Raw genomic sequence first — 288,358 nt, 5'->3', positions numbered from 1 at the left:
GATATGATTGCAGCTTGTATTCTTGTTAAAGGAGTTATCCAAAATTTGCTTCCAGAAAAAGAATAAAAATACACCGTTGTCAAGTTTGATGATCAGCGGGCACAGATTCTTTTCGAATTGTCAGGTATGGGTAATTATTTCCTGCATGTTGATGATGGTTTAGAGGTGGTTCCTGAGATTGAAGATGCCATTCCACTCAATGATGTTCTAGTTGATTGTGAAAGTATTGTTATGGAATCAGAAAGATCTTCAACTTCACAACAAGAAATTCTTGATTTTGATACCGTCAGCATTGGTAGTCCAAATGATGTTTGGACGTTAGAATTTGATGGCAGATGTTCTTCTACTGGATCAGGAGTCGGTGTTGTGCTAGTTTCTCCTAATGGAAATTTCCTCCCTTTCTCCTTCAAATTACAGCTTGGCAACACAAATAACACTGCCGAGTATGAATCTCTTCTTTGATGAATAATGATGAACAACAAATACCCTAATTGGTACTGAGAGGGGGGGTGAATCAGTACATACAAAAACTTTTTTACAACTTATAAAGTTAAAACAATGCTAACTGGTTGTCTTCATTACTGAACTTAACCATGGCAATATCAGTTAAACACAGTAAGACTTCAGACAACATAAACCAATAAAATTGAACACGTCAAATACATTCAATACTTGATAACTACTTCACCCATAAACATATGTATGTGGTATATCAACAATACCATACCCATTAGCTCTACATGCATAATCTTTCAAACAAATAATACTTAATCATCACATGAAAAATACACAACTCATGACACATAGATTTTTCACGTGGAAACCCAAATGGGAAAAACCACGGTGGGGATGAATACCCACAAGCTTGTTTTGAACTCTTTTGAAGCTCGCTCTGTTAGGAGCCTAGTCCAGTTAAAGACTTTACAATAAGGTTCTGCTAGGAATCAATCCTGTTAAAGATCACCCGGTTAAGGGATGGCTATATACCCTGTTAAAGGTTACCTTGCTAGAAGATTTAAAGAACTCAATGAACTTGATTCACCTGGTTAGAGGTTTTACAATAAGCTTGTTAAAACTACCCGGCGAAGGGATTTTCCTTCTGTTAAAATTGTTAGAAGACAACAGGTAAAACTCTGATTTGATAACAACACTATATGCTAAGGCAGATCCTTTTCAATTCCTCTACTCTGCAATCACACTCTACAGTTTTCACTCACTAGTCTGGAAAGTATCTCATCACTCGAATACATACACAATTTTTTCCAACAACTCACAATAACAAACATCATTGACCTTATAGACAATAATTAGGTCAATAACATAAACCCTAAACCCTAAGCATCTTAGGTTTACTATTACAAGCAGTCCAATCCTAACCATCTAAACACTTTTCATAGAGTGAAACAACCTTAAACAGATCGCAAGTCATTCTGCATTGTCCATTCTTCACCGCACATAGAAATTAGTAACACATCACGCTTTCTTCTCATACTGCTAAGAAGAATGTTCATTCCTGAGGTAGACATTTAATGCAGTCGATCTTCATATGCAAGAACTTCAAGGAAATCCTTCACGTGCACAAACTTGATGTGGCATCTCGATCTCATCCTTATTTCTTAGCTAACTCATCACAAAATATCATCGGTTACATCGCACAAGTTGGATTGCCAAACCAGAAACCCTAGAGCTGAGACTACCAACTGCTAGTCACACTTGGTGAAACCCTAACACCGGTTCACTACATCTCTTCATACCGGTTCACCAATTTCTTCCAATCTTCATACCGGTTCACTTGCACTTATTGAAATCAATGACAACATACATTATCATCGTATCGGTTCATCAAATGCCAACAATCTCCCCCTTTGGCATTGATGGCAATACTCAGCGTAGCATTGCAACTAAAAACATCATAGACCAGTGCATCTAAAATATCTTCATCAGATATCTTCTCCCCTATCACACATTTTCTCCCCCTTTGACAACAATGCCAAAGTGGAGGCACAAGCTCCCATAGTCCACTATGTTGCTCCCCCTATGGAGTAGCATCCTTCAACACATCAATCTTGAAAGATTTGACACTATAATACCTGACTGATGTGGGGAACACATCATCTTTAGTTTACTTCATGAAGGGGCAAAACCCCTAATTCACCTCTCAAATAGGTAAATGTAGTCTTCAGTAAGGTCTTAGTGAATATGTCTGCTAGTTGCTCCTTACTGGAAACATGTTGTAATACAACCTCTCTATTTTTAACCTTCTCTCTCAAGAAATGATACTTGAGCTCAATGTGCTTAGTTCTAGCATGCAATACCAGATTCTTGGAAATATTGATTGCACTAGTATTGTCACAAAATATACTCACCGGTTTAGATATAGGTACTTTGAAACCATCCAATACATGTTTCATCTAGATTGCCTGAGTGCAGTTCATAAATGCTGCCACATACTCCACTTCAGTTGTAGATTGAGAAATATAGCTCTGCTTCTTGCTTATCCAGGAGACTAGTCTTCCACCAAGAAAGAATGCTCCACCGGTTGTGCTCTTCTGGTTGTCCACATTACCTGCCCAATCTGCATCAGTAAATACCTTGAGATTAAAATCACCATTGTACGGATACCACAATCCAGAGTCAACAGTCCTTTTCAGGTATCTAAGAATCCTCTTGACTACTATCAAGTGGGATTCTCTTGGATTTTTCTAAAAATGAGCTACTATGCCCACTGCATGAGCAATATCTGGTCTATTGTGCACCACATAGTGCAGCTTACCGGTCATTGACCGGTACTCTTTCTCATTCACTAACGCTGAATCATCTTCCTTAGTCAGTTTACAGCCGATCGCCATTGGTGTACCAACCGATTTGCTCTCCTCCATGCCAAAGGTCTTCAATACCTCTTTGACATACTTGGACTAGGTAATAAAGATACCCTCTTTCATTTGTTGAGTCAATAGACCAATGAAGAACTTTATTTCTCTAATGAGAGACATCTCAAACTCTTTCTTCATTTCATCTACAAATGCATGACTCATTTCATCATCTCCTCCAAAGATTATGTCATCTACAAATACTTCACAGATCAGAATCTAATCACCTTCAGATTTTAGGTAGATGTTGCTATCCTCGCTTGTTCTCTGAAATCCTATTTTCACAAGATGAGAGTGTAAACATTCATACCATTCCCTAGGTGCTTGTTTCGATCCATACAAGGCTTTGTGTAATCTACACACCATGTTACTATCTTCTGATAAGGCAAACTCATTTGGTTGCTCAATATACACTTCCTCTTCTAGGATTCCATTCAAGAACGTAGACTTCACATCCATTTGGTAAACCTTAAATCCCTTGAATGTTGCAAATACATGTAGCATCCGAACACCTTCCAGTCTAGCCACATGAGCAAAGGTTTCTCCATAGTCTTCTCCCTCTTCCTGAGCATATCCCTTGCATACAAGTCTTGCCTTGTTCCTCACAACTGTGCCTTCTTCATTTAGCTTATTCCTGAAGACCCATTTGGTACCTATGACATTCTTATGTTCAGGTCTGGGTACCAAGGACCATGTTTCATTCTTTTCTATTTGGTCTAGCTCCTCTTCCATTTCCTTAATCCAGTCTTCATTTATAAGTGATTCTCTGGAAGTCTTGGGCTCCAATTCAAAAATCATGCAAGAGTTTTCTTTCACCTTTCTTCTTGTGAGTATCCCTGCTTCTTTATCTCCTATGATCTGCTTCAGATCATGATGTAGTTTCACATATCTAGGAATGACTATAGCTGGTTCTGCTAGCTTCTCCTCTTCTTCTTCACCTATTGCAGCTTCTACCGGTACAGGAACACTGAGATATTTACTTGTTTCTTTCTTAACTGGTTCCCAAAAGGCTATACCCGGTTCATCTTCCACTTCCTCGCTGCAGGTTTCCTCAGGTTCCTCAGGGAATTCATCAACCTTGGCATTGATACTTTCAACAATTTTATGTGTCCTATTGTTGTAGCACTTGAGAGCTTTACTCTTAGTGGAATATCCCAAAAATATTCCTTCATCACATTTAGCATCAAACTTGCTCAAATGCTCACCTCTCTTGATGTAACACTTACTACCAAATACTTTAAAATAACTCATAGTGGGAGTCTTCCCGGTCCAATACTCATAATGGGTTTTAACTCTACCTTTCTTAATGAGTACTCGATTCATAGTATAGACTGCAGTGCTCACCGCTTCTCTCCAAAAAGTGTGAGCAACCTTTCCTTGGATCAACATTGTTCTGGCCGCTTCAATTACAGTCCTATTATTCCTTTCTGCTATGCCATTTTGTTGTGGTGTCCTTGGGGCTGACAACTACCTCTTGATACCGCTATCTTCATAGTACTTATTGAATTCATCAGAAGTGAATTCACCTCCTTGATCAGTTCTTAGGCATTTTATCTTTTGACCACTTTCCTTCTCTACTAATGCTCTAAAGGCTTTGAACTTTCCAAACACCTCAGACTTGTCTTTCAAGAATGTGACCCACATCATTCTTGAGCAGTCATTAGTAAGAATCATGAAATACCTATCTCCCTAAATACTTCTAGTTTTCATAGGACCACACAAATCAGTATGCACAAGATCAAGTAAGTTTTCTGCTGAAAAAGACTTACCTTTGAAAGTTGAGGAAGACATCTTCCCAAGTTGACATTCTCTGCACAAAGAATTCTTTGTTTTGTTCAACAAAGGCAATCCTCTTATTGCCTTGATCTTACTAGCCTTTACAATATTATCAAAGTTCATATGACAAAGTCTCCTATGCCATATCCAACTATCATCAAACTTCGCCATTAGACATCGACTTGTCTTGGCATTCAACTGAAACAAGTTACCTCTAGTCTGCTTACCGGTGGTAATAAGTTCACCACTTTTTCCAATTATACTGCAGACTGCACCTTTGAACTTCAGAATGAGTTCTTTATCATTTAGCTGAGCAACACTCAACAGGCTATGCTTAAGACCTTCTACCCAGTAGACATCATCTGTACTGCTCCTTCCATTGAGTGAGATGGATCCTTTTCCTTTTACCAAGCAAGGTGCATCATTGCCAAATCTGACAACACCTCCATCATATTCTTCTAGAGAGAGAAATTTTCTCTGATCACCAGTCATGTGGTGAGAACAACCACTATCAATAATCCATTCATTAGAGTTGTCGATGCAAGAGACAAGTGCTTTCTTGTCAGACACTTCTTCCTTTACAACTACAAACACTATGTCCTCATTCTCTTCATCCTCAAATTCTTCATCAGTAACACCTTCATCAACTGCAACAAGACAATTTCTTTTATTTCCTCCTTTATACTTTCTAAACCTCTCCAATTTATCCTTATTGTCATTGTTAGGACAGTTAACAGCTATATGTCCTATCTTATTGTACGAAAAACATTTTAAAGGAAGCTTACGTCTATACTTTCCAGTACCTTTTGGAAGTATCTTGGCAAGAAGACCTTCAAACTCCATCAGAATCTCTTCATCATTCATACCTCTGCTTTGCATGGATTCATAACTGGTACTTACTTCTTTTCCTTTTTTGGTTGGTGCAACAGATGCTCTAAAAGCTGACTCGATCTTATGAACACTGCCATCATAGCTTTTCAACTCATATGCAGTCAACTTTGCAATGATAGAGTCTAAGGATACCTTGGTTTTGTCAATAGACCTTAGTTCCTAAATAGCAGCAACTCTGATTGCATAGACCAGTAACAATGATCTCAAAAATTTACTGACAACGGTGGCATGATCAATTATTCCACTAGTGCTCTTGATATCTCCAACAACAGTCTTAATCCTTATGCCATATTGTTGAATGGTCTCACCTTCAACCATCCTCATGTCTTCAAATTTTCCTCTAAGGCTCTCTTCCTTAGCTTGCTTGACATGCTCATCACCACCATAAATAGTTTCCAATGTGTCCCATACATCCTTAGGAGTGTCCTTATCTTGTACATCAATGAACTCAATATCGAACAAACTGCTAATAAGGGCTTCCATGACTTGCCCATTTTCTTGAATCTCTCTTTTCTAATCATCGGTTAAAGTGCCAGTTGGGATTACATAGACATTCTCAACATAGCTCCAGTATTGAGCACCCAAACTCTTGATATAGATCTTCATTTTGTCCTTCCATATTTTGAAGTTATCTCTATTGAACTTAGGACCTTCCCTCTACATCATTAAGGCAAGATCTTTTTCCTCAAGTGGTTAAGCTTATATCACCGAGGACCTGGAGTTGCTCTAATACCAATTGATGAATAATGATGAACAACAAATACCCTAACTGGTACTGAGAGGGGGGGTGAATCAGTACATACAAAAACTTTTCTAAAACTTATCAAGTTAAAACAATGCTAACTGATTGTCTTCATTACTGAACTTAACCATGGCAATACTAGTTAAACATAGTAAGACTTCAGACAACATAAACTAGTAAAACTGAACACTTCAAATGCATTCAATACTTGATAACTACTTCACCCATAAACATATGCATGTGGTATATCAACAATACCATAACCATTATGGTGCAGGAGCACCTAGGCCTCATTTTCAACACAGGTTTGAGATTAAGTTTGAATTTTATTAGCTTTGAGTTGGAAAGGTCGATTAAGTTGTTTTTATGTTGTTTGGATGAGTTTTGAACTCATTGTGTGGTTTTGGTTTACTATTTTCATCTTTTGCTCAAAATTGCCAGTTTTGCAGTTGCCTGGCAAAATGTTGTAAAAAGGGAGTTTTTAATGTGTTTTTGTTTTGGAAATGCCTAGACATGTTTTGTGTTTGGTTTGTGGGTGTGAGTAGTGTTCTTAGGTGTTTTGTAGGCTTTGAGATCAACCTTACACCTTCTAGGCATCAAAAGTTGTCATTTAGGCATCAAAATGTCAAATTTAGTGTTCTTGGACATGTACTTGTCTGTACAGGAGGCTAACCAACCTGGAGTGGTATTTATTCTCCTGTTGGAACTATTGTAAGGGTTGTTCAATCGGAGTTATTAATCATTTTGAAAGTTTGCACTCATTTTACCTTGTTTTTCCCTAATTTCTAACTTCATGTGAACAGCAGTCCGTACACCTGCTGTACTTGGCCGTATTGTTCTTGCATTTTCAGTTTCTACTATGTTTTCTTAAAATTCTCCCTTTGGTGGCATTCAATTTCATCAAGTTTTGAGTTTGTAGCAAAATTAGTTTGATTTGATAGTTTCATTGCCTTGTCTAGGAATTTGGCAAGGATGCTTGACCAACTTGGCTTATTGAAGTCCTAAAATGTTCATGGCTTCTCAAGAACCAGTTGGTCAATTTGTAAATTATGTAAATATATGTTTTGGTATCAAGAGTGTAGGTGCAAGGAGTTTTGTGGCCATGGAGCCCTAGGCAAGTGTGCCATTTGGCTAGGGTCTTGTATACGTTTGATGCTTTTCTCTTCCATAGCAATTGCATTCATTTGGTGGACAGACCTGCTTGATGTCCAAGTGATATGTGCAAGCAAAGCGGCTTCCTTAGCCAGGACAAGGAGGGTTACATGTTTCAGTTTTGTGAATTGTAAACCAAAACAGTGAGTCACTGTTTGGTAGTAGTTTTTCCTTCCTTTGTTTGCTCTCCACCATTTATTGGTGTGTGTAAACCTTGTTAATCTTTGTTTGTTTGAAAACAAGAACAAGGAGTGGTGTAAACCCTGCCCATGGGTATTGTGAATGCCAAGATCAAACAATGATCTCTTTAGGCAAAATGATAAACACCCAGCAGGCTGTCACAATCATCTAGGACTGATTTTTACACTTGTTTTGAGATTGTATATGTAATCTCCCTCTTTAAAATGGCAGGTATGAAGGACACTAAGCATAAAAAGGCAGATTATTGTTAAGAAAGCACAAAATAGACCTTGGAAAGGAGTTCTAACAGTGTGAAGTGCAGGTCCAATGTGAAAAGGCAGTGAGAGGGCAAAATGCAGTCATAATTAACTTGACAGTGAACTACTTGTTATTTTGTAATTGCCTAATGCCTTTTGTGCAAGGCTAATTTGATTCCTTCTTGTCTCTAATGATGTCCATGTTCGCATGCTTCAAATTGTAATTGGAATTCATGCAAAAGTTGTGTTTGTATAAGGCAAAAAATGAAAAGTTGTCAAATGTTGCACTTTCCTTATGTGCATTTTGTAAAAATCTTGTTCTCCACCCTGTCAGGTTTAAATATTCTTGTTTATGGCCTAGTTAGTCAGCAGCAAGGTAGAACTAAGTGTTCTTGTGTCATTTGGAGGATCTCAAGTTTGAAATTTGATTTTTGCCAACAAACCCTACCAAAACCCTCTTTTTATGCCCATTTTTGGGACAGTCATGAAGAAGGCCTTAGGGACCCCTAAACTTGGAAAATCTTCAAGAACTCCCAAAAGGGTGTCAGAATATCAACTTTGTTTTGTTTGGAAGTCCATCACTGGAGCAGGGTGAGCTCAAAACCCCAAAAGGAGGGCTAATTCCTAGTAGCCCGATTTAGGCCTAAAATTGGGTTTTTGACAAAACGGGTACACAAATGGGGAATGTAAAGCCTAAAAACCATCAAGTCCAGTTGAGACAAGTTGTCCTTGCATACATTTAACATATCTGGTGGGGAAGACTCCATAAGTTGGTTTGTAGCACTAGAGAGGAAGACAAAAACAATGGATTTGAAGCCCTTGAGCAACCAAGATGAGTTTGACATAGGGAGGTGAAGCAAGGTGAGTTGTTAGACTGCCTTTGATCTATTTGCACTCTGATCAAGATGTTTTCACCTTGAAAACAGTAAGGAACTTTTGCCAAGCAAACATACTAAACACCTAACAACCACCCAACACTTTCCTCCCTATCATAGTGGTATCAGAGCACAGCTACACTTGGGAAGAAGTAGCAAATTGGCAACCATGGTGACAAATGCAGAACTAGCAAAGAAAGTGGAAGACCAGGAAGAAGAAAATAGGTTACTCAAAGTGAAGCTAGACCTCTTAGAATAGAAGTTGGGTGAAGTAGAAGTGAAGGCAGATGAAGCCAGCAATAAGATAGAGGGAACAGAAGTTAAGGGTAGAAGGAGTCCCATTATTCAGTGGTAAAATGGACCCAGAAGTGGTCATGAAGTGGATTGAGGGGCTTGAGAACCATTTTGAGTGTGATGGTGTGACAGAGGCCCAGAAAGTGAAAGTGGCTAAGTCCAGGTTGAGAGGAGCTACCTTAACATGGTGGAAGTTCATTTAGGATGAACATGAGAAAGAGGGCAAAAGGCCCATAGCAACTTGGAAGGGAATGTTGTCCAAGATCAGAGAGGCTTACATTCTAGAGGACTATGAAATACAGCTCCATAGGAGAAGGCAAAACCTTAGGCAAAAAGAGTTAGATGTCAACACCTACATCGAGGAGTTTCAGAAGCTATGCCTTAGGTCAAAGATCCAAGAGGATGAGAATGTCAAGGTTGCTAGGCATCTAAATGGTTTGAGATGGAACATACAAGAAGAGTTAAGTTTGTTGTGCCCTACAACAGTCCAAAAGTGCTATCAACTTGCACTCAAGGTAGAGGACAGGAGTAGGAAGAAGCAAGAGCACCATAACAGAGGTAGAGGAAGAGGCAGAGATGGTCGAGGCCATCGAGGCAGTTTTGGGGGAAGACACATAGACCAAAGGTCCCAGGGGGAATCTAAGCTTATAGAGCAAAGCGGGGATTCTCAGAGTAAACCTAATTATAGGGGAAGGGGATCAAGCAACCCAGGAAGGGGTAGGTCTAGTGGCCCAGGTAGAAGGTTTTATTTCTCCACAATGAAATGCTACAACTATCAGAAATTGGGTCATCCTGCTTATAGGTGTCCTGAAAAGCCTAGTTCTTCCCATGGAGGTGAAAAAAAGTGAACTATGTTCAGGAGGAAGGGAGTAGTATAAGAACTCCAACAATGCACCTAGCACCCGAAGATGGTGAAAGTCTAATGATGAGGAGAGTATTGATGCAAGAACCTCATAAGAGTGAATTGTCTCAGAGAAGAGCATTGTTCAGGATCAAGTGCAAAATCTTGGGCAAGGTATGTAAGGTGGTTATTGATTCAGGCTCCAGAGATAATATTATCTCAAAGGAGGCAGTTAGCAAATTGAACCTACCTAGAATGAAGCACAGTGAACCCTACAAGGTAACCTGGTTAAACAAGGGGCAACATGTCCTAGTGAATGAATAAGCATGGGTAGACTTCAATATAGGTGAATACAAGGATAGGATACTATGTGACATCCTTCCCATGGATGCTTGCCATCTACAATTGGGTAGACCTTGGCAATTTGACATAAGGGCACACCATGATGGTGAAAAAAACACATATTCCTTTTAAAAGAATGGCATTGTCTACAAAATTCAGTCCCTTAGTGAAGAGACAGAGAACATCAAACCATAGGCACCTAAAGTGTTATTAGTCAATGACAAAGAGTTCATCCAAACCATGAAAGAGGGAGATGGGATTGGTTACGCACTTGTAGTGAAACCTAAGGAGGATAAGAAAGAAAAACAAGTTGAGATCCCACAAGAAGTGCAGCAACTTCTTGATAACTTTAAGGGCATCATCAGTGATGGACAACCAGCAACATTACCTCCTCCTAGAGCCATTAGTCATCAAATTGACTTTATACCAGGAGCTTCTTTGCCAAACAAAGCAACATACAAGATGACTCCTGAGCAGAACAAAGAGGTAGCTAGACAAATTCAAGAGTTATTGGATCAAGGATTAATAAGAAAGAGTATAAGTCCTTGTGCAGTACCCACTGTGTTAGCACCTAAGAAACGGGGCACGTGGAGACTGTGTACAGACTCCAGAGCTATCAACAAGATCACAATAAGATACAGATTCCCTATTCCCGGGATAGAAGATTTGATGGATTGTTTAGGGGGTGTGAGGTATTTCTCCAAAATAGACTTAAAAAGTGGTTACCATCAGATAAGAATAAAAGAGGGTGATGAGTGGAAAACTGCTTTCAAAACAAATGAGGGTCTTTATGAATGGTTGGTTATGCCTTTTGGACTCTCTAATGCTCCCAGTACCTTTATGAGGTTAATGAATGAAGTATTACAGGATTTTCTCAGTAAGTTTGTGGTAGTCTACTTAGATGATATACTCATTTTTAGTAAGACTAAAGAGGAGCATTTGAAACACTTAGCTATTGTTTTGCAAAGATTATCTGATGAGCAATTAACCATAAATCTTGAAAAATGTGATTTTATGCAGCAAGAGCTAGTCTATCTTGGTTTTGTTGTGTCCAATGGAGATCTTAAGATGGATCAATCTAAAGTTGCAGCCATAACAAGTTGGCCAACCCCACAATCAACCAGTGAAGTTAGGAGTTTTCATGGTCTAGCCCAGTTTTACAGGAAGTTTATCAGAGGTTTCAGTGAGATTTGTGCATTCATGTTGGATACAAGGTGGTCATAAAGTCAAGTTTCAATGGACCGAAGCAGCCAATAAGGGGTTTGAGATACTCAAAACTAGAGTTGCTACATAGCCAGTGCTAATCCTTCCTAGTTTTGATAAACTCTTTACAATAGAATGTGATGCCAGTCATCTTGCAGTAGATGCAGTCTTGAGTCAAGATAATAGACCAGTTGCTTTCTTTAGTGAAAAACTGAATAATGCAAAGAAAAAGTATTCATCTTATGATTTAGAGTTATATGCATTGGTGCAGGCACTCAGGAAGTGGAGGCATTACTTGCTTCCTAAAGAATTTGTTGTGTATACAGACAACCAAGCAGTCAATTTCTTGAATTCTCAGGATAAACTCAACCATAGACATGTGAAATGGGTAGAGTACCTACAAGCATATACATTTACTCTTAAGCACAAGAAAGGCCAATGTAACAAAGTAGCTGATGCTTTAAGTAGGAGATTGTTAACCATTCAGGAGATCCAAGTAAAGAGTATTGGGATTGATTGCCTTCAAGATTTATATCCTAATGATGATGATTTTGTTGTTGCTTATAAAGTTTGTCTTGCTTTTGCGAATCATTTTCATAGTGAGTATGCTGACTATACATTGCAGAATGGTTTGTTATTCAGGGGAGGATAGCTATGTGTTCCTAAAGGTTCCATGAGAGAAAATCTCATTCAAGAGAAACACAATGGGTGTTTGAGTGACCATTTTGGTCTCAATAAGACCTTGGAGTTGGTTCAACGCTTTTATTACTGGCCTAAGATGCAGAGAGATGTCCGGAGGTATGTTGAACAGTGCATGGTATGTCAGAAGGCCAAAGGTCATAGCACTAATGCTGGTTTATATCAGCCACTTCCCATCCCTTCTAGGCCATGGGAGTGCATCAGTATGGATTTTGTTGTAGGTTCACCAAGGACAAAAACAGGGCATAATAGTATCTTTGTGGTTATGGACAGATTTAGTAAAATGGCTCACTTTATACCTTGCAAAACTACTAATGATGCTAGTCATATTGCTTTTCTTTTCTTTAAAGAAGTTGTCAAAATACATGGTTTGCCATCTAGCATTGTATCAAATAGAGATGTTAAGTTTTTGGGTCATTTTTGGAAGACTTTGTGGAAGAAATTGGGTACTAACTTATCTTTTGGCTCAGCTTACCATCCACAGACAGATGGCCAAATAGAGGTGGTGAATAGAACATTGGGTAATCTACTCAGATGTCTCACCAAGGAGAATGGACAAAGTTGGGTTCAGCTCATCCCACAGGCAGAGTTTGCCTACAATGACAGTGTAAACAGATCCACTGGTAAGAGTCCATTTCAGGTTGTTTATGGTATGCATCCAGGAGGTGTTTTTGAGTTACATGATGTGACTAACTTGCAACATGTTAGTGGGACAGCAGAAGATATGGCTCAATCTCTGAAAGAGATACATGAACAGGTTAAGCAGTCTTTGCAGGACACCACAACAAGAGTCAAGGCAAGGGTGGATGCTTCAAAGAGGGATGTCCAATTCATAGTTGGAGATTTTGTGATGGTACATCTCAACAAGTCTAGATTTTAAAACGGAGTTCCTACCAAGTTACAAATGAGAAGAATTGGACCTTGCAGGATTTTGGCTAAGCATGGTCCAAATGCTTATAAAATTGATTTACCTGCTGATGTTTCTTTGTCTCCTATCTTTAATGTTGCAGATTTGGTACCTTTCAAGGGGCAGCCTCCAATAGAGAATCAAAAAGTTTCAGACATTTCAAATTCCCTTTCTGATCTACCTCTCCCCTCTTCTTCTTCTCCCATTCCTAAACAGGTACTCGATTCCAGAATCATCAAGAAGACTAGAAAGCATGACTACTTTGAACATTTGGTCAAATGGAAAGATCAACCAGCCTCTCAAGCCACTTGGATACCTGAAAGTGACTTCCACAAGGCTGGTATTCCTCTCTTTTCTGCCCAAAGGAGTCACATGACTTCTTTGTCACCGGGGAAGTATGGTGCAGGAGCACCTAGGCCTCATTTTCAACACAGGTTTGAGAGCAAGTTTGATTTTTATTAGCTTTGAGTTGGAAAGGTTGATTAAGTTGTTTTTGTGTTGTTTTAAGTTGCTTGGATGAGTTTTGAACTCATTGTGTGGTTTTGGTAGGGTTTGTTGGCAAAAATCAAATTTCAAACTTGAGATCCTCCAAATGACACATGAACACTTAGTTCTACCTTGTTGTTGACTAACTAGGCCATAAACAAGAAGATTTAAACCTCACAGGGTGGAGAACAAGATTTTTACAAAATGCACATAAGGAAAGTGCAACATTTGACAACTTTTCATTTTTTGCCTTCAACAAACACAACTTTTGCATGAATTCCAATTAGAATTTGAAGCATGTGAACATGGCCATCATTAGAGACAAGAAGGAATCAAATTAGCCCTACACAAAAGTCATTAGACAATTACAAAATAACAAGCAGTTCACTGTCAAGTTAATTATGACTGCATTTTGCCCTCTCACTGCCTTTTCACATTGGACCTGCACTTCACATTGTTAGAACTCCTTTCCAAGGTCTGTTTTGTGCTTTCTTAACAATAATCTGCCTTTTTATGCTTAGTGTCCTTCATACCTGCCATTTTAAAGAGGGAGATTACATATACAATCTCAAAACAAGTGTAAAAATCAGTCTTAGATGACTGTGACAGCCTGTTGGGCATTTATCATTTTGCCTAAAGAGATCATTGTTTGATATTGGCATTCACAATACCCATGGGCAGGGTTTACACCACTCCTTGTTCTTGTTTTCAAACAAACAAAGATTAACAAGGTTTACACACACCAATAAATGGTGGAGAGCAAACAAAGGAAGGAAAAACTACTACCAAACAGTGACTCACTGTTTTGGTTTACAATTCACAAAACTGAAACATGTAACCCTCCTTGTCCTGGCTTAGGAAGCCTCTTTGCTTGCACATATCACTTGGACATCAAGTAGGTCTGTCCACCAAATGAATGCAATTGCTATGGAAGAGCAAAGCATCAAACTTATACAAGACCCTAGCCAAATGGCACACTTGCCTAGGGTTCCATGGCCACAAAACTCCTTGCACCTGCACTCTTGAAACCAAAACATATATTTACATAATTTACAAATTGACCAACTAGTTCTTGAGAAGCCATGAACATTTTAGGACTTCAAGAAGCCAAGTTGGTCAAGCATCCTTGCCAAATTCCTAGATAAGGCAGTGAAACTGCCAAATCAAACTAATTTTGCTACAAACTCAAAAATTGATGAAATTGAATGCCACCAAAGGGAGAAGTTTAAGAAAACATAGTAGAAACTGAAAATGCAAGAACAGTACGACCAAGTACAGCAGGTGTACAGACTCCTGTTCACATGAAGTTAGAAACTAGGGAAAAACAAGGTAAAATGAGTGCAAACTTTCAAAATGATTAATAACTCCGATTGAACAACCCTTACAATAGTTCCAACAGGAGAATAAATACCACTCCAGGTTGGTTAGCCTCCTGTATGGACAAGTACATGTCCAAGAACACTAAATTTGACATTTTGATGCCTAAATGACAACTTTTGATGCCTAGAAGGTGTAAGGTTGATCTCAAAGCCTACAAAACACCTAAGAACACTACTCACACCCACAAACCAAACACAAAACATGTCTAGGCATTTCCAAAACAAAAACACATTAAAAACTCCCTTTTTAAAACATTTTGCCAGGCAACTCCAAAACTGGCAATTTTGAGCAAAAGATGAAAACAGGAAACCAAAACCACACAATGAGCACCCAGCAGGCTGTCATAGTCATCTAGGACTGATTTTTACACTTGTTTTGAGATTGTATATGTAATCTCCCTCTTTAAAATGGCAGGTATGAAGGACACTAAGCATAAAAAGGCAAATTATTGTCAAGAAAGCACAAAATAGACCTTGGAAAGGAGTTCTAACAGTGTGAAGTGCAGGTCCAATGTGAAAAGGCAGTGAGAGAGCAAAATGCAGTCATAATTAACTTGACAGTGAACTACTTGTTATTTTGTAATTGCCTAATGCCTTTTGTGCAGGGATAATTTGATTCCTTCTTGTCTCTAATGATGTCCATGTTTGCATGCTTCAAATTGTAATTGGAATTCATGCAAAAGTTGTGTTTGTAGAAGGCAAAAAATGAAAAGTTGTCAAATGTTGCACTTTCCTTATGTGCATTTTGTAAAAATCTTGTTCTCCACCCTGTGAGGTTTAAATCTTCTTGTTTATGGCCTAGTTAGTCAATAGCAAGGTAGAACTAAGTGTTCTTGTGTCATTTGGAGGATCTCAAGTTTGAAATTTGATTTTTGCCAACAAACCCTACCAAAACCCTCTTTTTATGCCCATTTTTGGGACAGTCACGGAGAAGGCCTTAGGGACCCCTAAACTTGGAAAATCTTCAAGAACTCCCAAAAGGGTGTCCGAATATCAACTTTGTTTTGTTTGGAAGTCCATCGCTGGAACAGGGTGAGCTCAAAACCCCAAAAGGAGGGCTAATTCCTAGTAGCCCGATTTAGGCCTAAAATTGGGTTTTTGACAAAACGGGTACACAAATGGGGAATGTAAAGCCTAAAAACCATCAAGTCCAGTTGAGACAAGTTGTCCTTGCATACATTTAACATATCTGGTGGGGAAGACTCCATAAGTTGGTTTGTAGCACTAGAGAGGAAGACAAAAACAATGGATTTGAAGCCCTTGAGCAACCAAGATGAGTTTGACATAGGGAGGTGAAGCAAGGTGAGTTGTTAGACTGCCTTTGATCTATTTGCACTCTGATCAAGATGTTTTCACCTTGAAAATAGTAAGGAACTTTTGCCAAGCAAACATACTAAACACCTAACAACCACCCAACACTTTCCTCCCTATCACATTAGCTCTGCATGCATAGTCTTTCAAACAAAGAATACTTAATCATCACATGAAAAATGCACAACTCATGACACACAGATTTTTCACGTGGAAACCCAAATGGAAAAAACCACGGTGGGTATGAATACCCACAAGCTTGTTTTGAACTCTTTTGAATCTCGCTCTGTTAGGAGCCTAGTCCGGTTACAGACTTTAAAATAAGGTTCTGCTAGGAACCGATTCTATTAAAGATCACCCAATTAAGGGATGGCTATATACCCTATTAAAGGTTGAAACCCTGTTAAAGGTTACCTTGCTAGAGGATTTAAAGAACTCAATAAACTTGAGTCACCTGGTTAGAGGTTTTACAAGAAGCCTATTAAAGCTACTTGACAAAGGGATTTTCCTTCTGTTGAAATGGTTAGAAGACAATAGGTAAAACTCTGATTTGGTAACAACACTATATGCTAAGGTAGATCCTTTTCAATTCCTCTATTATGCAGTCACACTCTGCAGTTTTCATTCACTGGTCTGGCAAGTATCTCATCACTCAGATACATGCACAACTTTTGCCAACAACTCACAATAACAAACATCATCGACCTTATAGACAACAATTAGGTCGGTAAAATAAACCCTAAACCCTAATCATCTTAGGTTTACTATTACAAGTGGTCAAATCCTGACCGTCCAAACACTTTTCATAGAGTGAAACAATCTTAAACAGATTGCAAGTTATTCTGCATCGTCCATTCTTCACCGCACATAGAAATCAATAACTCATCACACTTTCTTCTCATACTGCTAAGAAGAATGTTCATTCCCGAGGTAGACATTTAATGTAGTCGATCTTCATATGCAAGAACATCAAGGAAATCCTTCACGTGCACAAACTTGACGTGGCATCTTGATCTCATCCTTATTTCTTAGCTAACTCATCATAGAATATCATCGATTGCATCGCACAAGCTGAATTGCCAAACCGGAAACCCTAGAGCTGAGACTACCAACCGATAGTCACACTTAGTGAAACCCTGACACCGGTTCACTACATCTCTTCATACCGGTTCACCAATTTCCTCCAATCTTCATATCGCTTCACTTGCACTTATTGAAATCAATGACAACATACATTATCATCATATCATCATACCGGTTCATCAAATGCCAACATTCTTTTGGGGATGAATGTTGCCCATAGGAAGGGGATTAAAAATTTACATGCTCAAGGAGATGCTAAGTTGATAGTTTGCAAGGTCAAGAACATATATCAGACGAGGAGTGATAGGCTACGACATTATCGTAACCTTGTATGGGATCTAATAGAGGCATTTGATGCTTTTGACATATCTGTGGCTTCCCATGAATTTAATGATAGGGCAGACTCATTAGCAGTATCAACAACCTCTTTGGTTCCTCATTGAGATTTTTCGGGATCAACATACATTGTTGAATTGGTCTTTCGACCAAGTGTTCCTGACAACTCTGATCATTGGCAAGTGTTTAATGACGATCATCATGTAATTATTTTTTTGCAGATGGCTGACAATTTTGATGATCTATATTTTGAAGGTAGTCATTGCCCTTCAAAGGATGCCATTGAAAGTATTGATGCAGAAACGGGAGAAAAATTTCTACAATTAAAAGGAAACAAGATCCATAAGGGTCTAGTTTCTTTAGAAAATCTTTTTGATAAACATGACCGTTATGTCAAAAAGCAACAAAGATCAGCTGCAAGATCAATGGAATATGAGCAAGTAAACATCGAGACATAAGGTAATCCAAAAATTATCAACATTAGAAAGTGTTGTTCACAAGAAGAAAGGCAGAAATTTGTTGCATTAATGCAGCAATATGTTGACGTCTTGGCCTACTCCTATGAAGATCTAAAGTCTTTTCATCCCAAAGAACTCTATCGTGACATTCCATTAAAGCCAGGTATTATGCCTTTTTGTCAAAAGCAAAGGCAATACAACCCAAAGATCTCTGATACTATCTTTGTTGAAGTTCAAAAGATGTTAAAAGCAAGGATAATCTTCCCCATTCATCATTCTTCTTGGATAGCCAATATTGTACCTGTACGTAAGAAGAATGGTGAGATCCGGATATGTGTTGATTTCTGGAATTTGAATCAGGCATCCTTAAAAGATAACTACCCTTTACCTATCATGGATCATGTCCTACAAACTTTTATTGGATCAGAGATGATGTCCATGTTAGACAGGTTTTCAGGTTACAATAAAGTGGAGATTCTTGAAAAAGATCAACATAAAACTGCATTTACCACACCTTGGGGCACTTTTGCATATCACAAAATGCCTTTTGGGTTGATAAATGCAGGAGCGACTTTCCAACGTGCAATGGACTTGGCCTTCTGAAGTTTCCTTGGTAAGTTCATTGTAGTCTATTTGGATGATTTGACTGTTTATTCTAAGAAACGTCAAGATCATTTCTATCACTTACAACAAGTTTTGAGTAAGTGTCGTCAACATGGAATTTCCCTCAATCCTGAGAAATTTGTTTTTGGGGTTACCAAAGGTAAGTTACTTGGGCATATCGTTTCAAAAGAAGGTATAAAAAATGATGCTGAAAGAGTAAAAGCTATTCGTGGTATTTCCATGCCAACAAGTAAGATTGATGTCCATTCTTTCTTCGGCAAAGTAAATTTCTTGTGAAGATTTATTCCAAACTTTGCTGAACAAACTCATCACATAGTTAAAATGATGAAAGGAAATTCTCTTTTCAAGTGGACTCCCAAAGGAAAGAAAGCTTTCCATCAAATCAAGAAGGCCATGGCGAACGCCCTAGTCTTAGTATGCCCTGATTATACAAAAGAGTTTATCATGTATAGCTATGCATCAGGTCATACCTGTTCGGCCATACTGATGCAGAAAAATTGTGAAGGCGTGGAATCACCCATTGCATTCATGAGTTATCCGCTAAAGGCTCATGAGTTCAAGTACTCAAAAATGGAGAAGCATTCTTTTGTCGTGGTAAAAGCGGTGAAACATTTTAGGTTTTATGTTTTGAATTCACATGTCACCGCTCTTGTTCCTGATGCTGTTGTCAAGTCAATTTTGACACAACAAGAGTTTGGAACTAAAAGGGGCAACTAGGTTGCCAAGATTCAGGAATATGACATGGAAATCAAGCCCACTAAGTTGGTTCATGGGAAAGGTCTATGGCAGTTGATAGCTGACAATAAATCAATTGATGAAGTGGTGTTGGAAAATGAAGGTATGAATCAAGATCTTCCCAATTTCTATTTGTCAGCACCACTGATGAATGGTATTCTGACTTGGCATATCTCTTAACATATGGAGACTATCCTGCACATCTGTCACATAATGAAAGGCCAACCCTGAAGCTTAAAGTGGTGAATTTTGTCCTATGGGACAATGGTTTGTACAAGAAAGGTCTAGACAACAATTTATTGTGTTGCATGGACAAACAACAACAAGTAAGATTACTTCAATCTTTTCATGATCTTGCTTGTGGTGGACATTTTTCTGCCCCTATTACCACACACAAAATCTTGTGTGCTAGATATTATTGGCTGAAATTGTTTAAGGACACATACAGTTGGGTTCACAAATGTGAGCAATGTCAGCAATTTATGGGTAAGCCTAAACTAGTTGCACTCCCTCTTAAACCAATTGTAATTGAAGAGCCCTTTCAAAAGTGGGGATTGGACTTCATCAGATCTATCAATCCAACATCTAGTGCAGGTCACATATACATTCTCACAACGATAGATTACTTCACCAAGTGGGTGGAGGCAATCCCAACCAATCAATCTACCTCGATGGTGGTTTGTCAATTTTTGAAGGAAAACATTGTTTCAAGGTTTGGTGTTCCTCATATGATAGTAGCCAATAATGCTTCATGTTTTTCATCTTATGAGATCATTGACTTTTGCTTTGATCGTGGTATTACTCTTTCACACTCATCTACCTATTATCCGCAAGGAAATGATCAGGCCGAGTCAAGCAACAAGAATCTGGTTACTATTATGAGGAAGCTTGCTGATGAGAGACAACAGACTTGGCATAAACCTCTTTATGATGCGTTATGGGCAAATAGTATAACTCCAAAAAGAGCAATCAATATATCACATTTTCAACTTCTGTATGGGTTGAATGTCAAGATTCCAATCACTATGGAACTTCCAGCATTAAAGCTCACCAAGGCCATTAAAGATGAAACCTATCAAGGTTCACTAGATAAGCGGATTATGTTTCTTTCTCAGTTGGAAGAAACAAGAGTAGAAGTGGTTGATAGGATTGTTTCACACCAAAGCCAAGTGAAGTTGTTGTTTGATAAGAAAAAAACTTCCCGTTAGTTCTCAGTTGGTGATCAAGTCTTTTTATGGGACAAGAGGAGGGAACCAAAGGGTTTGCATGGAAAGTTTGACTCCTTATGGAGAGGTCCCTTCACTATTCATGAAATATGTGGTGAGCATAGCTACTTACTTGCATATGCGGATAGTACCCCGTTCTCGCTACCTCACAGTGGAGAACATTTGAAGCTCTTAACTCAATAAAGAGCAATGTAAAGGGAGTTGTACTTTTAGAAAAAATTGAATAGTTTTCCTTTGTACTCTTTTCGTTGCCTAACTCTATAGCCCAATGGATACAGGCACTCAGAGTTCTAGATTCTACAAGCTTCAAGTGGTGTAGCTTGTTCCCCAGTCAGAGCCAGTTGTTGTCCTCGATTTCAGCACGACTAAAATCATGAGGCAACCCTACGAAACTGGTCTATTTTGTACCTTACAACCTCCAGGAGAGCTTGATCCACTCCATCAGTTAGTTCATTTAGCTTTTCATTTTTATTATTTTATGAGTTTTTAAGATTTGTAATTTTTCCTACAGGTCGGACTTTAAAGTCCGACCTGGAGGGTTTCTTCTTTTCAAAGGTAATTGCACATCGGACTTTAAAGTCCAATGTGCAAAGGTTTGGTTTTATCCCTGCAGATCGGACTTTAAAGTCCGATCTGTAGGTAATCCTTCCCCTGCAGTTCAGACTTTAAAGTCCGATCTTCAGGTAATCCTTCCCCTGCAGTTCAGACTTTAAAGTCCGATCTTCAGGTAATCCTTCCCCTGCAGTTCAGACTTTAAAGTCCGATCTGCAGGTTTTTCAGTCAAAAGTTGCGTGATTGGTAATTAATGGTTGCATTTATTGATAATTTAGGAGATTATTTATTACATTTTGGAGATTATTTTTACATTCTCATTTACGAATTCTCCTTTATGTCTACCCTCCTCCTTTCTCCTCCATTTTCGCTCGCCGGCCTTGCGGATTTGTCGAATCTCCACAAGATTTTTGTTCACCGCGGCAGATTGAGGTAGGTTTTGTTTTATTTTTATTTGTTTCTTTCATGTTCTTCCCCTATGTCGTGTTTTTTTTCCTTGCATTATTTTCTCTTTGGGTTTACTATTAGTTGGAGGCGTATCGGACATTAAAATTGTTCTTCAAATCTCTTGATCTGCACGCTGTGCAAAGATCTATCTACTTTTCCTTTTTCCCAGCCTGAATGATGGATTTTAAAACCCAATTTGCAGGCTGTGTGTGGAAATCTCTCTGCATATCGGACTTTAAAGTCCAATATGTAGGAGGGTAAACCTTGCATATTAGACTTTAAAGTCCGATATGTGAGGGGAGATTGTTCGAATGACATGGCAGGTTTTAAAACCCGACATGTCAATCGGTTGCTCTTCCCCAACAAAGTCTGATGTTCTGGTCTTTTTGCAATGTTCTACACTTGCACATTAGACTTTAAAGTTCGATGTGCTAATGATTTTTCCCAACTTTCACATCGGACTTTAAATTCTGATATGCCAATGATCTTTCCCCAATTTGCACATCGGACTTTAAAGTCCGATATGCAAGAAAAGATGTATTATCTTTGCACATCGAATTTCAAAGTCCGATGTGCAAATTTTGACTCCTAAGGTGCAGATCGGACTTTTTTCCCCAACCTACTATTTTTGACAGTTTTACTCCCAAGCCTGTTCTGAGTCCAATTTTTTGATCCGATTGATAAAATCTGGTTTTATTGATGATGATAATTATTGAAGAAGCTAATCCTCAGTGTTGAATGCAGTCATTTGCAAATGTCAAAGCCCTCTCATGACAAATCAAAGCCTTCTTCAAGTCAGTTGGAATCTTCTTCGAGTAAAACATCAGCAAAAAAGATGAAGTACAAGTATGATAAGTACTTGAATTTGTACCCAGAAAGTTCAGTAGATTCGAACATCAAGGAGATCAAAGATACAGAAATTGGACATGTCAGTATGCAAGAGTTTATTGATCAAATTGAGAAAGCTCCTGCCAGCCTAATGAACCTGATCAAATCCGAGTTGCATAAATATGCTTCCTTCCCAGTTGTAGCTCATGATCCAGATTTTGTACTTGCAGTAGCGGATCACTTTGATCCGAATACAATATAGGTTAGGGATGCTGATCAAAATATGATCATGACTCTAGATAGTCTTTTCTTCAACAGTGTTTTTAAAGGTTCTCCAGTTGAGGAAGTAGCTAACATTTCTCAAGAAAGTGCTCAAGAGTACTGTGAGAAAAATGAGGTCAAATGCAAGAAAGTGATCAATATTGTGTACCTCTCTACTGCCAAAAATTATACCACCTCGCGATGGCCCAAGTATTTTCACAGGAGTGACTTCAATGAGGAGTACAACGATATGGTCACCATGTTATCAAGAGTGAAGGGTTTAAAGGACTCTCACTACTTTCAAATCTGGATGTGTTATTACATAAATATAATCAGGAAAGGGGCTGCTAGGATTGATTGGGGTGAGTAGATCAGTGATGCACTCTGCACACAGTTGAAGGAAGTCAAAGTGACATTGAAATTTTATATGACTTCTTACCTGGTTTATGCTGCTGCTTCCATGAGGCAATATCCAGGTTTGTCTACTAAAGGTGACAGGAGACTGGTGCCTGTCTGGGAATACTATGATCAACTCACAATCAAGAATCAAGGTAGCCACTTTAGAAGAGTTAATGATGCCTTCTTTGTTGTGTGGAAGTGCATTTTTGATAAAAGCCTGCAGAAGAAAAGATTATCAGAGGCTACATATAACAGGGTGTCTCATTTTGGATGTGTTTTTTTTCAATTCCCAACATTCACTTACATCTGGATTGGATGTTTCTTAGGTGAACCCTTCATTCTACCAAGGTATCCTTCTGATAAGATCATTCTCATGGAGTTATGTCGGCAACTAATCTATGTGCATTAAAAACAATCGCAAGCACATAAGACCGGGTTGAAGTTCCCATAATCTATTGGCACGTACTCAGTTCTAACTAACCCCAAAGCCAAGAACATGGAGGAAGAAATGCAATGGAATAATATGAGAAGATTCAAGGCATAGAATAATTTTGATTTTTATTGGCATGAAGAACAAGCTCAAGAGGAGTTACACCTATGTCTATAGGCTTGAGGATGTATGGGCGGACTGCAAAGATGAAGAAGATGTAAGAAGGATGAATTTCAGTCGTCTTACCCTGAAACAAATTGAAAAATTAGATTTGGCAAAGATCCCAATGACCATGGAAGACACTGATGACATAATAGACCCAATCTATTATGAAAAGAAGATTGTCGACTCTCCACTTCCACCGGTGCAATGGTCAAAAAAGGAAAGTAAGTCTATCACTCAAAGAATCTCTCCTATTTTGGCAAACACCAATGCATGGTTGTTAAAAAAGAATCTTAGAATGAAACAGTTTCCTGCTAGTTCTGGAGATGACGATAATAGTGATGGCCTAGTTGGTAAGACAGCTACGGCTGAAACAAGAACCAAGGGCAAATCAAATTCGCAAGTATTATCCTCGGCCCCTGCAACACAATCTAAGGGGAAAGGACCAAAAATCAAGTTCACAATTAAAGGGTCCAAGAAAGCTAAATCATCTTCAACATCACTGGAGACAGCCATGAAGGAACCAGAACAACAAACTACTAGAGATACTGGAAAAGAGAAAGAGACAGAAGAAGGTGAAATTCCTCAACAAGAGGAAGCATAGGTTGAAGAAAAGTCACATCTTGGTGAAGTTAATGTTCCAGCCACTTCATAGGCACCAACTCATTTAGAAGTGATTATCCAGTCCATAGATTTTGATTCTGATTAAGAAGAAGAGGAATTTGATGATGAGGACCTAGGCGTGGGCATGACTCAGTCAGAGACCGCTCAACAATTTTTCACATTATCCAATTTTTCCACCCTGGATGATATTCCTTCAACCACCATTGAATCTTCAATGTTGAAGTTTCCTGAAGCTATGGAGCAAGCATTCGTGGAACAACAAATGATGACTTTACCCTCCATGGTGGTTATAATGGAAATTCCATCTCTGGTAAGTACTGAAGTTATTTCCACCATGACGATCATAACAGAAATTCCACCTCTGGTTACTACTCAAATTGTTTCCACTACACCTTCCGCTCTCTCCTCTATGGCCGTAACTGAAGAAGGGTCAGCATCAACAGTTCTTACTACATTAGCAGGTATATCACTGGATACTTCAGCATTGATATCAATAACAACATCTACAACCGCTACTAATTCAAGCCAGTATGCTCCTGAAATACCAAGTGAGACTCAGCAAGAAGTTACTACTCCACCGGCCAATCTTGAATTACCACCTTGGATGGAGGTAGTAGCACCTAAGAGGAAGAAATAGGTGATTTTGCCTGATGAGTTTGACTTTGAGCAGTTGGTTCCTCCAAAGCCCAAGGGAACAAAGAAGCTGAAGACTATTTCCTGGGTGTTAGTAGACCCGACCTCTAAAAGGAAGTATGTTGAGGTCATGGTGCCATCATCGGATAAGAATAAAGATGATATACAACCTGAGGATTACATCATGCAAACTGTAGAGCTTGGGGAGGAGATGCATGAGAGTGTTAAGTTGGAATCTCAGATGACTTTAAACTCTTTGTTATGGAGACTTGACCAAGAGAGGGACGAGAAGAATGAATTAAAACAAAAATGTGAACAATTGACAAATGTTCTTCTAAAAGTTACCCAATCCTCCCAGGAAGTTGAGCCCATAGGATCCTCAATGGACACTGAAGCTCTCAATAAAATTGAATAGGTGGGAGCCAAGGGATGAGTGGTGGACGAGTGTATTGCACGGCTGAAGTCAGAAGGGTCTCATCTCCTAAGTTCAACAATTGGGTTATCAATGGATTTTGAAGTTATCTAAAGTCAGATGCAAAGTGTCAAAACTTCATTATCTCAGGAGATTGAAAATATTGAGAAAAGTACAACCCTTTGGAGCAAAATGGAGGACTTCAGAATAGACGTCCTCATTGAAAATAAAGTGGTTCCTTCAAGGGAAAAATATATCCAAATCTTGTCACTACTGTCTTACAGGAAAGAGACAATAAGGTTGATGATAACAAAGCTGGATCGAGAACGGAAGGAAGGTGATGATGAGATTGATCTCATTTTTGCCAGGATTGCTGACCTTCCTTGTTATCTGTATGATGACAATCAGAATCTCATTACTAGAGATGCCATCACATAGGAATTTTTGTCCTTAATGGATCACTACACGGGACAAAACTTCTCACTTGGTGCATTCGATAAGTTACTGGAGATCCAAGTCAGTTTTGAGGTCCTCGCCTCCATGCTGAAGGATGGGAAAAAGAAATATGTAGAGGCTGAGGATATGATCTCCCGTGTTCATGTGATCACATATTCTACCCAGATGTCGAACCAAGCAGAGATGGAGGCCATCCTGACTAGGTTCGAGGAATTCCACAAATCAAACGAGGAGGAGAGAAATGAATAAAGTGTCCCTTTTTGGCATTTTCTTTCCATGTAGTTGCATTGTTAGATGCTGCAAGTTTTCTCATAGCTGCATATTTTCTTTCTGCTATAGTTGTAGTCAAGTGGGACTGTGAAGTTGAATTAGTCAATTGTGCCCACATTTTTCTCCACTTTTCTTATATATAAGGGGGACCCTCATTTGTATATTTTTATCTTGATTATGCTAAGCAAAACTTAGCCAAATTTTTGCCTCAACTAAGACTTTGAGCTTTTGTTGTAAAAATTTGATCAAGCAAATAAAGAAAGCGATTTTATTTGATCCCAAACTTTGTGTTGTGTTTAAAAAAGTTGCTTATATGAGTTGATGTTCTTACGTTCATGACTTATATATGTTCTTGAATTTCTTGATATAGGAAGTATTGTTAAGTGGATTAAAGAGCTCTTGAATTGTGAAAGTAGACTTTGTGCTCCTTGAATATTTGAGAAATTTTCTATTGTTGAGTGATTAGTAGTAGGCTTTGTATTGCTAATATTTCTTGTAGTTTTTAGGATTAAGGAATTATACTTGAGGACTTTGAGCTGCAAGTTGAATTCCTTATCATTGTGATAATTAGTTTAGTTAGTGTTATATTCGAGAAAGACTTTGTGCTTCTTGTTTATAAAATCTTGATATAGTTTGTTAGATAAATTCATTAATTTCCTTATGTATCGAAGTTATAGGGAAATTGTAACAAAGTGAAGGGAGAATACATTAACTCTGAAAAAAGAGAGTTATATGCCCAACACTAACCCGCAAATTTTAATTTCTTATTAATTAGAGAAGAGATTTCAAAGGAAACCTCCCCTTGATGAGAGGAGAGATTAATTTATCAATATAGCTATGAGTGAATCATATATTTTTTCATTGGTACGCTAGTGACAAAATATTCACCCAACAAGCACAACAACAACCCATCCTATAAAGCCATGTATTACTTATGCTCAATGGATGAACATAACTTAGAACTTTCTTTCAAATGCTCGAATAGAGGTTAGAAAGTTAGGATTTTTGAGCAACTGAGCATATTAGGTTAGGATTGCTCACTTTTTGAGCATTTTTAACCTTCCAAGGTTAGGATTTTGACTTTTCAAAGCAACAGGTTAGGATTGGTCACTTTTTGAGCATTTTTAACCTTTGAAGTTAGAAATATGAAATTTTTGAGCAACAAAGGGCATTGAGCAAAGGATCACTTGCAACTACTCCATCATAACCCACATAAAGAATTTTGATTGCTCTTCCTCTCAAAAAAGAGCAAAATGGGAAATATATTGAAAACAATTTAAAATATTTAAATTATTTTCAAAAGAATAATTCAAATATTTCCCATTAGACTTTAATGCCTTGGTTTAGGAAAAATGACCACAACTTTCAATTGGTAAGGAGTTAGGCTCTGAAATTTGAAATATGACTTCAAGGTAGGAAAATGATTATATACCATCATTTATTCCTCGTGACAAAACCTAGGGTGAGGGGTTTTAATTATTTTAGAGCGAGGGACATCAAATTTTGAAAATTTAAAATATAGCAAATTGTGAACTAGGTTGAGGCAAAAATTGGTCATATGGCACAAAATGATGCGTAGGACAATTTCACAAAGCAATTTCCCTCAATTCTTTTTAATTTTAAAAACTCATCTATTTTTCATAGTTTGGCTGACATATTTATGATTAACGACAATGTAGGTTAAGAATGCAAACCTTGGATCACATGCTCACTCATTTTGCAAAGACACATAATTGAGCCTTCATACAACATTGGGACCAATTTGATGTTCAAATTTTGGGTATTTTAGATATGGGGAAACAATTGGCTCTGACTGGGGACAAGGACTGCAAAGGATGCAAGACGAACCCAAAATCTTTGGTTTTGCAGGCTAGTGCACTATCCATTAGGACAAAGTCATGAGGAACGAAAGACTAAAACATGCAAAGGACCGAAAGGAAAAAAACATGGAGGAAAGAAAACCTCCATAACAAACCAAAACTGGGACAAGGACAAATATCTATTTAACCTATGTACATGGATGAAGGACAATCTGCCCTGCTCATTATAGAGTTTCAAATGTTGCCCACTATAAGGAAGGGGCAAGTGTCTTCCATCCATATAGGCCAAGTAGAATGAATTTTCACCACGAACTTGTCTGATTTGAAAAGGCTCCCTCCAAAGAGAGTCAAGCTTACCATGCATTCCCTTTGGCTCTCTCCGCTTATCCCATAACAAAACTAGATCACCAACCTGGAATGATCTTTCTCTTTCTTTCTTGTCAAACAATTCTTTAACTCGCATTTGGTTTTCTCTCAATCAATCCACTATTGCTTCCCTCTGCTCCTCCTTCTTGGTCAAGTACAACACTCTCTTTTCTAATGCATCTTTGAATTCATAATTCTCCAAAATTCTTGTAACTTGAGAAAAGCTAACTCCAAAGGAATAGCCAACCTTGCCTCTGTACCAAAAACTATTTCAAAAGGAGATAACCTGGTAGCCCTTTTCTTTGTGGTACAATCAACCCATAGTGCCTCATACAAATGTTTATGCCATGTTCTCTGGTTTTCATCAACTAACTTTTGGAGAATGGTAATGATATTCTTTCTTATTGTTGGCTTTGACTTGACCATTTCCCCAAGGGTAATAGTCAGATGCATGAGAGAGCATGATTCCATACTCGTAACAAAATGCTGATATTTCATGAGAAGAGAAATTGGTAGCATTGTCGGTGACAATCTTGTGCGGGACTCCAAACCTCACCAAGATGTTTTGCTTGAAAAAATCACAAACTACCTCTGACGTTGTTTGCTTTACTGGAATAACCTCAACCCACTTAGTGAAATAGTCTATAGCTAACAATATGTGAGTGTGATTTGCACTGGAATGGGGATGAATAGGGCCAATGAAATCCAAACCCCATTTTTGGTGTTGGTGTAAATAATTATTCATCTTGGATATTATTACACCTTACTTAAGTTTACTTAGGAAATGCATTTCATAGTAGTTTGGGTATGAGACACTTGGGTGTTTGTGCCACATTGGGATAGTGTGTGTAGGAGAATTTCCACCTTTTATGGTGTGATCTTGTTGTTACACTCCACATTCAGTGGGTGATCCACCTCATGTGGAATATTATATTGTTTCTCCTACCTACCCACACCTATTTCCTACCTACCCTTATTTCTTATTGAGCCACATGTCATGTTTGTGTGCTCACATATCCATATAGCCTTGCCTATATAAGCGGGCTCATATTCATTGTATGTATCAATTGATGATCCAGTTGATTAGTATTTTCATCTTGATAGAATACAGTTTATTTCTATCATATATTTTGTCTCTCTTATTTATGCTTTCCATTGCCTCTTGATCTTGGCAAAATCTTACAGCTGGAATGACTCTTTGATGATCATCGACTTCAATGGTAGAGCAACAAGCTATATTTTCCCTTTGAATTGCTAGCATGTATCACATTTCTTCACCCACTCATCGACATCCTTGAACATCCCAGGCCAATAGTAGCAATTTCTCAGTATTTTGAACACTGTCACCGAAGAAGAGAAATGTCCACCACATTCTTCATTATAGAAGGACTGAAGAATCTTCTCTCTCTGTTCTTTATCCACGTGCCTTAAAAAGGTACCATCAATTCCCTTTTTGTATAGGACATCACCCCAAATAATATATCTGGTCGCCTTCAACTTGATGGTCCTTTTCTCCTTAGGGGTGAGGTGAGATGGGCACTCTCCATAAGTGAGAAAGTATGCTATGTTAGAGAACCAATCATCTGTGGTGCTGACAAACAAGAATAATGGCAATTCAAACTCTTGAGTAACCTCTCCTCCTGAAGTGTTTTCGACCATCAACTTGCATAACCCCCGCCCTCAAACAAGCTTAGTAGGCTTGATATCAATATCATACTCCTAAACCTTCACAATCCAAGAAGCTCTCTTGCTCATTCCAATTTCTTGTTGGGTGAGGATCATCTTCACGACAGTATCTGGAACATATACATTAGAGTGAGAATTTAAAACATAGAAGTGAAACTACTTCATAGCCTTCACCACTACATAGGCTTGCTTTTCAACTAGAGAATATTTCAGCTCGTTCTTCTTCAAAGGAATGCTCATGAAAGCAATCAGTGCTTCAACATTATCATTATGATGTTGAGTCGAGATTGTGGACAATGTAGAATTCGAAGCATAACAATAAATATTAAAATCTTTGTTGAAATCCAGATACGTCAACGTAGGCGCATCTGCTATAGATGACTTGATTTGATTGAATGCTCTCTTTCCTTCATCTAACCATTTGAATACCACGTCACCTTTCATCATCTTGACAATTAATTTTGTAATCTCGAAAAAACTTTCTTATGAAATTGATTTGGCCAAAGAACAAGCGAACTCCAGGCTTTCTAGAAGGTAACGATAGCTTTCGAATAGCTTTGACTCGCTCAAGGTCAATGTGAATACCTTCCTTTGAAACAATGTGACCCAACAATTTTCCTTTGGTCACTCCAAAAATTGATTTCTTCAGATTCAAGGAAATTCCTTGTCGCCTATATCGCTGCAACACACACTCCAGATGACAAGTGTGCTCCTCTCGTTTCTTGGAAAAGATAGTCAAGTCTTCCAAGTAGACAATGATAATTTTATTTCTTAAGTCACCAAAAAAGAGATCCATCGCACGCTGAAAAGTGGCACCGACATTAATCAAACCGAAAGGCATTCGATTGTAAGCAAAAGTCCCCCATGGGATGGTAAAGGTGGTCTTATGCTGATCCTCTTGATCCATACTGATTTGATTGTAACTAGAAAAAACATCAAGCATGGACATCATCTCAGATCCAGAAACAATTTGAAGAAGATGATCCATAACTGGAAGAGGATAGTTATCCTTGAGGGATGCTTGATTTAGGTTGCGAAAATCAACACAAATTCTGATCTCACCATTCTTCTTTCTGACAAGAACTATGTTTGCTTCCCACGTGGAATGATGAATTGGATAAATTATTTTAGCCTTCAACATTTTATCCACTTCTGCAAAAATAGCATCCGCTATCTTTGGATTGAATTGCCTTTGCTTTTGCCTGAATGGAGTTGAATCAATTTTGAGAGAAATACGATGCTTGAATTCACCTTTCATAAACTCTTTAAGATCATCATAGCGCCAGGCAAAGACATCAATATATCTTGTCAATAAATCAATTAGTATCTTCCTCTCCTTGCAAGTAAGACATTTTCCAATCAAAACAACTTTGGGATCATCTTCAAAACCTATGTTCACCTTCTCAACATCTGAAAAATCCCAAGGGCTTTTGTTCATCTTTCTTTTTTACAAATTGATCATGCTTGTCAAACAAAATTTCAAGAGAAACCAAGCCTTTAGGAATGGTATTGCCTTAAAGTTGCAAAATTTCAAGTTCTTTTTCCTCTTCTTTATTAGTTTGTTGACTTGTCGAAGGTTGATTTCCATTAAAAGGCAATCTGGAAAAAGTTTTGCTTCCCTCCAAGAATGAGATGATATGTTTGTCATCATCAAAGACTTGCCAATTCTGATTATTATCTGGCACACTGGGCTGATAGATCATCTCTACTATATAAACATTCTTATCAAACTCCATTGAAAACACTTTACCAGTTGGTTTGTTCAAATACAAGCCTAATGCATGAGAAACTTTGGAAGGCATTACATTGTCGGATGCACCAGAATCAATGATGCAATTGCTTAACTTACAATCGACTATATACAAAGATATATAGAAAGGATATGGCTTATCAGAAAAGGAGGTGGCAACAAGGGATGATCCCTTTGAAATGGACTCCTCTTGATCATTATCATCAAGGATCTCACCCGATTCTTGATGTACATCTGAATGAGACTGCTTGAGATCCTTTTTGATACAATGCACCAATTTGTCCCAACTGTTACAAGTTCTTCTTGAGATACTCAAATTGAGAAATTTACACCTTGGTCTTTTTACAATACTCTATAAAATCAAAAGGAATCTTCAAGAGAAGGTTCCCCGTGATCAACAATTTTTTCAACTTTGCTTGAGGATCCTGGTTCTTCTTTGCTTTTCTTTCTGGATAGGATTCACTTAGGAATATCCTCCGCTTCTTTATCTTTTGTAGAAGATTTAGATTTTTCCTCAAGCTTCTGGTGCCAATTCTTTGTGAAAACATTACAAGAATGATTATTTATATCATTGTCTTTCTCATCTTCCTCACTAGACTCATATTCTAAAAAGTTAACTGTTGATGGACCAAACTGTTGATCAGTTTCATCTTCAATATATTCTTCAATCTTTTCACTGGTTCATTTGCATAAACCTAGTCATCTTGGGGCATGAAGATCCATCATGGTCTATTGTGAGATGAAAATCACACATTGTAGTAGTTTGGTGATTACTAGTAGATGGATGTTCAATAGCCAACCTTGGTGTTGGAGCAAGAAGCTTCAATTGCCGATTTTGTTGGTAAGGAATATAATTCCTCCTGGGAATATCTTGATATAAAGGTAGTGGATTTTGTGGCAACTGTTTCTTCAACTGGAGCAAATCATTGGCTAAATTTTGAACCATTGGGTTAGTGGGCAGGGTTGGCTTGTTGCATTTTTCCTTTTTGCAATTCTTTATTCCATTTTCATACGCTCAATAAGTCATCTTCAACTTCAATAGCTAACCTTTGTGTTGCCACAAGATCAACAACTCGTCATCTCCTTATTTGAAAACTTATATCAGGAGGTTGCGCGTTGATGAAGAAACACTTTTGATTCTCTTCTGTGGGATTTTTATCAGCTGCAAGTCTATTGACAAGTTTATTGAATCGTGCCACAAATTCTCTCATAGGTTTGTGTACTTCCTTTTTCATCTGAGTCAACTAGGCAAGAAGCAAATGCCCATCATCAACAGTCTTGAACCTATCCTCAAATTTTTGTATCAGAGTTGTCCAATTATTAATGGAACCGACTGGGAGCCAGTTAAACCATTAGCTGCAACATCGATTAGAGTTTCAACAAAAAGTCAAACAGAAACATCCTCGTACTGAACTCCGAGGATCGCACACGCAATAAAGAAAACACTGATATGATCTTCTGCGGAAACCTTTCCATCTCTTGAAAACTTAGGAAGGTGCTTCCTTGAACCCATTGGCAAGTCATGCAATTGATTTCCCAAAGCTAAAGAACCTATGGTTGTGCCCCATGGGACTGGCGGAGGGTTTTGTTGCATGATTGGTTGTGAAAAGTTAATAACAAGAGGAGGAAGTAAAGTTAAAGCTTGAAAAGATGGGGAATAGGTACATGATTTATTTGGCGAAGAAGGTCTACTGGTAGACTTAGATTTCTTTTTATGAGTTGTAAAAGGTGTGGAAAAGTTGACCTTGTCTAGTTCAGCAAAATCAAGATCAGTGATACCCTTACTTCTATCACCTCTAGTGTATCTCTTTCTTTCCAGTGTGCTTATTGATTATCTTGCTCTTGTTGATCTTTCACATGTTGAATGTTTTGCTTATTGCGCCTTGGAATTACAAAAAATTTTTCAATGATGATCAACTCTTGCCTAGGACGCACCCTCCTAAGAAGCTCACCAAACTCTACTTCTTCAATCAACACTTGATGTACTTGCTGGTATTCTTGATCAATTTTATTACCTTTCCAAGCAAGCCTATTCAACTATGATATTACATCTTCTTGTTCGGCTTGAACCTGGTTAAGATTTGGTTGCAAGACAGGTAGATTATGACCAGTCAGGACCATAACTAGTCACAAAACATAATATCTTATCTTTTGAGTTATCCTTGATTTTGATGTTGGTTGGGTTGAATAGCTGGATTTATTGCTAAGAATACAAGAGGAAATGTTTCAACTACTCTTTCAAACACCACCACCGGATGTCGATCTTGTCTTTCTTCTTCTTCAAGGATTAAGCTCACTCTGTCATATTTAGCCCAACTTCTTCTATCTCCAGGCTAATGTATCCAACTGCGAAATTATATTTTCTTGTTCAGCATGAACCCAATCAAGATTTGGTTGCAAAATAGGAAGAACATTTTCATGCTAAAGAACCATCTTTCTTCATGGCGGGCAAAAGGAAAGAAAATATCAATGCGATCGTCTTCTTGTTTAGGGTCCTCAGCAGAGTCACCAAAAATATGTTGGTAAACAGATCCATCACTTCGAAATGTTCTACTATGTGCCCAATGGAGGAGTGACAAAGAATAGGTTCCCAATAGTTGGATAGATCATTCTTTGGATACGATCTTCCTCTGCATTTGAGAGGGGCAGCTCCCTCGTATGATAGAGGTATTTGTATTTTCGAATAAAGCTAACTTGAAAAGGGAAAGGGGAAAATAACTATAAATGAACTTAGAAGAAATCTACACAACAAACATACGATTGATATTTTCTAACCTTATCACTATCAACTCTAGATTGCGCAAAAGAAGGTAGTGAAATGAGACATTGAAGTTTGCATGACACCTATATACTCCAAAGATACAAAAGAAGTTTATAATGTAATATGACCATTGTCTTCATGAAACTGGGAAAGTAATTTGCAAACTTGTTATTTCAATATCACATGATAATTACATAACATTGAGCAAATGAATACTTGACAATCATGGAAACACTTCCAATTTGCTTTGTTTTCAAAAGATGGAGTTATATAATCCAAAATTTTAGCTGTCCCAAAACTCACAAAGTCCAAAAAGTCCTTTAACAATCTGTCTTTCCACTATCTATAACATCCTATAAGTAACTACCTCATAACCAACTTCAATTATGAGTTAGTAACTAACTCTTTTTTGCGCAAATTACAATGAATAACTTAAACATTTATGTGCAGAAAAAGTCAACTTTCTAACCTTTGACTCCATGAGATAGAAAATCTCAATTTATAACAATAAGATTGAAAATAATACTTGAGACTAACTAATCAATACACAACAAAAGAGAATTTACAAAGATGAAAACATGATATTAATTCTCAATATCATGGAGAAGCATGCTATCTAATTATTGGATCCTATTGAACTAGTGTTTTGGACTTGAACAACCTGTATGCTTTAAGAGCATCTACCATGAACTTGTATATGGGGATGATCACATTGTTCATCTTCAATTTGGCAGTAGTTTGGCCATCCTGAATGTCAACCAAATCATGATAATATGAAGGCATGTCACAAGAATCCAAAGCAACTGAAATAACACAGAGTCTCTTCATTCTATCTGCATCTGAAATCTACACATCTGCTAACTCAGTATTGATTCTATCACAAAACTTGCTTAAGAGCACTTAACTGTCCATTTGTTGAAATTGCTCCTTTACTGATATATCACCAATAATGTTCACTGTGCCCTCTGTCACCTTCATTTTTGTTTGTTCACAAGTTGCCAAGAGTTTTTGATACTCACCCAGGCATTGCTTGATATTCTCCAATTTCTAACTTATACTCTTGCACCATGTACTTGATTGATTTTCTTCTTTATGAGAGAATACTTTCTCAGCAATGAGTACATCCATATCTGTTTTAGCTATTCTTTGGAATTCTTTCAAATTATCCTGCCAAGACATTTCTTGTTCTTTGGCATTCTTCAATTCTGTAGCAATTTCTTGTTCCTGTACATCAAGTTTCATGTGAACATCCTTGAATTTTTCAATGAAGTCTAATGTCTCTGACTTCATTTGATTAATCCATTCCTCCACCATTTTATTGTGTATCCTGCATTTATGTATATCTTCAATCACCTTCTTTTCAATAATTCCTTCAACATGCATTAATGTCAAAGTTGATGCTAACTCCAACTGTGCATCTGAAGAATCCAGAATGGATTTGATATAGCATGAGAGAATCTGTATATATTGCTTTAGTTGATCCTTTGTTTCCTTATCTTTCTTTGCTTTGTCAACAAGAATAGTTGCAGAAATTTGAAAATTTTGAACAACTCCCTCATGTGTTGTAGGTCCTAGATCCACCCGAGTCACATTAAAATCTGCCTCACTAGCTTCACTTACATCTTTTTCAACAATAGGTTAGGCTACCTCAACACATAAATTTACTGATGAATGACTAATTCCCAATCTGGATGCAACTTTTGTTTTCTTTGGTTTAGTTGTCCTATGAAGTGCATTTGCAACCGCATCAAAACTAGGAGTTATCAACTGAACTGTTCTCTTCCTTATCTATAAACTCTGTTGTAACCAAAATGATGATGATAGAAATGATTCTTGATTATTCACAAATGTCGCAGTCAAAGATGTTGGATTGTTTGGAAAGTGTGGAGATTGAACTTCAGTATGGACATCATTCATTTTAGCTTCCTCATGAATGGCAAAATCATCATGTTGTGGTGATGAAATAATGATATAAGGTGAGACAGAGGGAATTTGTTGATTATCCATGCTGGGAGGATGTTGAGGTGAAATACATTCTAACTCAAATTCTAGCTCTTAGGAAAGATTCATTGTCTTTCCTTTTGTCTTTGACCTCTTTTTCTTAATGACATAACTAACTTCACATGCCTTTGCAAGATCCTTTCCTTTTTCTGGATATTCTTCATCATCACCTCCCTTGGATATATTTTGGTGTAGACTCAAAGCTGGATTTGACCTTTGTGAATTAGTTGGAAGAGAAGAACTTCCTTGTGCATCATTTTTATCTTTTGAAGTATTACCTTTATGTGAAGGTTTGGTTGTTGCAGCCTCAATTCTCTTTCTTTTAACCCATTCGAGTGTTCTTTGAACCACATGGTTTGATCTTTCCTGGATGCTTCTTCTCTAGAAGTGACCAATTTATGGGTGGAAGATGAAGAAGTTGAATCCTCTCAAAATAAAAAGCATCGATCAAATCAAATTCATCATCCCCAATGCCATTCACATTTATTTCAATTTTGTAATCAACTATCTGCTTGACGGTTAGGCTCATCCAATACCTTTTTCGTACCTCAAAATCATCTTCACAGCCTTGCCAGAAATCCTCTATATTAGGAAAGTGCTCAAATCTGACACCAAGTTCCAACTCTCCTGCAACATACCCTTCGCTATCAAAAGGAAACCTCATATCATAAGGGTACAGGTGAATAATCTTTTCTATTGACCTCTCGATACTTTGAGCATCTGAGTGACTCTTAGATCTGTAATAATTGAATCCAATGGGAAAAGAGATAATGATTTTTCTTTTATTCGGGCAAATTTTGTTGATCTATGTAATTTGCCTACACGCCTCAATGAGGATTAACTTATCTTCAACAAACCTTGGCAACATGAGAGGGCAACCATCATAACCTCCTATCTAGATGCATGTGAACTTCAAAAACTGTATGAAGTAACTACCATACTTCTGTACCAATGTTGTTGCTTCTGGAGAAATTATGAGTCCAATGTTACCTTGTAGTTCTCTTACTGTTAACATAGTAAAGGCACCATTAACCCGCCTGAAGTGATGATAGCTTTCCTCCAACTGCAGTTGTGAATGATAATTGTAAATATGAGTTGCATCATCATAAATGCCTTCAACATTCAACCCTGGCCATTTCTTCATCCCAACAATGACGTAAAAGAGATATGATGTCATATATAAATTATAATTCTTTCTCAATTTAAGTAGCTAATCACAAATATTATTATTAATAATCTCAGCCCAATTAATAAACTATATGCCTTCAGAGATGATATTGATAAACAAAAACATCCATCCCTCCAAGTCATTCGAATCCTCATTTCTCGTGACCTGGTTCAAGAAAATAACCATGTTTTCTATATCCTCCATCAACAGAGACCTGTGTATTATCTTAGGAATTTGTGTTTTTCCTCTTCTTGGTTTTGTCAACCATTTTCTAGCTATATTATTCAAACACTAGGCTTCATTGTTGATAAAATAACTATTTGCATACTCTTTGTCTACCTCTGTGAATTGGTCTCTGAAAGGCAATCTAAATACTATGGCAATAGAGATTGGATAAAGTTTAGCCACCACATTACCTTTTGTTGTCCTAATTTCTTTTGTCTCTGGATTAAATGCTTTGATGCATTCCAAAACTAATTTTGGGCATTGGACTAATGTGGGGTACCCTGCTGCATGTGCCAATCCACTGTCTAACAACCTTCGAGTTGTCAAAGTTTTGTCCTTCTTTTCCATAGATTTCCGAAAATTCGAAAGGTTAAAATTTCCCAATTTCATATCACCAATGTCTGGAAGCGTACATTTGAGAATGGGTGTGTAATTGGGGCTATGAAACTTATACTTCATTATGATAGGGAAAAATATCACCCACTCAGGCCTATTTTGATGTATGCTTGTAACTAACTGGAGTTGCCAACATAACACATGTCACATCATGGTCCTCTGATAGATGTTTGAAAGCTTTGAAGGCCATTTCAACAACGCATCACTTAAAACATACCCTGCAAATTGCATTTGCTTTGGTCACTGCAACAAAGTCTGTCATGCATATACAAATTTAAATATTTTATCCATTTATCTCTGACTATGAATCTGTAAAGTGTTTAGAAGTGAACAAAATGGTCACTATGTTCAAGCATTGTGGAACATGCAACTGCACTGTGAAGGGTTTATAATTATAAAGAACTATCACCATGAATAACTGTGAAAAGCATCGCTAAAACATGACTCCCTATAAACATCCCGAACAACATTGTGTGCATATCCTGTAATCATTTCCATCTCCCCGACTTCAGCATCATTGGCCAAAGCCTAAGCCATGTTGGCAACTATCTCCTCCTAAGTTCCCACCCAAAATGACTCTTCATCACCAACAAGAAAGGCCAATCTCTCCTTTCCGACATAGGTGCTATTGTTATCTGGCAAAGGTTCTATCCATCACTAATACACATACAAGAGCTCAGGTCGGGTGAATTCCCAAAGAATCGAGGTAGACCTTCATCATCGGGTAGCTTTCTTTATCCCTACTCCCAACCTACCACCATAATTTATGAACCGACGAATCTTACTAAATAATCTCAGTCGAGGGTGAGGTTAGCATCTCTCTGAAGCATTATGTCAAACAGTTCACACGCATTGTCTTATGCTCATATTTCCTTGATGCATTTTGTCAAATAGTTAATGTTCGGTGTCTATGCTACCACATTTCCTTGAAACTTTCTAAAGACATTTCATCGAATCCATGCAGTGCATATCTGCAATCATGCTTTCCATAAGATGACATCTTTTTGAGCCATTATGTTAAACAATTTCGGTCTATGTGTCGGCACTCGCATACATACTCGTGCATTTTTTATTGTAATTTATGACACAAATTCTTCTTCATTTTGCTTTGATGGATGTAGGTGTTTGAATCAATTTGTTCAAGATTTCTTGAGGCTTTTTCAACATATTCATTTGGCATTAACTTGTAATCGTTGCAAACCATGTGATAGCACCTCATCAAGGCATTTTGTCAATTGGTTGCCACATCTTCTTTGCTTACATATAACATATCAATGACCACAACACTTGCATTTGCTTGAAAATTTCTAACGGTCAGTCAACTTGTCTTCTGCGTAGCAGTCATTGCTTTCCATTTCTTGAAACAAATAATCCTTAAGGCACTTCACATAGTTTGCTTGCAAGTGTACCAGAGCATTCCTTGCTATAAATTATGTGTTTGATTCTCCATTTTACAAGCTTGTTTACTAGCACAACAACAGCCCATCCTATAAAGCCATGTATTACTTCTGCTCGATGGATGAACATAACTTAGAACTTTCTTTCAAATGCTCGAATACAGGTTAGAAAGTTAGGATTTTTGAGCAACTAAGCATATTAGGTTAGGATTTCTCACTTTTTGAGCATTTTTCACCTTCCAAGGTTAGTATTTTGACTTTTCAAAGCAACAGGTTAGGATTGGTCACTTTTTGAGCATTTTTAACCTTTGAGGTTAGAAATATGAAATTTTTGAGAAACAAAGGGCATTGAGCAAAGGATCACTTGCAAATACTCCATCAGAACCTACATAAATACTTTTGATTGCTCTTCCTCTCAAAAAAGAGCAAAATGGGAAATGCATTGAAAATAATTTAAAATATTTGAATTATTTTGAAAAGAATAATTCAAGTATTTTCCATTAGACTTTAATGCCTTGGTTTAGAAAAAATGACCACAACTTTCAAGATAGGAAAATGCGCATATACCATCATTTAGTCATCATGACGAAACCTAGGTTGAGGGATTTCAATTGTTTTAGAGCAAGAGACATCAAAATTTAAAAATTTAAAATATAGCAAACTATGAACTGGGTTCAGGCGAAAATTGGTCATATGACACAAAATGATGCTTAGGACATATTCACAAAGAGATTTCCCTTTATTCTTTGTAATTTTCAAAACTCATCCATTTTTCACATTTTGACTAACATATTTATGATTGACGACGATGTAGGTTAAGAATGACAACCTTGGATCACATGCTCACTCATTTTGCAGAGACACATAATTGAGCCTTCATACAAAATTGGGACCAATTCGAAATTCAAATTTGGGGTATTTCAAATATGGGGCAACAATATATGTATATGTATATGTATATGTATATGTATATGTATATGCATATGTATATGTATATGTATATGCATATGTATATGTATATGTATGTGTATGTGTATATGTATATGTATATGTATATATATGTATATATGTATATGTGTGTGTACATACATACGCACACATATACATATATACACATATATATACATATATACATACATATGTACATATATACATACGTACATACATATATATACATACATACATACATACATACATATATATATATATGTGTGTGTGTGTGTGTGTGTGTGTGTGTGTGTGTGTGTGTACACACACATATGTACATATACATATATATACATGTGTACACACACACACACGCACACACACACACACACACACACACACACACACACTACCATGTTTGTGAGTGGAGAGAGGATAAATTTAATACTATATAATGTTTATGCTTAAAATGAAGGTCCTCGTGGTTTTATCTTGAGTTCATGTCAAATTACCATTTGAGCATGTATTGGGGCCAAAAAGGTTAGTGTTTTATTGATCTAAGAACATCTATGGTGGATAGGAGATTCAAATTTGAATTTGGCACATTCCTCCTCAAATTTAGAATATTCTTTTTTGTGCATGACAAAAAAAAGTTACAAGTTGTGACAACTCACAAATTCACTCCTAAAAGATAATTGTTCAAATGGACGCCGAAGAATGAGATATTGGGTAGTTTCTATTTCGGGGTCATGTTGAGTGGTAGAGTAGATTGATTTCTTAGTAGGTTTGGAGGTGGAGTTGACAAAGCAGCTAGATGCTTTGAAGACAATCCTAAGTTGGGAAGATGCCTTTCCCTTGTTTGGGCGTGATTTTTGGGAAGGTTACTGATCTGAATTGAGGTATGGGTTCAAGGAACAATAAAAACAATAATATCTAGTGTAAACAAACCTGCGATATTATGTTCAATTCAAGAGAAATCTAAAAACTTGTAAGAGAGTTGTATGCATTCAAAAACTCACCATCTTATTCGAAATTTACAAAATATAAACAAGTTCAAGAACACCAAAAGTCACCATAGCCATAAGAATTCGAAATGAATAGCTGGCTGTGAGAAAATATACAAATATTACAATTTTTTTTAAAAAATAGGAATTTATTTACCCCAACTTGGTGGTGTCATAAATTTCCACTTGGTGCTCGGAATTCAAAACCGTTTATATCGTTGGAAAGATCTCCAAGAAATCTAGTTTCAATCCTTAAAAAAGCAAGCCTTTGACAAGCAATTTTAGGGATCGCTGAAAGTTTGAACCCCAAATTTTTCTCTAAAGACCTCCAAAAATGCAAAATACTTAAACCTAGAAAAATTTGAAAAAATAAAATGAAAATTAAGATTTTCAATTTTTACTTAGTTCTATATCCTTGGACCCTCTGGATCATTCCTCCCCCCTTGAGAGGCAATGAGCCCCATTGCACTAAGATGCTGCAATAGATGAGGGAATTGTGCTTCAATTTGTTCCCTGGTTAACCACTTGCCCTGATGAGAAAGTTGGCCAGCTCGAACTACTCAATAAAGAGTGATCTTCTGATTTTTGAGAGTCTTCACAATGACCTAAGTGACATGGTTACGCTATAGTGGAGTAGTAGTAGTTGGATTCAAATCTGTAGCATGAATGTATTCAGTAGCTTGGGAAATGTCCAACAAAGGAGGAAAATAAGGGCATAAAAATTCCACATTGAAAACTGGATGCAATCTCCAAAATGGTGGCAAATCAAGTTCAAAAGCATTTTCACCAACTTTATTGACAATGGTGTATGAGCCACAACGAAGAGGGCAAAGCTTTCTGTTTGGTCCTTGAAGACACTCATTTTGAAGATGTAACCATACCTTATCACCAATTTGGAATTGATCATGAATTATATGCTAATCATGTCTGCCCTTATACTTCTTATTGTTTTGCTCCAAAATCTCATGAACTTGTTGTTGTAGGTGTCTGATCCTATTAATGAATTTGTTTGCTTTATCTATCTCCTTGTCAACATTCAATGCATAATCAAATTGTAGAATAAATAGTGCTATATCCATAGGTGCCAATGGTTGATACCCAAGGCAAAACTCAAATGGATTATGCCCTGTAGTACTATGGAGTGCACGGTAATAGTTGTGTTGCATGCAAGGAAAGCTCTCATCCCATGTGCGAGGATGCTTGGGAATGATACATTCCTAAGATATGATTGATCATTCGATTTACCACTTCTATCTGCCCATCTGTTTGAGGATGGAATGTTGTAGACTTTGTCAATTTTGTGTCCATTTTAGCCCATAGTGAAGACCAAAAATTATTGATGAATTTGCTATCCCTATTAGAAATAATAGTTTTTGGCAAGCCAAAATGAACCCAACACATGTTCAAAAAATACTTGGCAGTCTCTTATGCAGAAATCATCTTTTTACATGCCACCATGATAACCATTTTAGAAAACCTATCTACCACCACATACACACTATCATGTCCCTGTATGGTAGTGGAAAGTCAAACATAAAATCCATTGAAACTGACAGCCATGGTTTATCAGGAATAGGTAGTGGTAAATACAGGGCCAACTTACGATTTGTAGGCTTTGCAATTGCACAGGCTGCACAATCTTGTATATATGAAATGATATCCTATTTCATTTTTGGCCAATATAAATACTTTTGAAGGATAACAGTAGTCTTACCAATACCAAAATGGCCTACGACACAACTGTAGCGTGCTTCCCATGTAATTCATTTTCGTTCTTCAGTGGGGACACATATATGGCCAACATGACAAAGCAACCCATCCTGCAAGTGAAAATCAAGGACAAACTTTCCCCCTACCTATTTACTATAAATGTCAGCAAAATCAGGGTCAATACCATATAGTTGGGCCCAAGTTGCTGATTGATGGCCACACGAATCCAACACCATTGTCAAACCTGCAATTGGAGGCCGACTCAAGCAATCTGCTACTTTGTTACTACTTCCCCTTTTATGATAAATGTTGAGGTGGAATTGTTGTGAATAGGCTGACCACCTTTGGTGTCTATCATTCTACACGAGGCTTATGGTTTGTACGTATAACAATTTCCTTTCCCAAAATACAATGCTTCCATTGTTTGCAGGCCTGAACAATGGCATATAGCTCCTTGTCATAGGCAAGGTATCTCTGTACTGTATCAAAAAAAGTTTCACTATGATAAGAAATCGAATGCCCATGTTGCACGAGTACAGTGCCAAGGGCATAATCAGATGCATCTATTTCTATTTCAAATGATTATTGTACGTCTGGAAGGACCAATACTGGTGCAAAACATAGTCTTTTTTTAAATTCCTCAAATGCTTGGTGCTTTGCCTTTGTCCATTGAAATTTTGCTTGTGTTCCACCCCTCATTGACTGATAAAGAGGCCATGATAAATGTGAGAAACCAAACACAAATTTTCAATAGAAGTTGTCTAGGCCCAAGAAACTACGAAGCTCTATGAAATTTTTAGGAGGTGGCCAATCTTTAATTATTTATATCTTTGTAGGGTCAACATGAACACCCTCAATGTCAATGATGTACCCCAGATATTGGATACTTTGCATACCAAAAGAAAACTTTTCTATGTTGGCATAGAGTTTGTGTTGTTGTAGAGTTGAAAGCACTTGTTCAACATGCTGCAAATGCTTAGACCAGGTTTTGCTAAAAATGAGTATGTCATCCAAATAAACAACCACCAAAGAATCAATGAATGGTCCAAGCACATCATTCATCAACCTAATAAATTTGGGAGGAGCGTTAGTTAGACCAATAGGCATAACCAACCATTCAAATAGACCCTTCTTGGACTTAAATGCAGTCTTCCATACATCTGCTAGATCAATTGGTACTTGGTGATACCCAGATTTCAAGTCAATTTTTGTTAAGAACTTAGCTCCTCTAAGTTGGTCCAAGAGGTCATCAATTCTAGGGATTGTATATCTATTTTCCACAGCGATTTTATTCAATGCCCTGTAGTCAATACAAAGTCTCCATGCCCCATATTTCTTCTTAGCAAGAACAATTGGACTACCACATGGTGAAGCACTTGGCCGAATGTGTCCCTTCTGTATCAACTCTTGAATTTGTCTCTTGATTTCATCATTTTCTAAAACTGACCTCCTATATATTGGTTCATGTGGTAGTGGTGTCCCTGGTATTAAATCAATAGAGTGCTTGACTTAATAGTGCATTGAGACCCTTATTGGTGATTTAGACACACTATGATATTCTTTCAAAAGTTTATCCATTTGATTTTGTTGATTTTCTGCTATGGCCACCTTAACATGTGTATTAAGGACAATTGACTGTTTTCTTAGGACAAATCATGAGCACAACAAAAGCTCCAGTTTGAGCAAACAAACATTTACATTGTTTAACACTAATCAAAGAAGCAATTTGTTTTGGACATACCTTTGGTATAGGATATTTCCTTTCACCAAGCTTGATTGTGACACTACATGGTTTGGATTCATACACCCCATGTCGTTGATACATGTATGGCTGCCCCAATAATACATCACACACATCCAAAGGTGCTACATCACAGATTAACTCATCCTTGAACAGTTTGATCGAATATGACAAATGATATTGTTGGTTTATTTGAATATCTCGCCCCTCATTTACCTATCCCATGGAGTATGATTGTGGGTGTTTTGTTATTTTCAAATTTAGTCTTTTGACTGCATCCCTAAAGATTAAATTCTTCTGGCTACTGCTATCAACAATAAAATGTAGAGGCTTCCCACCTATCCACATCTGTGAATGGAACAACCGCTCTTCATCTTCATGAGGCAATACTTTGACAATTGCAACTATGGCATACGGGTCTGCTTCTATGACCTGATCACTTTCCTTTTTCTCAAAGGTATCTATTAGTGATGATTCAGGTGCAACTTCTTCTCCCCGTATCTTTGTCATTAGATTCTTGATGTTTTGACAATCTTTGTATTATGAAATGGGGTCTTATGTATTTCATACCACATGCTTGTATCTAATTGTGTTTTTTTAGCAGCCCATGTCTTCTTAAGTGAGTTTGATAGAGGTTCCTTGACTACATGTTTTCCTACGAATTTATTGCTACCTTCACCCCTTGGCTTATTATTTGCAAAGTAATCTCTCTTTCCTTTCTGCTTGAATTTTTATTCAATTTTGTAGTATATTTATACGCAGTTGCCAATGTTTCAATGTTCAAGAATTCCATCTTAGTTTGAATATATCTATGAAGTCCACTGCGATATTTCAGAATTTGCTTCTCTGAATCTTCAATACCAAGTTTTGTCGAAAGTGCATGGAATGTATTGGTGCAATCTTGCACAGATTGATCCCTTTTTTGTCGAAGCAATTGCCACTCCATATATTTATGTTCATATACATCCTCAGGTAAAAATGCCTCTTTTATGTACTCCACAAATTCTCTCCATATATGCTTGTTATCAAAGGATATCTCCAATGCTTGTCCAATAGGTAAATTTCTATCTCTATTTCCCACCTTAGTTTTCCATGTTAGTTTCACATGATTTTCAACTTTGAGGAGAGCAAATGTTATTTTTTCTGCATCAGAGAAATGATTTACAGAGAAGTATCGTTCCAATTTAGATAACCAGTCATCAACAACATCATCATCAACTTTTCCTTCAAAAGTCAGGATATCAAAATTTATTTGCACTTTGAAAGGGGTAATTCCATGAAATGGTGTCTCCACCCGTAGGGTTGCCGATTTTGTAGAAGGTGTGAAAATTAGTCCATCATCTCTTCTCGTTGCTTATTCAAAGCTTCTCCCACCACTTTCTTAACACAGTCTAATGGATCGTCCGACATCTTCGATCGTGTGCGTCTCAAAGGAGGATATTTTGACAAATCTTGTGCGTCCAATCCTAATCTTTGGTAGTCTGATCTTGTGTAAATTGGCATACAAGAGTGTTATTGCTCTGATACCACTGATTTGAATTGAGGTATGGGTTCAAGCAACAATAAAAACAATAATATCTAGTGTAAACAAACCTGCGATATTATGTTCAATTCAAGAGAAATCTGCAAACTCGTAAGAGAGCTGTATGCATTCAAAAACCCACCATCTTATTCAAAATTTCTAGGATATAAATAAGCTCAAGAACACCAAAAGTCACCACAACCATAAGAATTTGAAATGAATAGCTAGCTGTGAGAAAATATACAAATATTACAATTTTTTTTTAAAAGGAATTTATTTACCCCAACTTGGTGGGGTCATAAATTTCCACTCGGTGCTCGAAATTTAAAACCATTTACATTGTTGGAAAGATCTCCAAGCAATCTAGTTTCAATCCCTAAAATAGAAAGCCTTCGACAACCAATTTAGGGATTGTTGAAAGTTTGAACCCCAAATTTTGCTTCGAAGACCTCCAAAAATGCAAAATACTAGAACCTAGAAAAAACTGAAAAAATATGAAAATTTAGATTTTTAATTTTTACTTAGTTTTATATCCTTGGACCCTCTGGATCAGTTACCAAATAGGAGTTTTGGTAACTATGTTGGTTAAAAGGCAAGTTTCAACATTCATTTAGGGGTTCCCATTTTTCAAATTTTTGGGAAGTTTGAGGGAAGGAGAAATTTGTCTTTGAAGAAATTTTAGGTAAGAGGATGAAAAAGAAGAAGATGTTGTAAATTAAAGGTTTGGAAGTCAGTTTGACGACAAAATGCATTGTTGAAGGAATTGTTTTGGCTTGTAAATTCTTCTAGTTATTGTGGCTGATTTTATTAGTTTTGTATCTAATTTTGGAGTGTTATTGAAGCCTATAAGACTTCCATGCAATGCATTTGCAAATTTACTATGTAATTTGTTCATTTCTTGAACATTTGAATAAGGTTAATGAGAAGTGAGTTGCTAATTTTCTGCATTTATTTGCACATTTGAGTTGCATTTTGTATGTGTTTTGGGTTAGGAGAATACCCATATCAAATTTTAAGTCAAATCATTAGTGATTTGCATGTGTGGTTCTAAGTTGGGATTTTCACCCCTTCACCATTTATACATGTTTAATTTGTATGCTTGTGTTTACATGTTCAAAATTGAATTTTGTTTTGAAACTTTTAGAATAGATTTTAGATGCGATTTTTTTGGATAGTAATTAGAAATCAATCTAAGACTCAATATTAAGCTTATAAACATAACAAATAATCTTGAAACACATTAATTGAATGTATCAATATACAATAAAAATAAAACAAATACTAAAAATACACTTTTCCTCCTCAACAATGAAATTGAACACATACCAAACTACGATGACTAAGTCCTAAACAAGAAAACTTATATTAAAACAACCTCAACTAATCACCCTAATAATGGAAGTTTTTATAATTCAATAGAACATAGTATCAAATAAATAATCTGCTAAAGCACTATTTTTAATAAGACACAGGAAATGGTATTTTATGAAAAAGTTTAAATATCTACATTATCGGATTCGGCCATTGCAATATAAATATTAAAATAAACCATTCAACTCTAAAAGGTTGGCAATCAATTTACATCCCCACTGGAGTATTTGATTAAATACACGCATTATATGACGGTACACCCACATATTGTCAATGAATTTCAATCCATCGAGACATGCCTAATCTGTAAGAATAAGAATTAAAAAAATTGAACACAACAATTGAGAAAGAAAGAGGAGGGTTTGAATAATTGGTGTCGGAATACGAACAAAATAAAACAAGCGAGGGTTTCACCTACTGATTGTTTCGAGCCCCTTTCCCATTCTATTCCTCGTAGTTCTCACCGAGCACACTGACACTGCTGTAAATTGATAGATAACAGTTCAATAATGGTGAGGAGGAAGAGGATAAAATCGTTCTGCCATATATAAGCAATTTTTATTGAAGGTACTCTGGTAATACTAGTGGTTGTTGTGGGCGGGGAGAAGCAATGGAAGATCAGGAAGTGGCAGGGATGAACCCTTGTTCTTCTTCTGATGCTGCTGTTGTGGACAACGGGGCACATCAACATCAACAGGAAGAGGTCCTGGGTTCGACTCTCACCAGGCAGAAAGTCGCAGCGGCCAAGCAGTATATTGAGAACCATTATAAGGTTCAGATGAAGAGTCTTCAGGAGCGAAAGGAGAGGTAACGTCGTCTTCCTTTGTCTCTTTATTATATGGAGACCTTTGGCTGGGCCACTTGCTAATCAGTAACTAAAATGAACAAGCAAACAAGCATGTTGAACATAACTTCATCCGGATATCCTAGATTTAGCTATGCTTTTATACTGCTATTTATAGTAACGAGTTTAAGGTTCTACTCTCAATTGAAATTTAAGTTACGGTTCTAGATAGTCATTTATAGTATTGAGGTTAAGGCTTTCACTTCTCGGTTGAAATTTAAGCTATGGTTCTAGATGGCAATGGTAATACTTAATCTCCCAGCTGAACGTTGAGCTTTTCTGCTTATTGAACATCCTGGCTTTAGCTACGTTTTTAGTTTGATATTATTTTAGTTAAGCTTTACTGCTTATTAGACAGCCTGTCCTTAGCTATGTTTTTAGATTTTCATTATGGTAACGAAGTTAAGGTTTTACTCTTATTGAAATTTAAGCAGTGTTTCTAGATATTCATTATAGTACTGAGGTTAATATTTTTCTTTGCAGTGAAATATAAGCCATGATTCCTAGTCATTTATTGTAATAAGAGGTGAAATTTATTCTAGGTTTAGTTATGGTATGAATTGTTGAAACTTGAAAGCATGAACTAATCTAGGGCCCAAACTCAGGACCTCCCATTTGCATGCTGGGAAGCTCTAGCTCTGAGTCACTAGCCTCTGAAAGGTTTTATTTTTCTCAGGGCGTGGTTTGACTTTTGAGCTACCGACATAATTTATGGTTCTATGTCAGTGAAGAGTTTTTTAAGGAATTACCCACTTTTATGAATTTAGGAATCCTGGGTAGTTATTTTCACCGTGGATGAGTTTTAAGGAAGCACTTTTTTATAATAGTGAGAAATCCTAGCTGATCATTTTTACTATGAAATTTTGTGTATATTAAACACGATGGTAATCTAAAAATAATTATTTAAGAATTGACCTAGTCAAATGATCTACGTTTATATGTTAGTGCCAACAATTTTAAAGAAACATAAGTTTGTAGGAGCTTAGGAATTCTGGCTAATCATTTTCACTATATAGAATATTCAACAAAGGACACCATTTTAAGGGTTTAGGAATCATAGCTGATCATTTCACCATGTAAATCTCAGTTTCTTAAGTATTGTGATACCCTAAAAACATATTTTTAAGGACTGACCTGTAACACCCTAAAATTCATGGTTCATTATACCAATTATTCTTAGTTTTACGACACAGCTCAACTGGACCCAAGTGTGTTCAACTAAATTTAATTTCTGTTCAGCTCCATGAAGCTTCAGGGGTCCTCGGGTACTAAACCTCCACTGGAATTGACATCTTCTGTTGATTGTTCGTCAATCAATGACTAGTGGTTAAATAGGAAAAACAAATGTGCATCTCTCTACCCGTTGCTGTTTTACCGCAAGCCAGTAGGAATTGAACATGTGGACATATACGGACCTCACGCGTTAAGTGTTGATAGGAATTTCTAGTAAGCGATATCAGGGAGGGGTTGATGGTCAAGGGTTAAGTTACCAAAACCCAACTGGTAGGGCAATTCATCTTGTCATTGGAATCTTTGTGAAACGCATTATCTTATCCCACTGAACTGGATCCTGGGCATCCCAAACTTTCTATATCATTTTCTTCGGATGCTATGTACTCCACAAACCTGAGGATTCCTTAGATATGGACTTACTTGGTCCCTCTGGTTCTGGGCTTCACTTAATAAATGCTCCTGAAGTATCCTGTGAACGTGAGCCTTAATTAAAATGATGAAAATCTCACTTTCTAAGATTTTGGTTTTAGGGTTTGAGATGACTATGACAAAGGTTTTGGATTGTTCTAGTTCTGACATGTGACACGCTTCAATTTTTGTAGCCCACCAAGACTTCCTGGGGCAATTGGGGGGATTTCTCCTAACCTTTCTCTCAAGCAGGACATGATATAGGGAATCAATAAATTTGTACGGGGAGCTAGTGGAATACCCATCAAATTCCAATTTGCAGTTTATTGTTTGTTAGAATCAACAAGGGACCAAATATTTATGTTGGGTATGCTAGTAAGGGTATCAGATTAGTAGATTTGGTTTGAATGAATGTCTATGAACAAAAAAAAAAAAACCGAAATAACAAATTCATATCAGAAAAATTTCTGTGTTAGAGAATTCTGGGTTAGGTTTCTATGTGTGTTTCAGTCTTAATAATTAAACTTAGGATCATTTCAGTGGTATTAGGTCCCTGCAGAACTTTGATGAAAGACGAAAGGGCAGATCTTTTCTGAGATAACTAGATGAGAATTCAATGGAGACAAGATAGGATGTCAGGGCTGTTGACAAAAATGTTAAAGTTTTAGAGGAACATGCAAAATCCAGATCCTACTAGAATATTAGAGAGAGAGGGAAGCTCAACTTCGCATAACTGACCAATGTTTAGTCAAATGGGTCCCATTCAAAAACTTGTTAGGCCCATGTTGTTACAAAAGAGTGAAAAATCAGATTCTGAGACAGTTACTACAGAGGAGTCACAATGCTTATGAAGTATCAGGGGAAATTAGAAGGCTTTAGAGCTATAGTAACTTTTGACAATTTCTCAAAGATACTTGAGAAGTATCAGGGCAGAAGAGCTCATGGTAGCAATCAAAAGGATGACATGAGAGCTTTGCAACAGAAAGTAGAGAAAGTAACAGCACCATCAATGAGTCCTCGTGCCCGGGAGCTGTTTTTCTCAATGTCCACAATGAGAAAATAGCATTTCACGTTGAGTGCAAAGATCAAATATTTGAAAGAGATTCCAGTGTTGTCTAGCAGTGTCTGAGAAATATTTGACATTATTTCATGCCTTTATAAGATGGAGCCATTGCCATACGAGATTAGTTTACAAAGTAGCTGTGTGGATGGGCACAAATTTATGAAGGATACTTCAGTTGGTTCTTGTTTCATTAATAATTCTTATTTTGAGAATTTGGGTTACAAGAGTGGCAGTTTGCTACAAATCTTTCAAAAATTCCCAAGTCAGCAATCAAAGGTAAACATTTTGATTGCTGATTTCCCTTTTGATTACCCTTCAAAAAGTAAGGAAGATAGAAGTGACTAAAATTTGTTGCATTAGTCTGACACCATGCCATTACAAAGCAAGCATTCAAGATGGGGACATAATAAAAAAAGAGGATACTAGAATCTAAACATGCTCTTCAAAAAAGTAGCAAGTGCTATTTGACAAAGATTCTGGGCTCAGATTAGCTTGGTACACTAGCCCAAGAAAGTCACAATAAGGTAAGCTCATGCCGACTTCATCTGATGTAACTGATCACTATGGTAAAAAAGGCAAAGGCTATAATTTGTGGAAAATGGTGCAGAGTTCCTTTCTCTCTAGCACAAAAACATTTGCTGTATTAAAGTAATATTGTAATATTTAGCTTATAATGGTCATTTAAGTCATTTAGTTAGTTTTTAGTAACTTTCTACTCTGTAAGTCAGTTAGTATTTAGAATCTTTCTATTCTGTCTTTAATTCTCGATCGTTTTTGTTATTGAAAGATCTTCTATAATTGCTTATATAAGGGGTATTCCTCTCCTTTGTTTAGAACAATCAATTATTATTTCTTAGTATCAGAGCATAGGTTCTTTTCTGGCAAATTTTTTAATAAAAAAATTCATTGTCCATTTACCAAGAAATTTCCTCGAAATATTCTAGAAGTTTTTTGATTGGTTTTTGTAAAACAAAAATTGTGAGGTTTTTTTGGCAGATTTTTATAGAATAAAATTGGTGGTTTTTTCTGTTGGAGATTGAGGGTTTTTACCAGCAAAGTTTTTGAATGATTTTTTGATAAAAATCATGGTTTTCATGTTCGTGTTTCTTGATCATTTATGCTCTCAACGGGTTGTTTTTCTTTTTGCAGTGGGTGTAACTAATTTTTTTCTGTGCAAAGGGTTTCAGGCATGTCTTTTTGACGATTTTTGGACAAAATCGTGGCTTTCCTTCTTCAACAATAGTTTTTTGACAATTTTTTATAAAATTGTGGTTTCTCGTTGTTCATTCTTGCAAATTTTCTGATTTTTTATCAAACTTGGGTTTGCTTCAGCAAGAGTTCTTTGCATGATTTTTTCATAAATATTATGGGTATCAGTTTTTTGCAGCATTTTGAGGTCGTGCCTATTGTTTTTAGGGCGAACAACGTTCCTGCAAAAGTACTAAGTTCTTGTGCGATTTTTTTACAAAATCGTGGGTGTTGCTGTTTTTCTTCAAAGTAGTGGAGGGTTTTTCACCTTTCTTTTTGACTTTTTTTGAAAAATTGTGGATTTTCAGAATTGTGAAGGTTTAGAGCAATTTTCTAGAAAATTGTGGGTGTTTAGAATTTTTGCATGATTTTTGAAAAAAACAAATTGTGGGTTTTATTTTATTTTTTTTATTTTTTCGATTTTTTATCAACAAAAATTGACAGTCTTTGAGAAGCTGTTTTTTATTTCGTTTTCTGTGTCTGGATAGCGGGAGGGTGTCACCATTGTGGTAAACTTGGTCATATGAAGAAGTTCTGTAGAAAGCGGTTGACTGATAAAAAATCTAACTAGGGAGGGTCTCAACAGTAGGGTCATGTCGCAGAGCATTCAAAAGAGGAGTCAGCCTTCAATGCATTCATGGCCAAAATACCAGTAAATTTTGACAAGTCTTCTTCATGGTAGTTATTAGAATGACCATTAAGGGAGGGTATTAAAGTAATATTGTAATATTTAGCTTATAATGGTCATTTAAGTAGTTAGTTAGTTTTTAGTAACTTTCTATTTTGTAAGTCTGTTAGTATTTAGAATCTTTCAATTTTGTCTTTAGTTCTCGATCGTTTTCGTTATAGGAAGATCTTCTATAATTGCTTATATAAGGAATATTCCTCTTCTTTGTTTAGAAAAATCAATTATTATTTCATGCTATAGCAACTCAGCAGATAAGTCATGGTAAGGTATCTTTATGCCTCTACTCTTCACGTTTTGGTGCCAATGAGAATTTCTTAGTTAGAGACATGTGGCTTGAAATAAAAGAGCATAGAGTCTTTTATCACAATACTTGTCTAAGAAGTTTGCCTGTTTTGAAACTAGGGTTTTCAATTGAAGGTATAATTTCAGCTTCCTTGGCCTATTCATGGGCCTAGATGGGATGATCTGTTTTCTTGCTCTCCTATGGCACAAAATATGGTACAGTGGGTACCCCCGGACGAAGGTTGGGTCAAGGCGAATTTTGACAAAGCTTCTAAAGGCAATCCGAGTGTCTTTGGGGCAGGGGTGTGTTGATGTGTTTTTTATGCACAGTCTAACATAGAATAAAATACCCAAAAGTATCTTATCCTCTTTTGATCAAAGTCTCTCAAATGCTGAAGATTTGCCTAAGGATCACTTGAGATAACTACAAGGTTCTTAAATGTTGGGTCACGACATGTGGATAAGCTCAATGGTCGATGTGATTATGCTGGAATCACAAAGGGGACTTGCATTATATTGTTGAATGCCTGACTCGCTGGAACTTAGATTCTAACTACTTGCTTGGAGAATAAAGAAAGAGCAAAAGATGTAGGGTTTAGAAAGACTACGCTACTCCTAAGAATGCAAGAGACAATGAACGATTGAATGAAATTCAACTAAGCTTCGCTTCGCCATCAACGAACAACTCTACAAAGCTTAGTGCAATCTCCTAAGGTAGGTACGTGATGTTTCAAATCACTATCAACAACAATGACACCATCAAGGCAATGCATATCAAAGTGTGAATAACAATTGAAGTTAAGCTCATTAAGAATTCCAGTTGACCATGTAAGGCAAACTCACAATCAACGAATTGCTAGTGGTATGGATATATGAATTTCATCATTAATCATTCACAATTTCTTTCATTCATTTAATTATTCATCATCTAACATGAAGATCCAACAAGAAACCATGTACTTGTAAAGAAACAACACATTTCACCATAACTTCAATGAAAAGGAAGTTTATTTACAACTTTGGCAACAATTTCTGCCTTCTCCTCCTACTCTACTCTAACTGCTATCTGCTATCGAACTACTAACTATCTTCTATTATTCACCTCTACAAATGAAGAGCTTGATCTTTATATAGAGAGCTCATTACAATGAGTGGCCAGGATCAATTTGAGATCAATGACCAAGATTTTACAATGAAACCCTAATTAGGGTTTGTTACAACAAACTCTATTCTAGCCAATGAAATAATTACAACATTTGGACACATGTCCTCTTTAGAATATTCGACCAATAATAGTGGGGGTAGGTACATTAGAGTTTGTGCCCCATGGATGAGCTTGGTTCATTGCATCTGGACATGCTGATGTGGAACCTTCTCTGATTGGTGGAATGATGACTAGGATGTCATCTCATCTTGCTTGTAGACTTGATTCATCATCATGAAGGAATGTTGAGCAATATTTCTTGATACTCAATATTATTTAGTTTGCTCGATGTGTTGATGATGAGAAGCATTGTTATGATTTAGCAAACTTTGATTAACTCTTTTGAAACTATATGTTTCCTTGATCATGCTTGATGTAGACTATGTGATGACTTTGATGAATGGTGCACCTGGTTGGATTAGACTCCTCAATGCATTGACTTTGATTCTTGGATTCCCGAAAGGAATTCAAGATTATAAAACATTTCTTTGTCAAATAAGCTGTCTCCTTCATGCTCCAAGGTCTTGGTTTTGATCTTTGCTTTGCATGACTCAAGCTTGATCTTGATGTTGATCTTAATGACCCACAAAGCAAACAAAAGCGTGTCAAATACGTAGAATACATATTAACTTCACTCACCTTTCACTCTCATATGTCTGATTTTGGCTTGCTATAGGTCTGATGATGCACAAGATTTCACCAAGTTTTATCTCTTGAAAAGATACCTCCTACTTGATCTTAAAATCTTCTTTCCCTCAAAACATTTTAATTTGCCTTTTGTTTGGTGAGCCGACTTCTTCATTGCTCATGAATTTTGACTTTAGTTTTGCAACTTTGACAGATTTTGAAGGATCTTTACAACTTTGCTCTAGGTGGCATTTTGGGAGACCTTTGCATTTCAACATTAGGTCGGATTTTAGAGTCACCTTTGCATTATCTTCACTTGTCGGCTTTTCATGATATCTTTGCAACTCAAGGTCAAGGCAGCAATTTGGAAGACCTTTGCAAGTTTTGATGAAGGCGACAATTTGGAGGAGCTTTGCAAGTTTATTGTTTGGATCGGCTAAATCAACTACCTTTGCAACTTACTACCAATGCGGATTTTGGAGGTAGCTTTGTATCATTTGATCAAATCAGCTTTTTGAAGTAGCATTGCAGGTGAACCTCTTGGGCGGCTTTTGTCAACACCTTTGCAGGATTTGGTTGGAGGTGGATTTCTCCATTGTATCTTTGATCTTAGGCAGGAATTTTCTAGTCACTTTTTCAACTTCACACTTAGGTGGCTTTTAAGATGACCTTTGCAACATTTGATGAAGGGGGAAATTTGAAGTAGCTTTGCAAGTCAATCTTCAAGTCGGAACTCTTTGACACCATTGCAATCACACCTTGGATTGGTTTTTAGGGATAGCATTGCAAGTTCATCATGAATGTGGCTTTTTGACTTACCTTTGCAATCACACCTTAGGTGGCCTTTTGAGAGGCCATTGCAATCACACCTTGGATTGGTTTTTAGGGATAACATTGCAAGTTCATCATGAAGGGGGCTTTTTGACTTACCTTTGCAATCACACCTTAGGCGGCCTTTTGAGAGGCCATTTCAATCTTTGATCTTAAGCGACTTTATGGGGGGTCATTGCAACTTAGCCTTCATGACGGAAATTTGGATGACCATTGCAACATTTGCTGATGGCGGATTTTTGGGAGATCATTGCAAGTCAATCACCAAGTCGGAATTCTAACTCACCTTTGCAAGTGTTGATCAAGGTGGCTTTTTGAGAGACCATTGCAACTCAAGCACCAAGTTGGAATTTTAAGGGAGCATTGCAACTTAACACCTTGGCGGCTATTTAGAAGACCATTTCAAGTTGTCATCAAGTCGGATTTTTGAGGCACCTTTGCAAGTCAACACTTGGTCAACCACTTGACTAGTTTTGCAATCCACTCCTTAGGGGATCTTTGCAATCCATTTTCATCCAAAGCTTCATCAGGATTATGAGACTAAGTTAGCCAAATTTTCATTTCTAAGACAATTCTTGATTCAATACTTCATCCTTCGGCCATCTAAGACTCCTTTGCACTAGATCCTTATGTTCCAACACAATTGATACGAATCCTCATCTCAAACCCTAATTGACCTAGGCTAGGCGACTTCAATGATCTTAATCCTTGGACACACCTCTTAACTCATGAATTTCATCCTTAGTCATGGTGATTGGAATTGCTCTAGAACAAGGGGAACCATTTGAAGATAATGTTGTCTTCTCATTTCATCCTAAAGAGATACTTGATCGAGCCTTGAGCAACTGCAAATAAGAGTTTAATAGCAAAGACTCGAAAACTACCAATGACTAAGCTAAGACAACTAACCTAGAAAGCGAAAAAAGTGGGGGTCTCCATTTGCAATGGGGCGATGTGTGAAAACGTCACAAGAAGGTGGTTTTTAGAGATTGGAAAGGAAATATATTAGCATTGGTTGCTCAAAAGCTGGATAGGGGAACAAATAATGAGGTAGAGGCCTAGACAACTCTAATGGCGATTGAATGGGGCCTAAAACTCGGCATCTCTAAACTACGTTTGGAAGGAGATCCTTTAATTATAATCAATGCAATAATCAAAGGGGAGACACAGGCTTGGATTTTAGATAATTTTATTAAAAAGATGAAAAATGATTTAAATTTTTTTAGTGATTTCAAAATCTCTCATGTATGTAGGACAGGGAATGAGGTGGCAGATGTGCTGTCGAAATGGGCCACGCCATTTGAATTGGAAAAGGCAACTTATTTTGAAGATTTTCGAAATCTGGCAAATGATGATGTGGAGGCGGATTTATAAGTGGTCGTGCATATCCTAGATAATGGCAAGTATGGTGAAGGGAGCTGGCGGATGTGCTAACTGGCTTGAAGTGCGGTGGATTAAATGTCGTTAGAGTAGGATTAGAATGTTTGTATCATGGTAAGGGCAATGCTTTTATGAATCTGCATTAATGAGCAGGGTTTTTGATGGTGTGGGTTGGTGGATGGCTCTTGAAACGACGACACACTGATTAATGCTTCGGCTTTTTAGGTGTGACCTTTTTGAGGCATGATGTTCTCATTTTTATCTGCATCTCATTCTCGTTTTCACAGAGTCTGGTTGCAGAGTGGGTTGAGTGTTGGTGCAAAGGTGGTGGTACTGTAGAAGTAAAGGTGATGGAGGCTAGCTTCACATTTAGAACAAAGAGGGGGCTGGTTCTTTTCGTTGGGCGAGTATCTGACAGAAGACTGAAGGGCCTCTTTCGGTATAAGGAAAGAGGTTGATTGATGCTGTGAAATTGGTTATGGGGGAGGGAATTAATCATATTAGCTACCGATATAGGACCGATATGGATGTATATTCGTTAATGGCGGCATGGGGTTTGGAATTTGAAGTCTTGGTGGATGCTGTGAAAATGGTTATAAGGCTTTGGTACCGGACGAGTATCTGTTAGGAATGGACTTCATCTTTTAATGGGCAGTGCCTAGAGATGGTTTTATGTGTCTGAAGGTGTCAAGGGGGATGCTCCTGCAGATAAATTGCCATTTGTGAGGTGGCAGGAGGGCGAACTGAAAGAGAGATTCTGGGCGTTGGCGAGGTGTAGGTGGGAGGCATTGAAGACCTTCGTGGAGTTGATGCGCGTGGAAGAGGAGCTGAGGGAGGCAATGGAGGAGGCTAGGCGAGAGGTGGGACACAAGTTACGACCAAGAAAGAGGAAGATTGATGCAAAGGGAGATCATCCCAGGTTGTGCGATGGTTCCACTTGAATGCTCTTTTTATTTTGTGTCCGTTGTGTATGTTCATCGCTTTGGCTGAACTCTGTTTTGTGATCTTTTAAACTGGTAGTTTTTTTGCTCGTGGTATATGTTTATTATATGTATGTTATCGAGCTCATTTTGTAGACAGTATGGATGTTTTGGTGGTTTTTTTTTGGTAATGCTGTATGGATGTAAGGGTAGTTTGTGCTGTTCTGAATGGTGTTTTGGGATGCTCTGTAAGTTGAAGACTTTTATTAATGAAATCAAATTATTACCTACCAAAAAAAAATATTCTTTTTTAACTTCCTTACTGGTTCCACCTCATGGAAAGGAGGTCATTTACTTTTGATTGATTGTGATGGAGTAATGTGTGGATGTTGATAATTCCTTGGTTCATAATATTTGTGGTTGGATGATTTTCAACTACAGTGCATAGTTAGCCTGAAAATTAAAATGTGCTAATTTCAATTGTGGATATGTTTATTTAAGCTGCACCAGTATATTGGGTATTTGGATGAATGTTCATGATATGAAAACCTTTCATTTCCCTTGGAAGATTGCATTGGTTTTGTGTAGTTGTTGGCAACATGGCGAAGCAAAGCTCAGTTTAAGGAATGTATCCATCCTAGCATGATCCAGTGCTATCATTGATCTTAGGTGTAGATTAGATTTCTCTAAACCTTCAATCCCTTTTTTTTTTCAAATCAAGTAAATTTCCACGTTCCAGTTGCATTCAAGCGTTCATGTACAACGTAAGTTCCCCTCGTGATTCCGACAATATCACATCAAACCATTGAGTTATCCACACGTCAAGACCTGACCGTAGAAACCTTGGAGTCACCTTGTATGATCACATATAGTAGCATTCGAGAGGATTTTGTTCAAGAGAGGATAAAATACTTGTATTTTATTCTGTGTATGAAGTGCATAAAAAACACATCAACTGTAATGTCCCCTTTTAGGATTCACCTAATTTAGCCTTGAGATAACAATTCTAACTTAAAGTGGAAGTTATAATATATTAATAAATATAATTTTATCAAAACTGAATACTATTCATTATAATATTTAACTTAAGATTCTAAGACTAGTTTGGAAGATAGAGCTTATCTTGATAGTGTCCTCTGATTTGTATACTTGACACATATGCCTCAATGTTATAAATTGTTGCTACATATGATTTTCTTATAGATTAGTCTTCAGTCTGGTGTATAGATTTTATATATATTATCTGATTTATTCCACTGTCTTCATATAATTCTCTTCTTATATCATATTCGGTTCTACTATATAAATTATTAATTCCCTATTGCCTAAAAGCATTAATTATATTTAGTGGCTGTGTGGGCAGACTGGTCTGCCACTGCATATGAAATTAAGAATGATTGTCATACGTATTGCAGTCTATATTAATATTAATATTAAATTCTGAATAAAAACATTATCAGACTTCATATATTTAGCATACATATTAAGCCATCCCCATGCATACCACCAAGAACAAGGATGTTACTGCCTAATAACAGTTCTAATCTGATCTGATCATTTCCAATCCATTCGATGGTTGCAGATAATATATCTTTCCTCTCCTTTTTCTCCTCCCGTTGAGATTGAATTCAATTGTCTTCTTAAATGATTAGAGGGATGTGATTAAAGAGACATGTCCTTTCCTAACCATTTCTCTTCTTATCTTTAATCGCTGTCATTATCCTCTAAATCGTATCTCTTCTCATGTGCCTCGTTTGAATAAATCCTTTATTAACGTGCCTCTTCATAAACTATTATCGATTAATACTCTTCCCTTGATCAACATTGTAATTAGCATTGGTTTGAATGATGGCTGCCATCTCAAATATTAATCGGTAGATTTATAACCATAAACAAATCACATCTCTCATAATTAACGGTTATTTGACTAATCGAAGTCATAAATCTCTTTTTTGTTACTTACTCCTTAAATCAACAATCTTAGTCATCAATTAAGTTGCTATCTTCTTCCTTAGGATGATCGATCCCCATTAGTCTCTTTATTTCTGTAATCGATATCCTTAAGATTACGACATTATGATGTGGTTGGTTTACTAACAGTTCATTGTTTGAACTTCATTGAAGTCGCTAACCTTTTAATAACCGATGCCTTGTTTAGCCTTTCATATTTTAATTTTATTATTATTTATTATCCAATCTTGGTTTGGGAATGAGAAATTACAGTGTAATATAATATTAATTTAAATATTTCAAGAATATTATTATTGATATATAAATATTAATTAAATATTTAATAATTTCAAATAATCATTTGTTGGTAAATATTATATTAATTAATAATAATAATTGCTTCGTTTTTTTTTTCAAATCAAGTAAATTTCCACGTTCTAGTTGCATTCAAGCATTCATGTACAACGTAAGTCCCCCTCGTGATTCCGACAATATCACATCAAACCATTGAGTTATCCACACGTCAAGACTTGACCGTAGAAATCTTGGAGTCACCTTGTATGATCACATAGAGTAGCATTCGAGAGGATTTTGTTCAAGAGAGGATAAAATATTTGTATTTTATTCTGTTTATGAAGTGCATAAATAACACATCAACACACAGAGCAATAGGTTTGAATAGATTTTGTGATGACCCCATCTTTGCAACTACAATATAATAGCAAGAAACCCTTATGTGCTCAAGGAGTGGCAGACCTTGTCATGCCCCCTCCTTGATCCTAAATGAAATAATTATTATTTTTAATTAATTACCAAAGAATGATTATTTGAAACCTATTTATTTATTAACTTAATATTTATTACTAATAAATATTCAAATAAAAATAAATTAATATGATATTTATTAATGAAGGATTAATTAAAATTATTAAATATTATTATTTAATTAATATTCATTAATAATAATATTCTGAAAATATTCAAATAGAGTAAATTAATATTATTATAAACATTACACATGTTTATAACGACGTCTATATTAAAGGGAGACTTGAGAAGTCATTTGTTAGAACTAACAATAAGCAATGAAGCAAACAACCATTATTATGGAGTTTAATAATACGAAGACAGCGATCTAAATTAAAACAATGATATAAAAATATTTTGTTAATACACCAATGAAGTGATAATAATATCGACTAATTAGTAATTAGTCTTTAATATCAATAATCGTCTCATCAATCCCTTATCGTAAAGTGAAGAATCACTATTGAGCAGTGGATATCAATCTAAGAAATACTAATCGAGCATATCAATATTTTGGCGATAGTAGTTTGGGGAGCAAACGTTTCACGGCAATCATATTTAGTTCGACATTATAATTAATTAAGTGACTATAGTGTTGACCGAATAATATATCATCTCTTCGTTATTTTATACGTAGTCCAGTTCTGAACACCAATACGACTTATCTATGGAGCAATGGAGTTGCAAGCTAGACGTTGAGCAAAGTATGGAATTACGGTGAATTATTGGCACGAGCTTCCTTCTACCATCACGATACTTTGTATTTCTATATGGAGCTATTAACGAAGAACATCAATTAGTCAAACACTTAAACAAACAATCATTAAGTTCTATGTTTGTCTTTAACCTATCTGCTTATGTTAACAGGAGATGCAATATGATTATGGAGAGACACATCACTTTGATTCTCAAATGATGCAGCCATTCCCTCTTGCGAGATACAAAAGGGAGATCAAATTCGTTCTATCAAAGGGGGTGCTAAGACAGGGAACGAAGGTGGTGTATCCACCATTCTCCAAGGCCTTTTAAGAAGGATTAAGCAAGCATGAATAACATCCACCCATATCGCATGGGCACAAAGATCAAGATCAGACACAGAAGCATACTGAGACATATCCTCTCCTTCAATCATCGTATGGTCATAGGGAGATAAGACTGGAAGAACGATCAGACATTATACCCAAATATATGATTGCTCAAATGCATGGTCATAAGCACGGTATTCCAGAAAAGCGATTAGACACAAGTACTAGGAGCAGAACCGTAACTGTGTGCAAATACATTTATATAGGAATTCAATCGATTTCATAAGTATCCACAACATTTATAATGATATATCGGCTCAGTCCACTTGTATGCACAATGACACTCCAGTCATCACGGATAAGAGTGAAAAGTAATTCGGATTCTGAAATAGAAGGCTCAGGTAAGTTATGCTAAACTCTAACCAAATGAAATATTAATGGCACAAAGGATGATATTGAATCAAACATAAGAAATAATAATCAGGCATATTATATCAAGAATATATATATATATAGTCCAAGGGGTTGAGCTTAACTGCCTAAAACATTGGGTTCTCACTGTGGAGACCCAAGTTCAACTCCCAATAGGGACATCTGAAGTGAAATTCTAAGTTGTGACTCTTGGTCTTCCATAGGATGGGGAAGGTCTTGGGGTCAATCTAATGGAACTCTAAGCTGTGACTCTTGGCCTTCTATAGGATGAGAAGGTCTTGGGGTCAATCTAATCAAACATAATAATAATAATTCAAATATATGTAATGGGGATGGGGCCTCCTACTGTGTCCCCACTGGTTCATAGCTCCAGTCAAAAGCTATTCAAGCTTAGGCCAATTACCAATCAAAAAAAAAAAAAGAATATATATATATATACATTTCTCACCAATAACTTCATAAAATATATGGTATATATTAACGTGTCATACTAAATTTATAACAGTAATGCATAGGGATGTGTTTAATACGTATGCTTAATATATAGGAAGTCTAATAATGATTGAATGCAGAATATTGGGAGGAATATTAATATAGACTGCAACACGTATGATAGTCTTTCTTAATTTCTTAAATAGTGGCAGACCAGATCTGACGCATGGTCAGATCTGTCTGTCCATACCCCCCACAAGATATATTATTGCTTTTTAGGTAAGGATGGTATTATTAATTTATATATATTTGGTAATTAGAAGATACATAAATATTGGATAAGATAATTCAATTCCTTTATTTATATTCAGGTCTGAAAAGGATAATAGATTTATCTATATAATAATTGACAGTAAGATAGTGGCAGTATTGGTGGCATGCACGGTGATGTGTTCCATAGTTGAAAATCTCGGACTCGCCTCGGACTCGGCAAACCAAAATTTTGGACTCGGACTCGGACTCGTGAAAGACTCGCGAAAGACTCGGCAAAGACTCGGCAAAAAAAAAAAACCGTAGTTTTACAAAAAAACATAAAGAAATTAATGCATTTAGAGAACATAAAGAAATTAATGCTGATTTTTCCTTCTTCCCTCTACTCCTCCAAACCCTTCTAACCTGCTCCAGCCAAAAAAAACCCAAATTGAAGTCAAAAAATGAAAAAAAAATTGGTTTTAAGCCCCACGGGCGTGTTTTTTCTGGGCCCGCGAGTCCCTGTGAAAGACTCGCGAGTCCGAGTGAAAGACTCGCGCGAGTCTTTGCGAAAGACTCGCGAGTCTTTCACAGGGACTCGCCTGGACTCGCCACGCGAGTCCTAGGCGAGTCGACTCGGCTCGCCAAAGGACTCGCGAGTCCGTGGCGAGTCCGAGGCGAGTCAAAGAGTTTTAAAACTATGATGTGTTCAATATGATGAGTAAGATTGGAAGCTCGATAATGATCATATGCACTTGCAGAATTCAATAATAGTATAAATATAGATATTAATATAATAATTATTGTAGTATCTTTTAGAAACTGTTATGCAGTAATGCAAAACAATTCATATAACTAGTTATTAATAAATATGTAAATGTTTTATAATGAATCAGAATAAGATCAATTATGTAGTATGGTAAATTAGCAAGTACTTGATAGACAAAGGAAAGAAAGAAAATCACAGATTTGATTCACATTAAGATAGACTTGTCTCTTAGTCAAGTTAGTTCAAGTCATAAGTACATAGAAATAGATTAATTATGGTTATAACAGGTCTAAAGTTAGTAGGGGACATTACAGACCTTGAGCACCATCAGATAATTAGAAGGTAGTTAGAAGTAAGGAAAATCGTGAAGTCTTATAAATAAGACAATTTTCCTTAGTGGCATTAAGAGATATAAAGATGATATAACAAGTTTAACAATGCACATACTATGATTAACTATGGATAGCCAAATCATATGATCAACAAAGATGGGCCAACATCCTTTATTGCTTATGAAGACATCAAATGCTTTGTTTGAAAGGGACAATGATCAGCAGTTAGTAGAAGCATAATACAATGTAAATTTGTTCAATGATAAAAGGCAACACTTATGATGCAGCAATTACCATTCAGTTGGACCAATGATTACATTGTTTAAAGTTGTGACTTCATGAAAATGAATCATTAACACAGACAAGGCCCAAACGGTGTTGTTAAAAAGAAGCAAACACTAATGAAGCAATCCACTATAGTGATTAATATGCTCATAAACCTTAAGGAGGCGATTCATATTATGGTAGCGACTATATTCTATAAGGCAGCAGTGTTAATTAAGCAATGATGATTACCTTTTAATGATAAAGTGAAGCAAATAAATAAGAGGCCACGATCAAGATTAAAAAAGCTGCGATCAGCTTGAAGAGCAAGCAAGGAGAAACGTCGACTCATATTGTTAATTAGAATCCGTTGAAGATAGTTGCCGACTCATATTGGTTAAGCACTAACAAGTACTTGTCCTAAGCATTAGAAGATAATCTGTTTATGGAGATTAAGGAATCAATTAGACACCACCTTTCACTCACAACCAGTACGGACAGTCAGTCGCATCCTTTCAAAGGAGAAACCGAAGTATACATAGGGATAGGCTTTCAATAAGAAGGGCATCTAATAAGTTTATCTTTTATTTTCTTATCCAGTTTGGATCACTTAGTTTGAGCAATTGCTTTTGGCACACATCGGTTGCATAAGGAACAATATTTATATCGGGAACAACACCTCTATTCATTGTTGCAAGTACATAATTTTATATCAGGAACAACAACATATCACTGCAAAGTGATATCAACATTTACATCTGCACATTCATATTGGTACATCAGATATCACAGCCTATAAAGCTTTATAGCTATCTTCATAAGGAGGATCATTGCATGGTTTACATCAGCACATCAGGAAGAGCAAGGACCACTTCACATCTGCAGATTCATCAAGTCACATAAGGAGTGTACTCGACATAAAATGCCTATTGTTATGTTTGATAATTTTGGTTATCCGACAATGTATTAATTAATGGTATTAAGTGGGTTGTCACTCTCGGGTAGTTACGTGTCCGTTGGTTGACGGTTGTGTTCCTCTCGGCAAATGTCGGGTCCTTTGTGATCCTTGGCCGATCATCTCTGATCTTCTTCTCTGCAATAAGTTCATGTGCGAATAAAGATATATTTCATCCCTATGTCTGGTATGCATTGTTATTTGTATTATTATTTCCTGTATTTAATTTATCAGATATAGCAGTAAACATTTTGGCGTCGTTGCCTTAAAAGAAATCAGGTCAGCCTTGAGTGATTCATGCCCTTTGACTGCAATAAAGGTGAGAAGAGGTCACAAGGTGGTCAAGACCAAGCGATTAGGTGTTCGTCGACCCTCGATTGGAGGGAGCACAGGGACAAGTTGGACCTCGGAAGTACCCAAAGTGTTGGGACACTAGAGGTGGACGTGTAGAGGACGTGTGCGTGGTCGAGAGTTCAAGGGAAGCACCAAAACGTAGCGGTTAGAACAGTCCACCCAGGTCTGACACACTTGGAAGTACACGAAGTGTTGGGGATGTTGGAGGTGGACGTGTATTGGACGCGTGCGCGACCGAGAGTGTTGGGAAAGCACCGAAACGTAGCAGTCGGAATAGTCCACCCAAGTCCGGTACACAAGGGAGTAAGCGGGCTAGAAACTAATTTGTACCATATCAAGAATTTGCCGCTCGTTGAAGAACTGAGAATAGGGAGGCTTGAGCCGAAGACTCCACGGGGGAGAGAGTATAGAAACGAAGAAGGCGACCAAGGTGTAGAAGACGCAGAAGGTGGACGCGTAGAGAGCTCGCACGTGGAGAGTGCAAAAGAGGCACACGAACGCGAGCGAGGGTCTGATCTGGTTGAATACACATGATACCTTTCGAGTGAAAACAATCATGAACACCCAAGAGAAGCAGAAACTTCCTAAATTTATAGGGGATGGATTAGAGGATCTCGCATGCCATTGCAAGACCTGCATAACAATATGGGAGGCGAATGGTCATAATGACTAGGATTATTGGTTGAAGGCATTCCCCTCCACCCTACGGGGAATTGCCATTGACTGGTATACAAACCTAGCAGCTCAATACAAAGCATCATGGAACGGGCTAAAAAAGGCATTTCAAGAAGAGTTTAAACTGCTGAGAGATGACAATGAAATTGTTGTAGAAATTTACAACACTAGGCAAGGGAAGAATGAGAACGTGCAAGCATAAAATCGTAGGCTCAAAGAACTGTTGAACAAGATGGAGAACCAGCTAGCCGATGGGTTGAAGAAGAGGTGGTTCACTGAGGGATTGATCCCCTCGCCGTGCAAGAAGATGAAAGTAGTGCCTCCATCCTCGTATTCCGATGCTTACAATCGGGCGATGGACATTGAGAGTGAAAACAAAACATCCTCTCGAGGGAAGAGGAAGACTGATGATGATGAGAGCACCGAAGGTAGCGGTGATGAAGAATCCAAAATGATTCAAGCCCTATGACAAGATATGATGAGAATGATGAAAGAATTGAAGGCAGAGAAAGGAATCAATAAAGAAAGCAATAAACTATGATGTATTGAATGCAAAAGTGAGGGGCACACTAAAGGTAATTGTTGTAGAAATATGTTTTATGAAATTTGCCAAGTGCTAGGTCATTCAATCAAGGAGTGCCCATACAATTTGAAGACGAGAAGTACACAAGTACTCTTCACACAGGGAGAGTCCACCCCATCGAAACCACATAACGTTTCGCTAGGCAGTTATCAAAACCAACGAGGGCGAAATCAGATACAGTTAGACTCCAGAGGACGTCCTATTATACAACACAAACAATGTAGTGAATGGGGACATTTTGGGAGAGATTCCCAAAATATGACAACGTACAATTATTGTGCACGAAGACACCAACTGTTCGAAGCAAAAAGGTATTAATATGTTGGATGTGGAGGAACAAGACGAGGCAGTTCTGGCAATCACGAGAGCACAAACGAAGAAGGCGATGTACTCGGACCCATGTATGGAGAAGTAACAACTCTGAGAAGCCAGAGTAGAATTAGAACAAGTGTTGGCGAGGGAATGAATAACCTCCAACAGAACTGCAAGTATGTCATTGCGATTAGAGTTAGAGAAGAACATAGTTTGGTAGGTGTTATAGACAACCATGCCCATCAAGGTGATAGACCTTCTTTAAACTATGCCGCAACTGGGAATGGCAATTACCAACATAGTCGGTAACAACTACTCCAATCATCAAAAGCAGGACAAGCCACAAGAGAAATTGACAGAGAAACTGCCATGTGCAGGGGATGGGGTGAGTGACTAGATGTTGTTGATGATGAGCATTGGCAGGAAGCCAACCATTGTGGAGATGGAAATTATGGGAATGAAATTAACAAACACCATCATCGATGGAGGTTTGGGAGTCAATGTACTACTAGAGGAAACTTGGAAAAGTCTTGGCAAACCTACACTGTGGCTTCCAACCTTCAACTTGGTGGGGGTCGACTAGCATGGCATTAAGCCATGGGGACTTTGATGGGACAAAAGGTAATAAGTGGCACACAACTCTTCTTCCTAGATTTTGTCGTCATCCCATTAGAGAAGAAGGCATACGAGGCTCTCCTCGGGAGAGGGTGGTTAATCATTGCGAAGGTAGCGTGACACACTCTCCATTGAGAGTCAGGGAAGGAAGTACGTCATTGACCTAAGGACTCAGGTGGTGAGTGAAGAATTGGCATCTTCAGACTTAGAGTCCGAAGACAGAGAGTGGAGCACAGAGGAAGGAAGGGGATGGAACAAAATAATGAAGGGGTATTGGAATTGGAAGATTACTGAGAGGATGAAACTAGTTCCTTGAATGGACTATTCCACTGGCAAAAGGAGGACTACAAGGTATTTTCGCTAACGTGTAATTTTCTTGAAGCTACAAATCTTGGTGAAAAGAAACCAAAAGCGTGTACAGTTATGGTCAGTACATTTGATAGTATGAAGATGGAAAATGGGAGGAAAAAGTAAAAGGAATCAAAGAAAATAAAAAAATTTAGAAGGCAAAATATGGAGTTGGCCAATGAGAAAATATTTAATAATGGAGGTGCCAAATTGGTACGGGAGGGGAGGAGTGAGGCTATACGAAGAGACAAGGAACAAAACCCTCAGCTGTATGGGTTTGCTGGGAGACCGTACATGGTTAAGGAGGTACACTTGCCGAATGGGATTGAACAAGTGTCATACACAAGAGAGGGGGTTTAACCTATACATTAAATGTTTTACATGTGCAGGGAGAACACATCGTTTGAATTGGAAGCTGAGTCATATGTGAGGGTTGTGAAGGAAGACATAGGGCAAGTAGTATGGCCGTACGAGCCAAGGATAGCGTACGTAGTACGACCATACGTGTGGGAGTAGCACTAGAGAGCATTGGTGCAACCATACCCGCACACGACCATTAACTCTTGTTACCGGCTATACGGAGAGGACATCAGGTCGTACGAGCAAGAGGAGGCCACATGGAGCTTGGGAGGCTATACGAGGGGGAAGTCATACGTCACATGCATCAAGTTGAACATGTCATACATGGAAGAACGGGTGCCGTACATGGAGGAGAAATAGGTACTACCCGGGGAGGTGTCGTACAACCCACATGCGCTAGGAGATATGCTGCACGAACAAAAGAAAGGAAGATTATATGCCTTAGTGAAGAAGCCATACACAAAGGTTAGGCCATATACAAAGGTTAGGCCGTATGCAGGGGAAGTCATACTGCACAAAGGGAGAACTGGTACGCTGTACGCAGTTGCAATAAAAGAGTCGTACGTGAGCACCATCAACCCGTATGTAAGCAACACAACCGTGCAGACATGGGTACGGGTGGAAGGTGGTCCGTACGCCAAATGGATCAAGATATATGAAACTGTATGTGAGGAGCATCAAATTGTACGAAGAGGGTATCCAACTTTGGTCGTATGTAAGGACAAGCCTAGGTCGTACGGGTCTACCATTGAACCGTATAGGAACATAGGTGTATAGGGTGTACGTGGCGAAGAGTAGACCGTACGTGTTGTGTTTCAGATTGTATGCAATTTGTATTAGACCTTACGTGATGCGTATCAAGCTGTACTTGAGGTGAGGGGAGTTGTATGTGGTCAGAATCAGGTGGTAGGAACAAAATCTCTATTTTATGGCTTCACCAACATTGTTTTTGGCATCTTAAAAATTCAAAAAATTGATGTGCGCCATGGAGTTCTGTGTTGTTCTGAAGGTCATAATTTGATGTTGGCGGCGGGGGTGCTGCCCCTTGACCTTGCCTTGTACCATGGTAGCCTTAGGACCTTGTGAGGGGCGTTGCCCCTTGACCTCGCAAGGGGCACTACCCCTTTACTCCGTTGGGGTTATTGCCCCCAAACCCCCATTTAATTTGGCAAGTGTACTACAAGTTGGGGTTGTCTAGTCCAAGTCATTGTCTACACTCTTATCATTAGTCTTCTCGAATATTACTTGATGTTTACTTGTCATTTGGAAGACAACTTTTTCTTTTGGGGGGGGATGATGTAGTCATTAAATGCCTATTGTTATGTTTGATAAATTTGGTTATCCGACAATGTATTAATTAATTGTATTATGTGGGTTGGCACTTTTGGGTAGTTATGTGTTCGTTGGTTGACGATTGTGTTTCTCTCGGCAACTGTCAAGTCCTTTAAATATGTTGTGTACCGCCAAGGAAGGTAGTATGGTATAGTCTGGTCAATTATGATCCTTGGCCGACCATCTTTGGTCTTCTTCTTTGTAATAAGTTCATGTGCGAATAAAGATATATTTTACCCCTATGTCTAGTATGCATTGTTATTTGTATTATTATTTCCTCTATTTAATTTATCAGATATAGTGGTAAACAAGGAGCAGTAGACTTCCACATCAATATTTGCATGCATTCAAGGCACCCAATCAGACACAACCATCATCAAATACTGTGGATTCACATTGAGATATTAGGAGGGGATTTACATTAGTAATTCTAGCAAGACATTCAAGATTCTTTTGCATATTTACTCATTTTCAAATTTGAGATAGCAAGTAATCTTATTATTTAATAGACCAAATAATTGTGCATATATTTTATAATTATATCAGAGATAGCAACAATATCAGTTATATTTCATAATTAATATCATTTGCAAAGTAATATCAACATATAGTCAAGATCATTAAGGAAAGAAATCTCTTGCAATTGATCTTTGCAAGTTAAATGTCCCTATTGCATAAGTTATAAAATAAGGGGACATTACAAGTGGTAATTAGAGCATTGCATTTTGTGGTTATACTGCATTATTCCTAAAACGGGACATTACAGATTTAGAGAATTAGCTTCTTCTCTTTTAGGAATAAGAGCCAGGAACATATCATTCATGGCTTTCAGTATTTGTTTATTCCTTTGCGACTCTAACACCACCTCTAAAAGATCAAATTTGATAATTTCCCAATTCTTGGTAGAATTCTATCGGGAAGCCATTAGGCCTAGGGGCTTTCACTTTCTTCATTTGAAACACAATCTCCTCTAGTTCAGCTGAAGAGATGGGTCTAAAAAGAGAATCATTCATCTCATTAGAGACCAATGAAGGAATATTGTCCAAGATAATTTTTCTTCATCCAATGTAGGGGGAGAGTCCTCTTTGAATAAGGAGGAATAGAATTGGAAAGCCTCCTGCGAAATCTTCAAATAATTAGAAAGTTGAATCCTCGTGGAAGACATCAGAGAAGTGATCATGTTTCCTTGCCTTACATGTTTGATTGAATTGTGGAAAAAGGCAGTGTTTTTGTCTTTGTCTCGAAGCCAATCAATACGAGATTTTTGCTTCTAGAAGATCTCATCACGTAGTTCGCACTCCAACTCTTTAACAACTTCAAATTCCTCACTATGGTTCCCCTTGGTGAACCCATGATCTTTAATCTGATGGGTAATAACATCCAAATGGGATTGAGCAGCCAATTTAGCCAAAAAAACATTACCAAGACACTGCCTATTCCTCTTCTTAAGCTTAAATTTAACATCCAAATGGGATTGAGTAGCTGATTTAGCCAAAAAACCATTACCAAAACACTGCCTATTCCACCACTTAAGCTTAAATTTAAAAAATTGTAATCTCTTGACAAAGGAATACATTGCCGTGCCAAAAACTAGCTCCCCTAAACGCCACCATTTTGTCATAAGATCCATAAGAGAGGGATCCTAGAGCCATATAAGCTAAAAACTTGAGAGAACAATTTTTTGTGACTCCAAAAAAAGTAGCAAACAATTTAATTAGCTAGTGATCTAATCCTCTCCAGTCAATTTTTTTTGATTTGGTAACCCAACTGTCACCAACCCAATAGTTCAAGACCAAAACTATCTAGCCTCTTAGAGATAGAATCCTTCCTCCATCTTTGGTTATTCCAAGTGTACATGCCATTATTAGGCTTTATGCCAACCAATTTCAAGCTAGCAATACTATCCCTGAGAAGCCCAGATGAAAGCTCTAACTTGTTCACACCACCCCGCTTCTCCTTAGGGCTGGAGATAACATTAGAGTCTCCCTCTAGGATCCAAGGATAAAAGGGGGCAAGGGACTGGACCAATCAAACATGAGACCAAAGCAGAGTTTTTCTTAGTTGGTTTGTTGGAGCATACATATTAGTGAAATGAACAACTTCTTTTGATTCCATATTTAAAGTGGCCACCAAAATAGAGGATCTACAATAGATCCACCAAAGTGGTGCAAGTTTCGTGGGCCCCATAAGCAAGTGACACCACTTGAATTGCCTTGAGCCCCTATACACTACCAATGACCCGTAACCCAAAGTTTGGAAGTAATGTTGAGCATACCTTCCACTAACAACTTAGACTTTTGAATGAAGACAATATTTGGCAAACGAGCACAAATTAACTCTTGAATAGCCTTTTGTTTGGGGGTGCTATTCAACCCCCTTAGATTCTAGGAAAGGACAATCATCTTTGGAAGGAGAGAAGTGCAAATCAATGGTTTTAACTGACCTTGATTCACCAACGTCTCATTTGTTAATTTCACTTTCTCTTGATATTTCTTACTCCCCACCTTGGGAGGCTTCTCTGGTGCACCTTTTTTGAAGGTCTTTCGTCGAAGTCCTAAAGACAACTGATTTTTGCTTCCACTCCCTGAAATAGGGACCTCTTTTTTAGGAGGAGAAACTAGAGGGGTCACACCGGCTTGCTCCTTGTTTCCAACAACCTCTAGAACACTATAATCTGTAGGAACCAAATCTGTTTCCATTTGAGCCTCCAAAATTTCAGCGCGTTGAATATCTATCTCACCTGATTTGACCTACTCACTTCCCATAGGCTCCAATCCAGATTGAAGCCCTTCATGGATCAATACTTGCTGGTCATTTTTTTCCAAAGCCTCAAAGCGATTTGATATTTCATCTGTTTGCCTATCCTTGAGAGTCTTTTTCAGCTCTCTTCCCTCATTATAGGGTTTTATTGACACAAAACCATCATTATCTACAACCTCCTCAATAATAGGAGCTTTTCCTTTATCCAACTTTGGTGTTGGCTGAGGAGGCTTATTAGTTTGGATACCAAAAGGATTGATCCTAGGACACCTTTGTAAATGACCATATTCGTGGCATACTTGATAGCAAAAAGGAAGGGCTTGGTAATCAAGCTCTTGAGTCCATGATAAAAATCCTAACCAAATTTCAATAGAATCTAGCAAAGGGTTTTTAAATCAATTTCAGCACAGATATGTGCTTAAGAATTTACTTTTTTGTCCATCGTTTGTTGCGAAGGGCTTGTAGGCTTGCCTGACAACATCGCAACCATGTGAAGAATATCATTTTTTCAAAATTCTAATCGGAAACAAGGAAGGCAAACCTAAACAAGTATTCTAGATTGGAGCTCCTCAGTTGGATTAAAACCAATATGCTAAAGTTTGATAAACAGGCCAACCTGATTGTAGAAATACAGCCCCCCTTCAAAGGCCTTATTACGATCCGCCAAATTAGAGAACACCAAAAAGTAGCTATTAGTTGCAAGCATCACTTCCATGTCCCCTGTAGGGTTTCAAGTATGCCTTGCCTAGGATTCAAGTAAGGGTAAAGACACCAAATCCCCATAAATTTGCATATTAGAGCATGATTAACCAAATAAGGAACATCCTCTTCCACAGAGTCTGGTTGGATCACTAGAATCGGCCTATTTTGTCTCCTTTCAAGACACCTGTTCACTTTTGAAATACAAGGGCCTCTAGGCACAGCATTTCTCTCTCAAAGCTCGTCTTGCACACAATTTGAAGAGGGGATCTCTCTATCAAGAGCATCTTGAAAAGAAAACTTAGAACCATCATGTGGCCCATTCCCAAAACCCATGGCCACAAGGCAGATAAGCAAACCCTACCCTGACTAAACCATACAACACAACAAGCAAAAAAGTGCAGAGAAAAAGGTTGACGCCTCGAACTCTAGCGCAGCACCAAGACACCCACGAAGAGAAGGAGAAAATCCTCAAAATAACTGCAAACCCTTCTCTCCCCACGCCAAAACTCCAAGCCACTGAGCCGAAGCCACACACCCATGCCAAAACACTATATGCGCCCCCCTCATATGCACAAAGCACAAAAAAAGCAGCAGCAAAGCCATGGCTAGGGCTTGAAAGCCCTAGCTTGTGTCACATAGGCTCTCACACCCAATGCCATCCTCCAAATTTCAAATAATCATGCGTATTCAGAATTATTTGATAATTAGATACCTAGCATACTATTGGGGCCATATACACGATGAAATCACTACCCATATGTTCATTCTTGGTCCTAATCACCCGGCATTTACATCTACTGTTTTTAAATTTTGTGGAATTCATCACTTATAATTCATATAAATAACATAAAGAAGAGCTTTGATAGTAACAATTGAGCTTGCAACATTAGCAAGATAATTCATTGTATCGCTTACTTTCATTGCTTTTGATTTGGAAGTAGATGAGGATTTAGAGGAGAGCTCAGTAGCTCATGTAAGGATGAAGAAGAAATGTAGAGGATGGAAGACTTTTCCATTTATTATTGGTACTTTAATAATTTAATTTATCATCATATGGTAAACCTATTTAAATTGAATAATTTATATTTGTTGTTTTTAGTTGGAGAAACAAGCCTATGTACTGCAGCAATAATCATATGCAAACATGATTATTTATTCAATCACATGGTTCAAGGTAAACAGCATTGAAGCTGTGTATATTGTCAACATATCCAGCAAATGGAATGATCTTTCTCCATTGATTGGGGAATTTCTTGTAAATGTATATTTGGCCTGTGTGAAGGATTGGTTATCTATCTCTCCGTGGCCACTTTTAAGTCACAGTGTTATAATTTTACAGTCTTTGTCATCTTCTGCCATCAATTTCTTGTTTGATTGGATGGTTCAAATTTCTTTTGTGGAAGAAATACACTTGCCCTTTAAATTGCATACCAAGTCTGGTATTTGTTTTTTGAACTTACAATTTTTTATCAATCAACAGTTAATGTTATAAACTTGTAAGGTCATTCTATTGGTATGACATTTTTGGAATCACAAAGTATTCTAAAAGCTGCTCCTTCTTCATCTTCCACCATCCATTTCCTGCGTAATTAAACAGATTGGATTTCTTTTTGAGAAGAAATAAACAAATCTCCTGAATCATTTACCAAGCTTAAAATCTCATTTTTGATCTTTGGTTGACTTCAAGATTTCTATATAAATGCATTTTTGAATATAAATGTAAGGACCAGCTGTTTAATGTCCATACACTATGAGCTCCCTTTATATGCTCTACACTGGCTTGAAACAAATCAAGTTGCATTCTGTTCCTACTGTTGTGTGTGCCATACAATGTTATTCTTTTGCAACATTCTTTGGTCTTGTTGTTGGCTTTACATCATTCTGTGAATGCTTTTTTAGCTTAAAATATAAGGCTAGAGTCCTTTCATGCAATTCTAAACTGGATTTTTCTCTTAGATCAAGTCAACAATGTGAAAATTATCGATTTTAACAGATTATATATTCTTTGCCAGACGATGGGTGTTAGAGCGGCGGTTGGCTTCTTCAGATGTATCAGAAGAAGAACAGATGAATCTCATCAAAGATCTGGAAAGGAAGGAAACTGAATACATGCGTTTAAAACGACACAAGATGGGTGTAGATGACTTTGAGCTATTGACTATTATTGGTAGAGGAGCTTTTGGTGAGGTAATTTAGCTTTTCTGTGCCGTGTAAATTTCTTATGCTCTTTCTGTAGAGGTTAATTTTGTTTGAAAGCCACTATATATTGGGCCTTTGTGCTCAGTTCAAAATCAATATTTCAAAAATTATAATTTGTATGAAATTATCTTGTACATAGTTATTTTATTAACTGATGTTCTTAAGTTGCATTTTATGTCAAAACTGACATATTTGTAAGCCATGCTTGGGTACCCAAGCATTGGCTCAAAATTAGCTAGACACATCCCTATTACATCTTCATTAAGCCGGAGGCGTATTACACTCACGTTATGGATGTAAAAACGTTTGTCAGTAAAAACTAGAATCATTTAATTTGACGTGTTTGTGACACTTAAATGCATGAAAAACAAAATGTCATTTTATTATTATTTTTTAAATTTATATTATTTTTATTACAAGATCAGTACGTTAATATTCTTAATAAATATATAAAGAGAAAAAAATCTTTCTACATTGTTTTAAATATATAATATAATAAAATAATAGTATAATAATAGATTAGAAATAATATTATTAATTATGAGGGATCGAAAGTGTTCCTACATAAAATCCATTTTTTTCTCAAGGATAAATATAAAAAATATATATAATAATAATGTAGTCTTAATAGATTTTTTTCTTTTGTCAAGAGTTTAATAGAAATATAAAAATATAGTAATATAATAATAATAATAATTTTTGAAGTAGAATAATGAATAAATATGATAGCTTTCGCCGTACTTTACCTATATTCCTCTAAAGATAGGTATGCGAGTAATTAACATGCTGAAAAGAGATGTGTGCGCGATTCATAGCATCAGAAATGGATATAGTTGAAAGATCTAATCTCTTTGGGGTTTGATAAGTATTATAGAAAAACAGAGAGAATTTTTGTCTTAAGTTTTCCACAGTCCATGATATATTTACAAGAATGCTTTTGGAAAAAACTGTGTATGTTTTTTTGTGTCCATACACAAGTTTTTCCGGAAGCATTCTTGTAAATAGAGAATTTTGTTTGACTAACCCATATAACATACAGGTACACCATAAAAGGAGAGTTCATGCTTCTGCAATTCATAATAATTGTTTGAGGCATTTTTGTCATAATAAATTTAATTAAAATCAGACCTGATATAGATAATTCCACATGCAAGAGGTGGGAAATGACCACTTAGAAGCAAGTGTCAGGTACATGAAATGCTGGAGGTGTCCTAGATATTTACTCTAACAAGATTAATATGGAACTAGAATGCATCCGCTTAACAAATCTGAACTTAACTAACAAAGCATGAATCTGAACTTCTATGAACGAATTGATCTATTTCAGAAAGCTACTAAATATGAGTAAAAACTACAGAGTGCAATTGATATTTGATTCTTAAAACTACCATGAACATGCAGAAAAGAATGTAACTAAATTGAATATGCAATATCTAAATAAAACAAAGATTTAACTTAGGATCAACTCCCTTCGGTTGAGCGGGCCCTGCTCTTCCTCTGGTGGGATCCGTGAACACAAATGTCTCAGATCAACTTCAAATTTTCATTGCAATTGGCTCCCAGGAGGGAGTAAAACAAGTTTTGGAATTACAAAAAATGAGACTCTGAATTGACGACTAACTTACGATCTAGCTAACTCCCTTTCTGATGATAAGCCATAAGATATATATACATATCCTTATTTAAATTCAAAATGCAATGTTACCCGCCTAGAGGAGTAACAACAACTAGCGTAAACTAGAAAAGGCTTTACAATGCATTTATTATTCAAACGAAACTTGCAGTTTCATGGAACAATTGATGAAACAGCCTTGGAGATAAACGGAAGTATCATCCAGCTGGAGTGATCAGGGGTGACCAGGCATTCCATGCTGTTTGAACAAGAAGTTCACGATTCCACGTCTTACATTAACTTCCAAGCATATCTGAAACATATCCAAGAAAGATAGCACGGGATATAACAACAAAAATTCAAAAGATCGGCTGTTTCTTCATTGATCAGTCATAAAGTAATACATTTACACAAAATACTATTTCTAATATATATAATCTAATTAGCAGAGTATAAAAGCAAAAGCAATAAACATGCATGTATATAGCTACCTAAATAAAAATAAATTACCCAGTAAACGTAATAAACTAGTGCACTGTCATATGTAGGAGAAACATACTCAAGGTGAATAAGATATTACACTAATAAACCCCATTAAGTGTAACTGAAGTAAGAAGATATGGGTCATGGTAATGAGGCCATGTTTGGCAACCATGTACAATCTGAAATATTTCCGAAGTACAAATAGAGTGTACCCCTTGGAAGTAGAATAGGAGAAAACCTACAAGACAAAACTCCATCCTAGCTGAGTTATGTGAAGGACTTGATAGCCCCCCACCTCTCAAAAGTGACCGTTTTGAAATCCCAACAAGATAAGGTGCATGTGTGTCTTCACAAAGAAGAGATAGAAGAGCAATTTAGGATATCACTTGATGAATATTGTAGTAGGTTCCTTTGTGATAGTAGGTTGAAGTGGACTGTAGAAAGGAATTGGGATGTATGGAACTAGAAGTTGCTCATGTTTCTTGATGTTGATGCTGGATTGTGACTATGCCATACAAGATTTGAGAATAGTGACCACTTAAGTTGGATACCTAGACCAATGCGAATCAAGATGTGTCTAGTGAGTAGCATGATGTGGCAAAGAGCGAGCAAGGGAATCTAGAGTGGGAGTTAATGCAACTTGATGTGAATTATTATCACAAAGAAGACAAATATCCTCAATACTATCATCAAGATTTAAATGTTAAGAGTCCACAAATGCATGCAAAATGTTTGGTAATTAGACCTCCCAATGAAGTGGATCCTTTAGAAATGAAGAACCTTGCTGCAAAGAATCACAAGAAGCCCTCAAAGAAAGGACTTTGAACTTTGATGAATCAACAAGTGATGGAGGAATGTCTTGACTCTTGATAGCTAAGTTCCCAGTGGTGTGATTTGGATATGAAATGTGGTACTCTATGAACAATGAAGAGATGTCTGGTAGGAATGTGTCCTAATGAGGTGAATGTAAAAGACAACAAATCTTTCTACAAAGAATCATTGGAAGCTCTCAAAGAAGCAACTCTAAACTTTGAAGTAGCAATAGGGACAAGAGAAATTTTATCAATTGTAGGTGGGGTATCAAGAGGAGTAGGACTGGTAGTAGTATCATCCTAAGTCACAAGGTTCGAATTTGAATTCGAGTTTGGCAACAATGAAATTCGGATGAAGTTCGACAAGGGTAAAAAATTCGGAAATTTTTTTGACATTGAATTTGCCTTGTATAAATTTAATTTTTTTTAAATATATAAATAATAAACTCGTTAAATTGTCAAATTAATTTAATATTGTTAAATATATTTAAAATAATATAATACAATAAAATAGATTTGAAATAAAATGATCAAGTATTTATTAAAATAAAATAATATTAAATTAAATTTAATAAAAAGTAATATAAATATTTTACATTTATTAAACTAAAATTATTAAAAATAAAATGATATTATGAAATCTTTTGAATACAATATAATAAATTTAAAAAACACAAATGTGTTTAAAATTTGAACTTACTAATTTATTAATATATAAATAATAAAGATGTTAAATATTAAATAATAAATATATTATAAGCTCAGTAGGGATGCGAAACTTATTCATTACGAGCTTACAATATATTCATTATTTAATATATATTCAACCTTCGTATACATGGCGTTAGGGTTCCTAAAAACTCCTCTGCGGGCTTCGCTTCAGGATCTACAAAATCAATAAGGCATTGTTTGTAGCAATTTTCATGGCGACAGCTTGCGCTTTGGGCATACCCTGCAATCTTGGCAGTATTCGTGGCTGTTTTCATGAGTCTGTCTTCAGTTTTGCCCGAGATTCGTGCCTCTTCCTCTAGATTGTGTATAAAACGCTGGATGAATTTCAAATAAATTATCTTTGTTTAGACGAACTTTAGGCCAATTAGGACAAATTTTTAATATTTTATTGGAATTCGCTGAATTTCAAATTTCATACATGAAATTCGATGAATGCTGTGACATAGGTATCATCTATATGTGAAAACTTCTCCAAGGTAGCATCACTCTTAGATGAAGAATCAAGGTCTCTATAAAGGTGTTGGGTGAATGTCCAAGTAGTGAGAGAGCATAATGTGCGCATGCTGGTGCATAATATCCTGAAAAACAATGAGACATATTAGTTTGTATACCAAGTTGTTGTTATTAAACCATGCATGTTTTTGTTTAATGACTTGTTTTAGGAATGACTCTAAGAAGATAGGGCAATATATCTTGCAAAATGCAGTGATCTTGTATCCCTTGTTTCCAAGATAGCTAGTTCTCCGAATTCAGCTTGACAACAAAAGGATGGAATTTAATATCAAAATCTATAATGAAAACCCTCAAGAGTGAAACTTTATCTTAGTTTGTGATTATGAAGTGCCTGTGTATAAGCCCCCAAGACTAGTACACAAAATTGGTTTTTTATAAGTGGAGTGTGTGTGCATTAACAATTCCCCCAAATTATCTAATTTTAACATTCTTAGTTACCAAAATGACCCCCTTAACACATTAATGTTTGGGACTTTATGTTAGTGTGATTACAATGCAAGATTCTAGATTTAATCAAGTTTTATAGGGATCAAAAGTGACCAAAATGGTGAAAGTAATATGTGCTTATAGAATAGGAACTCAAAAGTTATATCATGTAGAGTTTAAGGAAAAATACTGTGTTTAAAAAACAACACACAAAAAGGAGCTTGTAATGTCCCCAGTTTGAGATTTTACAATAATTCAGTCCTGAAATAACAATTCCAGCTTTTAGTGAGTAATGTAATATATTTATGAATAAGATTTAATCAAACTGGAAACATTTTATTATAATACTTGATTTATAATTCTAAGAATAGTTCAGGATGGAGAACTTATCTTGATAGCTTGTCATGAATAGATGATACATAATCCAAATCTCTTGCTGTCACTACCTCTAATATAATATTTTCATGGACAGCCCTCTTACCATTACGTGTATATAATGATCGTCTTCCAGCACATATACACACCATACATTTGTACCTCCTTCTACTTCTGCAAAGATTTCTTTCATACCTGACATGATCACTGAGAACAAAGATGTTACTGCCTGTAATTTAATAACAATTCTGATCTGGTCTGAACTGATCAGTCGTGATGTTTATGTAGCAGTAGCAATTGTTTATGGATCTTCCAAAATCAATGCTTGCCGGGTCAATCTTGTTTAATTGGGTAGTCAAAGGCGCTATCACTGATACGTATTGCTGGAAAATATACTTCCAGGACCATGGGCTGTACGCTGAAAGGTGAAATATAGAGTGAGTTATCCGATGATCCTCCTTGGAATGGTTTAGATTGGTCTAATATATCTCCATATGATCCTTCGTCAAGAGTTGTGATTCTTCAAATCATTGTATCTTTGCTTTAATGATATTATTTTATTACATCACAAATTCCTAATCTGATCGCACCTCTTCATTATTTTGACTTATCAAATGGTCAACATCTTGTAATCTTTCCTTTAAGCAAATCGTGCTCTCTTGTCTTTGATCTATGGATAATAGAGCATCTCTTTAAGTTTACGCATCGTTACCCTTAATTGCTCCAAATCATAATCAACAATATAATTACTTCCATTGCTTCGAGTTAACCAAATGTACTCGGCACTATTGGTTTGGAATCATCAGTGCGCCAACCATATTTAATATGTCACCCATATCCGACATGTTGGTGTTCTCTTAATCCACACAACGGTAGCAAGAGACAAAGTCATTTAGACTTTATGTGGATAAGATCCTTCCAAACTCCATACGAGCCTTGTCAAATTATCTTCAATGGTCTCCCGACTGTTTGCACCCCACCGATTTAACCTTGGAATCATCAACAACAACGATTGGGTGGCCATGAACATGCTACAGTTCACATTAATAGAGCAATCCCATCATTCTTTGCAGCTGATCAATATTTCCCTTGTATAATCTCTCCTTTTTTAATCGCCTATTGTTTCTTTAGTTATTGCTGTCAACTGCGGTGTGGTCATCAAAGTCTATGCTCATCGTCCCATACTAAATGGTCGTTAGCTATCTTTGGACTAATTGTTATTGATTAGCTTTTTGTTCTAATCATCTTATATTCTTTAATCACAGCTTTCTCACTTAGCAATTATTTGTTATCATTGTTCATTGTCTATGTCTGGTTCATGGGTTTAGATGGGGACATCTTCGAGCTCATTTGTGGAAGTTATAAATGATTGAAGTTCCAAAAAACACAAATTGAAAAACTTCTTAAACCACTATGAAGAGTGTAAAATTCTACACCAAATAATAAAAATTGCAGTTGATTTTGAGTCCAAGTGACTAAGTTATGGTCTTTCAAAGTTGGGGTTCAAAATCTGAATAGCCAATGGAGAGGGGTCCTTTTTTGAAGTGATAACGTGAGCAATCCATTTGATGACAATAGAACTACATAGCTGATAGCAACAAAAAATCTGGACACAAGTACAAAAAGTATAAGGATGTGGTTGTATAGATGATTAGTGCTAGGCAAACAAAAATCAATATCTGTAGAACCATGAACTTGAAAAATGATAGATTATATGGAAATGGGGAATCTTGGGCCTTTTGGTTGCAATGGTAGGTTTCTTTTGGCTTGAAAATGCCCCCAAATGAGTATTATGCTTGATGCATCATTCAAACTCCCATTTGCAAACTATGTTTCTAATTGTGAATTCGGTATCATGAAAGCTAAGCTTGACTTTATTGTAATAACCTAGATTATATTAAAATACAAGTGTAAACCTTATAGGTTATATGTTTTTTGTGTAACTGTTTTGATTCTTTAGATCATGCAAAGATGCAAGAGAAGAGCATAAATGGATATGAAGAAAATTTACATACAAGATAAAAAAACACCTTTAAATCTCTCACAATCAGAAATTATAAACCTTTCCTTGCACAATAGCTTTAATGCCATGTTAGAATTTGCAAAGTTGATATTAATCCAAAATTTAGTGCAAGTGATAGAGATTATTAAACTTTTAAATACAAATGGTTAATGAAATCAAAATAACAATTAGTTTTTTGAGAGAAAAGTGCAAAACCTCACAATAGTTTCTTCGATATTTTATTAAGAAAGGAAAAAGCTACAGTATATAGCCTGAAGATACCAAATTTGACGAAGACCCAAAATTAAGGGATTGCTTATCCAAGTTTCCAAATCAACGAGGATAAAGATAAAAGCAAAATCCCATGAAAGGAGAATGTGTGCAACTCATTATCCTAGCCTACTTGAGTAATTTTTTATTTTTTTTAATCTAATTAAGCTTAATAAATTAAAGCCATATCATATGTAGGATAAAACATATCCAAGGTAAATAAAATATTACACTAACATAGCAACTACTTTTAGCTCGCCTTCTAGGAAGCCTATTCATAGTTTGTAGTCTTCGTTGCTAGGACTCTAACTAAAGACTACCCGAGTTCAGATTTATTATTAGTGGATTACATTTTGTAATAAAGCTTTCTTTGCATGCAAGCAATCTATTATTAGGGTAGAAGGTTGTAGTTAGGTTTTTGAATTGTTTTCATGCAATGCATTGTAAATGCTTATAGATAAGTGCTTTTGGCACTTAGTTTGGGTATCAAGAATTCATTATTCATTAAATAGAATTAGTTATGCCTATTTTGTTTTTCAATTGATGTTGAAGTATCATGTATGTTATGTGATTTTATGAGTCAAATATCACTTAACTATTATTGGAGGCTTTGTATTATGGTAGATGTTAGGTTGGTGATTTTAGATTTAAATGCCACTATTGTGTTTAGTTCATAACATCCAATGTTTGTGTTGATGAGTTAAATTGAAGTGCTTTTATTTTTAATTGTGGTTTTTGTATTGTAGGTCTTAGTAAAGTAGCTTTGATAGTTTTGTTTATCATTCCTCTCATCTTGTTTAATAAATCTTTTGTATTGTTGAAACCAATCTTACCCTTGTGTGCGCTTACATGATTTGGTCTCCATCATTAGTTGAACACCACCAAGTGTGGTGGTTGTAGTGTTTACTTTTAGTCAAAAAGTATTAATAACCTCGTTCACGCAGAGCCAAGGATTGAGGGGTATCCACTCCACCAAAGTCACTCGGGGAATGATCTTGACCCCATCCCTTATGGTGTTAGGGCCTTGCTAATAGGGCCTTGCACTTAGCAAGGCGATTTTGTGGGTTTGATACAAAATTCTTCAACAAAGGATAAATAAAAAATAATGAAAACGTAATTCTCACAAACATCTATTTAAGAGATGTTATTTTGGCTAAAGTGCTTGGTAATGTGATGAAGTTGGTGGTGAATTGTGACTCTCAATCGCACAAAATGCTTTCCCTTGGTTTACTCTCTCATTAGGTTAAACACTCCAGGGTGGTTGCAGATATCTTTTTTTGATATTTCTTTCCACCTCCACCATAGTGTTCACCTATCCAAGTTTGTCTATATCCTCAAGTAGAAGATCGATTGTAATGGGTGGCATTGTGGCACAATGGCTCCTAAAATTGCTAGGGTGAGTCTCCTTGCTTTTTCATTATTGATCACAACATGAACTACATTCTACACACACACTTCCATGACCACCTTGTCCAATGTATTGTATAGAATCTCATATTTTCACTCTATAGGAGCCATCAATGGACTTAAAGAACATTAACTGTCTACATAAAACCACGAGGAAGTTGATCAATGTGTGACTCTTGTCATTTTGTCTATCTTTGGACACCTTTTGGTTTTAGACTATGGTTCAAATGCTTTTCACAAATTCATGCACAAAGGGCCCCTTAAAATCATACGGACTAGGTGCATTAAACACTTCAAAACATTAGGAAACCAACCACCCTTGATATGGGCTCCTTGTAACATGGAATAGTATGTTATGATACCAGAATTTTGGGCATTCCTTGTCATTTCATGATACTTCTCTTAGCTCCATGCAGTACCTTCAAGAAAAGGTTGTGCGCTAGAAGTATTACAAGGAACAAAGAACCCTTGTGATTGTGCCAAACTAGAACTTTCTTTAATGGATGAGCCCTATATGCATGGGCCTAGACAAGATCCCACTACTTTAGTCTTTGAGTTAGAAGGAGAGTTCGTCATAGCTGCAATTGCCTTGAATGTTCTCTTCTTTTTTTAATTTAATCACCTTTTACAAAGTAAGGACCTTCATCTCATGTATAATTTTTGGGTCCATTAAATGACACAATTGGACATCTTGGTTATGAATTTTTGCAAGGTGTTATATTAGGTGTTTGATGCCTCCTCTTAGCCTTAAGCCATAATAATTGCACACCACCATTCTTGACTTTGTTTTTGGTATGCCGAGTGACATTACTTTCCTTGCCAGCGCTGCGGTTACTTGCAGATGCCATCTCTATCTGCAAAGTTGAAACCCTAGCGAAAAAGAAAAAACAGAACAAAACTATAAAGACATTAGAAATTTTGAATTGTAGCTCTGAAAGAAGGAAGAAAAAGAAAAACAAGACAAAACATAGAGGATTAAAATGATAAAATTGCTCGAATAGAACAAAAATGAAAGAGAAGAACAAAAACATAATAAAACCCAAAAAAGAGTCACATACCTTTCAAATCCGGTCATTAAATTTGCCAAATTGGTCAAACATCAGTTGAAAGTTTGAAACAAGTCCAAATAAACTGAAAATCTATGTAACAAAGTTAAGGACTTAAGCGCACAAACCAAATATCATAAATGTTATAAAATAGGGTTTTTGAATTTTCAAGGCTGTAGCCTTTTTTCTTGCAGTGCCAGGATTGTTTTTTCTTGGGATTCATGAGAAATAGTGAGTTAACTCATCAGTGAGTTTTTGAGCAACTGACTGGCCTTACCCAACTCACGTGTAACTCAGAGAGTTATGGAACTAATCTTTACTTGATTATACCTTATTTGGGACATTATGCAAAAAATAATATTTCTTTTACATGGTTTCCACAAGTATTCAGTAGAAGATAGTGTATTAAAAAAATAAGGATGGCCTCTTCAACAGTGGTACATGGATGATGGTTATATATTTTGCTAAATTTTTTAATCCAGAGTATGACCCATACATATCTCCTCACCTTTTAATGTATAATTGTAATAGGTTATAATATGAGGTTGATGTTTACTTTAATCGTTAATTTGAGGGTTCTATTAGGGCCCTCACCTATAAAATAAAACATTTCATCTGAATTCCCCAAAATCTGGGCCCTGCCAGTGCTGCAACTGATACCAAATTTCTTGGTAGGAAACTATATTTTCCTGGAGATCAAGGAGAGCTATATCAACCTTAACCAAGGAAATGGTAGAAAAGATTTTATCTCCAGCACCCAGGACCAACTACACCCACAGAAAAGAAAAGAAAAGTAGAGTCTAGATGCCACCAGAATTCCCTTGGAAGACTGACTTAGCTGACCATCTTGTTACCAACCCCTCTGATGTTAATATAAGTTTATGTTATACATTATATAATTATAGTGTGGCAACTAAGTCTGTTTAAGCTCTTTTGAAACTGAAAAGCATTGGGTTTTTCTTTTTACGTTTGTAAGAAATTGTACTTTGTCTGTTTTTCCTTATGAAATATGTGGAAATAATTTCTGTAATGCATGTTTTCAAAACTTTAGCACATGAGAAAGCATTTGTTTCCTTTCTGTCATACTTTTAAACTGTTTATAAGCTAGAAGTTTTGATTTTACCTGTCTTCATGCATTATGTTGCTTTTTTAACAAATTTGTTCATACAATTATGTTACTTGTCCTAATCATGATGGAGTTTATGATGCAGGTTAAACTATGCCGTGCAAAATCAACAGGACAAGTATATGCAATGAAGAAGTTAAAGAAGTCAGAAATGCTTAGTCGGGGGCAGGTGTCTGCATTTTATATTTGTCTCTGTTTTGCTTGATATATTTAGCTTTGTTCTAATTATACAGCAGTGTATTTATCAATTTAACTAAGTTTATCATCGATTTTGACATACCACCTGTTTCAAATGTTGTAATAAGATAATTTGTGGCTGTTTGGTTATATCATTTCATGAATACTATGATTTCCTTCTCAAATAGGATGATGTTGATCTTTTTTTACCACTAGAGAAATATTTTCTCATAAATCTTATTAGTTTTTTTCACTTTTGGTATGTGTTAATTTATTCCAATATTTTTCGTAGGCATCTGATTATTTACTATTAACTTCTTGTGAAGAACACCAAAGCTAAGCCGTTGGGTGATGATATCTGTCTAGGGCAGAGCTACTCCCTCCTTTTCATTTTGAGAAGACTGATCATATTTTCTTTGGTGTATTTTTCATTTTGTCAATATTTAACTCAATGCTGTTCTCAATTAAGAGGTCTGTTTAGATTATAGGCTAGTCCTTCATGGATTTTAAGAACATCAATTAATTACCTTATGCAAAAAGAGTTTCTCTCTGGTTCTATTGGGATTTAATTTATGCAAGTAGTTTATATATCATTGATAAATTGAATTTGGTTGCTTTGTTAATTCTTCCATTTCGTTGATAATATCTAACTATGTTAAGAGACTGTTTGTAGACATAATCCAATGATACTTATAGATTTTATACTCTCTCTTTTGCCTCCCATGTACAAGAGGACCAAACATAAAAAAATGAGATGAGAGTTCCTTTCCTTGTGATGATCCAGTGATTTAATATTGCCCTTAAGAAAATGGAATGTTATAATCACAGCATTTTTTATGGATTTTTATGTGGTTATGTGTAATTTTTCTTTCATTATTTAGTTGTAAAGACTCCAAATCGGACATCAAAAGATATACTATATGTCTATAAATTAAATGAAGTGAAATTAATATATCTGCTCATAAATGGTTAGGGGGATCACAGAAAGATACACTAATGAAATGAGACAGAGCGTGTAATGCACTTTAGCAAATAGAAATAATATTAATGCTATAGCATTAGAAAGAAGAATGAATGCAAGGTAAGTAGGTGACGGTTAGCTCTCTAAGTGCCATGTTACAAAACTTTCAACTTGGTTGGTTCAACATCGATAATGTTAGCTCTAACTTTAAAGATAGAAATGTTGATATTAAGTTTTGTGTCTTTAGTCAGGTCCCTATGACATTTGTTGTCAGGTTGATCACATGAGTGAGCTATTTACTAGGTTGTCTGTCATCTCTGTTATCGTGCACCAAAAAAAGGATGTAACGTGCTTTGAATTGTTAATTGAGTAGATCTATTGTTCATTAGCCTTTGTCTATTATGTGGAACTTTGTGGATGACCAGAAAAATGATACCATATGATACTCCCTAGCAAACCATGGGAATCTTTGAGCCAGCAATGGAATATGTCTCAATGGTGATAAATAGAGGTTATCGAAAGATAATATATTCCGACATAAGGTTATAGTTTCTAGAAAAATAGTAGCTCCATTACAAACAAAGTTGATGTGAGTAAACCTTAAGCAGACTCAAACTCACTTTTAAACAATAGGGAAACTACATCTTGATATATTATGGGGTATCAGGAGGGCTTTCCTCAAAATGGATTACAGAAGTGAAAGCGGTGGAGTAGTTTTGACATCAATAGGGGCTTTCGTCAAAGTTGATTACAGAAGTGGGAGCAGTGTAGAAGGTTTGGCACAAGGGACTGGATTCAGCTGTGTCACTCCGATGTAAAGCCTTATAAACCTTATTATTGATGCCTAAATTTATGCTTCACAGAAAAAATTCAGGGATATTGATGAAAAATTCTATTGGAGGAACCTCTATTTGTGGTAAATGGACTAACTAAAATGGTGGTTTTGGCTAGCAAGCCACATTGTGGATCAAAGGGAAAGAAAAAGTTGATTAAAAAATCCAACAAAGAAGGCCTCTCAGTGTCAACAATAAGGTGTTAAAGTGAGACCATTCCTTTGGCTAGCAAGCTATATGAAGGGTTAAAAAGCACAAAAACAATATCTTTAATAGCTGAGGTGGGAGTATGCATAGGAGGGAGTAATAACCAGAGTCACATTATACTTACGTAACAATCGTATGACAAAACCAAAATTATAAATGGAATTCAATTACTCCGGTTTAAAGCAGGAAGAACATGGGAAGTTAAAAGACTCTAAAATACTCAAAGTGAAAGTGAAATTCTGTTTAACTGCTGCCCAAAAGTGAAAATGACAAATAAAAAAAAGTGTGGGGAGTTTATAGAAAAATCTCTTGTTTTTCTGAAAAACTCTGCAATTTTTTGAATTACATTAGTGTAAAATATGTTTTTTCATTTTTTCCTGGTTTATTCTTGTTTTGACTAGTTTTATGAATAAACTAGGAATGACAGGTTGGAATGGTATGATGCAGATGCTGAGTTTGTGTAAAACCCAGGTAACCCATGTTTGCTTGGCTTTTTTTTATACTGGCAATAACTACTGAAGTATATGCCATGAATAGTGGGTATGCATTGTATGTTTTCAAGATGATCAAGCATGAAATTGGTCTTCTTAGCCTTAGCGAGTATCTAGAAAATTGAGATCAGGATTTTCTTTTGTCTCCTGTGTTCAACATGCTCCTCTCAAGCTTGGGCCTTAAATTTCACAACCATAGATTGGTGAAGATGTCACTGATATATAGAAGGGGCTAGACTTTATCTGAAAGTCTTGGAACCAAAAGCTTAGAACATTGTCTCTCAATTTTATAAAAGCTTTTAATTTTTATTTTGAGTTGTTGAGAGAGAATTGTGGATGTGTGTACATTGCATTAATTATAGGGAAATACATTGGTGGTTGTAGCATACATTGTGTTTCTTATTAAACAATTAATGTGTGTTGTTACATTATCACAATAAGCAATAAATACTTGTGTGCATATTAGTCGAAACATTACATTATATTTAATACCTCCGCTAGAATAAGCTAAAATAAGCTCTACAATTCTATTGGGGCATCAGCTTGCAATACTAGTTGCTAGCCCTACTATTCTAAGGGGCTAGCCTTACAATTCGCTTGACTGGGGCTAGCCTGAGCAGCTTGCTAGAGTAACAATTATAGTTGCTAGAATAAGATAATAACTAAACCAGAGATGGCATTAAGTTTATCTTAAAAACAAACAAAACAAAACCAAGAGGTTTAATTATTTAGATCAACAGACAACTCCAAATGTATAGTAGAAGAGAGAAATGTCTCCAACATCAACCACCTATTGAATGTAGTAATGATAAACCTTTATATGTTTGGTGTGAGCATGATGAAATATATTCTTCACTGATTCCAAAACACTCTTGATTGTCATAGAAAAGTGGAATTACTGTCTAAGGAAGTTGGAGATCAAACAAAACTAGATGTAGCCATAGTGCATTATCATTGATATTTATAGTTGCTTTGTATTTGGCTATAGTGGAAGATAAAGCAACATGTTGAAGCTTTCTTTGCCACAAAATAATTTTTGAAGCCAATGGAAAAATGTGGCTTGTCAGAGTCTGTATAACTTGTTAACTGGAAACATTTTGCCCTCTAGTAGAGAATGCCAAAGTCAAGATTACCTTAGACATACTGCAACACATGTTTTGTTGTCTACCAATGAACTAAAAGGAAGCTACAATGTGGAAATGCTTCCTACGTTAATGTAAGTTGAGAGATGAACATAAAATGCTTCCTATTTTATTTATTTAAGTTTGTGGTTCCTTTGAAAGATGGGACCTCTAAATCATTTTGTACTCCATCACAATCACCAATGTGTCAACCTCTAACGAATATCGCTTCCGCCTTAATGGTATCTTAGCAACGAAAATGCAAAATCTTCAATTCAAGATGTAATTGTTTTGCTATTATCTTGATTCTCAAATCAAACAGCAACACAGCCAACTCTAATAGTATTACATTATTCAAGGTGTATGTGAAGATAATCTTCCCAGCTACAATGTCAGACCTTAAAGAGCAAGAAAATAGCCTATTCGTTCTAAAGCGCGTATTCATTTTATTCCCCTTTGACCATTTCAAGATTCTTAAACCATAATGCTATGGAGAAGCTAAGGACAAACCTGAATGGTAGGCTATCGTGCAAATTGAAAGATTCATACCTAAAAGCTGATAGAGATGCCTATAGTTAAAACACCCATACGCTGCAAAAGTGTGTACAAAATCAAAAGTAGTTAATGTTACCTTTGGACAAGTACAAAGCTCATCTTGTTGTGAATGGCTCCCACCAAGTGGAGATAGACTATAAGGAGACTTTCCAACAACAAATAGGATCAAATTTAGGTTGCTTCTCTCCATGGCATCCCAATCTAGTTAAATGGTGCATTAGACAGATGTGAGGAGCACATTCTTGAACAAAGATTTAAATAAGGTCTACATGATGCAGCCAAAACAATGATAAACATCCTAAATATTTAAAATTCAATGGAATTTTTTCTGACCTAAATCTCTATATAAAAAGTGAAGGTGACTGGAGAGAGCAAATTTGGGTGGCCTCCTCTCCCCTTCCTATAAATCTCATCTATTTGGGGTGCTGTTGTGACCTTTTCACACATCGCCCCATTGCAAACGAGGACCCTCTCTTTTCCTGCTTTCCGCGTTGGTTAGTTTAAGGTTTTGGCAGCATGGTGGGGAATTGTGAAGTTTCCCGTGCTCGAGTCTCGGAATTTCGATCATGCCTATTGTTGTTTAGGGTTTTTGAAGTTATAGGATCAAGCGTGTAAAATTGAGATTTTAAATGATCCTAATTTTGTCTAGGTGTAGACCTTTTGAGCGTTAACGTGTTTCTGAACATCCGCGTCGGCGAGTTTTAAAGTGCTAAGGTGTTTCGGGACCTTTTGGAGTTGTTTTCTCACTCCTAGGAAGTTATTCAAGTTGATTTTGCACTTTATCCCGATAGGTTTCCTTTTGTTTCGCTCAAATTTTGGTGAATTTGCGTAAGTCCAGATGAGTTTTATTGAGTTTTGTAGTTTCCTAGTGATTTTGAGTGGAAAAATCATCATTTTCTGGATGAAAGTCCATATTCTAAGGGTTAAAAGGTCAAAATTCCACACTAGAGGTGCTTTTCCTCTCACATTCCTGACTACCCATGATTTTCTCCCACTCAAAATCCAGACTGGACATGGATTTCCCCTGGAGTCGCCTTGGCTGGGAGATTGCAGTCAGACGCTTTCAGACCTGAGTTGTGACGCCATTATTGAGATTTCTTACCTCCATTGCTGGCTGGAAAATCGATTTTCAGACATACATTTTATTTCCAGCCCATTTCCATCTAGAGCAATTTTGCCTAGAGGCTGATTGGAGGCATTTTTCAGTGCATTTTCAGAGCTATTCATTGCTGTTGCAGGTCTGAAACTTCATTGTAGGGCAGCTGTCCTAAAAAAACTCCATTTCCAGCCACTTGTCATTTTTGGCGATCTTGTTTGGAAGGCATTTTTTGATCATTTTTAGGGATTTTTAGTACTTTGCAAGGTGCTGGTAAGTCTGAAACAATTCATTTCAGAGTTGTCCTCAGAAAATATTCTTTTTACCAGCCATAATTACATTCTTGGGATTGATTGTTTTCACCATTGAAGTCGATTTTCATCAAGTTTGTGCACATTTGGGTGATTGCAATGTATTTTAGAGAGTAATTTGTGAAGTTGCAAGTTGTCTTCAGATTTGCTGGCAGCCATTGTTGACTTCACAAGGTGTCTTCAGACATAGTTTTGTGTGAAAACACAACCTTTCGCACCTTTCCTTAGTCATTGTTTGATCCGGTATACTCCTTTGCACTCTAATTTGAATATAATTTCTAAGTATAAGGAGGTGTTTTCAGACTTTGGTCTGAAAATTGTTAATTTCAATGAATTTCATGAGGGTTTTATACCCTAACCTTGTCACATTTTGCATTCAATTGTTGAAATATATTTAGAATGTGGATTATTTTCTTGATTTCCATACTCAAACTTGTCTAAATCATTAGGAAATCAGAAATTTTGTCAGGAATATTTTCCGAAGTTCTAACTTCTAGTTTCGTACAGGTACGATGTCGAAGTCCGAACTCAAGGAAAGGAGAGAACAATAGAAGATAGTTGAGACTGGATTCTATCCAGAATCCAAGATGTCATCTAGAAGGAAGGAGGTTACGGACACGAACATGCATTTCCTGAACATGAGCCAGATGCGATAGCGGATGTTTGGAATTGGGAACCAGATTCCTTCCCCAACTTATGTGAACATTATTAAGAGTGGCATTTATCAGGCCCCTGGATTTCCACAATCCATATAGTACAATGAGCTTATCCTGGAGTGTGCATGATGTTATGATCCTCGCTCTCGAATGATCAAGACTCCTAAGGTTGCCATCATTACCTACCTTGCTGAGGATGTGATTGCTTAGGTGTTTGGAATTCCACGAGGAGCCGACATAAAAGATATAACTAAGGATGAATATGAAGACTGATATAAGAAGAAGATGGATGCGTGCAAGACTGTAGTAAACAAGGAGTGGATGATCGAGCCTAGGACTCATCATTCCAGGGCTCCCAAGACACTCATGTGCACAAACTTCAAAGAGGAATATAGTGATTTAGTATTCCTACTTAACCGAGTGATGGGGATGCCGCAAGGTGCAATATATGATGGATGGATGTTCTATTTCATCCAAGATTGTCTAAAAGGAACATTGATAAATTGGTCTAGAATCATAAGTGACAATCTGAATTTTGAGTTGAGGAATGTGGAGCGGTCCAGATCATTCGCGATGACTTCCTATTTGGTGTACCTGCTTGTACGATTTGTTACATACAAGGGATTGATATGCAGAGGTGAAGTCGGGAATGGACAAGGACAATTCCAGAGTTATGAGTGCTATCCACATCGGAACATGTATCAAATTGAAGATTACAAGAGAGTGAATGATGTATTCACAATGTACTTAACATGAATGTTGCAAGGTGGAGTCCACAGGAGGTTGTCCAAGGAGGCAACGAAGCTGGTAGAGAAATATGGATCGTGGTATATACAATTTCCCACTTTCACATACCTTAGGATTCATGGATTTCAATCCAAACCCTACAGGCTTCCTAGGTATCCTTCTGATTGGGCGATCTTGTTGGAAGTGGTGAGACAACTTCTGGAGTTTGATTCCATCTAGAAGGAAAAGCACAGAATGGGGATGTCATTTCTTATTTCAGTTGGGAAGACATCAGAGGTTTGCCAATCCGCCTTAGCAGCTAGCACAACAAGTGAGGAACTTGCATTCTATTGATTTGTAACATACAAGAGAAGAGAAAGGTTTGATCCAGATAAGAAACTTGGAAGGATCAGGGGAGAAAAGTTCATCCACAAGGTAGACATAGAAGATTATTGGGCCAACCTGATGGACGAGCAATTAGTAAAGAGAAGAATGTGGTCTAGAATGTTAGCGGATTTCATGAGGAAGTCTGGACTTTTCCTCATTCCTGACCAAGTGTTAGATGACAGTGATCGTATGCATCCACAATATGAAAATGAAATGAAAAAGACGATTCTATTGCCTAATTGGTCAGAACCAGAAGAAATAGATTTGAAAGTATTGATGAGAGAGGTCTTGAGTTTCTCTTGAGCATGGGTGGATATTCAAATGAATAGATTAGTTGATATGGGTGTTACCTTCACTTATGAAAAGATGAAACCGGAGGAATCCTCTTCCGAAGATGATCAAAGGACTATCAGTGATATCAGGATTCATGCGGATGAGGAGAGTCAAGCTCCCAAGAGAAGGAAGAACACACTAGGAGAAGTCAAGGCTAGAGGGAAGAAGATTGAGGACGTTAAGAAGAAGAAGAAGCAAGAGACTATCATTCCTTCACCACCCCTCAGTGTCTCATCAATCAAGGAATTTGAAGTGCCAGAACAAAACAAGGGGGCTGAGCAATGTTCCAACATAGTGATATTAGCAGAGAATATTCATGATTTACATTCCACAACGACATCTGCTCCACCTAATGAGGATGATGATCAGTCGGGATCCCCTACTGCCCTTTTGGAGGTTAGTTTGGGAAAGAATGTATACGATTTGACCAGGGATAATCCTGATGATGATGATGATGATGTTATCTCGGCATTGAGAGGGCTTGATCGAGAGATGTGTCTCGATGATGGTATGGAGATGGCCGCTATTCCTGATTGGCTGATGAGGAGTATGGAGAAAAGTAAGAAAATGATAGAGGCACAACCTATTGATGACATTGATGACTACTTAGCTAGAAGCAATAAGGAGAAAGAGCCTAAGAGAGCTGAGATTTTGTCACACATAGCTAGAGATGAGACAAGAATGAGGGTTGCGCAGGTGGCTGTTCCCATTGGAGGTGTGACGACGGACATTGCTTCTCCCATGGATTTCCAGATTACTTCAGTTGCCTTTGGTCGTACTACAAGAGAGTAGGAATTTCAGGAGGTTGGTGATAACCTCAAGGCTATCAGTGCGAGATTGGATAGAGAAATTGAAGAAAAAGAGAAGTTTAAAGAAGAGAATATTAGACTTAGATAGTACATCACATGGATAAGGCATGAGAATCCCACCCTTATTTCCCCTATTGCAATTGATCGTGGACTACATTCACATTATGAGGCAGCGAGAGATACACTCTCGGAGGTGGAGAAATGAATTGAAAATGCAAAGAGACAGGCGGATGATTTCCTTACTCAGTTTGTCTAGGCATTTGACAGGACAATAGGGCTCATATTCATAATATAGTATTTGAAGGAAGTTTGGGAAGAATTCAAACCTATCCAGGAAAAGACTATTCCATGCCTCAGAGCTTTGAAGAAGATTCCTAAGTCCACGTTGATCATGGAGAATGTTGTGCACAATGGAGATAGATACGATTTCCATGACTGGTATTGTTCATTAGCCATGAAGAAATCAACTTATGAGAGCACACAACTTGTGCAGAGATGGAAGGATCAATTCGTGATATTTAGTTGAAGATCTTTGCCTCAATTGAGGAGTTATTGGGGGTTGATGTCAATGAAGCCAATGGTTTACACTTACCAAAATTAAGAGACAAAATGAAATTCATGTATTTCAATCAGTTGGACTCTTTGAAGAAGAGTTAGATAGATGATTTGGTCTCTTTGTTGATTCATGTTCATAATTCGCAAAAGCTTATGCCAGATTGGGAGAACACTTTGGATGCTTGCTCTCGGATGCATTGGACGTGATTGATTTACAGGAGGATACATTACCCAACATTTCCATGGAGGAGTTAGATTCTGTATTGGCTAGATTCTTGGAGTATGCTAGGAGAGAGAGAGATGCAGGGCAAAATCTTCTAGAAGATTCCCTATTTGATGACTAGGTATCTTTCTATTGGGCCATATGTTGGTGGCTTCATTTTTGATGTAAACCCTAATCAGAGCAACTCTAGGGTTTTGTTGGCATGATCTTGGCCCTTTGATTTAGTTTTAATCTTGGCCATCCATTTTGTAAGAGACTCTATATATACCTCATTGCCTCTCATTTGTAAGAGAGTTTTTGTAGAATTGTTGGTATATGCTGTAGCTTTTGAATATAAATCATTGTTCGACTTGATGGTGATTTTGTCTTTCAAGTGCTGGTTTGCATTCAAGGTTCTCAATTCCTCCAAGTTAGATTAGAATTTGCTCTCATGTTTGTTAGATCAAATGAAAGAATTGTTGAGTATATTTGTGTGGAATCTATGAATCCATACCACTAGCCTCTTGCTGATTGTAAGTGCACCTTGCGTGGTCAAATGGAAATTTATGCAAACTTAACTTCGATTATTGCATATCCATTGTTATGCATCAACTTGGATGGTCTCAATGTTTGATGGTAATGATTTGAAAATCTATAAGTATACCCTAGATGATTGCACTAAGCTCGTGTCAAAATCTGTTCGACTTGATGGTGAGACCTTGCCTAGTTTGATTCCATTGAATTTGTTCATCATTTCCTACATTCCTAGGCTTAGAATAGATTTCCTGAACCCTATTCCCTTTTGCCATTTTTTTTAGTAAGTCTTGTTAGAATTAAGTTCAAAACTACATTGCCATATCTTAAGTTATCAGCACACCCATTCCACATCCATGATAATTGTTGGTGTCCTCTTCTAGTTCAAAATTTTGGTCTTCCATGGTGAATACCCATCAATTAAATCTTGGGCTTCCGTACATGGTTCTCTGCTTCTTACTTTCTTTCTCTCCATTTAGAAGGAGTTCCACAATTAGCTTTTGTCATCTTGCTCACCAATTGAGAAATAGTAAGAATTTTTGTGGATGCTAATTGATTAGCTTTCTCCTTTGTGCTTTCTAACTCTTGCATTTCTTCAGTGTTGGCTCCATTCAAAAGCCCACCTTCAGTAATAGGAGGAAATGAATCTTCAACTAAACTTCATCCTTGGCCTTCAAGTGATCCCTATATAATTGTTGGCTCTCTTCCATGCCAGTGGTAGGAGAAGAAGACCACTTAGCCAAAAAATGCCATGGTTTTGCCAAACAAAATTTGCCTCTGTGGTGCTTGAGTTTTTGAAACTACTCATGGAAATTAAATGTGCATGAGCCCAAATGATTTGAAGAGGACCACTTCATTGTCTTGTGTGTAAGGAAGCTAAGGTAACACAACTACTTCGTACACTAATCTTGAGAGGAGGGTTATGCAAAACTTTTTCAGATCTTTACGACAGTTACAAAAATTAAATAGAAATAAGCATAAATTGCATTCATACCACAACAAAGTGATTTATGTGGCAATGCCTAGCTGCAATACAATGCCCTCATAAAATAAGGTTGCCATCTAGCACAAACAAAGCCAACATAATCTCTACCATCAGATATGTGACCTAATGATGAATGGTTGAGATTTGCAATAATATAATATACATAAAATATTCCCCTCAAACCCTACAAGGGGGGTACCCCCCTTGCAACTCTCTGTGGTCAACTATCCGCAATAACCTTTTACAATTGCGAGGTTGAGACACCATTTTTATAACATTATGTCCTAATTGATTGCACTAGGAGCATCTGAAAGGCAACTACTTGAAATTGATAAATTGGATCCAAGACCGAAAGAAGTAAAAATTGCCCAAAATTAATATTAATTGCATAATGCCATTGGTTGTGACTTCTTCCTCGAAAAATTGTAGTCAATATTTTTGACCAATTTTCCCCTCCAATCATGATTAAAATGTGTTTAAATCACACGAATCAAGTTTGCTACAATTTTTACTAATTTTTAATGATTTTTCTTATCGCTTTGTGATTTTTTTTGGAGGATCAAGGTTTTAGATGTCAATATCACTTTGCTGGACAAATTATGCATTGTTTGTTTCGTGTTTGGAAAGCTTTTTACATGTCTAGATGTGGGTTAGGGTAGATATTGGCAGTGCCAAATTCTTCATTTATTTGTGACTTCAACTACAACCAACACATTTATTGTTAGGCAAAGATAAACTCAGGTAAATAACATTGTTGGTCTAGGTTCAAAGTTTTAGTTTTTTGTCTACCCTTGACTTTTAGTTGTGTTGGGTTTTATATTGCTTTTGCCTAGAGCTTTTTCCTATTGTCTCTTAAGGCTTTTCAAATTCCTATTTTGCTTAGTATCATTTTTGAACATTGATTTTTTTATTTCGATCCGTGCAAAACATGCTATCATTTAACCTTTATATTTTTCAGTTATTTGTTTCTGTTTTTGTCTATATTTTATTGGGAATCTCCCATATGCTTCTTCATTCACCTACAACGAGAATCATCCCCAAACACAACATGGCAATTTTAGTTTGTTAATTACAAGAGGCATAGTCAAATTAAAAATTAGCTATCTAATTTTTAAAATAATATTTTGCATAGTGTTGACAAAGCTTGCACGTGTAGTTGCTTTCATGAGGGAATCATAATATTAATGTGAATACTTTGCAGTGATTACTAGTTGTGCATGAATATGAAGGTAATCAATCTCACAATAATTTTAACGTTTTTGACCAACTTTGAAGAGCTTATCAAACATTCTAGTTTGTGGTTAGAGATAAGAGGAAGTGCCATTTTTTATGATTGCACAACTTGATCACATTTAATGCTTGTTCTTACAAGAGTCATAATTTGTCGACTTAGGTTAATGTGACAATTGAAATAGAAAATTAAAAGGGTAGAAGAAAATGAAAATGTTGAGTATGTGATGTTGCACCTATCATGTATGCAAAACTAAGCCCGAGACATTGAAAAGCCCATTGAAAGTTAAGATACTTTATGTAACTTGTTATGTTTGCCAATGAAACCTTAAGAAGTCCTATATACCCATCAATGCTTCCACAAACTCAATGGTACAAAATTCAAACATAAGTATTCTTTGAATCTTTAAACAAGCTACAGTATTATGTAATGAACAAAACATAAAAATGCTCCACTCTTCTTCTCATTCGATATTCTTAGATTTTTTAAAGATTTTAGCTACCCAAAATTATGAGGTAGACTAGATAGCTTTGGACAATCTATTATATTCAACTCCGTTAAATTGCTTAGTTGACCGAAGGTGTTTGTAAGGTTCTTTAACACCTCACAATTCATAAAATTAGGATTAGTTTTCTATTAATCATAAACTCAACCATATTCATTTAAATTATGAAAAGTAATCAAATCATAACATTATTGTGTACACACACACAACCTTAACCCCATCCTAAATGCTATTTTTTTCAGTGTCTAGGGTTAAGAGGGTGAATGTTTTTTTTCTTTGCGTAATCGGTTCTTATTCAATTTGAACATGAAAGAATGAATTCAAATGTTTTAATAGATTTGGTCATCATGCTGCGTGAGAGACTTTGTGTGGGTACATTGCATGTTAATCTTGGGTACAACCAAAGTCAAATGCAATTTTTGTTTGAATGATGTCAATGGAAGCATATATTTGCTTCAAATGGCATTTAGTAAAGGAGGAAAGACTTGACACAATTGCGTAGAGTGCCTTACAGGTGTAACTTATGAGGCAAAGTAGGCTCTTCAAGCAATTTTTGATGGTAAGGCTAAATGGGCAAGAAATTTCACAAGAGTGGCTTCTAAATCTACATATGATAGGGGCAATCCTTTGGATGAGGTATTCGGTGCACAAGAGCCTTTGAAGGAGTCTCAATCAACACTAACTATTACAGTATGTGACCTAAACATAGGTGGAGGAATCATTAATTCTTACTTTGCACCTCATATTGTACCAGTACAAACCATTTTGGAGAGTACAAGACCGAAAAATGTTTGTGAATAGGTGAAGAAAGAGATTGCAAATTTTTGGATCTACCCTAGCATAATCTACCATGTTGCTAGGTCTCCATATTGGAAAGGTGTGGTGGATGCTATTGCAATTGTAGGTCTTGGGTTCAAAGATGTAGTATAGGATGTTAACAAACATCATTTAGAGTGGGCAAAGATTGAATGCACCATAATGTTACATGGGTGGAGAGATAGAAGGAACCAAGCTCTTATCAACTTTCTTATCTCTTGTCATATTGGCATGACCTTTTTGAAATTGTGGATGCATCATATAAGATTGAAATTTGTAGCTTCATTGTTTAACGAGGTTGTCATGGATGTAGGGCTACCAACTGTTGCTTGTGTTGCTGCTAAGTGACTACTAATGGACAAGTATCTCATTAAGTTCATTCACTCATTGTGGCACACAACCTTGATCTAACCCTAGAGAACATTGGAATTATTGAATGATTAAGGAGGCATTAAAGAATGCTTGCATTGTATCCAAGTTCATTTACAATCATGCGAGGGTGTTGTGTACAATGCACTCCTTCAAAGAGGTCAAGGAGCTAGTTTGACTAAGGTGACTAGATTTGCTACACACTTCCTTGCTTTCTAGAGTCTTTGCTAGAAAAAAATAAATTTGAAGTGAGCGTTTGTTTTAGATGATTGGTTGGAATCTAGCATCACAAATCAAAGAGATGGGAAAATAGTGGTAGAGTACATTTTCTTTTGTGAGTTTTCGGAATGTGGCTAAATACGTTGTAGAATTTTTAGAGCCTTTATAAGTTTTGAGACTAGTGTATGTGGAGAAATCCCCTCTTGGTCATTTGTATGAGACCATGGATAGGACGAAGGAGTTGATGAGGGATAGGATGGAAAATAATAAGGATAGTTACATGCCATAATGGGAGATAGTCTATAGGAGATGGGATGAACAACTGCATTGCACTTTTAGTGCTGTTCGATGCTATTTAAATCCAATGTTCTATATCTTCTCATTCAAAGATGATGTTAAGTTCACATAGGGCCTATGCAAGTGCATGGAGAAAATGCGTCAACATCATTGAATGCAGTTATGGTAGATTTGTCAATATACAAGTATGTAAGGTTTTTTTTTTTTAAGTATGGCTGTCTTGCAAGGTAGGAAAACCTTCAAACCAAGTAGGCTCCATAAATTTTTGTGCAGTGGTGGAATATTTGTGGCCAAAATGCCAAAAATCTTCAATGGATGGCAATGAATGAATGTTTTTTAATAACGTCCACGAGGCCAAACAGCCTATGGGACCCACGGATAGCTAGCAAAGAAGGCATGCAAAGTTTGGCCAAATCCAAACTGTTAAACCTCTTTCTCCTTCTCCTTCTGCGTCTTGGATCTTCTACTGTGCAACTTGATTAGGAAATCTGCAACTCTTGGTATCTTTTCTTCGTCAAATAAACTACTTAAGGTGTTCACATTTAGTGTCTCAACATACTTAGTCCGAATGTCACTGTAGGCTAGGCACTCCATGATGTAATGCCATTCAGCCTCCACCACCCCTTGCGTGCAATATCTACACCTTCTATCTTCCCATTCTTGTTTGGGTATCATCCATCTCCCAGTTTCACATCTAAGTTGATGTGAGCTGGTCCTTATTTGAGAAATTAGCATTTTTGCCTTCCACTTTATGTCCATTCCTATGTAGTTCTTTTGTGTATGGTCATGTGTAGGATTGAAGTGTTTGATATAGTATTCTTTTTTCCTCCCCAACTGACCTGCCCATAGACTTTCTTTGAATTTTTCTTGTACGTATTTTTTTATTTCTCCATTATTATTCAGACAGTCTTGTAGGTTAATACTCCATTTATTCTTCCATTTAATGTTTTGTTTCATCCATGTGCTCTTCCTTCTATCTAACTTCTCCCTTGCTGCCATTTTTGGCCAGTGATGTATCTCCATGTTTTCTAACCTCCTTAAGTAGCTTAGCAATCGGAACATAGCTGATGCCTAAATAGGGAAAGCCCCCGCCTCCGCTAGGACAATCTCATATGGGATAGATGATTTAATCTTGAGACTAGTTGTAATTAAATGCTTTTGTAATCTCTCTATTTGCCTCCATTTCCTTGTTGAAGTGCTGCTGCCCCATACCTCACATCCGTACAATACCACCGAAACCACATGAAGCCCAAAAAGAGTTTTCTTAGTTTTCCAATCCCATAGTTCTGCCCTTCTGCATCTATTTTGGAGTGAGCATAAGGCTTTCCATCTTCCTTGGATCCTTTTTGTTCTACATGTTTCCCAGTTGAGTTTATTGTGGAAATCTAGGCCAAGGTTTTTATATTCATTGACCACTTGCAAGGTATTTCCCTCAAAGACAAATTCTCTATGGACCTTCTTTCTTTTCAAGGTAAAGATCATGACCTTGGTTTTGCTAGTGTTCACTTGCATCCTGCCTCTTGGCAAAATTGTTCTAGAGCCTTTAGTGTTCTTTCAAATCTTGTGTTGTTTTTGCCATTAAAACAAGGTCATCAGCATATAAAAGCAGCTTGATTACATAGTTGGTCAGATGAACTCCCCCACCTCCAAACTTGTCTATCCATTCCTCTAACTTGTCAATGTATAGCCCAAATAGGGTAGGAGATAATGGGCAGCCTTGCTTGACCCCAATGTCGCTTCTAAAACATTCTGATAGTCCCTGTTTTGTTCGTAACTTAGTCCAAACTTGGTCATACAATCTATGAACAGCAGCTCTATATTGTACTGGAATTTCCAACTCTTCCATTCTACTCCACAATTTGCCTCTAGGTACCATGTCAAAAGCTTTTTTGAAATCCATAAAACAGCAAAAGACTTCCCCTCCTTGTTTATCCCATACCTTCTCAATCAAATATCTGAGTGTTATGCAATGATCAATGGTAGAATACTTTGGTCTAAAGCCCGCTTGCCCATTTGCTCTCTTTCCCTACTTTTCAGCCCGACTGTTGATTCGCCTTTCTATCATGCTCCCAAAAAGTTTACCGAAGAGAGGATTGATCATTATAGTGCGGTAATTTGAGGGGTTATTGATGTCACCACTTTTGAGCAAAGGGATGACCACACTAGTTGACCAATTTGTTGGAAATCCATTTTGGATGACTCCAATGAATATTCTTTTGATGTGAGGCGTGAAGATTTCTAATCCCCACCTTAAATATTCTTCTTGTATGCCATCTAGGTCTCGAGCTTTACCCACTGCAAGTTTTCTAATTCCTTCTTTAATATTGTCTGAGGAGAAGAGTTTACTTCTTGATCTGATCATTGAAGGGCTATCTTTGTCTTGATCTCTCTCATATAGCTGCTTTGCATATTCTAGCCATTGAAGATTTGTGATATTATTTTCTTTGCTTGTGTCTCTTTGTTGCAACTCTTTCCAAAGGCCCCTTGGATTTTGTCTCCCAAGCTTAATCAATTCTTTTCTTCTTGTTTGCATGTACTCCTCTTTTTTCATTCTCACTGGTTTTGTATATTCCTTGTTGTTACCTCGTATTTTGACCATTTTCTTTGTTGCCTGACATTCTTCATCATACCATGGGTTTGCGGGGAAGCTATTCTTATTGTCCTTTTTAGGTCTAGACCTTTTGCACGAGTTGAGAGCCCTGAGAATTATTGATGTCAACTTTACGCTATCGATCATTTCCTTGTTTGAATTGACCAACCCATTGACACCCTCTTCTTGCAGCTGTTTTTTGAGCATTGTTTGAAAGATTTCTTGATTTTCATGTGTCAAGAGGATAACTCCTTGAGCGACCTCCTTCTTTTCTAATTGTTGCATCTCCTTTTGATGTTGATTGTCTTTTTGCATGCCAATCTTAACATATATTGGGCTGTGATCTGATTTCATTTCTATGGGACAGTCCTTCACCACAATATCTTTTACACTCATCACAAGCTTCTTTGAGCTTATAACATAGTCCACTACACTCTGACCATTATAAGTGTGAGACGTAATGTTCCCTGAGCTCGGCCAAGCCTTTAAACCATAAGTGTGACACGCAATGTGCATATAGATCGACTTTCAAGCATACTGTTATCACAAAAGCTTGCACCCTTGCTGAGCTATCAACTCAGCAACCTTGTGAAAGACAAATAGAATTAAGCAGAGATGTCATATTTGAGGAAGATATAGCTATTAACAAAACAAGGAGTTCCATCACACCTGAAATCCCAACTAATTCCATTAATTTGGAAGAAGATTCTCTTTCTGAAACTAAGAGGGAGCATCCTGAGAATAACACCTTAGAACTTGAGAACACTACAACAGAGAATCCCAGGAAGAGACCACTATGGGCCACTAAAACAGTACAGGAAGCAGAATCCTTTGCAGCACCTAGAGGAACAGTTAGAGAAAGCAAAAGACCTTAAAAGTTTTCTAGCTATGTTACTCTAATGACAGACCTCATAAATGCTGAACCTTCAAATGCCGGAGAGGCTCTTAAACAACAAGCATGGAAGGATGCCATGATAGAGGAATATCAATCTATCTTAAAGAATGATGTGTGGAAAATTGTGCCTAGACCTAAAGGAAAATCAGTTGTATCTTCTAAATGGCTCTTTAAAATTAAGCATGTTGCTGATGGCAGTATAGAAAAACATAAGGCAACATTTGTTGCTCGAGGCTTCTCTCAGAAGGAAGGAATTGACTATGAAGAAACATTTGCACCTGTTGCACGATACACTTCTGTCAGAACAATCTTGGTTATAGCAGCATCTAAAGGATGGAAAGTTCATCAAATGGATGTAAAAACTGCATTTTTGAATGGAACAATTGAAGAAGAAGTATATCTAGAGCAACCTGAGGGATTTGAGGTAAATAATGCTAAAACACATGTATGCAAGTTAGAGAAAGCACTGTATGGATTAAAACAAGCTCCCAGAGCATGGTACGAAAGAATTGACAGTTACTTATTAGAGATAGGTTTCTCTAAAAACATTGCTGATCCAAACCTGTATTTCAAAATAATCAAAGGTGAAATGTTGATACTCATATTATATGTAGATGACTTATTAATTACAGGCGAAGATCATCTCATTGCAAAATGCAAACAGGAACTAGCTTCGGAGTTTGAGATGAAGGATTTAGGTCTACTCCATTATTTCCTTGGATTAGAAGTATGGCAAAAACCAGATGGTATTTATCTAAATCAAGGTAAATACACCATTGACATTCTGAAGAGATTTGGAATGATGAATTGTAAGCCAATGTCATCTCCTATGGAAACAAACCTACATAAACTAAAAGAAGCTATAGCAGATTCCAAATTTGCAGATCCAACATTATACAGACAGATTATTGGATCATTAATGTACCTAGTCAATACCAGACTTGATAAATGTTATGCAGTAAATGCACTCAGCCAACACATGGTTGAACCCAAAGAAATACATTTGGTTGTAGTAAAGCATATATTGAGATATCTACAAGGTACCTTGGACTATGGACTGCATTATGAACACACTGCATTGAACCTACATGGATACTCTGATTCAGACTAGGCTGGAAGCGTGATAGAGAGGAAGAGCCTTTCAGGATGCTGTTTCAGCTTAGGGTCAGCTATGGTATCTTGGATCTGCAGAAAACAATCTTCCGTAGCTCAGAGTTCCACAGAGGCTGAATATATAGCTGCATCCATGGCAGCTAAGGAAGCTGTATGGTTGAGGAAATTGATAGTAGGACTGTTTGGTGACAGTCTGAAGCCTACTATCATTCATTGTGACAATTAGAGCTGCATTAAACTTTCACTGAATCCAGTTTTTCATGATAGATCCAAGCACATTGAGATCCCATATCACTATGTAAGAGACATGACAGAGAGAAAGGTAATAAGACTGGAATATGTCAATACAGGAGATCAGACAGCTGACATTCTCACCAAACCCCTAGCAAGAGTGAAAATTGATCACTTCAGGAGGTATCTTGGTATGGTTAAAATGTAATTGATGTCTAAAATTTATGTAAACTTCTTGGTCATATATTTGAGTATATGAAGTATTTAACCTTTCCCTGTGTTCACTCCTAAAGGATGACGATTCTTTAGTTAATGAACACTTGTATTTTAACATTGTAAGGTGACGATCTTATAAATGTTTGAAAGATCATATAAACTGAAAATCAGACAATTTGAATATCAGTAATATGATAAGTTATAGTAGACATTATGTAAGCGGATTATTGTCAGTGCACATACTATAACAGGGATATCAAAGTGAGTATATCCTTAGTATCACAGGCTGATACTTAAAATTGGATATCAAAGTGAGTATATCCTTAGTATCACAGGATGATACTTAAAATTGGATATCAAAGTGAGTATATCCTGAGTATCACACGATGATACTTCACACCTAGGTGATGTAATTCTCATGAGATTAGTGGTGAGCTCAATTAAGTTTTAGGTCTATACTCCTAAGACTAAGAGGGAGTGTTAATTATAGTCTCAGTCGTAACACTCAGGAAAATAAATCTATCTCCTTATTTTATCAGCACACAGAAACTAAATCTGTCATTTGCGATTTAATTAAGATTAAATTTAGTTAGTATCAACTAACAAAAATTGCTATGATTAGTCAATGCATCGTTGAGCTTATTTAAGGAAATGATCGCCGGTGTAGAAGGATTGTGGCTCCACACAGGGGTCACGACCCAATGTGGAACCACGTGGTTCCACATAGGATTGCGACCCCCTGTGGAGGCACGATCCAATGGAAACAAAAGATATATATGCGCTAGCCTCTGCATTGAATAAAACAATTTTTAGGAGAAAACAATATACTGTGATCGGTAGTAAATATAATCATTTGCTTTTCATCTGCAGAGGCAAATTGATAAGACTAATAAAATCAGTTTTACATTCCTTATATCCTATGCTAAAACTTTTAAACTAGTTGTCTCAGAATTCTGATTGCTCAGAAAGTAATAACAGTCTATTTACATTTACACACTTTGTACTTATTATGAAGGTTGATTTTGTACAAAGTAGATTTTCATTGAGAAATGAAAAAATGTTAGCATCTAGTTTTTCGTTTTGATAGTTAAAAGTGGCGTTACAGGACCACTCTCAGATATATTAATATGAAAAATAAAATTTACTTAGAATTCGCCCCAATCTTCACTGGGCATAAAAACTGCTAATTTGATTCTACAAGAAACCTGGAAGGCTTTGTGTTACAAACTTGAAACCCATTTTCCTCATACAAAAGGATGTCTTTCCTGCAGGGCACCACCAAACCAATTATCTTCTAACATGAACTCAACCATATTCAGCTTTTTCCTCCATTACTCTGCCCATCTTTATTCTGTGGCATTCATATGTACAACTACCTCTGATTCTGTAATCCCTCCATTTATCTATACTTGGCTTTGGAGCCAAGTGAAGCTTCCTTACCATTCAGATAGTTTACTCGATTCTATCATCAAGGAAGTCCAAGGTCCAATGTTGGCAATTTGTATCTATTTCTTAGTTGGCTATTTTTTCTGCCACATTGTTTGACTTTCTATAAACATGAGAGGTACAAATATCCTTAAAGGAAGGAAGCTCCTCCCAAATAAGAGTAACATTATATTTAATTTCCAATTGGGAGTTGATTTACAATGAATGGCATTGATCAATATCAACGATTCACCTTTATGAATTTTAACCTTCTTTAATTTCCTACAAACATATATTCCCATCAATGCATCTTGGAATTCGTCTTCACTGTTGGTTCCATCTAGGAGCTGCTTAGCTGCCAGTGCCAAAATATTCCCATCATGATCTCTTGCTACATAACCTGCCCCTGAATACCTAGGGTTTCCCCGAGAAGCACCATCAAAATTTACTTTTACTCACTCCATTCAGGTGGAACCCATTGTGCATCTAATTTCCCTTTAGTGATTGAATTAACTCAGGATTCACGATATACTGGGGGTACATTGAGTTCCTTCCATTCTTTCTTCATTTCTCCATCCCAAAGCGAGAAGATACTATGCACTGAACTCCGATTTTTAGCAACATTGTTAACTACTTCTGTGATTGCTAATGCCAGTTTAACTGCTAAAACCTCCTTTGTCATTTCTTTCCTTAGATAATCTGTCTATTTCTCTCCTTCCACAGCTCCCATATGATTAAAGAGGGACAAGAAAACCATAAACTATTAAAAGTTCCTTTCCTATGCATTATTGGCCAGATACTGAAAAAAGAAAGTAGATTTTGAGTTAGTGGGAACTGTCAATTCTATTTCTTCATCACATATTTCCAACAATATTGTGCCATTTCACAACATATCAGCAAATGGTCCACTGACTCCTCCTTGCATATAATTCATCTTTGAGGACCAATAAACCCTATTTATGTCATCTATCCCCTGTTGAAATCCTGTTATAAAGTGCTGCCCAAGCAAAGATTCTGGCTTTTGGAAGACATTTCTTACTCCAACACAAATGAAGAGGCCAATCCTTTTTCTTAACTGCAGCTTCTGTTAACACTTAACAGATAACCAACTTTCACATTGTACATACCAGTTTAGCATGACACCATCTAATTATATCATCTTTGGAATTTGACATAACTTGTCGCATAGAAAGAATCCTATTTAGCCTCTCTTTGGTCATCTGGGAAATTCAAGTCTCTAAAGGATTTCCATTGCCATTATATTATCCCATTGTTTTTCAGCTTTTGCCAAATAGCAACAAAGATTGTTAACTTAAGCTCTTATAATGTATCTTTTTCATTAACCAAATCAGGGTACCTTGATAAGGAGTCATTTCCCTCCCACGAGTCCTCCCGAAAGGAAACCTTCTTCCCATTATTCACATCCCATGTAATATTGCCAGTGATTAAGTTTTGACATGCAACCATGAAATTCCAAATTGCAGATCCAGTCGGTGCATTACAAACTGTAAGTATTCTGTTTGAGTTAGATGAATCAAGATATTTATATTGTAAAATCCTTGCCCATTTCTGGTGCGGATCGCTATGCATATTCCAAACAAACTTTGGGCCCAAAGCTGTGTTTAATAATTCCAATTGCCAGAAATCCACACCCCCAGCCTCTTTGGGTTTGCAAATTTTTTTTGAAGTTATTAGAGGAATCCTTTTCTGTTCCGAGCTTCCATTCCAAGAATTGGTTCTCAGGTTTTGCTCTACTAAATCACCAATCTTGCTTGGCATCTTCAAGCAAGTCATTGTATAGATTATAAGTGCTGAGATAACTGATTTTAGCATTAGTATTCTTCCAACTGAGGACAGCCATTTCCCTGCCCAAGAATCCATTTTGGCACTACATTTAGACAAAAGTGACTCCCAAAAATTTGCTCTATATGCTCCAGAAAAAAGTGGAATCCTGAGAAACCTCCCAGGCAATTGGCTTGTCTTGAAACCAGGTATGGCAGCAATTTCTGTCTGCTTTCTTAAATCAGTATTAAAGAAGAAAATATCTGATTTTCTTCAATTCACCTTTTGTCTAGAAGCAAAGCTATATTTGTCTAAGGTTTTCTTGATCCTTCTTGCCTACCTTTTTTGTGCAACACCAAATAACATTGTGTAAGCAGCAAATTGCTGATGTGTAACTGGTTCTGCTCCATGGGCTATTCTAATTCGCTTCCAATTCCCTTTACCACTTTCAGCCTTGACTGGCGATATGAACATAAATGAGAATTCATGGTCTAAACTCTCATTTTTATTTGCTTTAAATATCTTTATGGTATTAAAATTTTAAAAAATCATGTTATTCTCTCTTTATTTTGTGCTTTCTATGTTTTTTGGAAATCCAAATATTTCTAAGTCCCAATTTTTTCTTGGTTAGATCTTCTAGTTAAAACTTCTTGATTCCAGCCATTCTTAGGCAGATAATTTTTTCTGCAACAATTTGCAGCTTAATCTTTACATGGAAGTTCTCTTTTTGATGCAAATGTAACACGTATGGAAACGTCTGATTTATTTGTTTCCAAATGAAACAGTTACGAAAAGAGTTTATGCTTTCAAATTTCTTCTAAATAGTAGTTGCTTTTGTATTCTTAGGATCTAATGATTATATATTTTATGAACAGGTTGAACATGTCAGAGCAGAAAGAAACTTACTGGCAGAAGTTGACAGTCATTGTATTGTAAAACTTTATTATTCTTTTCAAGATGCTGAGTATCTATATCTAATAATGGAATATTTGCCTGGAGGTGATATGATGACCCTTCTTATGAGAAAAGAGACGTTATCAGAGGATGTGGCTCGTTTCTATATTGCTCAGAGTGTACTTGCTATAGAATCTATACATAAGCATAATTACATACACAGGTATCAATTTGCTTGGAGCAAAACGTTGTTGGTTTCATTACTATCATGTCACTCTGTGAGGAAATCTGTTAAGCTGCACTTAAAAGACAGAAGCCAAATTTCTATTAGAGGTAGCGAATCGGATGATATTGTTTTATCATTTTTGCAGGGATATAAAACCAGATAACCTTCTTTTAGATAAAAAAGGTCATATGAAGCTATCAGATTTTGGCCTCTGCAAACCTCTGGATTGTACTACCCTATCCACTCTTCATGAAAATGAGGCTATGAATGATGATAATTTGAGGGAATCCATGGATATAGATGGATGCTTCCCCGATTCAAACATGGGGGGACCATGGAGGAGTCAGCGTGAACAACTTCAGCATTGGCAGCAGAATAGGAGGATGCTGGTATGTACTCTCTATTTGCTTTAAGTTATGGATATCTTATTTCATGTCAAAGTGAATTTTAGTTTACTTTTCACAAATTGTTCTAACAATCTGGTTGTTTAGAAATGCTTATTCATAATGAAACTAGATCTGAATGCAGAAATCTATTATTCTTCAAACCATTTTGATGTATTAATTCACAGAGGGGCCACTTAATGACTGAAGGATGGTCCACCAACTCTTAGGATGCCCATCCCTGGGAGGAAGGAGCAGTTGCTCCATCTGAATCTCCCAGTTGGGTGATTGTCAATATGGGTATGAAAGGACGGACATTATTTACATCTTTCTTTCTCTGGTGAATATGCAGCCTGAAAATTGCATAATTATATGAATGATCAATAATTTTGATGTTGTCATGACCCTGCCTTGATATCACACAATATATCAATGATAATCAGAAAATGCCTTACTAGTAAGACTGCCATTTTCTATCATGGATTGATTTTCCTATCTTAATCCGTCCTGCACATTTGGATCTCTTTCCTAGTTAGCAGTTTGTGAGATGAACGAATAGGGTGAGTTCTCAAACGATACGTGAACAAGAAGCACAAACAATGCGAGACACGCAATGGATTTCAAAGAATTGATTCAATATCAGAATGAGCAAGATGCTCATAAATAATACAAGGATATTTACAAAAATAGCAAGTTTCTAATAAGAAACTGCTGAGAAGATCGAAGACGATCTGACTAAAATAGAATATACACTATTGAGCATTAATACTAAAATTAACATATTTTAATATTCTATTACCCTCCCTTAATGCTCAATCTGTTAACTACACCTATAGACCCCCTGAATTTTACAAATTTATCAGGACCAAGGGGCTTGGTGAAGATGTTTGCTGGCTGCTCCGAGGTAGGAACATACAGCAACTGGATGGATCCGTCTTCAACCAGCTGTCGAATATAGTGACAATGCGTTTCCACATGCTTGGTTCTTTCATGGAAGACTGGATTCTTGGCGAGTTTGAGCACTCCCTGATTATCACAGAACAAGGGAGTAGGACCTGCCTGGGAGACATGCATATCTGCAAGCATTCGTCGAAGCCAAACCGCCTCACAAGATGCCTTAACTGCTCCCCGATACTCTGCTTCTGTCGAGGAGAGAGCCACTGCTTGCTGCTTCTTACTAGTCCATGTGACAGCACCAGATCCCAAACTAAACACATACCCTGCTGTAGACTTACGGTCATCAACCGAACCTGCCCAGTCAGAATCTGTGTAACCACTGAGTATAGGATCAGAACTCCGAGTGTACAGAAGTCCATAATCGGGAGTGCCACTCACATAACGCAGCACACGCTTCGCTGCTATCCAATGATCAGCCTTGGGAGCTGTCATGAAGCGTGAAATGTAGCTCACTGCAAAACTGATGTCAGGTCTAGTGGCAGTAAGATAGATGAGGCTGCCCACTAGTTGCCTGAACAGAGATTCATCCACAACTGGTGAGGATGACTGAGCTGAAAGTTTGAGCCCGGGTTCCATAGGAGTAGAGGCAGGTTTGCAATCCTGCATTCTGAACCTGTCCACAAGACTTCTGGCATACTTGGACTGAGAGAGAAAGATACTGTGCTTAGTCTGCCAGACTTCAACTCCTAAGCAGTAATGTAGAAGTCCCAAATCTGTCATATCAAAGGTGCGGCACAAATCCTTTTTGATCCCAGTGATCAAATGTGCTGAACTGCCAGTAATGATTAAGTCATCCACATAGACAACTACAAACAGAATATCATTACTAGAATGCTTGATATACAAGTTTGCATTAGATGGACTCTGCTGAAAACCATGATCTGTCAGATACTTATCAATTTTCATGTACCAAGCCCGAGGAGCTTGTTTCAGACCATAGAGTGCTTTGACTAGTCTACAGACCTTCTGTTCTTGACCAGCAACCTTGAATCCTGGGGGTTGCGTCATGTAGACTTCTTGCTGTAAGTCACCATTCAAAAAAGCACTCTTGACGTCCATCTGATGGACTTTCCAACTGAACTGGGCTGCCAAGGCAAGAACGAGCCGTATGGTACTCATTTTGGCTGTAGGAGCAAAAGTCTCCTCATAGTCAATGCCTTCTTTCTGTGAGAACCCACGAGCAACAAGGCGAGCCTTATACTTGTCTAAGGTTCCATCAGCTTTGTATTTTACTTTGTACACCCATTTGCAGCTAATGGGCTTCTTCCCTGAAGGAAGATCAAAAAGGGCCCAAGTGTGATTCTTCTGAAGACTTTGGAACTCAGCTTCCATAGCCTGTTCCCACTCAGGTATACCTTTAGCCTCTGAGTATGTCTGAGGCTCAAAAACACTGTGTATGTTAGCCATGAGAGGAAAATTGACTGTATGCTGTTGTTTGCTCTTATTACGGGAGGTTCTACCCTCAATGAGCTCAGTATCCTTGAGATCACCAATGGTCTTGGCCCACCATTTAGGCCGGAGAGTAGAAGTGCGAACATCTGGAGGAGCTGGAAGAGGCTCAGGATCAGGAACAGGAGCAGCAAGAGGAGGATTATTCTTTGGAGGGAACTCAGGTAGTGCATCATCGAAAATAGATTCTGCATCATCCCTCCCATCAGGCGAACCTAATGGAATAAGAACACTATGAGGCTGATCCTCAGAACTCTGCTCAGAAGAAGGTGACTGAAAGAATCCTCTGTCTTCATCAAATACAACATCACGACTGAAGATAAGACGTTCAGTGTCTATATCTATCAGTCTGTAGGCCTTATGGTGATCATTGTATCCTGTCATCATGAGTTTCTGACTTTTGGAATCCAACTTGGAGCGCTTAGCATCTAGAATCCAAACATAGGCAATAGAGCCAAAAACCTTCAGGTGGCTGATCTTAGGCTTCCGACCAGACCAAACCTCTTCTGGAGTCTTCCCCTTAACAGCCTGAGTAGGAGAACGGTTAAGAAGGTAGACAGCAGTAAACACTGCTTCAGCCCAATACTTATTCGGAACACTCCTGTGTTGTAACATAGAGCGAGCCATCTCAACAACCGTACGATTGCGACGCTCGACAACACTGTTTTGCTGAGGAGTGTAGGGTGTAGGCAACTGGCGTTTGATGCCATGGGTATCACAGAAGTTGGAGAATGCAAAAGAACAAAATTCCCCCCTGTTATCTGTCCTAAGAGTAATGATACTATGTCTAGACTCTTTTTCAACAAAGGACTTAAACTTCTGAAAGATACTAAATACATCTGATTTATGTTTAAGAAAGTACACCCACATCTTTCTACTAAAATCATCTACAATAAGCAAAAAGTATTTGCAACCAGTAACAGAAGATGTATTCATAGGACCACAAATATCAGCATGAAGTAATTGAAGTACCTTAGATGCGCGCCAAGACTTTCCATGTGGGAATGAAGTCCGATGCTGTTTGCCAGCTTGATAGGCGCCACATACTCCAAGATGCTGAGTCTGAATATCAGGTAACCCTGAGACAAGTCCCTCCCGAGATAGCTGAGAGAGGTACTGAATGTTGAGATGTCCATATCTCTGATGCCACAAAGTGCTAAGAGGAGAAACACGAGCTGCCAGAGCCACTTCAGGAGAATCACCAGTGTCAAGGAGCCTATATAGGCCATGATCCTCTAGACCAACAGCAATAGTAAGACGAGTCTCCCGATCAATGATGGAGCACTTGTGAGCACTGAACACCACTTCTAGTTGAGGAGAATTCCTCATAATCTGGCTGACAGAGAGCAGATTAAGTTCCATTCCAGGAACATAGTATACATTCAGAAAAAGGAGAGTCCTGCCACCAGACTGTATCTGAACAGTGCCTTTGCCAACAACTGTATACTCCTCACCTCCGCCAAATACAATGGAATCACTGAAAGGGGAGAAGTCTGTAAACCAATCACGCTGATGAGAAAAGTGACGTGATGCACCAAAGTCGATGTACCAAGCAGAAGACTTGGCATGATCTGAAGACCTCTTAGCCATAAAGGCATAAAAGGCAGACTCTTTCTGCTCGGAATGTTCAGCAACATGCGCCTTCTGGTGTGACCCTCCCTGCTTCTTTTGTTCAGAAGCGAGCCTCTGACGGCAATCTTTCTTCATATGGCCGTACTTGTGACAGTAATTGCACTGCACATTCTTCTTCTTAGCTCCATCCTGTGTCTGAGAAGAGCCTTTCTGCTGAGAAGACTGAGAGGACTGAAATTTGCCTTTATCCTTCTGAAAGGATTGAGCTGTGAAGGCATTTTCCGAAGAGACTGATGTAGTACCACTACCAAACTGCTGTTTCCAGCGATCCTGCTGTAGAAGTTTGGTGCACAATTCTGAAAACTTCAGATCAACATTAGTGGAAGTAATATTGAGGGTCTCAATGAAGTGTTCATACAATTTCGGAAGACTTTTCAGAGTGATTACTACCATGTCTTCTTCCTCCATAGTCCGACCAATAGCTTCGAGCTGATCTCGAATGTCCTTAATCCTCGTGAGGTGTTCCTGTAAGGACATACGTTCGTCCATCATAATGGAGAACAACTGATTCTTTAGAAAGAATGCTCGGCTCTTGTCGGATGTCTCATGCAATTCCTTCAGATGCTTCCAGATGTCGGAAGCTGTCTTGCCGGAAGGAATTTGCGGTAACTGATCATCAGTCACTGAGAGTTTGAGAAGCATAACTGCCTCCCGATTGCGTTCATCAAACTTATCTTGATCTGCACCAGGTGTACCAGGACTGAGCTCTTTTCCCAACACAAGCTGGTCAAGACACCTATATTCAAAAATGGTCAACATACGCTGTTTCCAGATGTTGTAATTGTGACCATTAAAGTGTTGATTGCCTTCTAACATCAGATTGGTGAGAGAAGCCATTGGCATGTTTCCCAAAAAAAATTCCCGGCTGACCCAAAAAAATCCAAAGACAAACCACAAATTTGTGCGAAAAACCCAGAAGGAATCTGCTGTCAGAATCTGAATCCGCGGGCTCGAAAAACGAGGCACGAAAATCGAGGTACCCAGAAAAAACGGACAACCACCCAGATTAGGTTTCAAAAAAACCAGCAAGATTCTGCAAGAAAAATTTATTTTCGATGAAAAACAGAAGGTAAACACCTTAATCGAAAAAAATTTCGAAGTTCGTGGGAGCCATGGATTTCACAGAAAGTCTGCAGACCGAAGAAGACGTGGCTCAGGGAGGAAGACCTCACGCGGAACACAGAAACGAGCCACGGACATCGCCGGAGACAGAGACGCCGAGGGTTGAAGTCGCGACGCCGAGGGAATGTTGCAGGTCGCGGATCGTTGCAGAGGGGGCGAGTTGCAGGTGGCGACACCGAAGCCTGCAGACGCGCACAACGCCGAAGTCTGTTGCAGGTCACGGGGGCGGTGGAGGCGACGCCGGAGTGTGTCCGCGACGTCGCACACAGGTCGCGACAACACGCGACGACCCTGCAGGTCTAGAACACAGGTCGCGACAACACGCGACGACCCTGCAGGTCGAGAACACAGGTCGCGGCAACACGCGACGATCCTGCAGGTCGAGAACACAGGTCGCGGGAAGAAAAAAACCGACGATACCAGCCCAGAAGCTAGGCAAAAAACTTTGATGAATTTTTTTTTTTTCAGAAAATAATTTCGAAAATTTCCACTAATTGGAAATTAGGTTTAAAAAATTTTCGAAAAAATTTCTCCTATAGCTCTGATACCATAAAACAATGCGAGACACGCAATGGATTTCAAAGAATTGATTCAATATCAGAATGAGCAAGACGTTCATAAATAATACAAGGATATTTACAAAAATAGCAAGTTTCTAATAAGAAACTGCTGAGAAGATCGAAGACGATCTGACTAAAATAGAATATACACTATTGAGCATTAATACTAAAATTAACATTATTTTAATATTCTATTAAGGAGCAGTTGCTCCATCTGAATCTCCCAGTTGGGTGATTGTCAATATGGGTATGAAAGGACGGACATTATTTACATCTTTCTTTCTCTGGTGAATATGCAGCCTGAAAATTGCCTAATTATATGAATGATCAATAATTTTGATGTTGTCATGACCCTGCCTTGATATCACACAATATATCAATGATAATCAGAAAATGCCTTACTAGTAAGACTGCCATTTTCTATCATGGATTGATTTTCCTATCTTAATCCGTCCTGCACATTTGGATCTCTTTCCTAGTTAGCAGTTTGTGAGATGAACGAACAGGGTGAGTTCCCAAACGATACGTGAACAAGAAGCACAGGGACAGTTGGTAAGAAGCAGTGATCGAATCAGCATGACAGCAGCGATCCAAATTAGCAGGACGGTGATTGAAATTAAGGAGAATTATGCTTACTAATAACTTTTGTTGAGAGGCGATCACATTAACAAACCTTTAGTTAAGGGCAAAGGTCACATAGAAAAGTTGTCACTTTTACAAGGAAGCTAACCCGTGGGAGAGACATACCCTTTCAGCTGATGGAGGGGATATATAAGCAACAGATTAATCTCTCAAGGGAGGATGGAAGAAGACCAGAATCACTAGATTGATATCAAATATCAACTGCTGATGGAGGGGATATATAAGCAACAGATCAATCTCTCAAGGGAGGATGGAAGAAGACCAGAATCACCAGATTGATATCAAATATCAACTGGAGACTTGGTCTGATCACAACAGGGATCATCTTTTACAGCAGATTGGATTATTTACAATCATTATTTGTAACAGCAGATTGGTATGCTGTGTCTTACCTTATGAACTATATGCTTATTATCAATAATGTCCTATTTGAATTCTATTAGGAATAATAGGCAAACATATGGTCTATAATATTAAGTTATTTCACTTATATATATATATATATATACACACACACACAACTATAACAATGTCAACAAGATTTACATTTGTTAATAATAGGGAATTAAGATTATATTATAGCTATGCTTAATTTCATATATATACATATACATCAATAATACATGAAAAATTAGTATATTATTGACCTAATCCTTAATCATTCTCTATTGCCCCTTGTGAGGATTGGTTGGATTTGTCAGCTAAAGGCAGTATTAATATCTCACAAGGTAGGTAAGCCCCAAGAGGTGGTATGGATGGGTGTTCTTGAAACCCTTGGGCCTACTTGTGGAGAATGGTTTTCTAGCACCCTAACATAGTGATTCCCCATCCTCCGTTAGGGTTGATGACTAGGAAAAAAGTAAGGATTGGGCTTAAATATAGTAATTATCAAGTGTATTATGAATACTAATGGTTCTCTAGTTTTAATAATTTGATTTGAGGCATAATAAGTATGATGAAGTATGTTTAATTATGGAAAACAGGCATACTCCTACTAGGGGACATTACAGATGTTAAGTGTGTTATGATACATTGTTCAAACGTATCATCACTGGAAGCAGTACTTTTATCAGTCTCCTGGTGATGTGGGGTAAAATCAGTGTATGTAAATAAATGAATTAATGGCATTGCTACATTAGATATAAATATACTTATAGGAGATGGGTGTCTGGGGAGGGGTCCTCATCCATAAAATGACATATTCAGGTGACTGACTTTTATTGATGATATCATGTTTTTCTGTATATGAAGGCTTGCTTCTCAACATGTATCACAGCATTTGGCATAGCATCATCCAATGCTTTCTTAAGTTGCTGGGTCACAATAATGTGGGGACGTCAAAATTAAATGATAAACAGTGACCTTTATCTTCTGAAAGTTCTAGGGTCATCCAAATGCAGTTCTAAGGTTGTTGGTTTACAAAAATATGGGGCTCTAACAGAAAATAAGAAACTTTTTATTTCCTGGAATATGAATGCTATATACAGGGTACACATTTGCTTTTTTTGCGAGACATGGGCATTTCCTTTTATATTGAAGCAGTGTTCCACAGGGATTTGTCCTGGGGGTCTGGTTGATGTTCCCAATGCCTCAGATGTCCTGAGGACGTGGTGACTTGGAGGGGAAATTCCGTTTTTTAATACTGGACAGCCTGCTCCATTTGATTCATGGAAATAAAATGGTAATTTTTTTAAGGAAAATCAAAATGTAATAAAAAATCCCTAAAACCTAAAGGGGAGAGGATTGCCATTGCAAGTGCAGCACATTATTTTTTTTTTTTAAATATCAACTTCTTATAGCTTGTTTGAGTTATTTAATAATTTTAATAGCCCTCCCCCCTGCTGTACCAAAATTTGAGATTTTTTTTGCTGTTTATTTAACCTCTTCCTTACATCCCGGAAACTCAGAGAAACACTGCAATAAAGTGAAAATGACACTTATCGAAATTTCTTCTAACCATCTGGTTGTTCATGAGTTCTTATACATCATGTAGTGAGATCCAAGAATTGAGATTTGAAAATTTCAGTTGACATTTCTTGACCTGTCAGGGTGAGCATAGGACCCGGTCTTATTCACATATTACCTGCTCTGGTGACTTTGCAGTCTGACTGATGAATATTCAGTTTGAATGAATGATCAATGATTTTAACGTTGTGTGTTTATAATCAAATGTGCAGTTTAACCCTACCATTCCTGAGCAGAATAGTTATTATCATTCACCTGAAAATGCGGGTTGCAGGGATGGGTACTAAAGATGCTATTTCAGGGTATTATTATGAAATGTGCTGTTCAACCCTACCATTCCCGAGCATAACACTTATTATAATGTACCTGAAAATGTTTAATTATAGGTTAGAATTTATTTTAACTTTTAAGTTCACCAAAATTCTTAATTTCTTATAAAGTTATGGATGAAGTCCTTGCAGACTTGTGGTGAGAGGATTTTGGTGCCACAACACCTAATCTTCGAAAGCTTTTCATTGTCGCTCTATTGCAACCCTGTAGTGCTTCTAGTTGTGAGTGCAACTAGAGTGTTTTTTAGGCCATTTACACAAAATGTGCAACAAGTTGACTCAAAAGTGCTTGGATGACTTTGTGTTTGTGGGGTATAGCCTTCGACTGAATGAAAGTAAGGTATAAGGGTAGGATACACATCATGCGCTTAACCTCAATGACTTTGATCCATGTTCAGATTGGGTTACTGAGTCTGGGGTTGTCAATGCACTGTGAACTACTGATGAGATTATTAATTTGCAGATGATGAAGCCAAATGGCAATCAAATTTTGCAGCATATGAGGCTTCAGAAGGTGAGTTTGGTGATTCATTAGGGGAACGTTCATCACATATACATCTTGGTCCTATGCTTGAGGCTCATGTTGAAGATGCCATAGCTATACCATTCACTTCCACAACACACACACACAACAACATACTTTTCTAAGCTTTAGTTGGAGAAGAAATTTATGATTTGTAATTTCAGTTGATATTGAAAATAAAAGGTTATATATATTGAAACTTTGTTAACTCACTTTTTGGTCTGTGAAATGTATTGAACTTCAATTTCAGTTTATATATGAAGGAAACTAGTAACATGGTTTATAGATTTAGTAATAAGCATGTTTTTAAAGCATATTTAAAAAAATTATTTATTTTTTAGTGCTTGATAACTTTGTTGAGATTTTTTTCGAGTCCTGAGTTTTTAAATTTTTGGGGGTAACCAAGTAATTGCCAAGTCAATTTTTTTATAATTTATGCTTTGTATTATTGTACTTTTAAGGAGTTAAAGCTTCATTTTTGTTGACAGCTTTGTATTTTTATAGTTGGAGCTTTGAATGTAAATGTTTTTATCAGCTTACAACATCTTGTGCATGTGTTTTAGCGTGTTTAATCATTATGTGTAGCTGCATTGTGTAGTCTTTGCTTTTAGCTGAGCAAGACAAGTGCTGTAGGATTTATTTTTATTGAAAAAACATAAAACCTTGTTGTGTTCCATTGAAGCCGTTTGAGGCTTCTATCCTAGGTGAATAAAAAAAGATATACATTTATTTTTATTCGGCATGATCATGAACCACCGTAGAAAACAATGTACAAATTGTAAATAGCAAGTACATGTTTTGCAGATTAGGATTGCTTTTATTTACAAGGAACTTCCCCCTTAATTGAAGAGCAATTCTATCATACATTTGTTCCATTTCGCATTGCACTAAAAGATGCAAATTAAAATACTAACATTCTACTCAATTCATCTAATTTTGTGTGGTTACTCCATTCATTAGTACACCTAATTTGTTTATTTTTCTCTAGTTAGTATGATTTTTTTTTTTCTTTTTTTTAATAAATTACCTAAAAAGAAGAAAGGTTGACCTTGGTTTCCATCCTAAAGTTAATTGTGGGGGGCTTGGATTAAATTTTTAGGGGTGTGTTGTGTAGATTTTTGAATTTCAATTGGATGGTATTTCTATAATTGGTATCTACTATTATGCACAGGCACTGTCAATTGTTAATTATCTTAATGAAAGTTTAGGAGAGTCTTATGGTTGTTGATCGAGTGTGTTTCTTTGTAATTTTTTGCATAAAAAAAACTTTATGCATATAGTAGTAAATAGTTTTACTATGACATATCTTGTTCCTAGCTGGCAATCTACCCTTTACAACTTATCCAATTATCCATCTATCCTTTATTTAAATCCTATTCACTTTTTGCAGCTGTTCTAGTTGTCAACTATTTCATGTTCGTTACTTGTACAACTATAATACTTTCAATTTATTTCTGTCAACCCACTTACATGTGGACTGTAATTAACTTTCTAAATACATGGTATGTCCTCACAATTGTATATGGGTTCACATGCTTGTAATCCACAAATAAATATTGGATTGTTTCCACATAGAACTTAGAATTTGGACTAATATGAAGCTCAAAGAATTGAAAATGAAGATGGTTGCTAGCAAAATCTTGATGCTTGCAATTACAATCAACATTTGAACAAATATTTTTTTAGTAATTAGTAAATTGAAAGTCACATAACAGTTTAGATGATGTTTCTGCTATTGAAATTGGAGGAAAACACTTTTGTCAATACTTGGTTTTCAAAATTTGATTCTTGTTGAATGAAACCAAGATGTGTGAAGGGGCATAGGAAGGAATAGCAATAGAATAATGTAATCTAGTTAGTGAGGGAGAATGACAACAATTGTTTAAGAATGCAACAAGATCAACCCAAGAAGACAGACAAATCACAAAGGGTGGATGGGTTAGCTTTTGGGGATCTAAGGAGGGGTTATTTTTAGTCATCTAGTCCCCCTTGGTGACAGGGAATCATTAGGCATGACTGGTGGTATGGTGTGTTGGGACTCAATCCAACAATGTCAAATTTTGCTTGAGTCCCTTCCTAAGTTGCTGTTTTTGATATGGGTATGGGGTTTTGGCATGTTAGTATGGCAATTTTTTTTTCTCTTGGGTACCGTATGCCAGCTATATATATAATGTTTTGTGATCATTACAACTTTGTTGCAATTGTGTACTTGAACCATGGTCCTATGGTTGGGCCCATATTGCACTACCACTCTTGAAAATTTGATAAGAGATTGAGGTTTTGGACTGTTGCATGTTTGAATTTAAATAAGCTTTGTGCCTATCTATTTGTGTCAAAGACCTTGGTCCTGAGTGGAGGATTGGATGCACTTGTTAATTGCAATACCCAGTAATCATTGTAAATGTAGATAACACTCAAGGTGGAAATAGTAATTGACATCACTATTTCACTTTTTCCTTATTAGTTAGGGAACGATCAATGATTCATTGAGAGTGAAAAGGGCCATTCAAATCTAGTTTGTGATCAAATTCTTTGTATAACTGTAGGGTAAGGTCACAAGGTTTTGATCAAACAAACCCTAGCCAAAGAGTAATTTTTAACTTTGAAGGAAACATTGGACATCCTCTCCAAAAATTCCGAAACCAAACATAGTCAGAAGATTACTTTTCAACTAACAACCCCATCGAGTCTTCATTTTCAACTAAAATAGAACAATCACCAGTAGACAGTTTTTAACTAGATTAAGATCTCAAATCAGCTTTACAACCTATGATCCCAACTATAAGATTACAAGAATTGTTACATAAGAAGAGAATGGGATGTGTAGGCTTATTGTTGCAAAAAAGAGTAAAGCTTGATTAATACCACAAACACTAAACTCAACATTGAGAAGATAATCTTGAGACTCTTAATACCTTTGCCCTATCTCATCAACTTTAAAATAGAAGCTAAGGTTTCACAAAAGCTAGTGATCAACTTTAAGGTTTTAGAGTGCTTTGCTTGCCCGTGGGAGCAATTGGGATCTTTTGGGAGTGCCTGGGAGCATCTTGTGTGCCTCCCAACCACTTTGGGTTCTTGTACCCATAGAGAACCTAGGGTGGCTAGGATGCTCCCAAGCTGCTCCCACTCTTGTTCTTGCTCTTGAGCTGTTTTGGAGTGGGCATAGGGCCTCCAATAGGAGAACCCGATAACATAGGTCCCTTCCCTCTTGTGTTTCTTGACTTTATTTGGCTCACCATTAATAACTAATTTGAGAAATATTTGTGTGGGTTCTTAGTTATTAAATATTTTTGCAAGAAATCCAACAAGTTCTAAGTCTGAGGTGTTTTTGATAAAATCCTAACTTTGTGCAAATTTTTAAACTTTTGGGGTTGTCCATCTTGGTATGCCACTCCATCCATCCCCGCCTTTTCCCTTTCAGGCATGCCTTTCTCTTTGACCTTGACCTCTTGATACTTTGCCATTAAAAACTTATTGTCTTTCAAATCTGAGTTTTGGATCGTCCCTTACTTAGGTATCTCATATGGATCTCCCTCAATTCTTAACTTTGGAGTCAATCTTTCCTTAAGTGCTTTGTTGAATTCAAAGTTGTGGGCTTCCTCCTATTTGAATAACCTTTCCATGCCATTCTCAACATCCCCATCCCTCGACCTCTGAAAGTTTCCTAAGTATATTTGTTAGACTCTTAGACTTTCCCTTCCTATCATGCCCTCTCCACCAACTTCGTTTTGTCGATTCTTGAACCTTTTTCTAAGTACTCCTTAATAGGCGGACCTATAACCTTACCTCTTCTTGGGTACTTGTCATAAGGCATGCTCGACTCTCAGTTTCTTGACATGCCAAAGTCTATTACCTTTTTGGAGTTGCTTGTTCAACCCCCATTCTAGATACCTTAATGGTATGAGTTGTTTATCACCCTCAATTTGTTATGCTTGAACCAAAGATATCAATTATGAGTTATCTCCGATCCTCAAAAATCCAAATTTCTTGTGTTCTTTGTTGGTCAATTACAGCTACCTTCCTTGCATGCCTAGAAGGCCATTTATGACTAGGGTTGAAACCATAATTTTCTAGACCAGGGTTTCTCTCAACCAAAAACCATTGTTCATCAAAAGGGAACATATTTTACAATGCTTGTTTCAGTGGTAAAAGGAAAAGACCTAGAAATGTGAAAATCAATACGATGGAGCTTTATAGCTATTGGATTGTACTTGAAAATCATTTAAAATAAAAAAGGGTGTGGTTTCAAGGAGATTAAAAAATGGTTGACTCATATTGTATTTAATATGGTGATTAGGGTTTTCATGACTCGATGTCTTGTACATCATATCCTGACCGCATTTGCAATGGATTTCTTGGTTCAACCATGCCCTATCACATCATATCCAAAGCCACAATGCACAAAGATATGGATTTGGATATTTGGTGTGCTCTTTTGTGCCTCCTAGATTTCAATGTTTTGTAGGTCATTATGTGATTTGAGGTGCGAATCATGATGATTGGACGAGTTTGAGTAGAGGATGATGGGTTTTCTTCAGGCATCACTATTTAATTATCTCTCTCGTACATGAGTTAGGTAACAACACGATGGGTCTATGGGTTTTAGAAAGCAATTTTTTCTTGAATTTTTTTATCTTTCCTTGGTTCTAATAGTGAGGTGGTTGGCTATCTCCAATGAATTGAATTCATCTTTTAATGTGGTGTTTGGCACTTCAAACTCTATTGCTCCTTTGCCTCTTTTGCAAATACACTAATTTCTTTCTTCTTGTAAGACAATGTAATGACTCTAGATGCTAAGCCCCTAGATTTCCACGTTTTGTATTTGGGCTTTGTTGGATGACATTGGTTGTCATTATCTTGTCTTGAGATGCTTAGGGAAGCAACCCACATATGAGGATTTGGTGTCATGGGCAAAATCTACTTGGAGTAACTTTGCAGTAGCTTCTGTGGAGATTTTGGAACATGGTTTTCTTCTTCTCAAGTTCAACTTGGTTGATGATTGCAATGATGTGCAGCAAAATGGCCTAGGGTTCTTTGGATAAGTTAGTATATTCTTTTGTCTCATGGTCACTCTTTTTTGACCCCATGATTGTCATTATCTCAAAATAACCAACTAGTAGTATATTAGAATAATATTCAATAATTTATTGGTGTAACCCTATTACATTTGTTTGTAATAGTATGTCATAACTGCCTTCATGATAGCTATTGTAATTGCTATAATTATACCTTTCGTAACTATCGTCTATACATTATATTTTTTGAATAATATAAGGTTGTCATCTCTAATAGAAGAATCACACCTCTTCTTTCATCTTTTTCTTTTGTTCATACTACTCTTCTTTCATCTTTTTCTTTTGTTCATACTGCACTTGTATTAGAGCCATTGATTAGTCTTGTAAAAGAAGTCAAAAAGAGAGGGTTGCAGTCATTTCAAGGCATTTCATGGTTGTAGTTTGTAGTTGCTAGGGCACGAGATGTTATAAAAAATCATGAATATTTTGTACTTATGACCACCTTGAACATGATTTTTTTTCTTGTTGTAATCGAGAAAATCCATAAAAATTGGAAGGCATTAGGGTGCATTCTTGGTCACAATTTGAAAGTCATGTGGGTAGTAGGAGTTATTGATGTGGGCAGCACAAAAATTAAATGTGAGGGCAAACATGCAAAGAGTTTGAAGGATGGAGGTAGGAGGTCTGAGTCGGAAAAATCTGTATTCATAGGTAGGAGGTTTGTTTGTCACAAAAAAATATTTGAATGCTTGTTTTTATGAAATTACAATAATAAATATGTAGATGAGAGTACACATTACAATAATAAATATATAGATTAGAGTACACACATCCCTAGAGAGAGAGGGGGGGGGGTTGCAGAGCAATCTTCTTTTTGCTGGTCTTAGTTCATGGACTTTAGTTTATGTATATGACTTATTACTAGTGAATGTATTCAAGAATTTACCATATGCCTATCTTGGGAGGGAACAATAGGATTGTTGGTTTTCTTTAGTCTTTCTTACATGTTATAAGTGAAGAAAATCGTAACAATGTAGGATTGGAGCATAACTATTGTGGTTCTATCACTATGTGTAATGTCCCATTTTTTTTGATTCTCTTGTAGTGCAGTATGTGTTGAGTTTCAGAGTTTGGGTTAGCCAATTTTGAGGAGTATTTCAATGTTGCCTGTGAGCTTAGAGGATTTATTGGACTTGTCTGACACTTTTTGGAGGGATTTGAAACAATTTGTCCGTACTTACTATTTATAGTTAGTTTTAGTATGGATGCTGATTTGGTCAGTTGGCAGAGTTACTATATTTGGATAGTCGGTGATTGCTAAAATTAATGATATCTTGGCTACATACGGTGTTTCGATATATTATTTTAAATAACATTTAAATACTAAAGTTAAATATTGAACTAATGTTATATAAATTAATCAAAGTGACTTTACATTGGTGCTTAAGGTTTTAAATTATCAAATAATTGTCTTTTTGAGGTGGGTGCCAACTTAGGGAGACATAAGGTGAATTTAAATTTAAATTAAAAATTGCAAAACCCTAATTAGGATGCTTGGCTTGGAGGAGTTTATAAAATGGTATTTTGGAGCTCATTTGCATTATGTCGAAGATTAATATTTCTGATACTTTTTGATTGAGAAAATCCTGAATGAAGAAACAAGATTCCTAGTCAGTCCTCTCGTCGATCCCATGGCTTTGGAGATTTGTACTTGGTCCATCTCAGCCTTATTGAGGATGAAATCCCTCTTGAAGAAGATTAGCTCCAGTGGTGAAAGATCTACCTTGGTTTATTTGTTGGAGATAACCTATAGGTATTTCACAATTCTTTCAAGGTTGATTTGATTTTGTGTGGTTCTTTTAGAGAAAGATTTGTAGGTTATTTGAATATATTTTCAGTAACTGTTGAAAGGAGAGATATGAGACGCCATTCTGAACTAAAGCAAGAAAATAATTTGACATTTCTTGGTGTGAGATTTAGAGGTTGTTTGGGGTGGCACTTTAACAGGTGATTGGAAATAATACAGAAGATCTTGATTTTGGACGCTTTTGCTGGAGATTCATGTGGAGATTAAAATAATATTATACTGTGCTTTTGTGACATTGTGTTTGATTAGCCTGGACACTACCTTTCTTGTTGGACGACTTTTCTCTTTAAATGAGAAAGAGGACTGTTATTTTTATGCTTGCATGGGCATATTGCAGGTCTTTGAAGAGCTGGCTTTTATTAAGGTTCCTACAGCTGGGAAAGAAGACAATTGTAAAAAGGTATTGTTGTGCATTTTGCACACACATCCTTGTCATGGACAAGGGACCCCCCGTGTTTGAGTATAGTTTTCCTGATAGAGTTAGGGGGCCAGGATAGAATTCGCACCTGCATTCACCATTCAGTATCCTGACTTTGCAAACGACCTCTAAACGCTAAAGAAAGAGCAATGATGCCCAAATAAACCCTTCAAATCATGTGAATGCCAAAAGAATGCCTATAAGGTCCCCTTGTAGAGTGACCACGCACATAATCATTAAGGCGTCAAAATGATAAAGAGTCTAAATCACGCAAATTGGCTCATTTGCCCGAGAGATTTTAAAGAGTTTAAAGTCTTGCCTCTCAGACCCTCGAAACAACTAAGGCTCCCAAAATCGGCTTAAAATGCCTAAACACGAAGTTCAAAAGCTTGCAAATCATCTCAAGAGGCCCGCAAATCAGTGAGTGAAGGATCAGACATGAAAGCAAGTCTAAATCGTGCAGTATGACCCCCCATTTAGCCGAAAAGGGTAAAATCGTGCAATTCAACTATTAAGGCCGAAAACGAGTCCAAGATTCAAATCGTGCAAAAAGGCTCTATGAGCCGAAAACCATAACAAAACCCAAATTTGCAGATTCGACCTCTAAGGCTGAAAAATATTTAAACCACTCAAAATCGACTTAAAATGCCGAAATGCAAAGTTCGAAATCTCACATTTCGATCTAAAGACCCGAAATTTGTAAAGGGCATTCAAACAGAGAGTCAAAGTCGCGCAAAAGGGGGTTATAAGCCAAAAAGGGTAATAAGACACAAGACAAATTCGGCCTAGAAGGCCAAAATGTTAGATGAAGACCCCCGAAATTGTCCCAAGGTCGAAAGAAATGGTAAAGGGCCCAAAGTCGCCTAACAGCCCGAAATTAGAAGGCCATCTAAAATGTTTAAAATCGCACATTCCTCCTCAATATGCCGAAGAAGAATTTCGATCAAATCGTGTATTTTTAACAAAATGGCCAAATTCCATTAACAAGCGATTTTGGAGAGAAAAGGAAAGAGCTTCAAAGTCGCGCATTTTAGCCTAAAATCCCTAAATTGTGAGGAGGCGATTAAAGTGTTTTTTAAAAGATCTCTCATTTTATCCTTTTGGTCCGAAACTTTCAAAAGGGAGAAAAAGACGTTTTAATAGAAGGGATTCATAATAATCATTGAAAATAAAGTCTTGCAAAAGACTTCAACTACCTGAAATTCCAAGACTTAGGTGAAATCAAAGGGTTAAATTCGCACGCTCCCTCATTCAGCCAAAATGATAAAAAAGACATATTTTCGCCAAAAGCCTTATTACGCCGAAATGAACAAGTAGTCAAAATCGCCCAAAAAGGTATAAAGACCTGAATTTGGCAATTAAGAAAGTGAAAGCGTTTAAAACTACAAATTCCGAATCAAGTGATAAGGCGAAATCTCACATTTTTTTTTAATCAATTGGCCAAATTTAAACAAAGGGACGTTTAAAGCAAATCTTTGAGTATTTGTCCAAAATGTCGTATTTTAAGCTAGAAACCCTAAATTCACAAAGGAGGGGACTTATATTGTTTTAAAACAAACATCTTTCATCTTCGTTCTTCGTCAAGACAAAGCCCAACATCGCTTAAAAAATTTAATATTTGTTAAATTAATTTATTTAATTTTTTCAAAATGATTAATTCGGAATGGAAATTGATTATTTGCAGTTTGAAGGTGTCGCTGGGAAGAACTAGGAGAAAGCTTGAAACGTCAAGGAACCTTGATCGTGATCAATGCCGGAAGAGGAAATGCAAGGCGCAAGGTTGAAAAGATGAAGCATGGAGAAGCGCGCCATCACCAAATAGAGTTGAAGTCCACCACTGAGACCAAAGACTGAAGAACATTCAAAATGCTACAAATGTGCATTCTCTGAAGAACATACAGCTGGATTTAATTCCAAAATTCAGTTTAAAAGACACTGTTTTATTGTAAAGAGCTGCTTGTGGGTCCCGCTCAAGATATTTTGAAACAAAGTGGAACACAGGTTAGTTGTGGACAGTTATGTCTAGCTACCTGATAGACCAGATTAAAGCCAAATAGTTGTAGGTAGTTGGAAATGTGGTTGGGGGGATAACTGAGAATTGAGTAGGCATGGGCTAAAGCTGCCAACTTCTAGAAGGCAGATTGCAGCCCTTGGATGCAGTCAATCCTGGCCGTCGGTTCAGTTTGTAAAATCTATAAAAGGCAGAGGCCTTTCTTTTTTAAAGGGTTAGATTTTTAGGCAGTTAGAATAGGTTAGAGTTTTGTAGAAGGTTAGATTTTAGGAATAGCATAGAAATGCTACAGAAATTGTTGTAATAGGTAGCTAGAATCAATATAATGGACATTGATTTGGTGTTTATCATCTTGGTTTTAGTCTGTTTGCATGGTTTCTTTCAGCAGTTTAGATAGGTTTTTCTTTTGGGTGTGCAAGTATTTGATGGATTCAGGCTCATACCATTGAGGATATGCTGATTGTGTATCTTTGTGTATGGTTAGTTTGAGCCTTTAAATTTGTTTTTAGTTCAATTGCAGGTGTCCGTCTGAGCTGCGCCAGAATTGGGTGCTTAGCCATGCTCCTGCAGTCTGAAAATCTTCCTACTCCCCTTGAAGATTGCATTGTTCTTGCAAGGTTGTGAGTTATTTTGGCCAAGCAGGGATTGGTTATGTTGAATCTGTCTACCCGCATGCCAGTCTTATTAATTTTAGGTTTCCTAAACCCTTCTCTTTTGCTTTTATTTCCCAGTTCAAGAATCAGATACAAACCAACTTGTTGTAAAACGTAAGGCCCCTTGTGCTCCCAGCAAAACACGTCGACCATTGAATTATCCCGCAGTCAAGAACTGATTTTTGGAACCTTGAGGTTGTCCCCTTTGATCAACTAAAACAGCATTAAGGCTTCCTTATACAAGAGAGGATAGGATACTTGGTGAGAACATTCTATTCTGTGTTGGCCGGATAGAGTTGCAGGCGCAGCGATGCGATTTTAGCCACGTCAACAGGTATTGAACTGAAAAAAGACAAAACTGTGTGCGCTAGAAGACAAAATAAATAAAGACAGACTTGATAAAGGCTTCGACTCATTTGGTATATCCTTTGGGGCAGTTTGAGGTTTGTCTCTTTCTTTGCCAGGAGTTTAGATTGACATGAAGACAAAAAGAATAAGCCAAAAAACAGGTTGCACGAGTCTGAAGATGACATGGGTCTAAAGTCTGAAGCTGGTGCTAAAGACAAAGAATGTTTTGAGGACAATGTTATAGGTGGCGCTGGAGAAAAGATAGATTTGAGGTTGGTGTGAACAGCATGAAATATATTCCTTGGCGTGAGATTACCATCTTCTTGTAGTACAGTAGTACAGAGACTTCAGCAGTCCATTTGCTCACCTAAATCTTCAATTCAGAGTGTAATCTGAGATTCCTTGAAGCTGCTATGCATTGCGAAGAGCTGCTAAGATAATTGCAGATTGAATTTGTAAACCTGAGCATTATTTGGTATTTTCAGTCTTGAATTTGCAACAAGGTTAGTTGTATCATGCTCTTCTCTGCTGGTAAAATAATGTAATTTCTCGATATGCATCATGATCATTCAATCTTCATGTATCTCTTTAAAATCCTGAGCAATACACATTCAGCAAAGAATAGTAATTACTCTTGCCAAGCTGAAAATGATACAAATCAATTATTAAGCAAACCTCAAGAGGAACTCAAACTGAAAACTCTTCATTGGAGAATGCATGCAAAATGTTTGACATAATGTCTGGTCAGTAAAGTGGATTGGGAAAGTGCAAAAAAAATTAGTAGCAAACAGGGCAGCATATTACACCATCTCTATAGGCTGATATCTTTTGACTCATTTTTCATTATTTTCATTGAGTTGTCCTAAATGGATTCTTTTTCAAAGATTGTGAAGGTCCACAGCAGTTCGTCTTCAATGCATGTGTTTGAGTTTTGACAATTTGGATATTTTTTGCATTTATTTGTAATTTCTACTATTGTTCCAAGATCTGAGCCCTTGCTACTTAGTTGTGCCAAGAATTTTTATTCATATATCTATTTAATTGACTGTCTAGAAATGGCAGTAGTGAGGTTATCTTTCTTTTCTTAGTTGTAATTTCTACTATGGTTCCAACATCTGAGCCCTTGCTACTTTTTTGTGCCAAGGATTTTTATTCATATATCTATTGAATTGACTGTCTAGAAATGGCAGTAATGAGGTTATCTTTCTTTTCAGGCTTATTCTACCGTTGGTACACCAGATTATATTGCCCCTGAAGTTTTGCTAAAAAAAGGCTATGCGATGGAATGTGATTGGTAAGACATAATTTTGTAATGCATTAGGCACTTGCATGCTTATGTTGAATTTAGGGAAGCCCCAGTTGCTCTTCTATGGATTATTAGATGTCCTGATAGCTTTGTTTTCATGATATCCTTGATTATTTTATTTTTCTTTTGTCAGAATTTAAATTAGTCTAATTAAATTGAAATGTATACATTTTTGGGATTCGTTGTTTGAGCGATTACATGAATAACAAGAAACAAACATGTTTCTTTTGTTTCGTTTCTTCATCATGTAATGTGTCTTTAGCATCTGTACTGGTAATAAGGTATGCTTTTGTAAATTTAATTTGATTTAAACTTTGCATGTAAGTTCTGATCAAGTAAAATATTTAAATTTCATAGATAATGTACAAAATGGTTGGCCAGAGGACAAGTACGATGATAATGACCGATGCATGCATTTGACAGTTTGGTGATTTCAAAGACCTTATAGGACCATAGAAACGTCAGCATTGCACTTTCAATGTTTTCTACTGGCCATAAAATAGGAAATTATAAATAATTATTAATTATAAATAATATTATCAAGTAGCATGGCATGGCAAAAATTGATTGGATTATGAGCAGACTGCTTTTTTAACATTGTGTGATGTGTGAGAAGCAGTCATATAAATCATTTCAAAGTGTGCTGTCATATTCATTCTTTATTAATATCAGTTTTTCTTGGGTCAATGGTATCTTGTTTCCTGGCTTCATTCGATGTTGTAAAGAGTATCCTGATTGCCGAGGGCTCATTTAGCTCGTGAATGGACTCCATCAGGTACTCTATCTTGTTCTGTGTGCTCGTTCAAGTATCTTTAAGATGCTGGAAGTTGGAACTAATCTATCTTGGCCCTTACATACTCAATTCCTTATCATTACAACTACAAGTTAAGGCATGGTAGTCTGAATGGAAGAATTAGTTTTGTAAGCAAATATGAGGTAATGCTTGGTTTAAGTCCATTCGAAAATTAATTTAGTAGAGAAAAGGAAGAAGCTAGAAGAGTGTATAAATCCAAATTCTTTGTATGTACACAAATGACAAAAGATGGGAGCCTTAGATTAGTGAGGGATATGATGGTAAATATAGGGCTTGAGCGTTCAATTTTAACTAGTCTGCAAGGATATTGCTACGCCGTAAAGATTATCATCAAGGGCTTTGCCTAATTGATGCAAGTTGCACATGCTTGTTGGTAAAAATAAAAAACTCTCCTAAAAAATATTCAACACGCTCTTAACAAATTGTGGATGGAGGTTACTTAAGTAGTGCAGAGTCATCAAACTGTTTAATTGTTGTGCTTAGGTCAGCTTTGGGGTGCATGTTGGCTCTTAGTGTGTTAAGATATTCTAAATTAACTGTTTGATGATCATTAGAATTTCTGAGCAACTCCCTTTGTCTGGCTAGAATTGAATGAAAGGGTAAGCAAAAATGGTCTGAATATCCGTCTTTAAGAAAGCTTAATCCTTGGCTTATATATGTACCTTTGTACCAACTTGGGCCCAAAGTGACCCCTTAATTGGCCAGGTGCTTTGCCATCTTAATTCCCAGTATTCGCAGAATGTTTGAAGTCAATTGGTGTAATTTTTCTTGGAAGAGTTTTGAGATTATATGAAATCTGTATTCTTCAAATTATCATTCTTCTTCGGCTTCTTAGGCTCCATAGTGCAACTGGCAAATACAGGATACCTTTCATCTAAGAACAGCTGTCTAAGTCATCCAGGACTTACACCTGGCCTCGTAATGGCAGAATCCCCTTAATAGTTAATTGTCAGTTTGCATAATCAGGGGACATAGCAAGCCCAGAAAATTTAAACCCATGTCATCATCATTGAAATCACTCCTGTCATAATGCTAGACTATGCTGGCTCAATGGCTTGCTGATAAAATCTTTGAATCCTGTGGTTATCCTCAAGGTAATATCCTTTCTGTAATAAATCTTTGAATCCTGTGGTTATCCTCAGGTTAATTCATTGACAATCAAAAGCCTTTTGGTTTGTTTTTTAATCCAAAGCCTAGCCATAGGTGAGAACTGAGAACTATACTTTTTTTTTCCGACTTTCTACATTCTACATGGTTAGTGTCCTCATGGAAGCAACATCTAAATTCTACAAGGAAGGTTCTTCAGTTCTGAATTAAAGGTACCTTATGATTTATTTCTTCAAAGTTTTGATCAGCAGAGTTAAGCACATATACATCAGATAAATGCAGCACTATAGGAAATTCTCAATGCCATAGTTTCTTTCTCTTGGCAATAATTGAAGTTCAAAATTTTGCACTAACTCAAAGAAATCATCTTGCCTGAAATATAACATAAATATTGATTTATCGTAAAAGTATGTCTCAGCTTGTGTAGTGTGCCTTTTTCTATTTGAAAGACATTGAAATGGGAATTGAGCCTCGCAGGTGGTCACTTGGAGCTATAATGTATGAGATGCTTGTTGGCTACCCACCATTTTACTCAGAGGATCCAATGACAACATGTAAGAAGGTACTAATCAGACTTTTTGTATGGGTTTTACACTGTCATTTGTCTTCCATCTTTCTGAATCTTGATTGCTTTCTTTGAGGCAATAGCAGACAGTTGCAGGGATGGATTTTATACATGCCCTCCTTGTCCACTGACTATGTATAGCATGCATCGTTTTTGTAGAAATCCAAGTGCATATGTGGAGCTAACATGAGTTAGGATTAGACATTACAATGAACTGTTTTGAGAATTAGAAGTCTCCATTGCTAGAAAAAGAGGGACAATTTCTGATTTCTGTTCTTTCAGATCAGATTTTTATTTAACTTTAAATTTTTGTTTTCCTATTAAATATATGAGATGTTGTTATTTGTTCTGAGTATCTATAAGGGTGGTATTCTTGAATATGATTAAAGAAGTAAATTTTTATTTTCTTTCTAGGGATTTCATTCCTATATTATAAGCTCATGTGCTTCGTCAGTGTATTGTCTGTCAACCTTAATTACAGAAGCTTTGTTGATTTAAAATTTAAATATTTCATTTCTAAAAGATTGCTTGGCATGTCTTCAATATGATTTTGGAAAATAAAACTAATCACAATATATTTTATTGATAACTTTGAAAATTTACATTTTATAAAACTATTTAAAAATTAAAGTAGTGGAAATTGAGTCCTATTATATTTATTTGCCTACAATTTCTTGAATGATTAACAAGATGACAAAAGATGGCATTTGGGTAAAAACCAGTATGTAAAACTCAGGTGCATAAATGTTTTTTACATTAACATTAAATATTTTATAAGCCTTTTAATTGGTGGCAAGCCCTTTTTCCTGTCTTGATTTGAAGTATATTTAGATACTGTGAATTTCTCTGATTGATTTTAAGTCTTTTTGTATGGGGTGTATCTGAATTTTGTCTACATTAGTGTACTATAATAATTTGTTCGGTAATTTGATATTTTTATGTAGGTTTTTTTTTCCAATGCATGCCTTTTCCCATCTGTAGTTTTTTTTTTCAATGCATGCCTTTACCCATCTTCTTATACATTAGTTGTTTCATCTTGTTAATGGTTCATGGCAATGCCTTTCTGTCAAAACATGACAATGAAGTTGCATATCTATGGTTTTCAGATTGTTCATTGGAGACATTACTTGAAATTCCCTGAGGAGGCTAGACTGTCAGCAGAGGCAAAGGATCTAATTTGCAGGCTGCTCTGTGATTTTGAACACAGGCTTGGTTCCAGGGGTGCCAATGAGATAAAGGCAAGTCACTGCAATTGTGATACAGATTTTTTGTTGCTCTTAACTGGAAAGCCCTGATCATTGAAAGTGCCATTTCGTAATGTTTGATATTTTCCTCTTATTCAGGGACACCCATGGTTCAATGAGATTGCATGGGATAATCTATATGAAGTTGAGGCAGCTTATAAACCTGAGGTCAACGGGGAACTTGACACACAGAATTTTGAAAAGTTTGATGAAGTATGTCCTTTTTGGTTTTGAGTCAAACCTAGTTCATATTAGTGTCATTTTGCTTAATTTTTTCATTGAAGGTTCTATAGCATTTTAATTTTTTTTTGAGACAACACGAAATGAAACAGCACATGAGGATAAACCTCTCTTCAAATTAGTAGGGGAAACTCCTTGAAAACTAATCTCTACTCATAAGACTAAAGCTATGAATAGGATTCATAATTATGTACACTTAATAATATCATCAATGAGGTTTTGCATGAAGGAAATAATTGATTTTTTTGGTTCTTGGAGGTTAAGACTTGAAAGGTTCTTTTCTCACAAGTGAGATTTTTTATTTGTAAAAGCTTGCAAATAAAACAAAGTAGACTAAATCACAAATGCTTCCCAACTGGTTGAAAGCAAAGACCAGTAGATCCACATACAAAATAATGGATTAAACAAAATCAGTTCTAGCACCAAACCACAGTGCAAAATTTCAGCAAGATGAGCAGCATTGTTCTTCACTACAATTTACTTAATAAAGCCTTACACTAGAATACATAACCCTTAGATCAAATATGTGAATGAAAGGTAGTGTTGATACAAAGCTCAACATTATTCTTCACTGTAATCCACTTCAATAAAACCTTACACAAGAACACAACTCTTAGATCAAATATGTGAATGAAAGTTAGTGTTGATACAAAGCTCAACATTGTTCTTCACAATCCACTTAATAAAGCCGTACAAAAGAACACATAACCCTTAGATCAAATATGCAAATGGTTTTTTTTGCAGCTTTAGCTTCACTTAAACTACCATTAAGAACGTCTTGTACCCTAGGCATTTATTTATAGGATTGCAAAGAATATCTTTTTAGGATTTGAGAATAATGCTTGACTAACCCAAACATAAGTGTTTTAATGCAAACCTTTTAAAGTTACAAAAAAGTTTTAAAGCAAATGCTCCAAAAACTGGAGAAATGTTGTAAAGTTTTGAAAGGTTCTTTCTTCATATCAGAAAAAATTCCTTTCTAACAATCTTTTGTTAAAACTGATTATCTTTAAAACCAAAAACATCCCTCATTAAGTCTATCAGTTAGATAGTTATAACATTACAAATGTAACTACATCTTTTAGACTAACTGCCCAGAAAAGGTTAAAAGAATCCTCTAAATTTAGGAAACTTTAACACTTCATTAGCTTAAGAGTCCTTTTGAGTAGCAGTAAAAATAGAATAAACTAAATATTGTGTTGAGTTGGCACAATTTCTCCATTGGCATCATCTTTGTCTTTAAGCAGGGATTGAGGCTTCTAAGTGACAACCTTGACTTTGTAAGTTTGAATGCCGTGTCTTGGAATGGTAACGTTATTGGTTCTCAGCCTCCATAATGCCTGATTTCCTCAAACATTTTCCAACTTGCTCTGAAAGGTTGCGAGACGACCTGTATATTGCACTAGAGAAGTGTCAATACCACTTTCTTTCTCATGTTATCGGCATAGAATATTTTTTTGTCAAAATGTTTTTCAATCCTCACCTTGAAATTATCCTTAATAACTTGGATATTCATGTGCTGAGAATTATCTTTTGTCCGAACATCTGTGTTGATGGCCAAGAAATCAATTTGGATATTCGATTTAATCTGGGCATACTCTTTTAACAATTTGGTTTGTTCTTGGACATTTTGTTTGAGGGCTACCAACCTCTGTTTAATACCCTTTTTCCACATAAAGCATCTGTTGTCATTAGCATTTGGGAGAATTCAAATAATAACCAATCTATTAGGAGTCATGTCTACCATTTCCTTGAGATTTTTTTCAACTCGTATGCAAGCAATCTCTTCTTGCTTTGACACTGTTATCTCATCATCGATCTCCTCTTCTTATGTCAACTTCATCATACAATTTCATAGCTTCTTTAATAAATTTAGATCCTTTGGTTATGATTTTGCCTACCCAATCCTTAGTTATTCTACCACAAGATTTGTATTGTGAATTTTCTTAATTACTTCTTTTCAGCCAATTGAGTTAGTGTCAAAAGAAGGGTCAATTTGACCTATTGATTGAGCTGAAGTTTCCACAATGGACTTAAGACAAGAAGTCAAAACTTTTACCTATTGCTGCAATTTTCTTTTAGATTTCTTATCCCTTTTTGTTTTTTCTACCAATTTTGCAGCTGATACTTGAAAATTGTGTATGCCTCCATGCCGTGTTGAAGGTCCCAGATTGATCTTTGTGGTATTGAAGTCCTTTGTTGTCATTTAACCCACATCTTTCTTTGTGGAAGGATGGGCAATTTTCATAAACATGCGTCTAGAGGCAGCTTCTGGCATCAACTTTGAAGTAGTTTTGGGCTTCTTTTGTTGGGGTGTCCTTTGAAGTAGGTTAGCAACAATGTCTGATTTTGGGAGGTTTAATTCCACGACTTTTCTCTTCTTTGACAATGAAGTGGGTGTAACGAGAGGAGCATCAAAGGAAGTTTTGGTGGCACTAGGGGGGAATTGTAATGACTTCATGGGAGCGGAAGTGGTGAATGAATGAGTTACTTTGTTGAGAGATGAAATGTTAGGTGAAGATGGATGTGATAGATTTGGTGGAGCAAGTGGTTTCTAAGTTGAACAAGGTCGTGAGGAATTTGGCGATGAATGAGATGAAGAGGAAGAAGCATTGACCTGAGGAGTAGATGAAGCTATATGGATAACACTTTATTCGTTGACGACCTCTAGAATAATTTCAAGTTTCTCCTTTTCTTTCTCCTTCTTGGCCTTTCATTTTGTAGCATTCTTGCAGGTCCTTTCTGGATTTATCCTGGTAGGAGGGTCTTCATCAGGAGGGTCTTCATCTTGACCTCCTCCCTCTCCACTTGTGACTTGGGGATTGGGTGATGGTGAAGACAACCGAGAAGAAAATCCCGCCTGCTTGTTTCCTTGTTTTGCAGTTCTCGCTTTTGAAGGCTTTGGGTTGGGCATCTCAGCAATCTTCTTTAATGCTCATTCCCTGGTTCTTCTGAGTACTACCACTAATCTTTCCTCTATAGTCTTTACCTCCCTCACATCCCAATTGATGCCAAAAATTGGCTGCATTTGGATGTGATTAACATATATTGGATCCATTAGGTCAGCTTCATCATCTTCTATGCTTTGGATATACCAATTAAGTTGAGGAGTTTGATTTGTCTTAAGGACAATCTCATCCAAAATACCTCCTTCAGACTTCAAAATCATTCTCACAATCAGCACAATAATCTTCTATCCCAGGGACATGATAGAATCCAAGACCAAGTTGCAAGTTATTCCTAAAAAAATCTTTACCGTCATAAGGAAAACACATCTCAAAGAAACACATAGTATGCTTAGCTAGATCCCTCTCAATGTTTAATGCATCATCATAAAAGGACTTGCACTGGTAGTGGATAAATCAATAGGGAAAGAAACACCCACCTTTTTCCTCTCTCGAAACCTTTCATTTATCTCACCAATCTGCCTGCACACTTCAATCAAAACAAATGTATTACTCACATACTTAGGCAGTTTGCATAGGAATCCATCAAAGCTTCCAATTCTGATAGAGATAAATCTCTAAAACTAGATAAAGAAGCTTCCATATGTGTTGATGTAATGTACCCTACTAGGTCTAGGCTTGTTTTAACCAAAATTAAGCTAATTCAATATACTAATGACTTAAACTAAGTTGATTAGGAGACAAATCTATCTTAACATGAATCAAACCAGTGATAACATAATCTTTTCACCGATACTGAATTGATAATTCAATCTGATTAATAGCCTCAGATTTATTTGTTTATTCAAATTACTATTGCAATATATATATATATATATATATATATATATATATATTTTCAGATAGTATTATACTATATGTTTTACTGCAGAGTAGTCCTAAGAGATATTATATTAATTATAATCATTATAGTAATATCTATTATCATAACAATTAACAATATCTATATTTATAACCCTTATATTATTCCTTATTCTGATTGGAATATATATATATATATATACATATACATAAATAAATAAATGAATTAAATAACATTACCAATAATTCATGTACTTGCTAATTACCTATTCTATAAATTATTAATACTATCACTGGTTAAAAATATTGGTTATTAATATATTTAGTAGCTAGTAATGGCAGACAGAACTGACGTATGTTAGATCTGGTCTGTCATGAAATTATGTATTACCATAATACATATTTCAGTCTGTTAGTATTATTATTCAAATTCTGCATAAAGACAGTATGGGGCTTCATGTATTAAACATACTTATCCCAAAATGCATTAATCTTCAAAGATGAATTCCCGTGGCTTTTTCCTTATTATTAATACATGCCCTCCGATTTATATCATTAATTTTCTGTAGTTTATTGACAGATTAATGATCTGATGATACTTGTATATGTTCAGAAAATACTAGTCTGTCTATTATCTTTATTGCTGATACTATATTTTAATCTCCTCATACTTTGTTGCCATTATTATTCTATTGGTAGAGAGTTTTTCGTGACTTACCTCCTCCAAGTCTTTGTTTTTTAAATCCCCCTAAATATCTTGCATGTAACCTTTCAAAGAAAGAGTATTGTTTCAATACACAACTATTCGGTTATGACTATTCAATAACTATATAAATCGTACCTTTTCATACTTAATAATCTTTCTTTGTATTCGTTTTGGCATAATTTCATGATGACCGTTCCCTTAATCCATAGTATGGAGACTTTAATTCTAGTTAATACTTTTAAGCAAGTCGTATGTATATCGGATGACTATGTAATCGCTGATTAGTAATTTGCTGACTCTTCAGAAATAAACTTTTTTATAATTTATGTAATATATATTATTAATTTAAATATTTCAAGAATATTATTAATAATTAATATTAATTAAATAATAATATTTAATAAATAAATAATTATTTGTTGGTAATTATTATATTAATTAATAATAATAATTGGTTCATTTTGGATATATATAACGATCAAGGAAGGGACATGACAGCTGTAATGTCCCCACTTTGAAATAGATTTTAATATTAAAATTAAAACATTAAATTAAAATATAAAATAATATAATTAAATATGTTTAATTAAATATTAATTGAGTTAATGAAAAGTCAAAAGACATGAAAGGAAAAGTTGTGACTCCCTCAACAATGAGATATAAAAGGGAGAAGAAAACCTCATTTGAGAGGGGGGGATAATTTGGAAATGAGAAGTGCAGATCTGATTATGAAAGGCCATGTCCCTTTCAAAGGGTAGAAATAATGAAGAGTTGCACTCTTTCAAAGGGTGCTAATGGTGAAAGGGTATGTCTCTTGCCAAAGGGCATACATGATGAAGAGGTGTGACCTCTCCCTCAAATTGAGAGATATAAAGGGAAGGAATCAAAAGCATCTAGTGACATCACCATTGATTAGATCAGATCAGAATTGTTATCAAGTTACAGGCTGTAACATTTGTGTTCTTGGTGGTATGCATGGGGGTGTGCTTAATATGTATGCTTAGTATATGAAGCCTGATAAAGTTGTTATGCAGAATCTAGTAATAATATTGTTATAAACTGCAATATGTATGACAGTCATACTTAATTTCATATATATTTATAATACATGAGAAGTTAGTGTACTTATAGTCTAAATCATGTTACTACTGTCAGTATTTAAGAAGATGGGGATGAGATGTTCCAAAGAGGGGCAGTCTAAATCCAAGCAATAGGTTAAGTCCCAAGATAAGGTGGGGATCAGCGACCCATAAGCCTTGAGGGTATAGACCCAAGATAGGTAAGGGCTTGGATCTGTAAACTTTGAGGGAACCTATTGTAATTGGTCTCTAAGCGCTTTGGTAGCATACGTAAACCCTCTCCCTTAAAACTGAAGTAGTAACAGGGTTTGATATCTATATTAATAATGATATTAATCATCTAATGAGGAAAATAGATAAGCAGTTGTTAATAACAAATTGAAGAATACCAATCAATTTTAATGTTTAAATAGATCAGGTAGGGGACATTACAAGTGGTATTAGAGCTTTGATCCTGCCATCCTGCAGGGTAAAGATGAATCATTGGATCATTCACGTGTATGCTTTGTGATTGCAATTATTCATGTGTATGCTTCGTGTTTTTCATGTGTATGCTCCGTGTTTTTGGTTCATATTGGTAGATGACTTAGTTTGAGAAAGTTAAAATTGACATTGCTTGAGAACAAGCAAATTTGGGAGGGGTGGACTGTGATGTCCCCACTTTGAAATAGAATTTAATAATAAAATTAAAACATTAAATTAAAATATAAAATAATATAATTTAATATGATTAATTAAATATTAATTAAGTTAATGAAAAGTCAAAAGACATGAAAGGAAAAGTTGTGACCCACTCAACAATGAGATATAAAAGGGAGAAGAAAACCTCATGTGAGAGGGGGGGATAATTTGGAAATGAGTAGTGCAGATCTGATTTAAATGATAAGTGCAGATCTGATCATGAAAGGCTGTTTCCCTTTCAAAGGGTAGAAATAATGAAGATTTGCACTCTTTCAAAGGGTGCTAATGGTGAAAGGGTATGTCTCTTGCCAAAGGGCATACATGATGAAGAGGTGTGACCTCTCCCTCAAATCGAGAGATATAAAGGGTAGAAATCAAAAGCATCTAGTGACATCACCATTGATCAGATCAGATCAGAATTGTTATCAAGTTACAGGCAGTAACATTTGTGTTCTTGGTGGTATGCACGGGGATATGCTTAATATGTATGCTTAGTATATGAAGCCTGATAAAGTTATTATGCAGAATCTAGTAATAATATTGTTATAAACTGCAATATGTATGACAGTGATACTTAATTTCATATATATTTATAATACATGAGAAGTTAGTGTACTTATAGTCTAAATCATGTTATTACTGTCAGTATTTAAGAAGATGGGGATGAGATGTTCCAAAGAGGGGCAGTCTAAATCCAAGCAATAGGTTAAGTCCCAAGATAAGGTGGGGATCAGCAACCCATAAGCCTTGAGGGTATGGACCCAAGATAGGTAAGGGCTTGGATCTGTTTAAATAGAGAAGCAGTTGTTAATAACAAATTGAAGAATATCAATCAATTTTAATATGTTTAAATAGATCAGGTAGGGGACATTACAAGTGGTATTAGAGCTTAATCATCTAATGAGGAAAATAGATAAGCACTTGTTAATAACTAATTGAAGAATATCAATCAATTTTAATATGTTGGAATAGATCAGGTAGGGGACATTACAGTTGACCAATTGAGCAGCTTTCAGAGATATCCTCATGCTAGTATTACCTTGAAGTTCTCAGACCACGCACATTGCAAGGGCATCATTTACCCGCCTGAAATTTTTGTAGCTGTTTTCCAAATGTAGTTGTGGTTAGTGGTCATATATTTGAATCAGTTCATCAATATTTATAATTGGAACTACCCCTGGTCACACTCTCATGTTGGCAATGGCATAAACAAATAGGACATGTGGAATCTCTTCTCAAATTGAAAATGAGTCATTTGCCTATGAAGTTTGTCACTAATGATACTGCCCCAATCAATAAATTGCTTCCCATGAATGATTACAGCGACAGAGAAATACAATCATTCCTCAAAATTGTGCTCATCTTCATTATGTTGGAAATTTCATTTGTGAAATGCGACCTGTGTAAATTTTTGGGCAATTGAGACTTTCCTTTTCTAGGAACAGCTAGCCAATGTCTCACAATTACGTTTTGACATTGAATCTATTAGAATATTTAATTATATTCTAGTCAGTTATCTTTAGCTCTTTACTAATGGTCATTTAGCTTTTTAGTTCCTTTAGTGTTTTAAGTTCAACTATTGCTTCTTTTATTAGAACACATAGTTAGCTTTTTAGTTTTTATCTATTTAGCTTTTTAGCTTTAGGTTGAAGCTTTAGTTTAACGGTTCGTTCTTTTTAGAACACCATCTTGTAATTCTCTATATATACGTTGTATATTCATGAATAAATCATTCAATTATTTTTCATGGTATCAAAGCGTGTCGATGGGATTTTTTAGGATTTGGCGAATTTTTTAATAAAAATTCGTTGAGCCTTTCTACTTGGAAATAATTTCTAGAATTTTTTTTTGAAGAGTTTTTTTATATGAAAAAATTCTGTTGGTTTTCTGGAGGGTAGTTTGTGTGTTAGTGCTTGACCTAAATCGTGTTTTTTGGTTGGCATGCTTGTTTGACTGAAGGTTTCGCGATTTTTTGGTTATTGGTTCGAGGTTTCTTATGCGCTTTTCGGCCTTGGATTTCATGATTTTAATTGTTGCAATTTATTGGCTTGTTTAGTTCCTTTTTCTCAACGGCTGTGTGAGGATACTTTTTTTGTGGGTGTATTTGTTTTGCTCACACGCCTATGCTTTTGCGATTTTTGGGCTGTAGTTTTGACGGGTTTTTGTAAGCTTTTGATTTGACTTTTTTGGCCTGTTTTTTCTGTCACTGTGTGTTTTTTCGATGGACTTTTTTTCGGACAATGCGTCTGTGCACGATTCTGTGTTTTTTGCTCGCGACGTTTTTGGAGCCCGACCCACGTCGGGATTTTCCGGCCATGCGACGGTCTACCTGCGTTGTGATTCTCTATTCGCGATGCGTGGGTAGTGTTTGGTTTTTTTTTGGGCGTCGTGATTAATTTTTTCCACTATTATTTTGGGTTTTCTGATTTTGTTCCACAAAAAATCATCGGAGGGTTTTGCTTGATTTTTCCTCAAAAATCAAGGAGTAATGTTTTACCGTGTGATGTCTGGTGTTTTGTTGCGTGATGTCTGATGTTTTACCGCGTGATGTTTGGGGTTTTGCCGCCTGACGTTTCAGGGTTTTGTAACTTTGTTCGATTTTTTCGTCAAAAATTGTTTCAGGGTTTTAGTTCCTGTTTAGGGGTTTTACCATTTTTTTCCACAAAAATGATGATTTGTAACTTCAGTTTTGGAGGGTTTGCTGATTTTTCTTCAAGATTATGGTTTTAGGTTTCAGTTTGGTTAGCCAACATCAGGTTGGATGGATTCTGGCAATCTTGGTCATTAACACTTTGCAGAACCTGGGAGGGTCTCCGTTGCAACATTGTTCTTTTTGTTTGTGATCAAAAGACCTGCACTGTCTTTTGTAGGGTAGTTAGTAGATAGAATGACCATTAAAGGAGGGTATAAGAATATTTAATTATATTTTAGTCAATTATCTTTAGTTCTTTATTAATAGTCATTTAGCTTTTTAGTTGCTTTAGTGTTTTAAGTTCAACTATTGCTTCTTTTATTAGAACGCATAGTCAGCTTTTTAGTTTTTATCTATTTAGTTTTTTTAAGCGTTTTTAGCTTTTTAGCTTCAGGTTGAAGCTTTAGTTTAACCGTTCATACTTTTTAGAGCACCATCTTGTAATTCTCTATATATACATTGTATATTCATGAATAAATCATATAATTATTTTTCAGACTCTTCCTTTTGACAAACCATTGGTATGCTATTGTGGTGTTGAGGTTTGCAAATGCTTCTCTTTGAAGCAACTTGAGAAGTGAAGTGAAAGCTTCTCCATTTATTTTAGCAATTGTTCTATTATCATATGCTTTTACCTCTCGAGTTTGTGGGTCATAGTGGTTCATGCATTCCAATACCAAATCTTTGCATTGCACTGCCATAGGGAAACCGGCTGCCTACAATAATCCATTGTCCACCAACTTCTATGTTGATGGGCGACTTATTTTCACTTTTCATTCTTTTTCAAAACTCATCTACATTAACATGCCCTAATTTAGTATCACTGATTTTAGGTTGTGTGCTTTCTAGACCACACGAATGTTCATACCCGATATATTTGTACTTCATCTTGGCAGGAATCAAATTCTAGAAAAGATGGACTATACCCTCCCAACATGTAGCTGAACAAAGTTGGGGAAACATTAATTTGTAGCAAACATTTTTGTACTAGACAATTTCTCCTGAAAATGGTTTACTTGACACAAATTTCCCCCTTACAAGCTACAAGAGTGGGGGAAAATGTGCACCGTTACTTCTGGTATGCCGTTCTACTCTGTGTAAGACTTGGGATCTCCTTTGCGCTACTATTTAGACATGCTCCACAAAGTAACCTTCTTCCTCTCGCCGATTCTCCAACAGTTGCTTGATAAATGATCTTTTTGGTGATTAAATTCTGCTTTGCAGGCCAACGTTTAATGTCCTCTGGCCTTGAGAGTGCATTAATGGTGTCTTTAATGCTTCATAACAGAACTGCATGATTCTAAGGATATCAATCAGGAAAAGTATTCAAGTTTCAAAGCCTATAAACCTATTTTGTATAGGCAGACTTATACACAATTCGATGAATGGTTATAAGGACAATAAATCAATAACAGCAATCAGAGTTGTATCAATATCAATACCATCTTCTTGTGCATACAAATTAGACTTCATATCAGAAATTCAAGAGAGTTGTAATCATCCTTACTTATCTAATATCTTATTATTCATTTGTTAAAAATATTGCAATTCAGTGGAGGATATATTTCATTTTTCTTAAAAGGGGACATTACAAAATCCTGAACACTTGTTCCAACATCCTTCGATTCACTTTTTGAGCTGAAAAAGAAAGCAAAGGTGTGTTCACAAATTCTTTATCTCATTCACAAGAACTTTTGAACAATATTTTGGTCTTCGATGTGGTTTTGAAAACCTCGTCGTCTCTTGATGAGGTTTTGACAACCTCATCGAAGGCCAAAATGTGTTCTGAAACTTTGAACAACCACCGACATTTATTCTGGAGACCAATTCATAATGTTTGGCAGGACTCCAAGAACTCTAAACAAAATGCAACATAAACTTATAAAACTTTCAAAGACCGAAGAGGTTACGATAGTACAGTTGGGCTTCAACAGTTTTATGTTCACCTTTTTGAGAGCTCAAAGGGTTATGACAGCCTCTTCAGGGACTGACATAAAGTTAACAACTTTGAAGATTTGTCGACAATGCAACACCTAGACCATTTAAATGGGAAAAGTAAGACGCAAGTGGTTAGCTTAGAGAAAGTGTGGCGTGAAAAGACTCAGGGCAACATATTAAAAGCTTGCAACTAAAACAAAGTAAATTAAATCATGAATGCTTCCTAACTTGTTGAAAGTGGAGACCAGTAGATCTGAATGTTTCAAAAGCTGCAAAAATATTTTAAATACTTGAAAGGTTCCTTTATCACAAATGTGATTTTTTATTTCCAAAAGATTTCAACTAAACCAATGTAAACTAAATCATGAAAACCACCTAATTGGCTGAAAGAAGAGATCAGTAGATTCACATACACAAAAATGGCTTAACAAAAATTACTTTTAACACCAAACCACAATGCAAGATTTTAGAAAGATCAAAGAGGAACTCTTAAAAGCACACAAAGTTACTAAGATGAAACATGGTGTCGATACAGCTCAACATTGTTCTTCACTTCAGCCCACTAAATAAAACCTTATGCAGAACACATTACCCTTATATGTGAATTATAAGTTTTGCAGCATAAGGTTCTCTTCAACTACCATTAAGAATAGTTTCTACCCAGACATTTATTTATATGTTTGCAAAGAATATCTTTTTGGGATTCAAGAATAATAATTAATTATCTCAAAATGAAATTTTGTAAAGTAGACAATTCCAAAAGCGGCATAAAGTAAATCTAACCCTAAACAAATAACAATATAGATAATAAAACTAAATAAAGTGGCCCAAAAGTAGGCCTTCATCCTCTTCTGAAAATGGAATGCTAGGAATTGCCATTGTGTAATGACCCTAGCTGATATGCCCAAAAATTTTCCACCTTCCCTTGGTTTGTAATGAAGTAAGTTTGAAAGGTTTGTTTGTAATTCATAGAAGCAAACACCAGGAAAAAATTGCGATCAGTCGCGATTAATCAGAAATCGGGAAGGTTCACGATGTTTTCCCACAAAAAATCGCATAAAATTGGTCAATGGTTTTTTCACATTTTTCAACGTTTTTTCCGATCAGTCGTGAAAAAATCGCAGGAATAATCTGGGAAAAAATCACAGACAGACAATCCTGCTGCGAAACTCTAAAACACAATGAAAAGGCCCGAAAATGTGTAAAAAAATCTGCCAGTGTGGGGTTGAAGGTTAACGGCATTGTCTTTCAACGTTTTTATTTGGTGTCCACGTGCCTGTTCTTGTAAAAACGTGTAGAATCCACCATGTTGGTCGCTCAAAATTTACTCAGCAACGAACCAGGGAAGGGGATTGGAAACAAAAAGTTTGATTTATTTCCAGCTAGAATCATAGTTTCCGATTTTAGTTTTTTGTTTAATATTTACTTGTTTCCGCTTTTAGTTTTTCGTTTAATATTTACTTAGTTTCTGCTTTTAGTTTTTTGTTTGATATTTAGCTTTTCATCCATAGCTAGATGTATTTTATTAATATGTAAAATATACTTAGTCCGACTTTAATATTAAAATGAATATAATTTTTTTTTTTTAAAATAGTTAAAAAAATGACTTTCACATTTAAGTGAAAAATTATAATAAATAAAATATAATATAATTAACTATAACAATAAATACTAATTAAACGTTTTGATATTTAAATCTGAATATAAAATTGAAATAAAATATATTATAATTTAATTAATATGCAATATACTTGGTGCAATTTTAATATTAAAATGAATATAAATTTCAATATTTTCAAAATACTTAAATAAAATCACCCTTACATATTTCAATATTTAAATCTGAAAATAAAATTAAAATAAAATATATTAAATATATTAATGCAGATGTTTCTGGATTAGATTGTGTAAATAATTTTTTATCTCCTTATGCTCTCTTTTACATCCTGATGTTGGATCACGGAGTGTGATCCAAAATGTTGATTAAATAAATTCTTTACACAACCTAATCTAGAAACATCTGCATTAATTCCTTATGGATTGTGGAAACTTGATATCATTAATATTAAATATAATTAAAAACTATACATATATATAAAATATAACTCTTAACTGTTAATCATTGTTAGTAAAAAGTTGTTTTTGATTGTTTTTCCTTAATTTTTTACCTTTTTTTTTAATCCGATTATTTCTCGACTTTTTCCCAATTTTTCAAAAAAATCTTATACTTTTGGTTTGCCGATTAATTCCCCAAACGATTAATGCTACCATGGTTTGTATTTTTCAGATTGATTGATGAAAGGGCTATTGCATTTTTTTAGCATTCAAAATAGAGATACTTGCAGTGACTGAACAGTAATAAATACACAACTAAAATGATGAACTTTCTTTGATTTTTGGCAATATCTGAATATTAAATAATAAAAGAGAGAACCTTTTGCAAATTTACCATTTATTAATGTTAACAGAATTTAATAGCATAAATTATTGAACCTCTCCTCAGATATGGCAAAAATGATAGAGTGAAATATGTATGTATTGAACTGTAACAATTTGCAAAGTCTGATGGTGTATTCGCCCAGGAAAATACAATGTCACGATGGTTATTTAAACAGCAGGAACCTCAAGTACAATGCAGACAATAGGGTCCTCCTTCCTTCAACCAAACAGATGTTAATGAATACCCAAGCAAGATTAAGGTGGCTCCAGCAGTAAGATGACAGAACCCACAACTGCAAGAAAGCTGACAAAAGCTCACGTCCAAAGATAGCAGATATTCACCCTGCAATATAATTCAACCCTCCAATAATGATCATTACATCTCAGCAAAATGATGATATTTCACTTAGCGCGGATTAACAGATGCTTACTTGCTAATAATACTTCAACCCTAGCACTTAAAAACAGCCACAAACTGTGTGTTCTCCTTCCATCCACGACCTGCTCCTAGGGTTAGCACCCAGTAAAACACCTCTATTCTGCAATAGCTTTGCTCATCCTTCTTCACTAAGGGCATCCTATTAACCACGAGCAGAATTAATGTAACCAAGCATTATCCATTCACACTAGTAGTAAATTCTGCCTTAATCTCAATTTAAGGAATGATATAAACCCAAACGCCCAATACTCAAATCATTCATAAAGTCAATTCATCATAGTAACTAGTAAATAGAATTAAATGGCATCCATATTTTTACCCAATAATGTTTTGCAATATATTCAACTCTGAAAATTTGTCTCTCAGAAACTTCACAAAATTTTAAGATCTTTATCGTTCAATCCACTGTGAGAAATCTATGCAATTCCTCCAAAAAACTGGGCTAGGGTAGAATCGTTGCACCATTGAATCCAGTTACCCATAGGGTTTCCATCCTAGGGTTTTGAGCTCCAAAGAAGCCTTAAAAAATCCACACAATAAAAATATATTCAAGCATATCTCAAATGAGCCATAAAATGTTCTTTTATAACAATCCGGAAAGCTTCTGCAAACACCTTTCAAATACCTGCCTTTTAATATTTTAATGTAGCCCAGGGAAGTAAAGTGACTTTATTAAACTTATTAAATTAATTAAATAGTATTACCCATAAAATAAGCTTTGTCAGATAATAATAAATAATTCAATTAATGAAATCCTGTTTTCCTGACTTTAGCCTACGAGAATTAAATAGGCTAATTAGTCTCGCTGGACTACTCTGTGGAAAGGGAAGTTATACTTTGCTAAAAATAGTAACTTGTACATGAACATCCTTTGAGATTTTAAAAACACCTTTTGCATTGAAATTTGATGGAACTTTTGAAGAATTGAAAGCTTAGCATGATGATATGCCGAATACTTAATTTGAAGCCCTAACTGTTAATTTTGATCAGTGATAAGGTTTTATTGGAGCTAAATATGGCACAAATGTGTCTTTCATATAAGGGTATGAACAAACCCTATTGAAGATGATAGCACTCATGAACTGCTTCTGAAACCTCAAGTAATTGCCGTGTATCTTCATCACATAGATAACCCTAGATGATTTTCATTCTTTGCTGTTTTTAGCCTGCCAGTCTTATGATATATGTATGAAAACTGGACCATGGAAAAAGTGCATAAACTGCTACCAACCTACTGCTGGTATGTGAAATATACCGCCCCTTTTGTAATTTTCAAATTCATTATGGAATATTTGACTGAGTTTTTTCAAGGTTTTTGAGTTTTCACAATGCTCTGATTTTTTGTTTGTTTTCTGAATTCTTTGATTGAAATATATGTTTGAATGAAAGGGAATTATTTGCTAACAAGAATGAATTCAAATTGCTCAATAAACTGCAAACTTCTAGCATTAAATAAGAACTATAACATATCATTTTCACGCGTCCAACATCTGATCAACATTTCCAGAATTCTGATTTAAACTGTCTTCAAACAACAGCAATTACAATGGTAATTTGAAAAGAATCCAGCAAATCAAATCCTTTGATTGCATGCCTAGGGTCTAGTGAGAAACACCCAAACCAAAACGCCCTCCAATAAAACCTGTTTGTTGATATTAATGTCTACAAATCATACACTAACTGGAACGGCCTGGTGCACTGAAGAACTCAGAACTGAAGTCTTCCAAGAAATCCTATGTCTTGCCTACAATGTGATGATTAGCTGAAATATGATCAAAGAATGCCCTTCTGTTGTGTTCTAAATGGTAGATCTGGAAAGAAAGGCCCCAAATTGATAAATCAGCATATAAACCCTATCAAATCTGCCCTCTAGGCAAACTGAAAATGATTACCTTGTTCACTCCTGTAGCTTGTAGAATACCCTGCAGAAATAATTAATTGCTATGAAGCCCAATGCAACTCCTGTATGAAATTGCCTATATATTATGCCCTTGGGTGATCTTCCACACTTGCAAACATTCAGATCTGTGAAGCAAACATTCAGATCTGTGAAGGATTTCGTCTTCACAAATAATTCCTGCCAAACCCTAGCTCTGAGAGCTCTGGAATACCAAAGATGAATTCTCCAAAATAATTTCTCATGTCCCAAAATGAATTCACGTTTCCCTTTTTATTTCCTTCTCAACTAGGGTGCTCAAATTAGGGTTTCATTTGGCAACTTTAATAATTTAATAAGTTGCATTTTATTTTATTTATTCATTCTGCATGGAGGTGTCCCATTTAGGAAAATATTTGTGACTTTACAAGTCACTTTATTTAAGTGCTATAAAATCACGTTATAACATTTATTATTATAAAGTAACTTTATGATAAAGTACTTTATTTTATTTAATTAAAACATTAAAGTTAACTTTAATATTTTAATTTTTATTCTAAAACCATCCACCTGACCTTTTCAACTGAAAATTGATGATGCACCTGGTCTCTTGGTGATGTCTAAAAATAGTAGGCCAACTTCCAATCTGTTGTGACCATTTCACACATCGCCCCATTGCAAATGGGGACCCCCTCTTTTTGCTCGTTTTTCGCTCGCCTTTCGCTTTGCTTTTTAGGGTTTTGTTAGACTGTCAGTTGTCTGGATTTAGGGTCTAGCCTTAGGGTTTTAATTAACGTCTTTTCAAGCCAGAATCCAGTCAGTTTTAAGAGCTTTTGAGCTTCCTTTTGTAGAATGCAAATTTTGAATGCAATGATTTCGCCAAAATGGTTTATTTTCAATTGGAATTTTGAATGCAGAGCTTAAATTTGTCTAAGTGTTGAAGGTGAAATGTGAATTTTGTCCAATTGACTAATTTTGACCAAATTTTGACTTTTTTGATTTTTGATCCCGGGCATTGGAAATGAATTGTTTTCGCCTTGTGAAGTGATAAAATGTATAAAATCATGTTATTTTGGCCTGTAGGAGCAAAATCGCTCCTGTCCCTCTCCAAGGGACTAGGGCGAAATACTTTGTAGCTCCCGTCCCTCTCCAAGGGACCAGAGCGATGTTCTTCATAAGGCGAGATTCAGGCGAAGATCAAGTCAAGTTTATGTTTGAAGGCAAGGAAGGATGTGAAATGAACTCATTGAATACAAATTGAAGATTTTGAAACGTCAGCAAGGACCCAAAATGCCTAGTTCGCTCCTGTCCCTCAGGAAGGGACCAGAGCGATTTTTGTTACATATGATTTTCTTGCCAAGTTTCAATCGATCTCAAGGCATGGATGAATGGAATGGAACATTGTGAATCCGTTGAATATAAACTTTGAAGGTGATAAAGTGAAGTGAAGCCCACAAGAGTAGGATCGCTCCTGCCCCTCTCCAAGGGACCAGGGCGATATAATGGTTATATTGTCGTCCCTTCAAGTTCAAGACATTCCAAGATGAGGAACAAAGTGGCAAAGGGCATTTCAAGGCATTTCGATCAAGCACAAGGTTACAAAGGTCGCCACGTTGAGGCAATTTGCACTAAGACTCCCAGTTCGCTCCTGTCCCTCAGGAAGGGACCAGAGCGAAAGTTGCATAAAGGCATAGATTTCAAAAGTTAAGCAAGTTTCAAGCGACCAAGGGGAATCAAGGGACTTTATTTCACGCGTTGAAGATAATTGCAAGTTGATCAAAACAAGAACAAGCTCAAAATGTTGGAGATCGCTCCTGTCCCTCAGGAAGGGACCAGAGCGATATTGAATGCATTGGCTAATTCATGCAAAAATCACGTAAGGCCAAGACTTCACAAGGTTGTAAAAGGTTCAAGGCGTCTTTTGAAAGTGATATATCAAAGTTTGGAACGTCCAAATGTTATCAATCAAGCTAAGGAGTCTACATCGCTCCTGTCCTTTGGACAAGGACCAAAGCGATTTCATTAAAAACACTCATGCTCCTTCAAAATCAAGACAATGCAAGGATTGGCGAAGTTAAGGACGTCCTTTGGAAGACAATGAACGAAGAACAAAGGTTAAATGTTTACAAATTTGAGCCAGGACATGGAGATCGCTCCTGTCCCTCTCCAAGGGACCAGGGCAATATTTGCCAAAACACATGATATCCTTTGAAGATCACGTTGAGATAAAGTCGCACATGGTTTTAAACATCATTTGGAAGGCGATGTAAAGGGAAATGGACGTTAAATATCACCGATTTGAGCTTAAAATGGAGAAAAGACAAGGATCGCTCCTGTCCCTCTCCAAGGGACAAGGGCGATGATCCTTTAAACATCAAAACGTCTTGTGAAAAGCAAGTGGGACGAGCATGGAATGAACAAGCAAAGTTATTATTCACCATACAAGGAAAAGTTGATGTCAAAATGGAGAATTTCAAGTGAAAACATTAGGATCGCTCCTGTCCCTCTCCAAGGGACCAGGGCGATATTACATCCAAGGGCATCCCTTCACACATGCAAGTCAATCAAACTCGAAGGACCCGACAAAAATGTTGATTTGAACGTAGAAATGCAGAGGTTGAACGTCAAAAATGCAAAAATCATGACCAAAATAATGGATCGCTCCTGTCCCTCTCCAAGGGACCAGGGCGATAAGGTTAGTATCTTCTATTTTCAAAATTTTGGTGCTAAATAAACATTTTTGAATTTATTTAAATGCTAGCAAAATCGATATTTAATTAAAAATGGCATTTAAATATTGCGTTTGGCATTTATTAATTATTTTAATTATTTTGCCTTGTTAAAAAATCGAAATTTATTAATTGAAATAAAAGGCATTTAATAATTAATTAATTAATAAAAAAAAAATCGATTGGAGCGCTTGGTATGTTAAAGGTCGGCCTTGTTATTTTATAAAAAAAAATCGTTTTAATTGCCATATTTTTACCAAGTCGGCCTTGGGGGTGAATGGTGAGGTGAGCGCTATAAAGGGAGAAGTGAAATCTTCATTTTCACATCATCATTTTACCTATCTCATATGTGATCAAAGGGAGAAGTGCGAATTTGTATCCAAGGAAGTGCGAATTGTGTTTGGAGAAGTGCGAATTTCATTCCAAGAAAGGTGGTGCGAACTACCAATCCAAGGTGGCGCTAGTAACTTCCAAGGTGGTGCGAATCTATATTGAGCGAATTTGCCAAGGCTTGAAGATCACGTTAAAGGGGAATTTGAAGATCACGTTAAAGGGAAATTTGAAGATCACGTCAAGGACACAAAAGGTGGCGAAATTACTATCTTGAGGAATTCACGTTGAAGACCATCTATACCTCAATTTTGCCTGGCCGAATTTTGTTCTTTTTGCATTCTAGAGTTAGCTCTCTATTGAGGTATGGCGATTTGATTTTTATTGTTTTATTTATTCATCGTCATATTTCATATTTTGAATTTTGAATTTTGAATTCCTAGCTCAAACGTTTTATTTTAGGAAATGATAACTCTAAAGACTTATCATGAAGTTTCCTAAAATTTATCCTCTAATCTATGTTATTTACTGCAAAATTTAGTTCTCATTATGAAATGTTATGTAGGTATGGCGACCCCGAAGGTGGGAGCATCCACCAGTCGCTCAGCTCTCATGAAAGAAGATCAGAAGACCGAAGAAGTGGAGACCAAGATCGTGTCGAAGTGGAGCAACATTGGAGATACAAACTTGGGTAACTTTAGCACGAAAAAGTTTCGAGAGGTCCCTTACATTGGCAAGCCATCACCTGTCGCTCGGAGAATAATAGAGAGTGGCATCACTAAGGCGGCCGGCTTTCCTCCAGCTGTTCAGTGCCATGAGTTGATGATCGAGTGTGCTCGTCACTATGATCCACAGTCCAGGACGATCGTGTCCAAAGAGGGAAACATTTTGGCATACCTTTCAGAGGAAGCTATAAGTGAAGCTTTCCATCTTCCAGAGCACAGGGACATGATATACAAGAGCATAGAAGGAGCCAGATCAGTGTACGAAGATGATCCAGATGCTTGTCTAAGCATTATCAATAAGAACTGGCTACTTAAGAGCCGTCCCCGTCTGAGCAAGGTCCCGAACACACCGCACAGGATTGATTTCCAGGAGGAGTACAGAGATTTGATTACCATGCTCAACCGAGTTACAGGGGCCCCTCATGCCTTCTATTTTGAGAAGTGGATGTTTTACTTCATCCAGGTGATCGTTCAGGGAAAAGGTACGATACATTGGGCTAGGATGATTAGCCATTGCTTAGACGTACAGTTGAGGAGACTCAAGGCTACTAAGTCCTTCCACATGAGTTCATATGTCATCTATGCCTTGATCAGGAGCGTTGAGTACGCAGGACTACCTCACAGAGGAGTGATTGGAAGAGGACCCGGCGAGGTCAGAGCTTGTGATTCCTATGCCTACTTGCATCATCCGCCAGGGAGCAACTATAAGTTGGTTAATGATACTTTCACGATGAACATCACAAGGACTTTGCAAGGTGGAATTCACAACAGGTTATCTCAGGATGCCCAGGAATTCATAAAGAGGTACGGTGCTTGGTTCATTCAGTTTCCGAAGTTCACTTATATTAGAGTGCATGGATGTCCTTTACCACCATACATGTTGCCGAGATATCCGACAAACAGAATTGTGCTACTTGAAGTAACAAGACAGTTGGCAGCATATGTGAAGGCATTCAGACACAGACATCAGAATGGAGTTCCAGTACCTATCATTTTGGGTAATTCAGTTGAGGTATGTCCTAATGCTTTAGCCATGGATGACGCAGAGAAGGAGTTAGCCTTGTATTCTTTTTCATCTTTTGCTTTGAGAGAAAGCTTTGATCCACGTGGACATTTAGAGGAGACAGTTGGCAAAAAGTTTAGACATGAGTATCAGATTGAAGATTATATGATGAATCTCTTAGATGATCTTGAAGTGAAACGAAAAATGCATTCTAGATTGCCTTTGGATTTCATCAGGAAATGCAAGATTTATAGAGTGGCCGACCAAGCTCAGGACAGTGGCAGACATATTCAGTCTTCCTATGATAGAGAAAGCAAATCAATAAGGTTAGATTGGAATGAGCCCGAGGTCGTGGATTTAGATACTTTGATGGCACCAGTCTTGTCTTGTACTCGCAGATGGGTGACATACAACATCAGAAGTTGAGAGAACAAGGCATAGCCATGACTTTCACTTTGGAAGAGAAACCTGCTGAAGGTGGAGCTAGTGTGAGTGAAGGCAATCCTAATCCTAGAAATTCAGGTGAAGGAAACCTTCGATGTGCCAGTGAGGGCAATCTCCATTCAAGAGGTTCGAAGAGGAAAGAGAGACCTGGAAAGAGAGAATCTTCCAAGAAGAAACAAGAGGCTAACAGAGATCGATCGTCCGGTACTTCTTCTAGACCAGAGAATAGAACAATTCAAGTGGAAGAATCCATGGAGTCTATGGTACAGAACGATAGGCAGGAAGAAGGACAGGCACAGCAAGGGTCACCAGATGGATCTCTCCAAGACTATGAGTTAGATGAAGACAAAGAAGACAATGAAATGACATCTCCTCCCAAACAAGAAGAAATAGTGCACAAAGAGATTCAAGTTCAAGAAACAAGATCGATTATCCCAGATTGGTTGAAGGAAAGATTAACCAGGGTGATCGTAGTAGAGGACGAGGACAATGCAATTGATTTAGAGAGCCTTGTTGGACGTTCACATGAAGTAACAGAGAAGAGAAAGGCTACCAAGATGTCCAAGATGATTCGAGATGAGACTGGATCCAGGAAATTGCAGATAGCTACACCGGCAGCAGACAAATATGAAGGTGAGATCCTAGCCGAAGAATATGATATACAGACTTTTGAGTTAGGACCATCCACAGCAGAGCAGACTTTAGATGATGCTACTGATTCATTTGAAGCATTGAAAGACAAGCTTAGAGAAGAAATGGAGAAGAATAGAAAGCTTGAGAGAGAGGTCGGTGCATGGAGGACGTATTTCAGTCACATCAATGAACCTTTGGGACGTCAGGATCCAGCCAGATCACCAGTGCAAGCACTTCCACTTCAATCAATCAATGAAGCAGAAAGATTCAGGAACATGGTCCAACGTACAAGTAATTGGATGGATAGATCTCATACAGTGGCTATAGAATTTGCAACAAGGATGATGAAGATTATTCATCAAGCTATCCAGGTTCTTGAGATGATCCACAATTTGATGATAACAGTAGCTGCATTCGCCCATACCAAGGATGTTATCATTCCTGTCTTGAAAGTTATTAGACACACATCAAGGAAGATTTTAGCACAGGAGAGGATCTTGGAGGGAGAACCTCACAGTTTGTTTCATTGGTCAACCTTACTCCATATGAAGAATGTTTTCTTTGAAGACATCAGTACTAGATGTGGCCAAGTTGAGGAGGTGATCAATCCTATCCAGGACAGAGTATTTGAGTTACTTCGTACCATTCTTGGCAGAAGAATCGAGGTCGAGACAGATGTGGATATGCAAGAACTAGAGGATAGAATCAAGGTCATCTTTTGCAAGGACGCAAATGTTACAGATGAGCAGTATGATCAGATGTTTGCCACCATGCTCCTGATTGAAAGGACGAAGGAACTTGAACCTTCATGGGACGCAGCTCTTCTAGATGCATTCGATCAGGTCATCCATTTAGAAGAGTGTGAAGAATCTTCCCGAGATTCCAATTGTAGAAATCGAAGGAATCGTGACAAGATTCATTGCATATGCTAAGAAAGAGAATTGGAAAGGGAATAAGATTCTAGATGAAAGGTTGTTACAGATGACATGACATCTTATTTCTCATTGGTTTATGTCTCCTAGGTTTTTGTGCCAAATTTAATATTTGGCTATGTATTTAATATTGTTCAGTAAAAAGGAGGCCATTTGTAACAAACCCTAATTAGGGTTTAGGTGTCATGATCTTGTCCGTTGATCTACTTTCAATCTGGACCTTTCATTGTAATTGAGGATGCTATTTATACCCTCATTTTTCATTTCAATAGTTAATAGTGTAATAGTCAATAGTTGATGTAAGAGGGATTAGAGCTAGAAGCAATTTTATTTTGTAGCAAGATTGAGTTTGAAGAGAGAAATTCAAGCAATTGTTGTACATGATGATTTGGAAATCAATGAAATATTGAAGTTATGGTGTTTTGTTGCAAAGTTCTTGAGTTATCTTCATGGTTGTTTGATTTACTTGAATTGTGCTCAATCAAAGTAGTGTGTTAATTTGAAGGACATAGTGTGAGACTTGATCTTTGGTAGGATTCGTAATCCAAACCACTAGCTTCTTGCTGATTGTAGGAACGCCTTGCGTGGTCGACTGGAGAATACTTTGAGTCCCTTAACCTTCAATCATTATTGTATCTTGGATATGTACCTTCGTGGTAGTGTCCATGATCTTTGATGCATTGAATATCATTTTATTACCTTAGAAGATCGCACTAATTTCAATTGAGTTGTTATCTTATTGCAAAATTGAAGTTGGTTGAATCTTGCCAAGTCTTGTCCATACTAAGTCATTCATAGGGTTAGATTAGATTAGACCTCTTTCAAACCCTATTCTTTTGTTATTTTTGAAAAGCTTCTTAGTTTAGTAAAATCTTGAGCTTTCGGAATACGTAAGGCCCCTTGGAGGAAACAGCAAATCACATCATACCGCTGGAAGCTTGTCCACACGTAGAGACCCTACTAAAAGAACCTTGGAGTCTACCTAACTGATCCTTTACGCGAATCTTCAGCAGTTAGAGACTATTTTCTCAAGAGAGGATAAGATGCCTATTGGTATTTTATTCTGTGTATGATGGTGTACAAAATAAACGTCAACACAATCCTCTCCTAAAAAATAGGAAACTGTCTCTAAACATCTGAAATGGCTCATAAAGCCCCTTGCAAGGCGTAATTAACCCCAGTTGGGTCCCCTATCCACTGTGCTGACCTACAGGAACCCTTATAGGACCTGCTAAAAATACTGACCTAGGAAATGGGGACATTACAGTATGGTTGACTGAAACATGCCTATGGTGGCTGTCAAACCTTGGATATGCTCTCAAAACAGACCCAAGCACCTTTTACTTATGTTGGCCACTAATGAGACACTTAAGTTATTCATCCTTTAGGTGCCCTTTGTCCATTCATATGCCACTAACAACACAATTTGGTGCCCTTTTTATGTTTATGGGTCGCTAAAACAAACTTATTTCATCCCAACCATGCGTATATGCTGACCTTCCCACTTAAAATTGAGTTTCTTTCATTCCCAAGTGCTTCTTAGTCATGATTGCCACTTAAAGTACTAGTGTCCTCTAGGCATGTTTTACATCTTACTTTGCTACTAAAACAGTCGTATTGCTTGCCCCAGGTGCTTGTTTCTGCATTTTTGTACTTAACAGTGTGTTTTCACACTTAGGCATGCGTATCAGGCATGTTTGCCACTTAAGGTGCTGATACAGTCTTCAAGCTATCCCTATAATCCATCTCAACCACTTAAAACACTTCATAGATGTCGTTAAGGTGCTGGGTGGAGATTTTATCTATCAGATCTGGGCAGTAACCATCTGCTAAAATGCCTGGTGGAACTTTTGAGTGGCTTAGCCATCATTGGTGTCCATTTGAAGGATGTCTGCCGTGACAACTATGTACTTGGCATGCACGTTCTAACTTATTTCTACCATTTCATGACATTGGGCATAACATTATTTGCATCTTTGCCATGTCAATGGCTGGTCGGAACATAGAAGAGATTTTGCGAAGGTGGAAAACTTCAATGAGCTTGCCATGGTGGAAATCTTCATCTACTTAGCCTTTTGTCTTCTTCCTGCTGTCCACCACTCTATAGTTATATCCACTGCTGTCTACCTGCTGGAACTGCTGTTCATCCTTGGTTTGCTTTTATGAAACTGTTCTTTGCTCTTTGCTCTGGCAAACAAGTGTGGAATGACAATGATTTCAATATATATGTACTGCTCAAAACTTGTTTAGGTTGGCTCAAATCCAACCTATAAAGCTATCTCGATGCTGATAATAGAAAAACTGTTGTTTTTATTTTAAGAAAAATTTCAGGGATGTAACAGGTTGTAAGTATTGCTGTATGAATGATAGAGAAAATAGGGCTCTGTTCTTCCTTGACTTGAATCTCAAATAGAAAAGGATTATAGGTCCAATTTTCTGAAATCTGCCAAGGAGAGAGACTTATATAAACAGCTCTGATAGTTCTACAATCACCGAAAGTTGAATGGTAGAATGTTTAATGGTGCAACCTGCAAAGTTGCAAACTATCTATTATTATGCAAACTGTAAATTTCAGAATTCATTTAGATTTGAAATTATTCTTATTTTACCAGAAATGGGGGACAGGGGATGCTGAAATTTTGCTTAACTTGTATCAGTATGTTATTCATGAATGATGAATCTAATAACACTTAGCAAATACTATTCATTCAAATTGCCTGACAATAGAAGACTGGAAACTGGAAGTTTCATTCTGTGCATCACATTCAGAATTTGAAAGATAAATATAAAGAACTATGTACATACTTGTGTTGATCAGCTATAACAAGTAAAAGGTAAACTGCTAAATGGAATCAAAGCCCTCGAAATATTTGATGCTGTTTCCTTTTGCTATCATTTCATTTAGTGAGAGCTGGGTGAAAGCTCTACTAGTTTGGTATTGTTATGGTGCAAGGCCAAGCATTATTGATATTCTTCTGCAGAAAGTCCAAAGTAAGCTCATCCTTACCATCACAATCCTATTATCGGATGGGTCTGAGTAATTTTGCTGCTTCTGAGACACGAACCAAAGATTTGAGCGAACATATGACAAATCTTGTGCTTTTTGTGAGGTCAAGAGATTCGGCATTTATGTAATGCATGCATGCATATTTACTCTAGTTTTGGTCACGTGACAATTTATGGTGACTTGCAAACTGAAATTAGTTTGAAGTTTTGAACTTTGATTGTTGTTATTTAAATTTAGTAAACAAAATCTAACAGGGAAAAAAACTTAAAGTAAAGAACTGCATGAAAGTTTTATCTGGAAAATTCACTGAAAAATGACACACCTGAAAAAGTGAATTGAAAAGGCAAAGAAAATCTTAATTGTTATTACTCTCAGTCTGTGAATCCAATTAGAGCACTAAATGTGCAACAACTCATCTATAAATCTGTCTTATGATCTCAAATATTTGACCTTCACATTCCATTTGGTTGTGCAGTCATCATGATTTATTACCACTTTGATGCTTTGAATTTTGCATGACATCTGTATCTTATTTTATTTTCTAATGGAACTATTTTCTAATACCATGGAGTAAATTTACGGACGGGGGAAGGGGAGAAGGGTGAATAATTTTTGACCCCTGGAAAGTGGAAATTAAGATAACATATCTCAATCTTGGTGATTGAGTGAATTTTAGAACACTTTGATCCTATCTCTCATTTTGTCTGTGCAGTTATTCTCTGTGTCACAGGGTTTGCCAAATTTTGGCCACGAGGTTTGAAATTAGGCAAATTTCAAAGCATTGTAAAAAATTTGCTTATCGTTCGTTTGGATAAAGGGCGTAATGTTTTCTATAAAGTAAACTTTAAAAGAACATTTTTTAGGGTTATTTTCACATTTTTAATGGTTCAGGATTTGCCAAGGGTTTCAACTTTTTGTTATCATGCTTTTCAGATGAACTTGAACGCCCCCATAAATCAAATAAAAAAACCATGGCCCTTCTCGACCCCTTTCCAAATCGCAATTAAAATTAAATAAAATCTTTAATAAACGTCCTGCAAATGTAAATCCCGTGCCTCTCGTGACAACTAGCGGCATCATCGAATGCATTCTCAAAGCGTTCCCATCATTCGTGACGGCAAACTCAGGCTTGTTATTTCTTTCCTTCCTGCAAATGAAAAATTCATTATAATGAAACTTCGGTATTTTAATATTTAATAAGAATCATTCTTAAATTTCAATATTTTAATTTATTAATTTTATATCATTTTTGTTATATATATATATATATAATGAATTTAATTTTTATAGTTATTTTGTTTATTAATATATATTATATATACTTATATATGTTATGTATTTGGTATTTTAAATTAATTATAGTTTTAGATTATAAATATGTATATATTTATAATTTAATATGTTTTTGTATAGGTGAACCTAAATATATTTAGCAATATTAAATTATTTTAATAATCTTGTGGATATATTATTTATATTTAAAAAAAAATTAAATTTATGTAAGGTGAAATTGATGACATTTTTTTTGTCGAATTTTTTCTCTTTGTCGAACTTCATCCAAATTTTATTGTTGCCAAACACGAACACAAACTCGAACCTTGTGACTTAGGTTATACTCCTTACCTCAGCACTGGTTTTCAGTGTCATATGCTGAGGCCATCGCTAATAAAGGTTACTGTACCCTCTTTTCTTCAAAAGCGATTAATGAGGAAGAAATTTGGAGCTTCTCAACTTTTGCAGCATCAGTAGATTTGACCCTTTCAATCAATGTCACTGAATGGGAATTATCATTTCTCTTGATAACATGCTTTGAGATGGTGCTGCAACATGATAAAAGCATGTTCAAATCTAGCTTTTACATACTGAAGAAGTTACAGTAGCATGTTTCCTATCTATTGCCATGGATACTGAATGCTCAATAATAGGATTCTGGACTATTTGTTTTTGGGCTTTTTACGCCGTAAGCATTAATATTAATCCTTCTGGTATGCTGTTCTGTTATAATTTGCACTGTAGTTTGCCTCTCCAATTCCTGACTGGTTCCTATGGTATTGGAATGGGGCTAGTTGCATTTTTGATTAGGTAATTTCATCCTGTTAGAAAAGGCTTATTTGAGTCATGTGAGGAAATATATCTTCTTCAATTGACATAATGCCAATTATAAATACAACCACTGGATTTAATTTAGAAATACAAGCTCTGCGAAACAATATTGGAATTTTATTCTTCTTAAATTTAAGATGTATATTTTAATATTGTAAATTATATGATTAGTACTTGTCTACTCACTCGAGCATGTGACTGGAATAGTTCTGGATGACCAGAAACTAGATGTGCTCCTACTTGAGAGGAAAATAAACTAGAAATGGGACATGGACAGAAAAGAAACATTTTGACTTGACATTACCCAAGTTCAGGGTGATCAAAATAGCCTGATATTTTATTGACTTTTCTCAAGAATGTATCTTGTTCCTTTAGAAACACGTTTCTTAGCCTATGAATTGGCTTTAGGTTTTTCTTGCCCAACAGTGATTCTAAAATTTCAGTAATTATAAAACTTGGAAAACATGCTTATACATTGTGAAAGCACTAAGACCATAAAAATAACATCAATTCATTTGTTTTTCTTTCTTCATTTGTAAAAATGTGTGTCTTGGAGTTTTTGAAGCTGCATCAATATCAAGAAAGGTAACTACTTGAACAATATGTTATTTATTTATGGTTAGTTGTTTACTATAATTGAAACTCTTGAAAAGGCAAGGGAAAACTATACCCTTTTTAAAACCATTTCTACTTTAGGCTGATGCCTATTTGTAGACTTCATGAGGAACAAAAGTAATTCAATACACTCAGCTAGAAAATAAACTGGCCCGTATATCATGTTCAAATTATTACTTTTCAATAGTTTTATTGCTAGTAGCACTTTGAAGCTCCTAATTCCAAGTTTAACAGTTTTTTTATTTAATTGCTTATAAACTGGTATAAACCCCACTACATAAAACACATTTGGTTAATTTCTTTTCTTTAGTTGATTATTACTTTGATACTGCAATATTTTAGTAATTTTTTAACTAAGTTGCCTCTCTTTCTTGTACGATAGATTGAACCTGCATCTCAGACAAGAACGGGATCTGGCCCATGGCGGAAGGTTTGTGTGCTAAAAGGAAAAGGCTTCATAATTGTTCCTTTTTATATGGGTTGTTTGTGTTTCTATTGAACTTTTGTTTCGTTACTTCATATAATTTTATTCATTTTATTGGCATTAACTTCACAGCTAATGGAATAAAATTAAATTTTTTTGAGCTGGCCTAATGAAAGCTGAAATTGGGTACACTGTAAAGATCTACATTGAAAATTTCCAGTTTGTCATGATAGTCATTCTGGAGTGATAGTAACAAAAGGTTAATAATTTTTTTCATTGGATGATTGTAAGTACCCCAATGTTCTGCTTCCTATTGTAGCTTCCTCTTGACTGCCCTTAAGATATTTTCAATGTACCTACTTTTGGGCAGCTGCATCCCCATACTAAAATACAATTTGTAAAGAGAATCTTAAACAATTTATTCCATAATAGTAAAAATATCTGTTGGGAATAACTGAGCAAATGAAAAGAGAGGTAAAATTGGAAACCGAGAAGACACATGAGAGAGAGAGAGAGAGAGAGAGAGAGAGAGAGAGAGAGAGAGAGAGAGAGAGAGAGATTTTGGAATATAGATTTTTTCATCGGTTTTGAGATTGCCATAGTACATTACTACATAGTTTGACTTCTTGAACCTGAAAATCAATACCTGCAAAGTACAAAATAACAAAAAGTGGAGAAAACCAATGAGACTAGCTGCTAGGAAGTACAATTCACTAGGGGGCTGTAGGTTGTGATGATCAACATCTATGCCTCTCTTCAATCGATTCATCTGATGTTCATCAAATACCCCAACCTCCCTCAAGATATCAAGTTCCTTATCAAAAAGTGGCTCCTCCATTTTGAATTTGAATTGATCTTGTCAAAGGTCAATCGATTGATTGTTTTCAATGCTCCTTGATATAATAAAATTGAAAATTGCAAGAAAACAATATATAATTTATAATAAAAATTCAAGTTTTCCTTGTCTTGAAGTATTCTGAGCGAAAGCGAATGGTTGTTGTGGTGGACAAAAACTAAATCATTCATCTGTTGCAAGTCAAACAATTGTGTTTCATCTAGTGTATTTGTTCAAACACACTTTACTAGTGCTCATAAGTAGTTGAAGTACATTGTTAGCTCAAAATACACTGTGGTATTCATCACACATCTTTGGCATATTTGCCAAAATTTCCACCATTTGGTTGCAAAAACCAAAATTTATCAATATTCTATTATTATAATGTATTTGAAACTTCCAAGGCAAATTTTAAACTTTGAGAGAGATAACAAGGGAGACGTTGATTGCAAATACTTGCTTTCTATGACACAAATAGTGGGAGAAATCCCTTTCTTTGCTGGTATGAGGGCAACTCTTCAATTGCTGCCTACCAATTTTGTGATTTAGGAAAAAATCTCTTGATGCATTTGAAGGTCCTTTGTCACCTCTTCAACAAGAATAAAGGAGTAATTGTAAACAATGTTAAATTCAAGAAGTATCCTATGGCATGGAGGATGTGATGCATATGTTGATCCCATTTCTCATCAATGATTATTCCTCTTGGTCCATCTTCGTCAGCCCTCTTGGCCCTATCCATTGCCTCAAGTAGCAGCACATTGGGGATTTCTCCCCATTGACTAGCCATAAAACATCAACTAAAATATCTGAAAATAACACAATCTCTTATGCCTTTGCATGAAACTTGTCTGCAAAAACACACTTTGCCATACATATTACTTGCTAAGACAAACTGTACTGACCCATTTGAAATGGATAGTTGTTTCAAATTTATCCTCTAGGCACATAGAGTCTACAATGCAAGGATGTGGATAGCAAATCTTGTCGCCTCTTTCCTAGAGTGTTCCTTGCCATTCATCATATTGTGCATTAGATATAATACCCTTGTGTGATTGTTGATGATTTTGATGATTCTTAGAGGATGGAAACCCTTGACTTGACATTAACAACTTCTTGCAAAGCTTGAGGGACAACTCCATTGCGTTGGATTCAACCTACAAAGTGCAAGAGTGACTGATAGGGTCTTGTAAGGATTTGTACTATCTGTTTGTTTTATTTGCTGCTGTTGCATTCTTGTACTTGCTATAGTCATGAGTCCATGACCATGCTTTCCATTGCCATTGTCATATACTATAATATCATTGTAAAGTCCATTAATAATCTAAAAGATTTGCAAATGTTTTCTCTTTACCTTGTGAAATCTGGGTTAATAATATTTCTATAAACCCTTAAAGAATTAGGAATTTTGTCATTTTGGTTACAATATTAAAAGCTTCAGGTAAATCTTGAAGGATAAATATTAGGGTTAAATGGAGATTTTTGGGTCTTTTGAATCTGGTTAAAAGTAATTGTAGCCTTAAGTATTATTAACCTCAAACAGCCCTAAGTGTATTTGTAATGTCCCCTAATTGGACCCTCTAATATTTTGTCCTAGAATCACAATTTTAATATATAGTGATTACAATAGAGGGACACCACAGTCAACTAAGCTTGTCTTTGGAACCCGATTATGATTCTCGGACAATACAATAACAGAGGCCTTTGTCTTTTCTTATTTCCTTATTCCATTATTTCTCCTCTTAAATCTATCGTAAACTAAATCACTGACTTCTCACAAGTCTGTCATAAACTTTTCATATAAATCTTAAACAAGTTCTTTACTTAGTCTACAGTTTATTCTTGTATTATTGATTTGTGGTGCATTAGTATTACGTATCCTCCACCCTTTTTAATTCCAATTCCTTTCTACAAAATATATATCTTCATATTAAAGAGAGACACCCTTTCTAATGAGTCACCTACCTCTTCTCTTAGACGAATTAAACTTCACCACTTAATCGTACCATTCCATTACTAATTCATTGCTGACATGGCCTTTTCATAATATCATGCCACTTCATGAAGGTAATCATTCTTTCCTTAATCGCTGATGTGTTTATTATTAATAATACAATGGTAATTTCTGTTTGTGGCCACTTCTCATAAATCACACCTATTGGGAATTATTCTTACCTTTTATTAATTACTCTATGAAGCCTTTAGTCAACAACGTTGTCTTTAATATCTTAACTATAATTGATTCTGAACTTTAAAACAATTACTGATGTATGTATATTATATCATAGCATTATATTATTTATTAAATTATATTTTAAATGCTAATACTATCAACAAGATAAAAGCAACCTATAAAACTGGTATTAGACAAGAATCATCGATTAATATGTAATATTAATATTAATGAATTTTTAATATGAATAAGAATATTAATGAATAGCTAATTCTTTTTCATATAAAGATGTTATATAATACAATAATTGGTTTAAGATTTTCATTCAAATCTATAATCTGAATGAACAATTATCTCATAATTAAAATAGTTAATGTATTCAGATATAATTTATTTGATTATTTATATTTAAATATTTTAATTTTATTATTCTTATTAATTATTAAATTTTATTTTAGAGGGGGACATTATGTAATTTTAAACCCTAGGTATATTAATCAGATTTATATAATTGATTGTGCCCTAGGTTGTAATCAGATTTGCAGTATTTTAGTAAATCAACTTAGATTAATTATGCCCTAGATTGTAATCAGATTTGCAGTATATAATAAGCCAACATAAATCAGAAATAAAACAGTAGACAAACAAGCATACCCTGGGAAAACCTCCAAGGAGGAAAAAACCCAGCATGAAAGACCCACAGGTCAGATGATATATTCTCCTCTAAACATAAGTACAATACTTAGCTTGAATCTGATCTTCACATATCAGATCTGTCCCTTGTATGCTTCAAAGCCTTGCATAAAAACCACTATGTCCTCTTGGACAATTTCGCACCAATCTGAAATAGTTCGCACTCTTCCTTGAATTCGCACAGCAGAGCTAAATCACCTTTTTATGTGAACTTGATGATTGTTTATTGACTTACAAATTGTCATTTATTTATATGCATCTTTTGCACTTTGAAATGTAAGTCGGCCTCCTTGGTTTTGGCGCCAATAATTAAATGGCATGTATTTTGGCATAGTGTGGCAATGTGAATGAGAAAGGGTCACGTTACCCTAGGATAGGACCTGGTCCTAAAGGGGGGTTCGGATGTTGCCTTAAGGCAATCCGAACCCCTATAAGCCTAGTTACAATTAACACTCCCTCTTAACTAGGGAGGAGGAGAATACATAATCTGAACCTTTAAGTTCCATCTAGCACACAAGCATAGAATGGATCTAGCACACAAGCATAGAATTACATCTTCCACCTAGCACACAAGCATAGGATGGTTCTAGCACACAAGCATAGAATGTGTAATACACTAGTGGGTCTTTACATTATTACAATTATCCATCTAGCACACAAGCATAGATTGGATGTAGATCATTCTTGCACACAAGCAAAGAATGATTCAAAGTGCTACCAATAGTCACTGAGATTGAAGCTCCCTCTCAATCAGGGTTCCGTTTTCCATGACACCAAGTCTATCTTTGAAGTACTCGAACTTCACTCTGGATAAAGGTTTGGTGAGGATGTCAACAGTCTGTTCATCTGTGCTAATGTACTTTAGATGAATGGCGCCTCTTTGCACCATATCCCGAATGTAATGATAGTGAGTTTCCACATGTTTGGACCGATCATGAAATACAGGATTTACTGACATCTTTATACAACTTTGATTATCACAATGAATGGTGGTAGGATCATTGACTTGACCAAATAATCCAACAAGGAGCTTACGAAGCCACACTGCTTCTCTGGATGCAACAGATGCGGCAATGTACTCAGCTTCTGCAGTGCTTAATGCTACCGAAGATTGCTTTCTGCATGCCCAAGAGATCACTGCGGAGCCCAAGTTGAAGCAGATGCCTGAAGTGCTTTTCCTGTCCTTGACACTTCTTGCCCAATCTGAATCTGAGTAGCCTTTCAAGAGGATTGGGGTATTAAGTGAATACTTCTGCCCATAACCAATCGTGCCACGTAGGTATCTTAGAATGTGCTTGGCAGCAACCAGGTGAACATGTTTAGGTGAGCTCATGAACTGACTGAGAGCATTCACAGCATAACAGATATCTGGCCTAGTATTGACTAGGTACATCAGGGAGCCAATCAACTGCCTATACTCAGAAGGATCTGCAAAATCCGAGTTAGCTGCAAAAACACTTTAACTTCTTTAAGTTAGATTCCACAGTAGTACGCATAGGTTTACAGTCTATCATTCTAAATCTTTTCAAAATATCAATAGTGTATTTTCCCTGACTTAGAAAGATTTCATTAGCTCTTTGCCATACTTCTAACCCTAGGAAGTAGTACATTAGACCTCAATCCTTCATTTCAAATTCTGAGGCTAATTCCTTTTTACATCTTATGATTAATTTATTTTCACCCGTGAGAAATAAATCATCTACATACAAAACTAAAATAAGCATCTCATCATTATAAATTTTCAAGTAAATGTTAGCATCAGCATCATTCTTGGAAAACCCTAAACTTAGTAAGTACTTATCAATTCTTTCATACCAAGCGCGAGGAGCCTGTTTGAGCCCATATAAAGCTTTCTTCAACTTGCAAACATGAGAATCTCTTTTATGGATTACATAACCTTCTGGTTGCTCAATATAGACTTCCTCCTCAATGACACCATTAAGGAAGGCTGTCTTAACGTCCATTTGATGCAGCTCCCAACCTTTGGCTGCAGCAAGAGCTATTATAGACCTAATAGAGGTATATCTAGCAACAGGGGCAAAGGTTTCTTCATAATCTATTTCTTCCTTTTGAGAAAAACCACGAGCTACAAACCTAGCTTTATATTTTTCAATACTACCATCAGCATTATGTTTAATTTTAAACAACCATTTAGAGGAAACGACAGACTTACCTTTGGGTCTGGGTACAATGTCCCAGACATCATTCTTGATGATAGACCCATACTCTTCATCCATGGCTAATTTCCAAGCATGATGGGACATAGCTTCTCCGATATTGTGGGGTTCAGACTCAATTATATTGCACATCACAGAAATGTAGTTGGCGTGATTTTGGACACTCTTGCTATTTCTGAAGGTTCCTCTGGGAGCAGCAAACCCTTCAGCATCTTGAATTGTATTTCTAACCCAAAGTGGTCTCTTCTTGCAGACCACAATATCCTGAGGTATATCGGTAGATTGCATGGGTTCTAATGAGTCATTCTGAACTTCCTGATCTGGAAGATCAGTAGTCTCCTCCTGTAACTCAGGGTTAGCATCAACAATTGAATCTTGTTTTTCCATCACCATATCATCATTGTTGATTAATGAACCTTTAGATCTTTTGAAAGCAATATCTTCTTCAAAAGTTACATCTCTACTAACCTCAACATACCTTTGACCTGAAATGTAGATCCTGAAAGCTTTGGAAGATTCGCTGTATCCTACTAGGATGCCTTTCTTTCCAGATGGATCCAACTTGGTTCGTTTTTTTTTAGGCACATGAACATACACAGGGCTTCCGAATATTCTTAGGTGATTGATGTCTGGTTTGATTCCTGAAAAGACTTCTTCAGGTGTCACATCCTTTAGGACTCGATGAGGACATCTATTCTGAATATAAACTGCGGTTTTGGATGCTTCTGCCCATAGAAAAGGTTGCAAGTCCTGATCATGTATCATGGCTCTTGCAGCTTCAACAATGGTCCTATTCTTTCTTTCAGCAACTCCATTTTGCTGAGGGTTGTAGGGAACACAAAACTCCCTCTTAATTCCTGCTTTAACACAAAAGTCATAGAAGCTACCTGAGGTGTATTCACCTCCATTGTCAGACCTCAAACATTTAATTCGATTTCCTGTAGTATTTTCAACTAAGGCTTTGAATTCTTTAAATCTGTTTAGGACTTCTTCAGACTCTTTAGTTTTAAGAAAATAGATCCATGTTTTCCTAGAGAAATCATCTATGAAGATAACATAATATAGGAAACCGCTAGGAGATGCTACTGACATAGGACCACATAAATCTGAATGAATAAGCTCTAACCTTTCTTTAGCCCTACTATCACTTTTATGAAAGGGATTCTTTACATTCTTACCCATTGCACAACCTTTACAAGCATCATCATGAGATAAACTGAGATTAGGCATACCTTTGACCATTTTACCGAGAGTGGGAAGAGCTTGAAAGTGAAGATGACCCAATCTTCTATGCCATAGCTCGCATGATTCAGGGGTCTCATGAATGAGAGCTTGAATTGGATTAGCCGCAAGCTTATATAAACTATCACATCTATTTCCAATAATACGAGTAGATTTGAAGTTAGATTTCTTAGACTAAGCGAGTACTTTCCCTTTAGAAAATGCTATTTGTAAACCCTTATCTTCTAAAGCTGAAATGGAAATAAGATTTCTTTTAATACCAGGTACAAATAGAATATCACAGAGTTGTAAGGAAATACCAGAATCTAGTTTTAAAGAGGTAGTGCCAGAACCTTTTACCGAGTATCGAGCATCATCACCGATTATTACATGAAGATTGGTGTCTTTTTCAATCAGATCTGAGAGATGCTCATGAAATCTTGAGATGTGTTTGGAGGCACCACTGTCAAGTATCCACGTATTGCTGTCCGTAGGAACATTGCTGGAAAGAGCAGAGATGAGAAGGTAGTCTTCACTTTGTTCGGCAACTTCATTTAAGTTAGCTTCCCTTTCCTTTGGGTCATTCTGACAATCTCTGGCATAGTGACCATACTTATCACATCTGAAGCAACGAATGTGAGAGGAATCTCTTGACTTTTTCCTTGGATCATAGGAGGAGGATCTAAAATCTTTGCTTCTCTTTTCTTTCTTCCAATGACCACCTTTCCTACATTTAGATAAGAGAACATGATTATCTTTGAGAGAGTTCTTGAGTTTTCCTCTTACCTCAATTCGAAATTCCTCTTCGATGCAATCAGATTGAAGACGCTCAAAGTTGGGACGATCGGCTCTTCCACCAATGCTACGAATGAATGGTTCCCATTCATCTGGTAGACCATTTAATGCAATCATAACAAGGTCTTTATCTGAGATTTGGCAATCAAGAGTGCTTAGCTTGTCCTTTAGTTCATTGATCTTCATGAAGTAGGCAATGATTGAGTCTTCTTCTTTCATTTTCATGTGTAGAAGTTGCTGTCTTAGGGCAAGAGCCCTGCTGAGATTGTTGACTTCATAGATCCCTTCCAAGTGTTTGATCATTTCTCTGGCATATGTAAACTTTGATATGATAGTGACAAGATGATTCTTGATGGACTCAATTATGATCCTTCTAGCCTTGAGGGAATCTTTCTTGAACAGTTTCAGCTCTTCAGCATCTTCTGGAGGAGACAGCCTTTCTTCTTCTACAAATTTCAGTAGGTCATTTTCTTCAAAGATCAACAGAATACGAACTTTCCAAGCAGCAAAATCAATGGCTCCCTTAAGCTTATCTTCAGCCTTCAAACCTGACATATTTAATCTGAACACAAACAACAGCTATATGCAACAATCGATCTACTAAAATCAGAAGTTAATGACACCTATAGCTCTGATACCATGTAATTTTAAACCCTAGGTATATTAATCAGATTTATATAATTGATTGTGCCCTAGGTTGTAATCAGATTTGCAGTATTTTAGTAAATCAACTTAGATTAGTTATGCCCTAGATTGTAATCAGATTTGCAGTATTTAATAAGCCAACATAAATCAGAAATAAAACAGTAGACAAACAAGCATACCCTGGGAAAACCTCCAAGGAGGAAAAAACCCAGCATGAAAGACCCACAGGTCAGATTATATATTCTCCTCTAAACATAAGTACAATACTTAGCTTGAATCTGATCTTCACATATCAGATCTGTCCCTTGTATGCTTCAAAGCCTTGCATAAAAACCACTATGTCCTCTTGGACAATTTCGCACCAATCTGAAATAGTTCGCACTCTTCCTTGAATTCGCACAGCAGAGCTAAATCGCCTTTTTATGTGAACTTGATGATTGTTTATTGACTTACAAATTGTCATTTATTTATATGCATCTTTTGCACTTTGAAATGTAAGTCGGCCTCCTTGGTTTTGGCGCCAATAATTAAATGGCATGTATTTTGGCATAGTGTGGCAATGTGAATGAGAAAGGGTCACGTTACCCTAGGATAGGACCTGGTCCTAAAGGGGGGTTCGGATGTTGCCTTAAGGCAATCCGAACCCCTATAAGCCTAGTTACAATTAACACATTACAGTATTACGTTGGACATAGTGAGAAGTCTGAAGCTGTTAGGATGCTGGCATGAATGTTGCTTTCTCAAAACTAACAGTATGATGACTGAAATTTCTTTTAATTTCAGTGTTTGATCATTGTTAGATCACCACAAGGTTGCCTCTAACTTCAGACCAAACAACATAACTTGAAAACATGCCACACTGGAGGAAACATATGCAACCATAGTCTTAGACAATTTTAAAATTGGAAAGGGCAATATTGTTAGAAACATGGTTGCCATTGCACCAAAAGATTGACTTGTTAATGCTCGATACAACTATGAGATTTAATGAATCCACACAAGGTGGTTAACCCATGTCGCAAACCCGAGCACTATGCTGCACAACATAAGGAGACCAAGGCACAAATGGACTTTTACCCGAGCATTTGGGTCGGGTGTGTTGAGACAATATTTGATGCCTTGGTTAGGGATAAAGCACAAATTGACTTTTACTCGATTGTATGAGCTCGAGTATTTTTCTTTGCAATGACCACAAATTCAAATGTAACCTTCGTCACTTGGAAGTTGTATTATTTCAATGTATTGCGAAAGGGGAGAGTGTGGGTCTGTTTTGAAGTGGGTTTGGCTCCTAGATCTAGAAATAGTTGACATTTTAAGACCTAAGACAACAAGTTCAATAAACAACACGTTCGAAACAAACCAAAAAGAAAACACTTTAAAACATTATAAGAGTTCATTTGTGAAAAAATAAAAATAAAAACTTCAATAAACCTATCTCTTTTGAGGAAATCCTCCTCTATGTTCACTTTGACAACAAACCAACACTTGCAAATGTGTAGAAATAGCACTCCAACCAGCTTGGAGCATTCAATGATCAATATTCAACTCTATTCGTGCAATGGCAAGCAAAAAATATGCTCAACAATGGAGCAAAATATTTTTGTTTTTCATTTACAATAGCAAAAATGAGATAGGTTTTTCCTTTTAGATGTTTTACATGGCAAAATTTAGGGTTGGGGGGCAAATTCAGCTGTTTGGCAAATTTTTTGAATGTAGCATTCTAGGGACAAAATTCACCCTGGGGTTAGTATGGCTGGACCCATAGGTTGTGGCCGGTACCTTGTCTAGACCCATAGCAAACCGGCCTGGGACCTCGGACCGAGTTCGAACCAGATTGTGTCCTGGGTCCAATTTTGTGCGAACTGCTAACTTAGATTTTTGATTTTGATATCAGCATGTAACTTTTGTTTTGGTTGCCTAGTTTTCAAATTGTTTAAATTTTTTGAATTGTATGTTAAATTTCAACTTATTGAATATTATTAAGTCCCATTTACTATTTGGGCAATTGTCGCTTAGATTTCATATTACATTACATGTGCCTTTAAAGGGAATTGGACGATTCATCTCCAAAAGGTTAATATGTCATGGAGGATAAGCAATCTTATTTTTTGTGTTGTTATCTTCTATGAAATTTAATTTTTTTTCTATGTTCTATTAATACTCTAGTGTGATTATTTGATTTTCTAAGACATGTACAAGCCGTTTAAACTTCAGACACATCCCTATTCCCTGAAATACCATGCTTTGAAATTGCTTGCTCACATGCATACGTAAGACAAACCCTTGTAAATTAGTGAAAGCTCAAACCAACAAATGCTAATTCAGAAAACTTTGAATTAAAGCTAGCTTTGTAGTACTCATATTTTACAATCTTGTAGACTATTCTTGTCATAACATTTTCAGTTTGTTTTCGAATGGTAGAGTCATAAAATTCATATTACTTGAGAGTATAAATTGAATAGGCATCAAGAAAGTTTTTTTTGACTGATCTTGCAGTGTATTTTTGTTTTCCAAGATCTTTTAGATATCATAAGTAAATGTTAGAATTTAGATACTATCAAAAGACTTTTAACTGCATTATGCTTACATACAGAAGTAGATTGAGACAATTGCAATGGCAAACAAATTGTTTCTAATTCTTGCAATTCATTATGCACTTAGCATCTGCTTGTTTGTTTCAGAAGTTTCTGATGTAATTAAATTGATTATTTGTCTATTCTTTGAATAGATGCTGACAGCAAAGGATCTAAATTTTGTCGGTTATACATACAAGAATTTTGATGCTGTGAAGGGATTTCACCCTACTGTTGGTAAGGCTCTCAACCTTTTTTCACATATTTGTTTTTTAATCATCAGTTGGATTTGTGTCTGTTTCTCTTCGCATTTCAGTTTTTCTTTCAATATTTAGTTTTGCAGTTAACCATATTGTTATTTTTAGAATTTAGTCAGCATTTCAATTTTGTTGAACTAAAGAGCTACAGAGTTTGCTGTGTTTAGCTGTTTACATGCTGAGGCTGCATTTGCTATTAATAAACATATGCCATAGACATATATCATTCCCTGCTGCAAACACGATTTGGAATTGTGGACCATACACAAAACATATTTTGTAGATTTTGCACTATGTTAGTGGTTTGGGTTTGGCAGTTCATAGATGTCACTTTGACTAGCTGCACCATGCAAATGATGCTGTGTAGCAGCTCTGTGTCCCTCATCCTTGATCGAGACAAAGGAAAATCAGTAGGTAGGGTTGGGATCTAATTGTTATTTTTTGCTTTTTTCATTAATTTTTAGGAGTCCCTGTTACAATATCTTGTCATTGATGTCAAATATGTCAAATAAAGATCAGATTGTGATAATATTCTGCTTACTGATAAACAACAGCAAACTTTGATATATGATTGATAAAATGACAGTGATACCTGATTGTCATGTGCAAATTCAATGATCGAATTTTGTGAATGAGTAAGCACAAACAGATGAAACTTTGCAGGTTTTCAGTATTGAGAAGTGGATCTTCATACCTGATTGTCATGTGCAAATTCAATGATCGGATTTTGTGAATGATTAAGCACAAACAGATGAAACTTTGCTGGTTTTCAGTATTGAGAAGTGGATCTTCATACAGTTCATCTGAAGAGTGCAAACAATTAGATTGTAACAACTTGATATTGTGTACGAAATGAGATTGGTTCCAGAAGAAGACACAAAGAGAGAGGCTGCTTTCAAATCAACAAAGAAGGCAGAAGAAGAAACTTCAGATTTAGATATTAGCATGGAAGAAGAACTTGCATACCTAGTGAAGAAACTGAAAAAGAGTTTTGGTAAGTGCAAGGGGAAGTTACCCTTTAAGTGCTTTAATTGTGGAAGAATCGGGCACTTTGCTACTAAGTGTCCATATGACAAAGATGACCAAGATAATGAGGAGGGTTTCAAAAAGAATAATAAAGGACAATCTTCTTACAAACAACAAAATTTCTGAAAAAAGAAGAAAATCTTATGCATTAAGGAAGGCAGCTCAAACTCAGAAGACAGTGAAGAGTCTGGTGCTGAAAAATTGTTTATGGCAATTGGAGCTATTAGTGCAAATCAACATGATGAGGAGTTACAATATGATGAAGAAAGTGAAATAAGTTTTGAAGGAGAACTTTTGTGTGCCTTAGAAGAAATCAAGAGATTGAAAAGGGAGAATTCACAACAAAAGGTGTTAGCATTGAAGGAAAATGATACCCTAAAAAGGGAACTTGAGGAAAGGAAATAGATGATCATCAACCTAAAGGTTAAAATCGAAGAAGGTAGAAGACAAACGTAGGTAATCAATTCTAAACTCTTATTAAAATTTGAAAATTGTTTAAAGTTAGAAAGTGAAGTAGTCAATTTGAGGAATGAACTTTATATATATATATATATATATATATATATATACACACACACACACACACATATTTTAGGGCAAATTAGGTAGGGGACATTACAAATGGAAACAATTGAAGATAGTTTTTGATAAAAAAGTTAAGTTTGAAAAGAGTTTAAATTTGTTAGATGAAATGTTAACCAAACAAAGGTCAAATAAGAATCCATCTGGTTTGGGATTTGAAAAAGGCCAAAATTCTAGTGACAAAGACAAAAGCAATAAATTTGTTAGAGTTCAGAGACAACGAAGGTATTCACAATGGCATTTTCCTACTAGAAGGTTGACAACAGAGAGATATTATTCTTATCATGGTTTTTGTAATCTTTGTAACTATTTTGGTCATAAAGCAGTTAATTGCAGAGTTGTGCTACAAGCGAATGTTAATTTTATCAGTAGAAATTCTTTTGATTCTTTGAAGGATTTCAATGTTGAAATAGGTTTTGAAGATGGTGGTGAAGTGGCTCTTGAAAATGATAGTGAAAAGGCCCCCTTAAAATTTGTAAAGAAAAACCATCCTGAGTAGTAGATCATTGGTCATATAGATGATGGTGTTCAAACATGAAGAAAAGTTGCCAAATATTGTAATGAAGAGGTATATCTTTCTTTGGGTTCTGAATTTGAACCTAAGTCCTATAATGAGGCCAGTAGTGATGAAAATTGGATTAATGCAATGAAAGAAGAATTAACCCAAATAGAGAAAAACAAAACGTAGGAACTAGTACCTAGGTATGTTGATAAAAATGTAATTGGTGCTAAATTGGTTTTTAGAAACAAGTTGAATGAAGGTAGCAAGATTGTTAGAAACAAAGGTAGACTTGTATGTAAGGGGTATGCATAGATTGAAGGCATTGACTTTGAAGAAACATTTGAACCTGTAGCCAGATTAGAGGCTATTTGTATGTTTTTGGCATTTTTTAGCTCACAAAAATTTTAAAGTTTGGCAAATGGATGTTAAATCCACATTTCTAAATGGATATTTGGAAGAGGAAGTTTACATGGAACAACTAGAAGGCTTTGTATGTGCAAGTGAAGAAGATCATGTTTGTAGGTTGAAAAAGGCTCTGTATGGTCTCAAATAGGCACCTAGAGCTTAGTATTCCGGGCTTGATTAGTATCTTCTATAGTAGGGTTTCAACAAAGGTAATGCAGGTTGCAACCTATATTTCAAGTCTATTGATGATCATGTGTTTGTAGTGGTTGTGTATGTTGATGATATTGTTTTTGATGCGGATGATGTTTGCAAAGATTTTGCTTGTCAAATACAAGCAAAATCAAAATGTCTATGATAGGAGAACTTTCATTTTTATTTGGTTTGCAAGTATCTTAGTTGGATGTAGGTATATTTCTATCGGAGACAAAATATACCAAAGAGATGCTTAAGAAATTTCAAATGAAGGATTGTAAACTGGTTAGTACACCAATGATCATGGGTTGTAAGTAGAGTAAAAATGATGAATCATCAAATACAAATTAGACATAATACAAGTCTATGATTGGTAGTTTGTTATATCTTACATCATCAAGACCTAATATCATGCAAGCTGTGTGCATGGTTGCTAGATTTCAATATGCTCCTAAGGTTTCACATCTTAATGCTATTAAAAGGATTTTTAGATATCTAAGGGGTACTAAAATTATGGTTTATGGTATCCAAGGACTTTTGATTTTTAATTTGATAGGCTATATAGATGCAGATTGGGCAGGTTGTATTGATGATAGGTGTAGCACTAGTGGTGGTGCATTCTTTTTTTGTGATAAGTTGGCTGCATGGCTGAGCAAGAAACAAGAGTCAATGACTTTGTCTATAGTTGAGGCTGAATATGTTGCTGCAGTTTCTTGTTGTACACAGGTTTTATGGATGAGACAAACCCTCAAGGATTTGAAGGTGACAAATGATAAACCTATTTCTATCTTTTGTGATAATTATAGTACGATCAATATTTCTAAGAATCCTGTTCTTCATTCTCACTTTAAGCATATATCTATAAAGTATCATTTTTTAAGGGAAAGGGTTGCTGATCATGAGGTCCAACTTGTTGAATCAACATATGAAATTCACCATATCTTCACTGAAAATAATATGCTTCTTGCAACAAAGTCTTGACAACAATCTCCTTTTCTCCTACTCTACTCTAGCTGTTTGCTAATGATCTACTTGCTAACTAGTCTCTAGTAACCGTTACAAATGAGGAGAGCAAGCCTTATATAGTGCTCTCAATACAATCGAATGGCCTAGATCAAATCCAAATCAGTGGCCAAGATTGAAATATAGAAACCCTAATTAGGGTTTGTTACACCCATTACATAGAATTTAATACTTGACCAATGATAAAATTATATTGAATAGGACACATGACCTCCTTTGAATTCGGACCAATGAATGATGAGGTTAGGTACATCGAACTTTGTGCCTCCACATGTGGTAGTTATCCTCATTGGTTGAGTCAAGTACATTGAATCTAGACACCTTGTTTTTCATCATAAATGTTTGTGATTCGAGCAATATCTCTTGATACTCATTGTTTCAATTTCTCTTGAGGTGATGATGGTGGGAGATATTCTCAATTTGCATCATCCTTGGGGATCATGCCTTCTAACTTTGATTAACTCTTTTGGAACTATCTCCTTGATCATTCTCTTTCTCTTGTGTGGAAACTCCTTCCCTATGATGTCCAGAACTTGTTCTTGCATTGCTCTCCATCTTGAATCTCCTATCTTAGATTACCTCCTTATCTTGACAAGTGTTCTTGGATTTCTTCCTTGATGTTGATCTCTGCACTTGCATTGTAGCGCCTTTCCCTTGATGCCTCCTCCCTATCATGATTCCTTCATGCTATCAATACAATGCTGTAGTTGTAAGTGAATATGCTGATCTCCTCCTTTGCATTGTGAAGTCCTTGTATTTGATTCCTTGAACCTTGAATATCTTGACTCCTCCAAGTTGTAATGTCTTCTCTCCATCAGTCCACATGCTTACTCCCTGCATCAGACCTTGATGTTGCTTGCAGCCGGTTCCTTCCCTTGATCACGTACAAAAACAAAGGAATTCTCAGATCAAACACACAAGATATATCTTGATTTCAAAAACATGTTATTTAATATAGACTCTAGATGTTCTGATTTCTATTCTCATGTCCGATCTTAATAATTTAATATCTAATTTCACTCATTTCAGGTCTGATTGGGCCTTTCAGTCTGAAATCTCACCTTTTAGAGGTCTGATTTCTTAGTTTGCCAAGTCTGATTTCACTGATTTCAAGTCTGATTGGTGTTTCTACCAAGTGGTAGACAAATTGCTGCCCCTTCACCAAGATTGCCATGGATTTGGAGGTGTCAAGGAAGACCTCTTAGGACTGTCGTGGATTTAGAGAGGTGAGGGAATACTGCATAGGATTGCTGTGGATTTAGAGGTGCCAAGGAAGTATGCTAAGATGGCCGTGGATTTGGGGCAGTAAGGGAAGAATTCACTTTCTCCAAGTTGCTGATTGCATCAATCACTTTCATTCCTCATCATTTAGCCATTTGCCTGATCAAATATCAATGTTGCTCTTTCATTTGCCAAGTCAAGGGAAAATTAGCCATTGCCATGGATTTGGAGGGGTAAAGGAATGATTATGATCATGGCCGGGGATCTTGGGGGTGAGGGGAAAATGTCATGTTGGCCAGGGATTTCAAGGTGCAAGGGAATTTCTTGAGGATGGCTAGGGTTTTGAGGGAGCGAGGGAATTTTGCAAGGAAGGCGGTGGATTTTGCTGGATGGAGGCAGGATCACTCCTTGAGTTCTGCCGTGGATTCTAGCAAGTGAAGGAAGAAATGCCTTGTGCCGTGGATTTGGAGGGGTGAAAGAAGTCTTCCTCCTTGGTCGTGGATTTGGGCATGCAAGGGAAAGTTCCACTTTGGCCGTGGATTTAGGCATGTGAAGGATAAGCTTGAGCACACCTCTCCAACTCATAGGTTCCGCCAAGTGAAGGATAGTATTCTTGTAAGGGTGATTTGACATTTCCTTGTCATAGTCGTTCTAATTATCAAGTCACCCAAATTATATGCTTCACTTATTCCTTGAAAGATTAATCATTTCTCCTTGAAGTCATGGATTAGTGAAGGTTAAAAGGCAGATTAATCACTTCACCTCTAACCTGATTTGAGCATTGAGTCCACACTTTGTCTCACCATGATGCCAATTTTGCCTTTGGTGAAGACTTTATCCTTGAATTTCCTTCCGGAAATCCAAGGAAAACAATTGATACCCCAATTTCATTCCTTCACTCATCTATCATCTTCGCTTATCATCCTCTATTGAGATACAGTTTTGTTTGAGGATTACTCAATCACCCCGAACATACATTGTGGAATTCATGCCTTGACTTAGCCTTGCGAAACCCTACTCAATGAAGACCTTGATTCCTATCCAATGCTCAAGCACTTTGGCAAAAGGAAGCTGAAGGTTACTTGTTCATCCTAGTCCAAGACCTGGAAATGCTGACTCGATCACATCTTGACAATCAAAGGCACTACATCTCCTCACAAGAAAAAGGTTAATGATTCAAAATTATTACCAAGCTAGATGACTAAGCTAAGACAACTACGCTACCAAGCAAAAAAGTGGGGGTCCCCATTTGCAATGGGGTGATGTGTGAAAACGTCACAACACCTTTGCTTTCTCCAAAATTTGGGAAAAATGCTGCCCCCAAAACCTTTTCCTATGCCCCCTCTCCCGAGACCCCACAAAACACTGGTGTAAAGATAGGTTCATTTTGTATTAGACAGCGATCTAGTTTTGGATTCCCATGAGTGTAATGTCCTTGTTTGGGATTTACATTAATCTAGCCTTGAGATAACAATTCTAACTTAAAGTGAGTTGAAATATATTAATAAATATAATTTCCTCAAACTGAACATATTTCATTATAACATTTAACTTCAAATTCTAAGAATAGTTCAGAAGATAGAACTTATCTTGATAGCTTTTCCTGATTTGTGTACTTGGAACATATTCCTCCACGTTATGAAGTTTTGCTGCTCGAATGAGCCCTTTAGATTAGATTAATAATAAATAAAATCGTCCCCAAATCTTCTATAAAGTTTTCCACAAACCTACACAAGATAACCACAATAACCTCTTTCAAAAGTCTGCAATAATCTCCAAGAATGCATTTCCTTAAATTAGTGTATGTGATTGTTTTTCACAAATTTGCCATAACTCTCTTCTCCGATCTGCAATAATTTCTTTCTTAAATCTGGTCTAAACTGATCATAAATTTACCAATAAAATGATTACAATCCCCTCATGTAAATCTGCTATAAACTCTTTATACTTTTCTCATTAAATCTACAAGTTATCTTTTCATTAATAGCTCATAAATCTGGTGTATATGCTTGATTGTCATTTTTTCACTTCCCACCCCTTTATCTCTCATACTTGTCCCTTTTTATATCTCCATATTCATTCAATTTCAAAGGGCATACCCTTTGAAATTAGACATCTCTCAAATGAGACATGTCTTCTTATAGACATACCTCTTTAAAACAAATCAAAGTATATATAATATCTTTCGTACAAATTATATCTCTAATCGCACCTCTGTTGGATTAAATATTTCCTTTTTACATACTTTTATAAATCGCACCCTTTGGTTTATGCTATTAGGTGCCTTTATGAATCGTTGCTTGCAAACTAATTTGTTTTTTGTTTTAAACAACAAACCGTTGCCTTTCTCTTAGTAAGGTCATTGTCAATAAGTTAAGGAAGTCAATAATATTGTAAGAAACTTGCCCAGCATGTGAAGTCGGCCATAATATTTTCTTCAATGAATCGCTGTACATGCTTTAAGATTTATTTGTTTTCTCATATAAATTGCAGCATGATCTGTTTATTATTAATTGTGGTCGCTGCTTGTATTTATAACGAAATTGCTGTTGTTACTTATTCTTAATTACAGATCGCTGTTTATGTTGTCTTCCTTAATAGACATCAACCCTTTTAAATTGCTTGTTCAATGGTAATAATTGCTGTTGCTGTCTTCACACTTGGTCGCTGCTTACAATGATAATAATCACTGATATCGACTTCTTCAATTGCAGAATTTAAAGTGAGATCTGTGATATACCTACATTTTATATCAACTTCTCATTACTTGTATGTAATCGCTTGTAATGTCCCCTACTAGCTATATGCTGGTTTTAATAATAATTTATCTGTTTCAATACATTTATGATTTAAATTGATTAATTAGGAGACAATTACTATTCTGATTATTTGAAACAAATCATTATTTCAATACTACAATGTGATTATTTCTTAATCAAGAAAATCATGAATGATATAAGTGGGATTAAGGTTGGACACATACCTTACATTGGATGAGTGTAGTCTTGGAAGGACAACCTGCACCCAAAAGGAAAAGCAAACATGTAAAAGCATATCCATTCTTAATTAGTTATGACCTATTTTAATGTAACAACAGAAAGAGTGGGTATATGAGACATGAAAGGGTTGCTTGGGTCCATTATCTACCAAGTCCAAGGAATGGTTGCTTCTAACCTGCTTGCTAGATTTAGCGGCCCATGTTGCTGTCCTTCTAAGCCTGTTACCTATACACACATAAAAGGGTTGCTTGGGTCCGTTGTCTACCAAGCCTGAGGAATGGTTGCTTCTAACCTCCTTGCTAGACTTGGCGGCCCATGTTACTGCCCCTCCAAGCCTATTACCCATACACACATTATCTTGTGAGTTTGGCATAGAGAGTGTAATGGGTTCCTTGACTCCAAGAGTCATTATGACCACTTGTGAGCCCCTCGCCACCATTGGGTTACACCTTACACCTCTTAGTCCTTGCTTCTGCAGATTTGACTAATACAATTTGTGTTGATGCTTGGTTGCCGGCATAAGCAATGCCTTCGATCTGCGGTAGATTGCTTTCTGGTATTATCCGAACTGAGATCTATTTATAGTTCAAACTGTTTTCAGATTGGAGTTTTGTCCTTATTCATCTCTTTTCCAGAATTTCCCTTTTTCCGGGATTATTTGATGTTTCTATTATGTGTTTCCTTGATCTGTTCATTCTGTTCTTGGATTTATGTTCTAACTCTTACTTGCCTTGGTCTGATTGTTTTCCTCCTGGATTATGTTCGAATTCCTAGTTGGAGGCTGCCACCAACAAGGATGTTATTGCCTGTAACTTATTAACAGTTCTGATCTGATCGGATTGATGCTGCTCCCACTGGATGATTTTGATTCCTTTCCTTTATATCTCTCAATGTGAGGGAGAGGTCACACCTCTTCATCATGTATGCCCTTTGGCAAGAGACACCCCCTTTCACCATTAGCACCCTTTGAAAGAGTGCAACTCTTCATTGTTTCTGCCCCTTTGAAAGGGACACAACCTTTCACTGTTAGATCTGCACTTCCTATTTAAATCAGATCTGCACTTCTGATTCCCAAATTATCTCCTCTTCAAATGAATTCTCTTCTCCCTTTTATACCTCATATTTGGGGGAGTCCCAACTTATCATTTCATGCCTTTTGACCATTCATTAATTTTAATTATATTTAATTATATTCTTTTATATTTTAATTTTAATTTTTTATTCTTTTTGTATTTTAATTTTATTATTATTATTTATTATTAAATTATATTTCAAAGTGGGGACATTACATCGCTTAATTGCCATCCAATATAGAATCGCTGTTTAACCACTGTTTACTTGATAGATTCTTTCTTTACGTGTGATCTCCATTGTAAATGATATTCAATTTTCAATTTAAGATGCAAGTTATATTCAAGGTTATTCTTCTTCTTTCAGGTATATGTTATTTCTTGATATAATGGATCTGATTATTGTCTGGTATGATGCAGATGGAGAAGGAGCATTTATCGATTTCAATGTACTTCTCATCATTATCGATATATATATATATATATATATATATATATATATATATATATATATGCTAATGAGGAGGATCAAGCAATACCTTGACCGGTCATGTCTAATGGACATGACCGATCAAGATATTACTTGATCGCACCTCTTAGAATCATAATCGCATTTTACCTTATACCAATCGGCATGTATAAGTTACTAATCGGTGTGTACGTCATAACAAGTGAGCCGATACTAACCGGCGTATATATTATTAACAAATTAATCGATACTAATTGGTATGCAGTTTTTTAATAATCCCGATAACAATCGGTGTTTACATAGTTAATGTGTTTGACCGATAATAATCGGTGTGCAAATGATTAACAAGGTAAACCGATACCAATCGGTATTTGTGCTTTATGATTTGCAACCGATAATAATCGGTAGTTAGACATTGATCGGAATAAGTAAGGTTATATATCGAAGAATGATCATTAGATGAAAATGAAGTCTTATCATAGTCTATCGATAAGATAGATGATTGAATGAGAGACTTCATTTATCTCTCATTCAATCATTTATCTTACAGAGGCTATCATGTATCAACATCCACGTAGCTGATTGTATTGCCAAGTATGAAGATTACATGTCAATATAATCAATGGTATTAATACCATATTTGCTGATCCTATACTTAACATCATCATTGTCTTGAGAATATTGAAGATGACTGGCATGAAGATTACATGTCAGTATAATCAATGGTACTAATACAATATTTGCTGATTCTATACTTAACATCATCATTGTCTTGAGAATATTGAAGATGACTGGCAATGGTAAAATAAGTTTAATTGAGATGTATCTATGGTTTTCATTAGACTTCACCATACTCAAACTGTCTATCCTCTTACAATTTTGTCTCTTTTAGAGACTTCTCAAAACTGAAGGATCATGTGAAGCATTAGTGGTGTAACGTCAAGGATGGGAACATTACAATGAGCTTCTAGAAGTTATAGGGGAGGCACACTTTGTGAATGAAATCAGTAGACACTGATGAGCAAGTTAAAAGTTTATAATTCCCTGTCAAGCATTTATGTTAGTAGTGAATGAGGTTGTGTGGAATTGAAGGTGTAGATTGGGAGGGTATATTGTTAACAATAACAATGCTATGGGTTTCCTGGACAACCTATGAGGTGATAGCAAGGCCTACTAACTTTCTGTTGCTGTTTGGTCAGAAAGTGGCGGTATCCAGAGCATTTTTAGTCTCATTTTTTCAGTTTGTTGTGTTGAAGAAGCTTGGGGGTCATGAGAGGCTGAAAGAAGAAATAATTTGTATAAATATCTACAAATGAACAAGAGTGGGTCAATAGCTCTGTAATTACAAGTTAAAATATTAAGTGCAAGTGCTAAAAGATATTCCAACATCTTGAGTAGTAACAAATTGAAACAATAAAAGATCATAACCAGAGTTAGTGAACCTAAAACAAGGATATCTTATGGACAAGTTAGAAGAAGGTACGGTACACAATTTTGAAAATCATGACATTCTTATGAATCGTTATGACATTGTTGCATTCAGGATGGAGCTTTAACATTTTCACTTACTTGAGAATGCTCATTGAGTTCTTGATTTGATTGAGGTTCAGATTAGGTTGCCTACTGGCGATGAATAAATCTCTGTTTATAATTCCTGTATTTCTTTTGTTTTGGTGAAGCATTTCAAATTTGTATTGTATTTGCCTTTACTGTAACAAGCAGCTGAAACGTAGATATTATTGGATGTTTTAATTGTTCTGGATAATATATATATGATGGAATTGTATATTGAATTTTATAAATATAAGAATCCTCTTGGTGGTTGTTCACAAGTTCCGAAATGGATATATCTTTCCTATTGTGAACTTTTTGCATGTGGTAGTAGTGGTACAGTATTTTTGATGAGGGTAATATTTAATTTCTGTTTATGTTTGAAACTTATTGACAATGACTGATCCCTTTAATACTCGTTTTCATTGTTTTATCGACAGTGGATTTAAAAAGGAGCTCATCACCAAAGAGGCCTTCCATAAATTCTCTTTTTGGTACATACTATGTGCTTATTAAAGTCAACTGTTTAGCACTGATTGTAGTAAATCTGGGAAGGCATATTCAGATATACCTGACATAAATTTGTCATATATGTGCAGAGGCGACAAATCTAGGCATTCCCATTACTGAGACTGGGAATTCTGCATATTCAGGAATGGAAGAATCTGAATCTGACTATTTATCGGCTGCTGATCGCATGTCACCTTGAGCCTCAAGATGTTTATGTGAAGAATCTACGAGCTTTGAGATCCTTGTACTTGTTTTTTAGGTAATGTTATTATCACAGATGTTTGGTTCTAGGCAGGCCTTCAAGATCTTAATTGTTAATGAGTACAGTCAGTTCCACCCTGAACTTGTAACATGGTTGGCTGTATATTAGAGTTTGTTTGGAGGTTTATGGTCTTAAGGAAAAAATCCATTAAAGTAAGAGATATTAACAAGAGTTTGTAGTAGAGGACGAAGCAGTTTAAGATTTTTGATTTAATATGCCCTAGCTGCCCAGGTTGGCAAAGGCAAAATTTGCCTTCGCTCGTGGCAGTTTCCTGCATGATATGAATTGTAATAAAGCTGCATATGTATAAGGCAAGATATGACGAGAATTTTGCTCGATCTCATCTTGGTTGAAAGCTGTCCTCATGTAGCATTTTAATTCTCACTCTGGTTTTAATATATGTCTTTTGGCTTCACTGTTCACTGATTGTTAGAAATGCTTACAGGCATTTATGAGAGATTGTTGAGGAAAGCATGGTATGCCAATCTTTAGTTTTTCCTTGGTATGCCTCATCACAGGTGATTGTGTGGTATGAGATTTCTTAGTTTCTCATTTGAAAAGAGCCTTTGCAAATAGGTTTGTCACCAAACATCTTTAAGACATTACATGTCAGTCATCACTCTAGATCCCATGAAACATTTGTAGATTATATTTCTCTCATTTAATCAAAAATCCGTAAAGGGAAATTTGGGAATGGGAGGAACAATATCCCTGGTCAGGTACTAACCTTGATATACTGAAATGAAAGCCTTGTGGTGGGAACTTCGGAAAAACTATATATTTTGGCAATTTGCACTCCATCTGGGAATTGTATGATACAGGTAATGCAATATTTTTGGAATGGGAGGAACAATATCCCTGGTCAGGTACTAACCTTGATTTGCTGAAATGAAAGCCTTATGGTGGGAACTTCGGAAAAACTATATATTTTGGCAATTTGCACTCCATCTGGGAATTGTATGATACAGGTAATGCAATATTTTATCCAAAAGGAGCATATTTTTATTGAGATTCTGAACACATGTTTTTAAAAGTAATAAAAATGTTCTATTTTTTACTATATTAGGATTCTAAGATTCAAAATGAACTCAGACGATTCTTGTTGAAAATGCTATAAGAGATTAAGGCTGAAAAATGTGTCGAGGACTGTTTGGTAGCATATTCTACCTAGAAGTTGAATGTCTGGAACTTAAAATGTTAATTATCATGCTTTACATACTTGGCAAGCAGATACTTTACACGGCCTAAGTGTCATGACCCCGCAACAGAGAGCTCTTAAAATATCAGAAAATTGTCTTATGAGATAATACTTAACGATTTTCTAAGGGATTTCGGTCCAGGATGTCAAGGTATTAAACCTATCGAATCTGCATCAATTTCCTTATCCATATATACGTTGTTCTCTATGTTCGATCATGTGGAAAGCATGTTTGCTAAGGCACGAACATTCCTAACTCACCACGGGGATTAATGAAGAGGCACGATGATTAGTGATCAAGTGATGAAGGCTACTCTCATAGAGCCGCCACCCTTAGAGGAGGCGTAACTAAAGGAGGGACACATCATGGTATATATATATATATATATATGCTGCGAATCATAACTCCAGGGAATCATGGAAGGAGAATATATATATATATATTTTATTGGCAATCATTGCCTAACCGCAGATTGGTCTGCTGTATCTCACTCATAAACTGAATGTTTATTTACAGTAATATTACATATGAATTTAATATTACATCTGAATTCTATTAGAAATAATATATTAATTTTGGCAAATCGTATTCTATTGTCAATCATTGCGTAACAGCAGATTGGTCTGCTGTATCTCACTCATAAACTAAATGTATTATATCTGAATTCTATTAGGAATAAAGGACAGATATATGGTCTATAGTATAAACTGTTACATTTATTCTTATATACACACATAATAGAAATAATAAGTTTTATGTTTGTTAATCATATTTGTATAACAATTATGCCTAATTTTGTTTGTTTACATATATATATTCATAATACATGAGAGAATACTACACTCATAGCCTAATCCTTAATCATTCTCTATTACCCTCATGAGGATAGGTTGGTTTTCCCAAAATAGGTGAGGCCCAAGAGGTGGTATGGACGGGTGTTCTTGAAACTCTTGGGCCTATTTATGGAAAATGGTTTTCCTAACAAGTAATTCCCCATTCCCCGTTAGGGTTGATTAGGAAAGAAGATTGGGGCTTCAGTAGAGTAACTATCAATTTTATCATGAATGATAATTGTTCCCTAGTTTAGCCTAATCCTTAATCATTCTCTATTACCCTGATGAGGATAGGTTGGTTTTCCCAAAATAGGTGAGGCCCAAGAGGTGGTATGGACGGGTGTTCTTGAAACTCTTGGGCCTATTTATGGAAAATGGTTTTCCTAACAAGTAATTCCCCATTCCCCGTTAGGGTTGATTAGGAAAGAAGATTGGGGCTTCAGTAGAGTAACTATCAATTTTATCATGAATGATAATTGTTCCCTAGTTTAGTGTTTTGATTTAAGGCATAATGATGTATGTTAATTATATAGGCAGCCTACTAGTAGGGGACATTACATTAAGCATAATATTATGGGCTTTGATAGCTAGTCTAATATGAGTTTGGAATTAAATATTAATTGAAATCAATTCTACTTCATCAACCACTTGTTGAAATGTAAAGATAAAAAATACTATGCAGTTAAACCCAGAAGAACACTGCTCCACTTGTAAGTTGAATGTTTATAACTTAAGTCACAATGTATACTGCTACTCGATGCACTTGGCAAGTAGATGATTTTTACATTCTAACCTAGTGTTAATGGCTTTGAATGAATTTGTGCTTGAGCTGCAAAATTCTTGGGATAGAACATGATTTTGGAAATTTTTTAATTGGACTCCATTTGATAGTCACCATAGATCACTTTTGAAATGTAGATATTACAAATAATGCATTTGAGTCTGCTTGCGACAAACAATAGTCTCGATAATATTGCTATTAGGAACATCTTGAGAAGGATCAAGAGATGAAATCCCTGCTGAATTTTTGTCCGCAACAAGAGCATATTGTTGTTGCAGAACTGCAATAAGAGTAGATTCACCCGAAATAGACTGTTGCTGCAAAATAGGAGCAACGGGTGAAGGAGCCTTGGGGCCAGAGGAGGCCACATCGATAGCAACAAGAGGGCCAGTATGGGCCTCAACAACAATAAGAGGCACAACCTCATCCCGAGAGGAGTCATTAGAATTAAAAGCCTTGATAGTTAAGTGATTAATAGTAGTGTCTTTCCACCAAGTAGTAGCACCTTTGTGGTGTGAGAGAGAACAATTCGAAGCTAAGTGGCCCATTGAGAAGCATCTTCGACAACGAAACGGGAGGCCCTCATAATCCAATGATTGAGTCCATGGCCTATCCCCAACCATTAGAACCACATCCCCAGAGAGGGGCATAGAGATCTTGATGTCGATTAAAATGCGGGCAAAGGTAGAATGACCCATGGTAGCTATGGAGTCATCAACCTTCAAGAAATGACCAATAGAGTTACCAATGGCCTTGTAACAAGAATGCTCCCAAAAATGGAGGGGAAGATTAGGAGGGTGAGAGTTTACCAATGTTGTAATGTAACTTGCTCTTATTTACGTTCACATGAAGCAAATAATGTTAGACATACATTGAGTGCACAATTATGGCCGTCTCATTGATCATTTTGTAGATGTTTATCTAATTCTCTTTTACATCTTGTTTGGGTTGAGCGATTAATTTATACAATTTAAACAATACCACAATAACTTGACATTTGTAGACACTTTTGGGGAACAAGTTATAGGGGTCAACATTGGCTTACATAGGTGCTTAATGAATATTAAGATGTTTGTAATATTTAACTTCAATTGAACAAAAGCTAGCCTATTTCTAGTATCCCTTACTGAATAGAACAATCATAGTGTACTTGTTTGGGGTTGATTTGAGGGATCATAGGTGTTATTATGTATGCACTAGAAATGATAAGTGATTAATTAAAATTTTCTCAATGCTCCCATTGTTAGGGTGTTTAGAATAAATGGACTACTAAAATTTGTTATTATATGTATTATTTAGAATTTTATTTGTTGCACTAAATTCAACAGTTTGTTTAATGATACTTATTTTTGTCATAAATTTATTATTATTTTTTGCCAAATTTTAAGATTGTTAATAATCATTTCCAACGAGTAATAATGGAGTCTTATACGTGTCTAGTGATTTAGAGTAATAATGGAGTCTTATACGTGTCTAGTGATTTAGAGTTTTAACATTTTTTTGTAAGTTGAACATGATCCATATGTTTCAAATATATTGTTTAGCTAATTTGTAATGCATACTCAAAATTACCTCATAATACATTGTAAAGATCGTAAATTGCAAGTACATTTATGTAGCTTAACTTAGTTTTAATTTATAGGGAGCTTTTCCTTCTAATTTACAAGTGACTTTAGCACACATTTGTGTCATTTTTTATGCATTAATAGGTGGGAGCTAAAGCGTTGACATTATCTGCTGCCTTACAAATTAACACAATGAGGGAAACACTTCTAACAAATTTAATTTTGATGCACAAGTGCATTTTGATGCTTGAGAAATTGGTTAAGGTTTTGTCACAATAAGAATAATTTGAAAATATGTCATCGAAATTATTGCTTCCTCATTCATTAGAGTTGAGGTAACCATAAACATTTTTATTGTTAGATTTCTAAAGAAATAATTAGATCACGTCAAGGTTGGTGAAGATATTGTCCTAATGGGGCTTCAGATTCTAACCATGTGTTTTCTCTTACATATTGAGTTATGGTCAACGAAAGGTTAGGAACTTTCCTTATTTCATAAGTTGGGAAGTTGGTTGTATTAACAATGGATCTTATGAAATATTCTTTACTTTATCTTTCCTTACTATTGTTTTTTCTTTATACTTTTTTGTTAAACAAAACTTGTTAAAGTATGTGTTGCCGTGGTTGTCATTGATGTCAAAATTGTTGTTCCAAATAGTTGTTGGTCGAAAAGTATGTGGTGCAAAGATATCTTGATTTATTGGCATTGTAATTATTCTATTAGTTGTTCAGGAAGTGTTCAGGTGCGGGAAGTGTTACTAATGTTGCTTGGTGTTGTTATCTTCTTTGGTTATGTTTTTAGCATTGTGGATATGTTAGTTTTGTGGTCCGAAAGTATCTGTGTTCTCTGGATGTTGTAGTATGTTTCATTGCCAGTTGTAATATTCTGTATTAATCCCACGTTTTGGTCCATATATGATTTTTGGAAGGTAATTTGACGTGTCATGGGTCTCACGGTAGTGTGTGGAGATCCAGATAAGAGTAATTTGCATTGGAGAATATGTTTTTGGCCCGTTAATTGTTTATGTAGACACGTTACATGTTGGGATGCTGTGGGTTATGTTTTGGTGTTTGCGGATTGGTGGATTGAACTTAGGAAGATGTGTTTTGGTCCCCTCTTTCTCTTGGAGTGGATCAATGTGTATGTTTTTGATCTGGAAGGTGTATTTTTGTTTCAGGCCGACTTGGTTCAAGTTTTGATGATCTATTTGGTATATAAAAGAATGCACGCGATTGAGTTGTATATGAGCATAATAGAGAGTGATGTGGATATAGAGAGCAAAATTCAGTGAAGAGCAAAGAAAAAGAGTTGTGTTCGAATGATATGCAAGCTGTTTGAGACTGACAAAAGTATGAGACAATGTGTTGACAAATGAGGTTTGAGTTGCACGTGTTGTTGTTGGCCGCTTTATGCAAAGTTCAAGGACAACTTCATGATAAGAAGATCCTTCTTTTCAAATCAATTTGTTGTATCTTGCCCTATTGTAGTTAGCATTAGGTTTGCAAGTTATTTTTGTATCTTTCCCAAAGAGCAGCTAGCCATGGTTTGCAAGTCCAGAGCAGTTAGCCATGCTCTGGAAGTTCGGAGTAGTAAGTTCTTTCATTGTACTCTGATATACATAGTGAATATATGTTTTGTGGGCAGGTGCTCACCGTGGTTTTTCCTGTTTAGATTTTCCACATAGAAAATTTTGGTGTTGATGTGTTGGTTTGGTGTTGTTGATTAATTGTTTATTTGCTGCATTAATTTTGGTTCAGAACTGATTCACCCCCCCCTCTCAGTCCTGCAGTGTGTGCAACAATTGGTATCAGAGCAAGGTTTCTCTTAATAAGCTTAATTTGTTGAGGTAGATTTGGTATGGTGCAGGATGTGCATTACAAAGTTCTGATATTTGATGGCACAAAGTTTCTATATTGGAAGGAGAGAATTGAACCACATTGGGAAACATAGAAGAATGGAGTATGGGACATCAATCAAATTGGATATACACCCCCGTAGGGTGGTCCTTAGACTTCGGATGAGAAAAAGTTACAAGCGACTAATGCAAAAGCTAGAGCCATAATTTTCAGTTGTATAAGTGATTCAGTGTTTGGAAGAGTAAGAGGATTAAAGGAAACAAAAACTGTATGAAACAAGTTGTGCTTGGCATTTGAAGGAGATTTGAAGACAAAATAGACTAGGCTGACGAATCTAAAGCAAAAGTATGAATATCCGAGAATGCTTGAAGATAGTGGTGTTGAGAACTATATACTAGAGTGACTGATCTTGCTGATGGTATAGCTGCTGGTGGACATTTGGATGAAGGTGATGATTTTCAAAAGATCTTGTTGATCCTGCCAAAATCCTACAAAGCAACGAGGTGTGCCATACAGGAAAGCAATGATTTAAGCAAGTATACCATTGATCAACTTACCGATACCTTAGCAGCCATTGAAATTTCAGAGATTGAGGAAGAGAAAAGAGAAAAGAAATAGGAAGCATTTAATGTTTCAAGACATGATGATCCAGAATGTAGTAAAGACTTGGATGAAGCTAAGGAAAACTTTGTGAAAAGATTGCAGTGAGGCACTAAGAGATACAAAGGTAAGTTACCTCTGAAATATTTTTCTTGTGGTAGAATTGAACATTATGCTTCTCATTGCACTTACATGAAGGACTATAAGAGATCGGATGATGATGAGAAGAAAAATAAAATTAGAAGACACAACTTTAACTGAAGAGAGATAAAGGGCTCATGTTCTATAGAGGAACACTCATCCAAAGATGAACTTAATGATGACTCAAATGAAGAATCCTTGGTTTTGACAATTGAAGAGAAGAAGAATGCATTAGAGAAATCAGAAGAGGATAAAATAGTTAAGACTACATTGCATGCAAAAATAGAACCAAACACATGGATCATTGATTCCAAATGTTCAAACCATATGACTGGTGACAAAGACAAGTTTATCAATCTCAAGAGATATGATGGAGGATCAGTGAAATTTGTCGGAGAAGATGGAGCAACTATTTGAGGCATTGGAAGTGTTTCTATTGATGGTAAACATAAAATTGATGGTGTTTATTATGTTAAAGGATTAAGACATAGTCTGTTAAGTTTTAGTCAGATGTGTAGAAAAGTATGAAGTTTTGTTCAGTAGTACCAGATGTGTGATCATAAAATAAAAGACTGGTAAAAAGGTAGTAGAAGGGATTAGAAGAAATGGAAATGTATACTATATCAAGGATAAAAGAGAGCAAATGTTTTCTAACTCAGAGTAATGAATGTTGGTTGTGGCACAAAATGATGGGACATGTGAATTTTGATAACATGATTAAGATTTGCAGATCTGAAGCAGTTAGAGACTTGCCTAGATTTGTGAAGTCTACTGATACAACGTGTAGAGAATGTCAGTTGGGGAAGCAGACGAAGAGAAGATTCAAGAATAAGGAGTATTCCACTATGAAACCACTGGAGCTGATCCATACATATTTGTGTGGACCTATAGGGACAAGATGGTTAAATAGAGAGATGCATGTCATGTTACTTATTGATGATTTTTCTAGAATGACTTGGGTTACATTTCTAAAAATAAATGTGAGGCTTTTGATAGATTCAAAGTTTTCAAATCCATGGTTGAAAATTAAGTAGGTGCTAAGATTAAGCGCTTAAGATTAGATATAGGAGAATTCATTTCATAAGAGTGATAATTTATGTGAAATTCATGGGATTAAAAGGCACTTTTTTGCTCTGAAGACTCCTCAACAAAATGGTGATGTAGAAAGAAAGAATAAGACAATTATAGAGATGGCTAGGACTTTGTTAAAGGATGCTAATCTAGCTAATATGTATTGGAAAGAGGTAGTACTTATTGCTGCATATCTTCTTAACAAGGTGCAAATCAGTGTAAATCATACTAAAACACCTTATGAATTGTGGATCGCCTACTATGAAATATTTTAAATTTTTTGGAAGAAAATGTTATATCTGAAGAGATGAAGATAATATTGGGAAATTTGACACCAGAGTAGATGAAGGGATCTTTTGGGATATGTTACAAATAGCAAGACTTATTAGTGTTTCAACAAAAGGCTGAACAAAATAGTAGAGAGTATGAATGTGAAGGTATGCAAAGAGTGGAATTAGATTGAACCTAACATTGAGATTGAGGTTGAGATTGCTCTAGCAATTAGAGAGAAGACAGGTGATTTGGAAGAGAACAAGGAGAAGGAAACAAATGACGAAGAAGAAGAGGAAGACCCAACAAAAATTTCTTCTAAGTATGTCCGAAAGCATCATTCAAAAAATCAAATAATTGGAGATGAAGCAAAAGGTGTTCAGACAAGAAGGAAAATTGTAGAAGTGGAAGAAAAAGCCAACTACTATTTTCTATCAATGACTGAGACGAAGACTTATGAGGAAGCAAGTAAAGATGGAAGCTGGGTAAAAGCAATGGAAGAAGAATTAAACCAGATACAAAAGAACAATACTTGGGAGTTGGTACCTAGACCGGTGAACAAGAATATGATATGAACTAAATGGGTATTCAAGAACAAACTAAATGAGCAAGGACAAGTCACAAGAAATAAAGCACAACTAGTATGTAAAGGATATTCTTAGGTGGAAGGCATAGATTTTGAAGAAACTTTTGCTCCGGTAGCAAGGATGGAAGCTATACGTATCTTTCTTGCATTAATTGCTTACAAGAACTTTAAAGTTTATCAGATGGATGCCAAGTCAACATTTTTGAATGGAGATCTAGAAGAAAAAATATACATTGAGCAACTGGATGGGTTCAGATTGTTAGAAGATCCGGATATGGTTGCAGATTGAAGAAAGCATTGTATGGGCTCAAAGAGACACCTAGGGTTTGGTATGCAAGATTAGACAAGTATTTGATACGATTTTTTTTAAGGAAAGGTACAATAGAGAGTAATCTTTATTTCAAGATTGATGGAGATAAGTTACTGATTGTTATAGTTTATGTTGATGACATTATATTTAGAGGAAATGATAACTTATGTAACTTAGAATTTGCTAAAGAGATGCAAAAAGAGTTTGAAATGTTAATGATTGGTGAGTTATCTTTCTTTCTTGGGTTACAAGTTATTGAATCTGAAAATATAATTTTATCTCTCAAAGCAAGTATGTGAAAAAAATGTTGAAGAAATTTGAGTTTGATGGTTTTAAACCTGTTGCAACTCCTTTGATCGTTGGATGCAAGTTGAGCAAAGATAATGAATCACATATCATTCACAACATTTTGACCAAATATCATGCGAACTGTTTGTTTGGTGGCTAGATTTCAAGCTAATATGAAGGTGACACATGAGCAAGCTGTGAAAATAATTTTCAAATATTTGAAAGGTATTTTGGATTTTGGACTTTGGTACAAAAAGGGTGGAGATTTTATGTTGAAAGCTTATACTGATGTAGATTGGGATGGAAGTGTTGATGATTGGAAGAATACTAGTGGTGGTGCTTTTTTCTTAGGAGGTAGATTGGTCTCTTGGTTTAGTAAGAAACATGATTTAGTTTCTCTATCTACTACTGAAGCAAAGTATATTGCAACAGTATCTTGCTGTACTCAGGGAATGTGGATGAGACAAACTCTTTAAGATATCAAGGTAACATATGATGAAACGATTCCTATTATGTGTGACAATACAAGTGCAATAAACATTTCAAAAAATTCAGTTATGCATTAAAAAACAAAACACATTTCAATCAGATATCACTACTTAAGGGAGAAGGTTGTTGAGAAAGAAGTTCGATTGGAATATTCCTACAAAGGAACAGGTTGTTGATATTTTCGCTAAGGAATTGGCAAAGGATACATTTGAGTTTCTTTGGGAGAAGCTTGGGGTTATTTCCCCTCCTTTTGACTAGGTGCATTTTGAAGATGCATCTTTCTAGGGGAGCTTTCATGACTATTCTTTTTTCCTAGATTGATGCCATGGGGGTAAAAGCACAAACCTGTGTCACACTTTTGTAAAGGAACCGATCAACACAACTAAAACCGTTTAACTTCGATCACATAAAAGTTTCATTTCTAAATTGAATTTTGAAATGATGTTAACTGATCAAATGTAGAAATATTAATGAAATTTATGTTTGTTATTTTTTAAATTTTTTTTGGAAAAAAATTGATATTTTTAAAATAAATTCAAAAATAGATTTTTCATTGCTAAAAAATGCTGAAAATCAGGGGTTCTAGTCGGCGTCACCCAAAAAAATGAAAACAAACTTTTAATTTTTTTTTTTTTTCCAAATAGAGAACATATATATGTAGTGTTTAATTTTTTTTTAAAAATTTTGATGTATATTTTTCTCGTTATAATATTTTGAAGTCCAACATAGCTAAATTTGACGATTTTGGCGTCACCTTTTGACTACTAAATTTATCATTAACAAAAAAAATTCCCCTTTTCGAGAGGATTCTCTCATCTAGTGAGAAATATTTTAATTTCTAATCAACCTCTTTTTTAACTTGAAAAAGCTACTCGCAATGTTTAATTAATAAAAAAATAAAAAATAATCAAAATACTAAGAAAATTATATGCCCAGATTTGTGACTTTGAGCTCTGCAAAAGGGTAATTTTTGATTTTTGTAAAAAAAAAGTTTGCCTGATGTAAAATTAAGCAGAAGTTCAAATTTGTCGAAATGCAGAGTTTTGTGGCATTTTGGTGCCACATCATGTGACACCTCGGCTAGTTCGGCCGGATTGAGTCCGATGCCAAGTCGGTCCCCCACCCGACCAAGGGACAAAATGTGATTTTTTTTTTGTCTTATTTAGAAAATCAATTGACCAAGTTATCAGAGTTAATTTGAATGCCATTTGGACGTATTTTTGTTGACGACTTTTAAAAGGTATTTTTTATTCAATTTAATAATTTTTTATTAATTTTAATTTATTAATATAAATAAAATTTGAATATTTATATTACGTGTGTTATTTGATATAACAATTTATTAATTTGGATAAAAGTGACAACATTGAATTTTTACCCATTTTTGTTTTAAATAATGTTAGAAAATTTGTCTACATGTTTGTTTGTTTTTCCTTTCTAGTTTGATTAGGCTCACATCTTTATTCCATTTTGGGGTTAATTAACTTGTTTGAAGTGTTTTGTGCCTTTGACATGCTTTATGTTTAGATAGAACCTAAAGATGATAAAAAAAGTATCCAAACTCCCCTCGTCTTCTATTGGGCATTGGGTGTAAGAGAAATTGTTATCATCTTCTTTTTAGGTAGAAGAGCCTGCCCTCCCCAAAAGCCCATAAGATCGAGTGAGAGGGGAATGACCCAAGCGATACTTCTTCAACCCGCTATATAAATTAATACGTTAGGTGAAAACCGCGATGACCTAGTGACATGTATCTACACCGACGGTTTTTCCCCAGTATCCACACTTGTGTGAGATGCGTAAAAATCCTCTTGAGGTCTGGGATTGGGTTCTTAAATGAGTCGCCACCACATGGGTAGACACTGGGTATCGTTGAAGCTCCCCCACTAGACACTTTATAGTAGTGGCCCACCCTGATATTTGTCCGAACATCGCTATAATTTCAGTGCAAGGGGATAGCAGGTTTCCCCCCCAAGATACTCACCATAAGGCATGAGATGAGACAAAAATCCTCGGCTTAGCATAAGTTACTTGTAGCTTTCCGGAGAGAGGGTGATAGGGTCATCCTTCCAGTATCGAAGGCCCCTAGCTGTCCTCTCACGAAAAAGGCAAAATTAGTGAATACACCCCTCAACATGTCCCTGCACTTGAGCTGACGAAGATTCCAGTTTGTGGGCTGAAGTTACCGCCATGAGAACATTGACCTTGGGATAAGAAAGTGTTTGATGTGTTTTCGATTCTGTTTAAACCTGTGAAAATTGGGCTGAATTTGGCCTATGATATAGTGTCCCTCCTAGACATACATTTTGATTCATGATTCGGTAGACTTATCTAGACTTATGATGATGATTATGAATTTATTTCTACGTAGAAGACATTTATGATGCTATACAAACATGTGTTATATTGATGACTTTTGATGATCTGTGATGGATGATATGTTATGATTATTCGATGGATGATATTTCTTGATGGATTTATATGTATTCGAGACTCCTATGTGATTTATATGATTTTGTGATATATGATGATGATACTAACCCTGCTTCATGATGATGATTTTATAAGATGTGTTTGTATTGGGTGACTGTCTTCGTGAAAGGGACGATGCCTTATCACTCATAGTGAGCGTGATAAGGTGTTGCGATTCTATTTCACTTGCTTGCTACAATGATGTTGTATATATATATGTTCTTTTGCGTTTATCGGTGGATGTAGGATTGTAGGTACCAGACATCAACTCCACCTGGTCTCATAGGTTTGAGCGTGTCCTAATTCCAATGGCAGTTGTTGGAGATGACTTGGTTTTCCCTCACCTACTCATGGTCTAGTATGTTCACCTTGTCAGTCTTGTTGGGTGTAAGTGTCATCCAGTCTTGAGTCGGTATCTTGTTCTATCTATGTGTAGTTGGTTATGTGTGTGTGTATGGTTTATCATGGATTGGATTAATTATCCTATGGTTGGATAATGTTTAATTAATTAATTAATTAATGTTGAGTAATAATTAATAAAGTTATAATTAATTAATTAATTAATGGATATTTGATTTATTCGTATTGAATTTATTAATGTTTTATTTATTAATTAATTGGTTTTATTTTAGATTGAATTAATTTATTGGCTATTGTTTTATTTAATTATTTTTGTCCTTTTGATTTATTGTTGATTGATTAATTTAAATTTATTCTAGATATAGTTATAGAGTTGATTTTGATTAATTGATAATTATAAAAGTATAAAGCCTATTTCTATTCCTACACCTCTAAAAAGTAATAGTATTAATATATTGTTTTTACTATGCATGGGAGGTGTAAAAACAAATAAAGTTAATTTTACGTACCCTCCTATTTGATTGGGCGAGTTTAAATTTGTTGGTAGAAAATATAATAAATATTCTTACCTTGTAACTATACACGGTAGGTAAGAAATATTATTTTTTATGGATTTATTTGATTGGTCGAGATTTTTTTTGATGGAGATCTTTTTATTTGGCTTCCTATAGCTGTTTGGGGGTTACCGGCAGGAACTATTTTGGATTTTGGATTCATGTTTTTGGTTTGGACTGAATATTTTGGAGTGGTTTTGGATTCAACATTTCTTTCTCTTTGATTTGACTCTTTTGGATTACGATGTGAAGGTTAATTTTTACATTCATGTTTTCAAAGAATGCTTCCTTCCTCAGAAAATATGTTTGCCATGTTTGCAACTTGAAGATTGATTGGGGATTATATTATTTTGGTTTGATAAGGGGATGGTTAGCTTTGTAGGGAAAGATTTATTCTCTTCTGTGAATTGTTATTGTGAATTTTCTCTGTGAAATTTTCTTGAGTGTGTTTTCCGGAAATGTTACATCTCTGAAATGTTGTTAATATGAAAAATGGATCTGGTGAATATGTATGATGATGTTTCCGGTGTGTTCTAAGAGTGTTTTGGATATTTGTTTGTGTATTGTTCTCTTGTGAACTCCTGGTTGAGGTAGGAGTTGTTTTCTCTGATTTGAATGTGTCAGTTGCATTGTAAGAGCTCTTGAAGCTCATAGTGAGTTTCCATGTCATGTTAAGGAATTTGTAATCTTGCTGTTGGAGTATTGAAAGGTTTGGAAATGGCTTGGTTCAGTTCTTTTGGCCTATGCAGAGATTAGGTGCTCTCCTTTGCTCTTTGAATCTAAAATGTAGTTTTATCCAAAATGCTTATCCACTGAGTTGCAAAGTCATTTTTTTGAGTTGCATTTGATGCATAAACCATGTGTACACCTCTTGTAAAGCTTATCCAACCTCTTGGTCATGTCCTTGAGGTCATTTTTGTCTCCTGAGTCAATCTGGGTAGCTACTTTAGCTTCAGGATCCTTCAAACTTGAGTTATTGCATACTTTACCCGAAACACCACCAAACCAACCAGAAACACCACTAAACCAACCATAAATGCCACCAAACTAACTAGGAATGCCACCCAATCTACCAAGAACATTGCTATGTATACCAGAAATGACACCAAACTAACTAGGAACGACACCCAATCTACCAGGAACACTGCTATGTATACTAGAAACACCATTGTTCAGACCCAGAGAGCTGACAAACTGACTAGGAGAGCTAACCTACAGATTGAGAAAGCTGACCTATGTACCCAAAACACTGACCAATGGACCAAAAACGCTATGCCATGAACGAGAAATGCTAGGCAATGTCCCAAAAATGCCACCCTACAAACCAGGAACACTACTATGCATACCAAGAGAGCTAAACTACTTCGAAAGGCCCAGAAAGGTCAATTTTAGTGTTGTAAAGTCCTAGTATGGATTGTGTGAGTTTCCAGAGGCATGTGAAGTCTGTGTTGAGCAATTTTAATTGGTTCTGATGTTATATGATGTTTCATGATGCATTTTTTTCTTCGGTAAGTAGGATTATGCCCTACCATTGAGGAGTTTCATTATGCAAAAGTTTGCTCAAACAAGAGGTTTTTGCCTTGCTATTGAGGATTGTTTCTATGAATCCAGTGGGATGTTTTGTACCTCAATGTTGAGGATTTTCAGTAGTTTATGATGTGCTTATGTTGGTATTATTGATGAGTTCGTTATGTGTTGCATTGGTTTTGTCATTGATGTCAACACTTATCTTCTTGGAGGTCTACATTGTTGTTTTGGTACTATGCTTATATTGGTTTACTGTTGAACCGACAATATGGTTCACCGGTATGGTTAGTGGCTTCTGCACAGTCACCGGTATGTGTTTACCAGCAGGTTATATGATTCATCGACAACGATGATAACTTGGAGATCATTCGGTTATGTCGAAGACATGGATTGGAAGTTTGGATATGGTGTTTTGCTTATTGGTCTAATCGAGTTGACAGATTTGCCTTTACCGACAAATAGGTCTAGGTTATGGACCGTTACTCCAGATCAAAACAACACGTTATGGAGATTGTTTATTGTTTGGATATTGTGGTAAATGTATTAAGACGACATGTTGTATCACATCAAGACTTTTTTGTAATTGATTTTATTGTAATATCTTTAGTGAGCCGACCTATACATTTGGTCTTAGGTTTTGTATAAATGATTGTAAGATCTTATTGAAGATCGGGATATGGTTATGGTATGAGAGTGTTCGAATATTGAAGAGCGAAAATAAGAAGATCCTTGTGTGAATCACGTAGACATTATTTAAAGGTTGAAGGAAGGTTATGAAGGTGTTTTGACAGTCATGTTTAGAGCTTAACTGGTACTGAATCCAACATTAGAGATGCTATTTTGAGCAGTACATTATCATTGGATTTAACCATCCAATTATGTAGTTAGTGTGACTCCTATTTTGTGATTGAGTAGTGAGCTCTAGGCAGTTGGCCTTTTTGCATGTGCAGACCCCATTTGTATACACATACTATCTGCCTTAGTATCATCTGATTGTGGGTAAGGTTTCCCATCGTTGTTTTTCCCTTACCGGGTTTCCACGTCAAAATCTCCGTGTTATGTGTTGTGGATGTTGTTTCTCTTTATATTTTATGCATTAAGTTAAACCGGTACTGCTATAACTGTTAATTTGTTTTACCGACACTTAAGTTTGGTTTACCGACATTTAAGTTTAAGTTGGAATAACTTGCATTTGGATTACAATTTATTGACAGTTGGTTCACAACTGATTCAACCCCCCCTCTTAGTTGTCCTTCTCGGGACCTAACAACTTATGTTTCATGTTATTGCTTTGGTACTATGCCTATGAGGCATTGGTGAAGGCCCTATGCTTGTAATGGTTCATATGTATGCTCTATGTGTAGTATGTGCTCAGTGATGTTATGCGTTCTTGAATTCCTTCTTGTGAACATTATTTCATTTGTTGTGATGTCATTTTATGTGTTACCCTTTCTTGGCATATGATTAGGGGGAGTGGTCTTCCTTGTGATGTCTGGGGGCACGTGAGTTAGGTTGCTTGGCACCTAGACTGCCAGGACACAATGGGAGTTTTCCCCTTGGTAATTCAATGATAACATGTAATAATTGATTGGGTTTGGGTTTCACCTAATAAGATAATTCTATTTGGTTGGGCCATATGAGATGGGAAGTCAATCTCCCTTGTACTCACATAGGTTGAGATGGCTCCACATGTCTATTAAGGGATTGTTTTCACCCTTCTTTTGTGAGGGTAGCTTGTATGACTATTAGGAGTATGGATTGCTCTTCTTTGTGAGGCTAGCATGTAGGAGTGCGACTAGTAAGGATGACCATATTACCATGAGGACAACATGTGATGACACTTCATTCCTACATGTGACCATGTCCATATGCCATGATTTTATTGTATGCCTCTGGAAGAGTCTATTGTTGTTTCCAGCCTTGCGTTGTCATGTGATTATTGTTATGTTGAGTTCACTATGTGCTACGTTGAGTCCCTTGGTTGTTAGGTGTCATCATAGGTCATGAGTGAGTGTTGGAACCCCATGTCATCTTCTAGCACGAGGGGTGGTTCCTATTTGGGTCCACATGGTCGGGTGGTTTGATGCCTTCTTCCATTGGGATGTTGTTCTTTGGATGCTGCGTGCGTGGAATTGGATTTCTATTATCTCTTCATGTGGATGTATATTAGAACATAATCTATGTAATTATGATTGTTATCATGTAGTATGTAACTCAAAAGGATGTAATTGTAAAGGAAACCATGTAACCAATATCTTGGAATATGAGTAATGAGGCTTGTAGAAGATTGATTCCAATATGAGATATATAGGATAAGATTATTGTAAATGGATATTCATGATGAATGTATTTTCCAGCTAGCAGGAATGATTGCAATGAGTGTGCATATCTTGTGGATGGTAGTGAATATAATAATGATCATGTATGCCTTGATTTGAAGGATGTTAACCCTTAGTGTCAGTTACTCTTGGGATATAAAAATGACTGAGTAGTTGTAGATTTGTATGGATTCAATGATTCTCTAATATGTATTTGAGATATTGAGTTGATTTCTATCCATTAGGGTTAATATTGTATCATGATGATTTGCTAAATGTGGATACAAGCTATGTGCTTTTGTGATTCGTAATATCCTGTAAGATGATGTTGAAAGATTATGACCTTGGAACATATTAAGATAATGCTATGTCGTGTGATCTATATTGTGGAAGTCTTCATTAGTAATGGGTTTGAGTTATATCATTTATGTGTGAATCTTGGTGGTATCATGTGTCAAGAAGATTATTACTTGCTATTTTGATTTGTGTATAAGCATGTGATTAGTAATCTTGATGTGATGATATGTATCTTTAAGAAATGATCTAGTTTCACTTATAGAGTTGGATATGTGGTTTGATTGCAAGTTAGATGATTCTTGTAAGATTATGAATGAGAAGCATTGATGATCTTAGAGATTGAAGTAGAATGAAAATTGTAATGGTGCGTTGTTGACATTTCATATGGTATGTGTTAAGAGATGTTATTATGTATGGATTAGATGGAAATGATATAGGTATCTTAGGTGACATCATGCACCTATAATAGTTAAGCATTGATGTTATACTTCATGTACTTGTATATGTTAGTAATCCTATTGTTAAGCATTGTGAATCTTAGATTATGATCTAGTACTATCTTATGAAGGGATATGTGTTTGGATTCATAATGAATAGAATGGATGTGTAATGATGGGGGATTAGGAACATTTGAATTGGTGCTCTAAAATAAAATTAGTCTATAGGATGTTGCTCTTAAAAGTAGTGACGTTGAGATACCTTAGGGGAAAAGATGATATGATGTGTTATTCCGCTTGCATAGTTGTGTTATGATGTACTATGCTTTGTTGTAATTAGCAAAAGATGTAATTTGTAATGATGCATTTAATAGATGGTGTATTTGATATGCATTAGATGGATTTTATAAATGTATGTGTTGTTTAGTATATGAGCTTTAAAAAAAAAATCTCTATTTGTAGTTAGATTAGGTGTATTTCTCTAGGGTATTTTGGTGGGCATTACATATGAACATACACATTGATGTTAATTTTTATAATATCACTAGTTGTAACAACCATTGCGTCTTCTTGTTTGCAATGTTTGATCTGAATGGCTACCAAAAAAAAATGTACATGTGTTTCTATATGTATATATGTACATGTATGTGCGTGTATGCATGCATGTGTCAATGAGTACATGTGTGTATGTGTATGTGTGTGTGTATGTGTATATGTATGTGCACGCATATGTGTGTGTGTGTGTGTGTGTGTGTGTGTGTGTGTACATGTGTGTATGTATGTGTGAGTATGTACATGTATGTGTGTATGTGTATGTGTGTGTACATGTGTAAGTTTATGTGTATGTGTATGTGTATGTATATATGTGTGTATGTGTATGTGTATGTGTGTGAGAATGTGTGTATGTGTGTGTAGATGCATTTAATATGTATGTATGTATGTGTAGATGTATTTGTAGATGTAGATGTATGTATGTATATGCATGTATGTATGTATGTGTAGATGTATGTAATATGTGTAGATGTATGTATATGCATGTGTGTATGTATGTATGTGTATGTGTATGTGTATGCGTATGTGTATGTGTCTATGTATGTGTGTGTATGCGTATGTGTGGGTATGTGCATGTGTATGTGTATGTGTATGTGTGTATGCATGTATGCATGCGTATGTATATGTATATATGTATGTGTGCATTGTTGGCATGATTGACATAACTGATGAAGATGAAGAATGTTGACTAAACCAATAAAGGACTGTTTGTGATGACATTGTGATGAAGAGATTGAGATTGCATGGTTGGATGACCTTGATAAGTTATTTGTGTTGTCATTGATGACAACTGATGTTTACTATGTTGTATTTTGTCATCTAAGTCTTTTTGGTCTACCAAAAATGCCTTACCGGTATTGAAGACAAGAAATAAGGAATTAGGACCTTAACTAGTAAACAAGGAAATGTTTTGATTAGATCTGGCGATAGGTGATGATTGAAGTGTTGTGGTTTGGAATGTGAGTTTGTATCATTGTAATATGTATCTGACCAGAACCACATCATGTTTTGGTTATCAAAAATCATGTTTATGATTTCTGTTGTATTTTTGCTAGGGTTTAAGAAGGGTTTAAGGACCGACAAAGAGTTCTCTTAACCGGTAATGATTTTTGGTTTGGCGGTGATCAACATCAAGTTCAATTATTGGTGATTTTGTGGTTAAAACTGCGTGAAGTGTTTGAATGATGTTTTGGCACGTTTGAAGAGCAAATTTCTTGGGAATGTGTGAAGTGCTTAGTAGAATGAGCTAAGGGTTTGACTTTGTATCATATCAAGGTGTAGTGATCATTCAACAATTATAATTGATTGTAATGATCCAAATGATGATCAATGATGATCTATAATGAGTTGTAAAAGATCTGTGATGATCTATGTTGTAAGTCTTAGGGTTTTGTAACCGATTAAGTTGTGAAAGTTATTTAGGTCGATACAGTTGATGTTTGTTGTGTTGGTGGTTTTTGAGAAAAGTGTGAAGCCGAACCAGAGTGTAAGAGATCTGCCAGAGTGTAGCAGATTTGGAGCAAGAATTGGATCTGATCAAGAAAGCAGTTAAGTGCTATACCCAGATCATTCACTGTTGTTCTCTAACAATTACAACAACAAAATCCCTTAATTGGGTAGGTCCTAACATGCCTTGTATTGTAAATTCCTTAACTGGGTAGCTCAACATTTGAGTGTTAAATCTTCTTGCGAGGTTGATCCTAACAGGTCAAAGCTCCTGTAGTCACATAAATCTGTCCAGCTTAATTAAATGAATATTTTCTATTTATTTGATTAAAAACCCACTAGCCAACAGTTAATTAAATTAACAATTAATTAATTCATCTTCAAACATTCTCCTATTAATTAAATAAATTATTCAATTTATTTTAATTAATTCATTAAACCAAATTCACAATCAATTAAATTGAATAAATCCTATTTTATTCAATTTAATCCCCTTTCCTCTTTTAAAATAAATCAAATAAAACGTTTATTTAAACCATCAAATCCCCCCCACTTGCATTCTCCTAAAAATGCAACTTGCACCTATTTGTTGAAATAAATGAATTTTATTTTAATAAAAATCCTATTTTCCCTCACCCACCAAACCCACTTGCAATCCTAAATCTCCTTCTAGAATCTTCTAACACTTTCCTAATTAGCCTAATCTGTCCCCTAATTATTGTCACATTCCTAAGCAACTTGAAGTCACTTCTCAAATACTTCAAAGTCTTTGAAAAACATTAAATGCTTTATGTGTTCAACAATTTAACCTCTAAAGTCTTCCAAACCACTAATGGCTCTTACATGACCATTTATGGTTAAATCCGCTTGCACCTATGGTTAGGGACTTTGAACCCTAACTCAACCCTCATGTAACCCATGTGTCTCCTCAAGCATTTATTGCTTTGACCATGGTTATCCTCACTAACTCTTGCACAAGAGTTTATCCATTGGATAAAAGCATTATTCTTTGAATAATGAATTTATCCATTCAACTCAACCTTAACCTTACCTCCCAAGTTAACCCTCAGGCCATGTCAAGCATTTAATGCTTCTTCCCTCTCCTCTCAACCCATCTCATGTTGACACTTGTCATTCTGGGATTGGGTTGAAAGCCCTCACATGGATATTAAACCATTCAATCCCGACCCTTGTTGAGATTACTCAATCTCAAACATCCATTGCTCCATTTTTCCTATATATAGAGCTCATTTCTTCATAATCCAGATCCTGAAAACTTGTATGCATTTACATTATAGTCATTTTTAGAGAGCATTTAGCATAAATCATTAATATATTGTTATTTTGGATTAAAATAAACTATTTGCATTCTATATCATCTAATATTAGCTTTTTGTTTACACTTGCATTTCATAAGTAAATCATTTTTCATCTTGAACCTCTATAAGGCATCCATAGTGCAAAAAGCTGCTGAGAGCTACACTTATTTGGAACTTGGAGAGGAGAGGAACAAGAGAGGAAGAGCTACAGGCATGGTAGAAGACATTTCGAGATGTCTTCTTGCATTCATTTTCATAGTTAAATGCTTTACTTTGTTTTTAGTGTCTCTCTTGGTATGCCTGCTTAGACTAGTTTTTAGTTGATTAACAGTAACATTTCTCTTGGTTTCTTGTGTTTTCTTGTGTTATACGACCACAGGTTCTTGTCTAAACATCTCCCATTTTGCAGAGCATCATTTGGTGAACCCAACATGAATCGAAGACTAACCTTTTTTGGAAAACTAACTTTTTGACTGTTTTACTTGACACACATGTCGCGCTTCAGCGCTTTTGTTCGTGCTTTAGCGCTATCGTAAATTTGGTCTTTTAGCGCCATTGTCCAAAAATTTAGTGCTGTTGGCTATAGTATAGCACTATTGACCCTTAAGTAGCACTTTTGTTCCCATATTAGCATGTTTGTCTGTCTGTATAATATTGTCTTTTAGCGCTTTTGTCCTTATTATCGTGCTTTTGTGTTAAGTAGCGCTTCTGTTCTCACATAGAGTAGCATTATTGTAACAGAGCGTTGTAAAAATGCCTTGTAACCAATAAATTAATTTTTCTTAGGCTTGTGGAAGCCCACTATGTGTTCGGATTTTATTGACTTTTCGTTTCTTGTGCAGGTTTTAACTAACCCATTATATTGCTTAAAATTTTAGAAATTTCCTTTTCTTAATTTTATTGCAAAGTTAAAACAAACTTAAACACTTCATTTGGTGCTTAAAAATAAAAAATCAAACACTTCATTTTGGTGTATTAAAACTCACAACAAACTTGGTTTTTCATGCAAGATAGGCAAACTTCAAACACTTCATTTTTGGTGCCTAAAACTCAACAAAACAACTTTTGATTTCCTTGCATCAACTCAAGTTAAAAATTCACAATCCACACTTTGTTTGGGAAAATAAAAAGAACAATCAACTTGTTTTGTTTTTGCAAAGCGGTTTACTTCAAGCAAAACGAGTTTTTTCATTAAGTTGACCAGGATTTTATTTTTCCTAGTTTACTCAACCTATTGCCTTTGAAGGATAAAAAGAACACCATGGCTGTTGGAACAACATCTCCAAATAGTTAGATCGTCATTGAAATGATAAGTTAAAAAGAACAAGTGTATTTTATGTTTGGTACGCTTGTGCAAAGTTTGTCGAGTGGTCCTACTTCTAACACACACTGTCCTCTCCCTTGGCTTTCGTGGTCCTAGGTGAAAGAGAAAAGTGTTAGTAACACTCAAAAGTTTATCTTTTTAAGAGAGGCCTGTCAAGAGACACATCACTCTTGGGAACGACCTCGCGTGGTAAATCCTTCGAGCCGCTATAGAAATCAGGTGTGAGCGAAAGCTGTAGCCTTGGGTATAGCTGTTCCTATAGTGTAACTTGCCGAAAGGACAATGGGCCCCACCACAAGTTACAAGGCTCTTAAGTGAGTCACTGCAGAATGAACTTATGTCCAAAGACATCAAAAATTACTAAACACCTTTATGTAGTAGCCCACTCGTTCTATTGATTGAGGATATTTGTGATAAATTCAGTGCAAGAGCATAGAAGGTTTTGCTCCCAAGATACTCACCATATATATTTTCTTGAGTAGAAACATAGCTTTTTGAAAGGTTACTTGTAGCCTGATAAAAGTGGTGACTCCCCCATCATAGGGATCATTTATTTGTTATGCTCATGCAAGACTTAGTATATCACATCCTTACCTACCACGACGAGATTCATAAGGTATGTAATACCAAAGTTGAAGAAACATCAAGATGTGGGCTGAAATTATCACAACTGGCCATTTGACCTTAGGGATAAAGAGTGTTTGAAGTGTCTTCATTTTGAGTCAAGACCAGTGATAAACTGAGCCAACTTCAGACTTTTTTTGGAAAAACATACTCAAAAAAACATTTGGAAAGAAAGGATCATAAGAGTCCAAAGATTGGGTTGATCTAGACCCATACTTACTTGTGCCTTTTGAGGCAACATTCTTGTGTTTGTGTGCTTGCTTTGTTTTCTTGTCAAAGAAAAATAAAAAATCAGTTCCAAAAACAAGTATTCATCCAACACAAACATTTTCAAATACCAACAAAGATCAAAAACAAAGTATCAAACTATATGACCATTCTTCACATCTTAAGAAAGAAGAATCTTCATCAACATGTCAACTTGAAGAGAATACCATTAAGCTCAAAGACTTTCATCAAAAAAAGAAAATTCTTCTATCTTAATAAACAAATCTTTGTCTCACATAGAACCTTCTTATGTCACATGCATCTATACCTTCAAGGAAAATCAAACGAGTTTGATCAAGAGTCATTAAACTGCAGAGCTTTTACTCAATATAGAGATTTGAGCTATTATCAAAACAAGGGAGGCAAAATCAATCCTGCCTTTTTTTCAAACATTTGCATCACATATAACTCAACTAGGGAAGAACCACCAACCCCTGAAAGGGAAGAGGAAGAGTTTGTTCCTTTTGTAACACAGAGTTTCTATTGAAATTAACATTTCATCCATTATCACATTCACATCTCATCAAATCCATTCCAACTCTCAAAACATCAAGAGGTTTTTGTCCTAAGTTCTATTTTGATATTGCTTGAATCAAACACAATACATCACTTTTTAGAGTGTCTCTACATCTAGGATAAACTCATCCTAAGAGGCATTTCTACGCACCTGTTAAAACTAGTCTATGAGTGAATCCTTTCATTATTAGGTAGTTGGGTCTGTAACACATCTCAGATCTCTCTAAATCTTATCATATCAAACATTGTCAACAAAACACAACAAACAATTCAAGGAAAAACTTTGGTAACATCTACCTTTACTGCTAGAGATCCGTATGCAAAACACTTCACCAAACATCAATCTTTCATTTCATCACCAACTCATCATCATTTTCACAAAACTTCAACAAAATATTGTAAACCAAATGGCTCAAACGAGATCAAGGTCTAGACAACAAGAAATTGAAGAGGAAGAGGAGGAAAATCTCAATGAATTCGAAGAAGCCCTTGGAGAAAACACAAATGATGAAAATCCAAGTACTCCTACTCCTGCAACAATAGAAAGGGCACAACACAACCCTCTCTTTAAATGACTTTTTGACGAAATACTCAGGAGCAATGCTGATGCTCACTTTTTAAGACTTACCCAAGAGGGAGCCAAACTACCCTTTGATTTTGATATTGCACAACTAAGGCAAGCATCAGAATGCTGTCATGCCCAAACTTTTGGGCAAAAACACAAACAACAATTTTTTTTTTTTTTAACACTAAATTACATGCAACCATTGCTTAGATAGTTGTGACAACTTATCAAGTTGTTCCAAACGAATTCTTAATTGATATTAAAATGAGTTACTAAAGTGAGCGATGTAATAAAGTTTAACAAGAAGCCTTAGGTCTCGATAAAACTCTTGGACGATAGGATTAAGAAAATTACTAACATAACAAATACCATAACTCCTATTATCAAGTGGAACGAATAATTTTTAAAAGGGTAATATTAAATTCACTCATAAGTCCCTTTCATTTCAGTTGCGCTTATTAGTACTTAATTAGCTCAATTGCTACTAAATAGACATTAATATAATTACTTGGTTCAATATCATTTATTTAATAAATATCAAGTTTCCTAACTAAATATGGCTTCTATTAATTCAACACTAATACTATTTCGTTGTATTAATATTATTTAATTGAGCAGATACAATTAAAGTGTCAAACATCATTATGATAATTAAATTATCTGATAAAAGTATCCACTTGGGTTAACAAGGTTCGCAAGACTTAGTCCATTAATTTTATTTTAGAGAAAATATATTATGCCACTACAATATCCTCTTAAATAAATAATTTAACTAACTATATTAAATTATTCCATTTAATTATACAAACCATTTAGATCTCTAAAATGTAATTATATAATTTAAATCAAGTTGTTATATATTACTTCTTCCAAACATCAACTATTAAATATTTTGTATTCAATATACACATTACCTCTTGCTTTAAGTTCAATCAGTTAAACTTCTCAAATATATTTACCCAAATATGATAATGTTGTAGAAAAATTCACTATATTTTCCATTAAACTCCAAACTAGCTTATAGAACTAAAAAATAACTCAATTTTAAAGAATAATTCCACTTCAAATTTTAGAGAAATATATTGAATCTACAATTTGGCCTATATGTTCATATATATATCTCTCTCTCTCTCTCTATATATATATGTATATATATATATTTATTTATTTATTTATATTTTCACATTATTATAAAAATAATACACATGAACCCTAATAAAATATTATAAAATGTCCCTTTCAAACCCCATTTCTTTTATTCCCTTTTATTATTTTGGAATACCCTAACCCTAACTGGGTTATGGTTTCATATTTTTTTGGTTGCAGGGGGGGAAAGTGAACTTACCAAGGTAGAGGTGGAGAGGCCATGGCGGAGATGGAGGTCACGGGGAAGGGCTCCCCGCAGGGATGGCCGCAGCTGTGTTGCGTTGTCGCTGTGGGGTGCCACTCATAGTGGGGGCCGAAGCCTCCCAACTGTGGGTTGCGGCTACCGCTGGGGGTCGCTGCCCACTATGCAGGGGCCCGCCTTGCGGGGGTTCCACAGGGGCCGAGCCCTTTCTCTCTCTTTGTTAATTTTTTTTTTTTAAGAATTTTTTTTTATATTATTTTAAAATATATATATATATATAGTTACCTTGAAAAATATATTTATATAATTTTTGGTTTCAAAATATATATATATATATATATATATTTTGAAACCAACTTGCAGGGTATTAACAAAATAATGACAGTAAAATAAAATAACAAGTTTATTTGTTTACTTTTGTTTTATCAGGATCATTTCTTGGATATCTTATAAACATATTTAGTTAAAATTTCCAGATTCAAAATAATGTATTTTTTTTTTTTAAATTTTGAATACCTTATTGCTAAAATCAGAGATAGAGTATTTAACTTTAGATTTATTTTCTGCATATAAGTAAATAACATAATTAAATAAATTTAAACAACAACTATATTTAGACTAGAAAGCATTGAAATAAATCTTAGAAATAGACATGTTAATTTTTAGATTTATTTTCTGCAAATAAATAAAAAGAAAAATGATAGAATTTAATAAACTATATTTGCATTTCCATAAATAGGACTAAATATTTTATTTCCAGCTTACTAACATACATGCTTTTCTGTTTCAATCTTTTCCAAGATTTTAAATGCATAAGGGGATAAAATGAATTTCTTCATTTTCAAAATAACACATACACAACAAATATTATTTTCATAACTATAGGAACTAAATCCAGAAATACACATTTCATTTTTTTTTTTTTGCAACAGAATAATACTTAATAAAAAATAATGCATTTCTTTAAAGTTTATTTAAAAGGCAATATAGTCAACATTACAATAGGGTGCGATCCCCAACTAGTCTCCCATTTCTATTAAATGAGGACTTAAATAAAATAGATACATTTTCTTTCCTTTTTAAAAGTAAATACAACATGCAACTTTTTATTTACATTTCTGTAACTGAAAACATAGTATCCCTTTTTCTTATTCTTTTTTTGTAAATCAAGTACAAAACCCAACAACTCCTAGCTTGTCCCTTTTCTTTTCTTTCCAAGCAATCCTGCAAATAAATTATAGGCTTGACCATGGAGTGCTCACCTCCCAGCCTAGGCTTACTAGAAGCCACCCCCGAGCTTTGAGAACCAAGCCCTAGACAAGTTACACACATGCAAACACATCAAGCAAGGGAAAAACATACAACAAACACTTTTCCAACCAACGCTACACTCCATCACAAAATGTGATGATTTTACATGGGTGGTAGTGGACCAAATACCCTGAGAAGACTGCAAGAATAGTAGATCACAAAGCCACCTCATGGGAAACATAAATATATCATAAGTTAATTAACCCCACATCCTTATGCCCCCCAAGGCATTTCATGCCATACTTTATCCCCTTATGACCCCCAAATGCACAAACCAGGCCATGCAACAAGGGTCACATATACACCTCTTGAGTTCGCTCACATAAAGAGAGTCTCTCACTCGAGGGCTATCAAACTTCTACCACCCGCAAGACCATCCTACTCTCCGAAGAGTAGAAGGCCTTGGTTACTCCCAAATCACAGGAAATGCATAAAAGAAAATAAAAGACAGATCGCGTAATAATAATTTTCACAAAAGGAATTACAAGAGAATCACTTTCACATACAACCAAACCTTCCAACATAGACATGCAATGTAAAAAGAAAAGAGATGAACCAACCTTCAATTTCCCCAAAGGTATGCTAGAACTAGTTTGAGGATGAGCAACCCAAATCCACACATCTTCCTTCTACACTTAGCCAAAATTCTATCCCAAAATTGTATTCTTTCAAAATTGCATAGTCTCCAAAAATGGAGAGTGGGTGATTACCCACAAAGTCTCTCATTCTTGCCTAAGAAGACCTCAGTGAGAGTTCTCACAGGTTTCTAAAACTGAAAAAGGAAAAAGTAAGAAAAAGATCAAAAAGGATCTCTCATCAAAAGGGAAGGTTATCTAACCTAGATGACACCTTCTAATTTTGAATTTTCGCACATCTTAGAAAACCCACTTTTTGGGGTGACCAAACAGTCACATGGAAGTAGACACATGCCTAAAAATACTCCTAACCCATAGGTATACCTTATGGGCTTTAGGAAACACCTTTAAACTACCCTAGGAGTCCATTTGACCCCTTATAAACCCATCTGAAGTTTATTTTTGGGTCAAACTTGAGTTGACCACTCCAAAGATTCTCTACCCAAGGAAAATTTAGAAATACATTCAAATGTTTGAAAAGCTATGGTTGAAACAACTCCCTCCAAGAGACAAGTCAAAAATCAAGACATAAATCAACACGTGTCAAGTGACACAATAAAATACATTACGAAATTACACATGGAAATTGTCTCTTGTTGGATTTAAATAAATCAATAAATAAAATTTAAAACACATGCATCATTTACTATTACAAATAAAATACGATACATACGGGTTGTTGTCTCTCCAAATAGACAACCCCTGGCTTTACGAACGTACATAGGTCTAGGTTTGGTTCTCCATAATGTTTCCATGGTCACATGGATAATTTTTCTGCGCATCTCAATTACACATCAGTAATTCCAAATAACCTCATATAATATTAAACACATGAATAAGAATACACATCAAACACTCTGCATACAATTTAAATTTAACCAAATCAATATATCTTATATCCAAATAAATCCATATAAACAATTATCATAATCCTCATAATTTTGATCCATACATAAGACATGCATCCTATTTCTATCATCATAGTAAAGTCCTGCAAATCCAATAATGACATACATCATCTTAAAGTTATCCTATTCTAGAATCATATAAAGTTACGTATCCATAACACATCAAAAAGTACACTGCAAGGTGAAATGATCCCATAACCTGGTTCGATTACTTTTCTCACCAATCTATCCGTCTAACATAGCCCATCCTATTGAATTATAGCATTTATTAGTAAGGTCAACCATGGTCAACTAAGTTAACCAGAGCTTGATCGGGGAGGGGCTCTACAAACGCCAAAGTTGTAATGAGGAAGAAAGAGGTCGAGATCCCATTAGATACAACCTTCATCAAGGAAATCCCCCACCTCCACCTCCTCCAAATGACATAGACATGTTGCCGCAACAAATCAAAAATTTAGCTGAACAACTCCACAGTGGTGTGAAAACAAACCAGTTTTCACTTAATGATATTTGTCCCTATCCCTTTGATAGGAATCTACATATGCCACCTTTTCCACGAGGGTTTGAAACACCTAAGTTCGAAAAGTATCGAGGAAAAGGAGACCCTCACGATCATGTTAGAGAATTTCATTTAGCATGCCTAGAAGTGGCATATGAGGACACATACCTAATTCGACTCTTTCCCCAAAGTTTGGCAGGGACAACCACGCAATGGTTTTCCTGACTAACAGGCAGCAATAGAACATTCGAAGAGCTGGTCCAGAAATTCATTGCACATTACTCACATAATATTGAATGAGATATCACCAGGGCCGATCTATATAACACTAAGCAAAAACCGGGGGAGCTATTTTCAGCCTTCTTGCAACAATGACGACAAATGTCTAGCAGATGTTCCCTTCAGCTACCTGAAAGAGAGCTAGTGGAAATATTTATTTCCAACTTGATGAAGAAATGGAATTTCATTTAGACATGAAAGGTACAAAGTCTTTCAATGACATGATCACACAGGGTTTAAAATGTGAAAGGGCCCTCATAAAAAAGGGGCTTATAGAAATATACAATGAACCCAAAGATGCATCTCACCCGCGATTCAACAGTGATAAACCTAACTTCTGGAACAAAAACAAGAACATTGTCAATGATGGGGTTGTAGATGCAAGAACTATTAAAAGTGCACAACCCGTGGTTCGCTTTGCAGGACAAAACCCCCCTCCTAAGACCAACACGGTTCCTCCTCCACCAAATCAAGGATGCAATATACCGCAAGAAGAACCAAGACAACACCAACAAAATTATAAACAAAAATGAATGTACACTCCCTTAGGGGAACCTATTGAAACAATGTTACGTCAGTTGGTCTCTTCAAATCTGGTGACCCTACCAAAGACGTCCAATTACGAAGCTCAGGTTAAACCTTCATGGTGGAGAGACACTGAACATTGCGAATTCCATCAAGGGAAAGGGTACAAAACAAGCAATTGTCACATATTGAAAGATCTTATTCAGGATCTCATTGACTGAGGCGAGATTGAAATTGAAGGCCACAACCCCAAAACAACAAACAATGATCATCTTATGTTTAAAAATCCACTTCCATCACAAGATCAAAGGGGTCCTTCCACTTCAGGGCGCAACACAGATACCACTGATTATACGCGAGCTTCTTATAATTACATTGTAACCCACCTATATGACGCCAATGAACAAATTGCAACCATTACCATAAAAAATCCAAACTCTACCTGCAATGTTGTTATGCATTGCAACAAAATTACCACCAAAGCAGCTCCACAAGGCACACCTTCTATCCCAAAGCAGTATAACCTTGTGGAATAGTTAGATAAGATGCCCACACTTATCTCTATCTTAGAGATTTTGTGCCTATCACCATCTCATAAAACAATCTTGGATCAAGCTCTCCAAGAGGTGTCAGTCCCTGCGAATCTAAATACAGATCAATTACAAGCTATGGTTGGAAATCTAAGGTCATCACCATGTCTCACTTTCTCTAAAAGTGACAATACATCCTTCCAGCAACCTCATAATGCCTCACTTCATATTGAAGGATTTATCAACCACCATAGGATCAAGCGAGTCTTGATCGACAATGGAGCAGGCCTAAATATTTGTACACTACAACTGGTCACTGCATTGGGGTATGCAGTTGAATCAGTGGATCCCCGCAAAAAGATAACCATAAAAGCTTATGATGATGCAGAGCATTCATCCAAAGGAGCAGTTGTGTTACTGATCCGAGTAGGCCCAGTAGTGAAGCACATCATATGTCAAGTTCTGGACCTACCTCTGCCATATAATTTATTGTTAGGAAGACCTTGGATACACGCAATGCAAGCCATTCCATCCACCTACCACCAGTGTATCAAGCTCCCTCATAATGGTGTAGAAATTACAATCCTGGGTGATGCAAATCCATTTGCATATTGTAACAACATCAACCATCAACCAGAGATTACCGTTCCTAACAACAAAGAAGCCACCTCATCCACCTCATACATAAGTCCCACCTCTCTTTCCAGTTCAAACACCACTATACCCAAGCAAGAGAAGATCAAGATGAAAATGATAGAGGAAGGTCCTGGGGAGTAGAATCTCAACCAACTCTTTTGTGTTGGGCAACTACCCACTTCTCCTAGAACTCATGGTAAACATCAACGGTTACTTCAAACACCCCTGGTCAAGCCAACATGCACTTTGATGCCTTTCATCCTTGGAAAGAGTCAAGAAGAAGAAACCAGAGATGAAGACTTAGCATAATGGATCTATAAAGACCCAATCACCGCAGACATCCCACAAGCTAAACTTCCCGTAGATCAGTATGGAAAAGGCCTTCTCATTATGAAAAGAATGGGTTATGATGGTCAGAGTGCTTTGGGACCTTGCAAGAAAGGACGACATGAGCCTCTGTAGCCAAAATTGAAGCCCAAAGATAACACTGGCTTAAGCTTTCAAAAGGAGATCCTTCCTAAAATCAGATTCAAAGGAAAACCCAACAAACCTCTATATCAGCCTAAAACTCTAAAGAGGGCACCTTTGATTATATCAGCAGCACCAAACACCACACCAACTGCCCCACTGAGGCTAAACATCCCAGCAATAACATCCACAACACCAATCATCCCACCAATCAAACTAGCAATCCCATCAACCGCAACAACCGCATCAACAACACCATTAGCATTATCAGAACCCCCAACAATATCGACAACACCGACAATTCTAGCAGAAGCAACAGATTCAACACTACCAATACTCCCCGTATCAGATTCATTGATCCCCATAATCCTTCCTACAACACCAATCATTTCATCTACAAAGGTACATCAACCAATCACACCTGCAGTGTTTAACTCAAAGGATATCCCGATATGGTATAGTAATCAGATACTAGAAAGTGACTCAGAGACCGACTTGCATGAGTGGTAATTTGATTCAGTACATCTCAATACTTCAAATGAGGAAGATGCATCACTACCTCCACCTCGCGAAGACATCCCTGTTTACGGAGAAGCACAGATAAAGACCTCTTGGATTCTTGAACTGGAAACTTCTTCCACAAACCCTACGTCACATCCCATGCCTGATTCTGACAGGGAGAGTACCATCAATGACCTTCACCATAACATCTTCACCCTCATTGACACCTCTTATGAACTTAACCTGATCGATGAGGTAGTGCCTATTAAACATCCTGAACTCATTGAATGGAACCAATCTAATTCCCCATGCCTTGACCAATTCCAAAACGATGAGGCGATCATTGAATTTTTAGAACTAAGGGATAACATACCATGCGGGGGTCACAAAGCTGGTTTCAACATTGAACTTAATAGCGCAACATACTTTGGGGCGGATGCCAAACCTTTCAGCTGTACAAATATAACAATAAAATATGGATCTTCCAGTGAAAACCACACCGTGGCACTATTTGATCCCACAAAAGTAAAAAGAAAGAGCATATCCAACGGTGAAAACCTCTTTGAGGCACCTAAGGATGAAAGGTTTGACATCTTCCCCTCTAGTACACAGCAGTAACGATCAACAATCCTTATTGAAGAGACACAATAATACGTGGGGACTCCTGAAACTCCTCACCACAGACATTTGGCATCTCTTTTAACTCCAAAGGAACAACCTAAGTTTGTCAAATTCTTCCAGAAGCGCCAGATTCACTTTGCATGGTCATATGCAGACATGCCTAGTCTTCGAATTTAGTCATGCATAACCTCACCGTCGCAGAAGGAGCCAAGCTTGTCAAGCAAAAACTTCACAAGATGCACCCTCAGATTGCAGTACTCGTCAAAGCAAAACTCAAGAAACTCCTAGATGTTGGTTTTATTAGACCAATTGATTATGCAGAATGTATATCCAATATTGTACCCGTTGGAAAACCAAATGGGGGCATCCATCTTTGCACTGACTTTAGAGATCTGAACAAAGCATGTCCTAAAGATGACTTCCCCCTACCCAACATCGACATAATAGTGGACCTAACAACAGGACATGCCATGCTTTCACTCATGGATGGCTTTTCAGGGTACAATCAGATAAAGATCGCACCAAAAGATCAACATAAGATGGCCTTCACATGTCCATGGGGAACATACTGCTGGAATGTAATGCCTTTCAGTCTAAAAAATGCAGGAGCGACCTATCAACGAGCAATGACAACCATCTTCCATGACATGATGCATACTATAATGGAAGATTATGTTGATGACTTACTGACAAAATCACTCACCAAAGAAGGTCATCTGGACATATTAGATAAAATATTTGATAGATTGGAACAATATCATGTTCGACTCAACCCAAAGAAATGTTTCTTTGGAGTAACCTCAGGGAAGCTTCTAGGATACATTATCTCAAGGAAAGGCATTGAGGTCGACCTAGCCAAAGTCAAAGCAATCATGGACATGCCACCTCCATGGAATATCAGTCAGCTAAGGACATTACAAGGACGGCTACAATCCATCCAAAGATTCATTGCACAACTAGCAGATAAGTGTCACCCATTTACACACTTATTATACAAGAACATCCATTTTCAATGGGATACTAGATGCTAGCAAGCATTCCAGATGCTTAAAGACTATCTCATGAATACACCATTGCTGATCCCACTAGATCCGAGCATACCTCTATTGCTCTATATTTCAGCAACAAGTATAGCATTAGGTGTACTACTGGCACAACACAATGCAGAAGGGAAAGAGTGTTCTATTTACTACATCTCTCGCACACTGGTTGGCTATGAACTCAATTACACACCTATTGAGTGAGCTTGCCTAGCAATAATCTTGGAAACCACTAAACTGAGGCACTACATGTTAACACATAAAGTAAAACTCATTGCCAAGATCAATCCACTAAAATACTTACTCAGCAAAGCAACATTGACTGGCCGCTTGGCCAAATGGGTGATGATTCTCAGTGAATTTGACATCAAGTATGTGGACCGTAAGGCTATCAAGGGTCAAGTTATTGCAGATCAGTTGGCTGATGCACCACTCATAGGCGATCATCCTCTCATTTCTAATTTTCCAGATGAAGAGATATTCTTGATTACAACAACACAAACATGGAAACTATACTTTGATGGTTCATACACTAGGCATGGCTCGGGGGGCAGGCATTCTATTTATCACACCTCAAGGTGACAGCATCCCAAAGTCTTACATGATCACATTTCCATGCACGAACAACATAGCTGAGTATGAGGCCTTGATCACAAGACTCCGACTAGCCGTCCAATGGAAGTTTAAAGAGCTACAAATATATGGCGACTCCCAACCAGTCATCAGACAAGTAACAAATGAATATCAGACCAAGGATGACAAACTCATGCCATACAAGAAAATGGTGGACAATATAAAGGCATCATTTACTACTATCACATTTGAGCAAATACCCCAAGATCAGAATCGAGTTGCTGACGCTATGGCTACTATCGCATCTCTCCTCAATCTTCCACATAATTCAACATACTATGAGTTCTTGGTAGAACAACTTTGGATTCCTGCTTATGATATCCCCGAATCTGAGATGATATGTCACCTTGTCAGTTCTGAATCCCCATGGTACGGTAAGTTCTACACCTACCTCCACGATCACACACTTCCTCCTAACCAATCGAATAACCAACGCAAAACCTTCATTCGCCAAACTGCTCGATATACCATCATTGCTGAAACTCTATACCAACGCAATCTTGATGGTACTCTCCTTCGATGTTTGAAATAGGATGAGATAACAAAGGCCTTGGAAGAGGTACATGAAGGAATTTGCGGGACTCACTCAAGCAGTCCTTCACTAGCTAAGAAGATCATATGCGCTGGATACTATTGGCCATCCATGGAAAAAGACTCCTATTATTTTGTCAGAAAATGCAAGAAATGCCAAGTTCATGGAGACCTGATACATGCACCAGCACAGGAATTGTAACCAATCACAACACCATGGCCCTTTTGTCAATGGGGACTTGACCTTGTGCGTAAAATCCATCCATCTTCATCCAACGACCACAAATTTATTATTACCGCTACTGAATATTTCACAAAGTGGATCGAAGTTATTCCACTTACGCAAGTCACCGACAAGAAGATCGCCTCATTCATCCTTAATTACATCATCTGCCGGTATGGTCTACCCATATCCATCATCACAGATAACGGGCTTCCTTTCAAAAATTAGGATGTCCGTGAGCTCTGTGAGAAGTTTCACTTTCAACACCGCTTTTCCACACCCTATTACCCACAAGGAAATGATCAGGCCAAAGCATCAAACAAAAACATATTGAGAATCCTCAAGAAGACAGTCAATGATGCTGGCCGTGATTGGCATGTTCAATTGAATCCAACACTATGGGCATATCGAACTAGCATTCGAACCCCTATAGGCGCAACTCCCTACTCACTGGTCTATGGAGCAGAAGCCATCCTTCCTATTGAGGTCGAGATACCATCTTTACGAGTTTTCTTGCATAATATCATAGATGATGAAGCATACAAAGTATCACGTCTTCAGGACTTACAGCTACTTGATGAGAAGTGACAAGCTGCATACAATCACCTCAAATCCTATCATCAACGCATGAGAAGAAGCTATAATCATCGAGATAGACCTTGCACATTTGAGGTAGGTGATATTGTTCTTTGAGAGAATTCTCATAACCAACCAAACAAAGAACATCAAGGCAAGTTTGAATCAAACTGGCTGGGTCCATATGTTATCACTGCCGTATTTGGGTCCGAGGCATATCAGTTGGCTACTTTAGAAGGAGAATGACTATCAGATCCAATCAACAACATGCACCTCAAATGGTTTTATACATAAGCTGTACAGAGCATCAGGCTCCCATACATATCAGAAAAACACCAAAAACATTCAGATAAATGTCCTGAAGAAAAACAAAAAAATCAAAATAGTAAAGACAAAAATCATGCATCCAAATGGTGAACAACCACTCCGGTGGTACCTTGGGTAAGTGCGATGGTGAAAACCTAGCAAACATGCGCCACTCATAAAGGCTATGGCTTCAGTGTCTTTCAGACTTGTTGCGATCACATTCATTGCATCCACACATCCATTAGTCAAAACCATGGCTTGTTATTGATCTACAATCAAGGATAGTACTTCATGTGTCTTGCATCCCGCTTTTTCATAGTCATGTCTAAACTGGGGGCAATGCCCTTAACCTATTGATGGAAGTGGATTCTGCATTACTTGTGATTCATTGGGTTCTTCATTCGGAAAACTGTCTCACAAAATACCAAAAACATTGGAAAATAATCAAAATCCAAAAACATTAGAAAACATCAAAAATCAATAAAAAACATGACAACACATTGTACATACACATCCAAAAAGATACCAAACAAACACTGTGAAATACTTAAACAATGACCACTTATCATATCAAACAAACAATCAACATCAAACACACCAACTATCTTAATAAAGGATGCATCCTTCATTACCAAAACAAAGACAAAATGACATTTTCTTTGACAAGAAAATTTTGTTTACGCTATCAAGTACTTGGTTGGTTTGTAGGTTATTTATTCATTTATAATAGGTTCCTACGCGACTCTGGGATATCCACAAGTGATTAGAGTGGCCGGGATGGTTCCTAAGCATTGTTTATGTATCTTCTGCACATTTTTTCCAATGAAGTTGTGGGGCATGTACTAATAGTGTCTACGTGGGAAGTTCACTAAGCTACGTGATCTTATGCAAAATACAGTCATGGATCACTAGGTCTTGTTGACTACAGCGTATACCTCGACCATATGAGCATGAACCATTATGAAGAGTCCATATTCTTTATTCTTTATTTATTCTGTTTGTTTGCAGGTACAATGCTCCATTCTTGGTTCCTCCTGCCTCGTCCAAGATTGATACTATCATGCTCAATGATGAAAATAAAGCACTATGGATTGTCATTCCATCTCATCTGTTTATATTGTATTCCGTTGCATATCACCCATCCATTTAATCATTCATTATTCATATGCATGGTTTTGTATGCAAGTGTGAACAAGAGTAATATGAGAAGTTATTTGAAAAATGACTTGGTCTTGGATACCATCACGACAGAGTTCTCTGATACATCATTAGTGCATCATGCAACGTCTAAACAACCTTTCATTCATCTATCATAAGCACATCATCGTTTCATTACATTTAGTTGCATTTAAATGCATATAGTTCATTATCATGCACTTGCATATAGGTTTTATTAACCTCATTCTTCAATATTCATTCAAGTGCGTTTAATATCATTTAGTTGCATTTACATACCTAAAGTTCATTATCATTCCATTGTTGCACAATCACAACATTTAGATTCATTTATATTTTCTCATCATGGTATTTATTACCATTATTAGCCATTACTATGCATTCATTTAGTATCATTTACAACTCATCATTTATTACCATTTAAACTTATTTACCATACATTTGTTTAGATTTCCATAGTTGCATGCATCTATTTATCTATCCATTAGTTAAGTACATTCATTTATCCATCTAGTATATTCTTATATTCATTCATTACATTTCATAAAATTCATTTAGGATTCATTAGAACACATTCATTATCTTTTTTAATTACATTAAGTTGCAGTTATTCATTACTCATAAATTGCATTATCATAACATTATCATTTCGCTTAGTCATGTTTTATCAAATCATAATAAAACCATTTGTATCAACATTGATTTATACATTTTACATATACATTCATTTAGATAATCATCATATAAACATTTGTACTTTACATTTGTTTATCCATATTGCATTCATTTTAAACATCTAAATACATTTGCATAAATCATTAATACAGGGCATCAATCATCACTGCATATCATCATCTCATTATCTCATCAAACATAAAAAACACAAGTAATATCTATATCATCGTTAGTGTCATTTCATTATGCATTCATCATTAGCATCATGGCATTACATACATAAAGCATTTCACCAACACATCATGCATATATAAAACTGCATCCACATGTTAGCATCACATTCATAAAACATGCATATAGACATCCTATAGGAATAAATCATCATGAAACATGCATATAAGAATCATCTCATAAACACATACATCTAGCAAGTACAAATCTCCATCTAAGTATACATCATAGATCATCATCCTGCATATTAATCCGTACATATCATCAACATGCATACCATCACAAAAATATGGGATCTCCTTATATATCTCCTCATATATCATATCATCGCAAAAAACATACATTTATCATAGTACAATGAAGTCCAAAACATATCGACTACCAAGAGCCATCCAAGATACTGTCCAAAATGACAATATGATAACATACACAAATTCTCTCTCAGATGCCACTCTGACCAGATGTTGCACCACCATCACCACCTGCACCATCATCACCCCCTGCTCCCCCACTACCCCCTGCACCACCTGACCTATCTTGCCGTGGAGGACCCATCACACCACCACTGCTCTGCATCCTCTGAGACCACTCTAATCTCGCCCACCGCATCTGGGAATAGCTCAGTGCTCGTTGACTAGCTGGCACCACCTGCTCATATAACCCCCGCCAATAATCTATCTCAGTCTGTGCTCGCCAAATCTCCCTCATCACCTCCCTAGTAGGACCTTGTGCTCCTACTCCAACCCGGACTCTCTCCTGCAACTCTGCTAATCTCTCCATGACCTGATCTCTCTCCTGCAACACTATAGTCAACTCTGATTCTCATGCAAATAGCTGCACATCTCTAACTGCCACCTTTGCCTCCATATCCTCTAGCCGTGTCTGCAAAACTAATATCATATGGTCTTGCAAATATCCACCTGTAGCTCCCTCCCCTGTATCCATCGGTGCCTCTCCACTGGCTCCCTCTCCAATGGCTCCCTCCCCTGTCTCCATAGGTGCGTGTCCCTCCCCTGCATCCCTACCACCTAATCTCATGCCTCCCTGCATCAAAGGTCCCTGTGATAACCGTAAAGGCTTCCCACCTCTCCCTCTCTGTTGTAACCGTCCACCACCCCCACCTCCTTCACTGAATCCACCACCTCCCCCAAATCATCATCCTCCTCCTCCTCCTCCTCCATCACCTCCACCTCCATCCCCACCACCTCCATCCCGTCTCCCTCGTCCACCTACGCGACCTCCTCTCCTCCTCCGTCTTTGTCTCCTATCCTCCTCAAAGGATGTAATAGGCTCTACTGGATGTGATCTCTGAGGAATCGGATGTGCTGCAATGTACTGAGTGTACTCATCTGACACCCCTGCATTTACCATCCCCAACCTCATCTGCCATGGTCTCTCCTGTAGCATGTGAAACTCTGCCAAAGCCTGATCATAAGGTAAAATTGGTCCCCACTAGAACCTCTCTCGGACCACCCGTGCATACTCTCCCGATCCACTAGGCAATCCCTGCCTCCACCCAAACTGTCTCAACACTCTCCTTGGTACCTATCTCTCCACATTGTAGGATGTCCTACCAATGAGGTATCGTGTCATAAACACATAAGGAAAGGCCTCTGCATCATCCTTGACCTACAAATCACTATATCCAAATCATTGAGCGCCCACCGCCACCACTCTAACTTCTCCTGGTGGGGCTGACTCATCATACCTCTATACATATATACATAGGGCTGGTCTACTGCCCTAAATCTCAGACTCATCGGTCAAGTCACAGGAAGGTGCTCCCATGCCCAAATATGAAGAAGAGTGATCCCCACTCCCAATGAGCTCACCTCTTGGTATACTACCTCATGTAGCTCCTAATATAAGTGCAATAATACACACGGCCCCCATGCAAACCGTGTCCCCTCTGTCATCATCTACTTGATCACCTGCCCCCAACCAATGGCCAGTCCATGCGATCGTCGATCTAGGCATAGAAGTCCCCCAACAATACCTGATAACACAACCGATAGTGGCTCATACAAAGCAACTATATCCTCCCATGCTATTGAACCATCATCAATAAACACATCCTCATCAAAAAATCTCTGCACTGCTATCGTCCCCCAAGCTCGATCATACTTCACCAACTCTCCTTGAATGGGAATGTGTAGGATGCGCCATACATCCTCCAGTGTAACCGTCATCTCCCCCTGCGCTAAGTGAAATGGGCATGTCTTGCTATGCCACTGCTCTGCCAATATTGTGATCAAACCGCGATTCATCCGAATCATGGGCATATACATAACATTATATAGGCCTGTCGCTGCAATGCAATCCACCTCGGCCTTTGTCAATCGATCATGCAACACCTGTGTGGCGGGATACCTCTCGTGCATCTGTAAGACGCGAAGATCCTCCTACACACATGCATCAACCATCATCATCAGTTGTTTTGTTTCAAACTTTGTTAAGTTTAAACCTAGACTATCAACAGATACTTTGATCAAGTATCTTCGGGTCTCAACAGGTAAGCAATCATGGCACACCTAGACTCCAACAAACATTTATACTAAAATGACCTAAGTCTCAAAAGGGCTTCTATGGTTCAAAACAACTCTCAACTCACATCTCCATCCATCCACCATTGACATCAGAAGATTCTTTTTTCAACACATTGGGGCATCTACCTTAACAAAAGCGCTACTCTGCAAACAATAGCGCCAATCTTCTGACAACTGCGCTAAATCAACTACCCAATCACGCTAAACCAACAATAGCACTCAAACAACTATACAATAACGCCACATAAAAACAAACGCGCTACAAGCCATGCTCAATAGCACTAAAAACAAAATAATGCTACATCGACTATGCAGTAGCGCTAGACTTGACAAAAGCGCTAAAACCACTATGCAATAGCACTATAGTGACACAATAGCACGAATTAAATTGACAACAGCGCCAAAACACAATTTTAGCGCTATTGTTTTGACTCAACTTGGACAAGCTCAAAAACCTATCAAAAATGCATAAAAATAAAAAATTCAAATTCATATACTACTGGTTCGTAGTCGTCTGGCCACTGGAATCGATGAACTCGCTCTAGTCGATTATCTGCTATCGGTACCGACATCTTGACTGCTGCTTGCTCTTTCAAAAAGGTCACTATTAGAGCTCAGAAATCACTATGGAGACGAATGCAAATGAACCTGTTTTCACCCCTTTCCTCCCATACATACCCTTTGATGTAACCCTAATTTTACCCCGTTCACCGCCGTGGTCCCCGTGAACTTCCAGAGCCTCCCATTTCTCCATTTTATCTCTGATTTCTTCTATTTTTCACCAGTATTGCTAAATTATTCTCTTCTACCACCCCACCAATTTTCATTCTTTTTCGAGAGATCGCCCGATTTTTTGAAATTTTTAGCCCATCCATCGAGGGGGCATACCACCCATTAAATTAACATTTTATGAGGCATATTTCTTTACACCTATTTTTCTTTCTTTGAACTGACGTGATAAACCGCACCGTCTCAAAGAGAGGCAAATGTAGTCACATAAATATGTCCATCTTAATTAATGAATATTTGCTATTTATTTGATTAAAAACCCACTAGCCAACAATTAATTAAATTAACATTTAATTAATTCATCTTCAAACATTCTCCTATTAATTAAATAAATTATTCAATTTATTTTAATTAACTCATTAAACCAAATTCACAATCAATTAAATTGAATAAATCCTATTTTATTCAATTTAATCCCCTTTCCTCTTTTAAAATAAATTAAATAAAACATTTATTTAAATCATCAAATCCCCCCCACTTGCATCTATTTGTTGAAATAAATGAATTTTATTTTAATAAAAATCTTATTTTCCCTCACCCACCAAATCCACTTGCAATCCTAAATCACCTTCTAGACTCTTCTAACCCCTTCCTAATTAGCCTAATCTATCCCCTAATTATTGTCACATTCCTAAACAACTTGAAGTCACTTCTCAAATACTTCAAAGTCTTTGAAAAATATTGAATGCTTTATGTGTTCAACAATTTAACCTCTAAAGTCTTCCAAACCACTAATGACTCTTACATGACCATTAATGGCTCTTACATGACCATTTATGGTTAAATCCACTTGCACCCATGGTTAGAGACTTTGACCCCTAACTCAACCCTCATGTAACCCATGTGTCTCCTGAAGCATTTATTGCTTTGACCATGGTTATCCTCACTAACTCTTGCACAAGAGTTTATCCATTGGATAAAAGCATTATTCTTTGAATAATGAATTTATCCATTCAACTCAACCTTAACCTTACCTCCCAAGTTAACCCTCATGTCATGTGAAGTGTTTAATGCTTCTTCCCTCTCCTCTCAACCCATCTCATGTTGACACTTGTCATCCTGGGATTGGGTTGAAAGCCCTCACATGGATCTCAAACCATTCAATCCTGACCCTTGTTGAGATTACTCAATCTCAAACATCCATTGCTTCATTTTTCCTATAAATAGAGCTCATTTCTTCATAATCCAGATTCTAAAAACTTGTATGAATTTACATTATAGTCATTTTTAGAGAGCATTTAGCATAAATCATTAATATATATATATATATATATTGTTATTTTGGATTAAAATAAACCATTTCCATTCTATATCATCTAATATTAGCTTTTTGTTTACACTTGCACTGCATAAGTAAATCATTTTTCATCTTGAACCTCTATAAAGCATCCATAATGCAAAAAGCTGTTGAGAGCTACACTTATTTTGAACTTGGAGAGGAGAGGAACAAGGGAGGAAGAGCTACAAGCATGGTAGAAGACATTTGGAGATGTCTTCTTGCATTCATTTTCATAGTTAAATGCTTTACTCTGTTTTTAGTGTCTCTCTTGGTATGCCTACTTAGACTAGTTTTTGTTTGATTAACACTAACATTTCTCTTGGTTTCTTGTGTTATACGACCACAAGTTCTTGTCTAAACATTTCCCATTTTGCAGAGCATCAGCTCCTAATAGGGCTCATCATCTAAATCCCTTAACTGGATGACTCCTAATAAGGTCTGCTCCTAACAAGGCATCTTTGTAAGCTTTTAACTGGGCCAGGCTCCTAACAGGGCGCATTCCGAAAGAGTGCACAATTTTTGTGGGTACCAATTCTCACCGTGGTTTTTCCCTATTTGGGTTTCCAAATGAAAAACATGGTGTTCATATGGTGAATGTTTTTATGTGCTATTATGTTTTACTTTCAGTTTATGCATGTTTATGAACACTTAATGAGCAGTTCTGATAAAACGGTTTAACAGTTGGTTATCAATGATTACCGGTAATGGTAAAGAGTTTATTACTAGTTTATGATTGATTTGGTGAAGTTTTGTAAGTTCAAGTTTTAAGTTTGAAATTATTGTTAATACTGATTCACCCCCCTCTCAGTATTAACTGGATCCTCTAAGATTAACAAGTGGTATCAGAGCATTGGTCCTTTGTGTGCATAAATCTTAACAAATTTAGGGAAAGATCTTGAAGAAAGATGATGAAGAAGGAGGGTCCCAAGTTTACCAAGGACAACTACCAGATATGGAAAGACCAGATGAAGATATACATTAAAGGATTGGGTGCTCAGTATTGGAATCATGTGATAAACAAGTTTGTTTCTCCTACTACCATCCCCTTGACACCGGATGAGCTTAAAGAACAACAAGAAAACATTCAAGCTTTGGAAGCAATTGTAAGTACTTTATCTGATTCTGAGTATATAGATGGTCATGGATTAGAAATTGCATTTGAGGTATGGGAGAAATTATAATTGATTTACGGTGGATATGAATATGTTCAAAGAGAAAAAGAAGAAAGTTTAAGAGGCAAATTTGATGACATGAAAATGGTTGATGGTGAGAAAATTGCACAATATGGTCAAATGATTAAAGAAGTTGTAGGTGGTATTAAGAGTGCTGGAGGTAAGATTGATGATGATATTGTTGTTAGTAAAATGATTAGAACTCTCCTACCACAATATGCTATTAGAGTTTCTACAATTCAAGAACTGAGTTCTATTTCTAAAGATAAAGTCACCGTTGATTGTCTTATTGGAAAGTTGACTGCATTTGAGTTAAACAAATTTGATAATAGTGTTTCAAAACCGTCTGAATATGCTTTTAAAGCTTCTGTAACCGGTACATCTATGAGGAAAGGTAAGGATATTTGTCAAAATCATGACCCCAGGTCTAGTCATGGTGGTAGAAGAGGCGAGGATGATAATGAAGATCATCTGATGGAACTTGAGGCACTATTGGCTAAAAGATTTTCGAGAGGCACCGGTAAGTATAAAGGTAAATTACCCTTGAAGTATTTTTCCTACAATAAGATTGGACACATTGCTGCAAATTGTCCTAATGATGATAAAAAGGAAAAGTTCAGGAAATTTAAAGGAAAAGGACAAAAACATTGCTATGTTGCAGTGGATAAAGGTGTGATAGATGAATAATTAGAAGATGATGACAATGAGGAGATAGTGTTTGTTGCTGTGAAGGAAGATCCGACTGATGAAAAGGCATTGGTGTCTTAGATGGATAGCAGTGATGAATGGATAATAGATAGTGGTTGCTCACACCACATGATCGGTGATAGAAACAAGTTCTTATCTCTTGAAGAATTTGATGGCGACATGGTAAGGTTTGGTAACAACTCACCCTGCATGATTAAAAGGTAAAGAAACTATTTAATTAAATGGAAAAAGTAATGCAGATGATGTCTTTTAGGTTGATGGATTAAAACATAACGTTTTGAGTGTTGGTCAGTTAAATGATAAGGGATATCTTCTATAATTTAAAAGTGGAGTATGTAAGATTCTTGGAAGTAATGGAGAATTGATTGCTATTGGAAAGCAGACAAGAGGTAATCTTTTTTATCTGAATACTAATGTGAATAGTTGTTTGTTGGCAAAGATTGAAGACAACTGGTTATGGCACAAGAGGTTTTGTCATGTTAATTTTGACAATTTGATAAAGGTTAGTAAATCAAGTATTGTGAGAGGTTTGCCCCAACTTGTTAAACCAGACAATGTGTTATGCAAGGATTGTCAGATGGGTAAGATGACTTCCATACCTTTTAAGAGTAAGTCTTTCTCTTCAGAAAATATTCTAGATTTGGTTCATACTAATCTTTGTGGTCCTATGAGGACTAAGAGTTATTTTGGTGATAGATATTTCATGATTTTCACTGATGATTTTTCCAAGATGACATGGGTAACTTTTCTAAGAGAAAAGTTTGAGGCATTCAGTAAATTCAAAGCATTCAAAGCTTTAACTGAGAAATAAACCGAGAAGAATTTGAAATGTTTGAGATCTGACCGGGGAGGAGAATTTACTTCTGATGAGTTTGTGAAGTTCTGTGATGAACATGGAATCAAGAGGCAGATGTTAGCTCCTAGAACTCCACAACAGAATGGGATAGCAGAGAGAATGATTAGAACAATTGTTGAAGCTGCTAAAACCATGTTGATTCAAGGTGAAGTACCAAAAATGTTTTGGAGAGGAGCAGTTAGCACTGCTATTTACACTTTGAACCAGGTACTTGTCAAGAGAGGTAACAACAAAACACCATATGAATTATGGCATGGCAAGACTCCTAATGTAAGTTACTTTAAAATTTTTGGGAGTAAATGTTTCATTAAACGTGATGATTTCATTGGAAAGTTTGATGCAAAGTGTGATGAAGGTATTTTTCTTGGTTACTCTACAAAGAGTAAGGCTTTCAAATGTTATAACAAGAGAACAAAAATGATCATTGAGAGTGCAAATGTGAAGGTAGATGAACTCTTTGAGAAATTTGATAAGACCAATAGATCTGAATCTAAGAAAGATGAAGAAAAACTTGTGTTTATTGAACTAGAAGTACAAAATAAGGATGAGCAGGAAAATGCAGAAATAGGTGCTCAATCGGTAAATGAAGAAAGTGATGAAGAAGATGAAGAACATGAAGCAGAAGGAACATCACTGAAATCGGTAATACCAAGATATGTCAGATTGAATCATTTAGAAGAACAAATTTATAGGAGATAAAAATGCTGGTGTACAAACAAGAAGGAAAATCAGACAAAACTCCCGTCTGATTTCTACTATTGAGCCTAAAACAGTAAGAGAGGCATTGAAGGATGATGAGTGGATTAATGCTATGAATGAGGAATTGGATCAGATAGAGAAGAACAAGGCATGGACACTTGTTCCCAGACTAGAAGATAATAATGTGATTGACACTAAATGGGTATTTATAAACAAGTTGAATGAAGAAGGCAAGGTTGTGAGGAATAAAGAAAGGTTGGTATGCAAAGGCTATGCACAAGAAGGATAAGATTATGGAGAAACCTTTGCATCGGTGGCAAGATTGGAAGGAGTAAGAATGTTACTTGCTTATGCTGCATTTAGTGGCTTTAAGGTCTACCAGATGGATGTTAAATATACTTTTCTTAATGACATCCTTGAGGAAGAAGTGTACATAGAAAAACCAGATGGATTTGCTTTGTTTAAGGATAAAGATATGATTTGCAAGTTACATAAGGCACTGTATGGATTGAAACAGGCACTGAGAGCATGGTTTGAAAGATTGCATGCATACCTGATCAAGATAGGATTCCAACCTACCAGTGAGGACAATAACATATATATGTTAAAATTGATGGAGATAGAGTGTTGATAGCTGAAGTATTTGTAGATGATATAATTTTTGGAAGTGATGATGATTTATGTAGTATGGCGTTTGCTGATTAGATGAAGAAATAATTTGAGATGTCTCTTATCGGTGAGATTATGTTTTTTATTGGGTTGCAGGTGTTGGCATTCTAAACTCTTATGAGAATAGTTGATGTTGTCATTGAAGGAAACCACTGGCAACCAACTGGCAACCGGCTAGCAACCAACCGGCAATAAGTTTCTACATGCCCAACATCACAAACTTCATACACTGATAAACATCGACACTTACACCAACATTCAGATTACATCGACAACAAAGCATACCGGCACTCCAACCGACATGGGATGAACTTTTGTTTATTGTAATATAATTATCTTTTGTAAGCCGACATGGTATATTGTAAAGGACTCATAAATGTATGAGATCTTATAGGTCATTTGAAGAGATGATATGATATGTATGGTAAAAAAATATTTGTTTAGTGACATCGAAGGTTTTTGGATAAGGTATCTATCTGAGCCTAAACAGGTACTGAACCTGGCATTAGAGATGATGTTTTGAGCAGTACATTGTATTGGATTTAATAATCCATTTTGTAGTCAGTGTGACTCTTATTTGAGCAGTGAGCTCTAGGCCGTTGGCCTCCCTGCATGTGCAGGCCCCCTATTGTAAGTAGTATTTATTCATTGGCCAGTGAGTAAATATTGTGGGTCACAAATCCCACCAAGGTTTTTTCCACACTAGGTTTCCTTGTTAAATATCTTGTGTTATGGTGTGTTTCTATGCTGTCTTTGTTATTTGTGTTATTGCATTAATTCTTATTTATCAGAACACTGTTTTGGGTTGCAAAGTTATAAATAAGTTTAAATATTCTGAAAACCGGTTAGACACTGATTCACCCCCCCCTTTCAGTGTCTTTGGGACTGTCATTGAATCTAATAGAAGGTCCAACAATTGGATGGTGGAATATTTATTTGTCAGAGTAAGTATGTAAAAGAAGTGTTGAAAACATTTGGCATAGAGGATTGTAAACTGGTTGGTGTTGGCAATTGATACTCATTGGATTCATATGTTGTCATTGATAGCCACCAATTGGAAAATAACTGGCAAACATCTGTCAACCCACCGACAGTTACCAGCACCGGCAATAGACTTCTACATACACCGGCAAACACTTCATCGACAACGACAATAATGCATACCGACACTTAGGCCGACATGGAATAAACTTTGTTTATTGTTTTATATTGTAATTGTCTTTTGTAAAAGCCGACATGACATATTGTAAAAGACTCATATATATGCATGAGATCTTATAGGTCATTTTGTAAGTAAGAGAGTGAGGATGATATTTGTGATATAGTTGATAGTGAAGGTTTTTGGTAATAGACTGAGCTTAAACCGGTACTGAACCTGGCATAGTTGATGCTGATCTAAAGCAGTACATTGTATTGGATTTTGATAATTCATTTTGTAAGTCAGTGTGACTTCTGTTTTGTGATGGAGCAGTGAGCTCTAGGCTGCTAGCCTTTCTGCATGTGCAGGCTCCTCATTGTAAGTAATATTTATTCATTGGCCAGTGAGTGAATATTGTGGGTCACAAATCCCACCGAGGTTTTTCCCACACCAAGTTTCCTCGTTAAATATATTGTGTTATGGTGTATTCTCTATGCTGTCTCTGTTATTCTTATTCGCTGCATTAATTCTTATTTACTGGTACACTGTTTTGGGATACAAAGTTCTTAATAGGTTTAAATATTTTGCTAACCGGTTAGACACCGATTCACCCCCCCCTCTCAGTGTCTTTGGGACTGTCATTGATTCTAACAATTGGTATTAGAGCTTGGTCTTCTATTTTCAAAAGCCTAACAACTTGAGGAAGATTCTAACATTGGTACAGATGGAGAACCTAAGAAAACAATTGGAAGGAGCTCTTGTATATTATGATGCAGAAAAATTGAACAATATCAAACTTGAAGATGATCTGAGGATTGCATAGGAATTCATTAAAGGACTTCAGAAGAACCTTGTTATAGAACAAAATAAAAGAATAGAACTTCATGAGAAGATGCAGAAAGATGATGATGAAAAATTAACTCTTAATGAACTTGCAAACAAATTGAGACAGGAAAACAGTAATATGAAGAATGAAATGCAAGATATGACTATGAGGTTATGTAAAGACATTGAAGATAGGAAGAAGAATGAAGAATATTTGACTAGGAGACTCAATGATGTTGGAAATGAAAATCTAAGACTTAGTCATGAAAATGATATGTTAAAGACATATATGATTCACATGCAACATGATAAAACTGAGCTTGTGAGACAAATGGAAATTTCAGAAAATGAGTTGCCTACTGCAAATCAACACAAAGGGAAATTCAAGAAAAGTTCAGAGGAGCTTGATGACATGTTGAAAAGTCAGAAACCTAATGGAGATACAAATGGACTGGTATTTGAGATTGGAGAAAGTTCTGGTACTGCAAACAATCTAGATCAGAACAAACCGGTAAGACAACCTAATGCTTATAAGTTTAATAGCAAATGTTTCAATTGCAACAAATATGATCATAGAGAAAATCAATGTAGATTTAGAAACAATTAGAATATTAGTGCACCCACCGGTCAATGTTCCAAATGCAACAAAGTTGGTCATAATTCAGAAAATTGCAGAATGAATGTGAAATGCTATGTTTGTGGAAGATATGGACACCTATCTAATCAATGCAGAACACAAACTGACGTAGGATATGGAAAGGATATTTAGAGGAACAATGTGACTTGTTATGCTTGTAACAAAATTGGACATATTTCCAAATTTTGTAGAAGCAAGACTTCATCGACGAACAATAAAGGATCCAGTTTGAAAGGCAAAGAAAAGGTAGATGAGGTAAAGCAAGAATTTTCAAAACAATGGATTATGAAGAGAGATCAGAATGTTGATGAAACTATCTGTATATCGGTAGAACAGAGTAATCCTCCACTGGCAGGAGATTCTTCATCCAACTGAGAAGTAACCCTTTGGGGGTATTGCAGTAAGTTGAAAATCATGTAGATTACCCTCGATCAATGGTGAGAAGATAAATTTCTTCTTTATCGGTAGATGTGTTAAGTTTTGACTTAACCGACAAGCATTTAATGCGGTTGGTAGGAGAAATGTCATTATAAATCCGCTAACTTCCCTCTTTTTGAACTCACTGAGCATTCAAATTAGCAGAGAGCGCCAAAACAAAGCGAAGGCATTCAAGGCAAAGGTGTAGAGTGATTTATTTCAAGCATTCAAAATACTTTAAGGTAGCTAAAGATATGCTAAGGTGATTTGTGATGAAAATGGTGCTATCAAACCTGAACACAAGATTATAGAAACTCTAGGTTTTGTGGAAATATTGAACATTTCCCAATTTCTGGAAGTAGTAAGAATTGTCTTAAGTAGAGCACATGGAGAATTTCTATGGCTGGATCCTGTCTGCAAAATTACCCGACAAGTAATTAGGGCAATAACTGGTTTACCCTCAATCGACAACAGACCTGACAAAACAAAAAAGATCCCTAACAACAAAGTGATGACCCTAACCAGAGCCACATCTGACAATAGATCACTGAGAGTGAATGATATCAAAGACATCAATGTGAGATTTGTAAGTATGGTGCTAGGTTACAAGACTACACATGCTAACAAACTAAATTCAGTTTATAGTCTTTGTATAAATAGTGCTTATGAGATTCAGGTCAACAACAATACAATGATAGATGTGTGTGAATGGCTAAAAGATGAACTCATTGACAATTTGAAGAAGATTAAAGGAGATAAGAAAGGAACATTCCGATTTGGAAATCTTTTGGTATGTTTAATGCTGTATTTCACTAAGGAAATCCCCGGTACAGGACCTAAAGACTTTCGATATGATATACCGATAGGAAAACAATTACAAGAAGCTTTTACCGGCATGGGAACTGCAAAGGACAACAACATAATTGAATATTTCAAAACCTTCCAGGCTAAAATGAAAACTAGAGAAAGGCTACCACAAAGTGTAGTGGACAAGTATGACAAAGAAATCTGTTCTATTATCAAGAGAGATGAGACATGGATGGAAGCTGTACTCCCTAGGACTGTATGGGTGACTGAAATGGGATATGAGGTAGATCTAAACATTCTTGAGACATATGCTAAAGCATTACTAGATGCACCAAGAGAACCATCAGAACAAGTTTTTGGTAGTGCTGAAACTATTGAAAGTGATGTAAAAACATTGAAGCAAAGGAAGAAAAGAGAAAAAATTATCAGAGATGCTTCTAAGAAAGTGAAGGAAATCAAGGAAAATGTAATGAACATCAGTGGCATATCGGCTAGTGAGATTGAAAGACTGCAACCAGAGGCACACATTTCACCGGTTGGCACAACTTCTAGAACCGATAGTGAGAAGGCAACAAAGTTTAAGAGAGTAGAAAGGAGGAAGAGAAAACCATCACCGATACCCTCTCCTTCACCCAAGAGAACAAGGAATTTAAGGAAGAAACAACAGGTAGTAAGGGGACCACCAAAGAAATTAACACCAAAGAAGAAACAACAACGTGTCACCCCTTCTTTAAATGATTTACTAAATGAAAATAACTGATGATGGAAATTTGGCCATTGTACACCAACTGTATAACACATTTAATGATTTAGACAGGGAAAGCATTGAGAAAAATATAATTTTACATTTGGATATATACAAAAAGGTTTTAATTGAAGTAGTGGATGACTTACCCAATGATCTGTATAGGAGATTAGAAGCAAAAATGTTGTTTTTAACACTTTCAGATTAAATAAAACTCAGAAAATCAGAATTTGTTTCTAACTAGATTAATTAGATTAGAGATTTATAGTTTTCCAGATTTAAGCATGTAGCGTCCTAAAATTGTGACACTTGCAATTTCGACTGCATTTGGGTCTTCACGATGGCGATGCAACACGGAACCTGAATGGAGACCCCGAAACTTGTTCATGACACCAAAAACTGCATTTTTCCAGCACCCTGGCCTGATCCTCCTTGCACCCTGCTGTCTCGGGAGGTGGGACCAGAGCGCCCAGCGCCCTGGTCCCCCAGGACCATGGCGCCCAGCGCCCTATTTTGGGCTCGGTCTCCTATGGGGCTTCGGGTCTTTATGTTTGCAATTTGGAGAATGGTACTTCTTGGTTGGCCCAAGGTTGGAAAAATCAGTCTTTTAACCCTAATTGACAAGTATATAAACTACATTTCCTCTCCCATTTTAGAAAGATGGAAAAAGGCGGAAACGATATTCAAACATTCAAGCATTCAAGCATTCAAGCATTCCTTCAAGCAATTGATCATTCTAAATCTCCATTCAAGGCTAAGTGTTGCATTCAAGACAAGGATTCAACCATTGAAGAGGAGATCACATACTACATACAACATACAACATACAACAACATCTATACCTTCGCATATAAGGATACAAACATCCTTACAACAAGGTATTAGTACTTGTTTTACATTACATTTACAGCATTTCTCATTTCTTGGTTAATTCCAAAACCGGGGTTTGACCTAAGGGCAAACCCCTAATCCCTAACCCCCCAATCGTCTTCGCTTTTCTGTGTGTAGGTTGCAGGTACGCGGCTGTAATTGGAGATCTAGAATCCTTGTGTAGAGACGAACAGATCCCCCTTCGTTTCGCGGATTTTTCGGAGGACTGTGTGCACGCCGGGCGCCATCGTCCCGTCAACTTTCGCTCAAATTTGTAGAACAACATCGTCTCGACATTTTACTGCTAATTCCAGGTCCGCAGCTTCATATCATATCCCTATCTCTGTTTATAAATGAATCTTTCCTACTTTACATGCATTCCTAGTTCAATCCTTCTATCTACATTTCTTTACAAAAGAGGGTATCCTTGCTATCACAACCCTTGAAACTCATATAGAATCCAATCTTGTATTGCATGGGATTGGATCTTGTGGGTTTCAACCCCTCTTTTGAATGTAAAGTCTCCCCTAAGTGAAAACCATCAAACCTAGTGACTCTCCCTTCTCTCTCCTTGGAGTTGGGGAGGGGAGAACGACTAGGGTTCGATTTTTCCGCTTTACATTTTGGTGAACCCGACGTGAACATCCTCATTCTGATTTTTCATGGTTAGATCTGAAAATTTTGCCTTCCTAAATTTCCATGTTTGATCTTTTGCAAATTTTAGAGGTTGATTGCATAAAAACCCTAAAATTTTCTTTTTAGTAATTAAACTTGTGAAATGTTTAATTGTTAATGCTTGTTTCAGATCTACCCTTCTATTGCAAATTGTCAATTCATATTTGTGCTTTAATTCTGAAAATTAAGTGGTTAAATGTCAAAACCCTAATTTTTAAGACCTTCTTGATTCAACCTTTGACTGATAATTTCACTAATCAAAACACCTCCAAATCGGCTGTAACTTTGGATTCCGCAATAAAATCGCAATATCTTTCATCCCTGACAATTTGGAAAAAAGTTGCGAGGACCGCGTGCACCCCGAGCGCCATCGTCCCCGACATTTTTTCCGAAATTTCGGGAGCTAGATCTTACTGTATTTTTCTGCTAAAATCCAGAATTTTGGCTGATTTTATCAATTTTAATACCTTCAAAATTAAAGTCAAAGTTGGTCTAGCGATTGTTTGGATTGAGGCTTCTAATCATTCAAAAATTGTTGAAATTGAAATCTGTATCAAAATTGTGTTTCTTATAGTCCTAAATCTGAAAAGTGTGTTAGCATTCATTCGAAATTTCAGTGCTTTATTCAAATTTTTGCAGTTTGTGACTTTTGAAATTAAGTGTTTAATTACAACAACTTTGATTTCCACTTTCAAATTTGAATTTTGCATGAAATTGAGTCAACTTTTAAATTTCAAAACTTGCATTGCTTTCAGTATTCCTTCTAAAATCATAAAATTCAAAATTTCAATTTCCCTCTCTTTTTCAAAATTCAAATTTTACATTTTTCAACAATCTTGGTAGGGTTCAATTTTGAGATTGCAACTTTAATTTGGCCTATCTACAGGTCGTAAAATCACTCAATTTTTTTAGATTAGCTTTAAAATCATCATTACTTTCATCCCTGAAAATTTCGAAAAAAGTTGCGAGGACCGTGTGCACTCCGAGCGCCACGGTCCCAGACATTTTTTCCGAAATTTCGGGAGATTGTTTTGATTGCATTTAACAGCTTAAATCTAGGAGATTGGCTGATTTTACTGAAATTTGCTACCTCTAAAAATTCAAAATCTTCTCTCTTTCTTTAGTGCATGAGTTTTACAACAATAAGCCCTACTTACACTATTCCCGTTAGACGAAGCCTTAGAATTAAGTCTTTCCAAGGTGTAATTACCAAGGAAATGGAACCTAATTTGAATGGCCTTTTTAACGAGGACATGGGTAATTCCTCTAATCCTCTTAATGATGAAGAAGCTCTCCATGAGGTTTCTGTAGAACAACTTTCAAAATTGGATAACCAATTTGATGATTTTCGACAATGGATGTCTCAAGAATACCCTGATAGTGAAGCTCTTCCTTTAATTGAGGGTCTAAAACGTATGCTTCAAAGTGATAAGAATGGAATTGATATTTTGTATGGTATTGCACACATTGTGGATTCAAATGTGATGCCTATGAAAAGTTGTGCCGAAACCTTAGGTTATACACAACCTCCTACTCAAGTCAATCATTCTATTCCTTTGATGACTTCTATTGCTAGCATACCTACTTTTACATCAAACATAATGACTACTTCAACACAAGACATTCCTCCTATGATCACTAGTCATGGGGGCAATCCTTCTTCTTCAATCAACTCTCTTCCTTCATTCAATCCAACTTCTTCATTCATTCCTTCAATGAGTGTCCCTATTATATCACCACAAATGAACATGACGCAAGGGGGCAATTCATTTAACCATTCCATTCCTCCTTGTAGTGTTCCTCCTGTCCAATCATCTCCTATGACTAACTATCATAGTGTCCCACCACCTTACTCTCTACCTTCTTTCAATAACATAACACCTCCATCACAATCTAACACGTCTAATATGAACTCTTCGACTGAAGCGACCATTAACAATCTTGCACAAACTGTCTCTTCTTTACAGCAACAAATTGCCTCTATGAATCAATCTAAGTTTAGTGTGCCCACATTTGATGTTGCGAGCCCACTTTCTCTTGACATTGTTCGAGTGATCCCCCCTAAACATGTTGAAATTCCACATTTGGAGCTTTATAATGGTAAGGGTGATCCTTTAACACATGTTAAGACCTTTCAAACAATATGTACTAATTTTGCTTATGACCAAAGGTTGCTTGCAAAACTGTTTACTAGAACTTTAAGAGATAAAGCCTTACAATGGTATTGCTCGTTGCCTTCTTATTCTATTTCTTCTTTCGAACAACTTGCAAATGCTTTTATTCAACAATTTCAAAACAATATAAGTCCTAAAGTTACTTTGATTGATTTAATGCATTGCAAACAAGGTGTTAAAGAAAAAGTGACTGATTTCATTGGTAGATATAAGCATTTGTATGCTCAAATTTCTTTTCCAGTGCCTGACAATGATATTCAAAGAATATTTATTTCTAATTTACAAAAAGATATTAGAGAAAAACTCCTGTTTTCTGAGTTTACTTCTTTCCAACAGTTGTGCACAACTCTTCACAATTATCAACTGACTGTGAGTCAAATGGAACAAGCAAATCCTATGGCTTCGAGTGATAAGGGTGATAGTAGTCAACAACCATTTGGGAAGTTTAAACCGAACAGAGAGTCCATTAAATTCAATGAAAACATCATCAACAACAATGTGAATGCAGCATCAGGTGTGCCTCCTATTTCTAAATTTTTCAGGAAAGAAAGAAAGTTTACTTCTTTGAATGAATCATTGCATAGTATTATGAATAAGTTATTGCAACAAAATGTGCTTACTCTTCCTCCTATAAGGCAAATAGATCCTGCGAAGATTAATTCACCCTATTTTGATAACAAATCTTTTTGTCAATTTCATCGTCATCCTGGGCATGATACTGAAAAATGTTTTGCTTTAAAGGGTAAAATTCAGGATTTGATTGATAATAATACTATCTCTGTTTCTGGAGTGAATGATAAAGGCAACACATCTGTAGCTCCTCCTAACCAAAATCTTCAGATTTTCACTGATCCATTGCCTTCTCATACCTCTAATACGATTGATACTATTGATTCCTCTATCTCACCTGATGATCTCATGTCTATGACTCCTAATGTGATTAACTTTGTGGAGCAGCAGAAAATCCCTAAAGAACCTTCCATCACATTTGATTCCAGTGAAACTATCAGGGCACCTGATGGTCCTTTATATATAGTTGCAAAAGTCAAGAATACACCTTGCCGTGGAGTGCTTATTGATCCTTCCTGTATGGTTAATATCATTACTGAAGAATTTCTTTTTACTTTGCAATTGAATCAAGTGATCTATGATGAAACAAATGTGGTTGTGAAACTATTTGATGCATTTTCTTCTCCTGCAATTGGTTCTATTACATTACCTATTGAGGTCCATAACAAATCCCTTGATGTGGACTTTGCTATTATTCCATCATCCGAACAATTTCGTGTGAAGCTAGGCTATCCTTGGCTATCTTCCATGAAAGCTATTGCTTCTCCTATTCACAAGTGTTTGAAATTTCCCCATAATGGTGAAGTTGTTACTGTTAATCATAGTCTCTTTAAACCAGTTGAAAGAATTTCTAGCGTTCTTATTGATTACTTTTGGCCTAAACAATTCCAATCTCTTCCACCGTGAAGTGATCATCTTTTCAAATCTTATCAAAAGTGGAAAAAAGATATGATCCTTTCTCTAAGTGAACCTAGAACACCCAAACTTGACATTCCTATCATTCTTGAGAAGGAAGTTCTTCCTTTGAAAGATAAAACTAATGTCTTTCCTCAAGAAGATTCCCAACCCATCCCTATGGATGTAACTATGCCTATGTCTAATAAACTTTCTAAAGGTAGACCTATACCTCCTCGTCATGATGGGCTTGGTCTCCTTCCTAAACCAAATATTCCTCCTTTATATGGAGCAGTTCCTCCTCCTTCCTCTTATGGAGAGAAGAGACCTTCCTCTTCTCCTATTGTTCAACCTAAGAGACCACAACCTAAACACCCAAGTAATAAGGATGAGAACATTCCTCCTCCTCAATCTTCTCAACTTCCTACTAAGACTAGACGAAATTGTTCTGCACGTGAACGCCGACGAAAGTGTCATCTTAGAGCTCAGGCAGCTGCTTCTCAAACTTCGCAATCCCCAAAAACACCTTCAGCCAGTATTATTCCATTTTCTCCTCAGCCGACAATTGAGCCAAAATCTCCTAAACATAAGATGCATGATGGTCTTGATCCTGTGCGAGTTAAAGATCCTATTTTTATAAATCTTGATGATGATATAGATGAAAATGTTATTCATGATGAAAATGTTACTTCTCTTGCTTCTGATAGTGAATATGAACTTGTTGATGTTGATAACCATTTATCTAACGCATTTTCTAAATCACTTATCCTAGCTCCTAGACAAGAACACCGTGGCTTGGGATATGAACATAGCCCTTGTTTGGATCTTGTGATAGCTCCATCTACTATGTTGGATGTTCCTCCTCTAGCATGTTTCCTACCTTCCCGAAATATTGATAAGCAAGATCGGGGAGTAGATGACGTGCTAGACTAGTTTCATTAGCATAGCAGATTCTCTCCTCCTCTCTTTTGTTACTTCTTCTATGTGTTATTCTCATTCTTCTATTTGTTGTCCTTGGTGTTGTCTACTTGAGGACAATGCAAAACATTGAGATCTCTTTTGGTCTCTCTCATGTTGACTCAAAAGACACATGTGTTCCCTTCTTCTAGGTGACCTTCCTTGATTGCGGAATGAAGAACAATTATGCATACATACATATGATATACATGAATTATCATACAACATACTGACCCTGAGGAAAGTGAAGTCACCTTGTGCTTTGTGTTTTGTGTCTATTATCCTTGGGCTTATCTCACACTTGGGGGCTAAATCCTTGTGATAACGTGCTCCTTTCCTTTCTCATTCTTATATGTATCACTACCTTAAAGCAATCACCCCCGGTGAGGCGTGTGCGATCGCTTTAACGTAGGGGGGCATACATCCCGTTCATATCTTTTCAAGATACTTGAAAATTTCTTGACAAATTTAGCTTTGCCTTGAAAATTTTTGATATCTTTCTTGCATGACTCATAGTGAGGGAACCTTACTACTGACAATCATGGTTCTCCCTTGTGATCTTCCCTTTTACTTTGTCAATCGAAGTCGTAAGATCCTTAGTCCACTGGGGGCTTGGTGTATCTTGCCTCCTTGACGTGGTGAAAGTTTTTCAATGTTGTTTCCTTGTACTTTACCGGAAGTATGAGCGTACGCTTATACTCCCGCTAAAGTGGGGGCTAAATGTAGCGTCCTAAAATTGTGACACTTGCAATTTCGACTGCATTTGGGTCTTCATGATGGCGATGCAACACGGAACCTGAATGGAGACCCCGAAACTTGTTCATGACACCAAAAACTACATTTTTCCAGCACCCTGGCCTGATCCTCCTTGCACCTTGCTGTCTCAAGAGGTGGGACCAGAGCGCCCAGCGCCCTGGTCCCTGGCCCTATTTTGGGCCCGGTCTCCTATGGGGCTTCGGGTCTTTATGTTTGCAATTTGGAAAATGGTACTTCCTGGTCGGCCCAAGGTCGGAAAAATCAGTCTTTTAACCCTAATTGACAAGTATATAAACTACATTTCCTCTCCCATTTTAGAAAGATGGAAAAAGGCGGAAACGATATTCAAACATTCAAGCATTCAAGCATTCAAGCATTCCTTCAAGCAATTGATCATTCTAAATCTCCATTCAAGGCTAAGTGTTGCATTCAAGACAAGGATTCAACCATTGAAGAGGAGATCACATACTACATACAACAAACAACATACAACAACATCTATACCTTCGCATATAAGGATACAAACATCCTTACAACAAGGTATTAGTACTTGTTTTACATTACATTTACAGCATTTCTCATTTCTTGGTTAATTCCAAAACCGGGGTTTGACCTAAGGGCAAACCCCTAATCCCTAACCCCCCAATCATCTTCGCTTTTCTGTGTGTAGGTTGCAGGTACGTGGCTGTAATTGGAGATCTGGAATCCTTGTGCAGAGATGAACAGATCCCCCTTCATTTCACGGATTTTTCGGAGGACCGTGTGCACGCCGGGCGCCATCGTCCCGTCAACTTTCGCTCAAATTTGCAGAACAGCACCGTCTCGACATTTTACTGCTAATTCCAGATCCGTAGCTTCATATCATATCCCTATCTCTGTTTATAAGCGAATCTTTCCTACTTTACATGCATTCCTAGTTCAATCTTTCTATCTACATTTCTTTACAAAAGAGGGTATCCTTGCTATCACAACCCTTGAAACTCATATAGAATCCAATCTTGCATTGCATGGGATTGGATCTTGTGGGTTTCAACCCCTCTTTTGAATGTAAAGTCTCCCCTAAGTGAAAACCATCAACCCTAGTGACTCTCCCTTCTCTCTCCTTGGAGTTGGGGAGGGGAGAACGACTAGGGTTCGATTTTTCCGCTTTACAAAGCATAGCAAAGAAAGAGAATGAATAAAGACAAGAAATAGTTACCCTGGGAAAACCTCCTAGGAGGAAAAACCTAGCCAGAAAAGATCCTAAGATTTGATTATGGTTTTAGATTCATATGAGGATTACACACTTATCTGGAGTACAGATATTGCTATCACAAGAAAGATGGCATAGCAGTCTACAAGATTAGCTTACTGACAGAGATCATGATTTACAGTCCTTCTAAACTGATTTGTTGTGCATAACAAGGGTTCGCTGCATCTTTTAACTGGTTCATAGTCCTTCTATAGGTTTTGCTGAGCCTTCAATGGAGTTCATTGTCTTCTAATGATGATCTGCTGCCTTCTAGCTGTATTTCGCTGAACATGAAGATGTTTGCTAATGATATATGTAATCGCTACCTCAATGTATATATTTTGCATCCATTCGAAAACTGAATGATTGAATTGTTATGTGAGGTATATGCTTATTTATATGAGGAGCAATACTTCTAAACATGTTGACTTGCCTTGTAAATTAAAACCTTTTAATTTATTTAATGCGAAATGGATAGGGTTGGCCCTATCATGATGGCATGTTGGACCCGAGTGTAGCGTGGAGACTTTTAGGAGAAGCCGAGAGGTATAGGGCCTAGCCCTACACATTGGAGAAGGGGATGGCCCCCTTAGGTGGATTCTAATGTTGCTCAAGGAAATTGGAATCTGCCATCCCTAATTACAAACAACACTCCCTCTTAATTAGGGAAGAGAAACATAACCATAATCTTCCATCTTGCACACAAGCAAAGTATGGAACTACATAATTTTAATCTTCCAACTCACACACAAACATAGACTGGATCCACCTTACATTGCTCGCAGAGGGTGGAGAGGATCTTTTCTACCATCTTACATTGCTCGCAGAGGATGGTCAACAATTACACTTCTCCCTAAGAAGATTACAATACCTTCTTACATTGCTCATAGAGGATGGTTAACAATCACACTTCTCCCTGAGAAGATTACAATACCATCTTACATTGCCCGTAGAGGATGGTTAGTAATTACACTTCTCCCTAAGAAGATTACAATACCACCTTACATTGCTCGCAGAGGGTGGTTTGATACAACACAATGTATCACTGAGATTGAGACTCCCTCTCAATTAGGGTTTCATTTTCCACAACAACGAGTTTGTCCCTGAAGTACACAAACTTCACTTTGGACAAAGGCTTTGTAAGAATATCTGCAACCTGCTCATCAATGCTGACATACTTCAGCTAAATAGCGCCTCTTTGAACCATATCTTGAATGAAGTGATAATGAGTTTCCACATGTTTTGACCTGTCATGAAATACTGGATTGATAGACATTTTGATGTAACTCTGATTATCACAATGAATAAGTGTAGGATCGTAAGGCTAACCAAACAGCCTAGCAAGAAGCTTACAAAGCCACATTGCTTCTCTAGAAGCTACACTTGCTACAATATACTCAGCTTTAGCAGTACTCAATGCCACTGAGGATTGTTTTCTGCAAGCCCAAGAGATCACTGTGGATCCCAAGCTGAAACAAATACCGGAGGTGCTTTTTCTATCTTTGATGCTTCCAGCCCAGTCTGCATCTGAATAACCTTCCAAGGTTATTGAAGTGTTAAGTGGATACTTCAGCCCAAAACCAACCATGCCTCGCAAGTATCTTAGGATGTGCTTGGCTACAACAAGATGAACATGTTTGGGTATGCTCATAAACTGGCTGTGAGCATTCACAACAAAACATATGTCTGGTCTAGTGTTAACTAGATACATCAGTGATCCAATCAACTGCCGGTACTCTGATGGATCTGCAAAATCAAAGTTAGCTGCAGAAACACTTAACTTATTTAAGTTAGATTCCATAGGAGTAGACATAGGTTTACAATCCATCATTCTAAATATTTTCAAAATGTCAATAGTAGACTTTCCTTGACTTAGAAAAATTTCGTTAGATCTTTGCCATACTTCTAGATCTAGAAAATAATGCATTAGACCTAAGTCTTTCATTTCAAATTCTGAAGCTAGTTCTTTCTTGTATCTAATGATAAGTTCATCTTTACCAGTAAGAAATAAATCATCCACATATAGAACTAGAATTAGTATTTCATCATTAGATAACTTAAAGTAGATGTTGGAGTCAGCATCATATTTACAAAAACCTAGACTTAACAAGTATTTATCAATTCTTTCATACCAAGCACGAGGAGCCTGTTTAAGGCCATACATAGCTTTCTTCAACCTACACACATGAGTTAATCTATCTTGAATCTCTTAACCCTCAGGTTGTTCAATATATACCTCTTCCTCAATGACACCATTAAAGAAGGCAGTCTTAACATCCATTTGATGTAACTTCCAACCTCTAGCAACAACAATAGCTATTATCGTTTTAATAGAAGTATATCTAGCAATAGGAGCAAATGTTTCTTCATAGTCTATGCCTTCCTTTCGAGAAAAACCACGAGCTGCAAATCTAGCCTTATATTTTTCAATACTACCATCAACATTATGTTTAATTTTAAATAGCCATTTAGAGGAAACAACAGATTTACCTTTGGGTCTAGGCACAATATCCCAAACATCATTCTTGATGATTGACTAATACTCTTCATCCATAGCAAGCTTCCAGGCATGATGATTCAAGGCTTATTCAACATTGCAAGGTTTAGTTTCAATGAGATTGGACATCAATGCAACGTAGTTAGAGAATACTTGAGGTCTCTTAGTTTAACGGAAGGTGCCACTAGGAGCTGCAAATCTTTCGGCTTCTTGAATGGTGTTTCTTACCCAAAGAGGCCTCTTTTTGGTAACAACAATGTTACTAGGAATATCAGTGAGATTCATGGGCTCTGGTGGATCATTATGTTCTTCTTGAGGTGGAGGTTCAATAGGCTCCCTATGAATCTCAGGGTTAGTATCAACATTCATATCTTGATTGTCATTAGCTTCATCAATAACACAAGAACCTTTTGATTTCTTAAAAGCAATATCTTCATCAAATGTAACATCCCTACTTACCTCAACATACCTTTGACCCAAGATGTATATCTTGAATGCCTTGGAGGATTCACTATAACTGACTAGCATGCCTTTCTTCCCGGAGGGTTCCAACTTGGTTCGCTTTTCCTTGGGCACATGAACATAAATGGGACTTCCAAAAATTCTGAGGTGACTGATGTCTGGTTTGGATCCTATGAAGGCTTCTTTAGGGGTCATGTTCTTTAGAACATGATGTGGACATCTATTCTGGATATATACTGTTGTTCTAGAAGCCTCAACCCATAGGAAGGTCTGCAAATATTGATCATGAATCATAGCCTTTGCAGCCTCAATAATAGTCCTATTCTTCTTTCAGCAACTCCATTTTGTTGAGGATTGTATGGAACACAAAACTCCCTCTTAATTCCTGACTCAACACAAAAATCATAAAATCTACTGGAGGTGTACTCACCTCCATTGTTAGATGTTAGACATTTAATTCTTTTACCAGAGGAGTTTTCAGTTAATGCCTTAAACTCTTTAAATTTACTTAAGACTTCATCAGATTTTTTAGATTTCAAGAAGTAGATCCAAGTTTTCCTAGAGAAATCATCTATGAAGATTATGTAATAAAGAAATCCACTAGGAGATGCTATAGACATAGGACAACATAAATCAGAGTGAACAAGTTCTAGTTTGTCTTTAGCTCTATTTTCACTTTTATGAAAAGGACTTTTAACATTTTTACCTATAGCACAACCTTTGCAAATATTATCATGAATTTGAGTGAGTTTAGGCATACCTTTGACTAAATTTTCAAGAGAGGGAAGAGCTTGATAGTGAAAGTGTCCAAGTCTTCTATGCCATAGCTCACAGGATTCGGGAGCCTCATTAATGAGGGCTTGAATAGGGTTAGTAGAGAGCTTATAAAGACTATCATATCTATTACCGATTATGCAAGCAGATTTAAAACTAGATTTCTTAGGCCAAGCAAGAACTTTTCCCTTAGAAAATGCAATTTGATAACCTTTATCTTCTAGAGAAGAAATGGAAATTAGGTTTCTTTTAATTCCAGGAACAAACAAGATGTCACTAAGGTGCAGTGAAATACCAGAGTCTAAATTTAAAGAAGTAGTGCCATAACCTCTTACCAAATAACGAGCGCCATCACCAATTACCATGTGAAGGCTGGTATCCTTTTCTACTAAGTCTGAAAGATGATCACAGTAGCCTGTGATGTGACTGGAAGCACCACTGTCAATCAACCATGTATTACTATCTGTAGGAATACTGCTAGACAGAGCAGAGATGAATAAGAAGTCATCATTTTGTTCTGAGACTTCATTTAGGTTGGCTTCTCTTTGGGTATGGTTATTCTAACATTCTTTAGCATAGTGACCAAACTTGTCACATCTAAAACATCGAACACATGAGGTATCTCTTGGTTTCTTCCAAGAGTGCTGGGAACTATATGGTCTGAATTCCATGTTTCTTTTTGGATAAGGCTTCTTCCAATTTCCACCTTTCTTGCATTGGGCTGCAAGCATGTGTTGATCATCTACATGAGGAATTTTTCTTTGCCCTCTTATGATGAGGAGAGACTCTTCTTGGATGAAATCATTCTTAAGGTGAACAGGGGTAGGTAACTCAAATCTACCACTTATGGTTTGGATAAATGACTCCCATGAGTGTGGTAAACCATTTAGGGCAATCATGACAAGGTCTTTGTCTTCCATGTTATGTCCAATTAAACCTAGCCGATTCTTTAGTTCTGAAATTCTCATAAAATAGGAAATAACAAAATCTTCTTTTGCCATTTTGATATTAAGTAGTTGTTGTCTTAAAGTAATTGCCCTACTAAGATTGTTAATTTCATATGTACCATGTAGATGGCTGAACATTTCCCTTGCAGTAGTAAAGAGGCAATAGAGGTGAGTAGGTAGTCTTTGACTGAATCAATGAGAATCTTTCTAGCCTTGACAACATCCTTTTTGAATTGTTTTAGCTCACCTGCATCCATAGGTAAAGTTAGCTCTTTCATTTTTATGAATTGAAGAAGATCATCTTCCTCTAGAGCCAACCTGATTCGAACCTTCCATGCAATAAAATTGAGATTCCCATCAAGCCTATCTTCAAATTTCAGCCCCATTAACCTAACCTGCAAATGCGACAACAATCTCAAAATAAAAGAGTACTAAATTCTAAAATCTGAAAGTTGATCTAGCCTATAGCTCTGATACCATGTTGTTTTTAACACTTTAAGATTAAATAAAACTCAAAAAATCAGAATTTGTTTCTAACTAGATTAATTAGATTAGAGATTTATAGTTTTTTAGATTTAAGCATAGCAAAGAAAGAGAATGAATAAAGATAAGATACAGTTACCCCAGGAAAACCTCCTAGGAGGAAAAACCCAACCAGAAAAGATCCTCAGATTTGATTATGGTTTTAGATTCATATGATGATTACACACTTATTTGGAGTATAGATGTTGCTGTCATAAGAAAGATGGCACAACAGTCTACAAGATTAGCTCACTGATGGAGATCATGATTTGCAGTCCTTCTAAACTGATTTGATGTGCATAACAAGGGTTCGCTGCACCTTTCAACTAGTTCGCAGTCCTTCTATAGGGTTTGCTGAGCCTTCAATGGAGTTCGCTGTCTTCTAATGATGATCTGCTGCCTTCTAGGTGTATTTCGCTGAACATGAAGATGTTTGCTAATGATATATGTGTAGCATCCTAAAATTGTGACACTTACAATTTCGACTGCATTTCGGTCTTCACGATGGCGACGCAACATGCAACCTGAATGGAGACCCTGAAACCTGATTATGACACTAAAAACTGCATTTTTCAAGCACCCTGGCCTAAACCTCCTTGCACCCTGCTGTCCCGGGAGGTGGGACCAGAGCGCCCAGCACCCTGGTCCTTCAGGACCAGGGCGCCCAGCGCCCTGGTCCCCAGGACCATGGAGCCCAGCGCCCTGGTCCCCAGGACCATGGAGCCCAGCGCCCTGGTCCCTGGGTCCTATTTTGGGCCCGGTCTCCTAAGGGGTCTCGGGTCTTTTTGTTTGCAATTTGGAAATTATCTTTCCTGGTCGGCCTAAGGTCAGGAAAATCAGTCTATCAGCCCTAATTGACAAGTATATAAACTACATTTTCCTCTTTCATTCGATATGATGGAAAAGGCGTGGAAACTATACTCAAGCATTCAAGAATTCAAGCATTCCTTCAAGCAATTGATCATTTCAAGTCTCCATTCAAGGTTAAGTGTTGCATTCAAGACAAGGATTCAACCATTGAAGAGGAGATCACATACTACTACAACATACAACATACAACATCTAAACCTTCGCACATAAGGATACAAACATCCTTAGAACAAGGTATTAGTACTTGTTTTACAGTCATTTACATTTACAGCACTTGCTCATTTCTTGGTTAATTCCAAAACCGGGGTTTGACCTAAAGGCAAACCCCTAATCCCTAACCCCCCAATCGTCTTCGCTTTTCTGTGTGTAGGTTGCAGGTACGCGGCTGAAATTGAAGATCTGGAATCCTTGTGTAGAGACGAACAGATCCCCCTTCGTTTCGCGGATTTTTCGGAGGACCGTGGCGTCGGGCGCCATCGTCCCGACAACTTTTGCTCAAATTTGCAGGACAGTGCCGTATCGACATTTCACTGCTAATTCCAGGTCTGCAGCTTCATACTATATCCCTAACTCAGTTTATAAGCGAATCTTTATCACTTTCTATGCATTTCTAGCTCAATTCCTCTATGCACATTCTTTACAAAAGAGGGTAGCCTTGCTGTCTTAACCCTTGAAACTCATTTAGCATCCAATCTTGCATTGTGTGGGATTGGATCTTGTGGGTTTCAACCCCTCTTTTGAATGTAAAGTCTCTCCCCTAAGTGAAAACCATCAACCCTAGTGAATCTCCCTTCTCTCTCCTCGGAGTTGGAAGAGGGGAGAGCAACTAGGGTTCGATCGCGATTTTCTGCTTTACATTTTGGTGAACCCGATGTGAACATCCTTTCTGATTTTTCATGCTTAGATCTGAAAAAATTGATTACATTTCCATGTTTGATCTTTTGCAAAATTTTAGAGGTGATTGCATAAAAACCCTAAAATTTCTTTTTAGTAATTAAGCTTGTGAAATGTTTAAATGTTAATGCTTGTTTCAGATCTGCCCTGCTATTACAAATTATCAATTCATATTTGTGCTTTAATTTTGAAAATTAAGTGGTTAATTGTCAAAACCCTAATTTTTGAAACCCTCTTGATTCAACCTTTGTTCGACAATTTCACTGATCAAAACATCTCCAAATCAGCTGTAACTTTGGATTCCGCAATAAAATCACAATATCTTTCATCCCTGAAAATTTGGAAAAAAGTTGCGAGGACCGTGTGCACTCCAAGCGCCATCATCCCCGACATTTTTTCTGAAATTTCGGGAGCGAGATCTTACTGTATTTTCCTGCTAAAATCCAGAATTTTGGTTGATTTTATCAATTTTAACACCTTCAAAATTACAGTCAAAGTTGGTCTTGTGATTGCTTGGATTAAGGCTTTTAAACATTCAAAAATCATTGAAACTGAAATTTTGTGTCAAAATTGTGTTCTTACTGTCCTAAATCTGAAAAGTGTGTTAACATTCATTCGAAATTTCAGTGCTTTATTCAAATTATTACAATTTGTGACTTTTGAAATTAAGTGCTTAATTACATCAACTTTGATTTCCGCTTTCAAAATTGAATTTTGCGTGAAATTGAGTCAACTTTTGAATTTCAAAACTTGCATTGCTTTTGGCATTCCCTCTAAAATCATAAAATTCAAAATTTCAGTTTCCCTCTCTTTTTCAAAATTCAAATTTTGCATTTTTCGACAATCTGGGTAGGGTTCAATTTTGAGATTGCAACTTTAATTTGGCCTATCTACAGATCGTAAAATCACTCAATTTTTTCAGATTGGCTTTAAAATCATCATACCTTTCATCCCTGCAAATTTCGAAAAAAGTTGCAAGGACCGTGTTGCACTCCGAGCGCCACGGTCCCAGACATTTTTTCTGAAATTTCGGGAGACTGTCGTGATTGCATTTAACAGCTTAAATCCAGAAGATTGGCTGATTTTACTGAAAATTGCTACCTCTAAAATCAAAATTTTCTCTCCTTCTCTAGTGCATGAGTTTTACAACAATAAGCCCTACTTACACTATTCCCGTTAGACGAAGCCGTAGAATTAAGTCTTTCCGAGGTTTAATTACCGAGGAGATGGAACCTAATTTGAATAGCCTTTTTAACAAGGACATGGGTAATTCCTCTAATCCTCCTAATGATGAAGAAGCTCTCCATGAGGTTTCTGAAGAACAACTTTCAAAATTGGATAACCAATTTGATGATTTTCGACAATGGATGTCTCAAGAATACCCCGATAGTCAAGCTCTTCCTTTAATTGAGGGTCTAAAACGTATGCTTCAAAGTGATAAGAATGGAATTGATATTTTGCGTGGTATTGCACACATTGTGGATTCGAATGTGATGCCTATGAAGAGTTGTGCCGAAACTTTAGGTTATACACAACCTCCTACTCAAGTCAATCATTCTATTCCTTTGATGACTTCTATTGCTAGCATACCTACCTTTACATCAAACATAATGACCACTTCTACACAAGACATTCCCCCTGTGATCACTAGTCATGGGGGCGATCCTCCCTTTTCTTCAATCAACCCTCTTCCTTCATTCAATCCAACTTCTTCATTCATTCCTTCAGTGAGTGTTCCTATTATATCTCCACAAATGAACATGACGCAAGGGGGCAATTCATTTAATCATTCCATTCCTCCTTGTAGTGTTCCTCCTGTCCAATCATCCCCTATAATTGACTATCATAGGGTCCCACCACCTTACTCTTTGCCTTCTTTCAATAACATAACACCTCCATCTCAATCTAACACACCTAATATGAACCCTTCGACTGAAGCGACCATTAACAATCTTGCACAAACTGTCTCTTCTTTACAACAACAAATTGCCTCTATGAACCAATCTAAGTTTAGTGTGCCCACATTTGATGTTGCGAGCCCACTTTCTCTTGACATTGTTCGAGCTATTCCTCCTAAACATGTTGAAATTCCGCATTTGGAGCTTTATAATGGTAAGGGTGATCCTCTAACACATGTTAAGACCTTTCAAACAATCTGTACTGATTTTGCTTATGACCAAAGGTTGCTTGCAAAATTGTTTACTAGAACATTAAGAGACAAAGCCCTACAATGGTATTGCTCGTTGCCTTCCTATTCTATTACTTCTTTCGAACAACTTGCAAATGCTTTCATTCAACAATTTCAAAACAATATAAGTCCTAAAGTTACTTTGATTGATTTAATGCATTGCAAACAAGGTGTTAAAGAAAAAGTGACTGATTTCATTGGTAGATATAAGCATTTGTATGCTCAAATTTCTTTTCCAGTGCCTGACAATGATATTCAAAGAATCTTTATTTCTAATTTACAAAAAGATATTCGAGACAAACTTCTGTTTTCTGAGTTTACTTCTTTCCAACAGTTGTGTGCAACTCTTCACAATTATCAACTGACTGTGAGTCAAATGGAACAATCACATCCTATGGCTCCGAGTGATAAGGGTGATAGCAGTCAACAACCATTTGGGAAGTTTAAACCGAACATAGATTCCATCAAATTCAATGAAAATATCATCAACAACAATGTGAATGCAGCATCAGGTGTGCCTCCTATTTCTAAATTTTTTAAGAAAGAAAGAAAGTATACTCCTTTGGATGAATCATTGCATAGTATTTTGAATAAGTTATTGGAACAAAATGTGCTTACTCTTCCTCCTATAAGGCAAATTGATCCTGCAAAGATTACTTCACCTTATTTTGATAACAAAGCCTTTTGTCAATTTCATCGTCAGCCTGGGCATGATACTGAAAAATGTTTTTCTTTAAAGGGTAAAATTCAAGATTTGATTGATAATAATACTATTTCTGTTTCTGGAGTGAATGATAAAGGCAATACATCTGTAGCTCCTCCTAATCAAAATCTTCATATTTTCACTGATCCATTACCTTCTCATACCTCTAATGCAATTGAGGCTAATGATTCCTCTCTTTCATCTGATGGTCTTGTGTCTATGGCTCCGAATGTGATTAACTTCGTAGAGCAGCAAGAAAACCCTAAAGAACCTTCCATCACATTTGATTCCAGTGAAACTATTAGGGCACCTGATGGTCCTTTATACATAGTTGCAAAAGTCAAGAATATACCTTGCCGTGGAGTGCTTATTGATCCTTCGTGCATGGTTAATGTTATTACTGAAGAATTTATTTTTACTTTGCAATTGAATCAAGTGATATATGACAAAATAGATGTGATTGTGAAACTATTTGATGCATTTTCTTCTCCTGCAATTGGTTCTATTACATTGCCTATTGAGGTCCATAACAAATCCCTTGATGTGAACTTTGCTATTATTCCTTCATCCGAACAATTTCGTGTGAAGCTTGGCTATCCTTGGCTATCTTCCATGAAAGCTATTGCTTCTCCTATACATAAGTGTTTGAAATTTCCCCATAATGGTGAAGTTGTTACTGTCAATCATAGTCTCTTTAAACCAGCTGAAAGAACCTCTAGTGTTCCTCTTGATTACTTTTGGCCTAAACAATTCCAATCTCTTCCTCCGCGAAGTGATCATCTTTTCAAATCTTATCAAAAATGGAAGACAGATATGATCCTATCTTTAAGTGAACCTAGAACACCCAAACTTGACATTCCTATCATTCTTGAGAAGGAAGTTCTTCCTTTGAAAGATAAAACTAATGTCTTTCCTCAAGAAGATTCCCAACCCATCCCTATGGATGTGACTATGTCTATATCTAATAAACTTCCTAAAAGTAGACCTATCCCTCCTCGTCATGATGGACTTGGTCTCCTTCCTAAACCAAAAATTCCTCCTTTATATGGAGCAGTTCCTCCTCCTTCCTTTTATAGAGAGAAGAGACCTTCTTCTTCTCCTATTATCCAGCCTAAGAGACCACAACCTAAACACCCAAGTGATAGGGATGAGAACATTCCTCCTCCTCAATCTTCTTCACTTCCTACTAAGACTAGACGAAATCGTTCTGCACATGAACGCCGACGAAAGTGTCGTCTTAGAGCTCAAGCAGCTGCTTCTCAAACTTTGAAATCTCCAAAAACACCTTCAACAAGCATTATTCCATTTTCTCCTCAGCCGGACATTGAGCCTAAATCTCTTAAACATAAGATGCATGATGGTCTTGATCCTGTGCGAGTTAAAGATCCTATTTTTATAAATCTTGATGATGATATAGATGAAAATGTTATTCATGATGAAAATGTTATTTCTCTTGCTTCTGATAGTGAATATGAACTTGTTGATATTGATAACCATTTATCCAACGAATTTTCTAAAGCACTTATCCTAGCTCCTAGACAAGAACAACGTGGCTTGGAACATGAACATAGCCCTTGTTTGGATCTTGTGATAGCTTCATCTGCTGTGTTGGATGTTCCTCCTCTAGCGTGTTCCCGAAACATTGATCAGCAAGATCGGGGGGTAGATGACGTGCTAGACTAGTTACATTAGCATAGCAGATTCTCTCCTCCTCTCTTGTGTTACTTCTTCTATATGTTATTCTCATTCTTCCATTTGTTGTCCTTAGTGTTGTCTACTTGAGGACGATGCAAAGCATTGAGATCTCTCGATCTCTCTCATGTTGACTCAAAAGACACGTGTTCCCTTCTTCTAGGTGACCTTCCTTGATTGGGGAATGAAGAACAATTATGCATACATACATATGATATATATACATGACTTATCATACAGCATACTGACCCCAAGGAAAGCGAAGTCACCTCGTGCTTTGTGTTTTGTGTCTATTATCCTTGGGCTTATCTCACACTTGGGGGCTAAATCCTTGCGATAACGTGCTCCTTTCCTTTCTCATTCTTATATGTATCACTACCTTAAAGCAATCACCCCCGGTGAGGCGTGTGCGATCGCTTTAACGTAGGGGGGCATACATCCCGTTCATATCTTTTCAAGATACTTGAGAATTTCTTGGCAAATTTAACCTTGCCTTGAGAATTTTTGATATCTTTCTTACATGACTCATAGTCAGGGAACCTTACTACTGACAGTCATGGTTCTCCCTCATGATCTTCCCTTTTACTTTGTCAATCGAAGTCGTAAGATCCTTAATCCACTGGGGGCTTGGTGTGTCTTGCCTCCCTGACGTGGTGAAAGTCTTTCAATGATTGTTCCTTGTACTTTACCGGAAGTATGAGCATACATACTCCCGCTAAAGTGGGGGCTAAATGTAGCATCCTAAAATTGCGACACTTACAATTTCGACTGCATTTCGGTCTTCACGATGGCGACGCAACATGCAACCTGAATGGAGACCCTGAAACCTGATTATGACACTAAAAACTACATTTTTCAAGCACCCTGGCCTGAACCTCCTTGCACCCTACTGTCCCGGGAGGTGGGACCAGAGCGCCCAGTGCCCTGGTCCCCAGGACCATGGCGCCCAGCGCCCTGGTCCCTGGGTCCTATTTTGGGCCCGGTCTCCTAAGGGGTCTCGGGTCTTTTTGTTTGCAATTTGGAAATTATCTTTCCTGGTCGGCCTAAGGTCGGGAAAATCAGTCTATCAGCCCTAATTGACAAGTATATAAACTACATTTTCCTCTTTCATTCGATATGATGGAAAAGGCGTGGAAACTATACTCAAGCATTCAAGCATTCAAGCATTCCTTCAAGCAATTGATCATTTCAAGTCTCCATTCAAGGCTAAGTGTTGCATTCAAGACAAGGATTCAACCATTGAAGAGGAGATCACATACTACTACAACATACAACATACAACATCTAAACCTTCGCACATAAGGATACAAACATCCTTAGAACAAGGTATTAGTACTTGTTTTACAGTCATTTACATTTACAGCACTTGCTCATTTCTTGGTTAATTCCAAAACTGGGGTTTGACCTAAAGGCAAACCCCTAATCCCTAACCCCCCAATCGTCTTCACTTTTCTTTGTGTAGGTTGCAGGTACGCGGCTGAAATTGAAGATCTGGAATCCTTGTGCAGAGATAAACAGATCCCCCTTCATTTCGCGGATTTTTCGGAGGACCGTGGCGCCGGGCGCCATCGTCCCGACAACTTTTGCTCAAATTTGTAGGACAGCGCCGTATCGACATTTCACTGCTAATTCCAGGTCCGTAGCTTCATACTATATCCCTAACTCAGTTTATAAGCGAATCTTTATCACTTTCTATGCATTTCTAGCTCAATTCCTCTATGCACATTCTTTACAAAAGAGGGTAGCCTTGCTGTCTTAACCCTTGAAACTCATTTAGCATCCAATCTTGCATTGTGTGGGATTGGATCTTGTGGGTTTCAACCCCTCTTTTGAATGTAAAGTCTCTCCCCTAAGTGAAAACCATCAACCCTAGTGAATCTCCCTTCTCTCTCCTCGGAGTTGGAAGAGGGGAGAGCAACTAGGGTTCGATCGCGATTTTCCGCTTTACAATATGTAATCGCTACCTCAATGTATATATTTTGCATTCATTCAAAAAACTAAATGATTGAATTGTTATGTGAGGTATATGCTTATTTATATGAGGAGCAATACTTCTAAACATGTTGACTTGCCTTGTAAATTAAAACCTTTTAATTTATTTAATGTGAAATGGATAGAGTTGGCCCTATCATGATGGCGTGTTGGACTTGAGTGTAGCGTGGAGACTTTTAGGAGAAGCCGAGAGGTATAGGGCCTAGTCCTACACATTGGAGAGGGGTCTAGCCCCCTTAGGTAGATTCTAATGCTGCCCAAGGCAATTGGAATCCGCCATCCCTAATTACAAACAACGAAAAAAGATTGCAGTAATGGAATTGGATAAGGAACTAAAAGTTGAGAAACTTCTAGCTCTACTTCCTGTGAATTCAAAAGAATAAATTGATGAACTAATCTCTGGGGCTAACCGATCTATTTTTGCCAGTGGACACCGCCAAGTAAGTTTAATGGCAAGAAGAGTAAAAGAGATTGCAGATGAAACTACTGATAACTGGGATATATTCTTTGTGGAGAAGGAAAAAGAAGAGGAAATGAACCGGCGAAAGAAAATATTTAAAGTGTATCAGAAGGATAAGGACAAGGGAAAAGGTAAAGTTGGTGGTATTCCAAACATCAAGATCACTGACAATTTACCGCCACCTTTGGATACTACACCGGTACATATTGATGATCCACCGGTTATTGACACTGAAGGTGTCACACATGATGACACTAATCCTGATTCTAAGATACTATTCACCATGAATGTGGACACTCAGAAAGTGAATATTTTTGTGGAGAAGGATAGTGCAGAGGTTAAGGATGACAATATTGATTATGGCAACATGGCTGAGAAACTGGTAGAGACTGTTGAGGTTGAGATCCCAACCCAAACAGAGCAATCATTAGAAACAATGAAACTATTGAAGGGACAGATGCTGGTACAGGGCCACCAGAGACTGAGATACCAACAAAACTTACAGAGAAACCTACCGAGATAGAGAAACTGATAGTAACTGAGACATCAAAATAGTCTGAGAAACCCTTGCTAGTTGAGATGAAAACACAGATTGATCCACCAAAGGTAAACACAAGTAAAATGGTTACAACTGATGGAAGCAAAGAGGTAATAAAGGCAATTGGTGAGACTTCTGGTACTTCAAGTGAATTCAAACCTACAAATGTTACAGAGGTATGCTTGGACTCAATAAAAAAGATAACAGATTGCAATTCTTTGGCCTACAAAGCAATTGATAACACTGTACCTATTCTTAAATTGACTGCACCTAATCATAACATAGATCATATTAAGGATTATTTAGGCAAATTGGACACATTGTCCAAATTTATTGTTGACAATGTAATAATGGTTGATAAAGTGAATGAGGACACAATAAGGGACAAAGTTGAAAAGGAGAAGAACAAATTCTTTGATGACACCATAAAGAAGTGCACTGAACACCTGAATACATTATTACCGACACTGAACTCTACTATTTTGGAGTACAAAGAGCTATACAGGGAAACATGCAAACCTCACTTTTTGACACAAGACATAGACAAGGAGGTCAGTAAAATACAAAAGGAAATTTATGACATAGTGGATAACTTAATTGGTTCATTTGGTCACATATCAGTTTTTGAGCAAGAAATGGCAGGATTTGAAGAAAAATTAGAGAAACTTGAAAAAGAAAAGGCAAGGATAAGGTGTAATGCCAAAGAGCTTAAAAATAAGCTTGGTCCTAAGTTGGACAATCTTATTTCCCAGAGAATAGAAATATCTAAGGCATTACTTCAGGGAGAATGATCACCGGAAGATCACATGCATTATCTCACCGACACGATCCAACAAACTGAGGCAACTTTGAAGGACAACAAAAGGTTTATGCAGAGTTTGAATTTGGTTTTGGTAGATATTTTTCAGATTGTAACCAACCAGTTACAGACTTCGAGGTAAATTTTTGCACTCATTTTACTATTTTTGACAACCTTTGTCATTGATGTCAAAGGGGGAGTAGTGGAGAGAAAAATACTTCTTCAGAGGAGATCATTTGCTCAGGGGGAGCACACCTTTTTGGAAACTTTTTGGACTTCAGTTTTTGGATTTTTCTCATTAGTGTTGCCATCAATGCCAAAGGGGGAGATTGAGATTGTTGGCATTCTACACTCTTATGAGAATAGTTGATGTTTTCATTGATGACAACCAACTGGCAACCAACTGACAAACATCTGTCAACCCACTGACAGTTACCGACACCGGTAATAGACTTCTACATACACCGGCAACGACAATAATGCATACCAGCACTCAGGACAACATGGAATAAACTTTGTTTATTGTTTTATATTGTAATTATCTTTTGTAAAAGCCTACATGGCATATTGTAAAAGACTCATATATATGCATGAGATCTTATAGGTCATTTTGTAAGTAAGAGAGTGAGGATGATATTTGTGATATAGTTGATAGCAAAGGTTTTTGGTAATAGATTGAGCTTAAAATGATACTAAACATGGCATGGTTGATTCTGATCTAAAGAAGTACATTGTATTGGATTTTGATAATCCATTTTGTAAGTCAAGGTGACTTCTGTTTTGTGATTGAGCAGTGAGCTCTAGGCTGCTAGTGTTCCTGCATGTGCAGGGCCCTCATTGTAAGTAATATTTATTCATTGACCAGTGAGTGAATATTGTGGGTCACAAATCCAACTGAGGTTTTTTCCACACCGAGTTTCCTCGTTAAATATCTTGTGTTATGGTGTATTCTCTATGCTGTCTCTGTTATTCTTATTTGCTGCATTAATTCTTATTTACTAATACATTATTTTGGGATACAAAGTTCTTAATAAGTTTAAATATTCTACTAACTGGTTAGACACTGATTCACCCCCCCCTCAGTGTCTTTGGGACTATCATTGATTCTAACAAATGGTTTGTAAATAATTCTTGGAGGAAAGGAGATACCGGTAGAAGGGTTCAGGGTTTATGAACCGGTACAGAATAGAGCTATAACCAGAACTCTTTTTGGCATTGCAGATGCATTTTGTGAGTTCACCATTACTGTTTTATCTAAGCAAAAGCTTGTAGTCAGCGAGACTCTTTTGTGTTGAGCAGTGTGCCTTCTTGCATGTGCATGCCCCCATGCTATGTAATATCTTTCATATGGCCAATGAATTTATATTGTGGGTCACAAATCCCACCATGGTTTTTCCTCTTTGAGGTTTTACACGTATAAATTCAGTGTGTTATGGTGTTCATTCATGTGGCTGGTTTATTTACTTCATGTTATATGTTTCTTCATTTACCAGTTTATATGTGTATGTTATAAAAATTTAAAATCTTGTATTACCGACAGAACACTGATTCACCCCCACTCTCAATGTTCTTGGATTCATTGTATTCCAACAGTTGGTACTCCGATGGTGACAAGTTGTAAATTGTCTAAACAAGATGATTTGCCCTCTGTTGATGAAAAAGAATATAGGTCCATGATTGGTAAGTTGCATTATGTTTTTCACAGTAGGCTTGATATTGTACATGCTATTGGTTTGGTTTCTATATTTCAGAAGGATCCCAAGGAGACTCACTTGGTAGCAATGAAAAGGATATTCTGGTACTTAAAAGGTACATTAGATTATGGCTTATGGTATCCTTATAAAAATGATTTTTCTTTGGAAGTGTTTACTGATGCAGATTGGGCAGGCAACGTTGATGATTAGAAAAGCACTACCAGTGGAGATTTTCTTCTTGGAGGTAGATTGGTTGCTTGGACAAGTAAGAAGAAAACATGTGTATCACAGTCAACAGAGGTAGTGTATGTTACAACATCAATGAATTTTACATAGGTAATATAGATGAGACATGTATTAGAAGGTTTTAGACTTGATATGTCTGAATTGATAACTATTTATTGTGGCAATACATGTGCAATTAACATTTCAAAAAATCCTCTATTACATGCAAGAAATAAACACATAGAATTGAAATATCACTTTCAGAGGGAGAGAGTACAAGAGAAGTAAGTCAGAATGGAGTATGTGACAAGCAAAGAGCAGCTAGCAGATATTTTGACAAAACCATTGCCATATACTACCTTTGAGTACCTCAGAGGTAAATTAGGGGTCAAACCCCGACATAAGAACTAAGATGTAGAAGATGCATCAATCCAGTGGGCTTAATGAATATTTTTCACTATGGATTGATGAAATGGTGGCTACTCCATAGGAGGAGCAACTTAGATGCGATTTGCAGAGATGTTGAAGACAACAACAACAAATTTGATGACTGGCGATGCATATGCACCTTTCGCATTGCTGTCAAAGGGGGAGAAGATTTATATATTGGCCTAAGGAGGAAAACATGTGTAACAGAAAGGGGGAGAAGAAATGAAGATTTAGATCCAGGAGAAGAGAAGAACCGATAGAAGAGTGAAGTGCAACAAAGCTGAGCAACATGATTTTAATTGAATATGTTGGTGTTTATGTTGGTGTTGCCATCAATGAAAAAGGGGGAGAATATTGGCATGATTGGCATAACTGAAGCAGATGAAGAATGTTGACTGAATCGGTAAAGGACTGGTTGTGATGACATTGTGATGAAGATATTGAGATTGCATGGTTGGATGACCTTGATTAGCTATTTATCTTTTCATTGATGGCAACTGATGTTTACTATGTTGTATTTTGTCATCTAAGTCTTTTTGGTCTAGTGGAAATGCCTTACTGGTATTGAAGAAAGGAAACTAGGAATTAGGACCTTAACCGTTAAACGAGGAAATGTTTTGATTAGATCTGGTGATTGGTGATGATTGAAGTATTACAGTTTGGAATGTGAGTTTGTATCATTGTAATATGTATCTGACCAGAACTGCATCATTTTTTGGTTATCAAAAATCATGTTTATGATTTCTGTTGTATTTTTGCTAGGGTTTAAGGACCGACAAATAATTATCTTAACCGGTAATGATTTTTGGTTTAGCGGTGATCTACATGTTGGAAACCAATAACACTGAGAGGGGGGGGGGGTGAATCAGTGTTATACTAGAATGATAGATTTTATCCTTAATAAAAAATTCATACACCAATCGGTATACTAGTATAAACAAAATTGAAAGAAGTAATGCAACGAATAAGCCAAACATATAAATGAGAATCATAACACACAAATTTATACGTGGAAAACCTCAAAGAGGAAAAACCACGGTGGGATTTGTGACCCACAATATCAATTCACTAGCCATATGAAGAGATATTACAATATATGATGGGCCTGCACTTGTAGGATGGCTTACAGCCTAGAGCATACTGCTCAATCACAATAAGAGCCTCACTGACTACATAACATACCAAACAACAATCCAGAGAATAGTGAACTGCTAGGATAACATCTTTTATTCCAGAACACAGTTCTGGTTTGAGCTCTGTCTATTCCAGTTGAAACCCTAAACCTCTGTACTAGAATAACCCTTACAATGAATTCCTCACATACATAGTCTCTCAGAATGATTTCACATCATATTACATTTCCATGTCCATTACATTACATTCCTATCATCATGTCAAAATGATCTAATCAATATTCCCTATATACCCTATACAAAATTTATGCCTTAGTCGGCTTGACAAGGATATATACAATATCAGATTACATGTCGACCATATAACATAAATGAATAAACATTAAAACAAGTTGCCGATGCTGGATCCGAGATGTGTTGGCCTCTTATACCGATGACCTTTATTATACCATGTCAGCCTGCATTGCCGGTGACCAAAGAAATCTTCTATCCTACCGATGTCAATGTAGAGTCTGTGAAGTGCTTGCCAGTACACCATATGAACTTGGAACCCAAAATCATGTTGCCATCAATGACAACATAGTCAAACCAACCAATAGAGTGTTAATTTCCAACAATCTCCCCCTTTGGAATTGATGGCAACACTCATGTGAAAAATGGTCATGGTTTCATCTATCGGTTTCATCCTGCCCTACTCCCCCTAAGCTGAATATGCAAAGTACTCCAATACTCCAAAATATCTGTAACTCCCCCTAATGTATGCAACTATTCATTCATTTTCACATGTATACTACTCCCCCTTTGACATCAATGCCCCCAAAAAATAATGTCAAAGAATAAGAACTGTACACTGAATACCTCCAAAAATGTCTTACTGGAGCTTGACCAATTTCAAGATTTTTGGATAATCTTTCTCAAGTAACTCCACATAAGTCTCCTAGCCGGTTTTGAATGTACCGGAGATAGATACAAGTCCACTCAGTAAATATGCAAGTGATTCTTTCTCATTAACTTTTGCCGGTGTGGGTTTTCCCAGCATATCCATGCATTCCTTCTTATGTACACAAAGTGAATCCAATCTTGGACTCACCAAACCTCTGAGACTTCTGGCTCTCTGAATGATCTTATCTCTTTCCTTTTCAAGAGTATAAATTTGGTTCTCCAAAGTTAAAATTTGTCCATCAATAGATGTTGTCAGTGAAATTAGTCCATCAAAAGAGTTAGTAATATTAGCAATTTTCTCCTATATTTCTTTTATCTTGTTATCTACATTTGGTGTAAGTATTTTAGTATTGCAACATACCCTGTATATATAGTACATTGTTTCAAAGAATTTTATATCAAAATTAGCTTCTCCTCAATATTTATCTTCTCTCTCTCAATGATTTGATCAAAAGCGACTCTCTTAGCCAAAGTGAATTTTTTAAGTGCTTGCCAATTAGAGATCTGCTGTAAGGATTGAAAGTCTTTTGATATGAGCTTAGTGATTACCTTAAGCTTGTCGAAAGGGCTCACTTCATTTTCAATCTTAAACTCTGGGACCAATATGTGCAAAACAGTTATGAATTGATCTATAACCCCCTTGTCCGTGGTTCCCTCCTTCATCAGTTTTTGAGCTGCCATCATCATTAGTTCCGTGGGACTCATCTCTATGATGGTTTTCTTTTCAACTAGAGAAGTGTCAATTGTCAATAATGATGTGCTAGCAACTGGTTCCCTATCGGATTCCCCTATTTTATTTGATGATTTATCCTTTAATACCTCCTCACTTGCACTGGTGGCTTCGCCACTTGGTGTAGTCTGTGCAACTGTCGGTTCCTCTCTAGGAACAGTATCCTCAACCTGTACATTAGTATCCAGAGGATAATTGTCCTCAATGTTAGTATCCTATATAATGTTCTCAGTTTTAACTAGTGTTTCAGTATTTGTCTGTACATTTGTGTTTACCGGTGGCTCAATTTCCAATATCTTGATATTCTTCAAACTTGAGGGTGGAGTACCCATGATCCCTTTACCTTTCCCATCAATCGGTGTATCTACAATATCAGTTTTGGTCTTCGGTGAAGTAAAGAATCCTCCGTGTTCTCCCAAAAATTTGATCCAAGCCTTCTGTGTTTCTTTTATTACCTCATTCATCCTTCCTAATATCAAGCTAGTTATTCTATGTTTGCTATTGGATACCTTCCTATCTGCAGCCTCAATTGTCTTATCCATTTCATCTGGAGTTATAGAAACACAAATAGCTAAAAGTTCTTGCATCTTAATGTGTTTGTCTTCTTGCATTGTAGATAACCTTCTAGCATCCAACATGTTATATAACTCTGCCGGTATTTGATTTTCTATCTCTATTAATGTTTTCTTATAAATATCCAAATACAATAGATTTGATTCCTCTACCTCTATCTGTTCATCAACTTCTAATGTATCATAATAAGACTTAACATTTTTCAGCATCCCATCCTTCGTAATTTCATCAACAATTTCAGCACTAGTCATAGGTGGTATAATAGTCACATTACCAGTTTCTAGTGCTAAATCAATGTCACTCTTCTTCCTCCTTCTGGCAGTACCGAATGTAGCTATTGATGTGGCCTTAGGTTCCTTTTTTTGTGCCGGTAAATTGATGGTGACCTTCATAACCAATTGTTTCTTTGCTTCCACTTTAGGTTCTTCCGGTTTCTTCCTCACATCCCTTTTGAAAGCTAATGGGGTGTTATCTTCAGACTCAGAATTTGCAGTTACAGGTTCAATGTGAACTACCTAATCCTTCCTCTTTCTTCCTTTCTTTGGGACAACATCAATGAGTGCCTTAATGTCCTTTGAAACCTCCTGTACAAACTTACATGCCTTTCCTTCTTGTTTTTCCCTTTTCTTTCGATTGAACTCAGTTTCAACCTCAAGAGTCTTCTGCTAAGCAGTTCCACAGGGCTTCTCAACCTCATCTATTTCTGCATCTAGTAAATTTTTTTCATGTGCATCAAGAACTAATACATCTACCTCATAACCCATTTTTGCTATCCAAATCTTCCGGGGCTTGACTACCTCCATGAGGGTCTCATCTTTCTTAACCATGAAGCATATGTCGGTAGATTATTTCTCTACTATATGCTTGGGTACTCTTATTCTAGACCTCATAGATTTTTGAAAAGCTTTAAAGTAATCACATACCTTATCATCTCTCAGACTTCCCAATACAACAATTGATTGATTTAGCTGTCTTCCTACCAGGATGTCAAAAGCCCATTGCTTCCTACTAGAACCAGGAGTATCATTCAAAAAGTATAGCGTTAAGCATACTAATAGGTTTCTATACCGGAAGGTGCCCTTCTTCTCACCTTTAATTTTCCCTAAGTTGATCAATAATTCTTCAAGCATCCAATCACAAAGATCTAACCTTACATTTTCTCTCATCATCCTATATGCAGCCAAAATACATGAACTGGAAACTAAATTCAGTCGGTTAGATTGAGTTACCTTGTAGCCTATAACCATGCTTCCAAACTTGATGTCGGTGTTGGTGATAGTGCTCACCTTCATCAATCTCTTGTCTGATGTGGCGCCGATGATCTTCCTCACAAAGTTGTTAGATACTTTCTTATCCGGATGTTGCCCTATTGACGACAAGCCAGTAATTGCCCGTATGGCTTCCTTAGTAATTTTATAGGGTCTATGGAGCCATATGAATTCCCCATGTACTCTGCTTAGTACATATCTGACTATTTCATCCTCAAACTCCAGAATATCCATAATATCTGTGAACCCTAGATCTTTGATGTTTTGATATGCCAGTTTGATCTTACCAGATTCTCCCATGAGTTCATTCATATACATCCCTTTGATCTCTGAAGTGCCTAAGTCCTCTATATGATAATGAATGTATGCCCTAACATCTTCCACATATACCACTCCTTCCAAAATGTGAGAAAATGCTCCAACCGAATCTTCCTTGGTAGCCACATGTGGATACCTCTTGAAAATTGGCCTGGGGCGGTCCTTAACCTCTACTGCAATTGGATTTGCAACAAAAATAGGAACAAAAGATGATCCCGCTTCCATGATTCGAGAAAAATACCTTTAGATCGCAACTGGTGAAAACTTACAACAAATCCTTCCAGATGTCGGTGTGATCGCTCAAGAAGAAATTTGATTGCCTTTGAATAGCCTCTGATTGCACTAAGTCGCTCTGAATCGCTCCAAAATCTCTATAAATGCTGGGTGAATAATAATGAAGTGTATTTGACCTTTTATCCATCGAGAGAAAACCCTAACCTTCCATTGACATAAATGACTGCTGGTGAAAGATATCGGATCTCACTCTGAACATATCAATGGCAGATAATCCTTTCCAGTATCTGGAACATCTTCTATAATCTCCTCTAGGGGCATATGCATCATCTTCCATGAAATTTTTCCTACCCCTAAGGCATCTGCCTTAGTTACCTGATGAGCTCACTGCCAGTGCAAGAGTAGCCTCTTCTACTGGATAGGTAACTAGGACATTCCCATCTGATGATTGCTCTTCAATCTTCCTCACCCATCTCTGAGTATGATCTTGTCGGATTTCATTAACCTTCTCTTTTCCTTTTTCATTTGATCCTCCATTGCCAACCGATGGATTTCTGCAGCAGCAAAACTTAGCAATATGTCCAACTTCATTGCATGCATAACATATAACATTGTTCTTTTGAATTGCCTTTCTAAAACCAGTGAAATTACTTGACCTGCACTGATTAGCCATATGTCCAAATTTTCCATAAGCATAGCATTTTACATTCATTCTGTAATCTTATGTCTTATGACCAATTTTATTGCATTTAGAACATTTACTGGGAGCAGAATCAAGGTTCTGATTTGCTATGTTTCTACATTGCCTAGCCATGTGTCCAAATCGATTGCAAACAAAACATCTACCATTGAATTTATAAGCACTGATTTGCCTTACTGGTGCCTTATGGTTTTGATCTTCATTAGCAGTGCCAGAACTCTGTCCTTGCTCAAATCCAAGTCCATTGGAATCTCCAATGTGCCTTTATCTCTTCAATAAATCATCAAGCTATGTGTTGGTGAACAGATTGTCCTCTTACTTAATTTCTCTTAATTTACTCTATGCCCAATGTTATGAAGAGAACAGAATCGTTCACTACAGTTGAGAAAGTATTAGTTTCATTTTAACTTCCTCTCTGAATTTTTCTAAAGGTACAGCTCCCTTATCTGATTTACAATGAATTCAGTTTTTTTTTTACAATCACACTTTTTCCTGAAAGTGCATAAGGTTCTCTCAACTACTCCTAGGTAGTGAGGTAATTACAAAATACAGATCGCAAATAGAAAAATTCACATACATATAATCAACAAAATCTATTTCAAAGAATGGATTTTCTGCTAGATTTTCCACATATATCAAAACAGGGAATAGATGAACTTACAACTAACCAACAACAATAAGGAAATTTCGAATCGCTGAATTATCTCCACAAAGTGATAATAAATCAACACTCAGAACGCAAAGTTTCAAAGCATAACTCGAAATCTTTCATATATGTATATCTAACTTCAATGCACAAAGTCTTTGGAAGCTAAAGCATGCATATACTATCCTTCATCACCGTTCTTCGGAAAAATCTATATAAAAACTCTATTTAACTTGCTATATCTTTCCTATTCTATTGCTAAAATCCCTAAAACAGTTTAATGCCCCAACATTTATAGTTATTTTTGAAATCCCGAAGGGCCTCCCTTAAAACTCAGCCCTATCGGGTTAATACAAGAAACCGTTATAAAACTAAAAAGCAGTTATCAAAAAGATAGAACGCCAGTAGGTGACGATTCAGTTTCCGCTATATTCGTCGGCTTCTTCTTCATTTCCGACGGTCTGACGTACCAGCTTCCAGCTCTGGAAAGAAGACATGAATTCTTGCGTGGCCTGTGAGTGCGGGTTCTTTAAACTCATCAGCCGGGCTCTACATGCATCCTTCTGCCACCTGTATTCCTTCATCTTTAGGCTCTGACATGGCATCAGCTTCTCATTGAGGCGCAACATGGATTCTATACCTGCCAATGAAGTGAAATCATCGACCTTGGGCGTTTCTTTGTCCCTAATCCGCTCGACTGATTCGGTGAAACTTTTAGTTAACACTTCAATGTCCATGCTGCCTTCATCCAATTGTAGGATGCCTGTGGGGTTGACAATCTTCATGTCCTTAACCAGTTCCTTATGCATGTCTGTGATTTGATTCTTGACGCCCTGGACTTCTTTGATGGCTTCTTGGTAGATGGAATCCTTCCAGTTCATATTACTTTTCAGGATAAATAAGGTGCACGGGTCCACGACCTTCATGGAGTTTTCACCTAAGAATTTGAGAACTCCAAACTTTTCAACCTCAATTACCCGGGAAACTATGGTTTGACACCGTGACAATTCCGTCTCCCATACTGGTATCAAAGTTTGAATCTCTTCGAGTAATGCTTCACCCTCGGAATAGATACTAGTAATTTCTGAAATAAACTTATTCCCTTGCTCTAATATGTTATTTACCCAACTAACCACAACGTCAAACAACAATTTTCCCCTCTGCGTCTGTTTCATCAATTGCTGGCTTTCGGCAGAATTTGGGTCGAATGGCTGAGGCAACTGGATTATTGAGTTAGGCCCTAAATTAGTTAGCGAATTGATGTATGTGGCCATCGTCACCACCATTGCTTTCAATTCTTTCTTCTCCTTAGAATCTTTTTCTGATTGAGTGAGCATGTGGTCAGCAGAAAACTTAAAGAAATTATTGCCAGTATTCCTGTTAAGGGTACCTAGTTCAATAGAAGTGACTTTGAATCCCTCCTCGTCAATTTCCCCTGACTCCCTTTTCTACTTATAAGTAGCCACTTCCGCTATGATTTTCCCGATCACTGGATCCTTAGTGAGACAAGCATCCGTTTTCATTTTCTTTGCTTTAGACCCTCTAGCCGCATACCTAGTGACAATGTCCTTTACCGGCGAGGCCACTGGTTGTAAACTCCGTTTCTTATTGATTGAATTTGATAACCATAAAGGAACAGTGGGAGTGGTTGATACCATCTGAGTATCTTTAGTTGGAGTCAAGAACTTGGGTTGATTTGCCTTTGGTGTTTCAATGAATTGGACTTCATCGTCTGCTTCATCTCGAAAAGGGGACTTGTCACTTGAATCCCGCTCTGGTGATGTCATTTTTTGCTTCTGGGAACTAGGCTGCTTCAAAGCTTTGTTCCTGGAATGGGATCTCATTCTAGGAGCCGTGACTTGGGAAGGAAACTTTATTTTCTTATCTGAGGCCAATGTATCACCTGCAACATGAGAAAGTGGAATGTCAGATTGAAGCGGTTCGGAGAGAGAAATCACCTTAGTAGAAGACTCATTGATGTTTCCAGTCCTTTTCCTCCGCAACCAATCATCCGTATAAGTTAATATGGATCTGGCTCTCCAATTAATATCATCATCTTCCTCCTTGCTCCAATCAACTGTCAAGAATTTTGTTTCATTTGATTCTTCCCATTCGGGTTCAACTAGACATGAACCATCCTCAATGATCCCTTGTGTTTTGAACTTCAATTTGAAAGAATTAATTTGCTGTAGGGTGAGTCTAGAATGGTCCTTTTTCAAGACTTCTTCTTCATTTTCACAATCTTCCCATAAATCTTCTAGCTGCGGAGGAACTGTTGAGTTGATTTCAAGGCCGAGGGTTAGAGCTGCATATCCTTTACTATCGAAGTTTCTCCTGCTGCGGTAGAAACCAAGATTGAACCCCAGCAAATTGCTTCCGATGATGGAAGCATCATTCATGTTATTACACACCAAAGAGTGCAGCTTAATAGGGAAGACCGTTTCCCATTTATCCTGAGGGAGATTATCCTTAATAACAGCAGAAAGTTGCCTGCACAATTCAGCTAAAATGAAACAATCAAGGGCATATCGAGGCAACCTCACAGGTTCTTCCTCAAACCCTCCGACTCTCAAATATGTGAACCTAGGGAACTGAATAAAAGAACTCCTATAATGTTGAACCAGCTTCAGCGATTCAGAAGAGAGTCGTGGCATCTGAACACCTTCTAGAGCCAAATAAATGTTTTCAAACAATATATCATGCACCTAACGGAAATCCTCCAGGACTCTGTCTTTTTGCAACAACAGGAAATATTGGAAAATGGTCATTTCCTCATTCCATACCTCATGTGGAAGAGTGGCGAGATCACAGGTGCAGGCAATACAATAAGTCAAATATGAGGCCATACGGAAATCTTCTCTAGATTCTTTGGCGTGTTTGAGCTGGTTTCTCAGGGAAGTGGCAATAATCTCCGCCCAATCCATCCATTGTTCACCTTTTAAGATAATTTCAATGTACCTATACATCCATTCTTCGAACAAACATACATCAGACGAACCTTTCACCCTGTGTAATAATACCACCAGGTCGTGTATGTGGGGTTTCATGTGGCTTCTAGTAATGACCTTGGGAAGTCTAGACCCACCTCCATAGTTAACTTTGGTCCATTTCCTGGCAAGAGTGTTTCGGTACACACTAGGGTTTTCCCGATACTCAGCTTCAGCTTGAATGGGTGAGAAAGCGGCAAAGGTACTTGTTGTTAATTTCAAAACAGAAGAAATGGTTTCTCTGGAGACAGAAAGTATGACATTACCATTTTTGCTTACTATGCTCTTGCTTCTTACATCATAATGGTCAATGCAGAGTTGTAAGAGTTCAGGGTGTACGAAGGTAGGGGGAAATGCAGCGGCTTCAATTAACCCGCTCGTTAATATTTCCATACATCCCTTAACCTCTTCCGTATTCGCAAGAAAACTTGCTTGAAGATTTTCCACATTTACCCCTTCTAAATTGATATCACAAATCACTGGTCTTTTACATTCAAGGCTAGAAACATTACCGAGAAAATGCATAACCGACTTCATTCTTAACTTAAACAAGCAAGACCTCTTTCAGACAAACCTTTGAAAATAACAGTTTTGCAGAACAGAACAAAGGTTACCAAACTCTCACCTGTTTTCCATTGAAAAGCAAATAATCTCCTCTAGCTTCCCTAACTGCTCCTTCTCTCCGAAATCAGACCTCCTCTCCTTTATCCTTTTTCTTTGTTTTCGGGTAACTTACCAGGCAATCTGAATGAAAATTTATCACAGGGGAATTTTATACATGGGAAGATCGGATAATGCTAGTTTATCACCTCACATCGGGATTGACATGCTCGAGGCGTTGATGCATAAATGCCTCGATTAATGATTTTACCCTTTCGAATGAGTTAATAATAATTTATTTCGTGCGATATCCAGTCATGCATGAAATGAAGGTCTACTCACACTCATAACAATGATGCCCTTTTCCTTGAAAAAGAAATAAAATCTTTTGATTTGACATGCCGACGGGACCATTGATTGTTTTGAGAGAAAGGCGGCACAACGTACTCCAAAAATAAACTTCTGACGTCGGTACTTGCCAAAAACTACTTTGAATAGGTTTGAACCAAGCTTCAAAACGGTTCAAAGTATTTCAAAAGGACCGCCGCGATAAGGATACTTTCTGCCAAAGAAAGAGTGTTAGTGTGAAAAATTTGGTCGAATCACTTTGAACTACTTCGAACCGAGGTTCGAAATGATTCGAAGCGATTCAAAGGGAGGGGAGCAATGACCGTGGAAACTTGCGACCTTAACCAACTTATTCAAAAGACGATAGATACTTAGATGATAAAGGGGAGACCTCGAATAAGATAGGTGGGGCTTTTAAAAAAGGGGGGGACCTTGAAATAATATGGCGACTCTAAACACAACTAACAGGGGCTCTGACTGGGGGCTGTGTATGCGGAATACACAGAGAACTCAGAAACAGGAGAAAGAACTCAAAACAGCAGACAGGAAAGAAAACAACAAGAACGAGAAAACTAGACACAACAAAATACTATGTACACAGCAGGGGACATCAAAACTTAGAATTTGACCAGCTTCAAATCCTGCCCGTTATATGTAAAAGGCAGAATTGTTCCATCTGGGTACTTCAAACGGAAAGTGTTAGGACCAACCACTTCTGAAATAAAGAATGGACCTTTCCAAAGAGATTCAAATTTTTCGTGTGTTCCTTTCGGTTCTTTCCTCTTATCCCACAGGAGCACTTCATCATTTTTAAGGAAATTTCTTGGTCGAGCTTTCCTGTCAAAAATGCGCTTTACGTTCATCTGGTGTTCCGTGATGTGATCAACTAATCTGTCCCTCTCATTTTCCAGCTTGTGCAGGTACATGACTCTCTTCTCCAATGAATTTTTAAAGAATTGATCTTCGATGACCGATTGCAATTTAGCTGCCGATAACTCCAGGGGTGAAGATACCTAAGCTCCAATCCCATATACTAATTCAAATGGAGCCATCCCAATAGCTCTTTTTGGTGTGATCCGGTCTGCCCACAATGCTTCATAGAGCCTTTTGTGCCAATCTCGGGAATTGTCAGATACCAATTTTTTTATGATGGCCACTAGATTCTTATTGCTAGACTCTGCCTGTCCATTTCCCTGTGGGAAATAATCTGATGAATGTGCTAATGATACCCCATGCTCATAACAGAAAAGTGATATTTCCTCTGATGAGAAATAAGTGGCATTATCTGAAACCACTTTCTGAGGTACACCAAATCTAACAAAAATTTGCTCCATCAGAAATTCACATACCACTTGAGAGTTAGATTTCTTCGTTGGAATCGCCTCCACCCATTTAGTGAAATAATCTGTCGCTGTTAGAATGTAGATATGTCCAGTGCTTGATGGAGGATTTATAGGCCCAATAAAGTCAATGCCCCATTGTTGAAAAGGTTCATCAATTACTACAGGTCTGAGAGGTAATGCTGCTAATTGAGGGCGTCCAGTAAAAAGTTGACATTTCTCACAGTTTTTCACAAACTTATAAGCATCTTTGAACATACCTGGCCAGTAAAAACAATTCCTGAGAATTTTAAAGGCAGTAACAGTGGATGAAAAGTGCCCTCCGCAAGCCTCAGAATGGTACGCCTTTAACAATTTTCCTTGTTGCTCTGTGTCCACGCACCTTAAGAATGTTCCATCAATTCCCCTCTTATATAGAACACCATCTGAAATTACATATTTGGCGGCTTTCAGTCTGAGATTCCGTCTTCTTTATAATTCATATTTGATGGGCATTCACCGTATGAAAGAAAATATGCAATGTCAGAGAACCAAGGATCTGTTAGACTGACCAGTAAAACCGTATGAGCTTCATCGGATTTACAAGGAGATACATCTCTATTCTCAGCTATCATTTTGCACAAACCACGCCCCCTTACCAGAGAAGTAGGTTTGATTGTTAAATCATATTCTTGCACTTTAGCTACCCAAGTCGCTCGTTTATTCATTCCTACTTCTTGCTGAGTCAAGATACTTTTGACTGCGGTCTCGGGCACATATACAACAGAATGAGAGTGCAGTATGTAATACCTGAATTGTTTCAATGTCCTTACTACAGAAAAGGCATGTTTTTCTGTTGGACTATAATTTAATTCATGCTTCTTCAATGGAACACTCATGAAGGCGATTGGAGCTTCTTTTCCTTCATCATTGGGTTGGGTTAAAATACTAGATAGAGAATGCTCAGAAGCGTAACAATAAATAATGAAGTCCCTCTCAAAATTAGGGTTTACCAGCATTGGAGCACTTGCAATAGCTGTTTTGATGTCTTCAAAAGCTTTCTTACCCTCTTCTTGCCATCTGAAAGGACGTTTCTCGCTCATCATGTCTAGCATGTATCTCACTTTTTCAGAAAATTCGGGTACAAAACTTCTCAGGAAATTGATCTGACCGAAGAAAGATTTCAAATCACTTCTATTTGTAGGCAGAACCAGCTTCTGTATTGCTTTCACCCTCTCTAGATCGATTTTTACACCTTCTTTAGAAACAATATGCCCAAGCAATTTACCTTCTTCAACGAAGAAAATAGACTTCTTCGGATTCAAAGATATACCATGCTGTCTACATCTTTCCAACACTCTCTCTAAGTCCTTCAAATGATGTTTCCTTCTTTTAGAATAGATAGTTAAATCATCAAGATATATAACAATTATCTTATCTCGCAGGTCTTTGAAAGAGGAATTCATCGCTCGCTGAAAAGTAGCTCCAGCATTAATTAGACCGAAAGGCATCCGACTGTAAGCAAAAGTACCCCAGGGAGTGATGAAGGCTGTTTTATGCTGATCTTTTGGGGCGACACTAATCTGATTATATCCTGAGTAACCATCCAGCATCGACATTACTTCAGATCCAGCTACTGACTGCAAAACATGATCCATAGTAGGGAGTGCGTAGTTATCTTTAAGGCTTGCTTGATTCAGATTCCTAAAGTCTACACAAATCCTTATTTCGCCGTTCTTTTTCCTCACCGGAATGATATTTTCCACCCATGTTGAATGATGTATTGGGTAAATTATACGAGCCTTCAACATCTTTTCCACCTCTCTAAAAATGGCTTCTGAGACTTTGGGGTTATAATTTCTAAGCTTTTGTCTGAAGGTGGTGGCCCCTGGTTTCAATGGTACGTGATGCACGAATTCACCATTTCTGAAGTTTTTTAAGTCACCATAACCCCATGCAAAAACATCTCGATATTGGATTAAAAGCTCGGATAAGTTCTTCTTTTCCTTTGCAGAACAAGTTTTGCCTATAGAGATCAACTTAGGATCCTCTTCGCTTCCAATGTTGATCTTCTCATGTTCCTCTTTATTTTCATTAGAACCAACATCTTTCCTTAAAGTACTATCATCTTTTCTACCAAAAAGATGTTCCAAAGAAACCAGGCCTTTGGGAATCCTGTTTCCTTGAAGTTGGATCACTTCCCCTGTTTTCGTTGATTCTTCAACGATTGGTTTTCTCCCATGTTCAGATCTTTCAAAAAGGATTTCAGTGAAATCTCCCGCGCAAGCCATGAATTCTTTTAATTGTTCATCATCATTAAAGACCTGCCAATGATTAATATTATCTGGGACTCTTGGTCTGTATAACATCTCAATCCTGTAAGCATTGTTTTTGAATTCGGGATGGGGCAATAATAAAGATGCAGAGACAGCTAAAGAATCAGCTTTGGTATTTTGAGCGCGAGGAATGAATTCAATAGAAAAGGCTTCAAATGACTCAATTTCATCCCAAACCAGATTTCTATAATGCCTCAGTCGATCATTTTTTACAGAGAATTGTTTTCTTACCTGCTTAACAATGAGTTCAGCATCCCCCTTTGCTTTTAGCTGCATTATCCCTTTTCCCTTTGCTTCTTGTAAACCTAGAAGTAACGCCTCGTATTCTGCTGTATTATTTGTATTATGGAAATCCAGCTTGAAAGAGAAAGGGAAAATTTCTCCAAAAGGTGATATGAGTACTACACCAGCACCTGAGCCTGAGTTCGAGCAGCTTCCATCAAATTCTAAAGTCCACAAGGTTTCTTCAGCACTTACTGTGATCTCTTCACATGACTTCTCGGGTAAGATGATATAATTCCCGAATTAACACTCCTCATATAATATCTGTGCTTTGGGATTGTCAGAAGGTACCACAGTATATTTGTTTTTCGGCTCAGATTCTAACTTTATTTTCTTCTTTCCCACAGGAATATATGCTTCGGACCAGTCCATTTTAATTTCTCCACCTATATCCTTGCAAAAAGTTCTGCTAAGTAGCATCCCATAGCTAGCTGGAATATCAGCTACCAGAATAGTAAGCTTGACTCTTTTTTCAGGGCAAGCGTAAAGGACAGCTTGTACATCTTTCACTTGGCCAACCAGGGGTACCTGCTTCCCATCCATAGCATAGCAACACCCAAAAGTTTTTGTGAGCTCCAAACCAAGGGCTTTTGCAACTGGTTGAGGCATAATATTATCTGATGCTCCGGAATCAATAATACAATTACTAAGCCTTTGACCGTTTAACAACAAAGATATATAAAATGGATTGGGCTTTTTCTCCTCCGTTTTTTTTTGAACAGAATTAGCAGTGGCTTCAATGTTCTTTGAGCATCTCTCGGATACAAAAGTGGGTTCATCAGTAGCTCTTACATCCTCAGAAACATTATCTGTAACATGTGCACTAGTGACTGAACTTCCCTTCACGTATTGAACCAACTTATCTAACTCCTTAGGATTAAGCTTTAAATATTCAGCTGGTGAAATGGATATGGAAGAAGTTTTACAGAATTCTACAATATCAAAAGCTGAGGCACTAGCTTTCGTTTCAGCCCTGAACAAAATCTTAGGTTCCGTGGTATCAGCCTGAACATGCTCCTTACCTTTAGAATTTGATACGTTTGGGGTGTTTCCAGGATAGGATTTTTGATTCCTTTGGCCTCTAGTCATGACTGTGCAGGCAGGTTCTTGAAGTGTTGTAAAAACATCACCTCCTCTCTCTGAATCAGATTCATATTCTAGGAAGTAACTACTGGACTCATCTTTTTCTATATCTTTTTTTTCAATTATCGCTTCTGCCATAAGAGCGTTCTTTGCTAGCTGAACACAATTTAGCCAGTCAGGACATTCTCGTTCATCATGATCTGAAGTCATGTGGAAAGAACACATTGTTTCTTTAGGGGCTTCTTCAATTTGTAGTCTTGGCTGAGGAGCAGTTAATAGGGGAGTTCTCCCAAAATTTAGAGACTGCTGCTGTCTTTGAATGTCTTGATAAGGGGGAGGATACTGATTATGTGTTTTATTCTGTTGCCTCTTCATCATTGCTATGTCATTCATCAGTTTTTGTAAAACTGGGTCTGTGGGTGTAGCAGATGAAACGGTCCCGGGAGTATGTACCTCTCTTTTCCATTTACTGGCATTAATGAATGCATCCTCCAGTTGAATGGCCAACCTCTGAGCAGCGCCTAAATCAACACAAGCATCTTTAATAAGATGAAAACTTATATCTGCTGGAACGACATTAATAAAAAATGATTTCTGGTTTTCTTCACTAGGTATTGACGTTGTGGGAATTCTTTGAACCAATCTATTGAACTTGGCCACAAACTCTCTCATAGGTTCATGCATATCTTTCTTCATTTGACTGAGTTGGGAAAATAGAGAACATTCATTTTCAGGGGTTTTAAATCTATTTTCAAAGGCATTTTTCATATCATCCCAACTAGTAATAGAAAGATGGGGCAAATGATTGAACCAATCAGCAGCAGCATCAGTCAAGGTTCGCACAAACAATCTCACAGCAACTTCTTGTGTAGGGACGCTTATAACAGCACAGGCAGAATGAAAAGCACTTAAGTGGTCATCTGTTGAGACTTTGCCATCTCCACTAAACTTGGGTAAAACTTCAGTAGCTCCTTTAGGAAGTGGTGCAGGATTCACGCCTAAATTCAGTGGACTTATGTTCTGTCCCCAAGGTTGATTAGCAGCCATGTTGGGTGGTACAACTTGCAAGGGTGGAACTGATATACAGGCTGGAACAAGGGCACTCAATGGAAGCAAGGATTGAACCAGAGGTGAGAAGGGAGAAGGCTTTGGTGGTGAGTTTGGCCTGCTTTGGGATTTGATGTGCTTCTTTTTAGGGTTGCTGAAATCTGACAAAAGTTTTAGGTTTTTTAACAACTCAAAGTTTTCATCAAGAATCCCCTTTTTTCTTTCCCCTCTTGTGTATCTACGAGTAGCCAGTTTCTAAACTACTGATGTGTTCAAGGTCTTGCAGGTGCCTAGGCTAGTCTATTCACAACAGCCGCCTCCTGAACTTCTGGTACTCCTCTCAAGAACTCGGCTCTTTCTTCCTCTATTTCCAGGACCACTAATATTTGCTGATAGTGTTGACCACTTCTACGTTCTCGCCAAGCAGTTGCCGCTAGGTCTGAAATTATGTCTTCTTGAGTATCTTCAAATCGAAGATTGGGTTGTAATACAGGAAAGATCTCGTTATGTTGAAGGACCATGGTTATACATTACATTAAAGATTAAGTTTCCTTCAAAGGACTCGATGTCCCCAGCAGAGTCGCCAAAAATCTGTTGGTGAACAGATTGTCCTCTTACTTAATTTCTCTTAATTTACTCTATGCCCAATGTTATGAAGAGAACAGAATCGTTCACTACAGTTGAGAAAGTATTAGTTTCATTTTAATTTCCTCTCTGAATTTTTCTAAAGGTACAGCTCCCTTATCTGATTTACAATGAATTCAGTTTTTTTTTTATAATCACACTTTTTCCTGAAAGTGCATAAGGTTCTCTCAACTACTCCTAGGTAGTGAGGTAATTACAAAATACAGATTGCAAATAGAAAAATTCACATACATATAATCAACAAAATCTATTTCAAAGAATGGATTTTCTGCTAGATTTTCCACATATATCAAAACAGGGAATAGATGAACTTACAACTAACCAACAACAATAAGGAAATTTCGAATCGCTGAATTATCTCCACAAAGTGATAATAATTCAACACTCAGAACGCAAAGTTTCAAAGCATAACTCGAAATCTTTCATATATGTATATCTAACTTCAATGCACAAAGTCTTTGGAAGCTAAAACATGCATATACTATCCTTCATCACTGTTTTTCGGAAAAATCTATATAAAAACTCTATTTAACTTGCTATATCTTTCCTATTCTATTGCTAAAATCCCTAAAACAGTTTAATGCCCCAACATTTATAGTTATTTTTGAAATCCCGAAGGGCCTCCCTTAAAACTCAGCCCTATCGGGTTAATACAAGAAACCGTTATAAAACTAAAAAGCAGTTATCAAAAAGATAGAACGCCAGTAGGTGACGATTCAGTTTCCGCTATATTCGTCGGCTTCTTCTTCATTTCCGACGGTCTGACGTACCAGCTTCCAGCTCTGGAAAGAAGACATGAATTCTTGCGTGGCCTGTGAGTGCGGGTTCTTTAAACTCATCAGCCGGGCTCTACATGCATCCTTCTGCCACCTGTATTCCTTCATCTTTAGGCTCTGACATGGCATCAGCTTCTCATTGAGGCGCAGCATGGATTCTATACCTGCCAATGAAGTGAAATCATCGACCTTGGGCGTTTCTTTGTCCCTAATCCGCTCGACTGCTTCGGTGAAACTTTTAGTTAACACTTCAATGTCCATGCTGCCTTCATCCAATTGTAGGATGCCTGTGGGGTTGACAATCTTCATGTCCTTAACCAGTTCCTTATGCATGTCTGTGATTTGATTCTTGACGCCCTGGACTTCTTTGATGGCTTCTTGGTAGATGGACTCCTTCCAGCTCATATTACTTTTCAGGATAAATAATGTGCACGGGTCCACGACCTTCATGGAGTTTTCACCTAAGAATTTGAGAACTCCAAACTTTTCAACCTCAATTACCCGGGAAACTATGGTTTGACACCGTGACAATTCTGTCTCCCATACTGGTATCAAAGTTTGAATCTCTTCGAGTAATGCTTCACCCTCGGAATAGATACTAGTAATTTCTGAAATAAACTTATTCCCTTGCTCTAATATGTTATTTACCCAACTAACCACAGCGTCAGACAGCAATTTTCCCCTCTGCGTCTGTTTCATCAATTGCTGGCTTTCGGCAGAATTTGGATCGAATGGCTGAGGCAGCTGGATTATTGAGTTAGGCCCTAAATTAGTCAGCGAATTGATGTATGTGGCCATCGTCACCACCATTGCTTTCAATTCTTTCTTCTCCTTAGAATCTTTTTCTGATTGAGTGAGCATGTGGTCAGCAGAAAACTTAAAGAAATTATTGCCAGTATTCCTGTTAAGGGTACCTAGTTCAATAGAAGTGACTTTGAATCCCTCCTCGTCAATTTCCCCTGACTCCCTTTTCTACTTATAAGTAGCCACTACCGCTATGATTTTCCCGATCACTGGATCCTTAGTGAGACAAGCATCCGTTTTCATTTTCTTTGCTTTAGACCCTCTAGCCGTATACCTAGTGACAATGTCCTTTACCGGTGAGGCCACTGGTTGTAAACTCCGTTTCTTATTGATTGAATTTGATAACCATAAAGGAACAGTGGGAGTGGTTGATACCATCTGAGTATCTTTAGTTGGAGTCAAGAACTTGGGTTGATCTGCCTTTGGTGTTTCAATGAATTGGACTTCATCGTCTGCTTCATCTCGAAAAGGGGACTTGTCACTTGAATCCCGCTCTGGTGATGTCATTTTTTGCTTCTGGGAACTAGGCTGCTTCAAAGCTTTGTTCCTGGAATGGGATCTCATTCTAGGAGCCGTGACTTGGGAAGGAAACTTTATTTTCTTATCTGAGGCTAATGTATCACCTACAACATGAGAAAGTGGAATGTCAGATTGAAGCGGTTCTGAGAGAGAAATCACCTTAGTAGAAGACTCATTGATGTTTCTAGTCCTTTTCCTCCGCAACCAATCATCCGTATAAGTTAATATGGATCTGGCTCTCCAATTAATATCATCATCTTCCTCCTTGCTCCAATCAACTATCAAGAATTTTGTTTCATTTGATTCTTCCCATTCGGGTTCAACTAGACATGAACCATCCTCAACGATCCCTTGTGTTTGGAACTTCAATTTGAAAGAATTAATTTGCTGCAGGGTGAGTCTAGAATGGTCCTTTTTCAAGACTTCTTCTTCATTTTCACAATCTTCCCAGAAATCTTCTAGCTGCGGAGGAACTGTTGAGTTGATTTCAAGGCCGAGGGTTAGAGCTGCATATCCTTTACTATCGAAGTTTCTCCTGCTGCGGTAGAAACCAAGATTGAACCCCAGTAAATTGCTTCCGATGATGGAAGCGTCATTCATGTTATTACACAGCAAAGAGTGCAGCTTAATAGGGAAGACCGTTTCCCATTTATCCTGAGGGAGATTATCCTTAATAACAGCAGAAAGTTGCCTGCACAATTCAGCTAAAATGAAACAATCAAGGGCATATCGAGGCAACCTCACAGGTTCTTCCTCAAACCCTCCGACTCTCAAATATGTGAACCTGGGGAACTGAATAGAAGAACTCCCATAATGTTGAACCAGCTTCAGCGATTCAGAAGAGAGTCGTGGCATCTGAACACCTTCTAGAGCCAAATAAATGTTTTCAAACAATATATCATGCACCTTACGGAAATCCTCCAGGACTCTGTCTTTTTGCAACAACGGGCAATATTGGAAAATGGTCATTTCCTCATTCCATACCTCATGTGGAAGAGTGGTGAGATCACAGGTGCAGGCAATACAATAAGTCAAATATGAGGCCATACGAAAATCTTCTCTAGATTCTTTGGCGCGTTTGAGCTGGTTTCTCAGGGAAGTGGCAATAATCTCCGCCCAATCCATCCATTGTTCACCCTTTAAGATAATTTCAATGTACCTATACATCCATTCTTCGAACAAACATACATCAGCCGAACCTTTCACCCTGTGTAATAATACCACCAGGTCGTGTATGTGGGGTTTCATGTGGCTTCTAGTAATGACCTTGGGAAGTCTAGACCCACCTCCATAGTTAACCTTGGTCCATTTCCTGGCAAGAGTGTTTCGGTACACACTAGGGTTTTCCCGATACTCAGCTTCAGCTTGAATGGGTGAGAAAGCGGCAAAGGTACTTGTTGTTAATTTCAAAACATAAGAAATGGTTTCTCTGGAGACAGAAAGTATGACATTACCATTTTTGCTTACTATGCTCTTGCTTCTTACATCATAATGGTCAATGTAGAGTAGTAAGAGTTCAGGGTGTACGAAGGCAGGGGGAAATGCAGCGGCTTCAATTAACCCACTCGTTAATATTTCCATACATCCCTTAACCTCTTCCGTATTCGCAAGAAAACTTGCTTGAAGATTTTCCACATTTACCCCTTCTAAATTGATATCACAAATCACTGGTCTTTTACATTCAAGGCTAGAAACATTACCGAGAAAATGCATAACCGACTTCATTCTTAACTTAAACAAGCAAGACCTCTTTCAGACAAACCTTTGAAAATAACAGTTTTGCAGAACAGAACAAAGGTTACCAAACTCTCACCTGTTTTCCATTGAAAAGCAAATAATCTCCTCTAGCTTCCCTAACTGCTCCTTCTCTCCGAAATCAGACCTCCTCTCCTTTATCCTTTTTCTTTGTTTTCGGGTAACTTACTAGGCAATCTGAATGAAAATTTATCACAGGGGAATTTTATACATGGGAAGATCGGATAATGCTAGTTTATCACCTCACATCGGGATTGACATGCTCGAGGCGTTGATGCATAAATGCCTCAATTAATGATTTTACCCTTTCGCATGAGTTAATAATAATTTATTTCGTGCGATATCCAGTCATGCATGAAACAAAGGTCTACTCACACTCATAACAATGATGCCCTTTTCCTTGAAAAAGAAATAAAATCTTTTGATTTGACATGCCGATGGGACCATTGATTGTTTTGAGAGAAAGGCGGCACAACGTACTCCAAAAATAAACTTCTGACGTCGGTACTTGCCAAAAACTACTTTGAATAGGTTTGAACCAAGCTTCAAAACGGTTCAAAGTATTTCGAAAGGACCGCCGCGATAAGGATACTTCCTGCCAAAGAAAGAGTGTTAGTGTGAAAAATTTGGTCGAATCACTTTGAACTACTTCGAACCGAGGTTCGAAATGATTCGAAGCGATTCAAAGGGAGGGGAGCAATGACCGTGGAAACTTGCGACCTTAACCAACTTATTCAAAAGACGATAGATACTTAGATGATAAAGGGGAGACCTCGAATAAGATAGGTGGGGCTTTTAAAAAAGGGGGGGACCTTGAAATAATATGGCGACTCTAAACACAACTAACACTATGCTAAGCTGATCTTGAATTTTTCTTTGTATTCACTTGCAATAGTTAAATCATCTCTTAGTATTGTCATTTGTCTCTCAAGCTCTTGCTCATTGTTCTGATATTGTACCAAATTAGTTCTTAGCATATCATTTTCATGAACCAACCTACCACATTCTTCAAATTTGTTCTTCAGGGATACAATAAGATTTTCTTCCTTTTTCTTTATATCCTCAATCTCCTTAGACATCCTCATAGTTATAGCTTGCATTTCATTATTCATAACCATGTTCTCCTCTTAAGTGCATTTTTCTCTTCATTATCTCGATTTTGCAAAAGTTCCCTCCTCCTAGCTTGAACAGATGATAGCCTCTCTTGTAGGACAAAAATAAATTCTTAAGAAGAATTTAACTCATCTTGTAGATTTAATTTCTTCAATCTTTCAACATCATAATCTTCAAGTGCCATCTCAAGCTGCTTCTCCAAAGTCATATTCAATGATGCTAGTTTCAGGATCTTCCTCAAGCTGTCAAACTTCCTCCGAGGCACAAGGCTCTGATACCAATTGTTGGAAACCAATAACACTAAGAGGGGGGTGAATCAGTGTTATACCAGAATAAGAGATTTTAGCCTTAATAAAACATTCATACACCAACCGGTATAAACAAAATTGAAAGAAGTAATGCAAACAATAAGACAAACATATAAATGAGAATCATAACACACAGATTTATACATGGAAAACCTCAAAGAGGAAAAACCACGGTGGGATTTGTGACCCACAATATCAATTCATTTGCCATATGAAGAGATATTATAATATATGATGGGCTTGTACTTGCAGGAAGGCTTACAACCTAGAGAACACTGCTCAATCACAATAGGAGTCTCACTGACTACATAACATACCAGACAACAATCCAGAGAATAGTGAACTTCTAAGATATTATCTTTTATTGCAAAATACAATTCTTGTTTGAGCTCTATCTATTCCAGTTAAAAACCTCTATACCAGAATAACCCTTACAGTGAATTCCTCACATACATAGTCTCTCAGAATGATTTCGCATCATATTACATTTCCATGTCCATTACATTACATTCCTATCATCATGTCAAAATGATCTAATCAATCCGCCCTATATACCCTATACAAAATTTATGCCTTATGTCAGCTTTACAAGGATATATACAATACCAGATTACATGTCAGCCATATATCATAAATGAATTAACATTAAAACAAGTTGCCGATGCCAGATCTAAGATGTGTCGACCTCCAATATTGATGACCTTTACTATACCATGTCATCCTGCATTGCCGGTGACCAAAGAAATCTTCTATCCTGCCGGTGCCGGTGCTGGTGTAGAGTTTGTGAAGTTCTTGTCGGTACACCATATGAAGCTGAAACCCAAAATCATGTTGCCATCAATGACAACATAGTGAAACCGGCCAATATAATGTCTGTAGTCACATAAATCTGTCCACTTAATTAAATAAATACTTAGTATTTATTTGATTATTTAACCATCAATTAATAATTAATTAAATTAAT

General features: G+C 36.7%; 1 protein-coding gene across 1 annotated transcript; it reads left to right on the top strand.

The window, feature by feature from the left end:
* Positions 1-48,244: 48,244 nt before the first annotated feature.
* LOC131054234 (uncharacterized) lies at positions 48,245-188,033 on the top strand. Its single transcript, XM_057988692.2, has 13 exons — positions 48,245-48,793; positions 75,983-76,157; positions 87,059-87,142; positions 110,477-110,718; positions 110,867-111,110; positions 131,810-131,889; positions 134,300-134,384; positions 135,494-135,625; positions 135,731-135,844; positions 164,392-164,439; positions 175,698-175,779; positions 187,280-187,333; positions 187,439-188,033. Exons 1-13 carry the CDS (start codon positions 48,597-48,599, stop codon positions 187,546-187,548), a joined length of 1,647 nt encoding a protein of 548 aa, XP_057844675.1. The 5' UTR covers positions 48,245-48,596; the 3' UTR covers positions 187,549-188,033.
* The last annotated feature ends 100,325 nt before the right edge of the window (positions 188,034-288,358 follow it).

This window comes from Cryptomeria japonica, chromosome 10 (assembly GCF_030272615.1).
Source record: "Cryptomeria japonica chromosome 10, Sugi_1.0, whole genome shotgun sequence".
Classification (NCBI taxonomy): Eukaryota; Viridiplantae; Streptophyta; class Pinopsida; order Cupressales; family Cupressaceae; genus Cryptomeria; species Cryptomeria japonica.
Note: the sequence above shows the minus strand (reverse complement) of the source record. Positions and strands in the feature narration are given on the sequence as shown.

Excerpts from the sequence above, each read along its gene's own strand:
- LOC131054234 (XM_057988692.2), top strand. The coding sequence starts at position 48,597 with ATGGAAGATCAGGAAGTGGCAGGGATGAACCCTTGTTCTTCTTCTGAT. Across the intron at positions 48,794-75,982 it reads CTTCAGGAGCGAAAGGAGAG|ACGATGGGTGTTAGAGCGGC; the intron begins GTAACGTCGTCT and ends ATTCTTTGCCAG. Across the intron at positions 131,890-134,299 it reads TATGCGATGGAATGTGATTG|GTGGTCACTTGGAGCTATAA; the intron begins GTAAGACATAAT and ends TGAGCCTCGCAG.